The sequence below is a fragment of the Panthera leo genome, chromosome B3, assembly GCF_018350215.1.
Source record: "Panthera leo isolate Ple1 chromosome B3, P.leo_Ple1_pat1.1, whole genome shotgun sequence".
Taxonomy (NCBI): Eukaryota; Metazoa; Chordata; class Mammalia; order Carnivora; family Felidae; genus Panthera; species Panthera leo.
Genome location: NC_056684.1, coordinates 144,793,220 through 145,074,693, shown reverse-complemented (window position 1 = coordinate 145,074,693; position 281,474 = coordinate 144,793,220). Strand labels below are relative to the sequence as shown.

General features: G+C 56.3%; 6 protein-coding genes across 12 annotated transcripts; 3 read left to right on the top strand and 3 right to left on the bottom strand.

Moving 5' to 3' along the window:
• Positions 1-34,463: 34,463 nt before the first annotated feature.
• On the bottom strand, positions 34,464-75,210 carry KIF26A (kinesin family member 26A). Of its 2 annotated transcripts, XM_042944445.1 has the most exons (16): positions 75,127-75,210; positions 74,528-74,773; positions 61,427-61,879; positions 54,597-54,787; positions 48,016-48,205; positions 43,681-43,890; positions 43,101-43,194; positions 42,576-42,838; positions 42,286-42,469; positions 42,022-42,184; positions 41,531-41,693; positions 38,021-40,874; positions 37,150-37,355; positions 37,013-37,033; positions 36,481-36,631; positions 34,464-35,682 (listed from the first exon to the last, which is right to left on the bottom strand). In XM_042944445.1, the coding sequence occupies exons 1-16, from the start codon at positions 75,166-75,168 to the stop codon at positions 35,501-35,503; spliced, it is 5,613 nt and encodes a 1,870-aa protein (XP_042800379.1). In that variant the 5' UTR covers positions 75,169-75,210; the 3' UTR covers positions 34,464-35,500. The 2 variants fall into 2 exon arrangements, with proteins under 2 accessions (XP_042800379.1, XP_042800380.1); XM_042944446.1 differs by lacking the exons at positions 61,427-61,879; positions 74,528-74,773; positions 75,127-75,210 and adding exons at positions 56,053-56,147; positions 56,234-56,824.
• A 2,329-nt stretch (positions 75,211-77,539) lies between these two features.
• LOC122222682 (basic proline-rich protein-like) lies at positions 77,540-93,278 on the top strand. The gene is made up of 9 exons (XM_042943229.1): positions 77,540-77,978; positions 78,110-78,238; positions 78,383-78,514; positions 80,608-80,744; positions 80,867-81,010; positions 90,770-90,896; positions 91,850-92,395; positions 92,508-92,619; positions 93,182-93,278. The coding sequence occupies exons 1-9, from the start codon at positions 77,540-77,542 to the stop codon at positions 93,276-93,278; spliced, it is 1,863 nt and encodes a 620-aa protein (XP_042799163.1).
• Positions 93,279-95,980: 2,702 nt separating this feature from the next.
• Positions 95,981-120,875, bottom strand: ASPG (asparaginase). Its single transcript, XM_042940716.1, has 16 exons — positions 120,794-120,875; positions 114,399-114,507; positions 113,609-113,720; positions 111,228-111,353; positions 110,847-110,930; positions 109,870-109,996; positions 105,886-105,998; positions 103,623-103,805; positions 103,412-103,525; positions 102,743-102,859; positions 101,555-101,650; positions 101,146-101,309; positions 99,079-99,165; positions 97,083-97,182; positions 96,738-96,818; positions 95,981-96,484 (listed from the first exon to the last, which is right to left on the bottom strand). Exons 1-16 carry the CDS (start codon positions 120,873-120,875, stop codon positions 96,473-96,475), a joined length of 1,707 nt encoding a protein of 568 aa, XP_042796650.1. The 3' UTR covers positions 95,981-96,472.
• Positions 120,876-148,311: 27,436 nt separating this feature from the next.
• Positions 148,312-259,106, bottom strand: TDRD9 (tudor domain containing 9). 5 transcript variants are annotated; one of them, XM_042944437.1, is made up of 36 exons: positions 258,833-259,105; positions 239,726-239,832; positions 234,443-234,540; positions 233,001-233,222; positions 231,959-232,081; positions 228,729-228,809; positions 226,785-226,949; positions 221,160-221,263; positions 213,109-213,173; positions 210,687-210,741; positions 210,451-210,535; positions 209,008-209,065; positions 205,731-205,835; positions 200,587-200,684; positions 199,834-199,965; positions 198,584-198,749; positions 198,437-198,500; positions 197,744-197,807; positions 197,407-197,451; positions 196,054-196,107; positions 185,514-185,630; positions 184,154-184,261; positions 182,165-182,265; positions 178,761-178,934; positions 176,762-176,873; positions 175,154-175,366; positions 174,810-174,899; positions 173,639-173,899; positions 172,510-172,665; positions 171,306-171,376; positions 169,754-169,863; positions 169,168-169,264; positions 162,458-162,596; positions 158,921-159,039; positions 150,400-150,472; positions 148,312-149,068 (listed from the first exon to the last, which is right to left on the bottom strand). In XM_042944437.1, the coding sequence occupies exons 1-36, from the start codon at positions 259,030-259,032 to the stop codon at positions 148,967-148,969; spliced, it is 4,134 nt and encodes a 1,377-aa protein (XP_042800371.1). In that variant the 5' UTR covers positions 259,033-259,105; the 3' UTR covers positions 148,312-148,966. The 5 variants fall into 5 exon arrangements, with proteins under 5 accessions (XP_042800371.1, XP_042800374.1, XP_042800372.1 ...); XM_042944440.1 differs by lacking the exon at positions 258,833-259,105 and adding an exon at positions 241,223-241,240; XM_042944438.1 differs by lacking the exon at positions 205,731-205,835.
• On the top strand, positions 246,956-247,893 carry RD3L (RD3 like). Its single transcript, XM_042944442.1, has 2 exons — positions 246,956-247,254; positions 247,596-247,893. The coding sequence occupies exons 1-2, from the start codon at positions 246,956-246,958 to the stop codon at positions 247,891-247,893; spliced, it is 597 nt and encodes a 198-aa protein (XP_042800376.1).
• A 133-nt stretch (positions 259,107-259,239) lies between the features above and the next one.
• On the top strand, positions 259,240-271,365 carry ATP5MJ (ATP synthase membrane subunit j). 2 transcript variants are annotated; one of them, XM_042944444.1, is made up of 4 exons: positions 259,240-259,331; positions 268,890-269,013; positions 270,403-270,426; positions 271,065-271,365. In XM_042944444.1, exons 2-4 carry the CDS (start codon positions 268,890-268,892, stop codon positions 271,097-271,099), a joined length of 183 nt encoding a protein of 60 aa, XP_042800378.1. In that variant the 5' UTR covers positions 259,240-259,331; the 3' UTR covers positions 271,100-271,365. The 2 variants fall into 2 exon arrangements, with proteins under 2 accessions (XP_042800378.1, XP_042800377.1); XM_042944443.1 differs by lacking the exon at positions 259,240-259,331 and adding an exon at positions 265,443-265,544.
• Positions 271,366-281,474: the final 10,109 nt, after the last annotated feature.

The following is a 281,474-nucleotide window of genomic DNA, read 5'->3' as shown; positions in this document are numbered from 1 at the left end:
AGCTGGGTCAGAGCAAAGGAGGGAAGGAGCTGGAGAGCAGGGGCCCCCCACTTGCTACATGAGTGGGTTTTTCACTTGGGCTGCCATTTCCAGGGTGCTTCTGGTCCCCGCGGGTGGGGCAGGCGGCCCTGGCAGTTCATTCTGAGGTGTGAAGAGGCCGTCCCAGCAGGACAAGGTGTGAAAAGCAGGTCCCCATTAACCGGCTCTACCCTTCGCACGGCGGACCCGCATCTCTTGGCCCCTGCCTGCATCACACCCCCGCTCAGCCCATGTCCCGTTCCAAACCACCCTTACTGGCAGAGATAACACGAAATAAAGGCGACAACCGCTAAAACTCTCGTGGCAAAGGCCGGCCCTGCACACACCTGACCAAACCCTTCCTGACCCGTTTCGGCTTGCGAGCGAGAACGCCCTCCAGCAGGCCGGGAAGGCGCGACCTCGCGGCAGACCCTCGCCACAGAAGGTGCTCGGAAAATCTCAGACGAGAACGAGTGCAGGGAGACAGGCAGGTTGAAAGAGAAGACTGGAAGAAGGATTCAACTCTTCTGCATAGAAACTTGGCCAAGGGGTTCGACCGCCTCTGCGGCTGAATGGTGGCCCCCAAGAGAAGAGGTCCCAGCCCCAGGAACCGGAAGTGAGACCCTATTTGGCATAAAGTCCTCTGCAAGTGTGATCAAGGTAAGGGTCCTGAGATGGGTGTCTATCCCGGGTGGTCCTGGGTTTTCCTGGTGGGCTCAGATGAGAGCGCCGGCCTTCCGTCGGGGAGGGACGCACGAGAGCGGCGAGCGCTCCCATGTGAGCGGCGGCCCTGACGTCACCGAAGCCGAAGCATCCTTCCGCCCCGCAGGTGCCTCGATTTCAGCGCGGTGATGCCGATTTCGGACCGCGGCCTCCAGAACTGAGAGAGAAGACATCTCTGGGGTCCCGGGCGTCCCAGCTTGCGGTATGGGTCAGGGCAGCACCAGGAACTAACAGGAGGCCTGTGCTCCAGGAAAATTCCCTCCGGGTAGGCTGTTAGCTTCTGGAGGGCCCGCGGCATGCAGGCCAGGACCCAGTGCAGCCGGGTCCCTGCCCCGGGCCGGGCTGGGTTCTCCCCCGAAAGCCCCGGGAAGACGGCACTGCTAGGCTCGTTGGGGTTTGGGCAGAAGTCAGTTCCTCGAGGGGCGGCAACGGGGTCCGGCTCTCTCCCCGCCTATCGGCAGGGGTGGCGCTCAGCAAGCAGAGGCCACTTGTCACGAGCCCCTCCACCTTCGGCAGTGCTGTGCGGAGTCCTGCTCCCAACAACTGCCCCTGCACTGCCACTCGCCAGGGGAGATCCTCGGCCTTTAAAGGCCACGTGATTAGGTCAGCAGGTTCTCCCTGTCTGGAGGCCAGTGGACTCATAATCTTAACTATGAATTCCCGTCTTCAGGTCCCCTTATGTCCTGGAACCGGGTGGGGATCACGGGGCCACCTAGAATTCGGCACCCCACAGGCCGCGTCGTGCTGACAAAAACATTCATAGACGTGGGGCCAAAAGAGCTCAGAGCCAAATATCCTCAGGTCAGGACAATAGGACAAAGCAATCTGGGACCAGAACAGTGGGGAGGCAGGAAGGCACACGGGCCCCGGGGCTTGGCGGTCCTGAATGCTCGGCTGGGCCACATGTCCCCCCGGGTTTCCCCTCTGACTGCAGCCCTACCTCCCGATCCCCAGCCAGGGCCTCGGGCCTCAGGGCCGTGCAGGTGTATGGAGGGCCTGCTGGCGGCGGGGGGGGGGGGGGGGGCACCAGGACCCCACACGCTCCAAGCCTGTTGGTCCCCGGATGACTGCCAAGCTGGTGCTGTGGGTGCCCGTCGTGAGCCCTCAGCCCTCACCTGCCCGCACCCGGCCACACCCCCCCGTGACCCTCCCCCTGACGGTGTCCTCGGCCGCACCCCCAAGCAGCCGTCGGCCAGCTCCGATGATGACCCAGGGGACCCCAGAGGGACCGCGTCTCTGCCCGCACCGACACCCCCCCTTTTGTGGGCTTGCTCCCCCTTATCTGCCGGCAGCCAGACGCTCCCTATTCCCCACCTGCCCTGGGTCTCCGGGGCCCCTTCCGAGGGAACCCCGCCTAACACGGAGAGATTGGATCCAGAGGGAGGTAGCCCACTTCTCAGATGAAGAAACCGAGGCAGGGGAGCAAAAGAACGTACCCCAGTCACAAAACTGGTCATTCCCACTCCGAGGTCTGGCTGCAGGGGCCCCCTCCGCATCACTGGTTTTCTGCCGCCCCGGTGTGTGTCCCCCCCTCCTCCCCGCCCCGTGCCGGGTGAACTGGGGACTGACGCAGAGCGTCCGTGCCCGCGGACAACGAGCACAAGGCCCCGGCAGACGGAGACGCACCGAGTGTCCCCACGCACCCTCCACCACTCAATTTGTCATTCATGAATTCCTCCAGACAGATGGGCCGGGCTTATCTGCGAGGCGGAAGGCTCGGGATTTATGTACTGAAAAGTCTATTTCTAACGCTGACAATACTTGCTGAGCGATTTCTCCACAATAAATTCTGTCTGTGGCACCGAATCTCCTTTCTTTCTGCTGACTTGTCACATCCTCAGCTCCTCCCAGGGATCAGAACCCAGCCTGTGCCCCGGAGAGGCAGGGCCCAGCCTGGCGGGGCGCACGGGGCCGGCGCACGACACGGGGGGTGCACAGGCACACGCTGCCCGCCCTTCAGGGACCCCGGACGTGCCCTCGGGTGGCCGAGCCCCCCCACCGCCCCGGCTCCCCCGACACCCCCGGCCAGGGCGGGCCAGCCGGCTGTGCTGGGGGCCAGGCTCTGACCGGTGGCCCCGACCCGCCCCCGCAGGGACCCCCAGCCCACTTGGCCCTGGCATCTCCTGGCGAGCCCCGTGCTGGGCGCCAGGCTGGCCGACTCTCCTGACCCCTCCCCGGCCCCACCGCGGCTCTGACTCATGCCCACGGACCCCCGACGCCGGCCACAGGCCTGTCTGCCCCTCAAACTCTGCTTCCTAGAACTCTTAGCCCTCCGTGCCTCGGGGCCCCACCACTGCTCCCTGAGCCCCCGCGCGGCCGCCCCTCTGGGCCGGATGGGGACCTTCCCTGAGCGCCTCCAAGGCCCTGGCACGAAGGTGGACCAAGGACGCACTGGCGGCTGGGAAGGAGAGGCTCCGAACCGGTTCACACACGGCGACTGAAGCCTCGTCTCGGCGTGATCTCCGCGGAGCTGTGATCAACACGCATTTGAGAAGCACGTACTTGTGTCTAATTGGACCCTGTTGGGTTTCTACGGAGATCCCTGCAGTCGTGACAGGAAGGTCTCTCGTCACCGGGACATGGCGAAGGCACGAGGGCAGAGCCTGGTCACGGCCAGCCGCTCTGTGATCACCATCCACAGGTCATGGGACAAATTCCCAGGCGCCCGTGTGCCGGGAACCCCACTGGGCTGAGTTAGCCGAGGTGGCTCCTGGGGGCTGGTTGGTTTCCCTGGAGGGGGTCCAGCCTCGCTGCTCCCCAGGACCCCTACCCGGCACTCTGCAGAAGGGGTGGCCCCAGGCCGGGGAGGGGCCAGACCTCAACCCCTCGCTACCCCACCTGCCAGGAGCACGTGGCCTCTCCCTGGACGGTCCAGCCGCCCGCAGCCTCCCACCCTGCTTCGAACATGACGGGCTGGGTAACCGCACACCGGCTGCCCACCGGACCCAAGCAGACAGATGGACAGAGGGTGAAGGGTTTTCTAAAGGGAGCACAGCCAGGCCTTCGGAGTCGGTGTCCCGTGCCGATTCAGCACCTGCGTAAAGTCCTGCCGTGGACACAAAAGCCTGATGCCCCCCCCCCGGCCCCCGGGGACCCAGGGGCTGTGCACACGGGGCGGGGGGGGGGGGGGGAGACAGGCAGAGGCACTGGCATCACCACCTCACGTGACCACCTGTCTTGCTGGTGAGCAGGCAAGCAGAGACGGAACGGCTCAGCCTGGAGAAAAGAGGGGCTCGCACCCAAGCAGGCTCTCCAGGCTTGGCCGCCCGTGGGGTCTGTCGGTCAGGAGCAAGGGGGCAGCGGGCACCACAGGGCGAGAGGGCAGGCGCGGGCAGGAGGCGCTAGCCGGCTCGGGGATCGGCTCGCAGGGCAGGTGCAGGCCGGGAGCCCCGGAACAAGCCCGTGCAGGAGCTCCCCAGCCGGCCCAGCTCCGGGCCACAGGCCTTCCCTGCTCCAGACTGGCGCTGTGTCCAAGGTCAGCCCCCCTAGGGGGCTTCCATCATGCATGGGAGGGCCTCCTGGGGGTGGCAGGAGGAATAAGGGCAGGACAGCCCTGTCACGGTGTTCGCCATCTTGCAGGAACTTGGTCCTCTTCTCCAGGCACCAGCGGGGCCGGGCATCCTGAGGCCTGTCCACGTAAATGAGCAGCAGGTCCCCGCCCGCCCAGGCACATGGTGGCAGGCACACGTGTGTACATGCACGCACATGCACACGTGTGTGTTCCCCGGGCTCGCACACACGTGCACACACACGCAGCAGGATTTGTTAGGAGCTGGGGGCTCCTAACCAGGCCACCAGGCCACCACCGGAGTCAGACTCATAATCAGGCCTGGTTGCCAGAGAAGGGGGCAATCCTCAGGCTGGGGGGCACAGGCCCCTCCTGTAATGGCTCTCCTCCCGCACACTGGAGCCCCTGGGCCAGGGAAGGTCTGCCCGGTCACAGCGGGTTTCCCGGGGTCCAGAAGCGTGTCTGTGTTTTCCAAGTGAATGCTCAGTGTTGGGTAGATGGGGAAACTGAGGCCCGGAGAGAAGAGCAACGCTCAAAGCCTATGCAGCCAAGAGGGTCAGGGCTGACGTGGGGTTCCAGCGCTTCCTCTAGGGGACCACTCTGCGACCACGAAGGAGGCCACGCAGGGACCACTCCGCTGCGAGATGCCATCTGGCGGCCAGGCATGGGTCCAGTCTCCGGTCACCCCCGTCCGGCCCTTCACAGCCAGCACAGCTGGCCGACTGTGTCCATGGCCCAGACACTGCCACTAGAGAAACCCAAACTGGAGGCCAGTGAGGCCTCAGGGTCACTTTGACCCGGGACATAGAGCTCAGTTGTCCCCACAGCTGCCTGTACCTCCACGCTCCGGCCCACGACCAGGAACGGAGAATAAAGGCGCTGGCTGAGCAGGGCCTTGGGCAGAGGGGCGGCCGGGATGGCTGGCTCTGGCAGGCCCGCCCTTCTGCTGACCTCACCTCCTCTAACCCGGGCGGCACCCGTGAGTCGGAGGGGACGGGCTGCTTCTCCCTCCGCCTCTCGGCCGGCACTAAATCCTCATCTGCATCCCCTCTTTCTGTCAGTGTGGACAGGGTGTCCATAAAACACCTGCAAGGAGCCGTCTCTTCCTGTGTCAGGCTCCAGACCTCCTGGACAGCAGCAAATGTCCGCCCTCTGTCCCCTGAACATGAATAAGGGACAAGACGGGAGACAGAGAGAGACAAAAGGGACAGGCAAGAGGGAGAGTGCCACACAGCCTGCCAGCCATCCCTGGTGGCCCCACAAACCATAAGACTGCAGAGACACCCTGGCAGCAGAGGCGGGGTCCCCAGGGTCTGGGGGCTGCAGGGGGAGACTTGCCAAGTCAGCCCCCATGCAGAGCCCTGTAAACCCCCAGAAGCACCCGGCTCAGGACATCAGACCGTCACCTGCTGGGCCTCCAGACAGCTTCCAGATCCCTGCCACCCCCCAGGGGCCGCCCAGAGCCAGCTTCCTCGCCAATAAAATAGACGGTCACGCCATAAAATGAGCTCTGAGGACCACCCAGAAGTCTCACCACAGAGCACGGAGCTCCACGAACACAGCACAGCTGTGGACAGGATGCTGATGCTTCGGTGAGGCTGTGCACGCCAGGATCTGCCAAGGAAAAGCAAATGTGGCCAACCTTCCCCACGAAAGGGACATCCCAGCACAAGGACAATCTCCCTCGCCACACTGCTCCAGCCTCCCCTACGCCGACCCTGCTCCTCACCAGATGCTCTGTCTCCATTAACCCCCAAAACTCTTGGCCCAACCATTACTATGCCCCCCAGGGCTGTCTTCTCCAGACCCCGAGGCTGCACTGGGGTCTTCTCTGGATACTCTCGGCCTCTGGCATCCCTCTGGCATCAGGGACCACACCCTGGACCATAATGGCCTGACTATATGACCCCCAGGCTAGGGCCAGACTGGGCCCTGTTGTGTTGGAAGAGGTAAGGGGTGGAGGGATGGATGGATGGATAATGATGGATGGATGGATGGATGGTGGGTGGGTGAATGGATGGTGGGTGGGTGAATGGATGGGGGATGGATGGATGGGTGGAAGGATGGATGGATGGATGGGTGGAGGGATGGATGGATGAATGGTGGATGATGAGTGAATGGATGGATGGATGGATGGTGGGTGGATGGGTGAATGGGTAGGGGGTGGATGGATGGGTGGAGGGATGGAGGGATGGATGATGGATGGATGATGGATGGATGGATGGTGGGTGAATGGATGGAGGTGGATGGATGGATGGATGGATGGTGGGTGAATGGATGGGGGGTGGATGGATGGACAGACGAATGGATGGATGGAGGGATAGATGGATGGTGGGTGATGGGTGAATGGGTGGATGGATGGAGGGATGGATGGCTGGATGGACGGTGGAGGGGATGGATGGAGGGATGGAGGGATGGATGGACGGTGGATGATGGGTGATGGAGGTGGAGGGATGATGGATGGGTGGATGGGTAAATGAGTGGGGGATGATGGATGGATGGATGGATGGATAAACAAATCAGTGTGTCAATGGATGGGTCAATGGAATAAAGGCTGGAAGGGTGTGAGGGTAAGAGAGAGGGATAGACAGACTACCAAAGGACTTCGCCCCAGTGACAGGGAGCCTCATCCTCACAGCCTCCTTGCTGATCCAGCCCCCATGAGATGGCTGTAAAGCGACCCACAGCATCTTTCCATCATGAGCCATCCTCTGAAACCGGCTGGCTAAACCACCAGGTGTGGGCAGGGCACAGGGGCTCAGAGAGCTAGAGCCAGGGCAGGGGGCTGCCGCGAGGCCAGTGAGGGAACCAAGAATGGGGGAGACGGAGGCACACGCCCCCTTCCTCTGGGTGGCTTCCCTGCTTCTCCTAGCTGAGAATAACCTCTCTTTTCCTCTTTCTAGAACTCTCTCTGCCCCCTCTCATGCCATGCGTGTCTCCCCTTCTGCCAGCATCCTCTGTCCTGCATCGCGTATCCCTGGAGCCCGGGCACCCTGGTCCCTTGTCTCACTGGCCCCCACCCAGTGTCTGTGCACGGGGTGCCTTGCCCACCTCCTGTCTGAAGCGGGGACAGCGCTGGTGCATCCTGATCTAGAAGGTGTCCCGTGCGCACCGTGTGGCTGTCATCTGCCTGCCTGTCTTCATTCATGCCCCACTCACGCCGCGTGCAGGCTGGTGTGACAGAGCAGGGACAGCCGAGACCGCAGGAAGCTGCCTGCACAGAAGTGGGGGGGGGTGCAGCACTCCCAGGACGGCCCCCAGGAAGGGCTGAGCCGTGCGGGCTCAAGGTGGATGCAAATGGGAGTGCTGCCAAGCTGCTCGGTGCACGCCCGTCCTCATGGCGGGCAGGCTGGGGTGGCGGGAACGGCCCCGCCGGTGGCCAGAGCACAGAAGGAGGGAGACCGGAAGCTCTCCCCATAAAACCCACACCTGTCCAGCTTCTGCTGGTCGCCGTGCGCCCGCTGCCCGCTGGGCAGGGGCCAGCTGTGCCACCAGCTCGGCAGAAGGCAGGTGCACGTGTCTCGGCCCGGGGGGTCCCAGGGGAGCCACCAAGCCGGGGTCCGAGGAGCCTGGCTCCTCCCCGCCTCTCCTCCCAGCCCTTCTGCCAGCTCTGGGCCTCCCAGAGCAAATCCTAAATCAGTATTTAACAGCCAGGGGGAGAGTGGCTTGGGGAGGCCTGAGAGGAGGCATCCACACGTCGCTGGTTGATGACCCTCCCAGAGAGAGGAAAGGAACTCTGTCACCTCCCATCAGAAGGAGGAAGCCAGGGCGTGCACCCCAGCTTGGCCACGGAGCCTGTGGTCCGCAGGCCGGGCCCCTCTGCCCTGCCCTCCACCTCCACTCCCCTCCTGGGGGCTCACGGAGCCCAGCTGGCAAGTGAGGGGCTCTGGCCTCCTGCATCCTGCTTTGCTTCTCTGTGGGTGGCCCTGCCCCAGGAGTTCAGGGACACCCAAGACCCTACAGGAGGGGACAGAGCAAGTCCAAGATCTCCCTATCAGGCCCTCCCCAAAACATCCTGTGTTCGGGGTGCAGGGAGCTGAGGTACATCGGGGACAGGCCACGCACAGGGCCCCACGGGCAGAGAGTGGCCCTACCCCCCACCCCTGCCAAGCTTCTCCGTCCCCAGGATCCCCCGCCTTCCGTGCCCATGTATACGGCACCAGATGAGGGGTCAGCCTGGACCTGCTCCTGAGCCTGCAGGGCTGGGGCTGGGCAGGGCCTGAGGCCACCCCGCCCGACTTTGGTGCCCACGGCTACAGAGGCGGCAGCTCCCCACCGGGCCATGCAGGGCCCAGAACCAGATCAGAGAAACCCAAGCCCCAGCACGTCCAACGGTCGCTAATGGCCCATGAGTACCAGCTCAGGGACCCCAGGCCACCAGGACGGGGTTCCAGCTCAGGCCCTGAGTCCTGGCCACACCCCTGTCTACACCCAGGGTGGGCTCAGGCTCAGGCTTCAGCCGGGGGGTGGGGGGCACAACCACGAGGCTTGGGGGTCTTTTAAGGTCAAAGACCCAGGAGACTCTCACAAGCCCCACGGCTGCCTGCCCGGGGGGGGGGGGGGGGGGGGGGGGCTTGTGACTGGAGGCTCCAGAACAGACAGGCCTGCTCCCAGGCCACAGAGCACCCACCGGCTGAGCCCCCAGCAAAGATCGGGCTGGGTCTGGGCCCCCTAATCCTGTCCCTGTCCCTGGAGGGCTCCCAGGTGCCAGGGCTGGGCCAGGGCTCTGCTAAGAGGCTCTAATTGGTAGGCCCAGAACGAGGCTGGTCCCCAGGGCAATCGCATGGTCACAGGAGGGGAGAGCATGGGCCAGGAGCTGCGGGTGCTTGGGACCCTGAGAGTGCACTTCAGATCCTGGCAGCCTCGTCTATTGTCCTAGAAGCCGGGGGGCAGTCAGCACCCATGGGGCTCCCGTGACAGACGGGGTGTGGCTTCAGGCTTCGCACGTCTCCCATGAGCACGTACGTGGGGGTCTCAGTGTCTCTGCAGATGTCCTGGGCACCGGGCATCTCACTGACTGAGGGGGGTGCCGAGGCCCCTTCCTGACCTGCCCACATCTGTCCCTGACACCTGTGCAGGGGTGCTATGCAAGATGGCTTATGCCACGCCCTCTTCAGGGGGGGCCATGGGGAAGCACCCGAAAAGAGAGGCCCCAGCTCACCTCTGGGGCCCTCACACCCCCGCTCGCCCTGCTCCAAGCCCCAAGGGCCCCGCCCTGGTTTCCCGGCCAGAAGAAGCCTAGGACCCCAGGCCTCCCTCCCTGCAGCCTCCACCCTCACACTGTGCCCCGCCAGGCACGTCCTTCCGAAAGGCCAGGCCCCAGTTAACTTCCCCAAAGGCAATCTGAGCCGTCCCCAAACCTCGCTCCCAGAGGGTCACTGCGCTGAGCTCGCCCCGTGGATTCACCGCTGCCCCAACTCCTCTCCACGCCTCACGCACGTGCACTGACGGACCACACTGCGGGCCCGGGAGGGCGCCCCCCCCCCCCAGGTCAACCAAGAGCAGAGCCCTTCTCAGCCCCACACCTTCACACGTACACACTTGCACAGGCATGTGTGCACGTGCACACACATACTCAGGCCCGTGTGGGCACGTGCCTGCACGCACACGGGCACGCCCAGGTTGGACGCCCTGCTTGCCTGCGTGCACAAGGAACGGAGCCCCGGCTGGGTGCTCAGGGCCAGCACTGCCCCAGCGCTGTGGGACCTGCGCCTGTCCCCTCCCGCGAGGGGTGTGCTGAGGGCTGACACCCCCGGCCGCCGCGGAGCGCACCCTGCCTTGCCCGCTGCTTCTGTGGGCAGCAGCTCTGGGTCTCCTCCGGAAAAGGCGCCCCCAGAGGTAACTGATGACCCGGGTGCAGATGGAGGGAGGGCAGGACAGAGCGTGAGACAGTAAACTATTAATTGTGCCCATCGCGAAGCCCGGGACAGCCCCGCACGACAGACAAAGGCTACATGTTCCCCTTCACACGCGTAATTTATTCTCCATTAATGCTCGTGACAACCCAAGAAATTAAATCTGTTTTAAATGTAATCTATCTCTAATACTTAGCAGAAGGGGACAGCCCTACCTGGCTTTGAATACTTAAACCTCCATATAAAACACCGTGGACCCCGGGAGCACGAGTGCATTGACGAGTCTAATATTATCTTTAGGTGAGACACCGCTCGGTCCATTCACTTCCCCTGATGCAAATGTCCCGTTTTTATCTGCAGCTTACAGGCATGTCACAAATAGGATTAGAAAACCATTTCGTGAAATGGAAACGAACGGGATTTAATGGAAAAACTAAAAGATGGTCCAAGACCCATTTTTCTTTAATGATCTTTCCAGCCGGGAGATTGCCTGGAATCACCTCCCAGGTTGCGCGCCCCCAGGACACCTGCCCCCCACGTGGAACAAAAGCCAGACGGGGCTAGGGGACCCCGGGAAGACGAGGGGCACAGCGAGAGAAAAGGGGCCGCCGCCAGCCAGCCCGGAAGCCATTACGCAATTGATCCACCAGCAAAATTCACTTAGCGGCTCCCCTGGAGCTTGATTGCCACGAACAACTCAATCCTTTGTGGTGGAAGTCCATCCCGGGGTCATCCGGGGACCGCCCTCCGAGCCCCGAGCCCAGGAGTGACCCAGCTGGGCATGCGGGAGCTGTCTGGCCGCGCGTGCAGGCTCCGGGCACCCAGAAGGGGAGTCTGTCCACTGGGGGCTGGGCCATTGCCCTGCCCTCCACCCAGCACCCCGGTACTCGTCAGACTGACCACACGGGACGGAGGGCCGCAGTCCGGCCTGGGCGTCTCTTCCTCCCCAGCTGCAAAGGTGAGGGGACACAGAGTTCCGGAGTGTTTATTGTGGCTGTATGGGAACCCTCGGCCCTGCTCTACCCACCCTCAGGAACCCACCGGCCCTGACCCCCGGATCCTGGCCCCACAGGCCCACTGTCTCCGGGGTGTCCACAGCCACCCCAACCCCACGCGTTCACCCTGAGGCCTTCCCCCAGGGCCGGCCCAGAACCAGGAATGGTGCCTGGCTCCCTCCTCCTCTCCCACAGCACCCTGAAAACTCTTCCCAACCAGCCTCTTCTGCCACCCCAGTGGCCCCCAGGTCCACAGCAGGCTCCCCCACAGGCAGGTCGGCCCGTCCTCCCTCTTCAGGCCAGGCCCTCTGCAGCCCGGCTACTCTGGGGCCTGCTCCCGCCCCCCACCCCCCCCCGCCCAGCCCGGCCATCTCTACTCTCCGGCCCCCATGACCTTGCCCATCGCCCCCAGCCCACCAGTTCCGCCCACTTCCTGCCTTCCCACCTACTGGACCCCCATCCAGAGGGCCTGCCCTTTCTACTCTTCTGGCAAGACTCGGCTCAGCAGCCACCTCCTCTGAGCAGGCTTCCAGGCCTGACTCCCAAGCATAACGGGCCGTTCAGTCCTCCGGGACCGCAGCCCTCACCGCCCTGTGGCCGCTTCATGACTGTGGGTCGGTCTTCCCTGACCCCAGACATCAGCGTGTGGGGAGCCGGGAGCAGACGCGGTGTGGGAGACAGTGGGACAGCCTTCAAGCCGGGTCGCTCAGCCCTGGCTCAGCCCTGCTCGTGAGTGAGCAAACCTGGTCCCACGCCTCCGGCCTCGGGTTCCCCCTCTGAGCGGCGAAGAGGTCGATCAGGGTGATCGCGGAGCCTCCTTGGCCCTGGCCAGGCTCCACCTCAGACCTCCCACCTGCTCCGACAGTCCCTCCCCCTGCCAGCCCACCGGGATCTCAGCCTCCACCCCCACCCATGTGATGCGCGCCACACTGTCACCCAGCAGGAAAGCAGAGATCCTGCGCCCCCACAACCCCCTTTGCCACTGCCGCGTGGGACCTCGTGGCTGCAGGATGGGCAGACGTCCCCTGGCGACGTCATGCTGACCTGAGCTCACCTTGGTCCTGTGAGGCACCCGGGGGGGTGCAGGGAGAGGCCCCCGCAACAGCGACGTGCCAGGCAGGACCCCCAGGACAGGGGCAGCGGGCACCGAGCCCTTCACGAAATCAGGGCGTCGCACACACAGACGTCTTCCCTCTCGCCACAGAGTCCCATCAGGAAGAGCTCCGGCGGCCGGAGGGGCAGAGGCCAAGGTCTCCGGTGTCCGCTGCGCTGTCCAGCTTCTCCCGGGCCCCCGTCCACTCAGCCCCAGCCTGGGCGGCCCCTCCCTCCAGCTTCCAAGAGGCCCTTGCCTCTAACCGTCTCCTTGACCGGTCAGCCAGGCCAGCCCCCCCACCCCCCACCCCGGCACGTGCCTTTGCCGGTCCTGGTCGCCGGGCTGAGGGGAGGCCCCGGGCTGGAGGCGGCAGGAGGCAAGGCCCGGATGTTAGTTTCCGAGATTATAGGAAGAAAGTGCTTGGTGCCCAGGAAGGGGACAGAGCCTGTGAAAGTCACAGGAGGGGTGATTCTTCTTCATTCTAAGGGTCCCAGGAAGACTGCCAGGGAGAGGCATTGTGGCATCCCATGAACATGGAACTGGGAAGGAAGAGGCCAGGGCCTAAGGGGGGGGGGGGGGTTGAATCGTGCACTTTCAGGGGCTGCTCACCCAGTGTGGCCAGATTCGCGCCTTGTGAGCTGAATTGGGACCCCCCACCCTGAAATCTGCATGTTGAAGCCCTAACCCCAGCACCTCGGGATGTGAGCAGATTTGGAGACAGGGTCTGCACAGACGTTATCAGGTTAAAAATGAGGTCCTGGGGTGCTTCCTGATCCAATAGGACTGTGTCCGCCTAAGGAGAGGACATCAGGACACAGACACGCACAGAGGGCCGAGCACGTGAGGACACGGGGAGAGGATGGAATCTACACGCCGGGGAGAGAGGCCTCAGGAGGCGCCAGCCCTGCCCGTGCCTGGACCTTGGGCTTCCCGCCTCCAGACCACGAGACCACGAGACCACGAGACCACGAACGTCGCTTGTTTGAGCCTCCCGGGCGGTGGGGCTGTGTTTCGGCAGCCTGTGCTCTGACGCCACGGTTTGGGAAGGAGAGGAAGGCTAGGAGATCGGGCTGGGAAGGTGTGAGCCATAGGGAGGTTGGAAGGTGTGTGAGCGGGGAGGGCGGACCCTCAGGGCCGGCCACGCAGGGCGGCCTGCCCCGCACCCGGCCACCCCCAGACGCAGCCGCTCCCCAGATCCCCCTCCTCCCGCCCGTGGCCAGAAGGGGCGGGGCTGGGTGGCCCCTCTGGGCTGCCCTGAGTCAGGAGGCTTCCAACCCGAGAGGCCTCTCTACACCTAAACTAAACACTTCCTCCAAACATTTGTCTCCTCAGTAGTCAGAGGGAGGCAGGACGGCGGGGTGGTTAGAGCACCACCTCCCACCCCGGGGGGGGGGGCCCTCAGTGGGCAGCCCAAGCCCGCGCGGGCCCCTCCCTTCCTCGGGGAGACAGGACACCTCTGCTCCGGGCAAGCCCTTAGGACAGGCCTGGAGCTCACTGACCCCCAGTCCGCGTGGACTGTCCGACTGTCGTTGCTTGAATGACCGAGTTACTAAAGGAAGAGCTGAGCATCTAAGAACACTCACCTCCCCCACTCTGGTGCAGGCGCACGACACACTCTCCAGATGCAAATTTTCCAGACAGGTGCCAGAGCTCAGCTCCAGGGTTTCAGTAACTGGGCTGGAAAGAAGAACTCGACAAGTGTGCCCCACCGTCCGGCTGAAACAGACAGCAGTGGGTGACATCTTCTGTGTGATGCCCCGGGATCCAGCGTGAACGTTCGGGGGGCTGGGGTACAGAGGCGCCTCGGGTCAGGCTGCTCCCCAGTGAGGAGCGCGCGTGTGGACCATCTCTCACTCCTGACGTGTGGGCCCTCCCTCCCAACCGTGTCCCCACCGCCGCCCCTGCCGCCCGGAGCCCCTCCCCCCATGCCGTCTGCCCACCGGCTGCTCTGGGTCAGAAACCAGAGTGTCCTTTGCTGGGACTGAGTGCTGGCCGAGGGAGCTGAGCCGGTCCGGCTGCCTCTGCCCCGGGCCCCGGATACATGCAGGTGTTACCGGACAGAGGCAATGAAATCTTACTTTAAAAATCAAATATTTAGGTGCGATCCTTTACACTTAAATTTTTAAAATTTTCTTCATCTGTTTCAAAACAACTCAAGGTCATTGTGGAAAATCCAAACAACACAGAAAAGAAGGCAAGTCAGTGCTGTGCCCGGCTGGATCTGTGGGTTCGGTGCCCAGCGTCCCTCCTGACACCCCTGTGGTCCTTGTACCCTCGAGATTCAGGCCCCGGGCGGCCAGGTGCCCTCCCCTGCTGCTTCCTCCCGCCCCCCCCCCCCCCACACACACACACAGAAGATGGACCAGGAGGTCCCTGTTCGGTACACGAGCAGCGTCTGAACATCTAAACTGCACTTGCCCGGGCGTCAAAGACTTGAAATCATCTCCCCGCACGCCTCCCCCGGGTCATCGTCGCCGGTGACCATCATGTCCCTCTGCCCAGCTGGCCAGTTGGGAAGGGAGGTGGGAGATGAGACAGTGCGGCCCCAGGGCACCGGGTCCCGGGCGCGATGCATCTTCCAGGAGTGAAAAACAGCCAGGGGCTCCCCACCCCCACCTGCCCCAGGGCCACCACCTGCCCTGTGTGGGTGCCCCCCTGGCGAGGGTACTTTCTCTCCCCGTCCCGGGGTCCCCTGCTCCAGAGAAGTGTGGGTCCAGCAGGCCCAACGATTACATAATCGATGGTTACAAACATTTCTCAGCTGAGCGGCTACAGTGTGCGATGTATGGGGTAAACACTCGTACCCGCGGGAAGCCCACCCCGGCCTCTGAGCCCCGTCGGCTGCCTGAGCTCCATGCCCAGCAGGGCCCAAGGCCAAGGGCCGGAGCCCGGGCCCATCCACACTGTGGGGGGCCCCTGTCTGCTCCCTCCCCGCCCACCCTGCGGCAGGGGAGAGGCCCCTCCCTCCACTGTCCACCCGCTTCCATGGCTTGAGTGTCCGGGATGAGGTGCCGTGGACGCCACGGGGACTTCAAGGTTCCGGGTTCTCAGTGCACATGAACTTGAGGTTAGTCCTCAACAAAATGCAGAGACTGGAAAAGCACGGGCCCTTCTCTGCCCCGGGGCACCTGGGACATCACTGGACGCGCGCACGTGGGGCTGTGTTGGGGGACAGGCAGCAGACACACCAGAGGAGACGCCAGGGTTGGGGCTGCGGGGCCATGAAGGCCGCCACCCGGGGAGCACAGGCCCCCCACCAGTGCTCTGGTGCTCTCGGGAAAGCCTCCGGTTGCACAGGCCACGCCCACATCGCATGTTCTCAGACTGCGAGGCCCAAGGGCACCAGAGATCGGGACGTCATGGGGCCAAGCAGGACACGAAGAGGCTGGAATTTGCTGAGCTCTGTCCCCCACATTCACACGTGAAGCCTTGAGTCCCAGTACCGGGGGGCTGACTGCATTTGGAGGCAGAGCCTCTAAAGAGTTGATCGCTTAATTTTTTTTACAGAATTTTTTTAATGTTTATTTATTTTTAAGAGGGACAGAGACAGAGACCGAGACAGCACGTGGGCAAGGGAAGGGGCAGAGGGAGAGGGAGACACAGAATCCGAAGCAGGCTCCATCCAGGCTCCGAGCTGTCAGCACAGAGCCCGACGTGGGGCTCAAACCCACGAACCGTGAGATCATGGCCTGAACCAAAGTCGGACGCTCAACCGACTGAGCCACCCAGGCGCACCAAGGGGTGACTACTTTAAAATGAGGCCTTCAGGGGCGCCTGGGTGGCTCGGTCGGTTGAGCATCCGACTCCTGATTTCAGCTCAGGTCATGATCCCAGGGTTCATGGGTTCAAGCCCCACATGGGGTTCGGTGCTGACAGGGCGGAGCCTGCTTGGGATTCCCTCTCTCTCCCTCTCTCTCTGCCCCTCCCCCTGCTCGCTTTCTCTCCCTCAAAAATAACAAACAAATGATTTTACAAAATAAAAAATAAGTAAAATAAAACAAAATGAGGCCCTCCGAGTCCCTCCGACTGGTGTCCTATGACAGGAAGAGATCTGGACACATAGACTCCCCAGTGCAGGTGGAGGACAGGGTGTCTGCACGCCGGGAGAGAGGCCTCCGGAGAAACCAGCCCTGACCCCAGGCTTCCAGTTCCAGGGCTGGGGGTCAGTGAACGTCTGGCACTGTGTCCCGCCCGCCCTGAGCAGGGTTCGGTCCTGGAAGCAGGGCTGAGGCCAAGGCCGGGTGGGGCAGACCTGCTGGACAACTCTCCACTCCTCACCCCTGCAGCCAGGTGCTGGACCTGGGTGCGTCCTCTCCCTCCCTCAGCTCCTCTGCCAAGCCTCCCCGGGGCCCAACCCCCCTCTGCTCTGCTCGGGCCCCTGGGGGTGCCCCGGGTCCAGACCGGCCTCCACCAGCCTCTGAAATGCCGGGGACCAAATCCCCCCCCCATTCCCTGCCCACCCCAAACCGGCCTTTTGCCAAACGCAGTCAATAAATTATTCAGTTTGCAAAATGCCATTATGTGTGAGTTTACTTAATTGAATAGAATAATTTATGGTAGAACCTGGGGAAAGGAAGGTCGATGAGGAATGCACAGAAGAATGATCGAGTTTCCGTGCAGGCAATTTGATTTTTATCCCTCATTATAATAATGTTAAGGGGAAAACATCAACTTGGGTCAGAATCAATATTTGCAGAGCGGCCGGACGATGAATTTTAACTGGAGGTGGCGAGGGGGTGGGCAGGCCCGTCAATAATTAATGCCGCGTCTGCCGCCACAAATAACGGCGAGGTTTGGGTACACGTGCCCGCTACCCGCAGATTTGCTGGTGATCATAAAAGATAATTTAGGGACAAGTCTGTTCGCGATACACGTGTAGCAAACCCAGACATGATTCAGGACGCAGTCACACGTCGGTTTCCCAACAAATCACCTGGGGGACAGATGGTACAAACTTCCTGCCTTTCCTCAGTGCCCTGCCCTGGTGTGTCTGGTGGGGGGCAGCCAGGGCCAGGCACCGGCACCCTGGGTGGCTCAGCCTGCGTCAGGCCGCGTCTGCCTGACCGCCCCGCACCCCTGATGCCCAGCACTAGGCCGGCCCAGCCCTCGGAAGGCAGCTCAGGGCAACAGTATGTCCCAGACGTGAGAAGCACAGGCCAGAGGATGGGCCACCTGCCAGCCATGGGACCCTGGGCTCGTCACCTCTGCTAGGAACCTCGGTGTCCTCCCCTGAGAAGCATAGCTGTGTTGTGTGATAATAGCGGGCCCCTGGTTCTGCACGAATGGTTACTCCTGATGCTGTCTGTCTCCCCCTGAAGCTTTTCCTGTCAGCCCAGACACCTGTCCTGTCCATGTCCACAGGCACGTGTGGACTTGTGCCCATGGCCCATGCCATCTGTAGAGAAGACCTCCAGTTCCAATCCTGCAAGGCCGGGAGGAGCCAGAGCTCCTGAGGGGAGGCCCTTGCGTGGCCCCCTGATACCCATAGAGCCCTGCGGTCAGCTCCAGGAGCCTGGGACTCTGTGCACATAGATTTGTGATAGCTGCCTCACTTTATAGTTAAGAGAACAGGCTCAGGAAGGTCGAGGAACTTGCCTGAGGTCACACACCCAGGCGGCAGAGCGAGGCCTGGGTCTGCCCGACCCCAGACCTCCCCTTCAGATGACCGGGCCACTTTTAGAGCCCTGCATGGAGGCATGGGGGCAGAACAAGGCAGACACAATACCATGGCCCTGGAGGCCTGGCAGGGAGCTCAGGACATAGCCACCACTTTAGATTCCTTTGGGAGCCTGGGATATCTACTCTGAACAGAAAGTGGCAGCAGAAAGGCAGATATTGGCCTTATGTCCAGAGCATGGTACCGGGGGCCTGGGCTTACGGGGTTCTCCTTTCTCTGGCTAACTCCCAGGTTCTACGGACTTTTCCAAACCCTTAGAAACAGAGAGGGCAACAGAGAGGTGGGCTATGGGCCAGGACTTACCTTCTCAAACCAAAATGTCTCAGCTGACAACACAGGACACCAGAGTCAGTGCCCTGGGAGGGAATGTGCCTACCTAAGCATCTCCCCTGCAGTGCAGGTTGGCCAGAGCCTAGCTCCAGCTCCACTGAGACCCAAGTGGCTTGAACAACTTCAGGTCTGCATAGACCCTGCAAACACATTCCCCACAGACGTTTCTCCTGCAGGCTGAGGGGTCCCCAAGAGCAGGGACCACGTCCACTTTTTATCTGCCTCCGGCACCAGCCCTGAGTCCAGCATCACATAGCCCTAATTACCTTTAGATAAGTAAGATGAGTGGATAGATGATGGGATGGATGGATGGATGGATGGATGGATGATGGACGGATGGACAGGTGGATGGATGAATGGGTGTTGGACGGGTGGATGGATGGATGGATGAATGGATGGATGGACAGGTGGATGAATGAACGGGTGATGGATGGATGGATGGATGATGGATGGATGGACAAGTGGATGGGTGGATGGATGATGAATGGATGGACAGATGGATGGATGAATGGGTGATGGATGGATGGATGGATGATGGATGGACAGGTGGATGGATGAATGGGTGATGGATGGATGGATGATGGATGGACAGGTGGATGGATGAATGGGTGATGGACAGATGGATGGATGAATGGGTGTTGGACGGATGGATGGATGGATGGACAGATGGATGGATGATGGATGGATGGACAGGTGGATGGATGGATGGATGATGAATGGATGGACAGGTGGATGGATGATGGGTGGTGGATGGATGGATGGATGGATGGTTGAGTGGATGGATGGATGGATGGATGGATGGACAGGTGGATGGATGAACAGGTGATGGATGGATGGATGGATTGGTGGGTGACTGGATGGATGGATGGCTGAATGGACAGGTGGATGGATGAATGGGTGATGGATGGATGGATGGATGGATGAGCAGATGGGCCAGTGGATGGGTGAACAGATAGGTGGGGATATGAAAAGTAGACAGTAGGTAGCTGGATACACAGCCAGGTGTTAGGGAACAAGGAGATAATAGGTTGGGGTGAACAGTGGTGACCAGAATGAGAGGAAGGACTGGGAAGATGAGTCGGTGGGTAGGTGGGGAGCAAGTGGCCGTAGGAGGGTAAAGACCATGCTAGTTCCCGGTATTCAATGAATATTTACCAAGTGAATGAATGGACATGTGACAGCAGATCGTCGGATCAACAACTTCACCATCTCTCTCCATACTGAGAGGACACAAGGAGGCTGAGGCTCTGACCTTGGCATTTCTCCCAGCGTCACGGAGGGCAGAGCTGGGACAGACCTCAGGGCCAGCGCCCCACACACCACTTCATCGGGTGGGACGGGAGAGCTGACACACGCCAACATTCTTCCTTCACACCCTGGTCCTGGCCCAGCCCTGAATCCCTACTTGCCAGCCCTCCTGCCGCAGCAAAGCTCCTGGTGTCAGAGGGAGGCGGTGACCCCTTGCCCACCCTCCCCCTCAGCCCGGGGCCCCTGGAGAGCACTGCCGACTCCGCCACCTGACTGACAAGCACATTAACATTTCATTACGGCTGGATGCTCACCTCAGCTGTCCCACACATATCAGGACGCTCCACGGGGGCCCCTGTCAGCAGGGGGACAGGCAAAGGCGGGCTGAGGGAGGGCGGGGAGCCCGTCTGGGGGCGGGTACTAATACAGGGCACGGGCCCGCGACGGATCACAGATCAGACGGCACGTGCTTTGGGAATGAGCGCCCCCCCGCCCCCATCCGACAAAGGAAACACGAGCCGCCCGATCAGAGCCCCGCCAGCGCTGATCCCTCAGAGCGGGTGGGGGGCTGCCTCCTCACCCCCTCTGCCCCTCCCTGTCCCGGCCCCTCTCCTTGGCAAGCTGTGTCCCTGACTCAGCCACCACACTCCCCACCTTCCTCTTCTTCCCTGCCCGGACGCATTCAAATACGCTTTCTCTGGCGCTAAGAAGCACCCCTCCCGCCGCACGGGCGCTGGCCAAGGCCAACAACGGGCTCTGAGAAACCACCGCTGTGCACAGGTGCACCGGCCCGCCGCGTGCTCCCAATGTCACTGCTGCAGAGAACGTGTTCGCAGATAACAAGGAAATACACAATACTCCACGGTGACTTCCGCCCAGCCTGGTTCCCACGGGCTCTCCACGCCCCCGCCCCCCGGGTCGCAGCCCAAACCCACGGCCACCCACCCTCCCGCCCGCCCGCCGCGCACACGATTTGACAAAGGAAGCAAGTCCCACACCTCGGGCTGGCTCCCGCCCTCCTGCAAATGTGATTCATTCAACAGGAACCTCTTTCAGCTCAAGGCCGGGACCACACTCGGGCCGGCCTCGTTAGCTTTCCCTGCCGTCCGAGGACGGGAACGATTTCATTCTACATTACTTAGCGACAAACATGCCTGACGACCAGCTCACAAAAGCCCCAAAAGCTTAGCAGCTGGCTCCGGCTGACCTGGGGGAGCTCCCACCCAGCAGGGTCTCCCACTCCCCTCCTCCCCTCCACGAATGAATGAAGAACACAGTGCCAGAACCAAGGGAGGAACAGCAATTTCTGTGTCTCAGCCCAGAGCTTCCTTCCAGAGCTGCCCTTGGCCGCCTAAAGCCTCTCGGACCAAACAGCTTCCCGAAACGGCGCTGGCGGTCCCGCCGTCCCGGGGGCCTCACACCTCGCAGCCCTCCTAAACCCCGAGCGGCTGTGGGTGAGGCCGGGCGCAGAGGTGCCCCACGCCGAACACCAGCTCTGTGCCGGGCCCGTGCTCCTGGCTGGGCCCCCGTCCGCCGTGGACGGAGACAGCCGGAGCCACGGGCCAGGCCCGCCCCGAGGAGGGTAAGGGTGCTTGGTAAGGGCACCGCTCTCGATCCCATCCGTGAAGGATGACGGACACCGCAGCACGCCGCCTCTCTCCCTTGGCTCCCCACCGGCAGCCTGGGGTGCCCAGCCGCCCGCCTGGCCACCCCCAGTTGGGCCTCCCCTCCGCTGACCGCCAGGGCAGCAGAGCCCTTAAACTGCCCGCCTCACCCAGCAAATCCCCCGCAACGACACCTCCGTCCTTGTCCGGGCCGCTCCTTTCTGCCAGGAGGACCCTTACACCTGCCTCTCTGTTCCTGCCTGCCTCCCAGGATCCCGCTGAGTGCCTTCTCTTCCAGGAAGCCTTCCCTGAACACCCCTGTCCGGGGCGGAAGGACCTCCCTTCCTCGGAGCGGCACCCCACACACTTTCTCTGCTCTCTCTCCTGACCTCCATCACCTGCCGGCCTCAGGTCACCTGCTGGACTGGAGGTCCTGTTGCCGGGACCCGCAGGCACTCAGCCAAGGCGGCTGCCCCAGGGCGGGTGTCAGACAAGCCATGAAAGTCACTCCAGGATTATGCCACCGCCCCACACCAGGAAGCAACTCAACAGACAGTGATGACCAGAAACAGACTAAAAAGGAGCAGACCAGATGTCACGGCAAACAAATGCTCTTTGTCTCGGTTGTTTTTTTAAAACAGATTTTATTTTTAAGTAATCTCCACACCCCATGTGGGGCTCGAACTCACAACCCCGAGACCAAGAGTCACACGTGGGACTGAGCGGGCCGGGTGCCCCTGTTCTTTGTCTTGTTAAGGGAAAGGCTGAGTCGCCACCGAGGGGGACCCTCTGGCCTGAGTGTAGGTGAGAAACCCCTTCCGTTCCTCCCTCTGCCAGGACAGGGCCTTTCCGGCCACGCCTGGGAGACGGGTGGAGGTGGGGGTCATGGTGTAGGGCTGGACTTGAAGGCATCGGGAGCCCAGGTCACACCCAGGTCGGGGAAGGGGGCAGAGCTTTGGGGGCACATGGTGAGAGGCGGGTTTGAGGGAGCACTGATTGAGATCCCGCAGGTCTGGGGGAGCCCGAGAGGCACAGGGCAATTTTGGAGATGGGGGGCAGGGAATCACAGATCTGGGGTTTGGGGGCCCCGGTGTCTAGAGGCGATGTGAAGCCATACCTCGTGCCCAGATGTGGGCAAGGTGGTCCCGGGGAAAAGTGGGACCCACTGGAGGAGGTCCCCAAAGGGACAGAGCAGGGACGGCCACGGGGAGTTGGGGAGCATCCGGGAGGAGAGTGCTGAGGGGTGGAGGGGCCCCAGATGCCGGGACAGCAGCCCCTTCCCCAGTGACCCCAGTGTGGGAAAGGGGAAGGCTGGGGGGGGGCCCGTGCAAGGTGCCCCCACCCAGCCTTGGTCTCCCCAGCCTTGCCCGGGGCGACGTCTCTGAACAGGGCTGGGGTCTCACCCCGGCCCCCGCTCCAGGCCGTGGGGCCATTTGCAAGTCTAATCACCTTGCTCCAGCTCTGGCGTTCACACCCCATATATTGGCACCCACAGCTGAGATGCCTCCCCTCTACAAGCTCACGAGTATGGGGGCCGCACAGGGGTCAGGAGAGGGAGCGTCAGCCACCGAGGGAGGGACATCGCAGTCCCTGCCCCTGCCCCTGAGCCTGTCCCTCTCCCTGCCCCTCTCCTGTCCCTACCCCTCCCCTACCCCTGCCTCTCCCCTGCCCCTGTCCCTCCCCCTGCCCCTGCCCCTCTCCCTGCCCTCCTCCCTTCCCCTGCCCCTCTCTCTGCCCCTGCCCCTGCCCCTGCCCCTGGCTCTGGATGAGAGCCTCAGGGAACAGGACAGGGGCAGCCCCAAGGCTCAGGAAGGAAGGCAGGGAATTACAGGTCTCAGGGGAGCAGGGACAGAGCCCCTGGCAAGCAGGAACGGGCACCCCGGCCACCCCCTCTGGGGCCGGCATGCCCACCTTGCACACCCCAGGGGCAGACTCCCTGTTCACTCGTGCACACGCACCACCCACGTGTGCACACACAGACACAGACACAGACACAGACACAGACACAGACACGTGCCCTGCACCAATGTTAGATTCTTCCCGAAACCCTGTGAGGCAGGTGAGAATACGTGTCCCTGTTTTCCGGATTAGCAAACAGAGGCCCAGATTTGCTCAGCAGCATGCCTGAGGTCACGCAGCTGGTAGGATTGTGTACCCAGTCTGGCTGCGTGGGGCACTGGGACCAGTCACTGCCTGACCCTGTGTCCCCATGACTCTGGACGAGACTCTGAGAGCCCCCTTGCTCGGGGATAGAGCCAGGCCACACCCAGGTCAGGGAAGGGGCCAGACGGGCCCTGGCAGGCCCTGGGCAGAAGGGTCCAGCAGGCAGTTGTCAGACAGAAGCCCCTCCTGCCGCTCCTGCTTGGTGACAGGCATGTCCGACCGGGAGGTCAGCGCTAATGGCCGCCTCGCTCCACGTTTGTGGTTAAGTTGACAGCAGTGAAGATTTACAAGCCATGCCGGGCCTCCCTGCGGTGGCCAGGCTGGGGGACCAGCCCTCTGAACTCTCAGCGTGGGGAAGGCTTGGCCCAGGGCCCCTCCTCCAGGCTCGACTCCCACCCGAATCTCCCCATCTCGGCCCCTCACCTGCCGGGCCCCTTCTACCCACAGCCCTCTTCTACTCTCTCAGTTTGGGGGCTCCCACTGTCTAGGAGTCCCCAGCCCCCTGAGGGAGAAACTGAGCCCTGGAGGGCTGAGGTCACAGATCAGAGCCAGCTCCAAAGCGGAAAAGTCAAGGGTCAGTGTCTTCATTTCACCATGGAGGACAGTGATGACCAGAGAGGCCCAGGAGTCTGCCTAGGTCACACAGCAGCTTTTGATGATGCTCTGATGGGACCAGAGCCCGCCCCCCTCCAGAGCCCCCAACATCTGGTCTGTGGCCTCTGGATCTGGCTCAGTGGTGGAGGAGCAGAAGAGGGTTCAGTGCCCAACTCCACGGGCAGCCAGCTTCCGGAGGGGAGCAGGTGGGGCCTGACTCCCCCAGGGCCTGGAATCGAGAAGTTCAAGGTGGCCGCAGCTGAGCATTAACACAAGTGGGGGCTCCGGGACTGCATGGGCCTCAGCCCCGCCCCCTCCCTTCCGCCCTCCCTGCTCTGCCTGCATGCCACCCCAGAAGCTTCCCCGCCCTTCCCTCGACGCCCCCTCCCTGAGCCTCACACCTGCTGCCTCCGTGGGGGCCTCTGTTCCCCCGCCTTTGCCTTCAGAGAGGCTGTCGAGGGTCTGGGCCGATCTGCCCAAGACTCTAGACAAGGAGGCCCCCCTTCCCCTCTCATGGCCTGGCTGGGTGCAGCTCACGGACAGTAGTGGCCACTGGAAGCTTCTAAAAGAAAATACTTGTGCTAAAGTCCAGGCTCCTTCAAGGGAGACTCCAATGCAGTCAGGCCCAAGGCCCTGAGCCAGACCCTCAGATCCCCAGACTCTCAGATCCCTAAATCCCCCCAGCCTCGGATCACATAGATCCTCATTGCTTCAGGCCCCCAGACCCTCATGGTCCCCCAGACCCCGCACGAGCACAGACCTCACACACACACACACACAGGAGGAAAGTGTCATGACTGCAGCTCAGGGCCGGGCCCCCAGGGCCCACTGCGGAATAGCTGGGACAGGAGTTGAGGGCTTGGACAGAGCTTGGGGTGAAAGCCTTAGAGCAGATGAAAAGCTTCTGGAAGCTTCCATCACCCACCCAAAGGAATAGCCCCCTCGCTCATGCCTACTCAGACCTCACCTACAGCCCTCCTCCTGCTGAGGCAGCCTGTCCCGACCCCAGCACTGGGGATGGGGACACAGAGGGCAGGAGACACAGTTCAGAAGGGGCTCTGATGAGGGTCCAGACGGTGGGGGAAGCCAGAGCCAGGCAGACAGCTGTGGCAGGAGGCTGGTTCTGAGAGAGGCGGGGAGAGAGAGCCGCCCTCCACTGCCCCCACCCTGCCTCCTGCCCCAGTTCCCCTGCCACCTGGGAAAGCCACCTGGCGAGAAGCCATCTTGTGATGTAAATGCCAGCACCATGCCTGGAAACCAGGCATGCCAGGGAATGCCAGGGACCAGGGTCCCTGGTCCTCACCCATGGCACCCCGGTCAGGCACGGGGACAGGTGACCGAGGCTTATGGCGGTCGGTGAGGGACACAGAGAGACCGCAGTTAGAGGTCCAGGCCTGACCCACCTGACTGCTCAGGAGGACTCAGCTGTGCCCCCGCCATCCTGCGCCTCAGTTTCCCCCTCCTCACCCAAGGAGGCTATGCAGCCTCTGTGGTTTGGAGCTGACATTGGTGCCCGCCCCGCAGGCCCCAGGAAAGGAGCAAGGATAGCAGGAACGGGGCGGGGGCACCTCGACACAGCGTCGCCGCAGGCACGTGACCGGAGGCCTGGCAGAGGGCTCCTCCCACGCTGCCTGTCCCCACCTGATGGGCCACCGGCGGCTCCGGTCCAAGCACAGCCGTGTATTTACTCAGCTTCTGTCTTGCCCTCCCCCCCAGCTGTGTCTGCCACCCTGCCCTCGGCTCCCAGGGCCAGGCGCACAGCAGGGGACCTCAGCCAAGAAGGGCTTTGGCTTCTCCAAAACGCTGAGGCCCTCAAGAAGGCGGGTCCAGTACGGCCCAGTTGAGGGCTGACCCTGGGGTGGGGGGGCTGTCAGCCAGGGGCCGGGACAGGCTGACCCCCCAGCGCTAGCCCGCACCCTGCGCTCTCCAGGGCCAGGCACCAATCTGCCCATAGCGCCCCAGGGGCCTCCGGAAAGGATCGTTCCTGGAGAAACAAACAAACCAGGAGAAAGAACATGGAAATAACCATTTTTTAAAAGGTGAGTGCCTTCAAAACGGCATCCACCAGGCCCAGCAGATAGCTGCTCTCTCCCTGGCGGGTCCTGGTGCCCTCCACGCCTGTCTCCTGCAGCCTCCCTACCCCTGCTCCTCCCAGTCCTGGATGGCGGTGGGAGGAGGCGGGGGGGGGGCGGGGTGGGGGGGACTCTCAGAAAGGAAGGGTCTTCCGCCTCAGTATTCCCGCCGCATCCCTGCCTCAGCCAAGGGCACCATCCCTTCGAAGAAGCCGCAGCACAGAGCCCCACCCCCAGCCTCCCTCCTCCCACCAGCTGCTCAGGGGCCGTCCATCCGCTGCCCTGTTGGTCTGGAATGCGGACTTTTTGCGCAGACAGCCAGGTGTCCGGCAATGCCCGGTTTGGGACGCCCAGCCCGCCCATCCTCTGATCACATGTGGCATGCTCACTGCTCGGGAAATCGCCTCTCCTGCCACTGAGCCCCTGAGTCTGCTGTCCCGCCAGGACCAGGGGATGTGGGGAAAGAGGCCGGGACCCGGGCTCTGGCTCTGCACCCCTCTGGGCAGCAGGGGGCGGGCCCACCGGTCTTGGGCCCCAAATCTGCGGGCACCAACGCCAGGGTCCTCCCCACAGACTTGCCAGAAAGAACGGGCTGGAGGGAGTGTGGGAGGCTGGAGAAAGGATCCCCGGCCGGCCAGGACTCCAAGAATTCCGACGCGACGAGCACGGAGCGTGGGGCGGCAAGTCCCACACGTGTGTGAGCGCGAGTGTGTGCATGAATGCACGCCCGTTCATAAGTCCGGCCTTCGGGGGGAGGCACGCTTCCCGCAGATATCCATTTTCCTCCGCGGCTTATTAACAAATTGCATGGCCTGCCACGCACTCCCCCTGGGACTCCACCTCCCCGTCAGATCAGCACAACTTGAAATAAGTGAACAGTGGGATACACAAGCCCCCCGCCACTCAGCCAGCCAGCCCCTCCTCGTCTTGACCCCATGCCCTGCCTGGTCCCCTGGGTCCTGCCACGGGACTGGCTGAGTCGTCACCAGCTCTCTGCCGAACCGAGGGCTCAAAGCATGCCAGGTTCCCAGCCCGAGCTGTCTGTCAGGGTCCTGGGGACTGTCCCCGGGGCCTCCTGGGTCCCCTCACACAGCTGCCAGACCAGGGACCTGCACCCACCAAGGCCCTCAGCCACTCCCCTGGGTAAGGCTAACTGTAGGGGTGGAGGGTGGTCCTTAGAGGCAGTCCCAGGGCCACTGAGATGTTTGCAAGGAAATAATGAGCTAAGAAAGGCCCCGCCCTCTGCTGAGGCAGGGACCGCCCACCAGGAGCCCCAGCTACAGGGGGGCGGGGGGGGGGCCCAACCTTGCTCTCCCAGCCCAGAGCACCTCCTGCTGCCACCCCTCCCAGATTCCCGTGCCCCTCCGTCTGATGGCGGAGGATAACTGACTGTCGTCTCTCCCTGCTAAGCAAGGTGGTCGCAGTAGGGAGACCCGACAGTGGGTGCTCCCTGACGCCTGGGACTCGGAGAAGGGGTCCGCCCAGCTCAGAACCTTCTGTTCTGCTGCTCCAAGGACCCCAGAGCCTGGGGGCCAGGATGTGCAGTTTGGGGGCCACCCTCAGGCTGGGGATTCCAAGCCCAAAGGCCCTGAGGAGGGGAGACTCCAGCTGGAGCTTGCCAGGCGGGGGGCATTCTCAGCATTCCCCCAGCACACGACGGAGCCTGGAATGTTCCATCCTTGGGAAATCCTGGGCCTTTGGATACCCTCTGAGTGGACCAGTGAGGGTGGCCCTCGAGGGCACTGACTTAAGACATACGAACATACAAGCACCGTGTCCCTGAGTCACTCCTGCTCAGCCTCCAGAAAGCCCTGGGAACCCCCAGAAGGCTCCAGAAACCCGAGCCCAGAAGCCACTGCGGGGGACACAGGTGCACGCAGTGGCTGGCCAGCGGGGGCGGCTTGGGCTGCAGACTATCCCCGCACCCCCCACACACACCGCCCGGGGTTCTCAGCCGAGGCTCATCCCTCCTCATAAAGACACCGGCGCGCCCCGCACCAGCACAGACAGGCCCACAAATCAGGGCTGGGTGCTAGATTTAGAACATCACCACTCTGCCCGGCGGATCAGCTTCCCCGGACGGCCACCGAGGCTGCAAGAAATACGGCCGATGTCTCCGCTGCTGGAGAAACAGGAGAGATTTATTCCAAACCACGGCGACCTGTGCTCAACGTCTGGGGCGACTCGGACACAGCCAGGCGGCACCTCCCCTGCAGGAGGGGAGCTGAAGGCACGGGAGGGGAGGACCCGCCCGGGGCCCACGGTGCAGCAGCCGTTCTGGGCCCCACACCCGGGGGTCCAGCCTCGAGCCAACTCATCCCAGAAACCCTGGTCCCTGCCTCCGAGCTGTGTGGGGCTCCCTTCAAAGGGCCCCGACTTGGGAGCTCTCTCTCCGTGGGGCACACGGTCCTCTTCAAGGGACAGGTAAAGGCATTTTATTCACCAAGGCCATGGTTTCCCGAATGGCTGTGCCTAGACACTGCGGGAGCAGGGCGGACCAGCTGACCTCGTATTCGCCACGCGGTGACGGCGTGAAGGCGGGTACGGGGTGACCTCACCCTGGAGCCGCCCTGCGGGTTCTTGGAGACGTCACTGCCTCTTCTCCAGCTGCCGGGCCCACCTGGGCCATTAGACAATTAGACGGACACCGTGGGCACCATGGACGCGGTCCTGCGCCCTACGCAGCCCGGCACCAACCAGCCAGCAGGCGCCTCCCGCACACCCCTGCCCCGTGGTCAGACACTGTGAGGGAGCCCCAGACGATGGCCCAGGCTTGCTGCGTTCCCCTCCACCCGGACACAGACACCACCCCTGGGGCCTCGCAGCTGTCATCTCAGAGTGCCAGGGCCTGCGGGCGCCAGTGCCGGTGGGTACCCGGCGAGGAGTCAGCAGAGAGACCGGGCCAGGCAGGGACCTTGTGCCAGAGGACACCCATTCCGGACCGCGCCACCCCGGTAGGCACAGGGGCCTCCGCGCGGCGGGCGAGGACTCTAAAAGTGGCTCTGGCCCGATGCAAGGCTCCCAGTGCCCAACGCTGGAAGAAAATTAGGTAGTATTGGATTATAACCCCGAGTGTGAAATCGGTGTCCCCAGCAGCGAGGGACTAATTAACAAAGGGGAGAGAAGAGACGGGCCTCTCGTGGGAGTGATTCCAAATAATCTGGGGAGGTGCCCCGCTTTGGTGTGCTGTCCTGGGGGAGGGCGGATCCTGGACCAGAAAGACACGCGGGTAAATGTGAACAAATATTGGCTTTAGTTCCTGATAACGTATCAACACTCGCTCCATTACACTCTGTAAGATGTTAGCGTCAGGGAAGCTGAGTGTGGGGTGTATGGGAATTTGTAGTCTTCAGAAATCTCCTGTAAACCTAAGATAAAATATATTTACTTATTTGCTTATTTCTTTATCTGAGAGAGAGTGCGCGCGGGCAAGCAGGGGAGAGGGGCAGAGAGACAGGGAAAGAACCTCGAGCTCCACTCTCAGCGCGGAGCCTGACGCAGGGCTCAGTCCCACGCCCCTGGGATCGTGACCTGAGCAGGAACCAAGAATTTGACATTCAACTGACCGAGCCACCCAGTCGGCCCCAAGATAAAATTTATTTTTAAAAGGTGATTCTGAAACAGATAGAGGCAAAAGACTGAGGTTGGATGGGGCTGGGCGGCAGGTGCATATGACATTCTGTGCTTGTCACTGGGGGCCTATTTCACAAGGTGGGAAAGAAGGAGGGACCAGGGAAGGGAGAGGAGGGGAAGGGAGAAGTGGGGTGAGGGAAGTGGAGGAAGAAGGAGGAGAAGGGAGAAGAGGAGGGAGGGGGAGGGAAGAAAGGAAAAGGAGAGAAGGGGAGGGGAGGGAAAGAAGGGGGGGAGGGAGGGGGAGGGGAGGGAGAGGAGGGGAGAGAGGGGAAGGGAGGAGGAAGGGGAAGGGGACGGAAGGGAAAGGAAGGGAGGGAGGAGAGGAGGGGGGAGGGAGGAGGGGGAAGGGCAGGGGAGGAGAGGGGACAAATGGATGGGAGAGGAGAAGCGGGACAGGATGGGAGGGGAGAAGGGGGCAGGGGAAGAGGAGGGAGAAGAGGAGTGGAGGAGGGGGGCGGGGAGGGGAGGGGAGAAGCACATTCTTGGAAGGCTCCAGGACCCAGCTCAGCAGCCCACGTCTGTTCAGAAGGCCGAGAGGCATTTGTGGTTGTCAGTCTGGGACGGGGTGACCTGGTCAGGAGGGCATTTGGGGAGGACGGTGAGGCTACGGCTGGGCCTGAAGCCCGGTGACCCTGGGGCAGGGCAGGGGGGCAAGGAGGGAGGGCCCATGGCTGCTCCAGGTACAGACACCGGTGGGCCCACCCCTCCCAGAAGCCCCCTCCCCTCCCAGAGGGCCCCTCCCCTGAGACCTCGGTGTCCCTGCACTCCCGCCAGCCCCCCTGGGCCAGGCCACGCTGGGGACACCATGCCCCTCGGCCCTGGCCCTGTCTAACTGCCTAACGGGGTCACGGGGTCCCCAACCACAACACGGGCCGGGGTCACCAGGACGTCCGGGGCCCCCTGCCCTGGGTTCTGGGCGGGGAGGCTTCTGTCCGGGCTGAGGGCTGCGCCCCCCACCCCCACGAGGCAGACCCAGCCCGCGGGAAGCCAGTTCCTCCTTGGCCCCCGCCCAGCCTCCCAGGCTTCCTGTGTGGAAACGGGGCCTGGATCCCGCCTTGGTAAACACGTTATCGGGAGGGAGAAGTCACCCTTCGGGCTTCCTGTTTGCTGCGGCCGACTCCAGGGCCAGGCCCCAGCCCCCCAGGGCCCTCGGGGACCCTGTCTGCCTCCGTCCCCCTAGCTCCTGTCCCAGTGGAGCCGCTGAGACAGGCCCTCCCCCACCCAGGGCTGCAGGGAGGCCCCATGGGAGGGGGGGTGCTCAGACTCCCCGGGACAGTGGGGCCGAGGTGGGCCAGGGGTGAGCGCTGGGGGGGGGGGGGACCCCGGGGCGGAGCGACGCCCAGCCGGGCGGGCGCTCTTGAAGCGCGAGGAAGACTGAGGCAGCCCAGGGCCCTGACAGACGGCGGACCCGTCACCTCAGGCTGCAGTGTGGACTCACCCCCATTCCCCCCACCACCCCAGGACACGGGCCGGGAAGGGTCGAGGCCCCATAGCTGGCCTCACGCGGGCCAGGACCCGGCAGAAGCACGGCCCCTGCAGACACAGAGTGCTGCTCGGAGCTCCAGAAGGCCAGGCTCCCCCACCTCTGCCACCGCTATCCCCAGTATCACCGCTGCCACTGTGATGGCCCTACCCTGCCCCCATCCCCATGGCTGTCGCCGCAGCAGCCACACGGCCCTCCCCGCCACCATCGTTGTGTGAGGTGACGGGAAGAGGAAGCTCAGAGACCCAGTCACTTCCAAAGCTTCAGGCCGTCCCTCCACCCCCCCGGGTGGCAGGCGGGGGGCGGGGGGGAGGGGGAGTGGGGGGCATCATGCCCCTCTGCCCAGATTAAGGCCCAGGAAGGAGACGGCAGGCTCTAAGCCCTGGTGGGGCTGCAGGCCAGGTACCCAGCTCCTGCCCACCCACCTGCCCCCACCTTGGTTCCCAGCCACCACTGGTTCCCTGTGAGCCCCCTGCCCTGGTCATCCAGCCCAGCCCGACCTCCACCTGGCCTCACCTTCCCGAGTCGCCCCCCAGTGCCCGGGGCCAGGGTGGGCAGGGCGGGCAGAGCAGGCCTGGACTCGTGGAGTGAGTCAGGCGGGCACCTCACCCCCGGGAGTGGGCTGGCCAGGTGCCAGGCCGGCCTCGGAGGCAGAGACGCCCGCCGGGGCTGGCTCCCGTCCTTGTCCCCAGATGGCCCAGGCAGGCGTCTCACCAGCTCTCAGGGCACCATCACTCCCACCCCTGGGGTTGGCTGACCCTGGCCCCCCGACACAGGAAACCCCCTCCCCCTGGCCTTGAGTGTTCTAAATCCGTGCCTCCTCCAAGAAGAAAGTCCAGAGGAGGAGCCTGAGGTAGCCCGGCTCACTGTGGGTCTCTGTGTCCCCACACATCCCATAAGCAGGATGCCCACAGACCCCTTATAGGTGGCATCACACGAGGGCCGCCTCAGCGTTGGTCCGAGAGCTGGGTCCCAGGCAGCTGCGGCTTTCCCATCCATGAAATGGGCACTCCCCAGCTCGGTTCCCAGCCTGTAATGACAGGGCTGAAGGCTTTGATGTCCCAGATGAAAGGCGGCCCCAGGCTCCAGGTGCCCCCAGAACAGGGGGTTCCCATCCAGAAAAGCAGGCGCCACCCTCCCAGAGCCTCCCCTGGACTGTGGGAAGGAGGCTACCCTAGCTGGCCCCAAAGGTCAGCCACCCCCAGCAGTAGCTGGCGGGGCGGGGGGGGGGGGGGTTCGGAGAGGGTCAAGGGCATCAAGGGCTTGTCATCAAGGAGCAGGCTCTGGGCCCCTCCAGTGGCTGAGGGGTAGGAGAGGGAGGAAGGGGTGTTCTCTGCAGGAGGAAGGGACCCACACGGCACCCCCAAGTGCAGTCCACCCCCCACAACAGCTCTGGCCAGATGGTCAGGACACTATGGCCTTGGCTCTCAGGCAGGCCTCCCCCCCAGTCTCTTGTGTGACCACCCCAGCCCCAACCCCGCCCTGTTCTCTGATGTGGGGGTGGCCCTGACCCCACCCAGACCCCAATACTGTGCTGGTCCCTCAGGATGGAGGAGGGCGCCCAGCACCCCTGCATGGCAAGGTCAGACCATGGGTCACAGCCAGCTGGGCCTGGCTCACGGAAGTCCCAGACCAGGTGGGCTTCTCAGCCCATCCCCTCAGATATCAGGTCCTGAAAGCCTGTCTCCCATCCCACCCAGAGCCCCACCACAGCCACCTGGACCCCTCGGCGCCTCCCAAATTCAGTGGCAGACAAGCAGGCTTGGTGGCTAGGCCTGAGCCCAGGCCAGGAACCAGATCTCCGAATAGAAAGGGAGAGCCCGGAGGTGCTCCGGGCTTCCAATGCCTCTGGCTGACATGGGAGCCCAACCCCAGGGGCGGGGGGCCGTGCCATAGGCAGCAGGGAGCAAGAAGGCAGCCTGGGGCGGTTGGAGGGGGAGGGCTCAGTGCAGAGGACAGGAGGGGCCGGGGAGGCGTTCTGCACGCTGTCAAATGCTGTTGGGTGTAGGACCTGCTTCTGCCCCCAGCTGGGCCTCCCCCCTGAGGAGAAACCTCGTTCCCTCGTTCCCTCGTTCCCTCGTTCTTTCCTCCAGCAAGTATCCCCTGAGGCCCCACTGAGGCCCAGCGCTGTGCCCAATGTGGGGGCACAGCAATGACTCAGACCCCACCCCACCCTTCAGAGGCCCCACGGAGGCGGGGAGTACAGGCAGAGACCACACGAGGTGTGGGGTGCAGGGCGGAACAGCCCCCGTGCCGGAGGGGGAGTCCCAGACCACACGAGGAAGGGCCCAGCCAGCTGGGAGGGGCCGTGGTGCCCGCACCACAGCCCGGGGGCCGGGGGCGCGCAGACGGGGTGGGGGCAGCAGTGGGGCTGCTCAGGACCAGGGTGTGAGCATCGGGCAGGGCCGCCTGAGGCCTGCAGAAGGTGCAGGGTGGGGAGGGTGGCCGTGCCCGGCGGGGGCTCCTGCCAGCTCGGGGGTCCTGAGCCTGATGTGTCCTATGTGTCTGCTCATCTGTCTCCTGAAGAGACAGGCAGGGGACAAAGGAAAGAGATCAAGGGTCTCCCACTGCAGTACCTGCCTCAATTTCCCCAGCTAGCATGACCCCTGGGAAGGGCCCCGAGCCCGCCAGAAAATGCTGCTTCCCACCAGCCCAGCCCCATCCCGTGGACCCTGACTCAGTCTGTCCCTGCTGTCCCTTCTCCGTCTGTCCCTGCTCTGTCCCCTCTCGGTCTGTCGGTCTGTCCTACTCTGCCCTCTCGGTCTGTCCCTCCTGTCCCCTCTCACTCTGTCCCTGCTCTTTCCCCTCTCGGTCTGTCCCTCCTGTCCCCTCTCGGTCTGTCCCTGCTCTGTCCCCTCTCAGTCTGTCCCTCTCTGTCCCCCGTCAGTCTGTCCCTGCTCTGTCCCTTCTCAGTCTTTCCCTGCTCTGTCCCCTCTCGGTCTGTCCCTGCTCTGTCCCCTTGGTCTGTCCCTGCTGTCCCCTCTCGGTCTGTCCCTGCTCTGTCCCCTCTCAGTCTGTCCCTCTCTGTCCCCCGTCAGTCTGTCCCTGCTCTGTCCCTTCTCAGTCTTTCCCTGCTCTGTCCCCTCTCGGTCTGTCCCTGCTCTGTCCCCTTGGTCTGTCCCTGCTGTCCCCTCTCGGTCTGTCCCTGCTCTGTCCCCTCTCAGTCTGTCCCTCTCTGTCCCCCGTCAGTCTGTCCCTGCTCTGTCCCTTCTCAGTCTTTCCCTGCTCTGTCCCCTCTCGGTCTGTCCCTGTTCTGTCCCCTTGGTCTGTCCCTGCTGTCCCCTCTCGGTCTGTCCCTACTCTCCCCTCTCCCCTGCAAGGTTGGTCCCTGCAGGGCTGCTGCAGGGCCGACAAGCAGAAGGTAAGTCCCCTGCTGTCCTGGAGATGCATCCTTCAATGCCTTGAGGCCACCTCACCCCAGGACCCTTGCAGGGCAGCTCGCCCAGTGAGCTCAGGAGCCATTTTAACAACCGATGTGTCTTTTATTCACAAAAGCTGCAGCAAGATGTTATCTACACATTTGTACAAAGGTTTGGACGCCCTTAGAAAATGCACAACGGTCAGAAAACAGAGCCCATTGTGCCGGGAACACATACCTCAGCAAATTCACCCCTGGTCTGCATTTGGCAAGAAGTGCCTCCCAAGGACCCCTGCCCTGCCCAGGGTGCCCCCCAGAAAGAGCCTGGCCTGAGGAATACCTTCCATAGAAAACCATAAAAACATAGATCATTTGTCTCCAAAGTCCCACTGCAAATACTGCATTTATAGGCAAAATGATACAAAAATATGAACCTAACAGAACCTTTACAAAACCCTTATCCCCCACATTTTTTCTGTGTGTGTTTTCTTTTGTTTTGTTTTTGCTTGTGGTTTTGGTAAGAATTCCTGCCGTAGAAGAAGGCGCCGTGTGCCTTCAGCTCAGCCCGTGGGTGCTGCCCTCCCTGTGTCCTCAGGACAGAGCAGGTCCTCGGGGAAGGGAAGGTGGGCCGTCCCTGCCCGGAGGACCCCCAGTTCCATCTGCAGAGAGAACTGCACGCAGACCCAGGGCCTGGTGACCACTAGGGCCGGCTCTGCCGAGAGGAGACAGCTGTAAAGGAGAAGTGATCCTGACCTTCGGGCCTGCTGAGCCCAGAGCTGTCCTGCTACATGAATCTGCTTGGCTGGAGAGAGGCTCCTGCTGGGCACTTGGATGGCCACCGCGGCCGCCAGGCCACAGCCTGAGCACACCGTCTGCTGGTGTCTTGAGTCCTTAGCACCAAACGCAAAAAGGAGAGAAGTCTAGTTCAAGGTTAAAGGCACTTGTGTCGTTGTCTGGATGGTGACAGTCTCTGTCTCCGCACACTCGTTCCCTGTCCGCTCACTGCACTCGGCCAGCCCCTCCCTCACGCTCCCTCGCCTCTGAGACCCCCGGTCCTTCAGCCGACCCTCTGCATCCTCCTCCCTCCGACCCCTACCACATCCTCGCTCCCTCCCACGCCCCCTCCGCGCACCCCAGTGCCCAGCCTCAGACGTCCACCTCCTGCGGCCCGGGCGTGGCGGCGGGGGCGGAGACGCTGATGTCAAAGCAGGTGACCATCATGACGTGGGCCTTACACAAGTTCACGCACTGCTCCAAGGCGGCCGTGGCGTGCTCCAGGGCCGCCAGGTACTCTGCTGACTCGGGCTCCAGCTCCGGGTCCACCTCGACTGGGGAGGGACAGCAAGCAGCTGGTCAGGCCAGGGGTTCCCACGGGGCCGAGGAAACGCTTCTCTCCCCTCCCGGCTTTTGGGTCCCTGTCTGGGCCAAGGTGAAGGTGAGCAACTGGAGTTCTAGAGGGAGGTAGCTGGCTTAGGGGCGCATCAGGCAAGGGGCACCAGGGTGGTGGGGGCACACTCTAGAGTCCTACAAGCCTGCGCCTCCCGGGATGGGGATATCAGTTCTCCTCCCAGCAGAGGGGCGGGGCTCACACTGCCCCGCCCAGCAGAGAGGGGCGGGGCTCACACTGCCCCTCCCAGCAGAGAGGGGCGGGGCCACAGTGACCCTCCCAGAAGAGGGGCGGGGCCACACTGCTCCTCCCAGCAGAGAGGGCGGGGCTCACACTACCCCCCCCCCAGCAGAGAGGGGCGTGGCCACACCGCTCCCAGCAGAGGGGCGGGGCCACACTGCCCCTCCCAGCAGAGAGGGGCAGGGCTCACACTTCCCCTCCCAGCAGAGAGGGGCGGGGCCACACTGCTCCTCCCAGCAGAGAGGGCGGGGCTCACACTACCGCCCCCCCCCCCCCCCCCGCCCAGCAGAGAGGGGCGTGGCCACACCGCTCCCAGCAGAGGGGCGGGGCTCACACCGACCCTCCCAGCAGAGGGGCGGGGCTCACACTTCCCCTCCCAGCAGAGGGGGCGGGGCCACACTGACCCTCCCAGACGAGGGGCGGGGCCCACATTACCCCTCTCAGCAGAGAGGGGCGGGGCCACACTGCTCCTCCCAGCACCGAGGGGCCGGGGACTCACACTGCTCCAGCCAGCGGCCAGGCTCCACCATCAGCCGGCCCTGGGTCTCGGCCAGCTCCCCGCACAGGTGCTCACGCTTGGCCTGCACCTCTCGTAGCCTCTGCTGCCTGCGCTCAGCCAGCCGCAGCGTGGCACTGTTGCACGCCGGACCCTGGGGGGCAAGGGATGCGCGGGGTGGGGGTGGGGGTGCTCAGGCATGGAGGGCAGCCCACTCCCATGCTCTCCCACCATCCCCAGCTTTGGTAGGAGGGTCTCCCTCCAGCCCCCAGGCCTGGGCCAATGTACGGTGGGGCCTCAGAGGTGGGCAGGGATCAGACCTGGGCCCCCCACAAGGTGGGGCTCCCACCAGGTGCTCCCAAAGCAGCCTGCCAGTGCCTGGGCCCAGGTTGTGGGAAACAGCTGTGGTAAAAGCTCCATCAGATGCAACTCCAAGGACAACAGTGGTGACCTCAGGACCCCTCGGACCACCCACTCTGCCCAAGTGGGCATCAGCGCCACCACAGGTTCAAGGTTGGGTAGTGCTGGTTCCTACCTTCTCCACATCCTGGGAAGGCTGAGGGCAAGAGGGGAAAGTAGGGTCAGCTGGCCGCTGGGCCACACCCTCCAGGGCCCACCCTGCCATCCCAGGACCCCTCACCACCAGCCGCCCAGCCCCCCACTGGCCCTGACCTCAGGCGGATCCTCCCTCGGGAGCGGGCGGTGCCGCTGCAGCCGCTCCACGTCGTCGATCTCATACACCTTGATCTCGAAGGGCTCCTTCAGGGAGCCGGCCAGGGGCGGGGGCAGGTCCACCCACTGCCCGGGGAGGCTGGGCTTGCGGCCCAGGGCAGCCGTGTCGGGCATTGGGGCTGGGATCAGCCGTCTCCTCTGCAGACCTGGAACAGAGAGCCGGGCCCTGGATGCGCGGAGACTGGGGGGCCCAGGCCCAGGCCCCAGCCCCGGCCCAGCCTGCCCAGGGCCTGAGAGAGAAGACAGCACCGGGGCCAGATCCAGAAATCCCCAGCCTCTCCAGGCCACTTGTCACCTGGACAGCCACTCCAGCTGCCCCTTACAGCCTCCTGGTTGGCCCTCCCCTAAGGGCAGCCCTCAATACCCCAGCCAGCCAGGCTGAGGCCCAACATAACACTCCCTAGCCCAGCTGCCCCAGGACAGACTCCTGAGCCAGGCCTGAGGGGCGCCCCACCCATAGCTCCCAGGATGTCCCTCCCTGCTCCCCACCCCCACCCTCACGCCCCAGCCACACACACACACACACACACACAGAGCAAGGAGCTGGCCCTGTCCCCCCCAGGTCAGGGTAGGAGGCAGGAGCGGCCATGGCAGGGGGCTCCCATGCAGCTAGGCCCGAGCCCAGGGAAGCACCTGACTGGGAGCCCCAAATGCAAGGCCTCCCCCGGCTCCCGGTGCCCCGTCGGGGTGACCCGCACAGACTTGCACTCGCCAGCCTGCTCTAACAGCACAGCCCCAACCTCGGGGGTGGCAGGGGGTCAGAGGAGGGCACGCGTAGGTGCCAACAGCGGAGGGCAGCACCCACACCCACCTGTGGCCCTCTTCTTGGGAGACCTGAGGCTTCGAGAGCGAGCGCCGGGGGAGGCGGCCCCACTGTCGCTCATGGAGTCGGGGGCAGAGGAGGCACTGCCGGTGGCCTCGCTGTCGCGGAGCACGCTCTCATAGCCGCTGCTGCCACCGCTGTGGTAGAACAGGGCGGTGCGGCCCATGGCGGGCGGGAGCTCGCCACTCAGCACGCTGCTGTTGTCGCTGCCGTGGCCGCTGCTGCAGCGCTGGGGCCTCCGTGGGGCAGTCACCTTGCTATAGGGGGAGGGCAGCGCCGGGCCCGTGGGCGGCCGCTCCTCCCCCACGTTCACACCGCTGTCACTGCCGCTGTCCGAGTCCACTGAGCCCCAGGGGGGGCCACCTCTGCCAGGGGCTCCGCTGGCTGCCAGCTCATTGACGCGGCTATGGGCGGCCCGGAGCGCCTGCTTGGTGCCCATGATGGTGCCGCGGCTGGCCTTGGCCCCCATGCCAGGCACTGCCCGTGGGGCCACCCGAGGCGCCATCACGGGGCCACCGGGGGTCCTGCCCACTGCTGGGGTTAGTGGCTTCACGGGAACACCCGGAGCCCTCGACCCACCAGCTGCTAGGCTGCGGCCCTTGCCCCCTGCGGCCGGGGGCTTCGGGGCCCCCACTCCCTTGGCTGGGCTGCCCCTACAGGCAGGAGCGGGCCCAGGCGTGGGGCTGGTGGACGGTACACCCAGCCTGGGCACGGCCCGGGCTGGCCTCCCGGGAGCTTCCCTGGCCTTGCCGCTGCTGTGCCCCAGGAGCTCACACCGCTCCAGAGAGCCGTGGGTGGTGGGACGGGACACTGCCTCCGCCTTGCCAGCCCTGGCCTTCAGGCTCGACGTGGCCCTGGGGACGGAGTGGTCAGCCCGGCCACCGGGCCTGGCCTCCTCCTCCCCTCGGGGGAGGGCGGCAGCCGCAGGTCGCGAGAGGCCCCCGGCCTGGGGAGCAGCCAGACCTGGGCCGCTCTTGTGCTCCAGGCTGGATTTGCGCACAGGAGGGGCTGGGGGGGCCGCCCCGCTGGGCCTCGGGAAGAGGCCTCCCTTGGGGACCACACTTTTCTTGCGGCTGGGGGCATCCTTCGGGCCGCCCAAGCAGGCAGCTGCGTCGGCCAGGGCGTCCCTGCAGGATGCGGTGGGCGTGCTCACACCCAGTGTGGTGGCCCCCCTCCGCAGCGGTGGGATCTGAGCCACGGCCTCCGGCCTGTGGCCTGCCCTGGCTGCCACCTCACAGCCGTCCACGACCCTGCGGGCACAAGGCAGCACGGGGGCCGGGCTGGAGGCCCTGCCGGCAGAGACCCCCTGGAGGGCACCACATTCATCTGCCCGCAGCAGCCAAGGGTCCTCGAACAGGCCTCCGGGGCCCGGCGGGCTCGGGGCCAGGCGAGGGCAGCCTGCGCGGCTGGCCGCTGAGGGAGTCCTCGGTTTCCGGGGAAGGCTGGAGTGGATGGTCTGAGCCGGCGCTGCCCCCCATGGGGACACGGCCGGGCACTCCCGGCCAACTCGGGCGGGGGCTGCGGCGGCCGCATCCCCAGGACGAGCACTCCGGGCCGGGCCAGGACTGTCCGATCGCCCGTGCTCTGCGAACCGACAGCGGCCATCATCCGGGGAGCTGCCCAGGACGGGGGGGCCCGGAGGGTCGGGCCTTGCCGGCGAGTCAGGGCCGGCCCCGAAGGGAGGCTGCGGCGCGGGGCTGTGGCGGTCGTCCGCGCTCACGCTGACCTCGCTGAGCCGAGAGCTGATGGAGGAGCCCTGGCTGCTCCCGGCCCAGGCTGCGCCCTCTGAGGGCCCGCCGGGGGCCTGGGTGGTGTAGGCATCGAACTCGTCGTTGATACTGCTAATGATGCTCACCGGCCTCGAGCCGGAGGCCAGAGCCTGCAGAGAGCAGTTGCTGCCGAAGCTGGCCAGGCTGGCGGGGCGGCCGGAGCCGGCGAGCCCGCCCAGAGACAGCTCCTCCACCACCGTGAACACCAGCTCGTCCTCGCCGTTCAGCTCCACGGGCTGCTGCAGGGTCACCGTGGTGGTCAGCAGGCCCCGCTCCAGACGGCGGCCTCGTGCAGACGGGCGGGGGCGGCCGGTCTGCCCGCTCATGCCCACGGGGGGTGTCCGTGCCGCACCATCCGCGTCCGCGCCCCCGGGGTCCTCGGGGGCCGGGCCGGCTTCTGGCTGCCGAGGAGGCGGAGGGGCCGGGCCGGGCAGTGGCCTCCCGCCTCCGCCCGCGGCGACCTTGTCCGGCCCGGGCGGCGCAGGCCTAACACTGCCTCCCTCCCTCTGGTCGGCGCTGGCCCTGGAGGGCTCTGGGGCACCCCGGTGGGTGTCCGGGCTGGGGCTGCCTCGAGGTGTGCTGGCCGCCAGCGGGGAGCCCACAGCCTTCCTGGGGGCGGCGGCCTCGGGCGGGGAGGGCCTCCTGGCCCCGCAGGCCGGGCCGGGCTGGGCCCCACTGGCGACGCTCAGGGTTTCGGAGGGGCCCTCGCTGCCGTCGATGCCCTCCAGCCGCTCCTGCAACTCGGCGAAGGTGCTACAACGGAAGTGGTCGGCGTCTCGAGGGCCCTGGGAGGGCCTGCGGCGGCTCAGCGCGGGGATGATGGGCACGAAGTCAGGCGGGCCCTCGTTGTCAGTGAGCTCGCGGTCGGACAGTGCCGTCCCGCCAGGCCCCACGTAGATGACGGTGTCGCAGGACTGCTCACTGCTGGACGAGCACTCGGGGTCTCCGGGTGAGCTGGGGGCCAGGCGGCCAGGGTCAGGGGCCATGGAGCGGCGGAAGGGTCGCAGGTGCGGCGGGCGGCGGGCGCGGCCTTCCTCACAGGAGCTGTCCCCGCCCGAGGAGCTGGACGCGTACTGGGGGCAGAGCAAGCGGGTGAGCGGCCTCCTTACCCACCGCTCACCGCCCCCCCCCCCCCTCTGCCCCCGCGCCCCAGCGACACGTGCCGCTCACCGCCCGGGAGGACGCGATGGCAGCCACGGCACCGGGGTGGCCCCTGGGGTGGGGCCGCCGCAAGCCCCAAGCACAACCGCACCTTCTCCGGAGCCCAAGGAAATAGCATTAAGCCGAAACACAGGGACGCAAGGACACGCGGCCACAGCCACACCACCCGTAACTGCGAATCCAGGATTCAGACCCAGGTCCATGTGACCCCGGGGTGGCCCTCACGCCACCCTCCTGCCCCTCGGAGGGCTGCCCGGGAAGTTTTCTGCTGGTTGGCGCCAGGGGGCCACGGGGACCCCGCCAGGTTGCCCGGACCACAGGCCTACCCCTGTGCTGGAGACACAGAGGCCAAGCAACCCCAAGCCCCCCTCGGGGACAGGCTCCAGCCCTGCGTCAGATGCCCCGGGCCCGGGCCCGGCTCCCTACCTTCTCTGGGCAGAGCCCCACGGGGCCAACCAGAGATGGGCAGCAGGCGCCCCACCCCACCAGGCAGGGGCCCTCAGAGGACGCAGGACCCCGGTGGGGGGGGGTCCTCAAGGTGGGAGGGGCAGAAGGAGGCGGAACGGACCTTGACCTTCTTCCTGCGCAGGCGGTGAATGCGGGCAGCCAGCTGCACGGTGCTGAGCGTTTCGGCATGGCGTGCTGGCGCGTCTGAGACGTGGGCAATCATGGTGGCTCGGCAGCTGGGGGCGGCCAGGGACTCACGCAGCAGCATGGTGAGCCTGTGCTCCCTGGGGGCGAGGGTTGCTCAGAGGCTGAGGGCCCGGGGAGGGGACGTCAGGGTGGGAGGCTGGGCATGCGGGGTGCTACGGGGCGGGGGGCGGGGGAGGGCAGGACACAGGCCCCTCGCCGGGACGGGGCCGTGCCTGGAGCCCAGGCTCCGGTCGGGCAGCCACCCCGTGGGGGCCCCCCCGACGGCAAGGCCCGGCAGACGGGGACGAACAGAGGACCAAAGAGCTCAGGGGTCCAGACGTACTGGGCAGGCCCGCCCTGCCCTCGGCTGGTTCCCGGGGGCCACCCCAGGGCCGGAGCCCGCCCACCGAGGAGCCCGCCGTTCACCTGTAGGGCACGTGCTTGGCTCCGCTGACCAGGGCCAAGATGACGCTGCCCAGAGCCGACAGAGACAGGCACGGGGGGCCCCCGGAGGCCTCGCCGCCCCTGCCGGGCGCCCCCTCACAGCTGCCCAGGTCGATGAGATGCAGGCGGCTGCGGCCTCCAGACACTGAAACCACAGGGCAGGAGGGTGACGGCAGGGCCCCAGGGCACCCAGACCCCGCCCGGGCACGGCCCTGCGGACGGGAGCCACACCGGGCGGACACCTACTTCCGCCGCGGCCGCACTTCTCCATGCGGTACTGGTAGACGTGCAGCGTGAAGAGCGTGTGCGAGCCGCACCGGGCGCCCTCGCTGCAGCCGGGCCGGCTGGTGCTGCGGGCCGCCAGCGCGGCGTCCAGGTAGAAGGCTGCCTTCTCGGCCGTGGGCGCCCGGAGCTCGCTCTGGTTCTGGAGCTGGGGACAGGCGGAGGGGACAGCGCCCCACAAGCTGCGGCCCGCGCCTACCTCCCCACGGCCCCCTCGCAGCCCCCCCGAGACCGCACGCGGGGCCACGGCATACCTGCGCCCCACACCCCGGGTCCTCGCGCAGGTACACGCCCGGGGACTGGGCGTCCTGGAGGCTGCCGGAGGCCACCTCGGCCAGCAGGTCCCGCAGGCTCTCGTCGGGGCCGCACACCTCCGCGGCCGACACGCGGACGGAGAAGCGGGTGCCCGTCCTCTCCTTGCGCTCGTCGATGAGCCTGAAGAGCCAGGAAATGGCGCAGGGCACGACACCCAGGCTCTGAGGCGAGCTGTCCTTCCCGATCATCGTGTAGGACTTGCCTGGGGGCCACGTGGGCGTGTCAGGGCCCCCCCACTCAGCCCGACATGCCCTGGGAGCCCAGCCACACCCGGCCTCCTCCCTGGACCTGCCCGGGGCCCTCGGGGCCGACTGGGGGCCACTGAGACCTAGGGGGCCTCCTCCAGTCCAAGGCCCCCTGCCCTCCAGGACGACAGGGTTTGGGCTTTCCCTCCGTGCAGCCCCCTCCCCACCGGGAAATGAGGCGCAGAGACTGCAGACAGGGGATGAGGGGGGGTTGCTTACCAAGGCTCATGTGGCCAAAGGAGAAAATGCAGCCATCAGCCCCCCCGACCACTGCCTGGAGCACGTCAGCCACTGTCCCGGAACAGACCTCAGCCTGGGAGGAGGGGGCCCCGGGTGTCAGGCAGGCGCCAGAATCGAGGGAGTCGACACCCAGCCTCCCACCACGGCTGTCTGTCCCCAGCTCACAAGGTGGCCAGGCCGGCACGCACAGGACCGAGGACACAGACCTCCACGTGCACACGGGACACACACGGATGGGATACAGACACACAGCGCACAGGGCGTGAGCCTCCAGGCACACAACTCACACCGCCGTCGTGGAGACCACACCACACCCAGCACACAAGCCTTCCACAGAGCCCACCAAAAATCGTGCACTTCCCCAGGCCAGCAGCAGAGTCGGAGACCCCCTGGGCCGGGGCCAAGGAGGAAGGGAAAGCAGAAGGGGCCGGGCCTGGGCCGCTGGCCTCGCTCTTGCCGCCCTCCTCCTTCCTCGCTGGGCACCAGGAGCAAGCACAGGCCCGGCCCTGGCCCCGGCCCCGGCCCCGGCCCCGGCCCCGGGGGTGCCCGCCGCCCTCACCTGCTCCGAGTCCTGGGGGAAGACCGCATCGAAGGCAAACATCTTGGGAGCCACAGCGGCGGCTCGTCGGGGGCCCGAGCTTCCTGGGGGCCCGGCGGCCGGGTCGTACAGGGTCACCTGCTTCTTACGCGGGTCCACCTTCAGGAAGGACGTGGGCTCGGCCGAGTGCTGCGCCCCCTGTGCCGGCCAGATTCGCAGCATGACCTTCACCTGGCAGGGGAGGCGGGAACGGGCATCTGAGCAGCCGCCCGCCCAGCGGCCGCTAATTACAAGGCAGGAGGAACTCGCGCGAGTTGAGACAGCGGGCCAGGCCCCGGCACGGGGATCCCCACCGCAGGAATGTGGATGCCTGCACCCCAGCTCCAGCCGGAGCAGATCCCGTAAGAGATCAGCCAGGCAGGCAGAACGCGAGGCTCAGTGACAGGATGGGAGCCTGGTGTGGGGGCAGTCAGCACAGGAGGAGGAGCAGGGGCCAGGACAGGGGAGCACGGAGTCAGGGAGCACAGGGTGGAGGAGCATAGGAGGAGCATGGGGTCGGGGAGGACGGAGGGGGAGGGGGTTGGGTGGTGGAGGACAGCAGGGGGGAAAGTCAGGAGTGGGGGAACAGGCTTTGGATGCCCCCGTGAGCACAGGGATGGAAGTGTGGCACCACAAGTGTACCCGCCTACCCTCGATGTGGGGTGTCTGGCCCGCTCACTGACTCAGGTGCAGAGCTGGAAGCTAAGCGAGCTCAACCCGAAGGCACAGAGCCCCTGGGACCAGAAGGAGCCCCTGGCACACACACAGCGCGGCTCTCGGCCCGGCGACCCCCTCCCAGGCCCACCTCCATCCCAGGAGGGAGGAAACACTGACAGGTCACACAGCCTGAGACCCAATCCCAAACTGAGGGCAGAGGGAGAAGGAGGGAGGGAGGGGCAACCAGAACAGGCCGCAGACACAGCCACCCCCCACCGCCGCCGAAGGAAGATGCACAGGCCACACTCCTGCCCACGGAGCCCCGCCCCGGGGTGCTGCCCCGCACCCCCACCTCAGCGGCCCCAGGTCAGCAGGCCGTCAAGTACAGCTCCCAGGAAAGCAGGCACGGGATGGGGACTGGGGCGGCCCCCCAGTGAGGATTTCCTCCCCACGGCCAGAGCAGGGCGGCCCCAGCCCCCATGTGGGTCCAGCCTCTGCCTCCTCCAGGGAGCCCCTGCCTCTACCTCCTCAGGGAGAGGAAGAACAAAGGCACAAAAGGGGGCTGGCTGGAGAGCCATGATGCCCTGGGAGGGGAAGCTGGGGGAGCCAGCCGGGGACCCAACCCCAAACCCCACACACTGGCGGGGTCCCGGCCAGCAGGAGGACACGGTAATCCTCCCCAAGAAAAGGCTCAATTCTGCCAGGAGGTGTTGGCGACACTGAGGCCTGGCCAGGGGGGCACAGGTGGGGGAGTGGAGGAGAAAGAACAGGGCAGGATGGGGGAGGGTGTTCGCCTGGGGGCTCTGACAGGTGACCGCGCAGCCTCAGCTCCCGCGTGACCCTAAAACCAAAAATAGACACAAAGGTGTGCCCCCCACCCCTGTGCCAGGCTCCGCGGAAGACTGGCATCCACACAGCTGGACCACCAGCCCTGTCGCCCCCAAGGGAACAGAGGCTCAGCGGGGAGGGGGGCCGGGACCTGGCCCCAAGAGCCCAGCGCAAGCTGCACTGCAGATACCCCAAAACCTGCGTGGAGAACAAACACCCCAAACTACGTCTCGTGCAGGGCCGTGACCAGGATGCGCCCCCCGTGAGGTAGGGCGCCTCCTGGGAGGGGCGCCAGACCCCACTTTCTGCTGAAGGACACCACCTTCCACTCCCCAATGAAGTCTTCGATTTCTCCGCTACAGCGTAAATCAAATTACCAGACTCATTTCAGAGCCAATATTTTTCACGGATTTAATTGTAAGTGACAGATACATACGCGGGCAAGATTGGTTTACTGTGGGTAGTTCCGCGAGGCCCGTCTTCTCCCCTTCAGCACGTGGCAAATTGACATGCAAAATCGCTCCAGGAAGGGGGGGTACGTTCTCAGGGGAGAAGCGGAAAGAAAACACTTTTCTGCTGCACTCCCCGAACCTGGGCTCCGTCGGGCGAGAATCGATTCCTTTATTCCCCGACGACACGAACAAAACTATTTCATTTCCAAATGCTGCTGCCAAGCAGACGACAACGTGCAGTTCGCGGTAATTTCTGGCAATTTTTTTTTCAGCATGAACTCCTGGCCACTTCAGGAGCCAAATGGGTTGTGCAGATTGGAGGGGGTTCCTAGGGGGTGAGGCCCTCCACCTGGGCTCCTGCAGGGCAGGAAATGCGCCCGGTGCTGCCTTCTGGAGCCAGCGACATTCATCCCCACTCAGGGACCCACGGCCTGGCCTGCAGGGAGGGCGCAGAGCGGCCGTCGCCCTGTCCTAGCCGAACGCACAGGCCATTGTCTGCAAGGATCCTGTCATCACAGCCAGGAAACGACAGGGTCTTTGCACCAGACAAGGGCATCAAGTCTCTTCCCTAAATGTTCAGATATTACAAAGAGCCGCGGAATGCTGCCAGGTAGGGAAAAAACACGTTTTGCATAAAAAAGGGCTTCCACTCCTAAGAGGTGGCCCAGGCGGGTGAGGGGGGAGGGGCGCCGCTCAGCACCCACAGAAGCGATGTCTTTTTTAATACTGCAAGATGATGAATTACCTTAAGTAGCACATTAATGTCAGGAATTGAGTGTAATCTAACTTCTTTTCTGTGACAATATTAAACGCCTTTCAAGAGGCATTTCTGACTATGCGACATTCGTGCAAATAACAGCCCGGGAGCCAGGGAGGGGGCACTGGGTGGGCAGTGAGTGGACTGGGGGACAAGGGCTCCATGTGGAGGGACAGGGGCAGGGGGTGGGGAGGGAGCTGGTGTACCACAGAGGAGACCCTGCCCCAGAATACTTGGGTGGGGACCCCAGAAGGAGGTGGCAGAGGCTTGCTACACCCCATAACACGCCTGAGACACGAGGCCCGCCCTGCCCACCACCCCCCCCCCCCACCTTTCAGAGACAGCTGGCCGAGGGAGCCAGCGACAAGGGAGGAGGCCAAGGTCAGAGCTGTTAGAGCCCTGTCCCGCAGCCACTCTGCTCAGTCGGGGTTCGTGTCCCCAACACATACACCTGCAGGTGGGCGGCGCTGAGGTTCCCAGGACCACCTACGTGGCGAGGCTTGTCGGGGTGACAGGCGTGAGAGAAGGCTTCCAGCAAGAGCAGGCTGGCAGTCGCTTGAGGAGGAGGGGCGCAGCGGGAGGGCGGGGGGCAGGGAGCGTCAGGGGAGTGGTCCGGGGAGTGGCTCGGGCCCCAGGCAGGGGACCCTCTGTGAACACATCAGACCCCTCTGCAGCCCAGGCGCGTGGGGCAGACCGAGCCCAGGGGAGCATGGACCCAGCCAACCAGCCTCTGCAGGGTGAGCCTCTGGGCGCTGGAGAGGCTGTGCCCAGTGCCCGGGTGGGTGGCCGGCCGGCCAGGGGCAGGGGTGTGCGGCAAGGGGGCCACCCCAGTCCCAACCACCCTCGGGGAGGCACCTGGGAGTGGCCAGCACACAGAGTGTGGGCAGAAAGTCAGGGGAAAATGTCGGGGTACACACTCAGGGTCAGGTCCAATGCTCACCCCCACGGCTGTGTGACTGTGCCTCAGTCTCCCCACCCTCCATGGGCACAAAGAGCCCACCTCACAAAGAGCCCAGCTAACATGCTCACGCAGACCCCACACATGCAGGACCCCGAGCCGGGCCAGGGTGTAGTTCCCAGCAAACCACATGGGGCCAAGACGGAAACCCAGTATGGGCAAAAGGCCACAGGAGCCAGGGGTCAGAGCCAGGGGCCAGATGGCCTGTTCCAAGACCAGGCAGCTGGGTTCCTTCCCCCCTCTGGGCCTCAGTTTCACCACCTGAACCAGCTGATCATACGTTCCCCTTTCCAGGGGTGGTGGCAGCTGGGATCTGCCCGGACTCTGAACAGCGGAGGGCAGCGTCCCAACTGACACACGGTAGGGGGGCTCCTGGGGGCCAGACCCCAACCCCCAGCCCCAGGAAGCCCTGACTGTCCCACCCCACTCTGAGGCCACAACATGCCCCTGGGACCTCCACCGCAGTCTCCTAGGCTCGTCGCCACCCAGAGCAGCCAACGTGGGCCTGCGCCTCAGTCTCCCTGTCCGTACCCCACTTCATCCAAGCTGGGAGAAGGAAGCAGGATCTTTCCGCCTCCTGCACCCTCCCAGTACCTACTCAGACACCCCTGGCTTCGTCCCAGCCACCAGCCCCCGGGGTCACCTCCAATCAGGAGCAGGCCTACCTTTCCGACACCGCCGAGGTTGTCCTTCACCTTGGAGGCGGCCCTGAGCAGGCAGGGGGGCGTGGGGGGCGGCCACAGCTGCAGGACCCCGCTGAAGTCCGTGGGGTAGGGGGAGGCGCCGCGGGCAGCAGGGGCTGGTGGCGGATGAGGTTTCTTGCGCTTGGAGGCCAGGCTGAGCTTCTGGGCAGCCCTGGGGAGGGGAGGACGGGGGCCGGTGGGGGCACTCAGTGCTGTCCTTCTCACCTGCCCCACCCCGGGTGCGACCCACAGCCCGTACGGCCCCAGGGCTGGGGTTGCTGTGTCCTATCCCTGGCGGCTGGCTCAGTGCAGGCCGGGTCTCCTCCAGCTGCCCTGGGCCCCCTGCCCAGCAGCTGCTGGGGGGATGGGGAGGGGGTGGCTGGAGCGTGCTGGGGTCAGCCACTCCTAGGCCGGGGCACCCAGGCGTGTCGACTTAGTCTCTGTGCCTCGGTCTCCCCATCTCTAACATGGGTTGCCATGACCAGCACAGGCTCTTGTGTGCAACCCCGATGAGCCGAAGGGTTCGAAGCACCCTGCAAACCGGAGGAGCTCAACAAAACCTAGTGTTCCCATGGTTACCGTGGCCCCCGGCCCCCTCCCCACCATAACGGCATCCTCAGCCGGGCACTCGAGCCCTGCACGGTGTAGCCCCACCGACCCCACAGCACCCCGGGGGAATGTGCAGACCCCCTGAGTTTTAACCCACCCCGACATCCGGTGCACGTTTGAGAAGCACTGTTGTGAACCCCCAGGGGACCGTCACAGGCACACGTGCCCCACGGGCCCACCACGCTCCCGCAGGGGCTCCCGCAGCCGTCCAGCACATCCTCCCCCGGCACCACGTTAGAGTTGGCTCGCGTCAGCCCCCGGAGCCCGCACCCTCCACTGCAGGCCACCAGGCTACCCGGCACCCACCCCAGGCTCCCAGCACGGTGACACCAGGTGACACAGATACGAAAGAACACACCGTGGGCCCCGGAGCGCGTTCAGGCTCCGTGCCCGGTGCGCAGATGGCCTGGCCTCATCACCTGTCCACGCGGGTGGGGCCCCCGTGAAAGGGGGGCAGCCGGGATGCGATCCGAGCTCGGGGCTGAAGCACCTGTGGCACCCGCGGGCTCCACCTCTCTTCTGCACCCCGCGGTGCCCGCCCAGCCCTCAGCCAGCCTCCCGCTCAGCCATCTACCGCCAGCGTTTTGCTTAACCCCACTCATCTTTAATAGGAGTTGTCTTTTAAGAGACCCCAGGGACGGCTTTCCTCCTAGTGAGGTGTCATGGCGGGAAATAAAAGTAATCTACGATGCGTGGCAGGTCCTTAATAGAGTGGTGGCCGGTGGTGCCGGTGCGTGCCCGGGCCGGGTGGGGCGGGGGTGTGGAGAGTGGAGCCCACAAGCTGTCCAGAAGGAGCCCAAGCATCTGGGGCGCAGGGAGCCCCGAGCCGGGCCACCGGGCTTCTCTGGCCACAGACCAACAATAACCCGATTCCCGACTGAGCCCACGTACTTGTAAACCTCAGAACTCCCTGCAAGGAGGAGACCTTCGTCCCACCCCCCACTGCCTGAGAATCACAGCAAGTCAGGGGCAGGAGGGGCCTGGCAGCATCGCCTGAGGGCAGGGGACAAGAGCCACTCTGAGAAGGCAAGGCCTCGGCCACAGCCCAAACTTGAGTGTGACCTGTCCCCGGGGGTCAGTCAGGGCCGGCAGGGCGAGGACCAGGGAGACCTGGGCAGGGGCTGTGGGAGGAAATGAGGCCATTTCATCAGAGCCTCGGCTCCTGGGGCTCCTCCGCCCGGCCCGCTGCCCAGCCTTGGACTCCTGTCCTGGACCCCAGCCACTCCGGGTTCCGCAGAGGCTTCCTGCCAAGCACTCAGGGGCGGGGGGGGGGGGGCGGGGGGGGGCTGTAGCAGGACTTGGAGAACATTAGCGCCCAGCAGGCAGCCCGGCCCCACCTGCCCCACACCGCCCCCAGGGGCTGAGGTGGCCAGGGAGGGTGGGACTCTGAAGGACTACGAGGCCCCAGGATTCATTTCCTCCTCTGTAAATAGGTACAGTGGTGCTCATTCCCAGGATTTCAGGAAAGCCCAGCACGGAGGGGCCGCCCAGCACGAGTGTGTGGAGGGTGTCCGCCAGGCCCTCAGGCCGATGGAACAGGCCAGCAGCAGACAGCCCTGGCCAAGGCAGGCCTCCCCCACGCCAACAGCCGGTTCCCTGCTCCTCCCTAGGTCGGGCAAGGTCGGCCTGGGACCCTGGTGCTGTGGGGGGCGGGGCATCCTGAACCCACACTCCTAAATCTCCGGGGGACGCAGGGGCTGAGAAGGACCCAGGGTTGATGGGTAAGGTGGTGGAGGAGGACGGAACAACTCCGGGTCACAAGCTCCAATCTGCACGACCAGAGGGCAGTGCTCTCTTTGCCTGGTGGGTCACACACGAGGCCAGATGGCTCCCGTTCCCTCCGTGATCCTCTCAAGAGCCAGGGGTTTGCGGCACAGACCTCAGCACAGCTGGTCACCCTCAGGGCCCTGGCAGCAAAGCACGGCGAGGTGTCCTTCCCCCAGACACGTTCCGGTCACGCCTGGACAGGGGCTGGGCCTGGCACTCTCTGAGGTCCCGCCAGCCCTGGGAGTCGGGAATGCTGTCGGCCAGGGCTCCACCCTACGGTCTGACCTAACTCAGGGCACCCTCTCCTCCCTCCTCAGCCCTGCGGTCGGCCCCCAAGGGGCTGGGAGCTGAGGAGCTGGGCCCTGGCCCGCCTGGCCCTCCAGGTCCTGCCCTTACAGGCTCACCCCACCAGGCATGACTCAAAGACATGTCACTGCATTAACAAGGGCCCAGGACGGGCACTCTCTCTTTTGATGAAATCCAGGCCCCTGTTAACAGGGACAAACCCAGCAGCCACACCTCGGTGTCTATGGCCCGGGGGAGGGGGCCCCTGGGGGCCGGGCTTGCCATTAAGGGCTGCAGATTTCTGGAGGCCCAGGCCTGGTTTCTGACCAGGGAAGGTGGAGAGAGCAGTGGGAAGGTGCCACCAGGCCTCACAGAGGCTAAGAGAATACACAAGCACCACACCCAGGACCATGAATGCCCACTGCGTTGTCGGAGGTGGGGGCCCAGGGCGGGACCTGCAGGGGTGAGGAGTAGGGAAGGCGAGACATGCCGGGAAGTGCAGGCAAGTCTGAGTGGTCGGGCTCTGAAGAGAAGGCTTGGGAATGCAGGAACTTCACCTGCGCATCTAGCTCTCCGCATCCTCAGAAGCTATTCTTCCAGGAAGCCTGCCCTGATGCCCCCAAGCTGGGCTTCCCAAGTCTCTGCCTCCTGCTACTACAGGAACCAGTCCCTGTCCTGAGAAACAAGTTTATAAGGCCGTGTCCATCCACCAGGCAGAGTCTCAGAAGGGAAGGTGTCTGCCAAGCCCAGGGCAAACACCAGGGAAGCTCGGGACGCAATGACATGGCTAAGAGTGAGTGAGTGAATAGATGGGTGCATGGGTGAGTGGGCAATGAGTGCATGGGTGCAGAGGTGACCGGGTGAGTGTGTAGGTGAGTGGGTGAGTGTGTGGCTGTGTGGGTGAGTGGGTGTGTGGGTGAGTGGGTACAGAGGTGAGTGGGTACGTGGGTGAGTGCATGGGTGCATGGGTGAGTGGGTGCAGGGGTGAGTGTGTGGGTGGGTGGGTGCGTGAGTGCATGGGTGAGTGGGTGCAGGGGTGAGTGGGTGCGTGAGTGCATGGGTGCATGGGTGAGTGGGTGCAGGGGTGAGTGTGCGTGAGTGGGTGCATGGGTGAGTGTGTGGGTGCGTGGGTGCAGGGGTGAGTAGGTGAGTGGGTACATGGGTGCATGGGTGAGTGGGTACAGGGGTGAGTGGGTACATGGGTGCAGGGGTGAGTGGGTGCGTGGGTGCAGGGAGTGAGTGGGTGAGAGGGCGCAGGAGTGAGTGGGTGGGTGGCTGGGGGATAGACCCCTCCAACATCCCTCGGGGAATATTTTGCCTTTTTACAAAGAACAATTGCTTCTCACAAACGAGGTGACTGCACAAGCAGGTGGCCTTGATGGTGAGGCCCTTCCCTATTCGAGGAGGCAGCCAGGGCTTTTTGGACACGTGTGTGGCCCCCACTCCCACAGCCGCATCGTGTCACCTGGGAACTTCACCTCGCAGTGGAGACACTCTCGGCAGAGCCGTCTTGCTCGGGGTACCTGGCTTATGCTGACCGCGTGCCCCTGGGCGGTGCCCCCTCTGGCTGAGGACCTCTGCCTGGCACCAGGCCGGACAGTCCTCGGGTTGGGCATCCAGGCAGACACCCAGGAGGGGCTCCACCGAGGTGGCAATGCGGGGCATCTATGAGTGCGGGCGGGGGTCCCGGTACCTGAAGGAAACCTCACCTGCCACCTCCCCAGCCCCTGTCCAGGAGACCCCAACAGCTCTTCCAAAGCATGTACGTTCAGCGATTTGGGAGCTGACCCCCAGAAAGACCCAGAAGGGTGGGCGAGAGACCACTAGAGGAGACATCTTAGGAGGAGGGGAGACGGCAGAGGTGAAGGGCAAGGGCACCCCACGGTAGGAGCAGGAAAGCTGGGGAAGGGGGTCAAGGCCTCCAGAGAGAATGTAATTATGCCCTCCCCACGGAGCCCGGCCTTGTCGGAGCTCTGGTCAGTTGGCACTCTGAGCTCTCGGCCACAGCTGTGGCCGCCATGTGTGAACGGCCCATCCAGGCCCAGCTGCGGGGAGCAGGGCGCCAGGCCTCAGCCCTGAGCCGTACAGCACAGCAGCATTAATGAGGTCCTGGGCACCCGGCGCCCACGCGACCACTCTGCCTTGGTTCCCCAAATCGGGGTGAGGGGCTCAGAGGTCCTGGGAAGGCCCGGGGCGAGGCTGGCCCCCAGCGAGTGCTCCAGGACCAAAGGAGATCCCAAACTGCCAACGGCTACCCCATTCCGCCTCCCCCGGCCAATGCCAGGCTCCTACTCACCCCTCAAAGTCCACCTCCGTGGCACTCAGCACCACGGACAGCACTCTGCCCTGTCCCTTCACAGATGCCACACGGCCATCAAAGGCTGTCTGCACAGATACCCACCCCCGCTGGCCAGGGGGCAGGGCGTGGGCTGGGCTCAGCTCTGCCCCTGTAGGAGCCCGGCGAGGGGCAGAGGTGGGAGCACAGAATGTACACTCAGCACACGCCTGAAGCCCCCCAGGCCAGGATCCGGCAGCTCCACGGCCCCCCAACACACACACTAAACAAGAGAGCGGACGTGTGGTGCACAGCACTCCCATCCCACCCAGGGGGCTGTGGCCCAAGTCAAGCACAAGGTCCGATGGCCTTCCTGGCCAGACACCCACCCCCCAACTTGGCCCGTGCCTCTGCGAGACGCTGCTACGATTCAGGGCTGGTTCAACAGGCTGGAAGTAATGGCAGCGGGCAGTGCACAACCCCCCCATCAGAAAACTTGCCTCCCGCTGTCCCCACACTTGTTTCTATGGTAACTTCCCAAGGTCAGCAGCAGCCTTGCTCCGATGGAGACAAAAGGCAGCCGGCACCTGCTTAGCCGGCCACAAGGTTACTAATGAGCCAGCGTGGCCCCCAGAACCTGGGACCACTGGAGCGCTCCTTCCTTTTCAGAAGGCTTGAAATCCCCCTGCAGGCACGGCCCAATGCAGCAAGCCACTACAGAAAGCCCTAGACACGGAGGCTAACCAGGTGGGGACGTGCCCAGCTTGGCCCTCTCGTCCCCTGCACGGGGACTCCCCCGCCGGCCCCACAGCCAGTGTTCGCCAGCCCATCAGCACCCCCCTCCCCGCCCCCCGTCGGGCCTCACAGCCCCACAGCCCGTGCTGATAAGGCACCTCGCCCCTCCACCCGCACATGATTCCTGGACAAGCTTATCAGTGCCCGCCAGGGCTGCTAATGGGACAGTGACCCGCATCTGGGCCTGCCATTACCACTCATTACCACCATTACATCCTGTAATCCACAGTCCTCCGCCGTGTCTGTCCTATCTGCTGAATCCCAGGGCCCTGGCGGGAGGGGCAGGGGCAGGGGAAGAGAGCCCCTCACCACGCACCACTTCCCACCTCCAAACCTGCCGGGCCTGGGCTACACCAGCCCCCGTCCCCAGCACCTGGGGCCTGCAGGGCCGCAGCTAAGCATCTGGGGGACCAGAGCTCAGGCCGGCACTGGACCACCCAGCTCCTGGCCGACGGGGGAGCTGGATCTTACAGGGACAGATGTGCCGGCAGCCCCCCGGGGAGGGGAGGGCAAAGCGTGGGGTCTGGGTGCAGCCTGCCCTCCAGGACGCCCTCCTTCAAGCCCCGTTCCACTCCCCCGCCCCCGGCTCCCCGACTGGGATCAGCCTCTATCTGAGGCCCAGCCCACACCGGCCCAGGGCAGGCCCCAGGACACCCGTGGCTGCAGCCCACCCCTGGTGCCAGAGGCCCATCCACCGTGGCCCTGCCGCTCCCCTGCCGCCCTACCAGGCAGATCGGCCACAGCTCTCCCAGGGAAGGCCTGCAGGCCACGGGGGCCAGCGGCCCAGGTCCCCACCTGCTGTGTGTGTCCCAGCACCCCCGGGGGGACGTACCTAATGAAGAAGGAGGCTGCCGCCGACGGGCCTGTGGAGCCCCCAGCCGGGGCGCCCGGGGCCGGGGTGACCAGTGCCGTCGTGCGGGCCCCACCGCGGCCCCACGTCTTCGACGCGCCATCAGAGCTCAAGGTGGGGGAGCCGTCCCGGACCGTGTCTGCCACTGCCACCGCAGCCACCGCCGCCTCAGCCTAGGGGGAAGGGGGAGCCTGCATGAGGAACACATGCCTGCTGGGGAAGCGGACCGCACACCCCAGGGCCCCCACATGCTCCCCGGGCCCCCCCACACACAGGACCCCGGCTGGTGGCCAGCCTCACAGGGCCCACGGAAGACAGGTGGACACAGATGCCCACCCAGTGACCCCCACACCCCTCACCCCCGGGTCACCCACCTGGGAGCACGCAGGGGCACGATCAGAGGAGAAACCACAATAAATATTTGTCAGCAGCACTAATTGCCCCGTGTATGATAATGTATGACGCTCCCATCATCTGAAATACTACTCTGGCATTTCCAGCTAATTAGCTAAAATAAATTCTAGAAAGAGAGACAGCCTCGTAATGAAGCACAAATGTAATTAAATGCTCCCTAGGACGGCACCAGAAAACCTGAGATCCGTCCACCATATATTATGTTTATGTGCCCACGTCGGGCCCTGGACCCCCAGGCCAGACCTGGCCCCGGAGGGGGTGGATGTGGCTCCTGGCAGGAGTGGGGGGTGGGGGGGAGCAGCCTGCCTCAGCCTGGCCACTCCCAAACCCATTCTCCTAGGAACCCCTGTCCCCAGGGTTCAAGCCTCCCCAGGTACCACACTGGTCCCTGGGCCCCCTGCTCCACTCGGCCCCAAGGGCTGTGGACAAGCACTGCCTGGGCCACCTTCTACGCCAGGCCTGGGAGGACCAGGGTCCTCATGCTGATGGGACATGGGCCTCCCTGGTGACCCTGAGGGTGAAGAGCCACATTCTGGAGGGCCCAACGTCCTCGGGGTCTCCTAAGGGACGCAGCCAGAGGCCACGGTGCCACCACACGCCTTGGGAGGAACGTTCTGAAGAAGGTCCTGCCACCTCGCCACGGCGGAAGGTCCTGCCCTGCCCAGCCCACGGTCAGCACCAGCTTCCAAACCCCTCTTGGGACACAGTAAAACCATGTCTGCAAAGGAAGTTCACAGAGAACCCCAAACTTCAAGCTAGATAGAAGCCATGCACTCCCCCCGGGGGCCCCTGGTGCACCGGCCGCTCCCCCAGGAGATGGAGGACTGGTCAGTAGCAGAGAAGGGTACACCTGAAACAGCCCAGGCCCTCACCCTCCGCGCCCTGCCACCTGCCTTGCCTCTGCCTAGAGGGCAGGAACTCCTATGCATCCCTCAGAACCCAGCCCAGCCAGCCCTCTCCTTCTCCAAGGCACTCCCTGCACCTGCCCCAGGTGCCCTGTCCCGGCCTCCCCCAGTCCTCTGACCTCAGCTTCCCTCGGGCTGTCTAGTGCTTCTGCACCCCGCCTACGGGGCCATGCCCAGCACCATACTTTCTCAGTCCTCCGGCTTCCGTGAGCACCTAAAACATGTCAGGAATCAGGAAGACCCTGGGGGGTCCTACCGCACAGACCTGGTCCCCTCCACATCCTTGTGCCAACACCTTGCCTGGGGCACGGTAGGTGCTCAGTAAATCTGTCTTCCAGGAGCACACAGCCTGGCAGGGACGCATCTTCTCCCATGGCTGGGAGGCCCCCTGTCCCTGAGGGAATGGGGCTGTTGGAGTGGAGGGGGCACCAGCTCCCGGAGAACATTCCAGGAGGGCCAGCCAGGCCTCGGCCTGGACGATAAGAACGAGAAGCTGCTTCTCCAGGAGGCTGTGGAGACCCAAGGCAAATGTGTGGGTAACGCAGGGCAGCCCGGCCGGAGGCCTCCCGTACATGCTCACACCTGCCCTCAGACGTGAAGACCTTTCTCGCCACTGGACGCAAGTGCTCCCCACAAGACCCGGCGCGGTGGAGCAGAGCGGGTGGGAAAGACTTGCCACCTTCCGTCCCGTGGACGCTGACCACCGGGGCCCCGCAGAGCAGAGCAGGGTTGAGCACCCACCGTGCGCCCCAGGGCCGGGGAGGGGACCACCACCCGCAGCACCCCCGTCCCCACCCCTGTTGGCATCCTGGCTCCCGCCAGCCCCCCGGGACGGCTCTGCCGCGGGGCCCACGCCCAGCAGCACGGGCCAGGCCGTCACTCCACTCAGTGAGGCCTCCCGGCCAGCGGGGGACCCAGGCATGGGGTCACAGAGGGGGCCCTCCACGGCCCCTCCGTCCACTCCCACAGGGCCCGGGCCAGCCCACCGTCGCATGCAGCCTCTCCGCCTCCAGCCAGAAGGTTCTGGCACCACCTGGCGATGGCGCGGGTCGCCCACACTGACCTGTCTCCGGAGTCCCGCACGTGCCTCGGCTCCGCCGTCCCACGAGCTGCCGAGACACGGCCCCGGCCATCGGGACGGCCGCTGCCGATTCCTGCCGGGAGCAGAACCCAGGCATGCCAAAAGAAGCCGGAGGGGGCGGGAGGGAGGGCGGCCAGAGGGAAGACCACGACAGGAGGACAGGAGAGAGGGGTCGAGGAGGGGAGGGGAGGGCGGGAGGCGGCCAAACAGAAAAGGCACGAGAGGGAGGCATGAGAGCAGCAACGAAAGAGAAGCACGAAGAGAGGAGAGCATGAGGCGGCCGCACCGGCCCGGGGCCCAGCGCGCAAGCTCAGAGCCGGTCCCCGCAGAGGCGCCCGAGGGCAGCCGGCACCGACGGGCTCCAGGCGGCGCCTGCCGCGGGGCTCCGGGGAGCACCGTCCGGGAAACACCAAACTGGCCCCCTGGGCCCGAGCCCCTCGGCCTGTGATACTCTGGCACGTGAAGGACGGCGTTCGCCAGCTCCTCAGCACGAACCCCTCACTGGGGGCTCTTCTGTGCCACGAGGCGGGGACGGCTGGGGGGCAGGGGGGGAACGAACGGCCGGAACTGAATCCCGCAGGCCGTCGCAGCCCGCCGTGGGGTGCGGCCGGTCCTGCTCGCCGGGCCTGCGCCAGGTACCAGAGGCTCCGGGCTGGGAATGACCTGACCCCTGCGGGTGCCCTGCCCACCCCCGCCCCCATCCCATCACAGAAACAGCTCAGCTGCAGCACCACAGGGAAGAGGGGGCCATCTCATCCAATGTCTGTTCCATGGAGGGGTAAACTGAGGCCCGGAGCGAGGGCACCAGCAACAGGCCAGGTCAGAGAGACAGGCCAGGACCCTCCACTCCCTGCCACCCCAGCTGCATCCCTGAGGATGGGCGGGCACCTACCAGGGACCGCGAGGACGAGGGGAGGCAGGCAGGCAGGCTGGTACCGAGGTCACCGGCGGCAAACTCCCCGGCCGATGCCACACCACCCGCTCCCCGGTCTCCATCAGAACGACCTCGGCTCCCGTTCCACACATCACCTCCTCCAGGAAGTCCCCCACCCAGGCAGGGCCTCCACTGCCCCAGCCCCCACGGCCAGCCCGGAGCCCTAGGCTCTGGGTTCTCCCCTCCCCGCCGACCATGAGCCCTAGGGCGCGGGGTAGGGCCCGCCGTGGATGTCTGCAGGACTCGTGAAGGTCTGCACAGGCTCCATGCAGCCCCGCCCCCGGCCGCCCCGCCGTGCAGGCTCGTGGTCTCCGGCTAAGAACCGAGCACAGGAGTCCCGTGGACATCTCATGGCTGCTCCGTCAGCACGGAGGGACGTGCTGCAGTTCGCGGCCAGGACCCAGTGCAGCAGGTCAGGGCGGAGGACCTGGGGTGGCCCCATGGCCACCACCCAGCATCTCGGGGCAACCAGGGTGGCGACGGCCCGAGCCTGGCTCCCGTGGGCACCTCCGTCCCCTGTGGCGGCAGGTCTGCCCCTCGGCCTGACGGTCCGGAAAGCATCCGCCAGACTGTCCCGCCGGGTGGGCCCCACAACCAGGAAGCAGCACTGGACACTCAGGAGGTGGAATTAGCTGGGAAGGGCCGAGCTCCGTGCTCCCAGACGAGGGAGGCGGGCTTCGGTTTTGATTACAGCTGTGGCTGCCGAAGGGCCGCTCCCTCCAGACACGGGGCTCTCCGGACGGTCCCCCAGAGAACACGGGGCGGGCTCCCAGCCACAGCGCCCAGGATGTTCTGGGCCCTCAAAGTCCTGGCTCCCGGCCTCCCCCTCCAAAGACCATCCCCCTCACAACCTGCCTCCCCCTCTCCGTGCTGAGACACAGGGCTGCAGCCCGCCCCCCAGCCCTCCCGGCCAGCTGGAGCCACGTCCGCTGGAAACAGTCGCGCCCCGGGGCCGCCGGTGGGCACCCGAGCACGTCCTCCAGAGGTATGCACACGCGAGACTTTACCATCCCAGAGCCACTTGCTATCGATGCCCTGGTTCCGGGGAAATTACCTCATCTGAATCCTAAAGTTCTATTTACGCTTCTAATAATCTCCCCATCGATCGCCAGGGCTGCTGTCTAATTACAGATCGTTCCCACCCACCCCAAACGCAATCAATGTGCACATAAAACAGACAGGGAGCCTTAAACGCCCACGTTTTACGACGTGCTGGCTGCAGGCAGGACTGCCCAGCAAGAGGCCAGCAACCCCCTGCCTGGCGCGGGAGACATAGACTCTCAACGGCTGCACCGACCCCACGGCCCCCGCGGTCAGCTCATGTCCCTCCTCTACCTCCTGGGCACCCTCAGAGCGAAGGCCGACCCCTCCCTCTGCCTGGCATTCGAGGCCCCTGTGAGACATGCATCCAGCTCCCTTCCCAGGAGCCCTCCGGCTATTCCCCGCGCCCGCGCTGACCCGCCACAGCCGGGCCAGCCACGTCTGATGCTTCCCTCTGGGCCCAGCTCAACCTCACTTCCTCCGGGAAGCCACCCAGCTCTCCTGAGCTGCCTCCCCAACTCAGTGCTGCCCCCGAGGCGGCCCAGTGCTCAGCCAGGAGGTACCAGGCATGCGTGGCAGGGGCTGGCCTCCCCCTTCCTGGCCTCGCCCCGGGACTTAATAGAGGAGAAGTCAGAAGTGGCAAGGCCGCACCCAGGACCCGTCATCACGCCAGCTGGAGGCTAGTTCGAGACCCAAGTGCTTCCCTGAGCCCCTGCACACCCCACCCCCAAGCTGCCAAGGGCCGGGGAGGCCCCAAGGGCAGAGTGCCGCTCCAGGACTGGCCCCAGCAGTGGTCACGGGGTCCAACTCCCAGCGAGGGCAGGATGTCATCAAAGGCACCGTCTCGCTAAACTCAGAGTGGACGGCAAGCCCAGGAGTGGGGACCGGGCAGGGGTCTGTCCTGCTTTGGGATTATGTGTGACTTTGTCCCAGCAGCTGGGGACCCTCCCTGTACCTCCACGCCCCACAGCCCCACGAGGCAGAGTCCACGGGGCAGGTCTACCCACCACTCTATTTCAGAGACGCTCACTGGCCAGGCTCGCACGGCTGGCTCTGGAGTGACCGGAAAAGGGACCAACAAAACTAGTTTCCACAGCGACCCCCTGATCTCTCTGCCCCGGGGGTAAGTGATGGGGGAGGGGGGCAGCAAGGGGGCTTCTCCGTATACCCACCATCACCAAGGCAGCAGCGTCGGGACGCACTTGGCCCAGACCCCCGCCCCTCTCCCAGCTCCCTTCCCCCTGCAGTCCTATGTCCTGATAAGGCCCCCAGGCTTCACACCTCCACCTCCAGGGAGGCCTCCGTGCTTCACACCTCCAGGCCTCGGCCTCCACACAGAAGGCTCCTTCTGCCTGGAAGGCCCTTCCTAAGTGTTTGCCTGGCGAACTCCTACCCTCGGGCTCTTAGCCTCAGTCCTCCACGAAACAGACTGGCACAGCTGAAGGCCCAAGGCCCCGGGAGAGGGCAGCCCCGAGGCTTGGGCAGAGCAGCCAGGCGCATTCTGGAGAAAGGCCTTCCCAGGACAGCATGGTTAACCTCATTCATCACCCTAACCCAAACCGACTCCCTCCAGTGTCCCAGGAGACCCCTAATCCAACAACCCTCACATCGCGACTCCTATCCTGGTATACTTTCTGCTTGAGGGAAAACCAGGGGCGCCGCAGACCCCTGGGAGAGACCACCCCCAGCCAAGCTCTGTGGCCAGGGGGAACGCGGCCGGTCCCGGCTCTGCCCTCCAAGGCTCGCCTCTTCTCCACCTGTGTGGGGGACACCGGCCCAGCGCTCTGCCTGAGGACGCCCAGCCCAAGTCCATGGCACCCACAGGGCCCGCTGGTGCCCAGAGCTGGCTCCATGGAGGCCACGCCCCCTGGTGTGGGGGGCCACGAGGAGGGCCCGAAGAGGAGAGCCCTGGGGGAGGGGACACTGCCGCCGACTGAAAAGATGTGCCTCCTGAGAGACCGGGGGAGTGGGCCCAGACCGCGGCCACCACCTGCAGGCCCCTCCCCCTAATGCCAAGCTCTGTCGCGCCATCCACAGCCTCGGGGGCAGCCAGGAGGGGAGGGGCCGCCGGACCCCTCCCCACGAGATGTTCCCTCTGCCTCTGACCCTGAGGAGGAGGGCCCGGCCCTGTCCCAGGAGCCCTCCCGTCAGCCCACGCACCAGCCGGTGCTCTCAGAAGCAGGAGCGGCCGACACCACGCCGGGCCACGCATGCTGGTGCTGCGTGGAACCGACGTCCCCGGGGCCGCGTGAGGACCCTGCCCGCTGTCGCGTCGTCAGCACACTTGACGGGGGCCTCGGGAATGTCCGGGGGCCTCCCCCAGTGTTCACGGCCCCTTGCTTAAGGGGGTGCTGCTCAGTCTGCACAACGTGAGCCACGGTGAGATGTGGGCAGGGCCCCTCAGAGGCCAGCAGCCCGCCCCGCCCAGGGGACTCACCAGGCACGACGGTGGCAGAAAGCTGTTGACCCTCGAGACGCTCCACATGCCCTCCAGGCACTGCTGGGCCTGGATGGTGACCGTGCTCAGTGCTCCCCCGAGGCCAGCAGGCGCCACCGACACCTGGACGCTGGGCCCAGACGGCCAGGCCAGTCCCTTCCTCCTGTCCGGCCCCACTCGGCCCGGCTGCCTCCCGGCCGGGCCACCGGCCACTGGCACAGCCCGCGGGCTGGTTACGGTGCCCGGGCCGGAGGCCACGAGGCCAGGGCCTCCGTGCGGGGCGTCAGGGTCCTCGCGGCTGGCAGGTGCCTGGAGCAGCCGCAGGGCCTCCCGCGTGAGCTGGTTCAGGTGTGTGTCACAGACGTCGCAGCGGCGCTCGGCCTCCGGGCGGCATGTCGGCAGGGCCCCGGGCGCCGGCAGCTTGTCGAGGAGCAGAGCGGAGAGGCAAGGGTCCTGGGGGGACAAGGACAAAGGTGGTCGGTGCCTGGGCGCCAGGACCCAGCCCCGCGTTCCTCACCCGCCACGGCGCCAGGCCAGCTCACGCCGTGGCCGCCGCATAATCCATAACTGATTAATAAGCCCCCAAACGGTTTCGTCTGCGCGCACCCAGCAGGAAAATAATTATCGGAGCTTAATAGTGGGGCCTACGGTGCCCTTGACAACTACCTGCCTCCTCCCGCCCTCATTACTGTGCTCAGTAGTCTCGGCTAACGAGGCATCTGCGCGTTCCCCCAACACCCGGGCCGGCCTCGAGCAGCCAAGGCCGCAAGGTTGCAAAGCATCCAGGAGGCGGACACCCCCCACCCTGGCCCCGGGGCCCTTCCACGCTTGCAGGCTGCGGGCGCCCCAGGGCTCCACTCGAAAGCAACACCCTCCCCCACCCTGAGGGCCGGCCCGGCTCAGCCCCAGGCGAGGTGGGGTCTCCCTGCCCTGGTGAAGCCTCGGCCCTGGTGGGGATCTGGAGGAAAACGCGAGGCGGCCCTGCCGTAAATGTGCCAGCAGAAGTCCCGCCGTGCAGTGACACTCCGCGGAGGCGAGCCAGGCGGTTCCAGGTCCACGGGAAGACGGAGGCACTGGTGCCAGCTGGCAAGGGGGCAGGAGGCTTGAAGCCCACCCTGCTCGATCGCAGGTATGGACGTGGTGCCCAGGGCGTGCGGCGCCTGGTGACTCCTCCTGCAGCCCAGGGTCCCGGCCGTGCGCCGGGGGAGGGGGGCACACGGTTCTCCCTCATCGTGAGCCTGGCGTCCAGAAGGGGCTAGGGACAGGAGCCAGGTCAGCCCGAGGGCGGCCCTCACCCCGCCTGGAGGTCAGGGAGGCCTTCTGGAAGAGGGAACACCTCTGGAAGGAGGGAGAGGAGGAGAGAGCCAATCCTCAGAAGGAACCTCACTGGAGGCAAGTTCTCAAGAGTCCTATCTCCAGGGCCCACGCCCGGTCCCTTGACCAAGGCTCTGCCTTGGCGCCCCCCTGGCGCAGCCCTGGGGAGGTCGGGGTCAAAGCCGGAGCCAGACCCTCCACAAAGCACTGGCCCGGCCCAGCTGTGGCCGTGACCACCCAGGGCGTTCGTCCTCACATGGCCAGCTGGGCCGCTCGGCTGGAGCTCCTCCCGCCCCCGCCTCGGGACCTGCTATGATCCTCCAGACTCGGAGTTTCTTCGTCTCCCAGCCACGCCACCCCCACAGGACTCCGGCCTCCCCAGATACGCCCCTTACGCACAAGAGGAAGCTGAGGCCCCCCTCCAACAGAGGGCATCTCATTCACCCCACCCAGGTTCCCCGGGCCTGAGCGGTGGCCAGCCCGACCCCTGCACCGAGGCCCGGGAGGCTCAAGGGGGCCCGCTGTGGCAGCGTGGGCTGGCTGACAAGGGCCACTGCTGGTCAGCCCCGGGGGCCGTGGCTCTGCCCCTGCGTCACAGTCCCTGTCCGGTCCTCCCCGGCTCAGCCGCAGCCCAGACCACTGCCCCCCCACCGCCCCCCACATACCCCCGGGAGACCGGGTCCCACGAAACTTGGCCAGGCAAGGTGCACCAGCTGCCGGACCTGTGGGTCCCTCCAAAAGGCCTGGATTTTCTCCGGCCAAGGCCCAGAGGCCTCCAGAGCCTCTGAAGTGCTCCGCATGCCTGGGCCCAATCAGCAGACACCCCCCAGCGGCTCCTGCAGTCGGGGGCGGGGGCGGGGGCGGGGGGCAGGCCCACAGAGACCCTGCAGGAGCCTCCACTCGGGCTGGCACCCGGGGCCACAGATGGAATCCAGACACCCTGTCCCCAGCCACAGGCAGGGCTCACACGGGGCCTGGCTCTGTCACTTGTCACTTCCCGCCTGTTTTCCAGGTCCCAGCTCTGATTACTCTGGTTTTTCCACTCAGCAGGAGGCTGCTAATGGTGGCCGGGTGTGAGGGGAAGGAAGTGCCATTAAGAGACTTGAAAGGCAGCCCAGCCCCACCCAGCCCCCCCCCAGCCCAGCCCCCACCCCCTCAGGCCCGGCAGCCCATTGTTCCAGGGCCGAGGCCGGCCTGGGGACCTCAGGCCTGTGGGGGAGCCCTGTGGCAGAAGGAGGCAGGAAGGAAAGCTGGGGGGGGGGGGGGGGGGGGGGGGGGGACTTACTGACCTGAGCACGCACCAGACCCCCACAGGCACACAGCAACCCCCCCCCACACACACACCAGCTGTGTCATCAGGAACGCACATGGCAGATGTCAGGGAGGCCCCAGCCCCACCAGGGCCTCAAGCTCCGCCATCAAAGCCCCAGGAGGAAACTAGGCAGGTCTGCTCCAGTTGGGGGCAGGGGGTACTCACCACACCCCAGCCCCGCTTCGCCAGCCCCCCAGGAGCCCCGGCCCAGACACACCTGGGCCCACCCCGTGGCCCAAGCCCACTGTGGGGCCAACCACCCCTTCCCAGCACCGGCAGCCAAGCGCGCCTCTCAGGGGATCCTCACCTGCGCAGGGCAGAGGGTATCTCTCCCAGCTCTGTCTCGTGTCACACACACGAGACACGAGAGGAGAGCCCTGCCTTGGGTGACCACGCAGAGACCCTAGTGGGGCCGAGAGCCCGCCCGGCCCTGAGCCCCTCTGGCAGGCCGGGCAGCACCGGGCTGGGCCACTCACTGCTCTCACTTGGAAGCATGCGCCCCACACCGGAGGGACCTAGGACCTCGCCAGGCTGCTGGACCAGCTTGGCAAACAGCAAGCTGTGGCCAGGACAGCCTCCCCACCCCCAGCACCCTGGCCCAGTGCTCAGGACTCCGCGGAGGGGGGAGCTTCACCCACACCACCTGCCGCCCCTGGGCGGCCTCCACAGAGACAAAGTCTGGGCAGTCCCTGCAGCCCCGCCCGCCTCCCCCCTCCGGGACCACGGTGGCCTTCCCCTCACAAGCCAGCAGCCCTCAGACCTTAATGCCGGGGGCTGGGAAGGCCCTTCCCCGAAGCCAGGTCTCCCCTGCAACTGCCAGGGCCCACAGGCCCAAGCCCATGAGAGGTCACTGGCCCAACTGCAGGAATTTTGACCCCTGAAAGGCCCAGTCACCATGCCATCTACCACCCACCCCCTCTCCGGAGCCCAGCACCTTCAGAAAGACAGTAATTACCCCACTGCAAGATATTACCTTTCGCTTTCCTCTGCAGTCTAATTAAAAGATATTTTACTTGCATTTGGAAAATGTTTTTTTAATTTGATTCAATTTAGCACTGCAAACCATCTACCCATCATGCCGCCAGGGTTTTAGGGAGGCTCCCCCCCTAAATGTAATGACTTTCCATTTTTCATCTCCTTTCTGGGGTCTCCAAGTTGCTTCAAGTAATCCTTCCACTTCCTCCTGCATTGGAGGCCCAGAACGACTGCTCCAGGGACAAGCTCGCCCGTCATCCCACCCAGAGGGGCCTCCCCAGCCCAGGGCGAGCGGCGCCCACCCTCGGGGCAGGACAGGAGCTCCCAGATCCCCACACTGAGGCCGACACAGGAGGAAGCGGGGACCGTGCTCCCCAGTTGGGAAAAAGCCCCAGACCTCAGAGCTGCGAGACAACCCCCTCTGAGCCCTCGTCACCCCGCCTTTAAAAAGCGGGCTCAGCACCCACCGGCAGGGCCTCTCGGAGGGCAGACGGACCCAGAGGCCAGCCTGCGGGGGGGGCCCTGAGGCCTAGGGGCTCCCTTCCCCAGCCCACCACTCTGTGCGGCTGGAGCCAGGGTCCTCGCTGGGGTCCCTCTACCTCACCCTCCCTTCCCTCCACAAACAAATGCCCCGGGGCTGTGACCCTGGGCAGCCACTGCTTCCGGAGCTGACCACAGGTCCAGGAAGGGACCCCTGGCTGCCGGACCAGGCGCTGCTCCAACCTTGCAGGCTCTGTTGGCGATGACATTCCGATGTCGCGTGCGGCCTGGGGGACCCAGAGCCGGGGGCGGGGGGCGGTGGGGGGCAGGGGTTCGGTTTTCCGGCCAGCCACACCTGGGCCGCCGCACCCCTGCCTCCACCCGCCACGCACCTGGCCGAGGGCCCAACTCTCAGCCAGAGGCCCTGCCCACCCACATCCCCTGGGTCCGGCGGGAAGACAGGAAGACTGCACACCCCCGGGCCAGACCCTCCCCCACCCGCCAGCCAGAACCCCGGACACCGATCCGGTCCCACCAGGCTGCAGTTCCGAAGGCCCCATAGCTGACACAGGCTCCCCTCCTCTGCCGGGGGGGTGGCGTGGGGGAGCGGGGGGTGCTGCCCGGCCCACCCGGCGCCGACTGGCACCCGTCCCCAAGGCCCTGTGCCAGGCACCAGCCAGCTGGACAGCTCGGGGCACACACTAGTTCATTGAGACCCCCTCCCTTCAATGGCCTCCCCTGTCCTCCGCCCGGTGCCACAACGCCATGCGAGGGTGGCGGGGACCCTGACGGCTAACAGCCTGACCAGCAGGACGGCCTCGGCTGGGGGGTGGGGAGCGGCGTGGACAGGCTGGCTTCCTGGGGGCGCTCCCCACTCAGAGGCGGCTCTGCACATGCTTCGGGGGGGCTGGAGCTCACCCAGACACGGCTTTCAGTCCAACTCTGTGGGGGTGAGCTGCCGCTCTCCTGGACCCCATTCTCCTCATCTGAGCCACGGGCCACAGCACACTCTCAGGGCCACTCAGGAGGGCCCAGAGCCCCAGGGAGGCCGGGCGCTGCCCTGGGCGGCCCAGCCAGAGGAGGCGGCCGCTGAAACGGAGTGGAGCCCGTGCCCCTCAGCTGGCCCCGGGCCTCCCAAGTTCTCCTGATGGGAACCTCTGCGTGCGGGTGGCCAGCCCAGATGTGCACCCAGCCACCAGGCCCCTCCGATGAGGCCGCCAGGGGGACCCAGGGCTGCAGCGCTCTCGTGAAAGGACTTCCAGGGGATCCCTGGCCCCAAGCTCAGCTCCAGGGCTGGAGGGCGAGTCCGCTCCCCCACACCTCCTGACCTTCAACCTCATCCCCTTTCCCCTCTTCCCTCTACCTGGCATCCCGAGACAGGCATCCCCACCCCAGAAGGCCATCCCTGAAGGCCCTCACCCCATCTCTGTGGGGCTAGTTCTGAGATCGAATGCCACCTCGTCCAGGAGGCCCTCCTGGATGCCCCTTTCCAGAGTCCTCTCTCCCAGCCCCACAGCACTTCCGTTATGAGCACAGACATGGGAGGGTCACTCACCCCCACGCGTGCTGTTTCCTCCCTCACCACGTGGGGTGGTGGAGTTAAGCGTGTTTTGCTCAGACAGAGGTCAGCCGACAGCTCGCAGGCATCGGCCCTCCCGTCTGCCCGGCTCCCTGTCCCCACTCCCCCTTCCCAAAGCACCACCCCACAGCCCAGGGTGGTGTGCACCCCGGCCCCTGACCTAACCAAGCCCCAGGGGCGTTCTGAGAGGAGGGATCCCACAGCACAGACCCAGCCAGCCCTCCTCACCCATCACCCAGCAGAGAGGACAGACACGGGACAGGACGGGTCCCAGCATCATCTCGAGATCCGGCGCCCAGACTGCCAGGCCCACCCCCCCCCAGGCTCCCCACTGGCCCACCGCGCCGGCCGGATGAGTCCCCTCAGACCCGTCTCCACAGACACCCAGCCGGCCACAAACCATGCTCCTCACCGGCCACATGAGCCTGAGGGGCTCTTGGATCAGACCACCGAGCTTGGGAGGCACGGCTGGGGCCCAACATGCCGAGAGCTCGGGAAGGGACGGGGCAAGGAGAGGGGCCCCCAGCGACGAGACCAGGAGGGCCCGTGGCTGCACTTGCTTGGGTGACCACCAAGCAAGCCAAGCCAAAATGGCTCCCAGACAATCCCTCAGGTTTTAGACGGGCCGAGTTTGTGGGGCCGGTGGGGGTTCCAGGTGGCCAGGCATCATGGCTGTGAGGGGTGGACAGGGACCTTCGGGGACGGGTGGGCCAGCATCCATCACGGGGTCAGAGGTGAGTGCAGAAGGCCAGCACCGGGCCCGGCGGGACCATCAATCTGTCAGCCCCAGGCGCCCGCTGAGCCCACCCACCCCTGCCCCCAGCCCAGCCCCCACAACTGAAGCCTGGGATGCTGGCGGGGAGCCCCCCACCCACAGGGCACCCGGACCCCTGCAGACAGCCCTCAAGCCACCCCAGCCCCACAGGGGATCCCCCAGCCACAAAATGTGACACTGGAAGTGAAAATGCCCCCTTTTAACCCGGGGGAGCAAGGCACTCGGCCCCAGGACCCTGTTCGCAGATGGGGAAGCAGAGACCCTGCAAAGAGCTGATGCCCCAGGCTCCCGCTTCAGGCAGTGGTGCCACGCCCGGGGTTCCCTCCCGCAGGGGAGCGTCTCCAGCCACCACGCACCCCGCCTCCCGTCGTGGAAAGGGAGAGCTCAGAGCTCAGAGTTCAGCAGTAAAGTAAAAGGTGTGGCTCCCCGGGGCACCTGGGGACTCAGTGGGTTGAGCATCCGACTTCGGGTCGGGTCACGACCTCAGTTCATGGGTTCAAGCCCCGCATCAGGCTCTGTGCTGACAGCTCAGAGCCTGGAGCCTGCTTTGGATTCTGTGTCTCCCTCTCTCTCTCTGCCCCTCCCCTGCTCAAGCTCTATCTCTCTCTTTCTCAAAAAATAAATAAACTTAAAAAAAATTTTAAAAAGGAGTGGCTCCCAGAGGCCCAGCCACCTAGCCTGGCTGCCTCCGGGAACCCAGGGGACAGCCTGGCCTCAACTCTACTCCCCCCGGCCCCCCACAGAATCCTGCTCTGTTCCCAGGGAGTGAAGGAGCAGACAGAGGCCACACAGGCCAAGGGGACACTCAATCCACGTCTATTCTATTCATTTACTCACACTCCACACCTTTTTGCACAAAGCACCGGCCACGGCTTTCAAGAACTACTCAGCAGACGGCAGATACAAAACCACGTGACTAGAGACAGTTGCTTTAGAACAAATAGGAATGATCAATTCCCAAAAGACACAAGAGAACACGCCCATGTCATTGGCGGAAGCTGAAGAATCCACTGGCCTGAGCTTCCCCGCAGGCATAGGAAAAGGGAAACTACAGTTGCCTTGCTATTTAAAATAAGGACCGGCTCTTCTGGCTCCCAAATGAGATCCTTCCATGACACTCGAGGGATCAAGGGACCCAGGAAAAGGCCCCAGATGCATTTCCTCGGCCCATCCCAAACCATCACAGGTCTTGCGGCAAGGCTCTGAGCAGCCCGGCGGGGGGGTGACCTGTGGCCTCCCTCCCTGACCCTCCACCTCTCACTCTCAGCAGACAGGCAGCAAGGCCGATCTCCCTACACAAGCCCCTGGCTCCGCCCCACCTCTGACTGTAGCGGGAAGCCCCTCGTGCTCCCTCCCACGAGACACAGGGACTGGCCGGCACCAAGGCCAGCTCCCGAAGCCCCATCTCTGCTTGTGGCTGGTGCCCAGAAGGCAGGGGTTGACAGCCCTTCAGCTCAACCCCACCCGCACTGCCCACCCTCACTCCCTGAAGCCCTGGACCAGCAAGGAGATGAGACAGGCACAAGGACCCTGTCATTCCATTACTGGACCCAAGTATACCAGGGGGCACTGGCTGCACCACCGTCTATCCCAGGGAGGAGGGGCCAGCTGAAATCTCACAGAGACCTAACCGCCCCCCCTCCCTCCCCCCGCACAGGCCCGGTCCCCCAGAGTGGCCTGGGAGCCTCCGAGGCCCACAGACTGATCCCTTCCCAGCTGAGTCATCACTGGGGCCCCTGCCAGATGGGAGACCAGCCCCAGGGAGCTCCCGCCCCTCTCACACCTCCCCAGCCCCTCCCCAGCCGCCTCCAGAGCCTGCCAACACCTGGCTCAGTGGGGGTGCTCTGCTGAGGCCGCCTGCCCTGCCCTGTGGAGCCCCAAGGCAGACACCCTGGTCCTGGCATGGGGGCGGCCCCAGAAACAGGTGGAGCCCAGGCCAGGCTCCCGACAGCGTGGGAACCAGGGGTTCAGGGACCCTGACCGCAGGCAGCAAACGTCCCACGCCAGCTGAGCTCAGCCCCTGCCCTCCCGGGACCACAGGGCAGCTGGGACAGCAGACCCAGGGGCCCACTGTTGCAGGGCAGTGCAGTCAGAGCTGGGGGCCATGGACACGGAGCACCCAGGGGACTCAGAAGGCTTCCTGGCGGGGGAGTGACAGCTGAATGTCGAGCTGGCAGAACCCCACCCCCAAGCCAGACCCCAGAGAGAAGCAGGAGGCTCTCCAGAACTCCAGCCTTAGAAGCCTACTTCTGTCGCCCCTGACCGTGCACTGGACAGGAAGCCACGGCCTCCCCAGCAGCCTTCAGACCGACTGTCCAGCTTGGTGCAAACTGTGAGCTAGCCCATGCCAGGGGCTGCACCGGTGGGCAGGGACCTCGGCAGTGGCTGTGGAGCTCATGGTGGGTGGGTGGGGGTGGGGGGCAGGAGGGTGGGACCCCCTGCCAGGTGAGCAAGAGGTTTCCAAGAGCCGAATGAGAATCGATCCCTTTCCCTCAACAGGGGGCGCTAATCAATCCCACACCGGCACCGACGCGTTGAAGGTCATGGGGTCTCTGGTGAAGTGGTCACCTCTGTGTGATGCACCTGGATGGCAGTTGGGATGGGTCCCCAAGCAAGAGCCCTGCCCCCGCTGCTGCAAGGGGAGTTAGGATGGCCATCCTCCATGGGGGCTGTCACCCGGGTGGGGGAGGGGAGAGCAGGAATCCAGCCCAACAGCCATGGGGGTGAACACAGAGGGGTAGGTCACTCAGTCATTCAACAAACGTACAGGGGTCACCCAGACCCCAGGCCTGCCTGGACAGAGCTCCCGGCCTAGGGGCAGCACAGTGGCCAAGGGGTGTGGAAAGGGCCGAGAAAGGCCCGGGTCGGGTGGCCCTCCAGAGTGGGGTGGGGTATGGGGGAGGGAGGCTCAGTGACCCTGGAGGAGCAGTCAGAGCCATGAACGTGGAGGGAAGCCAGTCCGCGCAGGCTGAGTCTCCCAGCCACAGTCAGCAGTGCAGGCACCAGTACCGGGGGCGCTGGCGACTCGGGCTGCGTAGTTCTGCCATGTGAGCATAGGGAGGACGAAGGCCGGGGGAGGACGGGGCCGAGGGAGGATGGGGGCCGGGGGAGGACGGGGGCCGGGGGAGGACGAGGACAGGGGAGGACGGGAGCCGGGGGAGGACGGGGCCACGGGAGGATGGGGGCCGGGGGAGGACGCGGCTGGGGGAAGACGGGGTGGGGGGAGGACGGGGACGGGGGAGGACGGGGACCGGGGAGGACGGGGACGGGGGAGGACAGGGACGGGGGAGGATGGGGACGGGGGAGGACGGAGACAGGGGAGGACGAGGGCCGGGGGAGGACAGGGGCCGGGGGAGGACGAGGACGGGGGAGGACGGAGACAGGGGAGGACAAGGGCCGGGGGTCTGCAAAAGGAATGCCTATGAGAAACCACCTGGGGTGACGGACAGGATGGGGCCTTCAGGCAGAGTGGCCTCTGTGGGCAGGGGTGTCCCTTTCAGTGAACCTCCGTCTGATGGGGCCAGGACGGCAGCACTGGGACTGGCAGAGACCCCTCCTGATGAGAGGTCCCTCCTGGCTGCACTGAGGGTGGGAGCTGGGGGCGGGCAGGCATCGGGAAGGGACAGAAGGGATGCTGACAGGGGTCTGCAGGAACTCGCTGACCAGTGCGAGGCAGCGGGTGAGGAAACCGGACAGTGTGGACGCGGCCCCAGCTTCTGCCTCGGGGAAAGGGGGACACAGCGGCCAGTGGCTAAGCTGGGGGGCACTCAGCTGCGGCAGAAGAGGAAGGCCCAGGTTTGGTCCCTTCGAGGGACATGTTGCGAGCCCCCGGCAGACTTTTCAGAGATAGGGGCACCCGGGAGGGGCACAGGGAGATCAGAGCAGGGAACTGGCCAGATCACCTGGGGATGAGAAGGGTATCTGTAGCTGGGCCCACAGTGGGAAGAGTCCGTGAAAGGGTCCTGAAGGGTTCATCTGGGGAACCTGGCGAGAGCTGAAGGGGGCTGAGAGGGGTGCCCAGCCTGGAGGCCCCCATCTGGCCGTCCGCTCCACACCCAGGCCCACTGCCCTTCTTGGTTCGGGTAAGGACAGTCTCCCAGGCTCCAACCCTCCCATGCCCTCTGGGGGCATCAGGACACAGTCCTAACCACTCCACGAGAATGTTGTCCCTGGGTGGGGACTACGGTCACCTTCACTCCCCGGACGGGGAAACTGAGGAAGACACAGATTGAAAAGAGGACACAGCAGCAAAGGAGAGGAGGGCCTTACACCCGGAACACCTGATGGCTGGGCAAGGCTCCAAATGCCCCACTCGACCCCACGGGCACCAAAGACCCGGGCACAGAATGACCCTCGAGGCCCACATCCCGGCAAGAGCAGCAAGGGCTAAGGGGTTCGAGCCGCCCTGTGCTGGCACTGTTCTACCCACCTGTGAAATGGGTACACAGATGGTCCCGGATCTCAACAAACCTGCCTGAGGTCCCAGAGCAGGGAGCCGTCTGCTGGTGGGAGGGTGGGCAAGGAGCCAGCTGGGCGGAGCCCTGGCGGGGATGCCAAGGGCAGAAAATGGGGTGACCTTGAGCCGGCGGAAAGATCAAAGTCCCTCCACCTTCTCAAGCCTTTCTCTACACCGAGATCAAGCAGGGACCCCCAGGGTGAGGGCCTCCGATAGCCAGGCTCCAGTCGGGCTCCAGCCCCATCGCCCAGTGTCTTTCTGGCCTCAGAACAAAGCCCAGTGCTTCCCTGGACCGTGGGCCAGACTCTGAGGAGGACTGGGCTCACCGAAGCCAATCACACACAGCCCCCACCCCCCCAGCTACCTCCCAAACCGAAAGCAGAAGCAGGTCCGTGCACGTGCCCTACGCACCAACTCCCCAGCCTTCCCTGAAGGAAGTTGTGGGCCAGGACGCCAGGGAGAGCCTGGGCTTCACAGGACAATGACGCCTACCAAGGTCCAGAGGTCTCAGGCCCAAACCCCTAGGTCCCTGGGCGTGGGTGGCTCAGCCCAAGGGCCTGGAGGGTTTCCATCCTCTGGGGAGAAACAGTGGATCACGGGGCCTTCCCTCCCGTGGGCACAGCACTCTACAGGTTGGACCTCGCTCCCAGAATGGCCCCGGAAGACTTCATTCATCTGACAGAGGAGGAAACACGGCGGGGGAGGGGCCGCGGAGCAGGAACAAAGCAGGGGACCCTGGTCTGCTGGGTGAGCATGCCACTGGGTACCAAGGATGGCCAGGAAAGGGGGTGAGCCCCCCACCTGGCACTGAGGGCTACTGCCAAACCCAGGACAGGCCGGGGCAGGGGGCAGGTGAGCCCTCTGGGTGGTCAGGACGCTTCCCTGCTCAGCATCAGCAGGAGGAGACCAGTGAGCCACGCCCCCCCTTGATGAGGGCCTCTGTCTCTCTCCACTGGGATCCCCCACCCACCTGCAACCAGCTGGCCAACATGCCCAGCACCACCAGCCACGGAAGCCACTCCTCTCTCTGGCCTCAGTTTCCCCTAATGGGGTAATAAGATGGCTGGGCAGCTCTGACAGACCCCCGGAAGTCTGTCCCAAACCACCCTCTCGTGGGGCCCTGAAGGTCCTCTGCTGTCTTTTCGACCAGATGCAGGCCATCTGGGGCACGGAGCTTGGAAAGCCTTCACGCTGCCCGGAGCAGCAAGTGAGGAGGGTCCAGCCCCACCCCGGGGGGCAGGCCGCAGGTCCCCTCTCCCCACCGGAGAAAGGGTGCGCCCAGGACAGAAACGAGACTCCCCTCCCTTCCCCCACCTGGCCGAGACAGGAACACCAGGGGACCCCTGGAACCCAGGGTCTGGCCCCCACCCCAGACTTCTAAGCCCCCTTAGAGACCTATATTTAGATTCAATGGGGATTGTGCGACTTCCCAAGAAGGCTTTCAAAAAGACTGAAGGTCTGGCGGGAAGGGCTTCCTCTGGAGACCCCCACCTTCCCAGGCTTTGCAAACTTCCAGCGCTCATTGTTCCTTGAACAATGGTCCCAGCTCCTTCCAAGACCAGGGCAAGCCCATTGGCTGGAGAATCTGGCAGAGCCCTCTCCCAGGGCAAACACCTAGGCGGCTGGGGCCCAGGCACTCGGTTCCCAAAAGGGTGGCCACTGCCTAAGGTTAGCAAAGCCCCAGGCCATGTCCCACACACCATTCTCACTCACCACCCGGGGAGGGGGGCGGGCAGGGCCCCCCTCACAGCGGCAGGCCCACCCTCTGGTCCTCCAAGCCCTCCTGCCCCGGGTGTGCAATTTCCAGACACCTGGCTGGGGGCCCGGGGGCCCCAAGGGCGACCGCGCACCGAGTAACCTCTGGCTGCCAGCGGGGCAGGAGCTGTCCCGCCCTGGGTGGAGTCCCTGCCGGCTCCCTCTCTCCCCTCCCCCTCCCAAACACAGACTGCGGTTCCAGCTGTGCGACATCTGTGGCTCCGGGGAGAAGCGCCTGCCCTACGGGCCTCCAATCCCACCGCGGAGCCTCTTAGGATGAACTGCTACAACCCACACGCACCGCGTTACAGAAGGGGAAACCGAGGCCCGGAGAAGGGAAGGAACGAGGCAGAAAACACTCGGCGGAACCTCGCCTCCCTCCGGGGTTCCCGAGGTCTCCCCAAAGCCGGCACGGGCCCTGCCCGGAGAAGCGGGTCCGAGAAAGGCTCACTTACCCGGAGGGGTGTTCCGGGCCCGCTGACCAGCTTCCACGCCTGTCGCTTGAGCTCGGCGAGCTTCGTGTGGCAGTGGCGGCACCAGCCGCCCCCGCCGGCCGAGTGGCCCTGCTCTGCGCCCGCACCGGCGCCCTCGGGCGCAGGGCGGCTGCCGCATGGGTCCTGCTCGGGCCCGTTGGGCAGCCTCTTGCGGGGGGACACCTCCAACAGCTGCAGCGGCTCGCGGGCCGGGCCGCCCTCGGCCACCTGCGGGGGGTGGGGGCAGAAGGGGACGTGAGCCTGGGCCCCTGAGCAGTGCCACCCCGGGACCCAGCACCAGTGACTCCAGATCTCAGCGTGTCCCGGCCCCGGAGTGAGGCACGCGACAAAGTTCGGAGCGCGGGGCGCGAACCTGCCGCCCGCCCTCTCCTTCCACCCGGGGAGGTCCGGATCGGGGTCCCTCCCAGCAGGGGGCCCGGCGCCCCCAGCGTTCCGCTCCAGGCCCGGCCCCCAGGGGGCGCAGCGCACCCCGCGAGCATCCTCGGCGTCCCGGACTCCGTCTCGGGGCGCCGGCTGGCGCCCCGCCGCCCGCCTCCCTCTCGGGGCCCGGCCGCGCGTACCGCGGGTGGTGCTGTGCACAGCGGGGAGCCGCGGCCGCCCATGGCCTGGACGCCGGAAGGGCCGGGAGGGCGCTGCGGGCCGCGAGGGCTCTCCGGGGTCGCCGAAGCTACGTGATCCGGCCCCGGGGCGCCCCCATGGTCCGGCCGGCCGCTCCGAAGTTGGCGGCGCGGGCGTGTGGGAGGAGAGAGCGCGCGGCGACGGCGGCGGTGGCGGCGGCGGCGGCGGCGGCGGGCGTGCAGGGGAGGCGAGGGCGGGGCGGGGGCGGGGCCCCGGGGGCGGGGCCGGCGGAGCGGGGCTCCGGGAAGGCCGTCCCGCCCCGCCTAAGCCCTCCGCACGGCTGCGCGTGGGGGAGGGAGCCCTCTCCGCCGCGCGGCCCCTCCCACTCCAAGGACCCCGACCTGTTAGGCGAGTCCCGGCCCGAAGGAGGGGCGCTGGGGGCCCCCGTGAGATACTCGGTACACTTGCGCGCATGCGCCTTCCTGCTCCTCTCCCGGGACAGTGGGGTCTGCGCGTCTCCTGGGAGGCACCGACCCACTCCTCACGTAACAGGAGAGGAAACTGAGGTCGCAGAGAAGGTCTCGCCCAAGGTCACGGTGCTAGGCGGGACGAGGAAGGGGCTGAACCCCGGCCCAGACTCCCACTCGCTTTTTCCTGCAAATACAGCGCACTCCTCGTGTCGCTGGTCGCCCTTCGGGTCTAACAGTCGCACGTAGGTGAGTTTCGCCGCGGTCCGCACCTCGGAACGTGCAGTGCCTGGGCCAGAGGGTCTCTCTCTAGGCGAGTCTGCAAGCGGCACGCGTGTCTTTGCAGCCGCGCGTGTGCAGGACGGTGCGTGTGCGCGCTGTGCGCCCGGGAAGCGGGAGGAGGTGGCGCGGCTGGCCCCGGGCGTGTGCGCGGGACCTGTTGTCAGTGGCAGATGGGAACTTAGCTGCGGAATTAATTGCCTGTTTGTCTCCGGCTGAGAGGTCGCCCCCCATCTCGGCGACCGGTTGCTCCCGCTCCAGACCGGCCTAAGTCGCCGCGATGTGAGGCGCAGGCGGCTGGGGGTCCAGGCTCCCGCGCAGCCAGAAATCCCGGGTCGCGCTCGGAGGGCGCGGCCGCGGGCTTCCCGTGACGCGAGCGCCCCCTGCTGGCCGCCGCGCGCTCTCCGCCCCGAGGCTGGAGAGACACCGGGCGCCACGAGTCCTGGGCAAGAAGACGCGCCCCGGGAACCTAGAGGAGCCCAGCCAGAGAAAGGGCCGGCTGGCGGGCCGGGGTCCAGTCGGAGACCCCGGCCCGCGCGGCTCCCCGCGCACACGAACGCTCACACAGATAAGAACTGCTCCTCGCCTCGCCTGGGCCCCTCCAAGCGACCCCTCCTTCATTACGTTTTGCCCACCACCCTTTTACTTGGAAGGTCCTCCCTGCCCACGCACGCACTCCCCAAAAAGGAGCAGTGCATCGTAACACACGCCCCCCCACCCCCCGCCCGGCTTTCCGAGTCATTTCTGACCGTGGGCGGGGCGGGGGCGGGGGCGGGATAAAGTGGGCAGGGGGTCCCCACTCTCACTCCGCAAACCCCCAGCCCTTTCCCGCCGACCCGGGGGCCGAAGCTCTTCCCCTCTCCCATCTCATCTCAGCCTCCCGAAGGAAAAAGGCGGCAGCCCCCGTCCGCCTCTGGGTACCGCGGGGCACTCCCCACGCCGCATCGCCAGCCAACAGCCCGGTTGCCCGCCCCTCAACTAGTCCGGGACGCAGCACACACCCGGGCCCGGGAAGTGCGGCTCTGCCCCCCCCCCCCACACACACACACTCCCCACAGTCACCCGCGGGAACACACTGATGCCGAGCGCCCGGGTCCGACGCCCGGGCCGGCCACGCCCGCAACTTCAGTTGTCCGCGCCGCCGCGGCGCTCGGGGTGCACACGCTCACGCCTCACACCGGGTTCCCGGGGAGGGGGGGGGCGCACACAGCCCGGCAGGACCTGGAGTCACCTCAGGGACTCAGGGTCGGCCGCCAGGCCCCCGACCCCCAGCCAGGCGCGCCGTGGGATCCGGAGTCCCTGCGCTGCTCTCTCCGCTCCGCTGGCTGCCTCGGCCAGGACGCAGCCTCAGTGGGAGACCGGGGCGCCGGCAGCGGGGTAAAGTGCGGCAGCGAGTCCCTGGGCCGGCCTGCGGGACGCTGCTCGTGACCCGCTGCCTCCCTCCCGGCGCCGCACCCTCGGCCGCGGGAGCCGCGCCGCAAAGTCGCGGGACAGCGCTTCCGCCGCCGGCGCGTCCCGCCGCCCGGCCCTCACCTTGGCTCGCCGCCGCAGGAGGTGGCTGGTGAAGCCCAGGATGACCTCCGAGTCCAGGCAGAGCGCCCCCATCTCCAGCAGGCTGGGCACCTTGCGGGGCGCGCCGCGGGGCGGCTCTGGCGGCCCGGGCAGCGCCATGGAGGAGCTGAGCGCGGGGAGCGGCCAGGAGCTCCTCCCGCCGCCGCCGCCGCCGCCGCCGCCGCCGCCTCCCCGCTCGCGCGCTCACTGGCCGCGCGCCCGCCGCCGCCGCGCCCCGCACCGCGCAGGGCCGCCCGCCAGGCCCCCGGTCCTCCGCGGCCCCTGCGCTCGCGCCGCGCGCCCCCGCGCTCCGGCCCCGCCCGCCCGCCCGCTCGCGCCGACAGCGCCCCCTCCGCCGGGCCGGCGAGCCAAACGCCCGGCCGGGCGCACCCGAGGAGGAGGGGCGCGGGGAACCCGAGGCCCGCTTGCTGTGGGGCGGAGGGTGGGGGCGCGGGGACCCCGCCTGGGCCCGCATTCCTTGCCTCGTAGGCCCCTGCCGGATGCGCCGGCCCGGGAGCGCAGGGCCGGGGGCGGGGGAGGCGCTGAGCGGGGCTCTCGTAAACCTCTGCCGACTGGAGACGTATCTCGGCTCTTCCCCCTTTGATCCGATCCGTCCCGGGGCTCCCAGGCCCCGGAGACGCGTAGGGAGCCCAGTGGCCTTGTGCACCGCATCCTGCCCGTGCTCCAGAACGCCCCCGTCTGGGGCGGCTGCTGGGAAGCACCCATCCCACGCCCCAGCCTCGGCCTATGGACCTCCAAGGCCAGCCCCCCAGCACCGGCAGCTCCTCCCCTCTGACCGACCCCTCTGGCCCCTCCAGTAACTCCCTGCGGACTGGGGGATTCCCGCTAGTCTCCTGGCAGGGCCAAATTGTGGTCGGAGTCGAGTCCTGTCCACTCGGATCCAGGGTAGATCTGCCCGGATTCCAACTCCCAGCCAGACCTGTGGCTCCTCTGTGCGCAGCCCCTGGGGAGGAGTTAAGTGAAGAGACCAGGTTGCCTAAATCACCTGGGCCCCTGAGGAAGGTCTTTGGGAGTTATGGGGGAGGTGTCAAGGGACAGAGCTGGGGGACGGGCCTTGAACAGGACCTGGAAGGTAAGCTGCTAGGGGAGAAGACCGGAGAGCTAGGGGGCCTGGAGGTCAGAGGGCTGCCCCCTCCAGAGGCCCTGGTGCTTAGACTGCAGGACGCAGCAGCGTGGCTAGGGTGCTACCATGGGGCCAGCCAGACCCTCCTCTCTGCCCCATGGAAGGATCATGGAGTCTCCCCAGCCCCCAACTCCCCTAGGGACCAGGAGACCCTCCTGCCTCCCCAGGTTCCTCCCCTGACTCCCACAGATGGCAGCTGAAGGACAGTGTTTCCACCTGACCGCACCTAACAGGCACATCATAAACACCTTATCTGTGGGCCACGGGGCCAGCAATTGCCAGCACCCCGCCCCCACCCAGGTTTTGGGTCAGGAGAGAGACCCTGGGAGGAGCTGACCCCCTCCCTGCCCCCATGGCCAGCCCTGGCCTGGGGCAGAGATCAGGGCCAGCTATAAGAGGGGCCAGGGTCGCCCTCACTCCCCCTCTCCAGCCCCCTCTTCTGGGCTCCTATGGTCTGGGTTTAGGAAGAGCTGTGCTCCAGCAGGCCACCCTGGAGACCCCCATCTTCTCCCCTCCCCCTCAGGCAGGCACTGGAGAGAACTGTCCTGCCCCCCTCCTCCAAGACCCGAGCCTGGGGGTGGGGGGGCTCCCTCCAGTGGACCCGGCTCTTCTGGGAGGAGGCTGCCCGCCATCTCAGTGGATTGATTAAAGTCATCGTGGAGATTTTTTTAACGTTTAATTTACCAGGCACGCAGCGCCGGTCAGAGCTGTCCCTGGGGAAATCTAGGCCAAGGGAGCAAAACAGAAAACCCCCTGCAATTGAACGGAGTTCTGACGGGATTAATTGCTGGACTCGGCCTCCAATCAGACCCCACGTGGCAATATTTCAGGGAGGCAGGAGGACATTGGGCTGGAGTGGTCAGATTCCTGCCTCAGGCGTGGAGAACCCTGAGCCCAGCACACCGAGTCTCCGGGATTGCTGGGGACCTTCGGAACCCCCCTGGTCCCACTCCACACACAAATGAGTCCGTCCTGGGCCCAACGCCCTGTGGCTGGCCTCCAGCTCCACCCCAAGCCAGCCTTTAAAAGAAGGGGCCAGTCCTTTTAGCCAGCAACTGGAGAGCTGGGAAGGCACCCCCACTCCCCCCCCCACGGTGCACCCCCGAGAACGAGCACGCAGCAGGCCTCTCTGTGCTGGTGGAAAGCTGGACCAGTAGGGAAGTGGACAACGAATTCTAACACGGGTCCTCCATGATAGTGGACGCAGGTGAAACGTGGGACCTCTTGGAAAGATGCCCCCGACACGTGTATGGCACGGTCAGGTTTGTCTTTCTAGAGATTTCTGCCCATAAAGCCTTGGACCCTTCCTCGGAGAAACACAGAGACTGGTAACAGCCTTTGCCTCTGGGAAGAGGAGAGGGTGGAGCCAGGGAGAGGCTTTCACTTCCACTTTATATCCCTTTGCATGGTTTTAACCCTGGCTGTTAATATCTGCTAAGGAGATAAGAAAGTGTCAGAGTGCCTGCAGTCAAATGATCCGAGGCCCACGCACTAGGACCACCTCAGCATGGGACAGACCCTCACTCCCTCCAGGAGTGGAGAGAGAAAGAGCCTTCCCCCTGCATCTGAACGGGGCCTTGAGACCCTCCCATGCTTCTGCACGCCTGGTCAGCTCAGCAGACTCCCCTCGGCACCCCTGCAGAGGCTGGGCTGGTGTCTATAGTGGGGGAAGGATGCCTCAGGAGAGCAGCCGGGGATGACAGCCCAGCCGTGTCCATGAGGGAAGCTCCTGGTGAGGCTGTGGTCTCCCACTCCTCGGCTCTGAGGGCAGCCTTCCGGCCGGGAGAAGAAGGCCGCCTTCTCACCAGCCGTCCTACAGGGGCATCTGAGTGCTGGCAGGAAGGCAGCTAGCAAACCCTAGCATCTACTGTGGACCAGACTCCCTTTTACCCACTTGACAATATAGGAGTGTTCTTGTGATCACGATTTGGAAGATGAGAAAACAGGCCAGAATTCGTCCCAGGCAGTCTGGATGGAGCGTCTGTGCCCCTATGATCAAGAACCCCCATGTCCTGCTGCCTCTTCGCCCCCTTTGCCCCCAGGGCCTGGCCTCGGTGGCCTCAGGAGTGCAGTGGTGGAGCTGCGGGATGGAGGGGGCCCTCACCTGGGCGCTCCCAGCCTGGGGGCAGGGGCAGGAGCCAAAGACGGTCACCCCCACAGGGTGATCCCTCAGGGCGCTGTGGGATCAGGGTTTGTTCAAGTAGAGAGGGGGACTGGCAGTCCGGCCGGCTCCCTGTAGAACGGGGACCCTCACTGTGCCAGCCCCACTGCCCCTTCTGCTGTCTGCCCACCCCTGCCTAGCACCCCACGCCAGGAGGAGCCCAGAGGGGCCCAGGCCGGGAGCGCTCAAACCGCAGCAGGCGCTGCGGCTTCAGCACCTCGGCCAGCGCCAGCAGAGGGGCGGTGCTGCTCAAGGGCCCACCCCTCGGCCCTTTCTTCCAGGCGGTGGGGATGGGCTCCAGGAAGGGGGGGGGGGGGGGGGTAGGGGTGGTGAGGGGGTGTGCGGGAGTGCTGGGTTTTCCGTTATTCATTTGCTCCTTCATTCACACAGTTCAGTCAACCGGGAGTCAGCCTTGACCCCTGCTTGGTCTCGTCGGCACCCGTCCTATCCACCAGACCTCCTGTCCCCACTTCCTCGGCAGTTTGTCCAGAGTCAAAAACTACCCTCCACGGCCTGTGCTGCCCAAGCCCCATCTCTGCCAACATCGTATTCACTGCAGTAGCCCCTAATGGAGGTTCTGCAACCACGGCCTCCCCCTTCAGTCGGCTCTGGGCACAGCATCCTGGGGAGCCTTTAAGGAGGTGGGTGAGACCACACCCACTCTCTGCTCAAAACCTCTGCTCCCCATCTCTTTCCCTGTGAGCCCCGGTGACCCCTCTGCCCCACAAGGCCTCCCCGACCTCCTGGCTCTGCTCCAGCCCCACAGGCTTCCTCAACAGTGGGCCCTAAACCTTCCTGACTGGCTGTTCCTAAACACTGGGCCCACCCACCTTGGGGTGACGGCTTCTGATATTCCCTCTTGAAGGGGTGCTGTTCCCCAGATGCCCACAAGGCTCTCTCTCTCCCTCCTCGGGTGTTTTCTAGTAGGTCACCTTAGCAAGGCCTTCCCTGCCCACCAAAGCTAGAACTCCAGCCCCTCCCAACATTTCCCAGATGCCCCTGGCCTTCATGTTCCTCCGTAACACCTACCGTGAATGAGTATAAAAGTTTCTTCTTTGTCTGCTTATTGCCCATCATCCCCATTAGAATATCAGCTGTTTCCCTAGTCCGTGGCACAGAGGAGATACCCCCTGATATCTGTTGAAGAAATAAAGGCATGGGTGAATCCCAGGCATGCTTTTTGTTGCCGATTCCTTTGTGAATTCCCATCGCAGAGGGGCGCTTATCTCCCCAGCCCTCCCGGCCCCCAGCCTGGATCTCTGTTCTGGCCCAAATGTAAGCAATTCCTGATCAGAATGCTTCCCAGCTCTGACCCTCGTGCCCAGCCTGCCAGAGCTCCTGGCCCCTGGTAGAAATCTGAACGCAAAGTGGCAGTCGGCCAGCCAGCCTGCAGGATGCCCGGTCTGGATCTCCTACTCGCATGCCCCCAGGACTCAAGCCCTGCTGGTCTCCTGTCCTCTTTGCCTGGACTTCTCCCTCAGAGCTGGCCAACTCCACCTTCAGGTCAAACTCAGGTGCCACCTCTCCCAGGAAAGCTCCCAGCCCCAGGCAGGATGAGTCCCCCAGTCCTCGTATGTCCGCTGCACCTGGCACGTGCCTGTGCCCCCTCCAGAGCGGAAAGTAGATTCCTCTCTGGGTGCCCAGAGCCCAGCTCAGGCCAAGCATTCATGGGTGTCGGTGAATGTTTAAGGAAGATAGGCAGCCAGTCGGGAAGGTTGACAGGTGGCAGAGGCAGACGCCCTCCTCCCGGACTCCCTGGTTCCCAGCGGTCAGAGGCAGGACTCTGGGGAGACAATCTCCCGTTTTCCCAACCACATCTGGAACGGGGGGGCACTGCCACATACGGCCAGCAGATGGCGCACCTCGGCCACAGTCTCTGGGTGAAGGAAAAGTATTTTGGAGACCACCTGTTTTGAAATTTCGAAACAACACGAGGAACAAACGGAAGGTTCTTATGCAGATAGGGAAACTGAAGCCTGAGAGAGACGGGGGCTTGCCCTAGGACCCTGAAGGTGAGGGGTGCAGCAAGAGGCCCTGCCAGCCCTGTGGCCTCACCAGGATCCCCTTCGTGGACCTCCTGTGTCCCTCCCACCCCACCCCATGCCACTGACTTCCTTCTCCCCTCCTGTTCTTGCTCCCTCGCCCTCCACCCCTCGGAAGCCTGAGCTCAGCCTCTAGCTTGAGGACAGGCAGTGACGGACAGAGGGACACATGGTGGCGGGGGAGGGGGCAGGAGTCCGACTGGGTCCCCAGGGGGCTTGCCTGAGGGTACAGCCTGGAAAGCCTTGGGAGCCCCTCAGTGCTGCCGTGCCAGAATCTGCCTCACTGCTTCCCGAGGAGCCCATACAGAGCCCCCATCCCCCAGGTCTCCGGGGCAGGGGCTGAGTCCAGGACAGCTCTGGAGCCACAGGTACCAGTGTTGGGCCTGAAGGCAGCCTCATGAATATGAACTCAGCACACGCATGTGTGTGTGTGTGTGTGTAACACAGCTTACGCAAGAGTGCACTACTAGGTATTTATGCAAAGGATACAGGAATGCTGATTCAAAGGGGCACACGCACCCCAATGTTTACAGCAGCCCTATCGACAATAGCCAAAGTTTGGGAAGAGCCCAAATGTCCATCGATGGATGAATGGATAAAGAAGATGTATATACATACAATGGAGTATTACTCGGCAATCAAAAAGAATGAAATCTTGCCGTTCGCAACAGCGTGGATGGAACTGGAGGGTATTATGCGAAAAGAAAAACGAGTATCATGTGATTTCACTCATATGTGGAATTTCAGAAACAAAAACAGATGAACACAGGGGAAGGGAAGGAAAAATAAGATAAAAAGAGAGAGGGAGGCAAACCACAGGAGACTCTTAAATACAGAGAAAAAACAGGGTTGATGGAGGGAGGTGGGTGGGGGATGGGCATCGAGGAGGGCGCTTGTTGGGATGAGCACTGGGTGTCATACGTAAGTGATGAATCACTAAATCCTACTGAAACCAATACTACACTGTATGTTAACTAACTTGGATTCAAATTAAAAATTTAAAAAGAGTGCACAGCACTGGTGCACCACATAGAGAATGAAAGCTTCATGAGCTGAGTGAATAAAGAGGGGGCGGGGGTGAGGGAGCCACTCCCTCCAGACCCTGGGGCCCCAGCACCCCTGACGATGCAGAGAACAGGTGCACCCCCACCGGGGCATGGCTGTGGGGGCCCTCAGCGGAAGAAGAGAAAGTATTGAGCCCCGTGAACTTAAGTACAGACGCAAACCAGAGAACAACGAGGAAAGCACTTGGAAGATAAAAATATGATAACAGCAATAAAATTCAAGAGAAGGATTGAAAAACAGAGTCAAGAAAATCTCGCAGGAAGTAAAGAGACAATAAGAGGGGAGAAGAAAAAAATTACAGGATTAGAGTAGGGAGTTGAATGTCTGGATCATAAGAGTTCCAAGAAAAGAGAACAGAAAACATAAGGGTGAGGAAATTTAAAAAATGAATAAATAAAAAACAACCCCCGAACCAAACCAAGGACTAGGGATCCTCGACGCCCAGCTCAAGTGAGGGGGGCGGGGAGGCGGGATTCTCACGTCCGGCAAGAAGCACGGTGCTGTCCAACTTCTCAGCAGTGAGCGCAGGAAGCCGGAAGAGAGGGCAAAGTCTGCAGGACTCTGAGGGGAATGTTCCTTTCCCAGAGCTCTACACCCAGCCGTCACTGTGCACGAAAGTACCCTAAGGACAAACATCTCGACCTTCGGGGTTTTTTCTTTTCACTTTCTCAACGTTCCTGGCAGATGGCCCCCCTCCCACCCCCGCCCAGACAAGGGACTAAACCGGAGAAGAAGAGGCTGTGTGATGAAGGAGACGGGATCCCACCCCAGGAGGCAGACGAAGGGTGACTCTGGGAGGTGGGGAGTGAAGTTTTCAGTGTCCGCAGAGTCCTAAGGGGGCCAGACCCCCAGGACACTGAACAGGGAGGCCTTCTGGAGCAAGGAAGGAAGGGGCGCCTGGGTGGTTCAGTCGGTTGAGTGTCCAACTCTTAATTTGGGCTCAGGTCATGCTCCCGGGGTTGTGAGACCCGGCCCCTCGTCGGGGCTCTGTGCCGAATGTGGTACCTCTTAAGATTCTCTCTCTCCCTCTGCCCCTCCCGGCTCCCCTGCTCGCACACACGCACTTGCGAGTGCTCTCCTCTCTCTCTCTCTCTCTCTAAAATAAAAATAGGGGAAGGAAGGGAGAGAGGGAGGGAAGAAAGGAAAGAAGAAAATAGATTATGTAATGTATTTGAACACACTTGGAAAAGATTTAAACTTCAAAGGTTTAAACATCAAAGAGCATGGAGTTTCTCACAATGACATAGAAAACTATGCAAATTTTTTAAACGAGGTAATTATTTTTTTTTTAATTAAAAAGCTGAACCAGAAAAAATCACAGTATGATCACAGTGAACACAGTGTAAGCTAACTTGGGCAGGAGGCTCCTGTGTTTCTTAACAAGCTCCATAATTACTATTTGAGTTTTTAAATGGCATGCGTGTTTAAATTTCATTTTTTTTAAAAAATGTGTTTAATTTAGACATGTAGATAAAAGTAAAAATATACTTCTGAATAATTGCGGAGAAAAATCCCAAAGGAAATTACAAGGAAAGCAACTGAGTACGATATATCACCGCTCATCGTCTGAGCTAAAGTGGCTCCAAAGGAAAATTAAATCCTTATAATGTATGTATTACGAAACAGGAAAGACTACAGACTAAATAAGCCTGACTTAGTAAAATGTACGACCAGACGTTGCCTTGGCCATGGGCTGTGTCCTTGGCCGTCAGCACGTCTTTCCAAGACACCATTCAGGCCTGAGGGGGATCTGAATGACGTTCTGCCTGCAGGTAAGGGAAGGCTGGTGGATGAGGCTCAGGGCAGGGGAGAAGGTCCCCAGAGAGGTCCCTCTGGAGGGGCTGAGCCAGCTCTGCCACTTAGACACCACAATCGTCACTCCTAGAGACAGACCCTCCATGCTCCCCCGGGAGCAGGGGAGTTGAGTGAGCGCGGAAGGTGCTGCACCTGCTGTCGCTGGGCTGTGACGGAGAACCGCACGCCCCGCCCCTGGGCACGCCCCGCCCCCGGGCAGGTGGGACGCCCCAGCCCCCACGAGGATCCAGCGTCAGGTGGACACGGAGAGTCCAGCAAAGACCTAGCTACAAATGATGGCATGACAGAGGCCACCAGAGTATATCTGTAACAACACCAGCACGCCCTGAGGACAGCCAGCAATGTCCCCAGGAAAGGATCGTGGGAGGAGAGTACCAGCAGTCCACAGGTGGAGGTTTGAGCTACTGTTGTCGGGGTCACTAGGAGAAGGCGAAGACTCACTTTGGGCCAAGGAGGAGTGACAGGGACCAGATTCACACTCCCACCAGAAGCAACTTACAATTTTTTTTTTTAAAGTTTATTTCCTTCGAGAGAGAGCATGGGTGAGTGGGAGAGGGGCAGGGGGAGACAGAGAATCCCAAGCAGGCTCCGTGCCGTCAGTGCAGAACCCAACTCACGGCTGGAACTCACGAACCGTGAGATCATGACCTAAGCCAAAATCAAGAGTCGGTCGCTTGACTGACTGAGCCACCCAGGCACCCCCAGAAGCAACTTAAAAACAGACAAAATATAGGGGCACCTGGGTGGCTCAGTCGGTTAAGTGTCCGACTTTGGCTCAGGTCATGATCTCACAGTTCGTGGGTTCAAGCCCCGCATCAGGCTCTGTGCTGACAGCTCAGAGCCTGGAACCTGCTTCGGATTCTGTGTCTACCTCTCTCTCTCTCTGCCCCTCCCCTGCTCGCACTCTCTCTCTCAAAAATGAATAAACATTAAAAAATTTTAAGAAAAAAAAAACAGACAAAATATGTAAGACAGCAGTTCACAGACGCTGGCTATCCGGCAGGACACGAGAGGGGTCGGCTGAGATGGGACACAAATGAGGTGAGCCCTGCTTGCTGCCTGGAAGAGAGCTGATGGGCCCAGCACGGGGAGGGCGTGCCCTGGAGGAGGTCTCAGGTGTCACTGGACAGAGGCACCACTATGGTCGAGAGAGTCTGGGGGAGCCAAGCTTCTGGGTCTGCAGGGGAGAGTGTCCCGAGAGAAGAGAACGTGGCCCTGGGGGTCTGCGAGGGCTCCTCTTGAACGTTCAGCTGAGAGCAGACCAAGGCGCGAAGGAAAGGAAACTCTCTGTGGCCAGAGAAGGAGCCACGTGGAAGGAGGAGAGGGAAAGGTGGCAAAGCCACCTGTGTCTCCAGCCATGCTGGGGACCGGACACACACGTGCGCAGCCACGTCCCCGGTAGCACTGTCACAGCAGCCAAAAGGTGGAAGCAGCCCCTGCGTCTGGCGCTGGAGGAAAGGGAGAGACTAACTGGTCTACCCATACAGTGAGGTCCTTACACGGAGGGCTGCTCAGCCCCGAACAAGGCAGGGGATTGTGACACGGGATGCAGCCCGCGTCAACCCTGACGACGTTGTACTCAGTGAAATAACCACTCACAGAAGGACAAGCATCGCGTGGTTCCATTTGTATGAGGTACTTAGACGAGTCACATCGGTAGAGACAGGAAGCAGAAGGGGGGCCCCAGGGAGGGCAGGTGGGGGTTCGTGTTGAACGGGCTGGGGGGGCAGAGTGTCAGTTTGGGGAAGATGAGAGAGTCCTGGGGACGGACGGTAGTGCTGGTTGCACAGCCGTGTGATGCACTTCACACGGCTGAAATACACACTTAAAATGGTTAGTGGTAAATTTTACGTTACGTACGTTTTCCCAAGATTCATCTTAAAAAATACATGCTGGGAGTGGTGTGTGTTCCAATCCATCAGAAGGAATTAGGCTCGTGGTTCACAAGACATGGGGGACAGTACTCACAAGGGCTGCCTCCCTGTTGGGGAAAACTTTACCCTAGAATAGAGGTGGGGCCAGTCCCAACGAAGCTAACGGGATCCTCAGGGGGATCAAACACTTCACAATCAGCTGACCCATGTCCCAGAACAAGGCTCATAAACACTTACAGGACGCAGAATTACACAGCATCCACCAACACAAAATTCACAATGTTTGCCAACCGATCGAAAACTACCAGGGATACAAAGAAACAGAAAACTACATGATGAGGAGAAAAACCAATGAATAGAAACAGATCCAGAAATGATGCAGATGATAGAATCAACAGATGAGAATTTTAAAACTATTTTGTAATTATATTCCAATATGTTCAGAAAGATCTAGGAAGGCTCGGATACATTAAGAAGAGCCATGAAAGTATAAAACAGATCCAATCAAACTTCAATAGATGGAAAATATAACATCCAGGATGGAAATTACACCCACAGAATTCATCGCAAATTGGCCACTGCAGAAGAAGCAAGTGTCTAGATAGGAATAGAAACTACCCGATGTGAAACACAGAGAAGACAAAACACTATAAACAATGAACAAAGTTCAAGTGGCCTAATGCACACACACCACCTTAAGAAACTAGAAAAGCAAAGCACATAAACCCAAAGTGAGGAGAAGGGAAATCATCAAAGTGGAAATCAATTGAATAGAACACGAAAAATAATATGGAAAAGTCAAGCCAAGAGCTGATTCTTTCAGAAAGTTGGTATAAAAGTAAACCTCTAACCAAGCTGAAAAAGGGATAGAAAACACAGGCGTCAATATTAGGAATGGGAGAGGAGGCAATGCCACAGACCCTACGGATATTAAAAGAATGATAATGGAGTATCATGCGTAACTTCACAATCTGACAACTTCAGACGGCTGAAATTCACCTGAGCAATTGAAAATCTTCTAACAAAGCAAACTCCGGGGACAGGGAATTGGGAAGGGAGGAGGGAACCACAAGGAGCCAGATGAATCCTGTCGGTGGCCGGTGTGTCCCTCACCTTGACTGTGGGGGTGGGTGGCTTCACGGGTGTACACATGTCCAAAGTCATCAGATTGTACACTTTAAAGGTGTACTTATGTAAACTGGAACCACCTTATTAAACTGGAACCACCTCTCAGAACCACGGCGGAAGTTCAGAGAGCCCGTGGCAGCTGGCCCCAGAGCCCTCACACAGCGGACAGATCTGCTTCCCACGGGGCTCGCCAAGTCGCCCAGGGTGTGGAGGAGGTAAGAAGCCATCATCAGTCCTTCCCCATCCCTGCCGTGATGAGCTCCACGAGCAGCTGAAGACACACGGGGGCAGCCTGGTGTGGGCCCCCAGTGGGTTGCCTGCGGGGTAGGGGCTGGGGGCATGGGTACCGAGAGACAGAGGGGGTCACAGGCAGGTTCTGTTTGGGGGCTCCCACTCCCCTGGGGTTTAGTGGCCTGGAACAGCTCCAAAAGCCACAGGTTCGGGGTCTGTGTCCCCTTCCTCCGTCCTGTTTCTCTTGATGAGGTCTACTACTTAATGACAGCTGTTCTCAGCCTCAGGCCTCAATCGGAATCCCCAGGCAACCCGGTAGGGGTGTGGATTCCTGGCCCATCCTATCCACGGGGCCCAAGCCTTGGTGCTCTTCACTGGCCCTCCCTTGATTTAGCCACACGGCGAAGCTTAACCACCACTGACTCAGAATACTGGTTTAGCCACCTTACAGAGACCAAAACTACAGCAACTTTAACAAGACAGGTTTATTTCTCGTGGAAAAGATGGGCTGGTCCAAGGAGCTAGGGTGATGTGTCTCCCGAGCTGGTCCCCGGTAGAGTGACCAAGTGTCTCAGTTTGCCCAAACGGAGGGGCCTCCCAGGCCATGACACTCTCAGGGCTAAAACCAGCAAGTCCCGGGCAACCCAGGGTGATCTTGTGGGCACTGTCCAGGGAGGCTCTGCCGTTGCCCACGGCGGCCCTCCACCTGCATAGCGAGAGCGGGCTCAGCACCACAGAGCCCAGTTCTGCCCGGAAAGGGGAAAGAGGAAGTGGGGACAATGTCCTCCGGAGGCAGGTCTTAAGTGGTAGCTGTCTCTCCGGGCACCCCGCTCTGGGCAGGGCCTCCCGCTAACAGCGCAGGGGGCTGTGCCCTCAACGAACACTCGGGGCTTCCGTAATTAAAGAGAACGAAGACTGGGACCCAAGTAGGAGCTGCCTGTCCTTGTGGGGCCCCCAGGGACCGAGGGGGCCATTGTGAGTGCCCAGCCCCGTTCGGGCTCCCCATACCAACCCGCCCGCCAGGAGGTACTGCCACCCCTGGGGTGAACCCTCGCTCCGTCCCACATCCGCGCTCCGGGAGTCCGGCTGCATGGTCCCCTGGGCTTTCCAGCAAGTCCTGTGAGGTGGGTACCACCGCCCTCTTTGCAGGGGTGAGACAGGAGGGCTCTGGGAGGAAGGGGGACTGGCCAGGGTCACTTGCTGGTGGGCGGCAGGGCTGGGATTTGAAGCCACGACTGACTCTCAGTCTGTGTCAGGATGGGAGAGCAGAGATGGTCCTCCGTCACTCCAACCCCTAAGCCCTCCACCCTCGCCCCTGCCCACGGCCAGAGCCCCCTGCCAGGCTAGGGTGGCAGCTGGCCAGGGGGCCAGTATAGGGTGAGGCCGCAAGCAGGCCCCCTCTCCTCAGCCTGGCTCCTGCAGCAGGCGGGTGTGTGGGCAGGGGAGGTGGAAGGGGTCTGCTGGGTCCTGGGGGTGCCCCTCCCCCACTAAAAGACGGCTGCCGGCCTTGCTGGGAAACTAGAAGGCCAGAAGCAAGGTGAGGCTGGGGGCTGGGTGCAGGGTGGGGACCTGGCCACCGCCACGCACGACCACGTCATTTCCATCCCTCTGGGATTGGAGGGAAGAGGGAGGGGTCCCATCAGGCCTGGGGAAGAAAGGACAGCAAGCCCCAGGACAGGGTGAAGCTTTGAACACGTTTATTTGCCTCAGTCTGTAATGCATATACCCCCACTGGACGAAATGATTCCAAGCTACAGAACACGGAGGGCCCCATAGCAAGCCCCCCCCCCACTACCACTCCCCCCCACCCCCACCGCCCCGGCCCTCACTGCACACACGGAACAGACACCCTGTAGAATTAAATCGCCACCGGCGGACTGGCGGTCAGGGGGCCGCACCTAAGATCCTCCGGACCCTTCGGCGCCACGGCCCCAGCCTCCTCCTCCTGCCGCCGCCGCCGCCGCTGCTGCTGCCGAGAGGTGGCCACGGAGCAGTTTGCTGGGCCACAGGGGAAGGTGCTGGCTGCGGGGGTGGACCCCCCTCCCAGGCAGCCGGGGGTCCTGCAGTGTGGGCGGCGGCCACACCCTCCCGCAGCCAGCAGCCCACCTCACCTCTCCCGTCCTCTCACACACCCACGTGCAGGTAGGGCTCGGGGAGAGCACTGGCCCGAGGCCACCCAGCCGGGCGGCGCCTGGTGACCTCAGACCCAGACCCGTCCGACCTGCCATCCAGGCTGTCCCGGAGCGTCTCTAAACACTGGACCACGGAGGCAGGCACCTGAGGGACGCCCCCACCTCTCCCCAGAGGGTGCGGCCGGACCAGCGGGCCAGGCAGGCTCCGGGAAGGTCGGCCTCGTCTCCCCGGCGGGAGCGGGGCGCGCAAAGACCCTGCGCTCGGCCCTTCCCGGGGCCGGGCGCGCCCGGGGCTTACACGCGGAGGTCCCGCGAGACCTCCCCGCCCCCCCGCGCGTGGTGTGCGGGCGTCGTCCACCGCGTCCCCGCCCACTTTCTGTCCGCCGGGTTCTGGCTCCGTCCGCGCGCTCGCCCGACGGGGCCCGGGCTCCCGCGGCGCGGCTCCCAGCGCTCCCAGCGCGCCCGCCCGGCCGACCCTACCCGGGGCGCGGCCGCCGCGGCACCAGCTCCGGGGAGGGGGGTGGGGGGACGCCGTCGGGTCCCGGTGGGAATTCGGCGGACTTGCGAGAAGGGTGGGGCCCTCGGGCGCAGGAGCCAGGCAGCGCGGGCCGGCCGGCGCGCCCTCTGCCCGCGGTCCCCAGGCCCGGCCCCGGCGTGCGGGCGCGGGTGCGGAGCGGGGTCGGGCCGGCGGGGCGCCGCGCCCCCGCCCCCGCCCCTGCCCCTGCCGCCGGGCCGCGTCCGTCGCCGTCGCCGCCAGGCCCGCCGGGTCTAGTGGTCCTAAACATTTCACAATTGCGCTACAGAACTGTTGAACTGTTAAGAACCACTGGACCCAGCGCGCCGGGTGAAGTCCGCGGTCGGCCGCGCTGCGGAGAGAAAGCCCGGCCGCCCGCGCCCCGCCGCCCCTGCCGAGCCCCGCGAGCCCCGGCGGCGCGTCCCCTCGGCCCGCGCCACGCGTGGCCGGGCGGCTGCGTCCGTGCGGCGGCGGCGCCTTTTAAGCCACGCGGCCGCCCTCCCCCGCCTCCGGAATGCGACCGCGCCGCGCCGGCCCGACCGGTTTTTCCGGGCCGGGCGGCTCCCGGGCCGACGGGTCGCGCGGCGGGTCGTCCGCGGCCCGGGTACCTGCTCGGCGCGCCCGCGCGGGGGTGGCCCTGACTCACCGGCCCCCCCCCCCCCCGGCCCCGCCCGGCGTCCCCGCCTCCAGCGCCCGGCCGGGTGGCACCTGGCGTCCCCGGCTCCGCGCTGCGGGCCCGGGGACCACACCCGCTCCCTCCGGCCCGCCCCCTTCCCCATCCTCCCCACCCCCCCTCCCCGGCACCCGGACTCGCCGCAGGGGGCGGAGGCCGCCACCGGCCCAGCTGGGGCGCGGGGCGGCCGGGCAGGTGAGGCCCCGAGCCGGCAGCGGCCTCGAGTGCGCTCCCCGTCGGGCGGGGGGGGGGGGGGGGGGGAGGGCGCGGGCCAGACACGCCCATCCCTGCCCCTCTCACTTCAAAGGGAACTTCGTGGGAGGGGGGAACAAAGAGAAAGTGAAACTAGACGGAGGACGAGAGGGAGGGAAGGAACGCGCCCAGCCGGTTTCTGGTTCTCAGACCCTGGTTCTCAGAGAGTAAGGAGGACAGCCCGGGCCCCCCACCCCCCACCCCCAGCCCCCAGGGCCCGCGCTGGGAGCCCCGTGCTGCCCCCACCCCCCACCCGGGGCCACAGCCCACGCCATGCCCCCCTCCCCCCCAGCGTGCGTCAGCACAGCCCCAGGCGCTCCGGCCCACTTAGTCACCTGGAGATGTTGGGGCCCGACCGGCAGCACCCTCGGGGGACTCTTGCAGGGAGCTGCCTGCTGCGGGCAAATGGGGGCTTGTGGGGGTCTAAGCTTTAGGAAAGAGAGAAAGTGTGGACGGAAGTAACCTGAAGTCCTCAGCCCTCATTTTGAGCCGCTGGTGTGGCCGCATGGGGGAGGGTGGCGGGGGCTGAGTTCAGGGCGAGACACACACACACACACAGCCCCAGGAGACCAGCGTCCTCTTGGCTCAGGGGCCCGAGTTGGTCCCAAGCCAGGACGCAGCAGCCACCGAGTCACGATGGGCGCTAGGCATTTTCACTAGCGCCGTTTGTGGTTTCGAGCCGTACCCCTGCAAAGGGGGTAGCCAAGGTTTTCCTCTGCCGTGTTGCAGCTGGAGAAACGCTCACGGAGGGGCCGGGGCTTCTCAGAGGCCAAACCGCTCTCGGTGGGACCCGGTGCCCAGCGCCGCGGCTGAGTGCGCGGCCTGAGCGTCGGTGTTTGAGGTCAGGCACCAGGGCAGGGGTGGGGGACGGGATGGGGGGCACAGAGGCATGTGACCGAGGGGACAGAGCTTGGGAATTTCTCCCCGTCACCACCACTGCCATCGCCACACGGGCCGGAAGAGCGCACCCCTCCCCACACGCTCTTCCCCCCGCCCCCCCAATCCAGCAAAAGTGGGTCGCTGTGTCCAGCACCAGACAGGACTGGTGACGGAAGGGTGACATTACAGGAACCTGTGGACCCCACTTGCAGCAGGAGATACTGAGGCGTGGCCCGAAAGGGAACGTCCTGCCATGAAGAGAAATGAGCGGGGTGGCCTGGGGGCCCTGAGAAGTCTGGCTTTAGGATGGAAAACACTGGGTAAACACAGATAGTGGCCTAAGTGAGAAACAGATGTTTCCCAGAGATAACCCTGGGATCCCGGTGATCTGAGACGGGCCGCTGGGAGCTGAGGCCTCTCCCAAAGCGAAATTAGTGGGTGTGAGCAACGCAGGTCTCCTCCTGGTGCCACCGCCGAGACCCCGTGGGGCTCAGGATGCCTCCCACGTCTATCCGGCACCAGCTCCCACAGCTCGCCCCAGCCCCCGTGCCGTGTCCCCGGGGGGCGCCTTCAAGAGGTGAGGAGGCTGCCCCAGTGCCAGGCGGGTCCACAGCCCGGTGTGCCAGCGCGCAGCCTGAGCGCAGGACCGGGCCTTAGTTTCTTCAGCTGTGAAAGGGGAGGGAAGACAAGCCCGTGCCCTTCCGGCGGCGTGGTGGGGACGTAATCAGCTAGCACATGGCGGAAGGTGACCCTCCCCTGCCATCCCCGAGTGGCCACTCCAGCTCACACGGTGCATGTTCGGACCCAGGGGACAGGCCCTTTGCTGCCCTGTTGCTACTGGGTGATTGTCCGAGGAGCTGACTACAGATCCAGACCAGCCTCTTCCCAGGGACACAAAATGGCCCTGAGGAAGTTTCCAGGCATGCGCCTGTGACTTTCCACAGCTTTCCGAGACACACACGCCCAGCCCGGGGGCCGCGCCTCGTGGGGCTCTGCGTCCCACAGCTGTGTGCAGGGGCCCAAGAACCGGGGGCCTGTCCCCACCACCTGCCCTCGGCCGGGGGGGTGGAACGCGCTGTTCCCTCTGCCTGGCTGGCAGAGGCTTCTCACCTGTCATCAGTGAGCCACCTGGGGAAGAGCCAGGCCAACATGTGCTCTCCCTGGGACACCCAGGACAGTGGGAGCGTCCACACCGGCAGGTTAGGGGGACGCTTCGCCACTGCCAGGTGGGGGAGGGTGCGGCCCTCACGGCCTGGGGCTCCTCGGGGTCTGAGGGAAGGGCGGGGTGCCGAGGGCTGTGAGCAAGCAGGGCCCAAGGGACGGCTGCTTCCAGTGAGTTGCTGTGCCCAGGAGAAGACACGGAGGGGCGCTGCCCCAAGGGACCTGAGAGGCAGCCTCCCCCAGGCTTGTGTCCCACTGTCCCACCCCGCCCCCACCCCGGCAGGACAGCAGGTGCTCCTGACATCAAGCCCCCAGCTCCCTTCTTCCCCCACACCCCACTCTCGCGGCCTCCATCAGGGTGTGGGGCAAAGGCTCCTCGGGACCGGCCACGCTCAGGTGGTGTTACCTGGTTGTGCAAGGCCCGGGCACACCCGTGTCTGGGCGAGAATCTGGAAGGCCGCCAGCCAAGGTGCCAGCCCGGGCCTGGGAACCAGGCTGAGAAGCCTGGGGGTGCGGGTGGAGCCTCCCCCAGCCCGGCCCACCTGGGAGAGGCCCCAGCTGCACGGTGGGTGCCAAGGGCGAGCTCTTCGGGGTCACGCTTTTGCCCAATATCTACAGGGCACATGCCCTCAGGCTGGGCCCGGCTCTCCCAAGCCCCCAACCCAGGGGCCAGACGGATGGACGGGCAGACGGGAATCCTCAAGTGGGCCTTCAAAGAGCTTCCAAGGTGGTGGAGAACCTGGATGGAGGTATCTCCTCCCCCCTCCCCCTTCTCCCCGCCCCCGTGCTCCTCATGCTCAGCAAGGACGGGTCAGGCCTGGGCCCGAGGGGGCCCTTGCCCCACTGGGCCGCTTATAACTTGGACAGAGAACCAGCCAGGGGTCCAAACACCTGATTTCACTCCCAGCCGGGCCTCCCACGAGACTTGTGGCTGACCACCGGCCCTGGAGGGCCACACCCACCTGCCCGAGGCGGCACGGTCACCCAGGCTGTGGCGACTAGGCAGCCAGGGCCGGCGCGGGTCACCCTCTCAGGCCTCCCTGGGCAGGGGCTGGGGGCACACTGGGCTGGACTGAACCTTGAGGAGCAGCCAGACAGACCGGGAGGGGCCGGGAGGACTAGAGAGACAGTTGGGTCGGTCCGGTCTGGTCCGGTCGGTCCGCACAAGGGGAGTCGGGCAGAGGCAGGTATGAGTGGGGGCTGCTGGGAGCAGGGGCGTCAAGTGTCAAGAAGGAGAAGGAGCAGACAGACCGAGGAGATGGGGCAGAGGTCGTCTGGAGAAGTTGCAGCCTGAACAGTAATCTGGAGGAGGAGGCAGGACAGCGGGGGAGGGCCGGCCGGGCGTCCCTCACCCCGGGGGGGCTGAAGACACGGCCCTCTGACCCAGAGCCCGGGGCGCGACTCCCCACACACATACCCACAGTCCTGGGACCCAGAAGGACGCGCTGGAGCTGGGGTCTGGGGACCGAGGGAGGTCCCCAGAGAGACTTTATTGCCGCTCTGCCCAACCGAGACCTTTAGGCTGTGTGCGAAACAGAGTGGGGAGAGTCCCAGCAGTGGGGGTACGTCACAGAGTCGTGGGGTGGCGTCCCTCCAGCAGGCCACGACAGGAAGGAATGGCTTGTTCAGCGGCAAGGCAGCTTCAGGTTAGACACCAGGCAGCACTGCCTGAAAACCGGAGGTGTCTTGAGACCTCTTCCCTGGGCACAGGCGGTGTGTGGGGGCAGGACAGACGGACAAGTCCTTTCCTAGGGAGGGACCCAAGGACCTGAGCAAACCCAGCCAGACTTGAGAGTCTTCTGGAGGGCCAGATGACGGAGTGGGGGGATGGGGTGTGAGGTAGGAGGCAGGTGGGAGCCTCCCGCCCAGTGGGGTGGGGCAGGGTGGGCAGGACACGCAGTAGAGGGGTCTGAGGTCCCCTCCAGGCTCCGGGAACCTCTTGGCCATGGCCGGGGCCCTCCGGTGCTCTGGTAGGGTGCATCACAGAGTGGCCTGACAAGACAGAATACAGGAGGTCTGAGGTTGACCCTTCCTACGGGAAGCCCTCCCGGATTGCACCCTTCAGGCGCTTTTTGGCTCCCCCTACACAGCGTGTGCCCCACCTACAGAAACAGCTCCGCAGGCCTAAGTGACTTTGACCCATCTCAGCTTCCTCTGGCTCGGTCCCCAGGACTGGCCCTCAGACACAGGGGGCCACAGTCCAGCGGGGGAGCCTTCGGTCCTGTGTGGGGCAGAGGGAACTTACTGGGCCTGGGGCCTGGACAGCAGCCCCACCCTGGAGGTTCTGCAGAAAGGTCACCACTTCCAGGTTTCCAGCTGCTTCTGCCTACAGGAGGGTGCACGTGGGGGCGGGGCTGCCTCAGGGACACTGACCAGCAGCCTGGCCCCTGACCACCCACCTGGATGTCTTCCCTGGCTCTTCCCACCCACGCCCGTGACTCCTTGTCCCCACAGCTCCGGGGCCAGGGACCAGGAGAGCAGGAGTCTGGACATCGGGTGGGGGGAAGAGGGGGAGCCAGGGGAGCTGTCAGGAAGTCTTCCTGGAGGAGGTGGCCTAGGAGAGGGCAGTGGGGGCACTGGTGGCACTCACAACAAGCAGGGCACTGCGCCCGTCATAGCCTGGGCAAGCCAGGTCAGCCCCCGCCCGCCACCATGACTGCAGGCCTTCGAGGTCCGCCCTGGAAGCCAGCCTGGAAGAGGGAGCAGAGGAGGGGGTGCCGTCAGGACCCCAGGCGCCTTTACAAAGCCAGTCCCCAAACAGCTGACCCAGCGGCCAGGGCAGGAGGGCAACGGTGCGGGGCTCCCTGGGGGCCGGCCAGGGGCCTGCGGTCTGGTTTCACCCAGAGGGGGTGACTGTGGCTCAGGTGGAGGGCGCACGCAGGCGCACACTCACACAAGTGTGCATGCGCGTGCACACGTGCCCCACGTGCGTGCCAGTTTCATGTTTCACAACACCGCTCTCCCTGGGCGGGGTCCGCAGAGGCAGGAGGGAAGTCTGCGCAAGCCCAGTGGCACAGGGAGACACGCGGGAGACCCTCGGGTGGCCTGGACCTGCGTGGCGGAGCAGGTGCCCCTGGGGGAGGGACCTGGGCCCACCTGCTCTGAAGAAGAAGGAGGGGCCCTCGCCGGGGTCCTCCCCTCCATCCTCACCCTCCCCCCCGCCTCAGGGGAGCCCACTCCCCACCCGGGGGCCGAGCCGGAAAGGGACCGAACGCCAGGTGTGCTGGCCCGGGGCAGGGGGTGCTGCGGGGGGAGGCCTATCCCCCCAAGGGGCCTCAGGGACGCCCCCCTAGTCGGGAGACAGCAGCAGCAGCCTCAGCAGGCGCTGAGCTATTTCTGGGGTGAATCACGCCGGGTGGCAGCACCAGGCCCTCCCGGACCTGTCGCCAGCCTCCCACAGGCTTGTCTCTCGGAAGGGCCCTCAAACGCAGCCAAGCAGCTCAGGCTGGACAAGCCCACCGCCAGGTCCGGGACGCTCGGTTTCGCCACTTGTCAATGGAGCCATCAAGGCCCACCTGGCCGTGCAACCCTGAACCAAGTCACCCCAGAAGTCCCTGCAGGGCCACGGCCAGCGGTTGTGAGCGGGCCCCTCCCTTGCTAGGTCCTAACAGACCCATCCCATCTGAGAGCTCACCTTGTCCCTGTCACCTGAGGAGGAAAGGGCCTGGGTTGCCCCCCCACCCCCACCCCCGGGGACACAAGATCAGAGCAGGAGAGCCTGAGGCCGGGCTCAGACCCAGAGGGGCCTGTCCACCCCACCCCACATCTAGGACTGGGGCCCCCAGGGTCGAGGGGGTGGGGGAGGCGCTGGCTGGTGGGGACGAGAGGGCCAGAGCCTCGGGGCCTTCTTGTGAGCAGAGAGCTCACCCACGCCTCACTCCCGGCCGGCCGTTCAGCCAGAGACCCCACTGTCAACACCCACTCCCCAGGCTCGGGGGCTCTGGCATTCAGGGCTGTGGACCTAGGCTGCCTCCGACACCCCCAAACCTGGCTACCACCAGTGCCCCGGCCTGGCCTCCTGGACAAGCCTCTCCTGTCCTCTGCCTGTCTCTCTCCACTCCCCACCTGGGCTCTCAGCCCCAGCCTGGGGAGCTGACAGGTGGCACCGAGTGACCCAGTGCCGGTGAGGCTGTGACAGCAGCACCGCTGGGAGGGGGTGCCCGCGGACGCAGGAAGGAGCTGAGCTCGGCAGCCCTGGGCCTGGCCTGCACCCCGCCCACCACCAACACCCTCCCCGGAGACCTCCGGGGCCCCCGCTCCCCTGTGCCCCAGTATCCCCAGGCCTGCCTTGGTGTCACTCGGGGCACCTGTGAGGTCAGAGCCATGTTAGCGACTGGCTGCAGTGTGCCCGGGCTGGACAGCCACCAGCCCCGTGGTTAGTTTACCAGTGACAGGGACTGGGTCCCACCACCGTGCGCCCGCACTGGAGCCGATCCACGGTGGGGGTGGGGGTGGGGGGGACGGAGACTCATGAGACCTGTCACCCAGCCCAAAGGGGGATCAACCCCCAACCCTCAGGGTGGGTCTCCCCTTCGGAAGCCCCCCACCCGGCCTACCAGCCCTCCCTGCATCCTCGCAGCCCTCACCTGCACAGCTCGGTCCCTGCGTCCTCTAGCTCCTGGGGGGACAGGCAGGCCCCAGCTGCCCGCAGTAGCCCAATGATATCCTGATGCCTGCCACGAGAAAGAGTGTGCTGACCACCCACCTGCCCAGGCAGCCTCTGCTCAAGCACGGCAGTGCCTCACCCACCCCTAGCCCCAGCCCGGGCCCCCAACCAGGGCCACCATCCCCAGCCCCAGCCGGGGCCCCCCAGCCAGGGCCACCGCCCCCCGACCCTGGCCCCGGGCCAATGCAATGCCCCACCACTCATCCAGGTACCTTCCCAGGACATCTCGGGTCTGCGGGGTGGGGCCAGGTCTGAGTCCCCCCCCCCCATCTCACCCCATGTTGGAGGGTCCGTCGGCCCTGACTGAGCAGCTCCTCCCCTTGCATCATGAGGCCCCTGCCATGGTCTCCCTCAGCCCGTCCTAAGGGCCCAACGCACCCCTGTGAATACCTGGGGACAGCCGGGCCCCGCTACATGCACCCGTCCCAGCCAGGGTTGCGCCTGGGGAAACTGAGTCAATCGGGCCTGCACTCTGCCCTTGGAGGTAGGGTGTCAGTGAGACACTAGGGGGTAAATATGAACAGTAGGGCCCCAGAGCAAGGCCCCAGTGTCTGCGGGCTCCCCGAGGCCGACCGGCCTGGGCCAAGCCTGGAGCCAGCCACTGGGTGTGCGTGGGACATGGGGGTGAGAGGTGGGGCAGGGCCAGGGCGGGGGCGTGGGGGGGGGGCTGGGGCCACGGGCGGGCAAGGCAAAGGAACAGGACGAGCGGAGGCTGGCTCTCACAGCAGAAGTGCTGACCAGGCCCCTTGCCCCACAGTGTCTGTGTCCTATAAATGGCATGGTCACCCCACTTTTAGGAAGCCTGGGGAGGAGGGTGGGGCCCCCCAGGCCTTGCCCTCCCCGCCCTGAAGAGCCCTCTAGAGCACAACAGGTCTGGGAGCGAGGCCAGAGAGTGAGGCCGGGAGACCGGTTTGGGGGGGCTGTTGTGCCAGGGGCGGGGGGCGGGGCAGGGACAGTGAGCTCATCACCATCCACCCACACCCAGCCGGATCGCCCCGGCCCCTCACCCCCATCCTGGGAACCCCCCGTGCCTCATGCTCACAAGAGTCTGGTAAAGAGGGTGCTACCCATCATTCCCCTCACCGAGGGTCACATGCCCACCCCAGGGCTCACACGGCTGGGGCACGCAGGACTTGACCTGGACAGTGTGGCGACCCCAGGCCCACACACCCTCAGCCTCTCTCCAGGAGGCTCACCAGCACTCCCCACACACACCACAAAATAACCCAGGATCCGGTCGGCCAAGTGCCCGTAGGGAGAAATCCCCCAGGAGAAGTTACGGGTCTGGGCTGGGGGGTCTGGGGACTGCTACAGACACCAGATAAAACAACAAAAGATGAAAAATGAGGGCTGTGACCCCTGCCCCCAGACACACACACACACACACACACACACACACACACACACACACACCACACACACAGCCAGGCCAGGACCCCTCCCTTTAAAAAATCAGAGCTGTTGGGTGGGGCCAGCCTGGGGGACGTCTTCCCTACCTTGCTGGCTGAGCCTGTCCCCCGAGGGCACCTGTGCCCATCCCAGCCTAACATCTGGCACTAAGTAGCCTGCTTTATGTCTATGACATGCACGTGCTGGGCCGGCGGCTTCTCCCCTTTCCCACCCTCCAGCCCCACAGGCGTGTGTGGATGACGGCAAATACGCATTCAACCCCTTGAGCTTTGTCCGTGAGCATTTTTCTTTCCTAGAAACTCTGCACCAGGGTCTTGCTGCGCCTGCCTGGCTGAGCTTAGAGGTCACCTCCTCCAGGAAGCCCTCCCTGACCACCCTGCCCGTTCAGTCCTCCCTGTCTGGGCCCAAGCATGGTCCCTGCTAGTACCTGCCAGGCTTGGGGGGTGTAGGGAGGGGGCAGCGAGGCTCCAGGAAGCAGGTGTCCTCAGCTCTGCCGGGGAAGCTGTGTCACCACAGGCAACAGGGCAGCCCTGTGTAAGCCAGCTGTGCCCAGGTCCGCCCCACATGGCCCAGGTACCTGCCCTTCACCGCCAGCAGCAGCGGGCTCAGTCCATCTTCATCCCGGGTGCTCACACCCACCCCTCTCTGCAGCAGCATGGTGACCACCTCGCGGTGGCCTCCCCGGGCAGCCGCGTGCAGAGGGGTCTGACCGTTAAAGTTCTCTTGGCTCAGGTCACTGCCCTGGGTGAGGCAAGGGCACGTCACCCACTGAGGGAGCGCTGGGCAGGGGCGGGGAGGGGACGGGAGGGTCGGGGTGCACCCCGGGACTGGGGCCTGGCACGGCCACCGGCACGCCCTGTAGCGGCAGTAAGGTCCCACCAGCTGGCTGCCCAGCGTGGCAGAGCAGGGCCCCAGGGAAAGGCGGCCCTGCGTCCCCCGGGGCCCGGCGTGGTGGGGCTGCTCCCTGAGGCGGTGGGGGGCCTCACCAGCTCCACAAGTGCCTGCAGCACGTCCAGGTCGCCCGCATGGGCCGCAGCACAGGCCAGGCCAGGCGTCAGAGCTTCCCGCACTGCAGCGGCCTCCTGGGTAGAGGACAGCAGCACCCTGGGACCTCGCCTCTCCCTGGAAAGGAAGGCCCTACTCCACACGTGGGCAGAGCTCCTTCAGGCTGCCTGCCCCCAGCACCGGGAATGCTGTGGGGCATCTAGGGGCTCCCCAGGATGCCAGAGGGCCGGGAAGCCCAGCAGAGACCCCGCAGGCCGCCTCACACCCAGCCCAGCACCCTCGGCAGGGCCCGACCACAAAGCGACCGTATCTCTCGAGCTATTAAGCCCGACACAGCCGCCCTGGTGACAGGCCACACACATCCCGGCCTCTGACCACGGCCTGCCCTGGGCAAGTGGCAGTGAGCACGGCCAGAGCTGTCCATCACAGACCCACCCACCTCCACTCTGAGAGGGGAAACTGTCACACGCGGGGTGACCCCGGGTTGCAGTGCTGCTGTCCGTGAGCTCCCATGCCAGGCCTGGACATCTCGGGCAGAGCGGGGTGTGAGGTGGGGCACCAGGAGGCCCCCAGCACCCCTGTGGGTCTGACCCGGCCTGAACCCCAAACTCTAGACCCGGAAGTATGAGCTCAGCTCCCCTGCCCCTTCCAGGTCCAGGCCCCCGGGCTGGGAAGGTGAAGAGGAGCTTCAAGGTGCTGTACCTGACAGGTGCGGCTGTGGGGCCTCGGCCCCGGTGCTCAGAGCCCAGCCAACCCCGCAGCAGGCACCCCCTCCGTCCAGCACCCAGGACAGCGCGCCCGCCTTGACTCAGGCCTGCTGCTTCTCAGGCAGCCCTGCACCCGGGGCCAGCGGGGGCCGTCAGCAGGCCCGGTCCAGCCGAGCTTGGCCCCACTGTGTGATGGGGCCACGTTTTGCCCACCATCCACATCACCAAGACTCCGCTAAACCGTCCCGGCCCCTTCCCATGGCAGCTCCTTGCCTGAATCCTCGCAAATCCTCCCCACCGCGGACCCTAGCCCTCCACCTGGGTCCCAAACCACACCATGCCTGGTGGTTTTCTGCTCATGTGCTGGCATGATGGGGGCCACGGCTGGTGCCTGGCGTGTCCAGAGGTGACCCGCAGCTCAGGCCCCCATGCCACACCCCCCACACACACACTGGCCAATACCTGGCTCAGACTGAGGAGCTGGGCGACCCCCCGGCCCAGCGTGCTACAAGTCAGCGAGGGCTGGTGCTCATCCCCCGAGGGCAGCGTCACCTCCCCCCGGAGGTCCCTGGCCAGCAGCTGGAGGAGGAGAACACAGAGAGCCAGGAATGCCCTGTGGCAGGCAGACCACTGGCCCAGGCACCCCTGGGGCACGTGGCGAGGGCTGTCCTGGGCCTGCAACTCCTCAGTCCAGGCTGTACCCCTTAGGCCTGAGCTCAAGCCCCGCCAGGTCCCCACGGGCCGACCCCAGCCTCCATTCCATTAGCTCAGGGTCTCCCAAGGACCCCATCCCCCACCCCCTGCACCGTGGTCACCACCCAGGCTGGCTGTGTCTGAGGTCCCCCTGGGAAGAGTGGGGGACGAGGGGATGTCCTGGGAGCGGTTTGAGGAGCCTTGGCCAGACCGAGGCTCCCCGAGAGAGTGGAAGAACACGTCTGGGCTTGGGGTTGGCAAGGGGTGGAGGGAGCCCAGGCCTCAGAGCTGGTGTTTCCCCACCACGGGGAGGCCCCGCATCCCTGCCCCCTCCCGACCCAGGCACACAACCCACTGGGCTGGGCCCTCAGCAGCCCTGACACAGGTCCCCATGCCCCCCAGCCCAGGGGGGAACTGTGCCCAAAGCCGAGGGTACACCTGTTTCCTGCTGTCCAGGCTCAGCCCCGGCTGGCCCAGCACGTAGGACAGCTTGGCCATGGCAGCTTCCGACGTCATGTCGAAGCCCGAGACGATGCCAGCTCCCGCCACGGCCTGTGGGGAAGGGGGCACGAGCAGGAAGGGGGGTGCCGCTCGCCCTGTGCCCTCGGGCCCATCCCCTCCCCCTCCAGCCCTCCATCCCGGCCCCCACCATGCCGGCTGCGTAGCCAGAGGTCACGGTGCCCTGAAGGCAGTGTGTGCAGTTGACGATGAGGAGCCCTCGCTCGGTGGCGGCCCGGAACTCCCGCAGCAGGTCCGGCTTGGTGGGCCCGTTCCCGCAGCCGAACGTCTCCATGACCACGCCCCTCAGGGGGGGCTGCAGGAAGGCCCGAACCTGCGGGGCCGGGAAGGGACGGGGACGGCCTTGGCCTCTTGCTCCGGCAACAGGAGCCCACAGGCTTGTCCTGCACCTTCAGCTATGTCAGGGACGTCCGGGCTCTGAGCAGGCCACATGGAGAGCCATGAGGGTCTGCTCCCCACCACGCCCTCCCAAGGAAAGGCCTTGTCCCCCGTTAAGTGTTTAAGGCTGCGGGTGGTGCGGCGACAATCCGAACGCCCCCTCCAGCGCGCCCCCAGCCTCGCCAACCCTCTATCCAACCCCTTATACCTGAAACATAGCAGGGGCTGCTCCCAGCAAGCCTGTGCCCTGCAGCTAAACACACATGCAGGGCCCCCAACGAGCCCCCGCACTTCCTGCTTGGCCGCCAGGCCCACTGGCCTGGGGACAGTACTTCTGTGCAAGCATCCACCCCTCTGGCTGTGTCCTCTGTCAGAGCCCTGACCCCTCATCAGAAAGGCTGAGTCCAGCTCCCTCTGCTTCTCCAGGTAGAGGTCAGAGGTGACTGCACCCTGTCCCTGGTAGACACCGGGAATGGGGAGGCGACGGCCGAGACGCACCGCAGGAAGCAGGCCCCGCCCCGATGGCCCAGCTGCCCCCAGCAAGCAAAGCCCCCGGGGCCCTTTCCCCTGCACAAGCCTCGCCCAGCTTTGTGGGGTGGGGGCAGGGCTGGGGAGCCAGCTCCATGGCCCTTCATTCCCCCAGCTATGGTGAGTTCTAGGAATCTCAGAGCCCCAGCACGATTCTCCCTGAAGGGTCCTGTGTGGCTCAGCCCCATTGAACCTGGCAGCCTCGGACAGTGACACACAGATACTACAAATGTGAGACCCACCCAGGCCCGCACCTGTCCCCTGGGGACAGTCCCTCACGTGGGCCCCTCCCCCCCCCCCCCCACACTCCCCGCAGGTCCAGCCCGACCGCCAGTGTCAGCTCCTGAGCTCCTGGGACAGCCCTCATTTTCGAGACCAACCGTAGGAGGAGCAGGCTCCAGCCCAGGAGGCCACGAGGCCCAGCCCCAGGGCCTCGAACTGCCTCCTACTCTGAGGGTCTCTGCCCTTCAGAGGGGCCTGGGGAGAAAGGACCCTCGCGGACCCTTGGGCTGCGGGTGACACAGAGCACAGCGGTGGCAGGACGGTGCAGGGCACATACACGGGGCCGGGCCCCGCTTCTGGTTGTAGGACAGGGGTCCTGGTGCGCGTGGCCTGCATACCCTGGCTCCCCACAACAGCTTCCAGCACCATCTCTGGTCCAGTCTCGGGGAGGCCACCTGAGCTACAAGCCCCGCCCCCCATCTTTCCTACCGGATCTTTCACAGCACTGAGTACATGTCCCATATACTGTGGGACGCTGTCCTAGGCCAGGCCCGGGACCAGCATGGGGGACACATGGTGGGAAGACCATCCCGTCTGTCCCCAGTGCCTTTGAGGGGGTCAGGTACCGGTTCACAGACTGTGAGCGACCCAGAGCCCAGGACACTAGCACCCACCAGGCCACCCTGTGTGCGGGAACGGACCCGCGAAGCCGCATCTGCCCACGGTGCCCGGATGGTCACAGCACTGAGCCCAGCACCCACACCCCGGCTCATGGCCCTGCGATGCCCAGAGGTACCTTCAGCTCAGACACCCTATGGGGTGGGCCACGTGGCATCTGAGCCCAATTCACAAGTCAGGCCGCAGTCAGGCGCCGTGTCTACCCCAGTGGCAGCTGGTGGCCGAGGGGTCATGAGCAGGGAGCACACGGAGGACAGGGCAGAGCGGCCACAGGAGGAGCAGTCTTAGGGCCACGCCCCCCCCCCACCCCCCCCCCCCCGCCGGCCCTGCAGGAACCCGGGCCACGGGCCACGAGTCCACAGGCATCCACGCGGTCAAGCCCGCGTTGCAAATGAGGGAAGACCGGGCCCCGAAGCCCCAGCGGAAGAGGCAAGGGAGGGGTGCAGGTCTCGGGGACACATGCAGCTTCAGCACGCCAAGGGGCCTGCGTGCCCGGGCCCGCGGCGGGGTGGGGGACGGGAAGGGGCGGGGCAGGACACAGGATGCGGGGGAGTGCGGAGGGCGTGCAGGGCTGGGCGGGTCCCTACCAGGGCAGCGGGGATCCCGGGGTAGAGACGCAGCAGCCCCACGTCACGCTCCACGCTGCTGTGCACCACCAGCCGCTCCTTCCCTCGGACCTTCCGCACCAGCTCCCGGTTGACTGTGAGGGCAGAGGTACACGTGTGGGACCGCTGGGCCACCGGACAGCCGACACCCCCGCACGCACTCGGCCCTAGCAACGCCCACGGTGCGTTCAGCCCCTCAGGCCCTCCGTGTTGCCCGGCCTCGCTCTGGGTGTCTCCAGAGCCCCGGCCCTCTCGCCGCCACCCTGCCCTGCCCTGCCCTGCCCCCCCTCCCGAGGCAACTCCTGCCAGCCCTCAGCTCACTCTTAGGACGGGTGCGGCCCCAGCCTGTGCCGGCTCTGCAGTGGCTCGGAGTCCGGGGCACAAAGGAGGACCCCCCAGGGAACGGAGGCTGCCTGAGTCTGGCAGGGAAGGTGGAGGAGAGGCGTTCCAGGCAGGGGGAACGGCGTGCGCAAAGGCCAGGAAGCACAACATCCATGACAGAGCTGACGAACCAGAAACGGTTTGTTGTCCTGGACGCCAGGAGGAGTCGGCCGGGTCCTCTGACCAGCCAGCCTCACCTGTGCCTCGCTGGGCACCCACCTCGCGCACAGCTCAGCGAGTCAAGGAAGGAAGGAATGAGTGAACCAGTAAACGAGTCTCCTGGGCCCCCCACCTTTGGGGACAGATAGCCTCCATCTGAGGCCCAACGCCCCAGGCCCTGTGGAAAGTGGGGGGCAGATATTCAGGGTCCGTGCCCCTTTCACCCACCACACAGAGGAGCTGCCCAGAAGGCCCGTCTCCCTGCCGGTCCGAAGTCACTGCTCTGCCAGGACCAAGCTGGCAGATGCCTCCCAAACCCGGGGGGGTAAAGGGAGGGGCTGGGCAGCAGGACCAGCCTTTCTTTGAGCCCTCAGGAGCCCCACACCCAGCACAGGACCCCGTTCTCTCAAGTCCTCGGCACAAGACGGCGCGATCTGGGCGGAGGCGTCGATGCCCACTGGCACAGACAGTGATTACAGCCTCTCTGAGGTAGCAGGCATCACGGAGACCCCCGAGTCCAGCACAGGGAAACCGAGGCCCAGAGTGGGCAAGGGCCACCAAGGCTGCTCATCCAGTCAGGTCCGGAGCCAGGACGAGAATGGCGGGAGGGGTGCGCCCAGGACCCTGGCCCAGGGCTCCTCCCTATGCCCCCGCCCGCGTGGGGGTGTAAGCCTGCACGCCCCCTGCTGTTTCCACCAGACCAATTCATGTGTGATAATAAACCAGGGAACATTCCGGACACATGCTGCCCTCTCCCGATGCGTCAAAGGGGGTGTGGGGGGATGGGCAGCAGGAGGGGGCCCGCGGCATCAATCAGCAGTGAGAGACGCCCTTTAATTTAGGGCCGAGCGCCCCAGCTGGACGAGCAGATAAGCTGGTGGGGGGGTAGGAGCGCTGCCACCGCCCAGGAGTTATGGCTGCAAAGGGGGCTTTATGGAGACAAAGAGAGCCCACGCCCCCTCCCTGCACGGCTGGACCATGCCCGCAAGAGCCCCCGGGGCCCCAAGTCCTTCTTCCCCCAGCGGAGCCGAGGGAGGAGGGCGGGGTGGTATCCACGTAGCATGAGGGGCACCGTGACAGTGCCACCTCGCCACGCAGACCTCTGACAGTCCCCCCGCACAGGAGGGCCCTGGGCTCTGCTGTCCCTGCAGCTGGTGGCAGGGTCACCATCACATGCCCCTCTTGACCCCCAAGCCCTGCCTGTAATGGCCTCACAGAGGGAAGTAAAAACACAAGGGAAAGTCCAGGCTGGGCTGGGGTCGTCCTCCAGCTCCCCAACAGGAGGGGGGGGGTAGCCCCTGACAGCCCAGGCGTCATCGGCCCCCCCGCCCCCCCCCCGCAGTCCTGCCTGCCACATCCTGGGCAGAACCTGGTGTTTCTCAACACCGGCTGCCGGAACGGGCCTGGGGCAGGTGGGGGCAGAGGCTCTCACGCTCTGCACGGGCACCCTGGCCAGCAGGAAACAATCTTGGCGGGGTCATGGGCCTGGGGCGCCGGGGTGGCCTCTGCCCTGCGCCCACCAAGCTGCCAGGCCAGGCCTGCCTCAGCGTGCTCCGTGCCCTGAGGCCTGCCTGGGCCTGGTGCGGCACAGACAGAGCCCTGCCGTCCCGGGTGAAGTCCTCCAGGCCTGCCAACAGGGTGCGTCCCCGGAAGTCCCCCTCCTGAGCCCCAGATGAAGTGTGACTCAGTCCCCAGCAGGGAGCCGGGCCTGCAGAGCGGGCGGCCCACTCCTGGTGCCCATGCCTTCCTTCCCCAGCTGGCCAGCATGGGGGCAGGAGGGGCTGAGCACCCACCGCGGCCAGGAAGCTGATCTGTCCTCCAGGATCAGTATGCGTGCCACCTCCTCCGGGGAGCCCTCCTGACCGCTCAGTGAGCAAGCGGCCCCCCGCCTGGCTCCCGGCGCCCTGGGAGTGCCGCACGTACCTCACATCTGCTCACGTGTTCTGTCTCGTGACCCCTGGAGGGTGCTCGGGGAAGTGGAGGGTGGGCGGGGGGAGAGGGTGCAGGGTAAGACCACCAGAATGGGACTCAGGGCTTGGCTGAGCCGACACCTCCCTCTGCGGGCCTCTCCACCTCGGTTTCCTCCCCCGTGGCCCCCTGCTGCCCGGCAGAGAACCCGGGGGACAGCCAGGTCGTGGCCATCGCCATGCTGGGATCCCCACTCTGTGTGTCCTATTGGGATCCAGAGGCACTGGCGGCTTCCAGAGTTACGTGACCAGCCTGCCCATCCCAGGAAGGACCCGCTCCCACCCTCCGCTCTCCACAGACAGCCCAGCAGCAGCCAGAGCCCCCGCCCACTCCGAGCCTTCATCATCAGCCTTCCCAAAAAGACTCCTGCCCCTACAGCCCCTGCCCGGCCTGGGCCCGGCGCTCCTGAGGCCCTGCCTGTGCTGGGACATTCCAGGAAGCCCCTGTCCCTAGGAAGTCAAGGCTCTGGCCACCCAGAGTCCACTTCCTTCCCTGGTCTCGATCTGCTCACCCTCCTGTGGGCGTGGAGGCCGCTGCACCAGCAGACCCCAGGGCTCTCCCCATGCCAGCCTCCTGGAACCGCCCCTCAGGCCCCGGCGGAGCCCATGTGGGCGAGGAGGCCGAGCTGCCCTCCCAAGGGCCTGCGGTCAGGCAGTCTAACCAGAAGAGCCACCCGGTCCTGCTGGTGCTGGGTCCCCTGCCTCTCAGGCTTCTAAGCCCCAAAGTCCCCCCCAGGAGGGCTGGTTCTACCAGGCCCTACAGCACAACTGCCACCACCACGGGGTCTCTAGGACAGGACCCCACAGCTGGTGGGGCGGGGACAGGTGCCCAGGCCCCCCCAGCTCAGTCAGAAGGAGACACAGGGCAGGCCCCCAAGCTGTGCCCACTGTGCTGTGCCCACCATGGACCCGGAGTGGGGACTCCTGGGGACACAGCAGGAGGGCAGACATCCTGGGTGGAGACAGGGCAGCCCTGGGGGTGACTCCCTCTGGGTGAGTGAGGCCAGCCACCCTTGCTGAGAACAAGGTCAGAGACAGCTCTACACTCAGGGAGAGGCGAGAGTGGGTCAGGGGCTCCCTAGGGGCTGGGCTGCCTGCCAGGCTCAGGAGGCAGAGGACTCCCCTGGAAGTTCCAGGGACGAGGTCACAGCACAGGAACCTCGTCCCGGGGGACCCAGGTGCACGTCAGGGTCACAGACAGACTCCTGGACTCAGGGTCACAGGTCCCCCAAGCCTGCTCCTCCTCTGGTTCAGCCCCCGGCTCCGAGCTGGGGCTCCCTGCCGGCACTCCCCCCTTCGTGGCCCACGCAGGCCCCCCTCTCTGAGTGGCCCCCGACTTTGCAGCCCAGGGCAGCAGGGGGACTCTCTGGGGCCCCAGACACGGTTTCCCGCCCAGCTCCAGGCATGAAACCCCGGGCGGGAGCCCTCACGGGATGGCCCTGCTCGCCGCCCAGCTTACGTATGACGTCAGCGCCCACAACGGCCAGAGGGGGCAGGTTGGGGGAGCAGAAGGCCGCAAACCTGCGCGAGTCCACCTTGGTCACTCGGTTGCCCCGAAACAGCTGATTCTGGAAGAACAGGCAGACCTGTGGGGGAGGCGAGAGGCAGCGGCTCAGCGCTGGGGAGCCCCAGGGCCCTCCGGCCTCCCCCCTGCCATCAGCGGAGCACCCACTGAGGACAGGTTGCAGATGTCGATTGCGGCTGCTGCCCTCCCTGCCGCCCATCCCTCAGGGCCTGGGGAGAGCCAGGCAGGGAGCTGGCCACCCGAGGGCCCTGCCGCCCCTTACTTCCCACCTGCCCTCTGCCCCCATCCCTGCTTCTCATCCCTGTTCCCCTGGTGAACTCGGCCCACCCCTCACCACAGTGTCCACGCTCCGGAGCTCAGGGGCTGGGGGGGTCTCGTTCTGCCCCCCGCCCCAGCTGCTCTAGGGCTGTTCCCCTGGGGGAGGGAGGGAGGCACAGCGGTAGGGAGACAACGTGAACCGTGCTTCGGTGAAGCGCCCTCCCCCTGGCACAGGGTCCCCTGCAGTGCTAGGGGGTCTCATAAGGTCTCCCCGTGCTGCCGTGTGGAGAAAGAATGCTGAGCAGGGAAAGCCAGCTCCACAGCTATACTGTGTACAACCTCCTTTTACAGAAACTTACACGTAAACACACATAACGTGAACACGCGTAACACGTAACCCGGAAGAGAACACAGCACGCTGTTAACAGCAGCGTCTCTGGGAAGTAAGACATGGGTGGCTTTGTTCCCTTCTGCTTTCTTTATTTTCCGGGTTTTTCTACGGTGACGGTGTATGCCACTTGTAAGGCAAAAGACACATCTTCAAACCCTGGCTGACGGCTCACCTGCATGTCCTACCTGAGTGCCAACCACAGCCCCCGCCTGCGCCACGCAGGCCACGCCCCCTGCAGCCCACGCCAGGGAGGGAAGGGTACCTCGGGGATCACGTACTGGCCGGCCATGAGCAGGGCCCCCAGCAGGTTCTCACGGCCATCATTCCATAGGGCATGGATGGGCACCTGGGGGGAGGCCGGAGATGGGCTGAGACTCACGCAATACCAGAGGGAAGAATGAAGGGGGGGACAAAGAAAGGGCAGCTGGACGAGGCGGACAGCAGGCCATGGATCCACCCACCCACCCACAGGACCCAGGGCACTGACCAGCCTGGCCGGCCAGAACAGACAGGACAGGCGCTGCCTTGGGGAGCTGCAGGACTAAGCAAGAGGCCCAGGGTGCGGCCTGGGTCCCCCACAGTGCCAACTCCCCCGGTGGCCTCAGGAAGGCCCCCGTGCTCTCCGGTCAGCCCGGGACATTACCTGGGCACCAGTAAGGATGACGGTTTTCTGCAGGTTCTCCAGCACGAAGGACAGCACGGAGGCCGCAAAGGCCATGGTGTCAGTGCCGTGGATGACCACGAACCCGTGGTACTGCCCATAGTGTCTCTGTGGGGGTGCAGCAAGCTTAGGCCGGACTCCTCCCAGGGACAGGCCCCCTCCCGGGGACAGGCAGCTAGCTGGTCTCCCACCCCCTCAGGGAAAAAAAGGAAACGATCCCAAATGCAGAGGGAGGGAATCAGGGAGGCACAGGTGGGATCCTGGTCACTTTTGGCCCAGAAGACACTCTCTGGGAAGCAAGCCTCTACCTGGAGTCTCACCCCTCCATGCTCTCCCCCACACCCAGGACAGCTTCCTTTCCTGACACCTCTAATTGCATGAGAGACATGGCCTAGGGGGGAGGGGTCTCTGGACATTCTCCTAGGATAGGAAGGTCCCCTCTGGACTTCCGGCCAGCGTCTCCCCCAGGCGATGCCCAGTCAGGGGTCCCAAGAACACTGGCGAGTTGGAGGACCGCACCAGACTACTGTGTGTGTCAGCACAGTACTCCAGGAGGGCCCCTTGCCGCATGACCACTGCCTCCAGGCAGGGGGCTGTGGGGGTGCGTGAGCCTGCGAGCCCATGGTCCTATAGGAGGGCCAGGCAGGGACACAGCAGTGGGCACAAGGCACATCCGGTGCCGGGAGCTGACAGGTGATCTGGAACGCTGCCTGGAACAGGACCTGGCAGGAAAGCAGGACGCTGGCAGGCAAACGTGGGGAAGGGTCCTTCCAGATACAGGCGTGCTGGCCACCTCTGAGAGGACATCCTCAGGCCACCACCTAGAGGGCAGCCAAGGCCGGCCCTAAGAGGGTGGCTGGCCCGGGCTATGGTCGCAAGGGCACAGTTCTGGGAACCAGAGGGTCCAGTCCCTCCTGAAGGGACCCTGATCAAGCCAGGCTGGCCCTGGAACCGTGGTTGCTGAACCATGTGGCGGGCTGGGGCACCCTCTGCTGGCCACACAGGGCACTGCCACAGGCAGGCCCTGAAGGCCCTTTGAGTCTGCGTGTGGCCGGACACTGCAGCCAGGACAGCAAAGTGGTCAGGCCCCAACCAGAGGACAGTGCTGACCACAAGCCAGGGTAGCTGCCCCGGACTATGGCCACAGACACACCCATTGGCAGCCAGTGGCCCCGTTCATGGACGCAAGGACCAGGCCCAGGACCACAGTGTCCTGCTCACAGTGAAAGGGGATGCAGCCCAGGGAGCTGCTCTCCCCGCAGGACTAAAGAACACAAGCGTGTGAATGGGGCCAGGCCCCAGCAGCAGGGAAGGGGAGCCTGTGTGATGAGCCTCTGAGGCTTAAGGGAGACGGGTGAGAATTGGACCTGGAGGAGGTGGGGTGGGGTGGCAGGGCCCCCCAGGGAGGCAGTCAGGCCACAGGGCCAGGCTTGTGCAGGAGCGGGGGCTGGTGATGATGAGGAGACTGGGCAGAACGGAGAGGAAAGCTGATGGAGGGGCGCTCTGGCAGCAGGTCCAAGGGGTCACCACGTGATGCTGTAAACCACAAGACCTGCACGGGGTTCTGAGCTTTTTACGGGCTCCAAATCCACTAAAGTCCCAACTCCAGGGTGGGCTTGGGTAGGGTGAACAGAGAAAGGTGGGCCAGACATGCAGCCTGCCAACCTTCAGGGAAGCATCGTGCATCCCAGCCTAGGATACTAACTCAGACAAACCTATTACAGGAACACACTAGGGCTGCTGTCCAGACCATTTCCTCACCAGGAAAGTGGACATGGCCCTCGCTGCCTATCCTCTGCCTGCACGTGGGAAAGGGCCTCAAGGCCTTGCAGCTGAGATGCGACCCAAGGATCCAGCACTTTCCTGAAGCTGCCATTCCCAGACGTTCCAGGGTCTCAGACCAGGCAGGTGGACTCCCATCCCCACACACCTCAGGGGAGTGCCTCCGCAGCATTGGCTCCTCCCCGGCCCACGAGCCCCGCCCATAACCCCAGCCCTGCCCACACCCCAGTCAAGTCCACACCCAACCCTGCCCACACTTTCAGTCCCGCCCATACACATGTGTAGCCACGCCTACACATCCCCAGCCCCGCCCACACTCTCAGCCCTACTCTCACAGCCCCTCCCAGTACAGTCCCACCCATGCTCCCAGCCCCGCCCATACATGTAGCCCCGCCCACAGTTCCAGTCCCACCCACACTCAGCCCTGCCCAGTACACGCAACACCGCCCACAATCCCAGCCCCACCTTCGTACAGCCCCACCCACATTCCCTCCCAGTATACACAGCCTCACCTACCTAGTCAGCCACGCCCACAAACAGCCCCGCCCACACCACTAGTCCCGCCCACACTCCGCAACTACCTCGATGGTCTGGGCAATCTGAACCCACTCGGTGATAGTCATGTCACTGGAGTCGAAGAGGGGCTGGCACTCCAGTACCGTGTAGATGACCCTCTGGTTAGGGCTGGCGGGCCTGCGGGAGGCAGAACAAGGGCTCCCACTCTGTCCCCTCCTCCCTTGGCCTGCTCTGTTCCCCTCCACCCAGCCAGCCCCCCTCGTCCGCCCCCCCTGCACTGAGGGGCTTCTCAGTAGGCTCTGCATATCCACAATCTCTCAGCAACCTGAATACAGGGCCCAGCCTTCCTTCCACCCAGAGTCCCCAAGAACAGGGACCTTGGTCCTCATGAGGGGTCACGGCTGGGCCGGGACAGGCTGCTCCCCAGCAGTGTCACCTTCCCAGACCCGGCTCTAAGAGGGGGCCCAGGCCTGGTCCTCCATGGGCCAGGAGCGGACCCTGGGAGGACGATCTCTGGCAGGAGGGAGGCCAGTGACCAGGAGGCCATGAAGGGCACCAGGCAGCCTTGGCCCAGAACTAAGAAACAGAGAGAACTTTGCACTGGGGGCAGGCGGGGGCTACCTGGGGCCAGCCCCTACCTCTCCCGATGGGCTTGGGTCCCCGAGTGGCTAGGCCCAAGGCCTGCAGCCCCCCAAGGCTCACTTGAAAGAGGGCCGCTGGTCGGTGCTAAAGCCATGACACTAGTGACCACAGCCTGCCCCACGGACCCTGCAGGAGCCGTCCCGTCTCAAGATAGGCCCACCCCTACGACAGCAGGCCGTCATCCCTGGCTGGGCCCCAAGGCCCCACACTCACGGCAGCACCAGGGTGTCCTCTGGGAGGCCAAGGGCCCGGGCGTGGTCCTCATCATGGAACATGGGCAGCGTCCTCAAGGCAGCGGCCAGGCCCCTCCCAGGGACGAGCACTGCAGGCAGAACCCAGCGCAGGGGGTGTGGGGTCAGGGGCCAGCAGCCACCACCTGCTCCTGTAACCTCCGGCCCCTCCCTCCTCATCAGGGCACTTACCCAACACGCTGGGGGCCAGGCCAGGGCGGGGGCCAGGCCAGGGCAGGGGTCAGGGGTTTGGGGTGGGGACACAATCCAGGGCCCTGGTGAGATTGGGCAGCCGTTCCAGGTCTGGATGAGACGGCTTCCTCCTGGGGGGCCGGGCAGCCCCCCTCTGGCCACTCCACCCAGGGCCTGCCCCGGCCCACCCCGTCTCCAGGCGACCCCGTGCTCCCAGCTGAGGTTCAGGGGCCCAGGCTGTCCCCCGCCTTCCATCACAATGCAGCACAACGCACCCACGCTTCTCCCCACCACTTGCCAGGTCACCCACACTAACTCCTGCGGGCAGACATGCTGTCTGCTCTGCCTGGAAGTCCTTAGCCCCTCCTCCTTCAAACCCAGTATGTGCTTCGCCCCCGCTCAGGTCACCACCTCCAGGAAGCCCTCCTTGACGTCCAGGCCCTGATGCCCTTCCCACACACTTCCCCAGCGGCCCCTGCTCCCTCACTAGGCTGTGTGACCCCTCCAAAACCCAGAAACATGTCCCATGTCCCAGAAACAGGCATCTGAGGCACTGGGCAGAAATGGCGTTGTGTTTTAGAAAACCCTCAAAGGTCACAGCTGTGTCTGCTAGAAACGACCCCTCGGCAAAGGCTCCCTCTTGTCCCTCCCTGCTCCCTAGCAGCTCCATGACCTTGGACAGGTCAGCTAACTTCTCCGGGCGTCTCCCACACACTTGGACACAGTGACAAGGACAACAGGGTCCCCTTCCTCGAGAAACGCCTTTAGCTGAAACGAGGAAGGAAGACCTTTCAAGACCGGGCGAGTGGTCACTCCTGGACGACACCCTTGCTCTCGGCCTCCGCAGCCCACGGGGCACGTCCAGCCCCCGCTGCCGCTTAGCGGCCTAAAACATCCTGCTGTTCAGGCCTTGAGAAGGCTCCAGCGCCAGCAGGGCTGTGACCTCACTGGCAGTGCCGGGGGACAGTCTGCCCAGGCCCGCTCGGGGTGTCGGCGGAATTCAGCTCCATGCGTGTGCAACTGCTTCTTTGCTGCCTCTCCCACGGGGGTGGTTCTCGCTTCTAGGGGCTTCCCGCGTTCCCGGGCTGGGGCCCCGTGCTCCGTGTCCACAGCCAGCAACGGCTTTAATTCCCATGCTGTGATCTCTCTGACTTGGCCTCTGAGTCATCTCCTCCCTTTAAGGAGCCAGAAAGCTCACTCGCCTCACCCGCGGACACCGTGCCGCTCAGTCCTTCCTGAGAGTCTGTCTCCTCGCCGGGCCGGCGGCCAGCTTCCCGCCGCTGAACGCGAATCTGCTCTTTTCCTGAGGGCCAGCAGCTCAGCATCAGGCCCTGAATCTCCAGCCCAGCACCCTGGGCCCTCTCCTGTCCCTCGTGCCCACTGATGCCCTCCCTCCTGCCCTGCAGCTCCCGGCAGGGGCTGCCCCCCCACCGCGGCCCTCTGAGGGCCGCTCGGGCAGATCGGCTTCCCACGGCCGCGTAGCACATTAGCCCCAACAGGTGGAGAGCGGGCGCAGCACGGCATCTGTGGGGCAGAAGCCCGGCCCACCCCACGCTCAGCAGGACCGCACTCCTCGCTCGCTCAGCTTTGCTCAGGCTCCCTCCATGGGCCCACCTTCTACGTGCCAGGCACACTGGCCCCGTGGGTGCTCCTGGATGTTCATGGTGCCATCTCCCCAGCCGGAGAGGGATCCCCAGGGGAGCCCCCGCCCCGCACACGGCCCCAGCAGGGGCTCCACGCACGTTTACCGCAGGAGTAAACAATGCGGGTTAGCTGCTACGGGGCTGCTTGAGGAAACACCACGTCGATGGGGCTCAGGAGACAGAGGGGGACATCAGTGCACGACTGCCCGCCTGGCCACACCCCCAAGATGCCCGAAGCATGACCAGGACACGTGCCTGCCTCCACACAGGTCCAGGCTCACCAGCCCCGCCAGCATCGAGGACAGAACTTCAGAACCCGGGCACGGAGGAGGGCTCACAGCCACCGGGCCACCCAGCCCTGGCGGCCAAGCTCCCCGACCCCACCCTCGGCAGGCTGACAGGCAGCCCCCAAAGGTGCGCATGCCCTCCCCGCGAGAAAGGCAGTCTTTGCAGGTGCGATGGAGTTAAGGGTCTGGAGATGGGGGCACCGCACTGGATTATGCAGGTGGGCCCTAAGTGTGGGAGACGGGACACGCGGAGGAGGCAGCCACGTGAGGACAGGGCAGAGAGCCGCGTGAAGGCGCCGGCCGTGAAGACCACGGCGATTCAATCACAGCCAAGGAAGCGGCAAGGACGGACCCTCGCTGCCCCGTGTCGGACGCCTGCCTGTAGCACAGGGGGGCCACCTGCTCGGTCACGTGTTGGAGCAGCCCCAGGACGCTCACAGAGCCACTTTCCACCCCAGCTCCTCGTGGGGGGTGGTGCCAACCTGGGGATCCGCGGACGGGGCGGGGGAGGTGGGGATCCACGTGGTCTGGGTCTCACGGGACGAGCTCTTGATGTGGGTGGTGGCCTCCACCCACAGCCAGGCTGTTGCTGGCCGACGGTGAGGCAGTGACCTCTGGGGGCATCCTGCTGCAGCAGGGTAGGAAGCGGCAGGGCCAGAGGACCCCGAAGGGTGGGACCCTGCTCTTCCCGCCCGGGACTTATGTGCGCGGCACAGGCAACGCTGGCCCTAGAAGAGGCGACGCCCTCCCGGTCTGTTCTCTCTGGGCAAAACCCGCCACGGCACTGTGACACCGAAAGAGCGTGGGAAAACGTGCAGCCAGAAAATGAGGGGAAAGAGCTGAGGGAAAGTCAGGACGTTAATGAACAAAAATCGTGCCTTGGGGTTTTGTGACATCCTTGGCTTTTTCAAACTGGTCATTTGTTATGATTTCCTTACTCGTTCCGAGTAAACATCTGCTCTCACACTGAACTCTAATTTTGTAAATTGTATTCTTTTTCTCAACAAGGGCCCTCGCCCCCCCACCAGGCCCCTATAAAACCAGAAGCAGACCATGCTTCTCAGCTACGGCCAAACCCCTCGTGTCTAAGGGACGGTTTGTCCTCTAGGACTGCAGGTCCCCGGGGAACCATCTATAGCTTCGGCTAGAAAAACGTGAGCGTGTGAAGCTACGCTCAGGGAGGAGGGCCAGGTCGAGTGCTCAGACGCCATGTTGCGGTGACCGAGAGACAGTGGACACCACCCTTATGGGCGACGTTTGGCTGCAGGACCAACTGTGACCCCCACCCCGGGCTGTCCTGGCATGTTCAGATACCTGCCCCCAAAGTTCTGCTCCCCATGTCGTGTCTGCAAGTGCCTGCAAGGGATGCTGGGGCAGGGCGGCACTCAGAGGTCACAGGGGCCTCTGGCTCCCTCAGCCGGATGGGAGGGGCCTCTGGCTTCCTCAGCTGGGTGGGAGGGGCCGCTGATGCTGCTCAGCCTTGGGACCGAGGCCATCATCTGACTCTGCTTTCATGATGCCCCTTGACCTGTGACATCTTTGCTGGACTCAGAGAAGGGATGGGTCCAGGGGTGTCCCAGGCTGCAGCGGCCTCTGCCCTCCGCTCGCCGTCCCGGCCTCTGGCAGGGTTCAGACAAGCGGAGCCGTGTGCCCTGCAGGCCACTGTTCACACCCTCCACAGTGACAATCCAAACAGCTTAGCTGCGGCTGGCCTGCTCCCCTCGCCACCCTCTGCCACTGTCCCGAGGCTGGAGCCCCATCAGCAGTGCCAGGCGAGTTAATCATTGATACTGTCCCGAGTTCAACGACCCCTGCTGGGCTCGGAGAGGGCAGGGGCTGCCCAAGGCCCTCCTAGTGCGGCCTCCAGCCTCCAGGCCTGGCTCCTGCATCCATCCCCATCGTGCCCGTGCCTGTGCCCTGGCCTGGGGGCTGCCCTCGTCCCCGGACACCTTTTCAATCCACACACACGTTTAGGCAAAAAAGTCAGCACAAGATGTATGTCCCTGAACACTGAAAGCAGGCCTGAGGGCCGTCCCTGATCTCAGGGGGCCAAGGGGTGTATGACAGCAGGGACCAGACCCCATGTCTCTTCCTCTTTCGTCCTCTGGGGTTTAAGCCAAGCCTTCCTGAAGTCGGAGGACTGGGGAAGGAGCAGCCCTCAGCAAGGAGCCGGGAGGCACCACCAAGGCCCCCAGCGGACTAGTCGCCCCAGGCCGGCAGCTGCCTGCTCCCCAGCCGTCGCCTGCCCCGCAGCTCAGGAGACCATCTTCCTCGCCCCCCAGGACAGGCTGGTGCTTCTGAAGTGCCTTCCGAGCGCAAGAAGGTGTCCGCTGACCTCGCCTTCACCAGGCCAGGAGGCCCCAGCGCCAGAGCAGGCTCCAAGGGATTCTGGAAGATTCTTCCCCATCTGTAGCCGACCCCCACACCCTCTTTCCTGAGTCAAGGTCTCTAGTTCACCTTCTGAACATGTGACTTCGCAGCCTCTCCGGGAGAAGCAGCACCCGTGGGAGTGAGCCACAGGGCTGCCTCGGAGGACGGACAAAGAGGTCAGAGAAAGGCGGGAAAGAGGTCAGAGTCCACCAGTCCATGCAGCCCAGACCCTCAGGAACTACGTGTGAGCTCAAGAGAATCGCAGATGGCCACATGCCAAGCCTGGAGGGGCAGCATCCGGGATGGGCCAGGGTCCCAGACAGTCCGCCCAGGGCAGCTCCCCTCTCTCGGCCCAGCCTCCACCTCCCGGCCCCTCCCGCTCTCTCCCACCTGGGTCCAGGCCCCAGGCCCTCAAGGGAGGCCACAGCCACACACAGGGTCCCAGCCGTCCAGGTGCCCATGGCCCTACATCCTCTCCCCAGACCGCCTCTGTGACTTGAATCACATGCCGCTGCTCGTTTAGTGTAAGCTCCTCTCAATCTTGTGACGGCCGAGGGAACCAGACAGAGCAGCACCCAGCTGGCCAGTGTCACCGGGGGCCTCCAGGCTTCAGAAGTCCACCCATGAACTAACCAGGCAGAGAGGCGGAAGGCACAGCAGCAGAGGGCTGGCTCCTGGCAGCCCAGGGAGGGGCAATTGGCGGGCTGGGTGGACAGTCACGTCCCTGGGGCCTGAGCCCCTACAGGACAGGGCTCTACACAGGCCTGAGTCCTAGAGCCCGGCATGGAGTGGGGCCCCAAGGAATGTGTGAACTGTCTGTGTCACAGATGGAATAACAGGGACAGAGGCTGGAAAAGCTGCTGTTGGAGCCACAAAGAAAGCACCAGTGGGAAGGGGGGACCAGGAGCGGTGGGGGAGGGGATGGCCTGAGGCCGAGGGACCCACCAGGACAAAGGAGATGTTCTGTTAGTCCTGGGGGGCGGGGGGAGGGGCGGGGGCCAGAGTTGGTTGTGACAGGGGAGGGGGCATGGGACGTCTGCTCTGGCCAGGCCCCTGCAGTGGGAGAGGGGGAAAGTGTGGGGGGGGGAGGACACTGCAGGGCCGGGTGAGGGGCTGACCCAGGTGTGAGCACAGACCAGGACTGGAGCAGCAGGGAGGGGCTGCTGGCAGGGAGCCTGGGAGGAAGGGGTCAAGATAGTGCCAGCCCACGGGAAGTGGGACCCCTTAGGGACAGTTAACCCGCAGGCAGCAAGAGAGTGGTAGAGAGGTTCAAAGATGAGGCTGAGGGTTTGTCCCGGGTCCCCTGGGCTCGGCTGGGCATCCCACACGTCACGGGACCAGGAGGAGCCTTTGGGGAAGGTACAGGCAGTGTCCCACTCTCCTGGCCACGCCAGAACATGCCGGATGCTGGTGCACAGCCATCCCCTTCCCACCCCTCCAGGCTCCCCAAGCCAGTCTCCCTGCAGGTGCTCGGCCCAAGCTGATGGTCTGTCCGGGGTCACCCGCAAGCTCCAGCGCCCTGGCCCAGGCCCTCACCCCCCACCTCCAGCAGCAGCCCCTGTCACAGGGGCAAAGACAAAACGCGCAACTCCCCAAAGCCACCTCCTGCACCTGAACAGTCCAGAAAGGTGTGACGGGAGGGTTGCCAGGAGCCCTCAAGCTTGAACAACGTTGGGGGAAGGGGTGGGGTCAGGTCACGGCCCCTCACGATCCCTGGGGAGGGCCTGGACTGACACCACAGGGTCTTGTTTGTCCGGAAAGGGGTGAGATAGAAGCCGTGGGCCCTCGGAGACCCCCATGGCTCTGGGCAGAGGGGTGGGAGAGGCCCCGGAGGGCTCCGACCTGGGAGAGGCCACTGGGCACGGGAACGACCCCATTCCACTCACCGCCGCCCTCGATCCGCATGCCGATAGTGCCGCCGGTGTAGATGGCCAGGAGCCTCCGCTCGGGCTCCACCGCGCGTGACATGCCTACCAGGGACCAAAGAACCAAGGGGACTGAGGGCACCAAGGGACGGCGGCGGGTGCACCCAGGGTAGCCGGGAAGGGCTGTGCCTGCGGTGGGGAGACACGGCGGCGAGCTAGGTGTGCGGGTCGGAGGTGGCGGGTCCTGTCCGGGGGCGGGTCCCGTCCAGGGGCTGGGGGTGGGGGGGGCGGGGCCTGAGAGGCCCTGGGCTGTCAGATATCGACCAGTGCAGTGGCCCTGGGTGTTGGAGTGGCTGTGACCTGTGACACACAAGCCACGTGCCTTACGGTTGGCCTAGGGGACCCCCCAGAGCGGAGTGGGGGGCGGGGGGGCGCCCTCCCCTCCCAGGTGGCTCCCACAGACCCCGGTGCTCCAGCAAAGCCAAAGCCCTGCAGGCCACACCCTCGGTGTCACTCCTTGCGGGTGGGGGTGGGGGCAGGCAGAGATGCGGCCCGCCCACTCACTTCCCGGAGAAGGGCGGGAGGGGACCTCTCCAGGGCTAGGACCCACCCCCCTCACCCCCTCCGCAGCTCTGGAGGGCAGGGAGGGCAGGGGGCAGCAGGCTTATCTCTAATGGATTTAGCGAGGCTGTACCCTGACCGCTGGGGACCACCCCCCCACCCCACCCCCTGGCTCCCCTCGGGGGGAAAACTGCACTGTCTCCACCACGAGCCCCTCCAGTATTTGATTTCTCTCCAGGGAAGCTACTATGATAACTTCCAACAATGCCAAAGTAATTCCTGTCTAAGCACCAGGCAAGTTTATTCTGTTGTCTGCTGGGGCTGGAGGCTTAAACAATAGAAACTCCTCACGTCCTGGAGGCTGAGGTCCGGGATCAAGGCATTCCTCCGGGTTTCCTGAGGCCTCTGCTCCAATCAAGGGTGTCCCTCTGCCTCTGTGTGTGTCCACACCTCTTCCTAGGAGGACAGGACGTCCTGGATTAGGACCCACCTGATGGCCTCAAGTCATTCTCCTCTTTAGAGATTGTCTCCAAATACAGTGCGTTCTGAGGGGCTGGGGGTCAGGCTTTATTTACCATGTGAACTTGGGATGGACACGGTCCTGGCCCTCCCCCCCCCGCCAAAAAAAACAAACCTGGTTGTGCCTCCATTTCCATGTTCCTGTTCGAGTTCTGTGTGTCTGTTCTTGGGCTCCTCCTCTGAGCGGGTCCGGACACCTGCCGGGCCCCTGGTGCTGGGTTAAGTGAGCTCCTGTGTCCGCAGGGGCCACGGTTCACTCACCCTTTTGGGAAGCCACCCCCTGACCGCCCACCACTAGCATCCGAGGAACGGAGTTTGGGGTCCAGGCAGACCTTCTCCTCCAGGGCGTGGGGTCACACCAGGACTCCACCTTCAAACTGTGCAGGGGCCAGGGGGTGCCGGTCCCCAGGCCGCCCAGCCACTCTGCCACATTTTCCTGTTCTGCTCTGACTGCATTTCTGCTGTAGCTCCCGATGTCCACACAGTCGTCTTGTTAACCATCTGTCACCTGTATGTAAGGGCCTGCTCTGCTTCTCCAGGCACTGGGGGGACTTGGCCCCGCTTTGCACTTAAACCCAAATGTGACCATCGGCACCTGTTCCCCCGGCCCCCAGGCGGCGCTGGTTTGTCGTAAACTCTGCTGCGTGGAGAGAGGCCGACAAGAGGCGTCAGGAGCCAGCAGCTGCGGAGGTGAGAGGTGGTCGTAGTGGGAACATGTCTTGAAGCTTGGGTGTGAGGCCGAGACCAGAGTAAGGGACCCCTCAAGTTTTGGCCAGAGCTTCACTCTACTTAGGGATGCCGTTTTTGACCACATAGGGAAACCCTGGGGTGGGGATCGGTTTGGGGCCAGGAGGTAGCGAGGTGTGCTGGGGGCGTTACGTTTGACATAGCACCAGACAGCCCAGGAGAATTGAAAGCTGTACCTTCTGGAGTCATCGACGCAGGGATGACATGTAAAGCCATGATGAGGTTGCCTAGGAGCAGAAGCAGGGACCCTGAGGCCCAACCTGAGCCTGGCTCTCCAGCGGCAGAGGCCCGGGGAAGGGGAGAAGCTGGAGAGCCGGGAGAGAAGGTGGGGGCTCTGTACACCAAGCCCCAGGGCTTGACTGCAGGGTGGGGGGTGGAGGATGGGGGGTCAGGGGCTGACTGTGCCCCGAGCAAGACGGAGGCTCTGGGCAACTGGACCCCATCGTGGGGCAGAGGGGACAAAGCCCCACCAGAGGGCCACTTTGAAGGCCCGCTGAGCTCCCTGCTGCTGGAGGAACTGCTTCTCCCGCAGGGACTGGGCTCCCAGGCTCTGTGTTTAGGACGATGGTGACTGTGGGCCTCTCCCTGGGTGGGGGGAAGCTGTTCCAGGATCCCCCGAGTCTCCTCCACGGGGAAGGTCTCACCATGGCGTCAAGACTGGGAGCTGAGTCTGGGGGACCCGCACAGGCCCCCCACCCGCCTGTACCTGTTTTATTTCTCAAATGGTTCAAAGGAGCAGTTTCTCAGGTGCCAGGGGTCCCGTCCACACCCTCACTGGTGCCACCCTGTCCGTGTCGGGTCAGAGACCCTCCCAGAGCAGGACCCAAGGCTCCCCGGGGGTCCCTGGCCCCCACTCAGGCTCACCTTCTAGAGTTCAGTTCTCAAAGCGCAGCCCCGGTCTAGCCGCCTCACCCGGAGCCCGGGGGACACCCAAACCACCGGGCCCTTCCCCAGACCCCCTGACTCAGGAACTCGGGGGGCTTCTGGGGTCCATGCTCTACACGCTTTCTGGGGAATTGTGACGCAAGTCCAAGCTGCAGAACCCTCGGTCCAGGCCAGGGGCCAACAACCCATGACTCTCTGCCTGTTCCTGGAAATAAAGTTTTACGGCAACAGAAACACCCACGCATGTTCGTCCTGTGTGTGGGAGAGGCCAGGGGAGGACCGTGAGCAGGACCCCAGTGACCACACTTGGGTAACAGGCCAGCGGGGGTTCAAGGGAACCCGGCACACTCAGTCCGCATCGCGAAGCCACTCCCAGGCGCAGGCTTCCGCTCGCCAGGGATCACCTCCGCCTTGACGCTGGTGCCCCAGCAGTCCTAGCAGCTCCAGAGAAGCTCCGCGAACAGCAGCCACGCGTCCAGAGGGCACACCGGGTGCCACCACGTAGGCCCTGCTGATGGGAGCTGGCGTGGGCAGGACACCCTGGAGTCCTCCGGGAGACACAGGCCCACGCTCCCCGAGGCTCCCCGAGCCAACTGCTGCGGATGCTGGAGGTACGGCCCCTCCAGCCCCTCCATGCACGATAGGGCCCTGAACAGACCCGCGTGGTGCTGACTGCGGGCCCGGCCCTGTCGCAAGCACCTTGCAAACCCTGCTTTCTTCCTCATTCCCTGCACCGAGGCACATTCCCTTCCCGCTAGCCCAGTGAGGGAACTGAGTCACGGCCTGGGCCGCACGGCCGTGGGCTGCACGCGGGGCCCGTGGATGCCGTGTGGAAGCAGGCTGGCCCGGGCCAGGCCCAGGGGCCGCTCTGAGTAGCTGGGGTGGAAAGTGAGGCCGGTGGTCTGACAGGAAGTCTGCGGGCAGAGCAGGGAACAGAAAAGTGCACTGGGACCCGGGGCGAGTCCTGGAGGCAGAAGTCCAATCCGAGCCCCTAACTCGGTGACACAAGAGACCCAGCACGCCCCCCACAGCCCCTGAAGACGCAGTGTACCCGCTCCTCCCTATGACCCGCGGTCACTGGTGGGAGTGGACGCTGGGTGGAGGGCAGGTGGGGAGATGCCCCCAGACCCACCAACTGGGGGAGGGGCCTCCGCCCCTGTGCCCACTGTGCGGTGACCTCAGGACGCTGTCCAGCGCCGCAGGGCGGCGGCGAGGAGGGGAGACACAGGAGTCCAGTGCAAGTTCTGCCTCAGGCCGCCCGGCTGCACCCCTCTGAACTTAAACACAGGGTGGCATCGAGCCACCCGCAGGCCTCCGGGAGGCAGGTGGGACGGGCCCACCGGGCCCTGCAGGATCGAGAGGCGGCCTCAGCACCCTGTACGTCTTCAGTTTCTTTGTCCTTGGTGAAGACGGCCCCCTCAACTAACCCAATGTGTCTGGGGTTACTCTACTTTTCGGGCATGCGTATTCTGCCCCTCCAGCCAGGTTCGGCCGCACAAACGGTGCCCAGACCGAGCCCAGAGAGTCAGCGCGTGAGACTACACGTACGCCTGTTCTCACCAGCTGTGTGCCACCTGTGGTCTGCACGCTCCGGGTCGAGGCTGGTACCCGGCTGCCTCGGTCACGCAAGGCGGCGTGGCGGGCCCTCAAACAGGCCACTGGAACAGGACAGAGTCCAGACGCAAAGCCTCACATGCTGGCAGGTGGAGGCGCGACACCTGCCCACCCGGCGACCATGCGAGGGAGCTGTGTGCAGGGTGCCTATTAGGAGGCGCTCTTGGGAGGGAGGCGGGTGGGCCCGTAGTCCACTCCCAGATCTCAGCCAGCCCCGGGGCCTCTGGGATGACCCTCGGAGCTGTCGGAGTCAGAGCCAAGGTGCCTTCGAGCCCCGCGTGGATCAGTCACCGGACCCACACTTTGTCGGGAGCACAGTGTGATCGTGGGTGGGTGGTGCTTTTTCCTGCAGCAAATATCCCCAAAGAGGACCTGCCCACCGAGGGCCGTCGTCCAGCAGCTGGAGGGGGGCCCAGCAGTGTCACAGAGCCCTGCACCTGCCAGTGGGACAGGGAAGTCTTCAACGATCGAACCAAACGTTCACATTGGAACAAATAACCGCGGCCCTTATCTCTCCATACACACAAGCCAATCTGATACGGGCCATAAGCCAAACACAAATGCTGAGAGTATAAAATTCACAGAAGAAAACACTGAAGGATTTCTTTGTGACCTAGGGCCAGGCAAAGACGTCTCAGTTAGGAAACTCAAGGCATGAACCATAAAACTTTTAAACTGACGAAATAAACTTCATCAGAATCCAAACTGCTAGTCATCTAAAGACATTGATAAACAATGAATAGACCACATACAAAAACTCAAGATAGATTAAGACCTCAGCATAAGACCTGAAATGACAAAACCAGAAGCAAACTCGGGGAGAAGGTTCTTGACACTGGACTCAGCAGTGATTTCCTGGAGATGATGCCAAAGCACAGGGAGCAAAAGAGAAGCCGGGTGACATCAAACTTAAAAACTTTTGTGCAAGGGGCACCTGGGTGGCTCAGTCCTTTGGGCCTCAGACTTCAGCTCAGGTCGTGATCTCGCAGTTTGTGAGTTCAAGTCCTACATCAGGCTCGCTGCTGTCAGCTTAGAGCCCGCTTCGGATCCTCTGTCCCCCTCTCTCTGCCCATCCCCTACTTGTGCTCTCTCAAAAATAAAACATTAAAAAAAACCTTTTGCAGTACCTGGGTGGCTCAGTCGGTTGAGCGTCCAACTTCAGCTCAGGTCATGATCTCACGGTCTGTGAGTTCAAGCCCCGCGTCAGGCCCTGTGCTGAGCATGGAGCCTGGAACCTGCTTCGGATTCTGTGTCTCCCTCTCTCTCTGCCCCTTCCCTGCTCATGCTCTCTGTCTCAAAAATAAATAAAAACATTAAAAAAATAAATTAAAAAAAAATTTTTGTGCATCAAAAGGGAACTATCAACAGAGTGAAAAAAAGCAACCTATAGAATCAGAGAAAATACTTGTAAATCACTTATCTGACATGGAGTTCATATCTTGAATGTATATAAAGAATTCCTACAGGGGCGCCTGTGGCTCAGTCGGTTGAGTGTCCGACTTCGGCTCAGGTCACGATCTCGTGGTTTGTGAGCTCAAGCCCTGCGTCGGGCTCTGTGCTGACAGCTTGGAGCCTGGAGCCTGCTTCGGATTCTGTGTCTCGCTCTCTCTCCGCCCCTCCCCCGATCATGCTCTGTCTGTCTCTGTCTCAAAAAAAAATTAAAAAAAAAAATTAAAAAAAAAAAGAATTCCTACAACTCAACAATAAAAATCAAATAACTCGGGTCGCTTGGGTGGCTCAGTCAGTTGAGAATCCGACTTCGGTTCAGGTCCTGATCTCGCGGTCTGAGTTTGAGCTCCGCATCGGGCTCTGTGCTGACAGGTCAGAGCCTGGAACCTGCTTCGGATTCTGTGTCTCCCTCTCTCTCTGCTCCTCCCCCGCTCACACTCTATTTCTCTCTCTCAAAAATAAATAAACATAAGAAAAATCAAATAAATTTTAAAAAAGCTAATTGGCAAAGAACTTGAATGGACATTTCTCCAAAGATTATATACAGTCAGTAAACATATGATAAGCTGTCCCCCACCACATGTCGTCAGAGAAATACAAATCAAAACCATAATGAGATACCACCCCACATCCATTAAAATGGTAACTATTAAACAAACAAAAACAAAAACAAGCGGAAAACCATCAATGTTGGTGAGGATGTGGAGAAACTGGTGGGATTGTGAAATGGTGTGGCCACGGCAGAAAAGTAGGGAGCTCCTCAAGGTAACTGAAACCAGAGTTACCACATGATCCAGAAATCCCAGTTCTAGCTAATTATCCACAAGAATCCAAAGCAGCGTCTTGAAGAGATGTTCACCCACCCCTCCTGCTCGGGGCGGCACTGTCCACGGCAGCCAAGAAGTAGAAGAGCCCAGAGTCCTTCATGGACGAGGGACAAAGAAGCTGTGGTCCATCCACACCACAGAACAGCGCTCACCGTTACCCGGGAAGCAAATCCTGACCCTGCTCCGACACGGACGAACCCCGAGGACACTGGGCCACGTGAAATCAAGCAGTCGCAAACAAAAGACAAACGCCACGTGATTGTGTTTGTCTGACGGACCTAGAGTCGTCCCAGTGATAGAGACAGGAAGGAGAATGGCACGTAGGGAAGGGGAGGAGGTGTCTGATTTGCAAGACGACAAGGTTCCGGAGACCTGGGCCACAACAGGGCGAGCACACCTACCACCGAAACACGGTTAAGCGGGTGCATTTTATGGGTTCTAAATGGGCAAGGACAGACCAGGAGAAAACATCCAGGAAACATCTCTCTGACAAAGGACCGTAGAAAACAACACGTGGGGAGCAAAGAGCCCTGCGACTCCCTTACAAAACCACAAACACCCCCCAGATGGTGCCCAAGGCCGCACAGATACTCACAAAGACCCGGCTACAGCGTAGCAGTGAGGAGTGATGTAAAGAGAATTAACTACCAAGGGGGCGAGCAGCATTCTCACGAACGCAGGTGGAGGGCACCCCGGCAAGGAACCGACGCGGAGGCCCCCTCTGCCGCCCCAGGATGAGGGACAGGCCTCTCCAGGGACGGTGTGGGGGGCACTGAATGGCCCGAGCTGCGCAGGCTGGGATGACCGAGAGGCTGGCCGGGAAGCCACCTGTGGGGGGAAAAGCACCAGGGGCGGGAGAGCGGCCCCTCCTCCTTGTGCCCTCAGTGCCTCCCTTCCACCCCCCCCCGCCCCCCCCCAGCTCCAGCAAGGCCTAATGCCACTGGCTGGGGAAGCCGGCGGGTGGCTCCGCTGTGACCAAGGACAGCAGAGCAGGCAGATCGGGAGCTGAGAGAAGGCCGCTAACAACAGGAGTGTGGGCTCCAGCCACTTGGGCAACTCGGGTAGTTTGTTATGAACTTAGGCCACCACGCCCGCCGTGGTGACCCAGTAATACCACCACTGCTAGGTATTTATCGGAGGGAAATGAAAACACCTGGTAAGGACGACTCGGGGCGGCCTCGTTCATAATGGGCCCAACCTGGCGACAGCCCACGCACTCCCCCGCAGGGGGTATTAGGAGATCGGTGAACTCACACCGGGGAAAGTGGAAGAACAAAGGAGGGCCGGCTGCGGTGACGGGAAGGAACCTCAGAAGCGGGGCGCCCAGCAGAAGCAGCCGGGCACAGGCCGCCACCTCCCACGGCAGCCAGGCTCGACCACGGCGGGAAGGCCCACGGCGTGGCCGCGAGTGGCAGAGCCCATGGACGGTGCATCAGAGCTGCCCCCTCCCGTGTGATGTACCCCTCAAACAACCGTAACGGGGAGAACAGAACCTCCGCTTTGGGGCGATTCGAAAGCAGAGGAGGGGCCGCGGAAAGGCCCGGGGGCACCGCCGTCTTGCCCGGCACGGCCTCAAATCAAGTGATTTCGCGTCAACCTGAACTCACTATACCCCACCAGCGAATAGCTTCTACACAGGCTTCCAAAAATGCTGGAAGAAGTTGTTTTGTTCTAATTCCTCGTCAATATTTCCAGCTCTAGTTTCTATCATTGATGGGGCATACCCACGACTAGCAGTTTTTCGCAAGCTGAGATTTCGAGGCGCTTCAAGGCCTGCCTGTGAAAACCAGGAGCTGCAGCCAGAGGGGAGTGCTGAGCCCGACGGCTCTCCGTCCCTCCCAGAGGGACACCAGCTGGCTCCACCTGCCTGGGTTTACTGAAACCCCCGAGCTGTGCGTCCCCAGCACTGCCACCGAATACAACTTCCGCAAGGAAATCTGATGTACGAGATCACACACCCCTTTCTAATTACAGGCCTTCGAAAGCACAGCCTAATTCAGCATCCCACTAGCGCTGGCCTACTGTCTTTCAACATTAGGCCTTCTATGAGGTTACAGTGACATTTTTCTTTTTTGCTTAAAAAAAAAAAAATCTTTTCAAGTTAATGTCCGAAGGTAATTAATTATTCCAACACAAAAGCAAACCGGTACGAAAGCAGGATGCTATTTTTGTACCATGTCCCCACGTGCTCCAGAATTCTCTCTCCTGTGGCCCCCCAGTTTCCTAAGGAGCCTTAACTTGCTGTGAGGGGCTGGGTCAGCCGTGTCTTTCATTTTCCTTAAAGCAGAGGGGAAGCTCCATGGTGGAGAGAGAAGATGCTTAATAATACCTACCTGAGTTCTGAGGATAAAAGGAATTCTGGACTTTTCAGCATGGTGAGCGGGTGGTCAAGACGTACTCTGATCCGGGCAGGTCTGAATGAAAGGGCTGGAAGCAGAAATTCGTGATCGCACGGGTCTAGGAGCCATCTAGGATACATCCATTTGCCGCGGTCTCATCTCATGATTTTTCATACACCTTTGGCAACTTAGCGCTTTGTTGTGTATCCTTTTACCTTCGAAAGGCTTTTTTTTTAGTACATACTGTACCCAACACGAATTCTGTTTGCCTTGTTGTGACATAAACCAAAATTAACAGAAGCTTTAAAGAGCTAATTTCTTGGGGCGCCTCGGTGGCTCAGTTCGTTAGGCATCTGACTCTTGATTTGGGCTCAGGTCATGATCCCAGGGACATGGGATCGAGTCCCACATTGGCTCTGTGCCGACAGCGTGGAGCCTGCTTGGGGTTCTCTCTCTCTCTCCCTCTTTCTCATACACACATGCTCTCTCTCGCTCGCTCTCAAAATAAATAAACTTTTTAAAAAAGGCTAATTTCGCTCCACGGCTGACAGGAAGCTGAGTCCTGCCACTATTCGTGGCAGATTCCTCCACCAAGGTGCTCTCAAGTCTGAAGAAGGCTGCCAAAGCCCCGGTCGTCAGGCCTGTGTTTCAGGAAAGCAGCAGGAAGAAACCCCAAAGGGCCCACCGCACATCTCCCATTGGATGATGGTCATTATCTAGAATGTGCCCTCCACGTGCTTCTCCAGGCTCCCACCCTCACCCAGACGTGCATAAGCACATGCACACACACGTACGCACGGCATCCTGGATTCCTGGTCCCGTAAGTGAGGTATTCTGCACACGTCTGCCTCTTTCCTTCCCCACTGGCCACGCCCCATAGAAACCCCTTCAGGATAACAGCTAACTCTCACGCCGTTCTCCTCACGGCTGCACCCACCCCCAGATGTCGGCCGCAATCGTTAACGTGCCCCCACTGGTGGGCGTTCGCTAATTCTAGTATTCTACCAGGACACCGTGCGGCCGTCCTGACATGGGGAAGTCAACGGGGAGGCTGGGTTTCATTTTCACAGCTATTGCCAGACTGATTTCCAAAGAAGCCAAAACACTTCATATTTTACCAGCGCTGTGAGTACTTTTTCCTTCCACCTCCCCACCAACGACAAATGCTACAACTCTTCTGAAAATCTTGCCAGCCGGTCTGTGGGTCTAGAGCTCACGGATTTCTGTTTCCCTACCTACTGACAAATCTGGGCATTTCCATGTTTCTTGGCCATTAGGATTTGCTCTTCTATGGACATTCAGTTCGGATAATTACTGTTTTTCCGTTTGATCGTCACTCTTTGACAATTTCTTTAAAGGTTTCTTTATAATATATATTAACTCTTTGTCATCTACATCACAAATATTTTTACAGTCTATCCATCGATTGCCAATGTTATAGTATTTTTGCCATACGAAGTTTTTTAATGCTTATACATTGATACTTTCTTGAATAGCTTCTGGTCTTGCAATCTGGTAGTTACTGAGGGTTCCCCCTCGGGGTGCCTGGGTGGCTCAGTTGGTTGAGTGTCCAACTCTTGACTTCAGCTCAGGTCATGATCCCAAATCGTGGTATTGAGCCCTGTATCCAGCTCCATGCTGAGCATGAAGCCTGCTGGGGATTCTGTCTCTCTTTCTGTCTGCCCTTCTCCCCTACAATCAATCAATCAATCAATCAATAAAAGAGGGTTCTCCTACATCTATAGTGGCATTCTATTCTTGAGCATTTATTCATCCATATAAATTTTAAGATTTTTTGGGGCACCTGGGTGGCTCAGTCGGTTAAGCGGCCGACTTCAGCTCAGGTCATGATCTCGCGGTCTGTGAGTTCGGGCCCCGCGTCGGGCTCTGTGCTGACGGCTCAGAGCCTGGAGCCTGTTTCGGATTCTGTGTCTCCCTCTCTCTGACCCTCCCCCGTTCATGCTCTGTCTCTCTCTGTCTCAAAAATAAATAAATGTTAAAAAAAAAAATTTAAATTTTAAGATTTTTTTAATCCAATTCCATAAAGATGCCTCCGTGGGATTCTAACTAGAATTGTATTACATTTGCATATTAACTTGATTTTTTTATGGTGTAAAATCTTCCTAAACATGCCTTTCCATAGGTTCAGATTTCCGTATGATCTGTTTTCCTCATGTGGGTCCTACACCTTTATTCGGAAATGTATTTTTTTCTTTACCATATATATGAAATGTTTGATAGGTTCTTATTGCCAGAGCAGAGAAAGCCAGTGACTTTTGTATTTCAGCTTGTATCCAAAAACCTTACCCAGGCTCACTGTGCCTGTTTGTAGAAACAACGCGGTTTATGCCGAACTGGGAGTCTGGAGCATTGGCACGTGCTAGGCAGAGGGCGCCTATGTGAGCCGCGGGGCACAGAGGCTCCGATGAGCTTCCTGGCAGACGCCACTTCACAGATGCTGTGACAACCCAAACACACTCGCTGTGGCTTCAGCGGGAGACGCCTCCTGGAAGTTTGCACCTGTTTTTCTCTGCACTTCGCCCCACGTGCCCGTTGCCCGTGATTTTGCTTTGTGCCCTTTCGCTGTGCTGTGGGCTGTGAGGACAACTCGACAGTGCATCCTGTGAGTCATTCTAGTGAGTGACCAGACCTGCAGGTGGTCTGAGGGACCCCCACACATCCTATCAGCAAAAAGAGCTTTACCGCTTGTCTAGTGTTGTATCACTTCCTTTCTCTTTCTGGAGTCTTGTTGTATTTGCTAGAACCTTCAAGTCATTTTGAGCAGTAGTGATAGCAGACAGTCCTAATTTTAAATGACATGGTTTTAATGTTTTGCTATTTAAGAGAACGTTTAAGAGAATTTCTGGTTTGCATTACATTTTTTAAATTTTTTTTTTTAACGTTTATTTATTTTTGAGACAGAGAGAGACAGAGCATGAACGGGGGAGGGGCAGAGAGAGAGGGAGACACAGAATCCGAAGCAGGCTCCAGGCTCTGAGCCGTCAGCCCAGAGCCCAACGCGGGGCTTGAACTCACGGACCGTGAGATCGTGACCTGAGCTGAAGTCGGACGCTTAACCGACTGAGCCACCCAGGCGCCCCTGCATTGCATTTAAAAAAAAAATTTTTAATGTTTATTTATGTTTGAGAGACAGAGAGAGAAGGAGCGCAAGTGGGAGAGGGGCAGAGAGAGAGGGAGACACAGAATCCGAAGCAGGCTCCAGGCTCCGAGCAGTCAGCACAGAGCCCGATGCGGGGCTTGAACTCACAAACTGTGAGATCATGACCTGAGCAAAGTCAGATGCTTAACCAACTGAGCCACCAAGGTGCCCCGGTTTGCATTACATTTAAGCAAAACTGGTCCTTCAACAACACAGTTCAAGTGTCAGTGACCCTGTGTATTAACTGAGTCGCCGCACCAGGTAGAGACTGCCTGAGCTCGCCAGCCTGCAAATCACTACATAAGTAACGGCCGCGCCTCCTGATCAGTGACCATCTGGCGCTTCTTCCCAAGCCCGTGGGTGACCGGTCACCGCGTGTTACTCAGCGCCCGGACACCAGCCAGGTCGGGAGCCGTGCCACCTTCCGTGATGGACACGCTGGCTACTCTGCGGAAGCGCGTCACCGAAGCCGGGAGTCGACCGACAGAGGTGAGAAAGTGGCAAGGGCGGGAAGTGGGGACACTGGAGGCAAATCCAGGTGCAGCAGCGACGGGGCCAGAAGAAAGAGCTGCGGCGAGAGGGGCCTGGCGAGGCCGACTTGATGAGAAGGACGATGTCCCCCGGAAGTGACGCCGGCCACGCCCCCACGCCGACACGTTTCACGTCGCCCCGAGTGCCAGTGCGAAGGCCGCGCTGGAAGCTGATCGCCATGCGGAACAGACAGCGACAACCGACAGAGGTCCAGAAAGGATGCTCGCGGCACGTCCTAAGTCACAGCGGAAGAGGCGAGCGCTGCTGACAAGTTTTTTGCAAAGAGATAAAACGCTTCGATTCTTAGTGTTTCTGGTCTTTTAAATCAGTGTAGTAAGTAGTATGACTCTTCTCCTGCTCTGTGTCTTTAAATTGGTGGGGAGGGTCTCCACTGTTGTGACAAAACATCTTAAGGTTATAGAGCCACTGCGCTCCCCCGCGTGTTTTACCCACACCGACTTTAGGAACGGAACCTCTCGAACAGCTTCCTCACCAGCCACCGAACAGAAGCAGCCAGCTTTCCTTCTGGATTGGTGTAGGACTTGGTTGGCGGTTCTCGACACGAAGCTGTGCTCACTTTCGTGGATAGGCCTTGCTTTGTTGTTGTTTTGAGCATCACTGGATTCTGTTTGCGAATAACTTAGTTTCTTCCGTCTTTATTCGTAAGTGAGTGCTGTGTGGTTTCCTACTACTGACACCACCTCTGACAGATTTTGAACCCGGCGCTAGCTTCTTCAAATGCATGGAAGGTGCTTCCTCCCTCGCGGCTTGGGCTGGGTTAGCCAGCGTTTGATCTGCTCTGTAAAGGCTGTGAACCCACCAGAAGCAGACCCTTTTTGAGTTGTGGCGTCTCACTCCACGTAGGCCATTTTCTCTGGACTTGTGGAGGGCCGATCTATTTTTATGGATCCACCTTTTGGATTTACTTATCCTGACTAGTTTCCATTTTCTGATTTTTTATCTTTAATCTGTTTCTCTAGGAACCGTTTTTCTCCAATGGCCTAAAGAATACTTAGTTCCTTTGACTTCTAGTCTGAGCAACTCCCAGGGTTTAGAATCGTTACCCTCTTGGCAGTCTGTAATTATTCTTTTCATTTCCTCTTCGTCCTGACAGTTATCTAAGGGCATTTTCTTTTTCTAATTTCCAAGTAGTTATTATTTATGTCCAATTTTACTGGATTATGACCAAAACATGGGGCCTTTAAAATCCCCTCATTTAAAAAATGTTTCAGGGAGCCTGGGTGGCTCAGTTAAGTGTCCAGCTCTTGATTTCAGCTCAGGTCACGATCCGAGGGTCACAGGTTTGAGACCTGCTCAGCACAGAGCCTACTTAAGATTCTCTCTGCCCCTGTCTCCCACTCACGCTCTCTCTCCAAAATAATAAAATAAAGTATAAAAATAAGATGTGTTTCTTTGTAGTCAGGCACACAATCTATCCTTGTGAACGTTTCACAAACATAAGGAAAATGATTCTTCCAATTTGAGGGATGTCGGATTCTACACATTAATACGTCACCTTTACAGACTTGTACTGTTGAATTCCCGTCTCCTAATTGGTCAGTCGGAACTCTCAGAAATGGCAAGAGTTGTACCAGGATGTCCCATCGTCACTGCACTGTTGGGAATTCTCCCTGCATTTGCACACGTATTCGTAACATACCATAATTTTGCCTCTGACCTTCTGTTACTGTTCCTTGTTTACTGGCACCCTTGACCTTGGACGTCACCCCACCAGACGTTAGCAGCTCAGCCCCTGCTTTTTGTTCGCCTGTCTCTGGAGTCTTTGCCTGCCTTTACTTTCCACTTTCATGGCTTTCGTGTGTTCTGGGAGAAGCACAGGGCTGGGCTTATTTGCAGCCCTATGTGACTGTCTTTTGGTGGGAAAAGTCACTCTCTGTAATAACTTACTTGCCTCTGCTCCCCTCCCCTTTATGTTATTACTTTGTTCATTATGCACAACTGTTCCTTACTCCTTCTCCCTATTTCCCTAAGTGCAGCTCGCCGTATCTCTCCATTTGTCGGACGTTCTGATGCAGGGCTCCGTCCCTTTGCCGCGCTTGTGATCATGGCTGCCATGTGAAGACTAGATCCCAAGTTATTTCCCACACCGTGTTTTCTTCCCTCTACATCCTCAGTGCTGGAAGGCGAAACTTTAGAACCTCCACTCCTACACCCCATGAGACCGTGGAACGTTCACTTTAATGATCTGTTCCTTACTTCTCAAAGAAATGTAACCAGTGGACAGGAGGGGAGAAGGAACAAGCTGTTGAGAGGCCAGTTAGGAAGTTATTGGTCAGAGATGCTGGTTTTCAGCATGCTGATGGTTTTCAGATGTTTGGGAAACTCAGATCTGCAAGGCTTATGTGTGCAGTGACAAAGTAAAACAGCTCAGCCCCCTCGTGTAAACTGCCCCATCCCAGCCAGACCCCTCCCTCCACCCAGACCAGACACCTCAGGGCTTTTCACACTTCACTCAACTACCACAGGTACTTCAAACTCAAATCCAGATCCCTCCCCCTACTCCACCAGATGTGATAATACCACCGACCTAGTGTGCAACGAAAGCCCTGGAGGCCACCCCAGAAGACAGCTCACCACTCCCAGTCAGTAACGCGTCCTCAAGTCGGCCTCCCCCAGGGTTTTGAAAATTCACTCTTCTCTCCCCAGCTCGGCAGACTGAATTCAGGCCAGGTCGCTGCTTGCCTCCCTCCCAGGAGGCATCCCCTCCCTCCTGCTCTGCTACCTGTTCTGCCAGTCTGGTCCCTGGAATGGAATAAGGAACCTCATTTAGAGCGGAGTTAGAATGGAGTCGGGAGGCAGGCGGGGGAGCTCTCCCACCCCAGCACTCACTGCCCACCGCAGACCCAACAGGAAGAGAGGCACCTTGTTTCCTCTTCCCCTGGCAACAGCCCAGACAGTGAGAGACCATCCCAGCTGAGCCAATGAGAGACGGTCGGGAGTCCAGCCAATGGAAGGCTGGCCCAGCCCAGCTAGTAAGACATGGTCTCAGCACAGCCAATGAAAGATTGCCACGGCCCAGCCAATGGGAGACTGCTCCAGCTCAGCCAATGAGAAACCTATACTTCCCGCTCCCAGTTTACTCCAGTGGACTTTTTGCTTACAACAGCCCTCCCAACTCCCCACTTACAAAGGAGCCTCTTCTCCTTTTTTTCAGGATTTGCCTGTGGCTTTGGGGTAGCTTGTCTGTCCTGGATTGAAATTATCCCAGATAAATCCACCTTTTGATGGTAAAATAGCTGGCAGTTTTATTTTCGAGATTAACAGATTTCATCACCTTCTGCTCCTGTTGGTTCCCATCTATTCTCTACCCTGAAACAAGAACGGTCTAAAGCTCAAATGTGACATCACTGCCCTGCTTAAAATCCTTCCCTGGCTAGGATCTGCCTCCATTATGAAGTCCCACCATTCCCTCTGACCCCATTTCACAGAAACCCAACCGGGTCCAGCTTGTAAAAGGCAGAATCTGTGATCCGTCTCCTGAACCGTATCGTAGACGGTAACCATAGCCAAGGACTCAAACGTCCACCAAGCCCCAGGCTCACACGACCCCACCCCCGTCCCGGCCTCTCTGGGCACGGTGGCTTCAGCCATGACTCTAGCATTGCTGTCTGGTTTCAGCCAAAAGAATGAGGAGGGAGAGGGAGGGGAAGAGGGAGAAGGACCCGATACTATAGGACCAATTTAAAACCCTGAAGGATGCACTGGTCCAGTGAAGGCAGGTGCCATATTCCAGATCGGTAAGGGACCCACTATATTGGTGGCATAAGAGAAGCAATACTCAGAACAGGGTGTTCGGTATCCAAATTCTCAGAGCGGAGCGGGTGGTGCTAATTGCAGAGCAGACAAAACATGAAGTGCCCCCTGCTTCTTCAGTTCCCCTCTGGCCAATTTTCCTCCCTTTGACCCTGCGCCCCAGTCTTCCTGGGCCATTTTTCTTCCAACACGCAGGCTTTCTGATGGTTCACGCAGGTTCTCAGCAGGGCTCCGATGTCCTCTCCGTGCCCCTGACACTCCACCTCCCCTTAGAGCTCAGCTGAAGTGCCCCACCTCAGGAAACTTCCCAAGCAAACATCCCCACACGTCCCCTCCTCCAGGTCAAGGCCGGACCCTCCAGAGGAGTTCCTAAGACAACACAGATCATGTCCCCTTTCAACGGTCTCTCCACTATATCGTGGGTTCTTCTAGGCAGAAAGCCTCTCTTATTTCTATTCTACATCTAGTACCCTGGACCTGGGACAAGTACTCGACTGCTTAGAAATCTGTCTTTTTCTAAAATTACTTATGATAATGACTCTTTTTTTCTGCACTTCACTGTGAACCGCTGTGACCCTGCAATCCATCCTACATTTAACAGGCCACTCTTAAACCTCAATATAGCTCTCTGCCACCTCCATGAGCCCTGTGACAGAGGAGAAGGTGGCTTTTCACCTGACCTGAGGACAGTACACTGAGGCACCCAGGTCAGAGTCACAGGCCATCCAGGTCAGAGAGCCGGGGATACGGAAGATCACCTCCCAGTTCTGTGTCCTTCCCTGGATGCCTCTCCCCTCCTGACCGTCGAAGGCAGGCCCTCCGGTGCAAGCAAGAACTCCCTCCCCAAGCTTTGTGGGTTCTATCAAGCTGTATGTGAGAGCCATCTCAGTGTCGGGTAGTTCAGATCCAGAAATGAATAAAACACGGATCTGACCCTCAAGAGACCTCTAACACAATGTGGAAAGTCCACTCTTTCAGGAGATCAGCACTTACTCAGGGGCTGGGTCACTTAACTATAACCCCTAAAAAGCGATCCCCAAATGATCGCAGCATAAATGAACTACTTAATTCTGGCACGCTAATAAACGTGGGGGTCACAGGAAAAGAGATACTCCATTCTGTCCAGAGATTTGTAGGCTGCCTTGCCATAGACGGGACACCTCTGGGGGCAGAGATGTGCGAGGAAGGGGAGGACTTCTGGGAAGGGGGGAGGAGGGGTGAGCAGGGGGAGCAGTCAGACCGAGCAGGGCGGCATGTGCCAGGGGAGGGACGTACAAGGAAGTGAGAAACAGCCCCGTGGGCCTGGGTGGGACCCAGGTTGGGAGGCGGAGCAGCGAAAGGGCAGCCAAAGGCACGTCCAGGCTGGACCCGGAGGGCCTCCCGGGCCCGCGGAGGCGGAGGCAGGAGCACGCGGAGTGCCGTGTGGCACGCAGGGAAGGAAAGAAGCCAGCCCTGGCAGGGGAGGGGAGGGAGGGGCAGCCATTAGTGATCAGGCGGGAGACTCCTGCTCCCGGCCACCAGGACTCCACATGTCCACGCTGCCATTCTGACAAAGTGTATGGGATCCGAAACACGTTCATCAGCATGATATTAACAATTCTTCATTTTCACTGGAAAGTATTTTCTGGAGTGAATTTCACTATGTCCTTATAATTCCCTGCTCACTTGTTTTGTAATAAAACATCTTTCATTAGGGTTAATTCTCCTCCAGAGAAATGTATGGGGAGTTGGGTTCCATCTATAATTTTATCAGTCACAATTTCTGCCACTGTAGATTCTCATTGGAGCCATTCTTTTCCCGTGTGAGATTTTAGGAAGATGATTGTCCCAATCATTTGTAGACTGCAACGACTCACGGAGTGTGGTTTTAGGATTAATTATTCCTGCTGAGCTTATTGTAACAGTTTTCAATGTCATCAACGAGATGGAATTCTTTGGTTTCGTCTGTCATACATTTCATCACTCCGTTGTATTGTGTGTTACATTTTGTACCAACAACATATATTACGAATCCTGTCCGTGGCTGCAGCGGTGTGCGCTTTCAGGTTGGTCACAAGAGGGCCGTCCCGAGCAACCGCGTCCCGAGGTTTCAGCAGGGCGGGAAACGACGACACTGGTTGAGTCCCAGGGAGAACAGCCCGCCTCCCTCCTGTCTCCCTCACCAGAACGAAACAGAACAAAGGCACCAAACCTGAGTGCTGCCTGCCGCCCCCCCCCCCCCAAAGGAGACCTGGTTCACCCGGGAACAGTAGGAAGAATCTGACCCCAAAACGCCAGGTTTTGCACAACACGGAGTGCTTTATGCCAGATAATATTAACTGTCAAAGGAAGCTGAGGTACTCACTCTCCCACACCTTCACAACATCAACGTCAAGAACAATCAAAAGCAACCTCAGGCCACGTCATGATGCGCATCCAGTGATCCGTAAAACCGACACCTTTTAGCACCGAAGTCCAGTCCGCAGGCCTTTGCCTCCTTGCCAAAGAGGCCCAGGGCAGGATGCCGTCACCCCTGGAGTGACAGCACATGGGAACAAGGGCAGGACACCCTTTCAGTGTGCTGAGTTGGCTACCATCCAGCCGAGGGCTTTTACACTGATATCCTAAGAGTTCTCGGTCTGTACTTTCCTTGTGGTGCCTTTGGTCTTGGTGTCCAGGTGATGCTGGCCTCATGGATGTGTTAGAAGTGTCCCTCCGCTTCGGTTTTTGGAAGAATTTGAGTAGCATGCATGTTAACTCTCATGCTTTGTAGGACGTTTGGTACTGTAGCCTTCTGTTCCTTAAGTCTTCTTTGTGGGGAGGTTTTGATCATCCAATCTCTTCTCTTGCTAGAAGTCTGCTGAGATTTCCTCTTCCTTCCTCAGCTGTAGCAATGCGTGTGTTTCTAGAAAGCTGTCCATTTTACCTAGGTTACCTAATTTGTTGGTGTATAACTGTTCACAGTATTATCTTATAATACTTTTAATTTCTGTCAGGTTGGCAGTAAGGTCCTTGCTTTCATTTCTGATCTGTTATTTGTGTCTTCTGTTTTCCCAGTCTAGCTAAAGGTTGGACCCCTGCCTCACTCCATACACAAACATTAGCTCAAAATGGATGGGTGACTTAATATAAAAGCAGAACCTATAAAACTATTAGAAGAAAATACGAGAGTAAATCCTCATGATCCCAGATTTGGCAACAGATTCTTTTTTTTTTTTTTTTTTTTTCTGTTTTTGTTTCTGAGAGAGCGAGCCTGCAAGCAGGGGACAGGGTTGAAGGAGAGAGACAGAGAGAGAGAGAGAGAGAGAGAGAGAGTGAGCGAGGAACGAGAGCGAGAATCTTAAGCAGGCTTCATGCTCAGCATGGAGCCAACGCAGGTGTGACCCCATAACCCTAAAAAATAGGCAAAGGACTTGAAAAGACATTTCCCCAAATAAGATATAAGAGTGGCCAAAAAGTACATGAAAAGATGCTCCACACACTGGTCACTAAGGAAATGCAAATGAAAACCACAACGAGACACTACTTCATACCCACCACAATGGCTTACATTTAAAACAAAAACAAGGGGGGGCACCTGGATGGCTCAGTCGGTTAAGCATCCGACTTCAGCTCAGGTCATGATCTCGCGGTCCGTGAGTTCGAGCCCCACGTCAGGCTCTGTGCTGACAGCTCGGAGCCTGGAGCCTGGAGCCTACTTCAGATTCTGTGTCTCCCTCTCTCTCTGACCCTCCCCCATTCATGCTGTCTCTCCCTGTCTCAAAATTAAATAAACGTTAAAAAAAAAAAATTTTTTTTTTAAACAAAAACGAGGGGCACCTGGTGGCTCAGTCAGTTAAGCATCCGACTTGGGCTCAGGTCATGATCTTGCTGTTCGTGAGTTTGAGCCTCGTGTCGGGCTCTGTGCTGACGGCAGGGAGACTGGAACCTGCTTCAGACTGTCTCCCTCTCTCTCTGTCCCAACGCGCGCTCTCTCTCAAAAACAAACATTAAAAATATTTTTTTGACAAAAACAAGGAAACTACAAGTTTTGGCCAGGATGTGGAGGAACAGGACCCAGCCCACACCGCTGGCAGGAAGGTGGAAGGATGCAGCCACTCTGCAAAACGGCCTGGAGGCTCACTTCCCTCTGCTCTGAACAGTCCCTCCCAACTCCCCTGTTCTCTCTACAAAAGAAGGCTCCTTTGCTCTCCAGACTTGCCTCTGGTTCACCACAGCTTGCTTGTCCCGAACTGCAACTCCTCTGCTATTCCCAAATAACCCCACTTTGCCACACCAAAACTTGACCATGAGTGTTTGCTGCAGTATTCATGATAGCCAAAGACAGAAACAACCCGAATGTCCATCAACAGATGAATAAGTAATCCGACTGTGGTACAGACACGTAACAGGATATTATTACTCACACGCAGAAAGGAGCAAAGTACTGACACAGGCTACAACTTGGATAAACCTTGAAAACATTACGCTACGTGAAAGAAACCAGACAAAAGATCACATTGTACGATTCCTTTTAAGTAATACATCCGGAGTAGGTACATCTGTAAAGACAGAGGCAGATTAGTGGTTACCGGGGCATGGGAGAAAAGGCAGTCGGGAACGGGCAGCGGAAAGATTACTTCATAGACACGGGTTTTCTGGGTAACAAAAAGATTTTGAACCTAGAGAGCCAGTGTTCCACCACACTGTAAATACGCTAAATGCCGCTGAATTGTACCCTTTAAAGTGGTTACCTGTAAGTTCTGTGATTTCCCCCTTGACTTAAAGAAAAGTAACTAGCAAGTTATTTCATGGGTATCTATAAACGGACTCTATAAAGTTTACACGGAGGGAGAAAAGACCAACAATAGCCAACACAATCGAAGAGAAGTACAAAGCACTATCAACTCAACAATCAAGACAGTGTGGTACTGGAGAAAGAAGACAAACAGATGAAGAGAACAGAATAGAAGGCCCCAAAGTAAACCCACAAAAACACAGTTGACTGATTTTGATAAAGAAGTAAGGTCAATTCAACACAGGAATAAAAGTCTTCTCATTTTTCAACAAATGTCGGTGAAAAAGGCGGACATCTGTATGGAAAAAGATAAACTTCAACCTCGTATCACTGCCACCACCCTGAACTCCAAACGATAAAAAAAATAAAAGATAAAACTTGGTATGAATCACAGACTTAAATGTCAAAGTTAAAATGATAAAACTTCCAGAAATTCTAGAAGAAATTTTTACACTTTTTTTTAATTTTTTTTTTTTTACATTTATTTATTTTTGAGAAACAGAGTGAGACAGAGTGTGAGCAGGGGAGGGGCAGAGAGAGAGGGAGACACAGAATCCGAAGCAGGATCCAGGCTCCGAGCTGTCAGCACAGAGCCCGACGCGGGGTTTGAACTCACAAGCTGTGAGATCATGACCTGAGCTGAAGTCGGACACTCAACTGACTGAGCCACCCAGGTGCTCCAAAATTTTTACACTCTTAAGTCAAGATTTCTTATATAGGATACACATACACAAAAACCACAGAAGAAAAATGACTAAATTAAATAGTAAAATGAAAAAATTTTACCGTTCAAAAACACCACTAAAAAATGCAAAGGCAAGCGAGATTGGGAGAGAATACTTGTGATATAGATCTCTGACAAAGAATTTGTACCCGGAATATCTAACAAACTCATTCAACTCAACCTACATCCCTATGCCATAACAGCAGTATTAATATGCCTATAAGAACCCCCCTCTCAAAAATGAGTAAGCTTTCAAAAAATTCTACATGTATCCTGTGACCCAATAATTCCATCCCTAAGTATTTACCCTACAGAAATGCAACACACATCCACAGAGACATTAGTCCACAAACATTCATTGCTACTTTAATCATAATCAACCCAAACCTGAAAACCACCCAAACCACCATCAACAGGTGAACGGATCAATATAACGTACAACAAAAAATGAACTACTGAACACAATAACGTGGATGAATCTCAAAAACATGCTGAGTGAAGAAATCCAGACACGTGGAGTAAAGCACGTACGAGTCCATCACATGGAATTCTAGAAAGGGGAAGTCTGCTCCACAGCAGTGGTCACAGCAGTGTGACAATGTCGGGACAACGTCTGGCTGCCACAACTGCAGGGGGTTTGTTCCTTATAAGTGGCGGGTGGAGACCAAGGGTGCCGAACGGCTTACAAAAGCACAAGACAGCCTGTGTGACCATGACAAAGAGTTATCTGGCCCAAAACGGCAACAGCGAGAAACCCAGCTCTCCAGGGGCAGAAGGCAGTTCAGCGGTGGCCGGGGCTGCAGTGGCAGTGGGGAACTCTCTACAAAGGAGTCAGTATACGGGAACTTTAGGGGGTGATGGAAATGCTCACTACCTAAACTGTGGTAGTTGTCTCACGAGTGTGTATGACTGTCAAAAGTCAAACTGCACACTTGCAATGAGTGCATTTTACTGGATGTAAATGGTATCTCAATAAAGTTAATTTACAAAATGAAACCATCAGGAAACTAGAAGAGAACAAAGGGGCTATTTCTAATAAACTCAAACAGGGAGGAGGGAGTTTAGAAGCCATAAAAGATTCATATATTTAACTACATGAAAATGAAAGGCTAAATTTCACATGGTAAAAAGAAAACACAATAAAGTCAAATGACAAATGGGAAAACATTTGTAACCCATATCACCAAGGGCGGATTCCTCACTGTAAAAATAGTTTTTAAAAACTATTAACATTAACATCTAGGGGCACCTAGGGGTCTCAGTCGGTTTAGCGTCCGACTCTTGGTTCCGGCTCAGGTCATGATCTCACGGTTCGTGGGCTGGGGCCCCGCTTCGGGCTCTGCGCTGACAGCTCAGAGCCTGGAGCCTCCTTTGGATTCCATGTCTCCCTCTCTCTCTGTCCCTCCCCCACTTGCACTCTCTCTCAAAAATAAATAAGCAACAAAAAAACCGTAACGTAACACAAAGAAAGCCTGGTAAAAGGTGTGAACATGGTTCCCACCACAGAAAAAACCAATGGCTCATGGTGTATGAAGAGGCTCAGCCTCACTCATAAAGACACATTCAAATTAAGACAAGTAACCTGACAGAAACGGTACCTCCTATTGTCACAAGCCGTGGGAACACTGCGACGGTGCGGCCACGGGGAAACGGGGACCCCGTCTCGCTGGCAGGAGCGTATGCCCACTGGTACCAACCAGACCGAAGGCGGCGTGGCCACGTCTACTAACTAGATGATTTTCTAAATGCCCTTTGACCCAGCAATTCTTACTTTAGGAGTTTATTACGGGTTATGTAAATGTATGAGGATAGTCACTGCAACGCTGTATATCACAGCAAGACTAGAAACTATCCAAATGTCCACTGTGAGGTTGTAAAGTCAATTACAAGACAGCAATTAAACCATATACTGTGAGGCACTGAAAAAGCAGGAGTAGACATCCAGAAACAGGATCCACAACAAACATTAGGTGGGCACACAGAGGTACAGCTGAGCGCATGTTGTGTGCGGCCCCCGGGGAAAACTGACAGAAACAGTGTCCACACGACAGAGACCAATCTCGGGACGTGTCCAGTGAAAGGGTGCAAAGGCCCCGGCTGGGCTGCCTTCGGGGCCACCGTAACAAAGCCCCCACACACCGCGGGGCCCTGAACAACAGGAACTCATTCTCTCCCAGTTCCGTGGCGAAGGGTCTGAAATCGAGGCGTTGGCAGGACTGTGTTCCCTCGGCGCGGGGGGAAGGCTCGGGGCGCAGGAGGAGGGTCCTTCATGACTCTCCCAGCACCTGGTGGCTTCCGGCACTCCTGGGCTTGTGGCCATGTCCTTCCGGCCTCTGTTTCCGTCCTCGGACGGCTTCTTCCTGGCGTCTCTTCTGTACGTCTCCTACAAGCACACCCGCCACGGGCTTTAGGACCCACCCTAAATCCAGGATGATGACCCCATCTCAAAATCCTTCACCTAACCAGCTTCAAAGACCCTTTGACCAAATAAGGTCACCTTTACAGGAGACTCAGGGGTTAGGACGGAGACAGAGACTTTGAGGGGCCACCATTCAGCCCACAACACCAGTGGCCCTGAGAACTCTCTTCCCTCGGATTCACTGAATCCGGGCCCCTCGCGTCCTCTGTCCCGCTGGCACGCGGCCCAGGCTCGGCGCGGAGGGTCTCTCCCCGGCCTTGGCTGCAGAGCGCCCACGTGGAGCCCCACGCGGCAGCCGGCACGCTCTCTCCGTCGGTCAGTCTGGGCACGGCACGGTCTTGCTCAAAACCCTCCGAGTCTCCCCCTTGCTCGAGTACAAGACAAAATCCACCCCGCGGCCCGGACCTGGCTTCTTTCTACAGGCCCCCCCCCGCCACACGGCTCCTGCTCCAGCCCCAGAGGCCTCCCCACTGGCCCCCCAAGAACACCAGGCACGCTCCCTCCCCCGATCTCAGCCAGGACCTCAGGTCCTCCCCACAGAAAGGCTGTCCCTTCAGAAGGCAGCGCCACCGCACACACCCGCCAGCCATGGTCTGACGGTCTCTGCAGAGCGCGCTCCCCAAGTCTCCCTTCTCCATGTGCGCACCATCCACAGGGACACCGCGGAGGGGAACAGAGGCAACCGACACACGTGGCCCACAAGGCCTAAACCGCTCCCTGCCCGGCTCCCGACAGAGAGAGCCGCACACTCCTGCTCGGTCCCTTACCTGGACCCCGGACCCCCGCAGCTCTTCCGTCTCCCGACACCCCGTCTGTCGCCCATCTGTACCCGCTGCACCTGCAGCTCCGGGAGTGCGGGGAGCCTAGGCACGCTCTACTCACAGCTGACATCAGGGTCCGCAGCCCAAAGAACGCACGGGTGAGGGCTGGGGGGTGGGGGGGACAGGACGGCCTCTCACTCCCTGCCCTTTAAACCTTCTCATTCCATAACCTGTACATGTATTACTATGAGCATAAATAACTCCTTAAGACCATGGGGATACACGGCTGATTAATCCCTGACAAAGAGGAAAGAATATCCAGTGGGAAAAAGTCTCCTCGACAAATAGTGTTGGGAGAACTGGACAGCCACATGCAAAAGAATGAAACTCAACCACTTTCTTACACCACACACAAAAATAAACTCAAAACAGATTAAAGACCTAAATGTGACACAGGAAACCCATCAAAATCCTCGAGGAGAACACAGGCAATAACCTCTTTGACATGGGCTACAGCAACATTTTCTTGATGTATCTCCCCAGGAAAGGGAAACAAAAGTAAGACCTCATCAAAATAAAAAGCTGCTGCACAGCGAAGGAAACAATGAGCAGAACTAAAAGACGCCCCACCCAGAATGGGAGAAGATATTTGCAAATGACATCTGATAAACGGTTAACCAAAATCTATAAAGAACTTATAAAACTCAACACCTAAAAAACAAACAATCCAGTTAAGAAATGGGCAGAAAACACGAACAGACACTTTTCCAAAGAAGACATCCAGATGGCCAAGAGACACATGAAAAGATGCTCAACATCACTCATCATCAGGGAAATACGAATCAAAACTACAATAAGATATCATCCCACCTGTCAGAAGGCTAAAATTAACAACATCCTTATGCTTATACCAGCATTGTGTACAGTAGCCAAGATATGGAAGCAACTGAAGTGTCCGTCAATACATGAACGGATAAAGCAGATGTGGGGTGTGTGTGTGTGTACATGTACATACGTACACACAAACGATGGAATGTCATTCGGCCAAAAAAAGAAAACCTTGCCATTTGCAACAACATGGATGGCGCTAGAGAGTATCAAAAGTGAAGTTAGAGAAAGACAAAATACCACATGATTTCTCTCATATGTGGAATTTAAAAACAAAACAAATGAGCAGAGGGAAAAAAAAAAGAGAGAGAGAGAGGCAAACCAAGAATCAGACTCTTAACCATAGAGAACGGACGGTCCCCAGAGGGGAGGTGGGGGCCGATGGGGGAAACAGGTGACGGGGACAAAGGAGGGCACCCGTCGGGACGAGCAGCGGGTGACGTATGGAAACGCTGCGTCACCACACTGTACACCCAGAGCTAGGAGCACACTGTGTGCTGATGAACTGCACTTAAAATGAAGCTTTAAAGGCCCACAGGACTGGAGAAGCGTGCACACGAACAATCGCCGTGTGATCGCTGAGTAACGCCCCGTCTTCTGCGGAAGGCGGGGCCGTCAAGCATGCTGCTGGCTTTTGCAGAGAGCAGGATTTCCAGAGTTGCTGAGAATAGAATGAATTAACCAGTCACGCCGACGTGACCACGTCGAGCGATGGGGAACGCGGATACCGAATGATATAAAGAGCTCAATCTTCACCAAGACAGCAGCAAGTAAACGACGACTGTGGCGGAAATCACGGAGGGCAAAATTTACTTACGATGCTTAGCAAGATGGAAGCAATTCCAGAAAAAAGAGTCAGGATGGTTTTCTTTAAGGGTTAGAACCAGAGAAACGAAGAAGCTGGATTTTTTTTTTAAGCAAGCCTTCCGGTACCATCTGACTTAACCAGGCCCCGCGCTGGACGGTCCCGGGGACCGGCTGCCCCTCACCCGCAGCGGGGCACATGCCTCGGACCCCGCAAAGCGAAGAGCTGGCAGCAGGGGGACCTATCCTGCTTCTTTTCACAGAGGACTTTCTGCGGAGGTAGGCCTCGGGCTGCCCCAGGCATCAGGAAGGGCTGTGCTGCTAGCGCGGTGCCCCCCTCCTGCCTGAGGCTGGGAGTGCATTCCCGGAACCCCCACCTGGACCACTCTGGCTCGGAGCTGAGCAAGACTGGGGGCGCGAGTGTGACACGGGCGACAGAGGGACACACACACAGTGCTGGGCCCCAGTTTACAGAAGCTCCCCAGACGGCAGTTGCCCAGACCTCTACGCGAGCTCCTGGTCACCACCCCACGGCCCCCAGATACATAGGCTCCTCAGATTTTCTCACGGGCTTCGAACTGCCCGCTGGGAGTAGCCTGCTTAGGCGCCCGCTCCCCTGATCCTTCCTGCCGCCCTCGCGGACCCTCCTCCCATCAGCGCCTCTGACAACCGTGTGAGGCCGCCAGGGACCCCTTGCCGCCGTCTTCGCAGCGACTGCTCCTCTGATGCAACCCTGACCGACAGGAATCTCCTCTGACTAAAAACTGTCAGAAACAGAAACTTGGTCTCATGCTTTTTTATTCTTTAACACAGATAATACTAGTTGCCAGGTAATCTCTCTGATTTCCGAAATTTGGACTCCGAATTGTAACATAAGTAAAAATCTAAAATATACAAAACTGAAGTTAGTTTTATCAAAATTAAATATTTTTCCTCATGGAAAAGAAAATTAGAAAATGCCACACAGTTGTAAGAAACACACAGCTCCCTGCTGCGGGGTTTGCGGTTCGTGGTTCTGCCTGTACCCCAGGTTTAAATCACTGTAACAAGATAGAACATACTAGCACATTCTGGAACCTTACGTGTAAGATCATCTATTTCTGTTTACCTTAATAAATTTAAAACAAAATATAGTTCTTTTTCCAAATAAAGCTTTCTTTCAGAACGGTGTTATCCCAGAATCTTTAACACAGTGATTTTCTGTTTCTGGAAAAGACCAGACTTTCCAATCCTTCCCACCAGAACAGAAATACCACTCTCCAGCCACCACCCACAGAGAAGAGGAACCAGGATGGGGAAGACCTTTTGGATGCAGCGGGCAAAGACTGTAACGCTCAGATACAGAGAAGTCAGTCTACAGATGGAGCCTTTAATCCACTGCTCCGTGGCGGATCTGGTTCCTCTGGGAGGAACCGGGGCACCGCCCGCCGGCACGCCTAGGCACTGAGAACAATCAGTTTGTGAAGCTGGTAGAGAAAGGTGTTCTTCCCTCGGCCACTCTCCCGGTCAGCCTGCTCCATGACCAGCTTTGGATCCACCTGAAGGGACAGACAAAAGGACCAGTCAGACCTTTCTAGAAGACGGGCCTGCGAGACATCAAGTAAAGGAAGTAAAATGAATCATCAAAAGGACACACACACGTGCACAGACACGTAAGACAGCAGAAAGTAGTCTTCTGGTCTCCCGGCGTATTCCAGAACACCTCCCGTCTCTCACAGCGCTCAATGCCGCGCGTCTGACAAGCCACTTTCAGTAACCCGGTGACTTCACCCAAAGCTCCACACGCTCCTCCCCACGTACACACGAACTGCGGCTCCGCTATCGGCTTCTAAGTATGTACATTTTCTAAAGCACATCAACCTCAAAGTAAAATTCTGCCCTCAGATTAAGTCTCCCAACAGAGTCTGCAGGAGAGGTGGCCGGCGCACCTCCTGTCCCCTCCTGTCAGGGAGCTGGCTCCAGGCCCGGTCCTGAGGGCTCTGAAGAGGGACACCGGTTGGTGCCCAGGGGAGGAAGAAGGTCTCGTGCCGACTGAGGACGGGAAACACCACCTGCAGGGGCATCTCGTGGCTCACGCCGCAGCGGGTTCATTCACAAAGACGCCCTTGGCTCTAGAAGTCAAGCTGCAAACCCCTCCCTTAGTTCCTTCCCCTCAAGTCCAATTTTATTTTATTTCATAAACATTATACACGGTAAAAGTCAAGGTGCCCCGGATGGGCCCTGCCCTATTTCCCAACTGCTATGGACTGAACTGTGTGCCCCAAATCCCTAATGTTGAAGTTCAAATCCCCAGTGCGATGGTGTCTGGAGGTAGGGCTTTGGGGAAGTGAATGGGGTTCCATGAGGTCACAAGGGCGAGGCCCCCACGACGGGATCAGAGCCCTTCTCAGAAGAGACGTAAGGGCGACGCTCTCCACCACGTGAGGACACAGGATAGGGGCACGGGCCTGCAAGCGAGGAAAGGGGTTCTCACCAGAACCCGGCCGTGCTGGTGCCCTGACCTCTGACTTCCGGCCTCCGGGAACCATGAGACAATAAACGTCTGCTGTTCAAGCCACCCCGTGTGTGGCACGCTGTCAGCCCGAGCACACGGAGGCAACACCGATGCGCCCCGACAGCTGATCCAGATGTTCCTCCCGGCTTCATCCCAAGTTACAGGACAGTCGGCCTGGGCATCACAGAGGGCACGCCATCCAGAGACCGCCGGTCTGCTCTGTGACGCTACCCCATGACTCAACAGAACCGTCCACATCGCCTGTCCCTTTCTAGTCTCTCCAGACCCTCCACAGCCCCTGCCCTGGGCCCCTCACTCCCCCGAGCCCATCACTCCCGGGCAGGCGGCTCGCACGGCGCTCGATTTCTCACCCACCTGATTCCATTCGTACGGCTTTTCATGCCACGTAGGGACAATTCTCTGTCTTGGTTTCGACTGACAGAACAAACTACAAGTTAAAGAAGAAATACATCATCTTAATTATACTCAGTAACTGAAAACCAGAAAGTCAGTAACTAGGATTTAAAAAAAGATTGAAATCCAGAATTATAACTACAATAAGTTTTTTAAAGGTCAAGATTTACATACTTACAACCAGCAGACATTTAAATCTACCGTACGTTCAAAACCAGGCACAAAATGGAGCAAAGCAGGGGTTAAGACCAACCCTCGTTCTCCCCGTCCCTCACCCACGAGTGGAGGTGCCCAGTCACCACACATCACTGCGTCACGGGATGGAACAGGGTATTTTCTGCCCTCTACTCTAGACACCTGTGACAAGCTGGGAATGCCACCGGCTTAAAAAGGCAGAGAGCTAGAGACTTCTAGCAACGACAGAATAAAGAGGTCTGGAAATCTTCTTGCCACCTGAAACAACTATGAAATTTGACAAAATTGTCAAAAAAAACCCCACCCCAAACATTCAAAAGCTCTGGAAATTAACGAAAAGCAAACAAGCTGAGAAGCACTGATTCATGAGAAACTGCGGACTTCAGGTGAACTGTGGGGCCAGCTTCTCCCAGCCACCGCCCATAGCCCCCAGCAGCGCGGCCTAGGACCCAAGCGTTGCCAGGGACAGACTGGCCACGAAAACCAGCATCTCCGCTGCCAGACTGGGCTTCCCTGATTTGGTGCAGGGGGTGAAAGGCCCTCCTGTGTGGCAACACTGTCAGCATAAATTGTCCACCTGACAGGCAAGACGTAGAGAAAGCCCACAGATCCACTGGCCTTCGGTCACAGTCCTGCTGGGGGCCAGAGCAGAACAACAGACCACGTGGAAGCCCAAGAGGGAGAGCCTGGAGTGAGAGCACCAGAGGGCCAGACGCACACACACACCCGGGGGGCGGCGGGGAGGCTGCACACACGTGCAGACAAAGTCCATGGAGGCCCTGAGCCGGGCACGCGGCCCTGGGCCACTGGGAGGTGGCGCACAGGAAGGCCCTGGGAAAACATAAAAACTGGGGAAGAGTTCAAAACCACCCGAACCTTGGATGCACCACCCAAACCACACATACGTCTACCGGCAAAGGGCAGGAGCTTAAAGGCTTAGGTAACTAAGCACAACTTCTGACCCCTCGCTGGCTCAGCACTAAGCAGTGCAGACACAAGGACAACTCCTAGTAAGCCAGGCTGAAAAATAAAAAAGACAACGAACACAAAAACAAAAAGAGAACCCAGGCATCAGTGGCCTGACAACACGGAGGGAAACGTATCCTGCGGAAGCCTGCAGGATCAATACCCTATCCTGTTACCCTGCACCGTCTAAAATGACCAATTCTCAGCCAAAAACTGAGACATTCTCCCAGAAACAGGAATGTGTGACCCATACTCAGGAAAAATGAGCAGCCAAAAGAAGGTGAGTGGGCCCAAACATGGGTTTAGCACACAGGACCTCAAAGCAGCCACGCTAAGTATGTACGAAGAATTAAAGCAAACCACGTTTTAACAAATACGTGGAAATATGATGACAATGACTCAAAGAGAATTGCAACAAAAATCAAAAACAGAAAAACCCAAAAAGAAATTCTAGAGCTCAAAAGTACAAGAACTAAAATGGAAGATCCCTTACAGCAGACCAGCACGTGCAGGTCTGAGACGTCAGGATAAAGAAGCAGGAAACTGAAGGACAAATCAATAGAAATTAACTACTCTGAAGAACAGAGAGAAAAAAGATTGAAAAACAAATGCCCAGAGACTCAGAGCACAGCAAGACAACACCAAGTGTACAGACACAGGTGTGACAGGAGCCCTAGGGAATGAGGGAAGGCATAGAAAAAAAAATATTTGAAGAAATTCCAAGATGCAAATAGATTATAAGTAAAAGGACAGAAAAGGATGTGCATGCAAACAGAAACCAGACTGGTAGGGTAGCTACATTAATATCTGACAGACTTTAAGACACAACTCTTGGGACACTTGAATGGCTCAGTCCAACTCTTGATTTCAGCTCAGGTCACAATCCCAGGGTCGTGGGATCAAGCCCACAACAGGCTCTGCCCTGGGCATGCAGCCTGCTTGAGAGTCCCTCCCCACCCTCCCACCACCCCTCTCCTACTCGCAGACAGGCACACATTCTCTCTCTCTTTAAAAGAAATTTTTTAAAAAAGAAGAAGACAACAACTCTTCCTAGAGAGAGAGATTTATTTCATAATGACAAAGGACTGGCACATTCTGAAAAGGCAACAATTACGAATGTATACATATCAAACAATATAGCCCCAAAAACATAAAAGCTGACAGACTTGAAAGAAGAAATAATTCAATAATTCTAGAAATGTCAATACCCCACTTTGAATATTCATAGAACTAGTGAGAAAATCAGCAAGGATAGACACTTGATGGCTGCCACAACTCACCAGCTTGATCTAACCAACATCAACCAAAGCTTCCACCCCACAAGAGCAGGTACACATTCAAATTTTCAAGTGATCACGGAACACTTCCCAGGAAAGACTATATCTATGCTAAGCCATAAAACAAGTCTCAATAAATTTTAAAATATGGAAATCATTCATGGGGCACCTGGGTGGCTCAGTCGGTTAAGTGTCTAACTTCAGCTTAGGTCATGATCTCACAGTTCATGAGTTCAAGCCCCACACTGGGCTCTGTGCTGACAGTTCAGAGCCTGGAGCCTGCTTCAGATTCTGTGTCTCCCTCTCTCTCTGACCCTCTCCCACTTACACTCTGTCTCTCTGAAAAATAAACATTAAAATAATTTTTTAAAATATGGAAATCATGGAAAGTATGTATACTGCCTACACAGAAATAAATTATATATCAACAATGTAAGGAAAGTTGGAAAATATCCCCAAATATCTGAAAATTAATATACTTATAAACAATTACCCATTTGGTCAAAGAATACATCACAAGGAAAACGAGAGCATATTTTGAAAAGAGTGAAGGGGCGCCTGGGTGGCTCTGTCGGTTAAGCGTCCGACTTCGGCTCAGGTCATGATCTCACGGTCCGTGGGTTCGAGCCCCGCGTCGGGCTCTGTGCTGACAGCTCAGAACCTGGAGCCTGTTTCAGATTCTGTGTCTCCCTCTCTCTGTGACCCTCCCCCGTTCATGCTCTGTCTCTCTCTGTCTCAAAAATAAATAAACGTTAAAAAAAAAAAAAATTAAAAAAAAAAAAAAGAGTGAAAATTAAAATAGATCAGAAAATATGGGATGCAGCTAAAACAGTGACAGAGGGGACATACAGCTTTAAATGCTTGTGACAGAAAAGAAAGGTCTCAAAACAATAATCAAAGGTGCTAGGTTGTACAACTAGAAAAAGAGCAAATTAAATCCAAAGTAATCAGAAGTAAAGGACTAATAATTTTAAGAGTGAACATCGACAAACAGGAAAAAACATTAACACTAGGAGGAAAAAAAAATCAGTGAAATTGAAAAGACTGACAAAATTGGTAAACTTTAGCTGAGTTAACCAAGAAAAAAAAAAAAAAAGGAGACACACATTATCAAAATCATAAACAAAAGAGGGAACACAACTATCAACTGTACAGAAAATAAAAGGATTATAAAAATATTCTGAACAATTTTATGCCAATAAATAAGTCAATTTAAATGAACAAATGCCATGAGAAGATATTTACAAATGACATATCACATAAAAAGTTAGTATCCAAAATCTGTAAAGAACTTATCAAACTCAACACCCAAAAAACAAATAATCCAGGGAAGAAAAGGGCAAAAGACATGAATATAGACACTTTTCCAAAGAAGACATTCAGATGGCCAAGAGACACATGACAAAACACTCAACATCACTCATCATCAGGGAAATACAAATCAAAACCACAATGAGATACCACCCCACACCAGTAAGGATGGCTAATATCAACAACTCAGGCAACAACAGATGTTGGGCAAAGATGCAGAGAAAGGGGAACCCTTTGGTACTGCTGGTGGGAATGCAGCTGGTGCAGCCCCTCTGGAAAACAGTATGGAGGTTCCTCAAAAAATTAAAAATAGTACTACCCTACAACCCAGCAATTGTGCTACTAGTTATTTACCCAAAGGATACAGGTGTGCTGTTTCAAAGGGGCACATGCACCCCCATGCTTATAGCAGCCCTATCGACAATAGGCAAAGTATGGAAAGAGCCAAAATGTCCATGAACAGATGAATGGATAAAGAAGATGTGGTATATACATACAATGGAGTATTACTCGGCAATCAAAAAGAATGAAATCTGGCCATTTGCAACTACGTGGATGGAACTGGAAGGTATTAAGCGAAGTGAAATTAGTCAGAGAAAGACACATATCATATGACTTCACTCATATGAGAACTTTAAGACACAGAACAGATGAACATAAGGGAAGGGAAGCAAAAATAATATAAAAACAGGGAGGGGAACAAAACAGAAGAGACTCTTAAATATAGAGAACTAAGGGTTGCTGGAGGGGAGGTAGGTGGGGGCATGGGCTAAATGGACAAGGGGCATTGAGGAGAACACTTGAGGGGTTGAGCACGGGGTGTTATATGTAGGGGATGACTCGCTGTATTCTACTCCTAAAATCATTATTGTACTGTATGCTAACTAACTTGGATATAAATTTTAAAAAATGAATAATAAATAAAAATAAAAATAAATGAACAAATTCCAGGGATGCCTGGGTGGCTCAGTCAGTTGAGCATCTGACTCTTGTTTCCAGCTCAGGTCATGACCTCATGGTTCATGAGATCAAGCCAAGCATCGGGCTCCGTGCTGAAGGTGCAGGGCCTGGGGTTCTCTCTCTTCCTCTCTCTGCCCTCCCCTGCTTGCCATGCTCTCTCTCTCTCTCTCAAAAATAAACATTTTTTTAAATGAACAAATTCCTAAAAGACACAAATTACCAAAACTGACTTAAAAAAAAATAGAAAAATCTGAATACACCTAAAATATAAGAAATTGAATTAGTAACTTAAAATTTCCCCACAAAGAAAAGTCCACGCTCAGATGGCCTCATTGGAAAATTCTGTCAAATATTTAAGGAAGAAATAATACCAATCTCACACAAACACTCACAGACAAGAGTAGCAGGGAACACTTCCCAACCCATTCTTAGAGTCCAGTTTTACCCTGATACCAAATCAGACAAAGATATCACAAGTAAACTACAAAGAAACAACCCTCACGAATACAGGTGAAAAAATCCTTAATAAAAACATGTTGCAACCAATCTACGAATCTATGAAAAGGATTATATACCAAGTGGAATGCAAAACAGAAATGCAAGGCTGGCTTTAACATCCAAAAACCAATTAATACAATATACCATGTAAACTGAATGAAAAGAAAAAAAAAAAAAAGCCATGCTTACCTCATAGACAGAAAAAAATACTTGGGAAAATGCACCTCCTTTCCTAATAACAGCCCTCAGCCCACGAGGAACAGAAAGGATCTTTTTCAACCTGATAAAAGAGCCTTTATGAAAACCCGACAGCTAACATCATACATTAACAGTGGATGACTAAATGCCTTCTCCCTAAAACTGGACGAAGAAGACAAAGCTGTTTGCCTTACCACTTCCATTCAGCACTGCAATGGCCAATATAATAAAACAAGAAAAAAAAATCGGAGCATAACAGGTCACTAAGGAAGAAGAAAATCTGTCTTTGCTTGTAAATATAACCCTGTATGTGAGAGAGAAAACCTGAAGAATCTACAAAAACTACTATACTAATGGCTTTTACAGAGTCACAAGATAAAACCAATACGTAAAAATCAATTCTTCATTTTTAGCAAGGAACAGCCCAAAAACAAAAGTAAAAGAATTTCATTCACAATAGCAACCCAAACACTAAAACACTGGGGCGCCTGGGTGGCTCAGTCAGTGGAGCATCCAACTTCGGCTCAGGTCATGATCTCACAGTTTGTGGGTTCGAGCCCCACGTCGGGCACTGTGCTGACAGCTCAGAGCCTGGGGCCTGCTTCGGATTCTGTGTCTCCCTCTCTCTGCCTCTAACCCACTCACATTCTGTCTCTGTCTCTCTCAAAAATAAATAAAGCATTAAAAAAATTTTTTTAAACAAATGAATACAATATATATGGGAAAAAAACGATCTAGAATAGTTAAGCATAGGGGCACCTGAGTGGCTCAGTCGGCTGGGCAACCAACTTCACTCAGGTCAGGATCTCACAGATGGTGGGTTTGAGCCCCGCATCGGGCTCTGTGCTGACAGCTCAGAGCCTGGAGCCTGCTTCGGATTCTGTCTCCCTCTCTCTGCCCCTCCCCCACTCACGTTCTATCTTTCTCCTTCAAGAGTAAATAAACATTAAGAAAAAAATTTAGAATAGTAAGCATAATTTTGAAAAAACAAGAACAAAATAGGAAGACTAACGTTACCCAATTTCAAGCTTTGGCAATCAAGATGATGCCATGTTGGCGTACGACAGACATAAGCAAAAAGAAACAGGAAGTCCGGGCACAAACCTTTACAACATTTGTGGCCAACTGATTTTTGACAGGTGCCAAGGCAATTCAGTAGGGAAAGTAGAGCTTTCCAGCCAATGTGGTTATAACAAACGGATGTTCAGCTATGACAAAATGAACTCAGACTCTTGCACCTCATACCATACTACACAAGTGTCATCTCAAAACAGACCAAAAACCTAAATACACCAAGTAAATGTAAGAGAGGAAAATAGAGAACAGAACTTCTATGACTTTGGGCTTAGCGAAGATTTTTCAGATATGACAACACCAAAAGCATAATCCATTTTTTAAAAAAAAAGATAAAGCAGAGGTCATCAGAACTAAGAACTTGTATTTTTCAGAAGATACCATTAAGAAAATGAAAAGACAAAATACCAGGAAAATATCTGCAAATTACATATCTGCGAAGAAACTTTCAGCTAAAATTTATAAAGAATTTCTAAAACTCACAAACAAGACAACTCGATTTAAAAACTGGGTAAAAGATTTGAACAGATATCTCACCAAAAAATATACACCTGGTTAGCGAGGATATGGACAAATGCTCTGTATCATTAGTCACTGAGGAGACACCAGTCGGAACCACAACGACTCCCACCATACCCCCACCGGACCGTCGACCATAAAGAAGTATCCGGACGGTGCCGAGCGCTGGCGAGGACGTGGAGAAACTGGAACATGCGCTGCTGGCAGGAACGTAACACAGCAGTCACCGTGGGAAACCATGTGGCCGGTCCTTAAAAGGCGAACACAGACTCACCACGCAGCGTACCGACGGCACTCCCAGACATCTACCCGAGAGCTGAAGATAAACGTTCACCTGAGACTTTACACGACCCTTCGCGGCCGCGCCGTTCAACAGAGCCCGACACCGGGAACGATCCACGCGCCTCACCCGCCGCGGAACAGAGTGTGGCGCAGACACAACGGAGCATCACCCGGCGACAGAAAAGAACAAACGTGTTATGACACGGATGAATCGCAAACCTGTTATGCTAAGTGAAGAAAGCCAGATTAAAAAGGGAAAAAAACCCGATTCCTCGTACATAAGGTTTTCAGAGACCGAGCGCAGATCAGTGGCAGCCAAGGGTGGGAACAGACGTGCTTTACAGATGAGCAAAAAACAACTTATGTTTTTTAAAACAGCTTTGTTGAGATATAATTTATTTACTACAGAATTCATCAATTTTAAGTCTGTAATTCCATAATTTTAGTAAATTTACAGAGCTGTGCGACAATCACCCTAATTCAGTTTAAAAGTTTTTTTTAAATATTTGTTTTTGAGAGCGCAAGCAGGGGAGGGGCAGAGAGACGGGGAGACACAGAATCCGAAGCAGGCTCCAGGCTCTGAGCCGTCAGCATAGAGCCCCACACAGGGCTCGAACCTGTGAACTATGAGACCATCACCTGAGCCGAGGTGGGACACTTAACCGACTGAGCCGCTCAGGCGCCCCCACCCCAATCCAGTTTTAAACCGTTTACGAGTGAACTTTCGGGGAGGACAGAAATGCTGTACCACTGAGCCGTGGGGAGGCTGGCACAACTGTACGAATGCACTACGATCACTGGACGGCTGGTCAGGACGAGGTCACCCTTGCCAACGGTGGCTGTGAGGTAACAGGGACACCGGGCACTGGCCCTTCCTTGCCCGAGGCAGTGTCCCGTGGAGGGCAAGCAGCATCTGGCATCGTGGTGATATTCCGCACCTTCCCGTGTACATTCTAGGGGGATTTCTTTTGGTTTCAGGAGCACTTTTCCTGTTTTCTAGCATCGTTTCTGATCTGGGCGTCGGTCCCCTGGGCAAATACCGAGACGCCCCGTGCACCTTATGTATGTCCAACCTCAGCACGAAGTCCACAGAAAAATATGGTTACGTAAAAAAACGAAGAGTGTAAACTAAAGCTAGCCTTTCTCCCGACAGCTGGGACAGCTTTGCATATTTAACACCTTTTCTAAGGTGGACAACTTACCCTAGAAGTTTCTGACGAGCGCTGTCCTGTAACTGTGCGATTCTTTCTGGCCCAAGAAACTTCGACCCATTGGGTCCGTCGCACACTAGCTTGTTAACAGCAGCCCTGAGAATATTGATCTGTAAATAAATGGCAACACCAACATTCATGTGGTTCTGTAACTGAATTCCGTTCCACATTTAAATACTTCATTAGCGTTCAGAGTTCATACTCTTATGACTATCATCAATACGGTTTCTGGAACAAATTATTAAAACAACACAAATAACATCAATCACCACTACTGTAGTTTAAGGAACAGTAACAAAAGAAACCACTGAAAATCAGCAAGAAAGGTTCTGACGTTTCAGTCTAATCACACCTCTTCCACCCCTCCTCTTCTGCTTGGACGCACATAACCGAGTCCAGTCCACCCTCACAGTCAGGTCTGGGGGCAGATGACGCTCCACTTCCTGGAGGCAGGGATCCACAGACCCTGTTGGGAATCCTCCGGTATGAAGACCGGTCTCTTCTCCCTCATTTGTTTATTCCACCATTTCTTTATGACCTTACGGACACGCAAATAATCATCTTACCCTCCTGGGTTATAATCCAGTACTGCTTTGTTCATTTTGCCGCCCAAACCGCGGCAGCTTTGGCCAGTGGGGCTCTCTCGGTTGGCCCTGCGGCCCCTCGACGTGCCCTGTCCTCTAGCTCCGAGCACTTGTTTACTTCCTGGCGCTACAGGAAGCCCCACGCCTCACCCTCTGTTTTCCCTGCTCCAGCCCCAGGAGAGCCATTTCTCCAAGGAGCCCGCTTCCTTCTCCCGGAAAATCCTGTCAGAAACCAGAGTCTGGGCATCCGGTGTGCTGGTGGCTTTGGGGGTGTCACAGCCTCTAGGCCTTCACAGGGCAGGCGGTCGGTACACGCATGTGTACAGAGCCGTACGGACGCACGCGCACGCACTGGTGCATGGAGAGGTCACACGTGCTCATACTGATGAGCGTCCGGGTCATCCCGTATCCCAGGGTCCATTCCAGCCTTCCCTGCTCGTCTGGAACTCCTGTCCGGTGAGCAACCCAGCTCGCACATCCATGTACCGGCCGCTCAGCCTCAGTCCCGTGTAAACACCTCCAGAGTGAAGCGGCTGGACTGAGAGAGAGCAGTGTTTATGTGCTGCAGCCTGACTGTTTTCAGTCATAACACTGTCTTCCAAAGCTCCTTTTCTCCTCAACGCAATTACCCAAAATCCATGTGTGTGTGTGTGTGTGTGTGTGTGTGTGTGTGTGTGTGTTTCAATCACACACCTTAGTTCCCCTCCGTGAGGGGCAGCCTGTGTGTGGGTTGACAAGCACATGGGGTCACGCATCCACCAGCTGAACATCCCAGAGAGCAGCCTTTCTGCTCTGGAGTGACCACCAATCCGCTCTGTCCTTTAGTTTAGCCTTCCCCAGAATGTCACGTGAATGGACTCTTAAAATAGTAGCCCGTGAGTCCTGGCTTCTCCTACTCGGAAACTCGCATTTAAGACTTATCCATGGGGTGCCTGGAGGGCTCATCATCTCACAGTTGGCGGGTTCAAGCCCCGCGTCGGGCTCTGTGCTGATAGTTCGGAGCATGGAGCCTGCTTCGGATTCTGTGTCTCCCTCTCTCTCTGCCCCCGCCCCCGCTCTCTCTCTCAAAAATAAACATTAAAAGAAGTTTTAAGAGAGACTTGTTTGTGTCGTTGCATGAATCAACCACTCATTCCTCTGAAGTGCTGAAGAGCATCCCATCCCACGGGTATCCTGCACTCCCCAGTTGAAGGACATCTTGGCTGCTTCCAACTTTCAGCAATTAAAAACGACGAGTGACGCAATCGACATTCCCAAATGGATTCTCTGTGGATGTGAGTCTTCAAATCTCTTAGAGAAACACTTTGAGGTGGGACTGTCGGGTCTCACGATGGATGTGTGCTCTGTCTTCTAAAGCTCTACCTCCTTTCTGCGTCCCCAGAGTCCCTGCTGCTTCACATCCTCGCCAGCACTGTTGTCAGTTTTTTGGATTTCAGCCATTCTAACAGGCACGTGGACGTACGTCACGGTCTTAACTCGCATTTCCTCGTGAATAGGACACTGCTGTCCATGTTTTCGCTTACTTACGTTTTTAATGACTGGCTTGCGTATTATGATAAAAGTCCTTTATCACGTACATGATCCGCAAGCATTTGCTCCTCGCGAACGGCCCATCTCTTCATCCTCTTAGCCGGGTCTCTGGCACAGCAGGTTTTAATTTTGACAAAGTTCAGCTTCTCCTTTCTTCTTTCACAGACTGTACTTTAGGTGTTGCATCCCGAAACTCCCTGCCAAATCCAAGGCCATCCAGATTTTCTCCTATATTTACTTCTTGAAGTTTTATATTTTACAATTAGGACTATTAAGGAGTATTTTTAAGCCCCCAAACACCTTAGAGTGAAAGTTAAGTCAATAAAATGAAAACACCGACAACTGTAACCACAGCAGCCTGGGGGATAAGGGCGGGCTCGGCGCAGCTCACCATAGCGCCTGCCTTCTTCCTCCACCCCCTTCTACGCAGTTACGCCGACCTCACCTAGTTCGTGCAACTTCTGAGAAGAAAAAGGGCCACGTACTTTACAGCGGCGCCGTTCAAACTACCTGTGGTGGAAGACCAGCTTTCTTACTTTCTAAATGTACCAAAACTGAATTACTAGAACAACGAACTATAAAAAACACAAGCATATAAAACATAAGCCCACGTTTTTCATTATCAGATTCAAAAGCCATAAAATTACTTTGTCAGCCTGCTCCCTAAGTTTCTAAGTGCTTAACCTTGCCCGCTACATTGATCGCGTCCCGGCCCCGCACAGACACACGCGGCCGCACCGCTACGCGCTCAGCAGGCCGTCCACCCTTGTCGAGAGGATGAAGCCGAGAGCAGGATTCCGCTTCCTCGCTTCCCGCCGCGGACCAGCAAGGATGTGCAGCTAGTCCGGACCTGGAGGGAGGCGTGGACAGAGATCCCCAGCAGTCCTACTGGCCTGGTGTTTACTCCCACTGCCCAGAAAAGCCTCCTGTGCCCAGAGATCCCACAGGAGAAATTCAGAGAGCACCGTCTCTATTGGGAAGCTACTTCCTACAGAAAAGGGAAGTAAAATAGGCAGGTTAAGGGACAGCAAGCACCTCTGGGGCCAGAGACGTAGGTCTGTATTTAAAGGTCCGTTTAAAAAATAAATAAATAAATAAAAATTAAAAAAAAATAAAATAAATAAAATAAAATAAAATAAAATAAAATAACTGATAATAAATAAATAAATAAATAAATAAATAAATAAGTAAGTAAGTAAGTAAGTAAGTAAGTAAAGGTCCGTGTCAGACACTGTGCGGTTAAATGGGTGTACAAACCAACCGAGAAAGGGGGGGGGGGGGGGGGAGAGAGAGAGGGAGAGAGGGAGAGAGGGAGAGAGGGAGAGAGGGAGAGAGAGAGGGAGAGAGAGAGGGAGAGAGAGAGGGAGAGAGAGACAGACAGACAACCACTACAGTGCTGATGAGTCAGTCTTACCTCTATGATATCCTCCACGTTGAACTGAACATCAAATGCTAGCTCAATGTCATGCTCTGGCAGGATAGGGGCCCCCGTGGTTGGATTCCACCCCAAACCACAAAGGACTCCAGTATAGTTTTTTCCATCCCGATCAACCCTAAATGAAAAGTTTTGAGAAGAGTTAGTATTTTGAAATTGTTAACCCATTGTTTCAACGTTAAAGGAACTGGCCAATAAAATCATTGTTCTGCCAGACCTCGTACAGCAACTAATTTTGTTTATTTTTGCATTTTCTCTTCCGGTGTTTACATCAGAAACAACAGAGGCTATGTAGTTATAAGGACGGTAAACGTGTTTATCAGTCCGTTATTTAGGTTTCTATTTCTCACTGCAGCACAGAACATATTGACTATTTTATCACATTCAGTCTTTTCCTTCCTTCGAGTTCTTCCCATGGGTTAAATTCTTATTAGCGAGGTTTCCACAGAATATTTATGGCTTGTGAAACAAGTCTAGCACTTAGAAGCTTACAAGATGTTATGTCCCACCTTCCTACCCTGAAACAGCTGTACACACGACACAGAGCGTTATATCCTCCTTTAACCAAAACCTGCCCCCTCCCTCCAGCACCACGCCCTGTCACTTCCATGTTCAACACATCCTTAAACCTGGTGACCCCTCCATCTCAGCTGCCATCAGCCTGGTCCAAGCCATCGCCACTCTGCACCTAGACTCATGCGATCCCTTTCTGACCCATCTTCCCCACACCTACTCCTGCTTCTTCCAGTCTGGCTCCCACGCAGCAGAGAGTGTTAGTTTTTCAAAACAGACCCAGGATTTTTTTTTCTCTTCCCATCATCATAACAGAAACAAACCCAGTCTTAAGGGTGGTTTCCTGTGCCATTTTGAGAAAAACCAGAGCCTGCTGCGAGCCACGCAGCATCCAGTGCCCGCTTCGCTCCCCCAGGTCATCTCAAACCCACGTTCTCCCTCCACCCCTGCGCCAGGCTTCAGCTCCCCCGGCTTCCCTACAGGCCTCTCTGCCAGGCTCCTCCCATGGAGACCCTTCCTCGGCCCGTGGGCTCCTTCTTTCACCCCAGATGTTAGATTAAATGACAGCACCACAGCCCAGAACAGGCTCGACAATATAAAATGAACAGATATTGGGGTGCCTGGGTGGCTCAGTCAGTTAAGCATTGGACTTCAGCTCAGGCCATGATCTCATGGTTTGTGAGTTCGAGCCTCACGTGGGGATCTGTGCTGACAGCTCCGAGCCTGGAGCCTGCTTCAGATTCTGTGTCTCCCTCTCTCTCTGCCCCTTCTTGGCTTGTGCTCTGTATGTGTCTCTCCCTCTCAAAAATAAATGAAAACATATAAAAATAAAAAAATAAAATGAAATACCTTTTCCCATAATTTATATCAATAGTTTTGGTTTTTTTTAATATCAGGTTTTTTTTTTAATGTTTATTTATTTTTGAGACAGAGAGAGACAGAGCATGAACGGGGGAGGGACAGAGAGAGAGGGAGACACAGAATCGGAAGCAGGCTCCAGGCTCTGAGCCGTCAGCACAGAGCCCGACGCGGGGCTCGAACTCACAGACCGCGAGATCGTGACCTGAGCCGAAGTCGGACGCCTAACCGACTGAGCCACCCAGGCGCCCCAAGTTTTGTTTTTTTTAATCAACAACGTTTTGATGAAAATAATCTAGGCAAAAAAAGAGCTTTTTTCTTAGTCCTAAAGATATACATACACACACAACAGACCTTTTTCACTTCAATGAAAATGAAAGAGAATCCCACTTCAAGTGAAATCAAAGACCCAGAATTCAGACTGGTAAATATGGAGCTGAGCATTCGCTATACAAAATGATCGCTGAAGTGTTCCTTTATAAACACTATGCTCCCCACGTTTTTCATAGAATATCATTTACAATTATTTCAGTTTATACAAAACTTTTCCAGAACACAGATAACAGCCCGGGTCACCAACAGTACGACTAACGGCTGCTCATCGGTGGCCCTCACATGTGGCAACACATGCTCATCACCACGGACGGTCCCCAGATATTCAGCCTGGAACTGACCCACACCTGCTCATCTGCCCTACACCTGAAATCAATAAAGGTAATTAAAACACCAGCTTTCGTTCTTTTCTGAGGATCCGAAAAACTTACGGGACCCTAAGACACAGTAATTAGGACCACAGAAATATTTTTACTTCCTTTGTAACCACATTTAAACTCAGACCGACAACAGCAAAAGTCACGACAGGATCCAAGCAAGCGGGCTCGGTGCAGACACAGCAAGGACACGCCAGACGAGCAAACCGTTCGGAGACAGCTTACGTAAAGGAGCTCACGTTTATGGAAGCTGACAACTGCTATGCTTGTTAGAACCAACTTCTCCAGACAATGACGTTTAAAGTAAATACAACAGAAGAGGAGCCTGTCCTGCAAGCTCGTACTTTACAGCTGTCTACACGAGCCAAAGAAGGAAACATAGTTCCTCTAGTCAGTCTGAAGCCTCCATATAAAAATGTTCCCTTAAATATTCTGCAACGTGCACCGTAGTAATCTGCAAAGTACTGTCCACCCTTAAACAACACAGGTTTGAACTGAGCAGCTCCAATTATATGTGGATTCTTTTCAATGAATACACTGGAAAATTTGGGGGGCATCTGTTGAAAAGAACATTTCTCGGGGCGCCCGGGTGGCTTGGTCGCTTAAGCGTCCGACTTCGGCTCAGGTCATGATCTCACGGTCCATGAGTTCGAGCCCATGTCGGGCTCTGTGGTGACTGCTCAGAGCCTGGAGCCTGTTTCGGATTCTGTGTCTCCCTCTCTCTCTGCCCCTCCCCTGTTCACGCTCTGTCTCTCTCTGTCTCAAAAATAAAATAAAAACGTTAAGAAAAAAAAATTAAAAAAAAAAAACAAAACATTTTTCTCTAGCTTCCCTGATTGTGCGAATGCAGTACGTAAACACATAGAACAGACAAAGCGTGTGCACCTACCCCAGGTTATCAGTAAGGCTTCCGGTCAACAGTAGGCTGTGTTGTTTGAGGGACAACTGTGTGTGTTCAAAGTCTACTGAGATTTCCAAATCCTGCCAAGGCCACTCCCCGGGGAAGGACCTTCTGCCTCCTTCGGCTTCCCCGCGATGCTGCCAGGAGCGGCCAGGGCAGGATGGACATCCCTCACGGCAGCTACCGTCTCCGGGCACCGTGCTGCGCCCGCGAGCTCACCACTGCCCTTCTTTACAGGTGGGGACGCGTCAGAAGCTGGAGGGGCACCTGGCATGCCCCGGGGCGGGCAGCAGGGGGCATGCCAGCCAGGGAGCCCAGGTCTACCTGCCGCCACAGCCTTCCCACCAGACCCGACAGCACCCCCTCCCGCTCTACATTCCCGTCACCTCACGCTTCCAATACTTAAAGACACCTTTGGGGCGCCTGGGTGGCTCAGTCGGTTAAGTGTCCGACTTCAGCTCAGATCATGATCTTATACTCGGTGAGTTCAAGCCCCGCGTCGGGCTCTGTGCTGACAGCTCGGAGCCTGGAGCCTGCTTCGGGTTCTGTGACTCCTTCTCTCTCTGCCCCTCTGCCTCTCACTCTGTCTCTCTTTCAAAAATAAATAAACATCAAAGAAAAATTAAAAAAAAAAAGACACCTTTGCTGTATTCCCCAATTTTCTCCAGCTTTTTAAAAACAGAGGTAGATCAAGATGTTTTAAATTACAATCGCTTCTCGGCCTTTTGGCTAAGATCAAGTGAAGATGTTTTAAATTACAAAAACGGTCCACGACTACACTGAACAATTCAGACGACACGTCGGCTCACAGAAGGCGGCATGCCGTCCAGACAGGGAGGTCAGGAGCGCACATCTTACGTGCTGTTTTCATGGTGCAAAGCGGACGCTTTCCAGTGAGAAGTGGGGTCTTGGATGCCAGGCCTCGGGTCTGAGTGGGACAGTGGCCGGAGCAAATCTCACCGTGGAACGCTTCGGAGGTCGCTCATCAAAGGGGACACGGCTTCCACTCAGCTCTGTCAGGATGCTGGCCGTGGGCACCCAACCACCAGGCCGCAAGGAAGCCCCGACGAGCCCTCGCAGACGCCACCCGCAGAGGCCCTGGCGAGCAGAAGCCGAGGCCCCGGGCCACCAGCCACGTGAGCAGGAGGGCGGAGGTAGGGTTTCCACGGGAGCCTTCGGGCCTCCTGCTGAAGACCCGCTCACCACGGGGCTGTCCCTGGCGGCCGCTGAATCCCTGCCACAGCAACCAGAGGGCTGATGGCTGATCTGTCACGCGGCCAGTCAGCGGAACAAACGGTGAGAGAGCGAAAGTTCCCTTTTAATCCACTGCTGTCATCCATTAACGGGTTTGCCTGGCGGGGCTTTTCTGTTGTTTTGGAAGAGTTTTCCTCCCCCGGCCTCCGCAGCACCCCTGCCCCATGGAGCCCTCCCCACCGCCCCCTGCCCAGCCATGAGGACCCCGGCGGGAGGTGAGGGCGGCCAGCAGAATGCGCTCCTGGAGACGCCGGGCTCGCCACCGGCGCAGAGGACAACGCTCCAGCAGGCTCTCGACGCGGAAGCACCCCGGGGCGGGGGCGGCAGGAAAGGCGAAGCCCACCCGGGGGCAGGTGCGCCGAAGGGCGACCGGAGGCAGAGGCGACAGGGGAGCCAGCACCTCCAGGGCTCAGTCACCGGGCTCGTGAGCTGCAGCTGGTCAGCGGCCACCAGGCACGGGAGAGGGGACCGTGGCCCTCCCTTTTCTCCGCCCAGTGCGGGAATAAAGTCCCTCCTCATCCTCTCCGAAGGGACCTTTTTCTCCCTCGCCTCCCGCCACCACGGACGCCATGTTGGAGATGGCAGACCTTCCCCGTGGTCCCCGGGTGGCCTCCAGCGTCGATGGCGCGGACCCCGCACCGAGGGCCGCTGTTTTGGAAGAGTTCTCCTCCCCGGGTGGCCTCCAGGATGGCGCAGACCCCGCACCGAGGGCCGCTGGGGCCGGGGCGCCCGGTGCGGGGGGAAGGCCGAGTGCGCCCATGTCAACCATCGCGTCCCCCGCAAGCTCCTCGAGCACAGCTGCTGCTGACTCCACAAGTTACAAAAGGCTCCCCCAGCTGACCAGAGGCAGCCTCCCGTGACGAGGCGCAGGCCACCGTCCCCTCTGGGCCCACCTGGCGGAGCCTCCGTGTTCGGACCGCCGGCGTTCCCCACGCGGCCACAGAAGGCGCCCCATTCTGGCTCCCTTAACCTAAACTCAACAAAACGAGCGTGAAGTATGGGCTACGTGCAAAGTACTACCTTCCCCCTCTGACGCTTGTTTTTGTTCTAGAAAGATGGTGATTTAAATACCATCGATTTCCACATTTCTTGAGTGTCTCTATAACGTAACCACTTGCGCTTTGAAGATTTGAAACTAATACCCGGAGTCACACAAACCCTCCAAGAGAGCCCATTTAGAGGGAAATCGAAGCAGGAGCTTGGTCTAGTAAGAGGCAAGGACAGTGCAGCGTCCGGGTATTCCCGGAGCCGTGCCCCTGCTCCCACACGGTGGCGCCCTTCCCTGTTAGACAACGACACGTGCTGCAGTTTTTACAGGTCTGTCCGCCCCGCGGAGGACTCAGAAGACACCCCATTCATCAAGATATTTATCAGCTCGTTATGGCAAAATTAGAGAGAAGCCCAATTCCAACATTTAAAGGCGTATTAAATCCTTTGGGGACAAGAGTGGGTTGGGAACAAATACATATGTGACTAGAGTAGGGCAGTGTTTATAAAAGCCATTTTACGTCCACTCTGCAATTACTAAAACGGGTATTTACAAAGACGTCGTAATATGAAAATGCCTGTATCTGTGGAAAAGGACGCAGTACGACAAACACCTAAAAACAAAAAATATACTGAAAATAAATACGCTAAACGTTTAAAAATGATGACACTACTTTTTTCCCATTCAGCTTTTTCCAGATTTTTCTAAGGAACACACGCTTTCAGTGGGAAGCAAGACCCTACTCAGCTGTCGTCTACACTGCAACAAGCACCATCTGAGGCCACACCGGCAGACCGAGCAGGTGTATGGAGAGAGGGCCGAGCAAGCGGCAGGGTCGGGTGGTCCCGGGGGGGCGTGCGGCCTTCCCAGAGACCAGACCCCGTTTCTCCGCAGCCGCCGCCCTCTGCAGACGCCCACGAGTGCTTCCCCGGCAACACCCCAACTCTCAAGTGAAAAGCTCACGTGTCCCCACATAAGGGTGCCCCGAGTTTTCCCCCCAGCTCACCGCCCTCTCCGCTACAGCCTCCAGGAGAAATCACTGTTTGGTCGAGGCATCAAAAAGAGCTACACCAGTAGGACACAGCAGTGCACCTCCTCCCCCATGGTCACCAGCGCGGGGGGGGGGGGGGGGGGGGGGGGGGGAACCAGGCGTCTCGCGGACAGCCAGCCGGGAGCCTGAGAGCAGAGTCACACCGCGGCCCCTCTCCAACAGGACGCCCGCCCCGAGCCCGCTCCCAGCTCCTCCTGTCCCTCCTCCAGCCCCTCTCTCACTCAAGCCCCGCGGGACGGGAGCTCTCTCCCAGCCCACTGCAGGCGTGTCCCCGCGGCAACCGCTCCCATCGCGCCCAGGCAGGCGCGGCCGGGGTTCTGGGTCTCCTCTCCAGGGGAGGGGGCACAGGGGTGCGCTCGCCCACCCGGGTCCTCGCTCCGCGAAGCCCGGACGAAAGGACGACGAGCCCCGCACCTCAGCTCCATGGCGGGTGCAAAGAGCACACTGAGGAGAGCCGGGAGGCCAGGGATGTGCGGCATCAGAGAGGTCTCTCTCAGCAGCATGGTGGACCCTGCGGGACGGGCAACAAAGGCAGCGTCAGGGGCGAGAGTCGCTCTGCAGAACCCCGCGCCCTCCTGGCACACCCCCCGTCCCGCGTCCCCCGCTCCGCGGAGTCCACCCCATGGATGCGCCCCACGGCACCCCACAGCGGACGCCATCAGACCTGCCGGGGACCTCTGTCTGCCTGCTCTCCTCTCCTCTCCCCCCCTTCCTTCTCACTGGGCCATCGGCTTTGTCCCAGGGCCAAGCCCTGTTCTACTCTGGGGACAAGCATGATGTACCAAACGACCGACCCGTCAAGAAACCGACACCCGCGCCCTCGTATAAAAGGAAAGGTGACGCTCTATCTCTTAGCCCCGCAGCGGCCGGCGCGCTCAGAGAACGGCCTCCAACTGTGGCACAGATACACGCGTTCGCTGTAATCACGGGACAAACCACTCCTGGTAACAGAGCGGCGCAGGGAGAAGAGCACGCGGCAAGTGAACACAGCCCCACTCACCGGTGGCGTTGACTGACAGGGAAGCCGCAACGAGCATCCTCTGGTGGAGGTCCTCAGGGGCGTCGCTGATGATGACAGAGTTGATGCTTTCCTTCTCGATCCAAACACACCTGAAAGGGGCGTCGGCAGGAGACCGAGGCTGAGCCGCCCACGGGGCAGCGCGCTCCGTCCAACCCGCAGCTGGCACGACAGACACAGGCAAGCGCGCGAGCGCAACGCTCAACAGGTGAAAGCCTCTTAACGTCCCAGCGCTCCTTGGCGCCTCCTCTTCTCGCCCGGGACCCCCGGCTCCCACCCTCGTCTCTCGCAGGCCTCGGCCTCGAGCGACACCCGCGTGCCGACAAGGCCCAGATCGCCACCTCCGTCCCAGGGGCCAGGTCCCGCGCTCCCAACCTGGAGGCCATCAGCTACGGCGCAGGCGGGCCCCCGGCCCCCCCTTCGCTTGCCAGCAGAGGCCCCGGGGCCACTCGGAAGGCCCTCCTCCGCTCTTCCCCTTCCAGTGTCACCGACTCTACTCTCACACCGGCCTGCCGACCCCACCCGGGAGCTCTCGTGAAGTTGTCTGTTTCCGCACCTCCTGCCGGGGACTCAGCGTGGCCCACGATGTCCCCACCCGGGATCCCAGCAGTGGGCAGCCTCAGAAGTACGCTCCTGCCTGACACCCTCCTCCTCCGAGATCCGGTGCGTTCTTCCTACCGTGCTCCGCACACCTTCAAGCGCCCACAGACCCCCTGCCAACCTTTCGGAACCGCAGGCTCCAGCAAAGGGCCGGTGGGCCCGAGCGCTGCACCCCTCACGGCTCCAAGAGGCGCCTGCTCTAGGCATCCAGCCGTCAGTTTACCTTGTAGCCAAGCGATTGTTTAAAGGGCACGGTAAGATTTTCCAACTGGCTTCAGATGTCGAGACCTCGCTTCTGGAGCTCGCCCTCACCACACAGCTCTGCGGCCCCTCCGTTTCCGCCCTCCCTCCAGCCTCACACACTTATTCAGAAGTGCAGGGTCACAGCGAGGCCAACGCCTTCAGCCAGCCTTCACCGCCCCTCACTGCTGCTCCTCAGCCTCCCCTGCATTCCTCCCGTCACAGGATCTCTGGAAACCTCTGTGGCCTTCCGGGTGTGGTCAGGGGCCCCTCCGAGATGCTTTCATGATGTTCAAGAGCCTCACCAACCCATCCCGGGAGGACCAGTTTTCCCTCACACACCACCCGCCCCGGACCCACAATTTTGGAATCACACCGAGTGCGTTTTGGTCACTATTGTTCCCCTCAAACCATAAACAGTTCCCAGAACACAGTGGCATTCACAGGGTCGCTGAATGAATAACAATACAGAAAAAATGAAGCCTTGGTTGGAAGATTCTCAAAAAGGTCTTACACAGAACAGCTTTCATGTAAGAGACAAAGAGTACCTCAGATCTGGAGGTAGGAGAGAAAGAGAAGGAGCTGGAAAAGGGAACGTCCCAAGAGCTTAGACATAAAGATTAGTTTCCGAAAAGCTCTATAAACAGGGGAGCAGAGGAAAAAGGAACCCACGGGGAACGTAAGCTAATCATACCTGAACTTGGAGATTCTGGTCAAACTGTGACACTTCAGTTCATAAGGGTTAAAAGGCCCGTGAAGCATTGCCTGTATATACAAAATACGCAGAGTGTTACCAGTAAGCGAGTTATCACTTACTACGCATTTAGGGGCACCTGGGTGGCTCGGCTGGGCATCCATCCAACTCCTGATTTCGGCTCAGGTCACGATCGTGAGATTCATGGTTCGTGAGACCGGGCCCCACGTTGGGGTCTGCGCTGACGTGCGGAGCCTGCTTGGCATTTTCTTCCCCCCGCCCCTCCCTCGCTCTTGCGCTCTCATGCGTGCACGCTCTGTCTCTCCCTCTCGAAATAAACATTTAAAAACTTAAAAATACACACGTTTCAAAAATCCAAAAATCAGCTCATGTGTTAAAGAAAACAGCTACACCTCAGCTACGACACCTTCAGGTTCGGTGGGAAGAGATGTGGCACGGGTGCTCTTCTGGGGACACGATGACTCTTTGCTTAGCGTTCCTTGACAGGAACGCTTCAGGAAGACACTGGCCAAAAAAAGGAAATGCTGCCCAACACCCGAGTGACAGTATTCTTCTCACCGCACCAGACCAGCCCAACCGAGCAGGGAGCGCCGGGGACACACGGCCCGGGGCAGGGGTGGGGGGGGGGGGCTCTTCTCCCACCAGGCGGGCACCCCCGCGGGGTCCCGCTCTCCACAGCCCATACGCCACCCTCTCCCCCTGGGCAAACAGGCACAGCGGCCTTAGGAAAGGCTGGTTGAAACACAAGAACTAGACTAAGCACCTCTTTACGCCAGGCCCGGCTTCTCCCCTCACTAACATAGGCTCCACGGCCAAAAAAGTGTCAACATTAAAAACCAGGAAAAGAAAAACCCATCGGGACCACTGGTTTATGACTCAGCACGTAAACATAAAATTATCTTAAGTTTTTAGGCTGTATTTTATATTTAAAAAAAAAAAATTTTTTAACGTTTATTTATTTTCGAGACATAGAGAGACAGAGCATGAACGGGGGAGGGTCAGAGAGAGAGGAAGACACAGAATCCGAAACAGGCTCCAGGCTCTGAGCTGTCAGCATGGAGCCCGATGCGGGGCTTGAACCCATACACTGTGAGATCATGACCTGAGCCGAAGTCGGAGGCTCAACCGACTGAGCCACCCAGGCGCCCCTAGGCTGTATTTTAAAACAACTCCTATAAATTACCTTGCAATTGGGGGCCCCCAGTTTATTAGAAGAAAAGCTCTCCAACAAAATCCGAATCAGGTACTTTTTGTCATCTTTCACGGGTGACGGCACAGACATATCTGCTATGTCTTCCACGGACTTGGAGAAGAGACCCTTGAGAGCTTCGTGGCTTTGCTGAAGAGAGTAAGGAAAGTTCATTTTGCCAGAAGAAAAAACTGTACTGAAAGCACTTTATTCTAAACTAATCAAAGTACTTCACAGGCAGGACCTTATTCTAGGCTGACTACTAGGCCTTTAAGGTCAGGAAAAAATCTTGTCAAGTATTTCAAACAAAAGAATTAAGACAGGACTCGTTTAAGGCTCAATTTCATCAGCCTTCCCTACCTCTGGGCCATCAGAAAATTGAAGAGACTGAGAAATAGTTCTTAAGAGAACTTTCCGTACACAAAGTCTCTGCCGCGCACGGGGGACACCGCCAGAATCCCTAAAGTGGCTTCCGCGTAACCGAACACAAAACCCAGCCGGCTCTCGGCTACCACCCTCTTGCCGGTCCCCGCTCTCCCTAATCCCAGCCCCTGCATCCTCAGCAGACGCCACAGAAGGGAAGGAATGGCCTTCGACATTTGATTCAAACGGGCATCTCTGAAGCCTTCCGACCAAGAAAAATAGCTTCAGGACGGATTTTGAAAGAAACGTTGAAAATCATTTTGAAATACGTGAAGTACTTGGAACAAACGTTTATTAATTACTTTCATCAGGGAGCTAAATCTTAGAATTCATTACAGAAAAAAAACAACTCCCCAAATGGAAAACCTTTCTATACCTAACTTTCATTCCAAGAAGGAAAAAACAGCTTAATGATAGGAAACCAACAAAGCGACGCCCAGCCGCCATGATTTAGTGTCAAAGAAACCCAGACCTTCAGAACGGTGCCAGACACACTAACTGTCCACCCGGCGGCATCCTGGGAGAGGAAAGCAGGGCCCCCGTCCTCCCCCCTCCCTCCCTCCCTCCCCCCCGTCCTCCCCCCCGTCCCCCTCCCCGCCCCTCCCTCCCCCCCCCACCGTCTCTCTCTCTCACACACACACACACACACACACACACGCACGGCCACACGCGCTCCAGCCACCGGGACGGAGGTGCGTACTCTGGACTCGTAGGGCTCCTCGGCGAGCTCGGCGTAGCCCTCCCGGATGAGGACGTCCCTCACGCTGACGGCGTCCTGGGCCCCCGCGCACCGGTACACGTCCACGTGCAGGACGCCGTGCACCACGGAGAAGACCCTCACGAGGAGGGCGCGGCCGGTCACGAGGGAGGCGAAGCGCCGGCCGGCCTCGCGGCTCCAGTGCTCGCCGCACACCAGAGACTTGGCGGAGGGGCGCATCCCGCGGATCTTCAGCTCCAGCGCCTACGGGACAGAAGGGCGCGGCTGACCCGCTTCCGTGACCGAGCGAGCCGCTCCCCCCGGACGCTGCCGCCGGGCGGCCCCGAACCGGGGTCCGCGCCAGCGGTCTCGTCAGAACCCTCCCGGACACGCCGCGGCCCACCGACCGACCGACCGACCGACCGACCGACGGACGGACGGAGAAGGTCGACGTGGGGGGTGCGCACCCGAGGCGGCGCGGGAAGGGCAGGCTGCCCGGCACGCGGTAGGTCGCGGGAAGAGAAGGTGACGGCGCGAGGGACACGGTCGGCGGCCCCGCGATCGCGCCGGAGACGGACGGCGGCCGCGCCCGCGCGAGTGGGGCACGAGGTGCCGAGTGGCGGAACCTCTACGCCGTACGCCCGAAACCAACGTCAAGCTCGCGTCGACTAGACTTCACCAAAAATAAGGAAAGGGTTATGTACACTCAGAAAACACAACTGGGGGCAAGTGAGGACGTCGCAGGAAAGGAAACGCGGGGTCGCTCTTCTACCGGAACGGAAGTTCGGAGCTCAGGACGCCTTCCGGACGGTTCCCGTGCGGACGGAAGGCGCGCGGGTGGGTCTCCGGGCCCCCCAGGCTCTGGCTCGTCGCAACACGACCAGACCCCTCGGAAACAGCATTCAAAACGCTACGGAATTGAACCGCTACTCTTCCGCTAAGCGTGAAACCCTGCACGTATCTGAACTCGCTCCGCAAACGAGCCCGCAGCACTACGTTTCTGGAGAACGGCAGACACCGACGTGGGCCAGTGTGACACGGCGAGTCCCCACCCACCCCCCCCCCCCCCCACCAAGTCTGGGGCCCGGCCTGCCTGCGGGGGGAGGACAGGCCACGTGGCCTCCACAGGCCTTCCCAGCTCCTCACCGAGGCCGCAGGGACTTCGCCGCCTTACCTGAAACGGGAGTTCGAGAAGTTGACAGGGAATCTCCATTAAAAGATCCAGATCGACGTGAGACCTGTTGCCATAGTCCACAAAGAACACCTGGAGGAAGGGAGAGGACACGCTTTGGCACAGGGTCACACGCCACGCAACCATCTCCTCGAGCTCCAGAACCGCAGGAGTCTTGTGACCGGAACTTAAATCCACACGTCGCTGAGGGGAATAACTGCTTTGCGAGGCTACTTTGCTAACTGAAACGATTTTATAATTTCCACTTAAAATTAGACAAGATCTTCTATAAGCTGCTACAAGTTTGCCTCGCTTCCCTCTGCGTGATTAGTTACAGAAAAACACACCTCAGCAGAATTCCCAGAAACGTAAAGGATTTGAGCTCGAAAGTAGCTCTCTTGGTCAAAATCAGTGAAAGGCGCCAGGCAGACCAGGTCCGGGTGCGGGTGCGTGGGCAACGGCACCAATTTCAGTCGGTTTATTTCAGCAGTGAGCTTTCTCAGAATCTTGGAGGTTCTCTCATCAACCCTGTATCCCCAGAAGTGTCCTACCTCAACCACCTAAAAAAGAAGGAAACAAAGCAGAGGTGACCTCCAGAAACGATTTCTATAAAAAGGTTATCACAAGCCCACACGGCAGGACAGACACACAGTACTGCGACCCGAGTGATCCTACAGGCTTTTGACAGGCGCTTACAAGAACACTCGGGGCTCGCGGGTCACCCACGGTGAGGAAACGTGTGTCACAGACCCCTCTCAGGTGCGCGACTCGCCAGCACGCTCACCCACGACAGGCTCCGACCCACGAGAGGCTCCGGGCCGCGAGCAGCCCCTGGTGGGTGAGCCAAGTCCTCGGAGTCTGCAGGCGCCCTCGGGGGCAGCGCGGGCGGGTGTGGTGTGAGGCCACAGCCCCTGCGAGAGCAGTGACAAGTGGAAGGAGGAGGAGCAGACGTTCCATCGAAAAAGGCCTCACTGAGCAGCCCCTACCCATGCTGCCAGGTGCAGCGAGGACCCACAACCGCCAGAGTTTTCCAGCAGCCTGGAATCCAGGTTTCTACGTGGAGTCTCCTGATGAAGCGTGGCCACATTTACCAGGAAGCAGGGATGTATTTCCACTGAAATTTTTTTTAAGACAGAGGGGCGCCTGGGTGGCTCAGTCGGTCGAGTGACCAACTCTTGGTTTCCACTCAGGTCACCATCCCAGGGTTGTGGGATCCAGCCCTGCATTGGGCCCCATGTGAGCGTGGAGCCTGCTTGAGACTCATTCTCTCCCTTAAAATATATAAACATCAAATTTAAAAAAGTAGTAAAAACCACCTTAAAGAATAATGATGTTGATGGCAGTTCTGTTGACATAAACTGAATAATACGGGCATGCGTCACTGTGCCAATGAACATTTTCACGTGTCAGGTCGAAATTAATGTTTTAGCATTTTAAACTTTTTTTATGACATAATTACAGAGAAAGAGCATGAGTGGAGGAGGGGCAGAGAGAGAGGGAGACACAGAATCCAAAGCAGGTTCCAGGCTCTGAGCTGTCAGCACAGAGCCTGACGCGGGGCTCAGACTCATAAACCACAAGATCATGACCTGAGCCAAAGTCGGACACTTAACCCACTAAGCCGCCCAGGTGCCCCCCGCCCCGCTTTTTTAAACATTTTTTTAAACGTTTATTCATTTTTGAGAGACAGAGTGGCATTTTAAATGTACCTAACGTTTTAAAACTTAGACTTTGATTCTAGAATATTTGTGTTTCATTTTCTGTTACAGTTCCATTTCCATTTAACAAGTACAATAATGCAAGCACACCCACATTTACTAGATCACTAAGGTGCACAGGCTGTGTGCATGTGTGTGTCTGTGTGTACAAGTACATGCACTATTTCGTGTCTACAGCATGACAATCCTCAGTTAAAAAGACAGAAAAGCTCTAATGATTCAGACACACCATCTCACCTCTGTGACATCAATTGTTAAGAGAAGATCTGTAATTGTCTGGGACCTGTCGAATGTGTTAAATGAGACCTGCATAGGATCTACTGTCTGCTTCTGGAAGTCCACATTCACCCTATGTAATGTGATTAAAAAAAAAAAAAGAAAGAAAGAAAAAAAGACAATAAAAGTCAGGTGTTACAAAGAAAACACGTTTACATATGTGAAGTCACCGCTCAAACTATTCCATTACTTATACAAGAAAAAACCATTTTAACACAAGAAAAGAACATCTTGTAAGCTGGCAATGACAATTTGATTTCATCCCAAATCTGAGTGTGTGATGGCTTCCCGAGCTGCCCGGGGTGGGGGGGGGGTGGGGGGTGGGGGGTGGAGTGTGCACCCAGAGGTTATACACCACCCCCAGGGGTGTATTCTAAAGGTCTAGACTCTTACAGAAGACCTACTGTTAAGGGCACACATTCTAAGACCTGCCGTATTTCCTAACTTCTGGTTTCAGAGGTGAATGACTTAGACTTTTCCTAAAGTACGAGAATCCATGCCTGGTTCAATGTTAGAAAACACATACGTGATTTTCTAATAAACCATGGAGACATAGTTCATCTCTTAAAACAGTAAGACAGCAAATGCTGAAGTCTGAGGACATGAACTACAAATGTGATAAAAATACAATTCCCCTTTCCTAATACTTTCTTTCTAAAATGAAGTGGAAGAATTCTGAGAGATCCTAACCCAACTCTCTGCCCAGCTTTCAGACCCACTTATTAAGAGTGATTCAGGCAGGGGCGCCTGGGTGGCTCAGTCGGTTAAACGTCCGACTTCAGCTCAGGTCACGATCTTGCGGTCCGTGAGTTCGAGCCCCGCGTCGGGCTCTGGGCTGATGGCTCGGAGCCTGGAGCCTGCTTCCGATTCTGTGTCTCCCTCTCTCTCTGCCCCTCCCCCGTTCATGCTCTGTATCTGTCTCAAAAATAAATAAAACCTTAAAAAAAAAAATTTTTTTTAAAAAAAAGAGTGATTCAGGCAAAGCTCCCAGCAGGACACACCCTCCCTGGGCTACAGACCCAACTCCCTGCACCTTCAGAGCCTCAGAATCAAAACCTCAACATGGAATAGTTGTCGATGGGACGTGCTTCCTTCCCTCACCAATTCCAAATTCCTGTCAAGGTCCTCACAGAATCAAAAAGATCACAAATAAGAAATGATGACTGAGGGCGCCTGGGTTGGGCGTCCGACTTCGGCTCAGGTCATGATCTCACGGCTTGTGAGTTCGAGCCCCGCGTCGGGCCGTGTGCCGACAGCTCGGAGCCCGGAGCCTGCTTCGGGTTGTGTCCCCCTCTCTCTGCCCCTCCCCCACTCGTGCTCTCTCTTGCTCAAAAACAAATAAACGTTAAAAATTTTTTTTAAATGATGACTGAGAATTCCTCCACACGGTACTGGGACAGCGTGACCCAAAGCAAAGGCATCTGTTACATCCCGAAGGGTGATTTAACTCAGTCCGAGAGAATCAAATCCATACGCCCAACAGCAGCTGCCGAGTGCCGAGTGCCGCTGCTTGGGGCCACCACGCGGGCAGCTCAGCCTCCCTGTAGCAAACGAGGCTGGAGGGAGAGCCCCCGTCAAGAGGAAGGGGTGGCTGGTGTGGGCCGGCACCGGGGTGCTCCCAACGCATCTCCGTTTTTGTCCCACCATCCACTCTGCCGACCACAAAGAAAACAACACTTTGCTTCAAAAGAGAAAATGAGAGGCGTGTGGGTGGCTCCGTCGGTTCGGCATCTGACTCTTGATTTCGGCTCAGGTCACGATCTCACGGTTCGGGAGGTCGAGCCCCACGTCGGGCTCTGTGCTGACAGTGCAGAGCCTGCTTGGGATTCTCTCTCCACCCCCCTCCTCCACCCACACGCTCCGTCTCTCTCAGAATAAATAAGCCTTAAAAGCAACAACGACCGTATCTGAGACCGTGACAGCAGGCAGAGAGGGGTGCCCGCCCGCCTTCTGAAAATACCTTGTGTTCCTGAGCTTCGAAACCGCCCCTCCTTGGACCTTCCCCTCGATCTCCTCTGCAGAGTGTACATTCAGCTCCAGGGCAACTTTCAGCTGAGACATCTTCATCGCCATGTACACCGCGGGAAGAGTTTTAAACCTCTCTGTCGGATTACGTGAGAACTCCACGAAGGCTCTGCTCCACAAACGTAAAGAAAAAATCAGTTCATCAGGAACCTGAAAAGGAGAACTGAACGCATATTAATTTCTCTCAAAATGAGATGGCATTTTTAACTACACCTCTCCTCGGAATACCAGAAACTCTTCATTCCACAATTAAGAGATTTTCCTTAAATGAAACTACCCACTTAAGAGAAAAGGAAATCACAAGGACCTGTCATCTCAGTACAACCGAGCGCCACCCTTATGAATTCCCCCACGTAACGCAGGACGCACGCCAAGTGCGAATGAGACTTTCAGCCAAGGAATCTTGACTCTCACGACGAACACAGAATGACGGCTCCGTGAGCCCCCACGGTTTTTCTATTTTACTGTAAACTAAACACAGAGGACAGAAAATCAAGAAGAGGTCAGTCTCTCCATGCTCCCCTCCACAAACAGCACCGGGCTGACCCCCAGGCGGGCTGGCGGACACCCCTCGCCACCAGGCCTCCCACGTCCCTGCCGGAGGAGAACCGAGCGTGCGCTGAGGGCGTCTGCTGGGCATTTCCCGGGATAAATAAAGCTTCAAGTTCACACTTGCTTGTACACGAATGCCCTGGGTCAAAACATCATTGTCATGCAAACAGACCTACGACCCCTCCAAGTACCGTCACGGAAACGTGGACGTCTGAGCCCCGTGAAGGACGCGGCCGGTGAGGAGGGGCCGGCAGGGACGAAAGTCAGCCCCTAGCTCGGCCCTGCACCCAGCCTGTCTGCAGCCTGAGCCCGCTGCCCGGGGAGCACCTGCCGTCCTCCGCCCTCCTGCACCCCCCCACCGCCCTCCTCCCCCGCCTCCCGGTGGACTCCCCGCTGAGCACGCGCACTGGCCTGTGCCCAACTCGCTCCCCTCCTGTTCCGTCGCCTTCTCTAGCCGGCTCCTGAGTTTCTCCTCAGAAAGCTTCTTTCACACCGAGGCCACACTTCCAGAATGCCCATCTTACAGCAGATTCTGAACTCCCGCCCACGGGACCCCCGCCCGCGCCCCTCCTGCCGGGGGGGCCGCTCCTCACGGCCCCCTCCCACTCAAGGCTGTCTGGAAGTCTGGAAGACCTGCCCTCGTGGACCCCCATCCCCTTTGTCCTGCACACGCGACCAACAACCAAGCCCAAGAGATCTTGTGTCTCACCTGTGGCCTCCTTGGTGTCAAGGGTTACCTTGCTTTACACGACTGCCAAGGCTCCCCCTCTTCCCCGTCCTCTGATCGCGTCCTACAAAACGGCGCAGCTCCAACACCCGGGGGTCTCCACACACCCGTCTATCCGTCCTCATCCTGGCCAGGTGGCCACAAAGGACCATCCGGCATAGAGCACCCGACCTCCACCACGCACACAGACCTGACACAACACCAGCTGCCGGCCACACGGCCTCCGCCCCGGCCTCGCGCGCACCCCACTCTCTCCAGAGACCCAGCTGGGCTCGCGCTGGGCCCCTACGGGAGCAGCGCCTCTTCCTGCCCCAGCACCCACCTCCGCCGCCCACCTCAAACACCTCCTCGGAACGTCCCAAGTGAACGTGACTGCTCCGAGCCTCGGAATGTCTTCCGACCACCTGGGCTTCCCTGGTGACAGTCCGAGACGGACAAATGTCTGTGGAACCCCACGACTAAGCGGACACCCCACCGCCAGGCTGGAAGCTCCACGTGGGAAGAGACGCTGTGCCTGTGAACTTACCACCTGTGCCCAAAGGCCCTTCACGCCTGACACCACTTCCTCGCCCAAGAAACCCCTGCGTGACCCATAAGGAACAGCCTTTACTCCCTCAAATAGTGATTTGGGTCATCCTTTGTCCTTACACACTCGATGCACAAGGACCGCTCCTGGTACAACCAGGAGAGCAAAGTTACAACTCCAATAACTGACATGACATTGCTATTGTGGCTGAAAAGCCAGACACAAGGAATCGTGTAAAATAGGATTAAAATACCTATTAAAAAAAAAAAAGGCTCAGACAGGAAGAATATGAAACAAACACAGACTCCAACCCAGTGACAAGATCAGACTTGTTGGCTGCCGGCCACTCAAACCCGGCAAAGATCACCCACGCACAACTGGAGCCATAGCCAAGGCAAACGCGATTTCTCTTCTTTTTCAACCGAGTGACCTCCTAAAGGGGCTAAGCTGTGAGCCTGGTGGTCCGCTACCAACAAGGTCCAATGATGCCTGGGGAGTCAGGACAGAGAGCTTCGCCATGTGGCTCCAGTTTTAAATAAGTGATTTGTAAACGTGATGAAGAATCTCAGTGTAATCTGAGGGCCCCCTGGGTGGCTCAGTCGTTAAACACCTGACATGGGCTCAGGTCACATCTCATGGTTCGTGGGTTCGAGCCCCACGTCGGGTGAGCTCGAGCCTCATTTTAGGTGAGCCCTGTTTCTCTCCCTCTGCCCCTTGCTCACTCGTGCCCCCCCCCCAACAAACAATTTCAGTGTAATTTGTGTTTGACTATTTAAGAAGACTTGAGATACTATAAGCTAAGCTAGTTCAATCTGTAACCACTGTGGACAGCGTTGAGACCCTGTCAGGTTACGAAAATCGATGTATTAATCATAGGAACAGAACTTACAATGTCTGAAAAACTAACCCAAACTGACATCAGCTTAATAAAAACAATTTATAGACCACCAGAAAAAGTCTCCAATGTTAAAACTAAAAATCAATTTAAAACCATAGTCTTTTCTTCACACAAACATTCCCTCCTAGAAATAAAAACTCAAAGGGACACTCTGAGCCGTGCCACTCTGGCCCTTATACCTGCAATTTAGATAAGGTGAAACGTACTCAGCGTCCGCAGTACTTGTCTGCCAAAAATAATTAGAACACACGTGTGTTGAGTAACTACAAGCAGGGAGGCCCTATCCCGGGGTGTCTCCATGGCCTACAAAGCAACCTATCACTAGTGATGCACCGTGACCACCTAGGGGCAGGCGACTCCCCGAGCACCGTCCCGGCACCGCAGGGCATCACCGGGCCTTATCGGCAGCAGACCCACAGGCTCACAGCTTAGCTGCTCTAGGAGGCCACGCGGTTGAAACAGAAGAGAAATCGCGACTGATAACAAGACAGACCAAAGCCACGTTCCACGGCCATGTGGAACAGCCCGAACAGAGACCCATTTCTACATACACTCAGTTTTAAGGATTCGTTCCTGCAAACATTAAAAACGTTATGGCTCTTTCATAACTACAGCTGATTGCAAAAATATACTTACTTTGTACCATCAAATACAATGGATTTGACTTGACCACACTGTCTAAAGAGAGACTGTAGTTGTTTATAGTAGAGAAATCCATAGGGAGGAATGTGCTTCAACTGTAACACATAAAGCAGGATTAGTATTTAGTATTAGTATTTTAGCATCAGAGCAGATGTAGAAGCTAAGGAAACAGTTATGATGCTCATAATATTCACAAGCTAAAGCCGCTACACATTATTTTAGTTCACAAAAACATAGTTTACGGTCTTTAACCATAAGATGTAGACTCTACGGACAGGTGTACCTAATGACTAATGACTTTTACATCGTAACTAAGCTTCAATAACAAATACATGCTAAATAAAAGCTAGCTCTTTCTCTGCCAAAATAATACAAAAGTCCAACAGAAAAAAAAAAAAGCTGTTTTTTTATTTTACTTTAAGCAAGCTGACTAAACACATCTCTTGGCACAACCCCTCCTACGTACACGAAGGGAACCAGCAGGAGCTCTGCCCCACGGGCCCGAGGGGCACCACACACCGTGGCCACAAGTCAAGCACACTGAACTGCAAACCTCTCCCGGCCCCGACTGCTTGCTTTCTCCCCTCCGTCTGGGTGATCGGCATTCCAGGCTCTGGCTGGGCAGGAAACCTGGGGCCGCTGCACCAGCGGCCCCAGGCCCCAGGAGAGGACTCGAGAGGTCGGGGGGGGGGGGGGGGGTGGCGAGAAGCCCCGGTTCTGAGCTGCCAGGTCAAGCGTCCAGTGGCAAGGTATGGAACCGCCCCAGGACTCACCCACCACAAGAAGTAAGGATGAGGGTAAGTCCCCACATCGAGGGGTCAGCGCAAGGCTCAGGGAAGCAGAACATAAAATGCGTAACAAAGGGCCTCTCAGGTAGGGGTTGAGTCAACACGAGCTACCCTCTGGTCTTCCTAATGCGCATGGAGGGCAAAGGTCTGGCCCCAAACCCCACTCGTGGCAAGCACAGCTGGAACCTGACAAGGACCCCGCGGGATCCTTCTCGCCGTGCACAGGGCAGGGGAGAAGACCACATCGCGAGTCAAGGAAGCCAAACAAAAGAGCCTTGTCCGGCCTGAAGACCCACAGGGGCAGAGTCCCCAGCAGCGGTAAGAGACTAATGACCACTTTTTACATTAAAATTCCTTTCAGCTGCCTGCCCCCAGCCTGAGCACCAGCAACGTTCAGGCTCGTCCCAGAGCTCCACAACACTCAGTCGCCTGTGACCCTCCCCGTGCACCTGCTCCCTTCAGTGATCGTGGCGACGTTACCAACAGGAAAAGCTGGCATGCTCGAGCGCGTACTGTAGGCCAGCCACTTTACCGAGGGCTTTACACCCCCCTCTGTCAGGTATAAACTGGTAACAGAACCGAGTGGTGCAGTGAAAGTCCAGTTCCCAAGGACTTTATTCCAGCTGTGCATCCCGACATCTCCACGTGCTCAGGTTTAACCAAACGGTCCACAAATGTTCGTCCGATGGTCCATGCCGATGGCTGAGCATCAGATTCACCGAAAACACGTATTACTTAAATGTTAATTTCCAGACCTTTCCTTCTAGTTCAGATTTTGTGGCATGGAGCCCTGAAATATTTAAAAATAAACAAACACTCTCTAGGTGATTCTACTGGGCATTCAGGTCTGTGGATCAGTTTAAATCACAGTCCTAATCTGACAACCAATAATGTCTCGCTTTGTGTAAAATGAAATTGTTAACCAAATATTCTTAACCTTATGGAGAAGGGTCTTAAACCCTTCAAAAGGGCACATTATCAGTCAGCCATAAATATGTAACTTCTCAAGGCTATCCTTCCAGGCCAGGTCTGCAAAAAAGGAAGCAAGACTGAGGGCAAGTAGATGTGTGTGAAAAGGTCAAACAAGCTGTTGATATCCGCGTGAGAGGCAAAGATCCACCAGGTACTTGTAACAATGGCAACACCCGGAGAAGCACAACGTTCTGTAGCAGCCACTCTGAAACGGAGCGCCTACCGCGATGGTGGTCTTCGGGTCTTTGCCGGCCAGCTCCCTCACCGCCATCTCCTCGTCAGGCTGCCCGAAAGTAAAGTAATTTGGGTAAAAAGCACCCGCCAACACAACCTGGAAGAGAATTGTACTTTCATGAAGTAACGCTATTTATCAGTCTGTCTCACCAACACACAAATCTCTTCCCAGAACGATGTCAACAGCTGTAAGGTAAAAAATGAGCTTACGTTAAAAAAAACTAGACCTTCTACCAACTGAGCCGAAAGTCCCAATTCTGGTTATTTTACCGGAAAAAGAGCAGCAGTCCAGACACAGTCTTTCTTCAAAGGACATGGAGCCCATCTCAGAAGGAGGGCTAGGAAACAGTGCCGAGTACGAGTGAGGGCACGAATGACTCTTCACACTTTCCTACCTGCTCCCCAGCAAACTCCCCTCTATAGGAAGGGCACCTCTCCACCCTCCAAGAAACACATCCAGTGTGCACTTCTATTTTTTTTTAACATTTATTTATTATTGAGAGACAGAGAGACACAGAGCATGAGCAGCGGAGGGGTAGAGAGAGGGGGAGACACAGAATCCGAAGCAGGCTCCAGGCTCCCAGCTGTCAGCACAGAGCCCGACGCAGGGCTCAAACCCACAAACTGTGAGATCATGACCTGAGCCGAAGTCAGTCACTTAAGCAACCGAGCAGCCCAGGCGCCCCAATACGACTTCTAAAAAGCACTCTGCAGAGTCCCTTCTTCAATCAAAATATCATTCGAAACAAACACTCACAGAAGACTCTCCCTCCTTAAAGCAATCTGAAACCCAGAAAAACACCGTTTTCTGGCATCATTCTGTTTGCAGACATCTTCCGTCAACCCAATTCGACGCGCTTGATGCACACAGACGTCTTCCTCCTCCTGACCCCAAAGTGGAAACAGTAGCCACTTTTCTAGGCTGTGCTTCCTTCCACACAATCCCCGTAAGGTCCCATCCAACAAGCTAACTTGATCACGGCCTCCAAAGTTAGTATCTTCAGTATAAGAGAATAGCTATATATGTTGAATAACACGAAGAACATTTTTAGTTTCTTGAAAACAAAAAACCAAGGACCCCTCCTGAAACAGGAACAATGGCTGGCGTGCTATAGAAACATGCCTCTGGAGATTAGCAATGGATCTGGATGACCAGCCTGATGATGTGGAAACCCTACGCTATGCAAGGTAAGAATGCTTCCTAACCCCCAAAGCAGGATGAACATCACGGACCTAAAATCTCTGCTGAGACACGATTTATATCAGGAAGACAGAGTGCGTGAGCTCTCAACCACAACACCTGGCAAGAAGAAAGAATCAGGACAGATATCCAGGAAACCCCAGCATACCTGCAGGATGAAGCGCTGCTTATAAACATATTCTTGGTCCATGACAGGCCGCCGCGAATCAACGTACATGTTGAACTGAGAGACCCGATTCTTCAATTCTCCGTACAGCTCAGCCACCTAAGAAAAACACATGGAGATATGAGGTCTCAAAGTGCTCCTGCCATTCAGAACAGTGAAAACACTGGAAAATAAGCACACTATTGGGAAAGCACTCATACATCTATGGGATCAAACACAGAATTCATTAAGAGTCACCTTATCAAAGACTAGTAAGATATGGAAAGGATGCTCAACAATAACCACTAACAGAAATATCAGGACAAGGCTGCCTGGGGGCTCAGTTAGTTAAGCGTCCAACTCTTGAATCGGCTCAGGTCATGATCCCAGGGTCATGGGATCGAGCTCCGCATTGGGCTCCTCACTGACAGCATGGGGCCTGCTTGGGATTCTCTCTCCCTGCGCCACCCCTCAAAATAAACAAATAAACATAAAAAAAGAAATACCAAGACATAAAACCATATATGCTTCATGATCCCAATCTATAAGTGTGCAAGCACGCAAACACGCGCACGCACACACACACACACACACACACACACACACACACACACACTGCAAACATGCACCCACAATGCCCTGTGGGCATAGGAAGAGCAGGTAACCAGAACCATCTCCTCTGCTTTAGTCCCTCACATGCCTCTGAACCCCCACCATGAACATGCATTGCTTTTGTAATTAAAAACAAGCTTAAGTGACCAATGGTTCAACAGTTGCTCTGAACAAAAAAAAAATCACCCAGTTGCGATAAAAACCATCTCACACAGAACATCAAACTTCAATACACAGATACAAAGGAACACACAACAATAAATATCTGTAAATTGTTCATAAATTAATTTACCACAAAATTATCTTAATAAACTAAAAAAGTAAAAAAACCACACAGATGTGAACATTAACTGAAGAAAACAACTAAGAAGAATCGGAAAGATAGAAAAACTTAAAAGCTGTGTTCTGTGAGGATGTGCAAAAAGCCTACGACACGTAGAAGGACCAAGCCCATCACCCCCATGGTAACCAATGCACTTCCATGTTCCTGAAACCTTTCTTCTTTTCTTTTTTTTTTTTAGTGTTATTTATTTTGAGACAGAGACGGTGAGTGGGGGAGGGGCAGAGAAAGAGAGAGGAAGAGAGAATCCCAAGTAGGCTTCCAGCTGCCAGCACAGAGGCAGACGTGGGGCTCAAACTCATGAAACTGAGAGCAAGAGTCGGATGCTTAACAGACTGAGCCACCCAGGTGCCCCCTCCTGAAACCTTTCTTAAGGCCGTCATGACGTATGACTTCTTTACTTAAAAATCAGTTTAGCAGACGGCAGAGGAGCACGGAAGTTCTCTGCTTCTCTCATCCCTGAAATGCAGCTAGATCAGCACCAAACCATCTTGCACACCTAGAAAACTGATCTGAGGATTAACACAACAATCTGCATAACTTCAGCCACAGAACTCGGCAGGTACGCAGCATGGATTGGTGAACTGGGGGAGAGAGAAGCTTCTGAGGGTAGAGAGCTGTTTTTGTGGAGAGAGGACAGAGATGGGGGGAGAGTACAGGAAAAGCACCCCCCTCAAAAGCAGCTGGAGAGAAAGAGAAGAATGGAAACAGCCCCAAGAGACTGAAAAAAAAAGGGAAAAAGGAAAAAGGAGAGGGTTTCACAACACCATTACACTCCATAAGCAGGGGAGTGTAGGGTCGGAAATTCTGCCGCTAGTGGTGCTCTGGTGGAAAGGATGAATCCCCTGGGAGCACATAGCAAGGTCCAAGGGTCCTCAGGCCATGTGGGGAGAGGCAGTTCCCCTGCTGGGAGGACACTTGGTTGAGGCTGTGTGGCCTCCCCACCGGGAAAGGTCCCAGTGGGCCCCAGAGAACAGCCACGTTTGCTGGTGTTGGAACAAGGACGTTTATGGTGAAGCCTGGCGCCAGATGTATGTTGCGGTTTGCCATAACCCCTGAATCGCTGCTGCTACGTGATTGCGCGAACTTTCTCTGGGCGGGCTAACACCCAGCCACAGTCTCCAGGCCTCTGCAGCAGCACGGTGGCCATCAGCATTCCCGGAAGCAAGCCAGCTCCCACCCATTGCTCGGCGAGACACTCCCCCAGAGGGTCTGAGCAGGCCAAAGCAACAGGGCCCTTAGAACTCAGGGTTTTGGAAACACAGCCACATCTGAGATAAAACTCGGGAGAGAGGTGCTGCCTGGCAGGCTGACAGCTTGGTCACCAACAGTGTAGAAGCCGGAGTAGACAGAAGCCAGAGACAAAGGAGGGGTACCTGATGATCAGTCGGTGAGAGCACAGAGTTCTGATGCTACAGACTGGGAAGCTGGGTGACTCCGTTTTCACCCCTCCCGTGCCTACACACACACGCGCCTGCACGCCACACCAATCAACCCCAATAAGCTAAGCAACGCCACCTAGTGGAGAATGGAGCCACTACACCAACCCTGTCCAGCTGCGTCAACCAAGTCCTAGAGGAACATCACAAGTCTCTTGGCCGGCTCTGTGTACAGACTATGAAGGGCTTCATAGTTTGACTTCTAGGAGAAACTGGATGTAATTTCATTCGGATTTCATTCTGTTTGCTGGTCTATCTACTCATTTTCTCTTTTTCTTTTGTTATTCTTGGATACAGAAAGAAAAAAAATGTATTTTTATTTTCTGTTTTTATAATTTTTACTTTTTTACTATATTTTTAAATTTTCGTATGTTTTTATTCTACTTTACTTTCTTCATTTCATTTTATTCTATTTTATGACATACATTTTTTTAATTTTTAAACTTTTGCTTACTTTTTTTCTTTTTATTTTCTTTCCCTATTTTCTCTATTCTAGCAAGCTTCATTCAACAAGCAGACCAAAACATACCTAGGATCTAGCTTCTTTTATTTGATTTTTTGTGCTATTTTTAATTTTTTACTTTTTACTTTTTTGTTTAATTTTTTTAATCTTTATTTATTTTTGAGAGAGAGAGTGCAAGCGGGGGAGGAACAGAGAGAGGGAGACACAGAATCTGAAGCAGGCTCCAGACTCTGAGCTGTCAGCACAGAGCCCGACGTGGGGCTCGAACCCATGAACCGCGAGATCATGACCTGAACCAAAGCGGACACCCAACCGAATGAGCCACCCAGGCGCCCCTAATTTTTACTTTATTCTTCTTCCTCCAAAATGACGAAAAGAAGGAATTCACCCCAAAAGAAAGAACAGGAAGAAATGACAGCCAGGGGCTTAATCAACACAGATATAAACACGATGTCTGAACCAGAATTTAGAGTCACTATAATAATACTAGGTGGAGTTGAAAAAACCATAAAATCCCTTTCTGCGGAGATAAAAGAAGTCAAATCTAGTCAGGATGAAATTAAAAATGAAATGAGATGCAATCTCAAATGGTTGCCACAGCGTCAAGGATGGATGAAGCAGAGCAGTGAATTAACGATACAGAAGACTAAATTATGGAGAATGATGAAGCAGAAAAAAGAGGGAAACTAAGGCAAAAGAGCATGATGTAAGAACTGGAGAACTCAGTAGCTCATTAAAAAGGAATAACATCCGAATCATAGTAGTCTCAGAAGATGAATAGAGAGAAAAAAGGATAGAAGATTTATGTCAGCAAATCATAGCCAAAAACTTTCCTAATCTGGGGAAAGACACAGACATCAAAATCCAGGAAGCACAGAGAACTCCCATTAGACTGACCATGAACAAGGCATATCATAGTCAAATTCACAAAATACTCAGGCAAAGAAAGAATCATGAAAGCAGCAAGGGAAAAAGAGTCCTTCACTTACAAGGGAAGACACATCAGGTTCACAGCAGACCTATCCACAGAAACTCGGCAGGCCAGAAAGGAGTGGCAGAATATATTCAACGTGCTGAACTGGAAAACCATGCAGCCAAGAATTCTTTATCCAGCAAGGCTGTCATTCAAAAAGTTTCCCAGACAAAATTTAAAGGACTTCGCGACCACTAAACCAGCCCTGCAAGAAATTTTACAGGGGACTCTCTGAGGGGAGAAAAGACAAAAGAAAACAAAAAAGACCAAAAGCAACAAAGACTAGAAAGGACTAGAGAACATCACCAGAAACTCCAACTCTACAGGCAACAAAATGGCAATAAATTCGTATCTTTCGGTACTCACTCTAAATGTCAGTGGACTAAATGCTCCAATCAAAAGACACATGGTAACAGAATGGATAAGAAAACAGGATCCATCTATATGCTGTTTACAAGAGCTCCATTTTAGACCTAAAGTCACATTCAGATTGAAACTAAGGGGATGGAGAACCATCTATCATGCTAATGGTTGCCCCCAAAAATGACAGAGTAGCCATACTTATATGACAATCTAGGTTGTAAAATAAAGACTGTAACAAGAGATGAACACAGGCATTATATCATAATTAAGGGGTCTATCCACCAAGAAGATCTAACAATTGTAAACATTTATGCCCCAACGTGGAAAGCCCTAAAAATATAAATCCATGAATCGCAAACATACAGAAACTCATTGACAATAAAACCATTAGGGACTTCAACACCCCACCTACAGCAATGGACAGATCATCTAAGCATAAAATCAACAAAGAAACAATGGCTTTGAATGACACACTGGATGAGATGGACTTAACAGATATATTCAGAACATTTCATCCTAAAGCAGCAGAATACGCATTCTTCTCAAGTGCACATGGAACATTTTCCAGAACAGATCACATACTGGGACACAAATCAGCCCTCAACAAGTACAAAAAGGTCAAAATCATACCGTGCATATTTTCAGATCACAACGCTATAAAACTCAAAATCAACCACAAGAAAAAATTTGTAAAGACAACAAATGCTCGGAGATTAAAGAACATCCTACTAAAGAATGAATGGGTTAACCAAGAAGTTAAAGAGGAAATTAAAAAATACATGGAAGCCAATGAAAATGATTAACACCACAGGCCAAAACCTCTGGGATGCAGCAAAGGCAGTCATAAGAGGGAAGTATATAGCAATCCAGACCTTCCTAAAGAAGGAAGAAACATCTCAGATACACAACCTAACCTTAAACCTTAAAGAGCTGGAAAAAGAACAGCAAATAAAACCCAAAACCAGCAGAAGACACGAAATAATAAAGATCAGAAAAGAAATTACTGCTATCGAAACATACCCCCCCCAAAAAAAAAACCCCAGTAAACAGATCAATGAAACCAGGAGCTGGTTCTTTGAAAGAATTGACAAAATTTTATAAACCCCTAGCCAGTTCGATCAAAAAGAAAAAGGACCCAAATACATAAAATCAAGAATGAAAGAGCAGAGATCACAACCAGCACAGCAGAAATACAAACAATAACAAGAGAATATTATGAGCAATTATACGCCAACAAAATGGGCAATCTGGAAGAAATGGACAAATTCCTAGAAACATATACACTACCAAAACTGAAACAGGAAGAAATAGAAAATTTGAACAGACCGATAACCAGTAAAGAAATCTAATTAGTAATCAAAAATCTCCCAAAAAACAAGAGTCCAGGGACAGATGGCTTTCCAGGGGAATTCTATCAAACATTTAAAGAAGAGTTAACACCTATTCTCTTGAAGCTGTTCCAAAAAAATAGAAATGGAAGGAAAACTTCCAAACCCTTTCTATGAAGCCAGCATTACCTTGACTCCAAAACCAGAGACCCCACTAAAAAGGAGAACTACAGACCAATTTCCCTGATGAACACAGATGCAAAAATCCTCAACAAGATACTAGTCAACCAGATTCAACAATACCTTAAAAGAATTATTAGCCATGACCAAGTGGGATTTATACCTGGGATGCAGGGCTGGTTCAATACCCGCAAAACAACCAACGTGATACATCACATCAATAAAATAAAGGACAAGAACCACATGATCCTCTCAAGAGATGAAGAGAAAGCATTTCACAAAATACAGCATCCTTTCTTGATAAAAACCCTCAAGAAAATGGGGATAGAAGGATCAAACCTCAAATCATAAAAGCCATATACAAAAGACCCACCGCGAATATCACCCTCAATGGGGAAAAACTGAAAGCTTTCCCCCTAAGGTCAGGAACATGGCAGGGATGTCCACTCTCACCACTGTCATTCAACACAGCATTGAAAGTCCTAGCCTTAGCCATCAGACAATATACAAAGAAATAAAAGGCATCCAAATCAGCAAGGAGAAAATTAAACTTTCCCTCTTTGCAGACGACATGATGCTCTATATGGAAAACCCAAAGATTTCACAAAAAAACTGCTAGAACTGATCCATGAATTCAGCAAAGTCACAGGATATAAAATCAATGCACAGGGGCACCTGGGTGGCTCAGTCGGTTGAGAGTCCGACCTCGGCTCAGGTCATGATCTCGTGGTTCGTGAGTTCAAGCCCCGCGTCAGTCTCTGTGCTGGCAACTCAGAGCCTGGAGTGTGCTTCGGATTCTGTGTCCCCCTCTCTCTCCGCCCACCCCTACTTGTGCTCTCTCTTTCAAAAATGAATAAACATAAAAAGAAATTTTTTACATCAACGCACAGAAATCAGCTGCATTTCTATACACCAATAATGAGGCAGCAGAAAGAAATCAAGGAATGGATCCCATTTACAACTGCACCAAAACCCATAAAATACCTAGGAATAAACCTAACCAAAGAAGTGAAAAATCTATACACTGAAAACTACAAAAAGCTTATGAAATAAACTGAAGACGACACACAAAAAGGTGGAAAAATATTCCATGCTCATAGATTGGAAAAAACAATATTGTTAAAATGTCAATAACACCCAAAGCAATCTATGTATTCAATGCAATTCCTACCAAAATAACACCAGCATTCTTCACAGAGCTAGAGCAAACAATCCTAAAATTTGTATGGAACCAGACAAGACCCCAAACAGCCAAAGCAATCCTGAAAAAGAAAACCAAAGCTGGAGGCATCACAATTTTGGACTTCAAACTATACTACAAAGCTGTAATCATCAAGACAGTATGGTACTGGCACAAAAACAGACACACAGATCAATGGAACGGAATACAGAACCCACAAATGGACCCACAAACATATAGCCAACTAATCTTTGACAAAGCAGGAAAAGAATATCCGATAGAAAAAAGACCATCTCTTCAGCAAATGGTGTTGGGAAAACTGGACAGCAACATGCAGAAAAATGAACCTGGACCACTTTCTAACACCATACACAAAAATAAACTCAAAATGAATGAAAGACTAAACCTAAGATAGGAAGCCATTAAAGTCCTTGAGGAGAAAGCAGGCAAAAACCTCTTTGACCGAGGCTGCAGCAACTTCTTACTCAACACGTCTCTGGAGGCAAGGGAAACAAAAGCAAAAATGAACTACTGGGACCTCACCAAGATAAAAAGCTTTTGCATGGCAAAGGAAACAATCAGCAAAATTAAAACGCAACCAACAGAATGGGAGAAGATATCTGCAAGTGACATATCAGATAAAGGGTTAGTATCCAAAATCTATAAAGAACTTATCAAACTCAACACCCAAAAAACGAATAATCCAGGGAAGAAATGGGCAAAAGACATGAATAGGCACTTTTCCAAAGAAGACATCCAGAAGGCTAACAGACACATGAAAACATGCTTGGAGCACCTGGGTGGCTCAGTTGTTAAAGTTCTGGACTTCAGCTCAGGTCATGATATCGTGGTTCATGAGTTCGAGCCACACACTGGGCTCTGTGCTGACAGCTCAGAGCCTGGAGCCTGCTTCAATTCTGTGTCTCCCTCTCTCTGCACCGCCCCCCCCCCCCCCCCCCCGCTTATCCCTCCCTCCCCCCCCTCTCTCTCTCAAAAATAAACATTAAAAAAAAATGCTCAGTATCACTCATCATCACAGAAATACAAATCAAAACCACAATGAGAGGGGCACTTGGGTGGCTCAGTCGGTTAAGCATCTGACTTCAGCTCAGGTCATGATCTTACGGTTTGTGAGTTTGAGCCCCGCATCGGGCTCTGTGCTGACAGCTCAGAGCCACGAGACTGCTTCGGATTCTGTGTCTCCTTCTCTCTCTGCCCCTTCCCCTGCTTGCACTCCATCTCTATCTTTCAAAAATAAATAAACATTAAAAAATAATAATAAAAATCAAAACCACAATGAGATACCACCTCACACCAATCAGAATGGCTAACACTAACAACTCAGACAACAGATGTTGGTGAGGATGCAGAGAAAGAGGATCTCTTCTGCATTGTTGGTGGGAATGCAAACTGGTGCAGCCACTCTGGAAAACAGTATGGAGGTTCCTCAAAAAATTAAAAATAGAACTACCCTACGACCCAGCAACTGCACTACTAGGTATTTACCCAAGCTCTACAGAAATACAGATTTGAAGGAGCACATGCACCCCAATGTTTATAGCAGCCCTGTCAACAATAGCCAAAGTATGGAGAGAGTCCAAATGTCCATCAGCGGATGAATGGATAAAGAAGTGGCAAATATACACTATGGAGCATTACTTGGCAATCAAAAAGAATGAAATCTTGCCATTTGCAACTACGTGGATGGAACTGGAGGGTATGATGCTAAGCAAAATTAGAGAAAGACAAATATCATAGGACTTCACTCTTGTGTGGAATTTAAGATACAAAACAGATGAACATAAGGGAAGGGAAGTAAAAATAGTATAAAATCAGGGAGAGGGACAAGACATAAGAGACTTAAATACAGAGAACATCCAGAGGGTTGCTGAAGGGGTCATTGGGTGGGGGGGATGGGCTAAATGGGCAAGGGGAATTAAGGAGGACACTTGTTGGGATGAGCACTGCGTGTTATACTTAGGGGATGAATCAACGGAATCTACTCCTGAAAACATTATTGCACTATAAGCTAATTTAGATAGATAATCAGTTTAAAAGTATACAAGTCACTTTCTCTGACCACAATGCAATAAAATCTGAAATGAACAAAACAAGGGATCTAAAAATATCTCTATCAGGAAATTCAAATATTCTTCTTAAAAACACTTGCATCAAGGAGAAAACTGACACTAAAAGAGGTTACAGGAAGGAATAACAACAATCCCTCCTTATCATAAATCAACGGAATGTGGCCCAAGCTGTGTACACAAGAAAATACACAGCTTTAAAGGCTTTTAATTAGAAAAACTTGGAAATGTTAATGGATTAAATACCCATCTCAGGAAGATTAAAATAGTAAACCAAGAGACAAAGAACTCAATTAATAGAAACAAGCAGGGCACCTGGACGGCTCAGTTGGTTGAGCATCCAGCTCTTGATTTCAGTTCAGGTCACGATCTCACGGTTTGTGGGATCGAGCCCTGCGTCCGGCTCTGTGCCGACAGTGCAGGGCCTGCTTGGGATTCTCTCTCCCCTCAATCTCTGCCCCTCCCCTGCTTGCACTCTCTCTCTCAAAATAAATAAACATTAAAAAGAAAAAAAAAACAGAAAAAAAGCAAACATCAACCCATTAAACTCCTCTACCTCTCCTTCCCCAAAAATGCCTAACGCAGTAAAACTGACAAACCAAACCAAGAGTTAAGTTCCTTGAAAATAAAACAGGTTAAGCATGGTTGCAAACTGCAGTGAAGAGTGAACACAGCAGGCCTGGGTTGCCCACACCTTGCACATTCCAAAGACAGGCTAGGTTCCTGGGACACAGGAAGCCCTTGGAACTTTAAAGCCCTTGGAACTTCCTGCCTCACAGGAGTGTCTTGTCCGCCTGAGGCCCTGGGCCTGACAAATCGTTTGTGGTAGCAACAGGATTTATGGCGGAACGCCTGCCACGCAGTACCAGCGGGACCTCTGCGGGGCTGACCGCTAAGTAACCAGGGCCAGCTATGCGGGCGCCCCGGGCCTACAGACCTCCCTCAGGTAAAACCCTGGACACCAAGGCCCAAGTGAGCCTCTCCGGTTGGCAGCGCTTCCCGCCTGCCGTCACACACGACTGCCAGGAGAGCTGCCCTGCCCGCCCCCCCACCAAGCCCACGCGGAGGAAACAGCTGAAGCCCTGTGCCTGCCATCTCTGGGCTTCTCCCCCTGTGCCTGTTACCTTTGCTCGTTTTAATGTGTGTCCTTTAGCTATAAGAAACCAGAACCATGAGTGTCATGGCTTTTCTGAGATCTGTGTCTTTCTGGTGAATCGCTTAGCTCGAGTGTGGTCTTGGGGACCCCCCTGAACACACAAATCTAATCAAGAATCAGAGAGGGCACAAGTACACGATATTCAGAATGAGAAAATGAGGCTGTTATTTTAGAAATTATAAGAATACTATATTGAATATATGTAATTAAATACACATAACATACACCATACATACAAATTATGTAGGTGTTACAGTTATACACAGACATAAATATTTATGAGTTATGTAAAAATCGTATCATAAATAAATAGCACGTATACAAATTCCGCTAAAGCTGGAGCTCTCGCTTACCACCCTGTGTACTGTGGGTATTTAATACACATGTGATAAATCTTTACACTCAAAGAATTTACAACTTACCTCTCTAATTCTCTTGATTTGAATGTAATTTAACTGTCCCCAGTCAAGTTCATCCTTTAAATAAAGGCATAACACTCAATATCAATTGACAAATTAGAGTTCATTTGGCTACCGTAACACATAGATCTCATACAAATCAAAAAGAATACGTACACCAACAAGACAAATAGCATAGCTGACTCTTTAAAAGGCAGCTTTAACGGGTAACTTGTGCAGCTGTTGTAGGGACACCTGTAGGCAAGGCAAATTTAAACACACAAATCTATCCAGTCTTTTTAACCTAATCAGTTTAGAAGGAGAGCAAAACCTGACCAAAAAAAAAAAAAAAAAAAGAATTGAGTTCTTTAAAGCCTATTATCTAAACTAAAACTCAGGAAACAACAGCAAAAGGAAGGTTTCGGGGTTCTTAGTTGTGTTTTTGCTTTGTTTTGTTTTTACATATCATTTATTGTCAAGTTGGCTAACATACAGTGTATACAGTGTGCTCCCGGCTTAGGGAGTCGATTCCCGTGGTTCATCGCTTACATAGAACACCCAGTGCTCATGCCAACAAGTGCCCTCCTCAATGCCCATCTCCCATTTTCCCCACCATCCCACCCCCCCCCCATCAACCCTCAGTGTGTTTTCTGTATTTAAGAGTCTCTTTATGGTTTGTCTCCCTGTTTTCAAACTATTTTTTCCCTTCCCTTCCCCATGGTCTTCTGTTAAGTTTCTCAAGTTCCACATATGAGTGAAGTCATCTGGTATGCTTTGCTCTGACTTACATCACTTAGCATAATACCCTCTAGCTCCATCCATTTGTTGCAAGTGGCAGGATTCGTAGGGGCACACGCACCCCCATGTTTACAGCAGCCCTAGCAACAACAGCCAAAGTATAGAAAGGGCCCAAATGTCCATCCACTGATGAACGGACAGAGATGTGGTTTATATATACAATGGAACACTACTCGGCAACGAGGAAGAATGAAATCTTGCCATCTGCACGGTTCTTCGCTGGGAACGGCGCCTCCAGGCACATCCCTGTGGGCACGAAGCACTCGAAGCTGACGCGGCTCCAGACCCAACAGAAGGAGCCCCAGGACTCGGGAAGTGGAAGGCCAGCTCCGCCGTGGGCCCCGGGAGCCACCTCCACAAGCGACCACTACCCCGAAGACGGGCTCCGAAGCCCTTCACCAAAGGACCGCCTACTCCCTGTTCCAGCCTGCCGCCCCCTGAGGACAGGCCGCAGCGACCTCAGCTCAGGTCTGGTGCTCTCCTGTGTCACCTGCGGTGATCAGGCCAAGTGAGAGAAGCCCAGGGGAGTCTCCCTGGATCCTTACACCCAACTATGAACAGAAGAAACAGCTGACCAACCTTTGGGTGCCGAAGCTCTCCTCTCTGTCTGCAAGCCTGCCAAGTCTAAAAACAAATGACCCAGTTTCAAAACACCTTATTAGCTAATTAAAAATTTTTAGAGTCTAATTCCAACACATTTTAACCAGAGAAAACTTACAAATTTTTTCCCAACAACTTCATAACACGTGCCCCCCCCCCCCCCCCCCCCCACCGCATCTACTTCTTCCAACACGGTTTGTTCAACGTTGGATGCCAACAAGCCTCACAGTGCTTCAGGCAGAGAAAGGGCTGTGGTCCGAACGCACACTAAGGCCCTGCGGCGGCAGCCCCCCTCACCCGATCGGAGAACACTTACTCTAAATGCCTCAACCAGTGCAATGCAGTCGCTCTTGCTGTTGCCGGAGAAATTCACTTTGTTCCTACAGAGAACAAACAGTGTCATCCGATGCCCTTAAAAAGTGGCTTTTAAAAATAGGAAGGCCGGGGCGCCTGGGTGGCTCAGTCGGTTAAGCGGCCGACTTCGGCTCAGGTCATGATCTCGCGGTCCATGAGTTCGAGCCCCGCGTCGGGCTCTGTGCTGACAGCTCAGAGCCTGGAGCCTGTTTCAGATTCTGTGCCTCCCTCTCTCTGACCCTCCCCCGTTCATGCTTTGTCTCTCTCTGTCTCAAAAATAAACGTTAAAATAAATAAATAAATAAATAAATAAATAAATAAATAAATAAATAAATAAATAAAATAAAATAAAATAAAATAAAATAAAATAAAATAAAAATAGGAACGCCAGGGGCATCTGGGTGGATCAGTCTGCTAAGCATCCAACTCTTGACTTCAGCTCAGGTCATAATCTCACCGTATGTGGGATTGAGCCCGTCAGGCTCTACACGGACATTGCAGAGTCTGCTTGGGATTTTCTCTCTCCTCTCTCTCTCTCTCACTCTCTTTCTCAAAATAAATACTTAAAAAAACTACATATATGTATATATATATATATATATATATATATATATATATATATATATGCACACACATACACACAAACGCTAAATACCTGTATCCATCAAGATGCTGCCTAAAAGGCATTGCAAAAAAGTTCTTCAAGGAAAGCGCTGCGGCTAAAGAGGAAAACAAAGACGAGGTGAGGCTGGTAGAGCGGCAGTCCACGGCCCTCCCAAGACCTCCCTGCGCCCACACTTACCTATAATAAGACACTCATCGAGACATCCAAATACGTGTCCAAGGACTATGAGTTTACCGAGCTGCTGATTAACAGGAAGCTGGGCCAACACTCTTCCTAAGAAGGTCAGTTCACCATCGTGGGGGTTCTCATCCTCTCTCTGCCCACTCACTGCAAGTGCTCCAACCTTTACGAGATAAATTAGTGGTGTCAGCAAGCACAGACTTCTTCAGGTTCTTTTTTCCCAAGAGGCAGGCAGTTTAAACAGGAAATGAAGACCACATCTTGGTAAGACTCTGAAAGACATCTAAGTTGACTTATGAAAAACTGATGCTACCAAAAAAAAGTCTTTTTAATTTGCTTTCTGGAATTTAGAACACATTTTCTTATTTTTTAAAAAGAGCGGCGCTGGGACGTAATGCTCGAGATACTCCCGCCAAAGTCCACTTATGATTCAACAGGTACAGCGCGCACGACATTAAACCGCAGACCTGACTACCACGTCACACACGACAGGACGTATTCAACTGTCTGTGGGAGAAAACAAAGGTATCAAAGTGTTTCAAAACAGAGGCGAAACACCAGAGCGCCCCCAACTTCAAGGGCCAGAAGACCATCCGCAGCCCCAAGAAGCGGCGCACAGGCCAAGGCCCGGGCCACGGGCAGCAAGAGCACGGCGGGTTGGGGGCCAGGAGCCCAAGAATCCAAGGGGGCAGAGCAGTTTCCGGCAAGGGAAGGAGCCGGCTAGAACTTCGTGCAGATAGGACTTCGTGCAGATTCGGCCACGGAGCTGGTGGACACCAGCAGGCAGGCACGGTCAGGCGGAGCCGCCCCGAAACCCTGCGCGTCGGCCCACGACAGCGCCCTTTGGACGCTCGTCCCGCACAGCCTGTGAGGAAGAAATACTCACACCCCACTTGGCACTGGCTTTCATTACTTTCACGTCTGCAGAAACCCCTCAGCATCACCACACGCTGCGTCTCCTCCCCCCGTGGCAGCAAAGGCCGGCAGACGGCATGGGGGCTGCGAGGGGCCCGGGGAGGGGAACCCAGCAAAGGCAAGAGCCTCGGCGAGATCACCCACAAAACTGGGGCGAACAACAGGTATGGAGCCGGGTATCGACGACGAGGCATTACAGGTGCTTTTTAAAGCAAATGCTGATTGTTCATGACAATCAAAATACTTTAAAGACATCCATGTCACAAAACTTCCAAAATTTACCCAACAAAATCTGAGCTTTCCCAGCACTGACGAACATCACGCAGGCCTACCTCCTTTAGCAGAAGGATGGTTCGTTCAATGTCACCCAGACCAGGTGGAGAAAGGGCCGTTGCCAGCAAAGCTCTCGGTTCACCCATATCCAGCAATTTCACTTTCAATATCGTGCTTCCTAACGGACAACGCTGAAAAGAGCGAAACATTTAGAAACAGAAGAATTAAATAAATTAACCTAACCTACCTACACATGACTAGTACTTCAGAGACAGATGCAGGAGAGAGGAGAAGAGACAAAGAAAGAAAAACAGAAGATGGAGAGAGACAAAGGGTGAGAGAGGAGAAAGAGAAGAGACAGAAAAAAAAGATGTGCAGGCAAGGGAGAGAGACAGGGCAGGAGAGGAGGGGGGAGAGACAGATGGGGAAGGAGGGGGAAAGAAACAGATTGGTGAGGGGGAGGAGGGGGGAGGGGGGAGAAAGAAGGAAGAGAAAGAGAAAGACAAGGAAGAAGAGAAGAGAGGACAAAGAGGAAGCCGGCGCTGACCCCACGCTTAAGGGCCATAAAGGGGCTGGAGCCCGCAGGCACAAGGAGCCACTCCTCTCACTACAAATTTAACAAGCATGCGCAGTCCTGGCCGAGCGCGGGGCGCTCAATAAATGGCAAGCCAGCACTGTGATTAAAGACTAGTTTGGTCAGACAGTGATTTTCCTGGAATCAAAATTATAACACCTAACACTGTATTACCTAGACCATTCAATAAAACTCTATCTATAAAAAGCAAACTTTGGAAATGACCAAAGAGCATTACCAACATCTCGGGGACAACGTGGTCTGGGATGGAGCTGTCCCAGAAATCCCTGTGGATCAGTCTATAGCAGCGTCCTTTAGACACTCTTCCCGCACGGCCTGCGAAGGAGAAACATCCAAACACCGTTTGGCATTAATCACCTTCGCGTTAGCATAAGTACGTATATAAGAATAACCATTAAATATTAAGAAAAGCCCTTGTTATTTTCTACCAGACCAGGTCGGTAAAGACTTCAGAATAAGCTGGTGTTCAAAGACCTCTCATGTAGGCAGATTAAGCACTGAAGTTTCCTCTGTGATCGACAGCATACAATGCGATGCGTTATTTCTAAAGAAAACCACGTTGGCCCCAATATGCAACGAAAATCAAAACATTTTAAATACAAGACATTTCCCGCAAATGCAAAGCTCACACTAATAAAAACACAAAAAGCATAGCTGGCAGGAGCCGGTGAGGCTCCCCCAGTGACGTGGCTGTGCAATGAGACATGTGTAGGCTGTCACTGTCGCCGTCTGCCTTGGGCTTCTCACCATGGCCATCAGTCCCGATGCCTCCGCAAAGGCTGCCGTCATGACAGCTGCTTCACGTGAAATGAGGGCTCGGAACCAGGCCTGGCCCTCACGGACCACCATACGAGGACTCTTCTCTCGTGACTGTATTGCTTGTGGAGGACAAACTCCTTTATCCCTAAACATAATAAAATCTCCCACGGAGAAAGAGGGGCGGGGAGGAGAAAGGGTGTCCTTAATAAATACCCAGCTTTAAAAAATGCAGCAGCCCTGGGGCGCCTGGGTGGCTCAGTCGGTAAAGCGTCCAACTCTTGATTTCGGCTCAGGTCATGATCTCATGGTTTGTGAGATTGAGCCCCGCGTCAGGCTCTGCATTGACAGAGAGGAGCCTGCTGGGGATTCTGTCCCTCCCTGTCTCTCTGCCCCTCCCCTGCTCACGTGTGCATGCACACACGCTCTCGCTCTCTCTCTCTCTCTCTCTCAAAATCAATAAACAAACATTTTTAAAAACGGGGCAGCCCAGGGAGGTTGTCTCCTTCCCCACCGGTGGCGTCAGGAAAGACGGAGGGGCGTCTGGACTCCTGCCCCCCACCTCCACCTGTCTCCCCTGGGAGTTCCCTTCACCCGCGGGGAGTTGAGTGGAGAGTCCGGACTTCCAGCACTGCCATCATCACCCCCACCCTGCACCTTAACGTGCCAATGACAGGACTCTCTAAGTACAAAACTCCAAGGCAATGACAAAAGACAAAAGTGAAACCAACTCCGAGAACCAACTAGTGAACTCAGCAAAGCCACAGGGTACAAGATCAACACACAAAAGTCACTCACACATCTATACACACGGCAGCAATGAACACATAAAAACCGAAATTAAAAATGCAACGCCATTTCCAATCACCCCGAGTAAAATAAAATAGTTAGGATCTGCATGCTGAAAACAATCAAGCTGATTAAAGAAGTAAGTGGAGACACAAACCGTGTTCAGGGATTGAAGACCCAGCATAACAAAGACGTCGATTCTCCACAAACCGTCCTATGGGTTTAATGCAATTCCGATCAAAATCACAAATGAGTTTTCTGTAGACAGGGACAAGTTCATTCTAAACCCTGCCTCCCTGGGAGGGAGAAGCGTGACACTTCCGAAAGTAAAGAAGGCAGCGGGAGGGGCCCAGCAGGGTGCAGGGCAGGGAGAGGTGCACAGCGCCCCGTGACACCACACAAAGGCGCAGAAGCCACTCCGCGGGAAATTCAACGGTGCTGGAATGGGACACGCACGGGCAAAGAGAGGGACCTCGCCCCTAACCTCACACCTCTCACAGAAGTTCATCCAAATGGGTCACAGCCATAAACGCAGAACACACATCTCCGAAACCGTGAGAAGAAAACACAGGAGAAACCCCCCCAGGGACGCAGGCAGAAGTGAAGCATTGACACATGGCCCCCAACACCACCCAAAAGGAAGACCTCAGCCAAGTTAAAAGTTTTCTCTCCAAAAGACCCTCGGAAGAGGACGAAGAGACAACATACGGGACGGACTGGGGGAGGGTGTGCAAACCACACATCCAGCGTCTCCCAAAGGACTAGCATCGAGGTGGCAGGGAGAACTCGACTCACCAGTCACCACGCACACGGTCCAACTCTAAACCGGGCCCGAGACAAAAACGGACACCTCACTGCGGGCACGCAGATGGCAGAGAAGCACAGGAAGAGGCGCTCACCTCATCAGTCGTCGGGGACACGTACGTTAAAATCACAAGGAGAGATTATCACACGCCTTCAGAACGGCTACGACGAAAACAGCCGTTAACACCAAATGCTGGCACCGGTGGGGAGAAAAGGAACCATACACGCTGCTGGCAGGAGTGGAGCCACCACGCAGCCACCGTGGCTATCGACTGACACAGCTTCTTATAAAACTAACCATTTGCTTGCCGTATCACCCAGTAATTGCACTCCTGGGCTCGTATCCCAGAGAAACGAAAACTCACATGCACACAAAACCCAAACGTCAATATTCTTAGTGGCTTTATCGGTAACTGCCAGGAACCAGAGACGCTCAAACGTCCTTCAAGAGGTGAATGGTACGACGGAATCCAGCAGTAAGAACTACTGGGGTGCCTGGGCGGCTCAGTCGGGTGGCCAATTTGGTCCAATTTGGTTTTGGCTCCTGCCATGATCTCAGAGTTTGGGGGTCCGAGCCCCAAGTCAGGCTCTGGGCTGACAGTGAGGCGTCTGCTTGGGATTCTCTCTCCCTCTCTCTGCCCCTCCCCTGTACATGTGCGTGCACGTGCTCTCTCTCTCATCCTCTCAAAATAAATAGATAAAGGCACCTGGGGGGCTTAGTTGCTTGAGCGACCAACTTTGGCTCTGGTCACCATCTAGCGGCTCTTGAGTTCGAGCCCTGGGCCAGGCTCCGTGCTGACAGCTCAGAGCCTAGACCCTGCTTCATTCTTTGTCTCCCTCTCTCTGCCCCTCCCCTGCTCGTGCTCTCAGTCTCTCAAAACCAAATAAGCATTTAATGAATAAATAAGAGCTGTGGATACACGCAGCAATTTGGGTAGATCTTAAGGATGCGGTGGTGAGTGAAACGAGCCCATCCCGAAAGTCCCCAGCTGCGCGCTTCCACCCGGATGACATCCTGGAAACGAAGGACAAAACGGGGAAGAACGGCGGCTGGCAGAGAGGCCAGTGCCAGGCAGCTCCTTCCGGGCAGCTGTCCTGTTCTGCGTTCTGATGGCGGTGCTTACACGGGTCTGCACGTGACGTCAGACGGCAGAGAGGACACGCACCGGGGCGCGTGTAAAACTGAGCAGTGACGGTCTGTGGTCTACGTGTTGTACCGACACCGACCGCCTGATCCGGACGCTGCACTACGGTTCTGTGAGGTGTCGTTGCCAACAAGCTGGGAGATGCTGGCCTGTGTCTGAGAGACTCCAGGGACGATTTTCCTACTTCTCAAAGAATGTTTATTACAGAAATCTTGAACATACAGAAAAACAAAGGCTAAGACTCCTATAATCTAAAGACCCAAAGGTTTTTGTGTGTTTATTTCTAGTCAATTTTTTTCTAAGCATGGGACTTGTTTGGGGGGGTAATTCTGGGTTGGGAGGCTAAGACACAGTAAGATGATTACAGTTTATTATCCTTTCTTTCGCTCAATTTTATAACACGTGACTCAACATACGGTTTTCCCAAAGCGATGAGAAGCTGGCTCCGGCCCTGAGTGACCTACCCACTCGCTCTCACGCCCTCTCTGGGCAGCCGTCTCGGCGGAGGCAGCAGAGCCCCGGGCTAAGGATGTGGACTGCAGCCGGAGCAGCGCCCCCACTGTCCAGGACAGCCTGAGGCCGTCACCCCTTCTCTGCCTCTCCGCTGCACCAGTAAAAAGTGAGGATGTCAACAGCGGACTAGGTCACGGGGTGGCAGGAGGATTAAATGAGTTCACATTAAGTACTCAGAATCGTGCCCGGCACATAGTAAGCACTCAATAAATGTTGCCTCGACTCTATTTTTGATGGGGTAGCTTTACTGCCCAACAGGTATTTTTGGAATAGCCCTTCGCCCATCCTCCCTAAAAGTTCTCTAATAAAACATAAGTCACGCTCAGTCCATACCAAGAACTCTGTCCCCGGGGGCCAGTCCCCGCAGGTGACAGTAGCAACCTACCTCCGTGCATCACAACCACACCTCCACTGTGATCAAAGCCCTCCAGACCCTGACAAACGCCTCCACACCCTCAACTCCCCAGCAGTACATGTGCCACAGCAAATGCTGAATGAACCTTCTGTGGAACCTGCTTAGGAAAAGCAACCCTAGAAGGATCAGAACTTGGACAGAAGACAGAGGAAGAATTATCAAAAGTTAATTAAAAATTATCAAAACTTTGGGGGCACCTGAGTGGCTCAGTCGGTTGAGCATCTGACTTCAGCTCAGGTCATGATCTCGCGGTTCGTGAGCTCGAGCCCCGCATCAGGCTCTCTGCTGTCGGTGGGGAGCCCACTTCAGATCCTCTGTGCCCCTCTCTCTGCCCCTCCCCCATCTGTGCTCTCTCTCAAAAGTAAAGAAAATATTTTTTAAAAATTATCAAAAATGTATCTGGTTTCCATAACTATTCCCCAAACGCTTTCTAAAATTCACCGCAGGGGTGCCTGGGTGGCTCGGTTAAGCGTCTGACTCTTGGTTTTGGCTCACGTCACGATCTCATGGTTCATGGGTTAGAGCCCCGAGTCAGACTCTGTGCTGACAGCTCAGAGCCTGGAGCCTGCTTCGGATTCTGTGTCTCCTTCTCTCTCTGCCCCTCCCCTGCTCACACTCTGTCTCTCAAAAATAAATAAACATAAAAAAAAAAAAAAAGATAAGTTAAAAAAAATAAAATTCACTGCAAAAGACTATAGTGTTGAAATAATCAGATGCCTGTCCGTTATATATAAAGACTGTCACCTAATTCTATGGATGAGAGGAGAATCACAAATTTAAATGCATAGTCTGACGATATGAGACATTGTTGCTTAAAACTTAAAACTGGTTTCAGTAAAGAAAGTATCTGCATAAGAGTAAAAAAACAAAAACCACAATGTTTTAAAACATCTGAATTTGCCACCAATTCATTATTGTGCTGGAACACAAGTGCCTTACCTTTTCTCTGATTACAACTGGTTTTAGAGGCCCAACTCAATCGCAGACTCTGGTAATTCGTATCTTCATCACAAACCAGAGTTCTAGTCAAACAAAAATCTATAACTGTCATTTAAAAAAAGGAATGTAAACACCATGCCAACAAGAAATAACTGTGTAATAATCACAATGCACAGGGATTAAACAGCAAGAAACATGCAGCCTTCAGATCAGTGCACATTACAGAAGACTCTGGAAGAGCACTGGCTACTCCTTACCACCCAGGACAGATAGAGGCTGTGGCCACATTCTTTCTTCTATGGACAAGAGCCTTTGGGCACAAAGAGCATAAGCCCTGTAGACCCGACAAGCCTCAAGAAAAGCCCATCTGGACTGCACGCAAAAGAGGGTCAGAGGGCACAACGTGGGCAGCACAGAAGCAGCCACGATGCCGGGCTGCGGGGACTCACATCCTGGGGGGGAGGAGGCACGCTGCCTAGTCTCTCCGTGCTGCAGTGTCCTCTCTGTGAAAGCTGGCTGCCGGAAGCCCCTCCAGCTCTCCTCTGGACCGATCGTCCCAGTCCTGACTGTGGTAAGCGGGCACGCTGGCCGGCAGGGTGCCGTCTTCTCTTTGCCCCTCCCCAGCCCTCCCACACCCTCACTGCCACTGCCCTCCTGGAAAACCTCTGCCTCGTTCAGTTCACCACCACCGCCCCTCCGTTATGGCTCCCCGGTCCTCACACCCTCCTCTACTTCTCCCACCCGAATTCTGGTGACTTCCAGGCCCAGGAAACCATGTGGGTGGCATTCAGGCTCCTGGTTCCATGAACCCTCTCCTCCGATCATCCTGTCCCCCACCTTCTAGCAGCCCCACCTGACACAGTGACAGCAAGTGCCTCTCTCCAAACCTGCCTCCAGGCCTACCCAGCAATCCTTAATCCCTGCCGACGGCACCACAAACTGTCCATCTTGTGACCTGTTAGCTATCCCTCCACCCACCTCCTCACCTCCCTCTGTGCCCTCCCATTCTGATCTGCTGGGGTCCCCTCCCCCATAGCCCTGGGAAACGTACTTCCCACCTCCACTGTGCGGCCCCTGGGACCAGGGAAGGACAGACCCATCGGGCCAGCAGGTTGACTGCCCCCCTTCCATCGCTGTCCACTAGGCTCGAGTGGCCCTTGGGGCACCTGGCCCGTCAACCCCCCACCTTTAGGGTCTTCTCCTCGATGCTCTACGGCCCCCCATTCTCAGTCCGCGCTGGCGTCGTGCCTCTAGTTCACCAGGGGAAGCAGGGGTGGCAGAGGGCCCCATGAGCTCCCTCTGCCACCCGTCCTCACACTTGGCCCTTCCCCGGGCACAAGGGTAAGGCGCCCACGCGTACAAGGAGGCCCAGCGCCCACGTGGTACCCCATCGTATCCCTGCACAGGGACGAGGCCGCAGCCAGCAGGCCCCTCTCCCCCACGGCACCTCTGCACCGTTCCTATCACCCAGACACTGGGTCTCCCGTCCATCCGGGAAAGGTGTGCTCTTGGGCCCGGCCACTCTTCGGCAACCTCCCCGTTTCTCTGCTCCCCTTGACAGCAGCGTGTGCTAACTGCACGGTCCCCGATGCCCCTCTCCTCTCCTCCCTCCCTAACCTCCAGCAAAACTGCTCTGGTCAAGGTCACCTATGATATCCACGTTGCTGACCCGATGGCCAAATTTCCAGTCTTCTCCAAACTTGACCAATCATCCGCATGACATGTTATCCACCCCGTCTTCCTCAAAGCCCTGACTCGGTTTCTAGGCCTCTGCTGGCTGTGCCTCTGCAATTCATCACTGCCCCCCTTCCAACACCAGAAACGCCTTCCCCACGTGCCACCACCGCCCGCCGGTCTCCGGGCCTGCACACCCAAGTGTCCATGGACGGGCAGCAGGTGCCTCACCGTGCCGCTCCGGCTGCCACAGTCCCACACCAGATCCCCCGGCACACCTACCAGATAGGGCCCTGCGGCCACCATCCCCCTGTAACCCGCCGCCGATTCTTGCCCGCACTAGTCACCCCCTCCTTCCTCACTCAGCCCGCCAAGCCCCCTGCCTCACTGCGGTCTGTCCCTGAATGAGCCTCCAGACGATGTCGTCCCTGCTCTCCAAATCCTGTCTTGCCGGCAAAACACTAAGCCTTCACACGCCCCGGAAGGCTCTGCGTGACCTGGTACCCCGTTACCTCCTCGACCTCGCCCTCCAACCACGTCCTCCCCGCTCACCTGAGCCAGCTCCCGGCCTCCCCGTTTCCTGCACTCGCTCCGCGGACTCTGACCCTCAGCTCCTCCTACGCTCTTCCCCACGCGCCCACCCCGCCCCGGCCGTTCTGCCAACAGCGTCCGCTGTCCTTCCCACGACTCCCTTCTCCACGTCCGCCTCCTGCACGCCCGTCACTTCACCTGCCACGAGCTCCGGTCTTATTCATCGCCTATCACCCACCCCTGAAGGTGTCCTGAGAACGCGGACTTTCTCCTGGTGACCATCTCCCCAGCACCCAACGGTCCCCGGCGTGGAGACCAGACACTGCCACGTTCCATGTGTGCGTGCGTATCTGTCCAGCCGCGCCGTCCCTGCCGCTCCTCAACACTGAACCGCCTGCTCCCACAGCTCACTCCTCACTCAGTTCAGGTCCTGTCCAGATACTGCGTCCTCGGCCAGGCGTGCCCTCGTCACCCTGAAAGCTCATCTTCCCAAGGACCGTAGCCCTCTGATGTGCTCCCCTACAGGGAGCACTCCGCTCCACCTGAAATGACACGTGTCTCTGCCTGCCGTCTGCCTGTCTCTGCCGGCAGAATGCAATCGCCCCGAGACAGGCCTTCTGCCCATTCGCCACCGCGCTCCCGGCACCCAGAACAGTGCCTGGCACACGGGGAGCTTCAAACTACGAATTAACGAATTTAGAAAACCCGTGAACAAAGCAATCAAGGACATGCACGCAGAACGCTAAGTCAGGAAGGGCTCCCTGCCGAGCCGACACAGCGTCCCGCTACGCTTCCCCCTTTCCCCGACGCTCCTGCCTCACCCCCCTCCAGCCACAGAACTCCACCTGGGGCAGCCCCAGGCCCCACTGTCCACCAAGGCCCGCGAAGCGCCCCCGGGAGGGGAGGAACTGGTGAACTACGAGTGCAGAGAAGCTGTACGAACCTGCTTTTCTAAATTCTCTCTTGCAACAGCCAAGAGTTGGGGAAGAGGAGGAAGAGCAACCGCTCAAGGGGCAAGCGGGCCTCTAAGTACCGTGCTTTATGTCGGGGAGAAAACAGAGAAGCATCTTACCGTACTTGACGTCTGGAACCGTGATGGAGCTTTCTGCAATGTTGGTGGACAGAATAATCTATCGAACATAAAAAAAAAAAAAAAAAAAAAGCATCTGACGTTCCTGCTATATACTGGAAACACTGGGCAAAATTAAAAAAGAAAAAAAAACTCAAGCTCAAAAATTATTTAAAAGATTGTTAACGTAGACAATGGACTCAAAATTTTAAATTAACAGTTTTCCTATTTTCTATAAAACACAACTGATCAAGGGTCTGGGAGGAGGCTGGGGGGATCAACGTGGGGACAGGGGGGCCTCAGCAGCCAAACCTGTATACCTCGAGGCTCTGCCCCACACCGGGGTGGGGCCCTGAGCCACCTCCTTACCTCCCTGTCCTCAGAGATGCCACGCAGACAAGAATAATGATGCCCACCCACAGGCTCGCCGTGAAGATCACAGGAGTTAACAGATGTAAAGTGCTTCCAACCGCTCCTGGCGCAAAGCACAGGTTCAATCACCAGTACCTACGGACCCTCAGTGCCTAAGTCACAGCGCCCAGGCACTGGACACGTGCTCTGCGCCAGGCACTGTGACACGACCGTAACTCAAGTCCAGATGTACATGGCTATAATTCACCTCCCTAACAGCTCTACGTTCCAAGAGAAGTTCAGTCTCACAAAAGCTGTTTGCTAAGACACACTACAGGTGACAGGGACCCAGGCCATCTATCTGTTCAGGTCCACATGCATGACCTTAACTGCTACCACTCTTCCTGGCATAATCCCTGGATGCCCACAAAGCCCGGCAACACGGCAGGTGCTTAAAAGCAACAGGCAAGAAGCCAGACAAAGACAGCCGTCCCAGACCTCGGACACAGTGCTTCCGGGGTCCTGGGATTAGCACGGGGCAAAAGGCACGACCTAGCTAACACCCAAAGGAAGGGCTGAGCCTGCACCGTGCAGGGGCCGGCCACCCCTGGAGGTTCCACACATTTGCCAGGAAGCGAGGGGGCTGGGTTGTGCGTCTGAGGTTCCGGACCACCGTCAGCAGCTCTGCAAGGGTTGTGCTAAGACGCTGCCACGGCTCACGCACAACCTGAGGTTAAAGCCGTCCCCCTTCACCGGGACGAAGAATGCGGGTTCCACCCAAGGCCGCGGGGCAGTGCTGCAGACACCACAACCGTCCCACAGTCTGAGAAACGCCAAGAGGTGAGAAGCATCAGAATCCACCAGCAACAACACCCTGAAGCGGAGGAGGTAAAGAATACCAGCGACCGACCGACAAAACGAAAGATGAGAAAGAAGCGACACACGCGGCTCCTCGGGCAAGTACGCGTCCGGGTGAGTCACCGCCAGCTGCGGCGCGCGTCAGGCCAGCTAGCGGAGGTGTCCGCGCTCCGCGACGGCCCAGTCTTGGCAGAAAATGTGCCTGAAGTGCTTGCAAGTCCCCTCCCAGTTTCCTACCTTTCTGTACCCAGGAACTGGACTTAGAAACACGTTATTCTGTTCTTCTAAAGTCACACTTGAATGGAGTGGATAAACCTGTAACCTAGGGAACAGATTAACGAAATATCATGTCCATAAAGAACAGAAGTGAGGACACACAAAAGCGAGCAACTGTTCACTGAGCTGATGGGACTCCTTTAGGGCAGAAACAATAACGGAACAGTAAAGACAGAGCCACATCATTTGAAACATACCTTTTGTGAACCATGTTTGTGAGAAGTTCATGCATGTAGTTTATTTCACCCAGACCTGGAGACGAAAAACAGTGGAGAGAGGAAAAAAGATGTATTTGCTGCTTAAAAAACAACCTTTAAATGAGATGACGTCCTTTTCAAAAAAAGGCCCTACCAATTCATTTTGACTTTGTTATCCTGTTTGCCCAATTACATCTCAATTACAAATAAAAATACAATGACACTGACCACCGATAACTCAAAAATTAGAAAAAAAAACATTCTTCTGGTGTTTCCCTTCCCACAACAGTGACCGCCTGCAAGTGTGGCCATCCGAATAATTACATTTCTTTTTTATTTCCCACTGATTTTTCCAAACTTTCTATGGTCAACAGGTAACATTTTACAACCAAAAAATAGTACTCAAAAAGTCCTGGTCACACAGATAGGCTAAATTTTTTTCATTAGGTTTAAAAAATGTCTATGGATACATCAAACTTTCATGTGCTCTTGTCCCAACCTGAACTATCAACCCTGTAATGTGCTGAACTGTGTCCTCCGAAGAGGTGCTAAGTCCTAACCGCAGTACCTGAGAACATGGTCCTGTCTGCAAACAGCATTACTGCGGACGTAACGAGCTAAGGTGAGGTCAGACTGGAGTGGACGGGACCTTACTCCAATAGGGCCGGTGTCCCCATAAGACGAAGGGAGAGGGACACACAGAGAGAGCACCACGTTGACAAGGGAGGCAGAGATAGGAAGGACGCAGCCACAAGCCAAGGAACGCCAAGGATGGATGGCCGGTGGCTGCTGGAAGCCAGCAGAGGCAAGGGAGGGTTCTACCGGGAGCCCCAGAGGGAGCAAGGCCCTGCTGACACCTTGATTTCGAACTCCGGGCCTCCAGAGCAGTGAGAGAATAAATTCCCATTGTTTTGAGCCTTACACTTCGTAGCATTGTTACAGCAGTCCTAGAGAACGAATACAGAACGGCTCCCAAAAGATCAATTCACGAAATAAACATCTATCCAACCTGCGTTCACATAAACACGTAACAGAAACAAGACAAAGTAAACTGTAAAATACCGTTCATAAATATTTGCCGCAGACAATGTTTAACAGTTAGAAGGCATTTATCTCCTTTTTAGGTATTCCTGAGCTAGTACACCGTGGCTCTGCTTTGGCCATACTTCTCCTTCATACGCTACCACACGCACAGCAGTCTTTGATAAATGTTTATTGGGGTAACTGCAACCCCACCCCACTGTCAGCGATGGTTGTTTCCTGGGTACAAAATTAATCCATAGCAACATAAGCAAAACATACTGAAGCTGCAAACTCAAATGGTGCATCCCAAAATTAAGTAAGCAACTTTGATTCAGGGTTTTTGTTCTCCAAAACTACTAGTACAAAGACTCATGTGCTATCATTACCTTTTAACAACCAAAAATACGTGAATTATCGTCATAATGTGTCACCAAACTATACCACTGTATTTAAAAAATCAAAAACATCATTTTGAAAAAGCACAATTTGCCACAAATTAATCTTTCTCAGCTAATTCACAAGGCCGATTTCCCAAATATTGAGATAGGGACACAAGGACTTTTCTGATGACTCTCATGGTGTCACAGCAACAACATCGTCATTAAGCTTTGCGTGTACGATGATGGCCATTACCTCACATTTACAATGATACATGTGAAATGGCAAATTTAACAAAGCCGATTACTTTATTGAAAATTTGGAAGCAGATAAAACTGGCTTTAAAAAATTAAACTCTTAAAAATAAGTTAATTAAATAAAATAAAAATTAAACTCTTGGGACACCTGGGTGGCTAGTCGGTTAAGTGTCAAAATCAACAAGTCTATGCTGATGGGGCAGAGCCTGCTTGAGATTCTCTCTCTCCCTCTCCCTCTGTCCCTCCCCTGCTCATGCTCTCTCCCTCTCAAAGTAAATAAATTAACTTTTAAAAAAAAGGATCAGGGCGCCTGGGTGGCTCAGTCAGTTAAGTGTCTGACTTCAGCTCAGGTCATGGTCTCACAGTTCATGGGTTCTGTGCTGACAGCTCAGAGCCTGGAGCCTGCTTCGGATTCTGTGTCTCCCTGTCTCTCTGTCCCTCCCCTGCTTATGCTCTGTCTCTCTCTGTCTCTCTCTCTCTCAAAAGTAAAGTGTAAAATTTTTTTTTTTAAAAAAAGAAAGAAAGCCTACAAAAGTTGAAGCACCATTTAAAAAAACTTAAAAAAAATTAAACTCTTCATCATCATTTTAGCAATGCAAAGGTTACGATAAGAGATCAAACTGAAAATCACATGTGCTCATGTTCTCGGGGTCTAAAAAGACTAAACACACAGAGCCAAGTACCATTTTTCACAAAATGGGCTAGACACAAACACAGCCTCCATCAAGGGCATTATAATTCCAGGCCACAAGCAGGACACTCACCTGGCAAGAACACCAACACGCTGCTCCGCTCCGCCACAAACTGGGCACCCGACGAGCTCTTGCTCCTGTTACAAATGTGAGTGCACAAACGTTAATCTGGCAAAAGTAGCCACTGCTGGTCTAGAACCCCGACAGCCCCGGCCTCTGATCACGAAAGTCTCATACAGATCATCCAGCATGTTTTCTTGTATGGAAAAAAACACAGAGGTCCTGGGACATGGTTCCACAGTCACTGGGGGTGCCCAAGAGTCTTGATTCCCGTAAAACTCATCTGCCAAACTTTCCCTTGAACTTTAGTTATTGTAATCAAGAATCTCAAAATACAAAACTTTTAAAATAACTACAAGTAAAACTTAAACTCAAACCATCAGCTTGCCTTCCCACTCCTGTCAAAATATTTCCTCGGTGTGAAATCAGAACTTTGGTTCTCTGCACACTGTGAGCTCTCCTCGTGCAGGCAGACGGGGCAGTAACAAAACAGACAAACAAGGTCCCTGCTCTTTGTGGAGCTCACATTCTAGCAGGAGGGAGAGACCAGAGACAGGCAAGCAAATCATGTGTCTTCAGTTTAGCAGTAAGACACCGTCAGGAACAGATGGGGGCCCAGAGACGCTGTGTTGCAGTCATTAGCTAATCTCCACACCCCTTCTCCTCTGCAGGTACTGGTCCCAGCACAGCCCAGAGTGCTGTTGATCAGCTCTTCCAAGAATTAATAAAGACTAGAGTGAAAACTAGTAAGATATAGTAAAACAACAACAACAAAAATCAACAAACTTAAACCCAGGTCTTTGAAAAGATCAATGAAATGGACAAATCTTGGGGCCCCCCGGGTGACTCAGTCAGTTAAGTGTCTGACTTCGGCTCAGGTCATGATCTTGCAGTTCGTGAGTTCGAGCCCCACATCAGGCTCTGTGCTGACAGCTCAGAGCCTGGGGCCTGCTTCCGATTCTGTGCCTCCCTCTCTCTCTGCCCCTCCCCTGCTCACATGCTATCTCTCTTTCTCTCTCAAAAATAAATAAACATTTAAAAAAAAATTTATAAAAAAAAAAAGAAATGGACAAATCTTTAGCTTTTGACCAAGAAAAAAAGAGAGAAGATTCAAAATACTAGAATGAGAAATGAAAGGGGCGCCTGGGTGACTCAGTTGGTTGAGCGTCCAACTCTGGACTTTCGCTCGGTTGTGATCCCACGGTCATGGGTTCAAGCCCTGCATCGGGCTCTGTGCTGACCGTATGGAGCCTGCTTAGGATTCTGTCTCCCTCTCTTTCTACCCCTCCCCAGTTCACACATGCGCGCTCTCTCTCAAAATAAGTAAACATTTTTTTAAAAATGAAAGAAAGGGCATTACTTTACAGCAATACAGAGGATTACGGAGGAATACGATGGAAAACTGTACACCAACAAAGTAGATACTTGACAGGAGATGGACACATTCCTAAATAGACACAAACTATTAAAACTCGCCCAAGGGGAAAAAAAAATGTGAGGGCACCTGGATGGCTCAGTCAGTTAAGCGCTGGATTTCGGCTCAGGTCATGATCTCACGGTTCATGGGTTCGAGCCCCGCGTCAGTGCTGATGGCTCAGAGCCTGGAGCCTGCTTTGGATTCTGTGTCTCCCTCTCTCTCTGCCCCTCCCCAACTCTCACTCTGTCTCCCAGAGCTCTCTCAAAAACAGAGATTAAAAAAATTTTCTTTTAATCTGAATATGCTTATAATAAAGCAATAGACTGAACTGAGAAGTTTAAAATTACTCGTAAAGAAAAGCCCAGACCCAATGGCTTCACAGCAGAATTCTACCAAACATTCAAAGAATCGATACCAATTCTTCACAAACTTGCGAAAAACAAAACATTTCCCAACTTATTTAATGAGGCCAGTACCAGACAAAAAATCACAAGAAAACTACAGACAAGACCTCTTGTACCTATGGATGCCAAGAGTCCTCAACAAAATACAAGCAAGCCAAATCCAGCAACATACGGAAAGGACTGTGCACCATGACCAAGTGGGATTTATCCCAGGGATGCAAAGTCACTTTAATACCTAAAAATCAGTGGGTCCTGAGAAACTTAACAGAAGACCATGGGGGAGGGGAAGGAAAAAAAAAAAAAGTTAGAAACGGAGGGAGCCAAACCATAAGAGACTCTTAAAAACTGAGAATAGGGGCGCCTGGGTGGCTCGGTCGGTTGGGCGTCCGACTTCGGCCCAGGTCATGATCTCACGGTCCGTGGGTTCGAGCCCCGCGTCAGGCTCTGTGCTGACCGCTCAGAGCCTGGAGCCTGTTTCAGATTCTGTGTCTCCCTCTCTCTCTGCCCCTCCCCTGTTCATGCTCTGTCTCTGTCTCAAAAATAAATACACGTTAAAAAAAAAAAATTAAAAAAAAAACTGAGAATAAACTGAGGGTTGATGGGAGCATGGGGGGTGGGAGGGAGGGGAGGGTGGGTGATGGGCATGGAGGAGGGCACCTGTTGGGAGGAGCACTGGGTGTTGTATGCAAACCAATCACAATAAATTTCATATTAAAAAAATAAAAATATCTTTAAAAAATACCTAAAAATCAATTAATTTAATACATTGTATTAGCAGAAGAAAAACAAATTTCACATCATCACCTCAACAGACCCAGATAAACCATTTAAACAAAATCTAACACTCTTTCACTAACAGTTTTAAGAAAATAATAAAATAAAATCTAAACACTCAACAAACCAGCAACAGGAGTTTACTCCCTCAACCTGATGAAGGTCATCCACCCACAAGGAGCCCACAGCACACATGATACTTCACGGTCAAAGACGGGGAGGCTTCCCCCGAGATCACAAGACAAGGATACCTGCTCCTCCACTTCCGGTCGGCACTGTGGTGAAGGCGCTAGGGCATCCAGATTGGAAAAAAAGAAATAAAACTATCTCTGTTCATAAACGACATGACCTTGGGTACAGAAAATCCTAAGAAACCCTACCAGAAATGGGGCACCTGGGTGGCTCAGTCAGTTACGTGTCCGACTTCGGCTCAGGTCATGATCTCTCAGCTTGTTAGTTCAAGTCCCGCATCAAGCTCTGTGCTGACAGCTCAGAGCCTGGAGCCTGCTTCGGATTCTGTGTCTCCCTCTCTCTCTGCCCCTCCCCTACTTGTTCTCTCTCTCTCTCTCTCTCTCTCTCTCTCTCTGTCTCTCAAAAATAAACATTAAAAAAAGTTTTAAAAAATCCTACCAGAACTAATAAATGACCTCAGCAAAGTTGCAGGATAAAAGATCAATACACAAAAATCAATTGTTATTTTGATACATCTGCAATGATCAAAAAATGAAATTAAGAAAATAATTTCATTCACAATAACATCAAAAGGAGTAAAACACAGAAACGTGTTTGACAAGATAAGTGCAAAACTTATACTTTGAAAATTACTAAGCATTGCTGAAAATGATTTTTAAGAATCTAAAGAAATAGGAAAAGATCTCGTACTGGAAGACTGAGTACGGTCATAGCTAAGATGGTAACACTCCCCACATCTCCAGACTCAACCCAATCCTTTTCAGAGTCCTGGCTTCCCTGTAGAAATGGACGGGCTGATTCTAAAGTTCACCTAGGAGTACGAGGGACTTGGAATAGCCAAAACAATCCTGAGTAAGAACGAAGTCAGAAAGACTCCTACTTCTAATTTCAGAATTACTTCAAAACAGTGGTAACCAAGGTGGTGTGGTACTAGCCCAAGGACAGACACAGAGACCAACGGAATAGAATTTAGAGTCCGGAAATAAACCCATCCATACGTCTATGGCCCACTCATTTTCAAGAAGGTGCCAACACACAACGGGCACAGGAGAGTCTTTGAACCAACAGTGCTGGGACGAGTGGTTAGCACACAAGCCCAAGAATGAAGCTAGACTCTCACCTCACATGTACACAAAACTGAATTCAAAGACCTAAGACCTAAATGAAACGCCAAAACTGTAACGCCCTTAGAGGAAAACAAGGGGTAAATCTTGATGAGCCTGAACCTGGCAATGGATCCTTAGCTATGACACCAAAAGCATGAGCAACAAAAGAAAAACTAGACAAATTAGACTTTACCAAAATTAAAAACTTTTGTGCTTCAAAACCACCAGCAAGAAAGTAAAAAGACAGCCGTCAGGATGCAAGAAAATATTTGCAAACCATGTATCTGGTAAAGGGCTTGTATCTAGAATATACAAAGAATCCTTATGATCAGTAAAAAAACAAAAACAAAAACAAATAATCCAATTAAAATCGGACAAAGGACGTATGCCTCTAAATATATACACGCGCGCCTTTAAAGAGGATATACAAATGGCCAATAAGCTCCTAAAAAAGATGTTCAACATCATCAGTCATCAGCAACGTGGAAGTCAAAACCACAACGTGATACTACATCACACACACCAGGATGGCTGGAATCCGAGGTCAGACATCAACCAGTACTGGAAAGGACGTGGACCCTCACGAGCTGCTGGTGGGAATGTAAAATGATCCAGGTGCTCTGGAAACCAATCCGGCAGGTCCTCAACTGGTTAAACACAGAGTTACCATATGAGCCGACAATTCCCCTCCTAGGTATATACCCAAGAAAAATGAAAATACACATCCACACAAGTACCTGTACGTGAACTTTCACAACAGCATTCTGCACAAAAGCCGAAAGGAGAAAGAGAACCGAAGTCACCATCGATACACAAGTGGATAAATGAAATGTGGTGTATCCTACAACAGAGGACTGACTTCAGTCATAAAAAGGAAGAAAGTCCCAATACACACTACAACACGGACGAGCCGTGAAAACCCACAATAAGTGAAAGAGGTCAGTCACCAAAGATCACATCCTACAGGATTCCACTTACATGAAAGTCAAGAACAGGGAAGCCTATAGGGACAAAAAGTTGATTAGTGGTTGCTTAGGACCAGGGGTGAAGGGGAAGAATGAGGAAGAGAGTGAAAGGGTCAGGGTTTCTTTCTAAGGTGATGAAGATATTCTAAAATGGGCTGTGGTAATGGTGCCGCATATGTGTGAATATTCCAGAAACTACTCAACTGTACAGCTTAAAGGGGTGCATCATATGTTATGTAAATGCTATCTCGATAAAGCCATTTTAAAAATGAGGGGGAGGGGCGTCTGGGTGGCTCAGCAGGTTGGGCGACCGACTTCGGCTCAGCTCATGATCTCACAGTTTGTGAGTCCAAGCCCCACATTGGGCTCTGTGCTGACAGTTCAGAGCCTGGAGCCTCCTTCGGATTCTGTCTTTCCCTCTCTCTGCACCACCCCCCCCCCCCACTCACACTCTGTTTCTCTCTCTCGAAAATAAACATTAAAAATTTTTTTTTTAATGAGGGGAAAAGGAAGGGGAACAGAGAGAGGCGAACAGGATGCTCCATTTGCCACAAAGCTAACAAACAGGTGGAAGTCAATGAGCATTTTCCCCAGGGAACAAGGGTCAGAAGCCTTCACAATGGAAAAGAAGTCTGTGGGCCTTCTCTAAAGATACAGTAGCTACAATGACGACATTATAAACCTTCCTAACCACCAAGAAAAAATTTTGAAACGAAAGAAAAGGCCATAGAGTATGTATAACACACGGGAGACTAAACACATGGTCGTATCAATAAGCACGGATGGCTGAACTCAGTAAAGCCAAAGTTTTTCAAACGACTCATAAACCACCCCCAACTCTGCTACCTGCAAAAGACATACTTAAACATAAGCCCTTCAGAAAAGAGTGACAGTAAAGGAAGGGCAAAGATTTTAGAGGCCAAGACAGAAAGAAAGCAGGCCTGCGATCTTGAAACGTTGACAAAGCGGAATTCAGGCCCCAGAGCATTAAGCAAGACCGAACAGGGCACCATATAACGCCGAAGGCACAGTTCACATCTGACAAGAGCTCCGTGCCAAAACACGGAGCAGCCAAACCCAGAACTCTCACACAACCAGATGCTGCTGGGGACGCGGAGGCACGGGGCCCCCCATCCATCGCTGCCGGGAACGTGAAGTGGCACAGCCACCCTGGAAGGCACTTGGGTGGTCTCCTACAAGACCGATCCAGCGATCCTGCTCCTTCGCGCTCACCCCGAGGAGCCGAGAACTCACGTCCACGCCAACACCTGCACATACGTGTTTACGGCAGCTTCCTTCATAACGGCCCGAACTCGGAAGCCACCGAGACGTCCTTCAGCAGGTGAACGCGTAAACACACTGCGGGCCGTCCAGACAGGGGAATGCTGTTCAGCGCTACGAAGAAATGAGCTACGGGCCGGGAAAAGACATGAGGAAACTGAAATGCTTGCCGCTAAGTGAAGGAGCCAATCTGAGAGAGCTGCGTATGTATGATCCCAACCACAAGACATTCTGGAAAAGGCAACACCAGGGAGACAGTAAAAGGATCCGTGGTTGCCATGGTTACAGGGGAGGGAGGAACAGGCAGGACAGACAGGATCTGGGGGCGGGATACTACCATGCCGGATACACACCATCACAGGCCTGCCGAAACCCATCAAATGCACGCCATCAGTGAAGCCTACACTGCAGACTTGGGGGGCGACGATGATGTGTCAACAACAAGGTACCGCTCCAGTGCAAGACGCCGACGGTAGGGGGCACTGTGACTATGTCGGGCACGTGGGAACTGTACTTACTCCTCAACGTTGCCGTGAACCTAAAACTGCTCTAAAAATAAAGTCTATTTAAAGAAAACAAAATCCATAAGGGCACCTGGCTGGCTCAGTCGGTTAAGTGTCCGACTTGATTTCGACTCAGGTCACGACGGGTCACGGATCGAGCCCTGTGTCAGGCTCTGTGCAGAGCAGGGAGCCTGCTTAAGATTCTCTCCCTCGATCCTTCTGCCCCCTCCCCTGCCTGTGCACTCTCTCTCTAATTTAAAAAAAAAAAAAATCAAAGCCAGAAAGAAATCTTTTAACATAGGTAAGAAAGAAAGAAAGACCAAAACTTGAAGGAGCTCAGAAACAGCTAAAGTAACACAACTGCATGCAGGTTGTGGGGGACGGGACCGGATGACGGCCCGCTCATTCTCAGGTAGTGTTCAGGGGGACCGCAAGACGAGTGACTTTACGCTTCACGGACGTCTGCACTTCGCAAGTGACAGTAAAAGGAGGGAGGCACGGATGTGCGCGTCGGGCCTGGAAGGACAGGCGGCCCGCAGTCACGTTCCGGTTGCCGCGAGGAGGCGGACTCTACATCGTCCGGGTCTGTCATTCTGACACAGCAACTGCATTTACGAGCCACAGGAAACGAACACAGGGAGGGTTCAGAACGTAATACAGCATTTTTTATATCACAGACTCCAACCACCCCTGATAACCTGAAGTTGCTCTTAAGGGAAAACAGGTTCCGCTTCAAAGGTCCAGCTAAACACGTGAGCAAACGGGTGACCAAGGAGCCTTAGGGTGGGGAGCGGATCTTCCTTTTTTTTTTTAACGTTTATTTATTTTTGAGAGAGAGAGAGAGAGAGAGAGAGAGAGCGCGCAAGCATGAGCTGGGGAGGGGCAGAGAGAGAGGGGGGACACAGAATCCGAAGCAGGTTCCAGGCTCCGAGCTGTCAGCACAGAGCCTGACGCGGAGCTCGAACTCACAAGCTGTGAGATCATGACCTGAGCCGAAGTCGGACGCTCAACCGACTGAGCCCCGGGGCGCCCCCCGTATCTTCTCAACAAACAGAAACCAAGGCAAGGAAATGCTCCCGACACCTTCTCCTAGCGCGGTCCTCTCCACCTGCCTCAGACTAGGACTGACAGGACTCAGCATGTCTGGAAACCATTCTCTCCTTAGGCTGTGACTGCTGGCTTCTAACACTGTCAAGTCTTAAAACTGTAGTTGGTCTTACTACTTTAAAGTGGAAATTTCCAGTAAAAAAAAAAAAAAATGGCCGATGTACCAACTTTATTTTAAAATCTACACAGTGACTACTGGAGAAGGTATCTACAGTTACGTGTTAACATTATAAAAACACTAAACGGTTTCTAAACAAACAGCGAACCGTTTGAACTCGCACGTGAAGCACGCTGCCAAGCGGAGCGTCTCTTACCCACTCTCCTTCACATCCAGGTTGTCGAACATCTGGATCAGGGAGACAGCGACTTCGTAAATGTCCTTAGTAATCACCGGCTCCTCCGGGATGTGAGGAGAAAGCTAAACACAGGAAAAGGAAAGGCCGGAAGATCAGAACAGGATTACAAGGGGTTCTGGGTTCAGACAGGTGACTCTCCTCAGTGCGTCACTTTAACACCCCAATAAAAAGAGTACTGTCAGCGGCCAATACACGAACGCTTGCCGAGCGCCAGGCCCCAACGGACACGGTACGGACGAGTTCACCCCGTCCCTGTCACTGGGGCGCGGATGCGCTCAGAGCGCAGACACACAGAGGTGGGACGTCTGTCGGGAAACCTAGTTCGAAGACAGAGCGAGCAGCTCCAGATGCGTACAGAACCCAGCGCCGGCGCCCCTGCCGTCAGGCGCCCGTCTCAACAAGTCCTGAGACATCACCGCCACCACCGTCCCAAGGACCGGGGAAGGCTAACACCCCGTTACATCTGCCAACTTACAGGAAGAAAATGCCGAAGTCACCCATGTGCCAGGCCACGGGTCGCTAGACTACTTTTAACCGCATACTAAAACAAAACTAATGAGCCCAGCTCGTTTAAAACTGCCCTCCAGACACCTCCGCAGAATGCGGGGGGTCAACCGCAGCAGCAACCCCCCCCCCGCCACCCCCCCCCCCCCCCAGTGAGGTTGGCATCACTGGTCTGAGCCGACGGCTTCATGGAACCAAGGCCACCACCGTGGAAGAGTCTCTCTACAACACCCGGCACAACAGTTATGGCATAATTTCCAGAAAATCTCTTTCATAGCCATATCGGGGGTTTTTTTGCACCAAGAGTAAGAAAGCTTTTTTGGTGTATTTAATAACCTTACTCATCAAGTACTGTGCTCAAAGCACTGCACTCAACTTTGTGGAAAACACGTCAGAAGTCTACAGGTGGTAAGTAGTTAGCCACAGATGCAGTTTCCCCCCCATTTTTAGAGTAAATTAAGTCAGCTGGTAAGAAACCATTTTTCACTATTAGTACGATCCTACTAACGTAAGAGTAACAAACCGGCTTTTATTTCATCAATAACTGTGAAGGAGCATTCTATCTTTACCTGGAACGACTTTCTACTTTATCCAAACGATAACCGTAACAGAAACATACAAAACAGAAATAGAAAGAAAGCATGGTTTTCACAAACCCCAACGGTGGCATTCACACCCATCAGAACGGTTTTTCTACAAACCAGTAAGCCACGGAAAAGGTACGTCACCAATTCAGAAGTAACTTCACTGTGTTCTAGAATCCAAACCCAAAGAATATCATTTAAATACAATACAAGACACCAGATACAGCCCCGCTTTCTCCCAGCAGGCGTCACACGGGTAACGACGGGAACAGTGAGGTGGGTCACGGGCCCGCTGATCCACGGCTGCCCTCGCCCCCACCACGTGTGAGAGTCAGGGGCAAACAACAGACGACAGACGAGGTCTCTGCTCCCCAGACGGCACAGTGCGCTCAGAGCAAACGGGCCCACTCGCTCAGTCGATGCGCTCCGACAAAAGATAAAGCAGGGGAAGGGGCAGAAACGTGGAGGGAATGAATTCACGCAGGCGGAAACGGAGAGACTCACTCCTCCGCTGAACTAACGACCGTGACGCTGTCGAGAGAGGGAGGCGGAAGCTCGTGTTTCTGCCCCACGAGGAGAGGCTGGAGCCCTGCGCGTCTGCCGTCACCACGAGCCTGCGGTGCCGAGGCCGGCCAGCTGGTCCCAGGAGGAGGGCGAGAGACGTGCCAGAACGGGCGCTGCAGACGGTAGGAAACGAACGATGCCGAGACGGCCAGGCACCATCGGGGAGCAGAACGGGGACCTCAACCTGCCTCACCATCCTCGTGATCCCCTTGAAGTGGGTTACTGCCCAACTGTGAACAGGATTATAAAAGCCCTGTCCAGGGCGGGAAGGCGTGGGGAGTGGTGGGTGGGGCCACACTCTCCTTCAGCTCTGCTTCCGGACTAAAGCTACACATCGTGGGCGCTCCCTCCTGTCTCATTTCTAAGGGGAGGGTGAAAACAAAAATGTTGAAAATAAGCAGTGAAAAGACCTCTTCAGAGGACGTTGAAAAGAACAGCCAGGGTTGGCAACAGAAAGACCACAAGGGCAACACTGGCCTCAAGGGAAGGGTGACTTTCAAGAAAACCAAACTGGCCAAAGGTGTCAAATATTACAGGGAGGTCATGGTAAGTTTGGGGCAGAGGACTCTCAACTTAAGGAAGTCGCTAGTGATCCTGACAAATGCCATCTCAGAACAGGGGCAGTGGGAGCCAGACCACGGAGAGAAACACGGGACCTCGTGAGGGTGCTTTTTAAGATGAGAGAGACTCAGTTCTGATGAAATGGGGACAGGTAAGGGGCAGTGGAGAAGGCACTAGGAAAGGTAACACGAGGAGGGTGTTGGGGCACCGGGGGGGCTCAGTTGTTGAGCAGCCAACTTCGGCTCAGGTCATGATCTCGTGGTCTGTGGGTTCGAGCCCCACGTCAGGCTCTGTGCTGACAGCTCGGAGCCTGGAGCCTGCTTCGGATTCTGGGCCTCCCTCTCTCTCTGCCCCTCCCCGACCCATGCTCTGTCTCTCTCTCTCAAAAGTAAACATTACAAAAGAAAAAAAAAAAAAAAGCAAGGAGGGGGCAACAGTCAATCAGAAAAGGTCCCTAAGAAGGCAGGAAGGGAGAAAGGCTGGTGTCCGCAGAAGGAACGTTGCTTCTCCCCTGTAACGTTAGATGGTGTGCCCAGGGAGTAGTAACAATAACAAAACTGGAATTTTTAAAACTCCTCTGACTCCAAAAACTATATAGCAGAATCTATACAAAACACCGCTTTTATAAGGCTTAATGTTAATATATTCATTCACCAAAATATTTCCCGAGTACCTATTAAGTACCAAGAACAGGATACTGGGTATGCAAATGCCAAAACCGGGTTCTCCCCAGCCTGGAGAACACGAGCCCCTGGCTGGAGAGGAGTCCAGGCCGCCCCGCCCGCACGGGAGCAGAGGGCAGGTGCCCAGGCCTGACCCAACTCCACAGGGCACCCACGAGCAATCATCTACGTGATTCCAACACACAACGGCCAGCTGGAAAGACTTGTAAAACCATCGGTACGTTCACATTCCAAAAGGGGCCAGAAAGTACAAAATTTTTAAATGTGACGAAGTGCCCTCTCCCCTCCACCTTGAATACGGGCTGCAGTTAGTGACTTGTGTCCAAGCAGCAAAGGACAGATGTGTCTCTTATGCTGCTTACATCTCACTGGGGTGGGGGTGGGGGGGAGGGAAACAGGCAATGAGCAAAGAAACAGGTAAACACATACAAATACACAAAAGAAAAAGGAAGGGACAGTAACACTGTAGGGCAGAAGTTTGGCTAAAACTTCCTTGGCCAGGAGGGGTGCCTGGGTGGCTCAGTCGGTTGAGCATCTGACTTTGGCTCAGGTTGTGATCTCACAGTTTGGTGGGTTCAAGCCCCGTGTGGGGCTCTGTGCTGACAGCGTGGGGCCTGGAGCCTGCTTCAGATTCTGTGTTTCTCTCTCTCTGCCCCTCCCTTGCTCACACTGTCTCTCTTTCAAAAACAAAAAATTTTTTTTAAAAACTTCCTCGGCCAACATCACCAGTGATAGGCCACGCTGGTGGTCCCCCCGTGACAATACAGCACTTCACCCCAGTGGTCTGCCTCCCCAAGATCCATAGCCCCAAGTCTACTCATGAGAAAAACATCAGAAAAATTCTAACAGTGGGGAATCCTACAAATACCTGACCAGTACTCCTACAAACCGTCAAGGTCATCAAAAATAAGAGACGTCTGAGAAACCGTCACGGCCCAGAGAAGCCTACAGAGACATGATGACTCAAAGCAATGTGGGACCCTGAGACAGAGAAAGGAAATTAGGGAAAAACCAGTAAAATCCAAATAAATACAACTTTAGTTCTAATAATATATCAGTTAGTTTCTTGGTTCTGACAGTTTTTTATAAACGTGAACTTTAGAATCCAGGTGACAGAGAGGTGTTTACTAGAAAATTCTTATAACTTTCCTGTTCTTTTGAAATATTGTCATCCACAAAGTTGGAAAAAAAGACGTGCCACACTTTAATGGCCATCGCTGGCCTCCCTCCGCTGTAATAGATTTGACAAAACGTGTCTTCTTACCTTAGGTGGAACCCGTCGGCTGACTCACCGTCGTCGAGGCTATAGTCTACTTCCACATCACAACTGTTTGTGGTAAGAGTCCAACTCCTACACAGAGCAGTCCGGCACCGTCCGTCAAAATCACAAGTGCACGCACCCTCTGACCCAGCAATTCCACCAGCAGACACGGTCTTCTACAAGGCGTACCCTACACAGGGGTCTTCAAGGGGGCAGCCGACCGCCCACGGACTGTCCGGAAACACCGTTGGTGGTCACGGTGGGGGCCCCACTTGCCGCTAGCGGATCAAGGCCAGAAACGCTGTTAAACATCCTACAGTGAGTGCACAGGGCAGCCCCCACCACAAAGAAACGGCCCCAAATGTCGACAGTAACAAGGCAGAGAGAGCCCAGCCTCTGAACACACCGTCGGGAGCGCACAGTCTCCTCCCGCAGCGCTGCTTTTAGGCAGAACAGACCGGGGGCAGCTGGGGGGGATCAGCCGGTTTAGGCATCCAACTCTTGGTTTCAGCTCAGGTCATACTCTAACGGTTCATGGGGTGGAGCCCCACGTTGGGCTCGGTGCCGACAGTGCAGGGCCCGCTGGGGATTCCCTCTCTGCCCCTCCCCCACTCAAAATACATAAAGAAACTTAAAAAAGAAAAAGGCCAGAAATACTGGAGATTAGTGAGATACGGACATGAGAGAACAGAATGTAGCTCTAAAAAGAGAATAAGCTGTGAGACGGGAAAGGACACGAAAAGCAGAACGAGAAGGCAAGGTGCACCGAGGGCACTGCTGTTTCCGTAAAGGGAGAAACCGCACATTTGTATCCGCTCATACAGACATTCAGAGTTACAGCACGATTCCTAAGAAATTAGTGACAGTGATTTCCTCTCGCTGGCAGGGGAGCTGAGCAGAGGACAGGAGGGGGAAGGAGAGAGTTTATACCTGCTCATAGACCTCTTTTCGATTTTTGAACCCTGTAAATGTATTACCCACGTGAAAATAATGTCAAATCAACTGCAACTTTTCGTAAGGATGTATTATCCCGGTCCTTCACCGTCAGTACACTCCTCCTTCAATTGAGAGCACCGCAATTTGTATTATAAGAAGCAGTTTAATCAAAATAAAATTTGAAATAAAACCACCTCCCACTCTCAACTGAATCTACAATTTTATAGCTGACGAAAATCTGACATTTTACTTTTCACCAACAAAGTGTAAAACCAATCCAATAACTTTCACAGGAGCGTACAATGTGTCTCGATGCCCACAGTTCACAGCAACAAACTCGGAGCTCTCCCGACCCGTCCGTCTCCAGCCCCAGCCCGCACCATCTCCCAGCTTGGATTTGGTACAGTCTTACAATTGCAGCTGACCAGTGCGGGCTCACTCGGACACAAAGGCACATTCGCTATGAAAGAAACAATGCCTTCCAACATACCCTGCCGTGATGAATGTGCCCCAAATCATCAAGATAATACTCTTCGATTGAATGGGGCTTTCCTTCCACTTCAAAAACATACGCAGGGTTCATCTTGTTCTGGACAGGAACAGCAAAGTAATCTGCAAACTCTTTACAACTGATGGTGGCCGACATGAGGATTATCTGCAGAAGAGAAACCATTAGAACAAACAAGAGCAATAACAACAACTAAACGTGATGTCGTTAAATTACCAAGCTTGTCTTCTGCTTTAGTAATTTTCAAAACTTCAGTATGATACATTGATGTAATCTTTAATGGAGTACAAATTATTACAGTTGAACGAATGCTCAGAGACAACCAACTTTTACTACTTCTCCTAAATTATTTTATCAAGTGAGAGACTACAATAAAGCTAACCTATGACCACTTATCTAAAAGGAACCTTTGCATCAGAAAACAAAAGCAAAAACAAGCAAGTTACTCGATGAGGTGTTACAGAAACGCCAGGGAGCAGAACAGCAAAGAGGCAGACGCGGAGCCAGAAAACCCCGGCTCTAAGCCACGAATCTGGAGCAGTCGGTCCCAGGGCCACAGCAGAGAGAAACCAGGCTAGACCGAAGCAGGACACAGAGGCTTGGGGACCCACCACAAGTGGTCAGTTGTGCCAGGAAGCAACTATGGGATGTCCTCCGTGGGAAACTCTGTGTGAAAGCCAGGAGCAGCACCCACAGCACCCTAGATGTGCAGCGGACAAGGCAGCAGTGCCACGAAGGACACGCGCCATCCGCCAGTCTCTGAGATGCTCACCGGGGGTAAACCCAACTCTCGGCTGGCTGCCGACGACCCGATGCGTTACCGTGTAAACAAAATACGTGTATTTTCCCCTAAGATGTTAGATCCAAATGGTAGAAAGCATATTAACCAGAACTCATTTAAGCTGAGTTGCTTCAGGTTGGAAGGAAGCCTCTGAGAAGCCATGTGGGTGTAAGAGTGGCCCCCACGGGGCATACTCGGTCCCGGCAGATGCTCTCTAAGCTGTCTTCCGAGGGACAGTGAGGCTCATGGCGTGCGAGGCCTCTGCTCGGTTGAGGCGGCATGCGGACATGAGGCCAGACCGGACTGCTCAAGGCCATCGAGACTCCTCACTGCCACCAGCCTCTCCTCCAGACAGACAACTCGGCAGCCTGCTCAAGACACCAGCGTGGGACTGACCTGAGTGTGATCAGCCAACAGTGACAGCGGGGCCAGCAGGTGTGGGGACGGCCCAGAGCCAGGAACCTCTAAGGGACTTTCAGTCAACTCAAAACCTAAGTCTTTAAAACAGCAGCGCACAGAACTGTCCTCAAAATGTTCGTGTCCTCAGGGCGCCTGGGTGGCTCAGTTAAGCGTCCGACTTTGGCTCAGGTCACGCTCTCACGGTCCGCGGGTTTGAGCTCCGCGCCGGGCTGGGCACTGACAGCCTGGAGCCTGCTTGGGATTCTCTCCCCCTCTCTCTATGCTCCTCCCTGACTCACGCTCTCTCTCTCCAAAATAAATATACTGTATTAAAAAATTTTAATTAAAAAAACCCTCAATTCCTCTTCTGGTGTCGTTTTTAGAACAAAGACTGCAGATGTAGTCACATACCTCCGAACTGTGGTAATTATTCAACCAAAAGCAGTGATCCAACACTCAGTATTTCATTAGAGTCAACAACCATCACATCACTTTCTGCCTGGAGAAAATTTCCGAATTTAATGCAACATAATAATCCAAAAAAAAAAAAAAAAAAAAAAGATTCCACACTCCCATCCTGAGTGAATGCCCTGGAGCCAGCTTCCTGGCAAGATGTGGAGGAGGACACGCGACAACAAATGTCAAGAGTCACTGCTTTCGATGGTTTCTGAAAAAACGAAGAGACACAAATCCAAATCATAAACCTTAACCCTGAATATTCCTGTTACTCAGGAAATCAGATTTACCTTCACAAAACGCGAATTTGTTCTCAGAAGTTTGCGGACTACCAACAGCAGGAAATCCATTTCTTCAGTCCGTTCGTGTACCTGCAAAATAGAAAAGTGGGGTGCCCCACGTGGCAGCCAGCAACGCACGTGACCGCCCCCCCGGAAGGCGGAAGCGGCTCGACGGTCGGTCGGTCGCCGGGAGGCAGGGCAGCCGGCTCCGCTAAACGCGCTTCCTCAGGACGGACCGGACGGCGCTCCTGGCTAAGAGGAAGCCGGGCCGCCTGGCCCACGAACGAGAGGGCACAGAGGAGGCCCGGGTGGGTCTCTTCCCCCTCGGTGCTTCTCTCTGGGGCTTCTGGGCAGAGAACTTAGCATCTCTGGTCCCGCGCGTGCAATGCCAGTGGAGCCCCCCGGGGTCACGGAGTCCCTAACCCTAACCATCCCCACCCGTCCCCGGCACAGACAGCCGCCGGCCCCACCTCCTCTGCTTTCCCCTGCCAACCACACGCTCCCCTCGGTCTCCAGCTGCACTCGGGCTGGCAAGTGAGCACAGGGCGGAGGCTGAGGCCAGCGTGCCCGCTCCGTGAGACGCAGAACCGTGGCGCCCGAGGGGGGGCCGGGCTGGCTGTGGCACGGTCAGGTCAGCCACAAACGGGCAAGCAGACGGAGGCTGGGAGCCGAGGGCACCAGGGGGAGCTGCAGGCGCTCGGGGTCACCCTGGGGAGCTGGCGCGGGAGCTGCAGCCCGGGGAAAGCAGCCCCGTCCCCACCCTCCTCTACCATCCCCCCCCCCCCCGCCCCCGGCGAGGCAGGCAGGGCCCCCACGGACCCACAGCTCCCTCAACCTCCCCTGCTCTGCCGGCCCCAGGCCAGCCAACGGCAAACGTGTGGGTCACGTGGGGCTGCTTTTCCACAAGAACTGTCACTCGGCCGGGGTTACTCAACGCACAAGGGGACAGTAAGATTCGATTCTGGGACATTTTGCCGCCAAAGTGGAGAGACTGGCCTCCGAGTCCAAAGGCGGGAGCGCTCTTCCCCTTGGTGTCCAGGCCCAGCCATTATTCCACAGCCACATCTGCCCCTGGTCCCACTCCTTCCTCACTCCCCACCGAAGGGGAGCCGTGGGGGAGCGGGACAGGGAAAAGAGAAGAAAAACAGCGCCTGAAAAGTATTTAACGTTCACATGAATGGCTGGGCATCCCAGGGACACCATTATAAATCCAATCCTTATTTCATTCTATCACCAGACTCCGGAACACCTCAGCACAAACATCCCGTCTCCTACTCGAGAAAGAAAAATAAAGGCTCTCGTCAATCAAGAGCCCCCGAGTGACTTCTCCTCAGCGTTCAGTTCCCCGCGGCCACCACACCCTGACTTTCTAGACCCGGCTTCTCCCCAGGTTCTCGGGGCCGTCCGGCCTCCCTCTCCCTGCCACCGGCCAACACACACCTCAGCAGGGATCTGTCTCCCCGGGAGAGTGGCTGAAGGGAGACACCACCAGTCACGTGTTGATAATCTCCGCCCGATGAGGCCGGTGCTGGAAAACGCTTACTGAAGGAATGGTTACCTGGAGCCACTTTATTCTTTTCCAAGAGCTGACAAGTTAAAACCATTATCATCCCGTTTTCAACAGCCTGGCGGTCTTCAACCTTTGCTCTTAGATTGCCTTTGAAATTCAAATCATCCCACTACTTAGGAACCATATTGCTTATAAACCTAAAATTTCAAGCATATCCAATCCATTCTTCGCTGAGGCAGGTAATTATCAGCATGCCTACTAGGTGCAGGGGACACAGGTGCAGAGCCAGAAGCTGTGGTGGCAGGGTGACAAGACAGCCTCCGCTAGCCGTGGCTCCCCTGCGGGACAGGCCCCTGCTCCGGGAAGGAACAAAGTCAGTAACGCGGGAGGACAGGTGTGTCCTCACCACTCAGGGACGTGCGTACAAGTCCAGTCAACGGTCAGAAAGACCGCGGACACACAGAAAATAAATGGGGGCACCGGCAGCAGAGCTCTCGAGTGAACTGCCCAGGGCGAACCCCACAAGGCCGTTTGCTGTCGCCAGCCTGTAGTATTAAGGCTCCGGGAAGTATTACGTACTGGGTAATGGCACCTTTGCATACACTGCCCGTGAAATTGCATTTCATCTCTATCTAATCTAAAGACACTCAAAAATAACCATCATAAAGAAAAACCCTGGGCCAGACTGTACGTCACGCTATTTTGCAAAGGACAAGAGATCTTCTTCCTACCTTCCGCTCTCCCAAACATCTCCTGGTAATGTAAAACCACGTTTAGCCGCGCACACGCTAGCAAATGCACCTGCTCGGCCCCTCCTCCAGTAGGTCTGAGTGCTGTTGACCATCACAGGCATTTCAACAGAGTGGAACGCTGACCCTCCACAGCCGCCCGGGGCAGTTTCACGTCAGCCTCTGTCTCTAGCCCCGTCTCCAACCTTCCACAAACCTAGCTCTTTGTCGATGTTTTTCATGCCTCCAGAAAGGCGTAATTACTGACGGGCTTTAAAAGTCAAGACTGCGGGGTCAGGCATTTCCAAAACTCCCGGGAAAGAAAACTCAACACAACATCCTCCCACTGAAAAAAAAAAACTCGTTTAAAATATAAACAAAATCAATCAAATATTCCATCCTGAGAAAAATCCAGAGCTAAGACTGGCACAAAGACTCTTTACTAGAGCTTCTTAAGAAAGGAGACTATATCAGTATCTCACGTGTACTTTATTTTCTTAAAAAAAGCATGACTGTCCTCATTTTACTAGATGGAAAATACCTGCATACAATGAAAGTTCTTCTGAGTGTCTGATGCGACTAACACTCTAAACCAGGGCTCGGCAGACTTTTACTGCAAAAGGCAGGTAGCGAGGACGCCCGGCTTTGCCGAGCGTGGTGTCTGCTGCAGCCACGCCTCTCTTTAGCACCAGCCAAACTGTGTTCCAATAAAACTTTATGTACGAAGGCAGGTGCCAAATTGGGCCTGAGGGCTGGAGTTTGCCAACCCCGCTCTAATCAAGGAACCTGGTCACAGTCCTCAACCTCCACACCTGTGTTTTAGAGCTAAGCGCCAACAAAAAAGACAAAATCAACATCTAGCAATAGAATAAAGCAGATACAGACCAACGGCACGGCACGACACTTTACAAGGAGGGAACGTTTACAATAATTTGCACATTGTTCTCTTACAAAATAAGAACACGAGCGTAAGGGCAGAGCTGTGTCCAAGAAGTGCGTACCTCATCGACGAAGATGTGGGTGAACTCCACCAAACTCTTCGCACTGACTATTTTCTGAAGCAGGACTCCCGTTGTCATATAAATTAACTTGGTGTCTTCTGTTGCTATCTTCTCTAACCCTACCTAAAAGCAGAGAAGGAAAAGAAAAAGGAGAAAACTTTCAGGTTTCAATGGTTCACATGTAACTACCAACAAGGCTATGTCCACACTGGACCTCCATATTGGAGGTAAGTAAGAAAGGGAATAAAAACTAGAGGCTCTAAGTTAAAACTGTCCTTCTCAGGCACCTGGGTAGCTCAGCCAGTTCAGCGTCTCTTGATTTTGGCTCTGATCACGATCCACGGTTCGTGAGTTCGAGCCCCACACTGGGCTCTGTCCTGACAGTGCAGAGCCTGTTTGGGAGTCTGTCTCCCTCTCTCTCTCTCTCAAACATTAAAGAAAAAAAAACTTAAAAAAAAAAAAAAAACCATCATTCTCAAGTTGATTTTTTTCCTTCTCTTTTTCAGGGGGTGGGGGGAACGTGGCTTATCTAGTCATACTGCCTGTACCATTTTTATGTTAAGACCATGGTGTATGAAGACATCTATGTACAAAGATAAAATCACAAAAACCATGAGTCTCAGAATTCTGGCTCCTTTTGTATTCAACCAAGAAAGAAATTGAAGTTCTTATCAAAAAATTCAGTTTCACTGCTTTTTAAACATTTTTTATTTTATTTTATTTTTTAGAGAGAACGCATGAGAGCAGGGGAGAGGGGCAGAGGGGGAGAGAGAGAGAAAGCGGGGCAGAGGGAGAGAGATAGAGAGCAGAGCCCGACCCGGGCTCAATCCCACAACCCCAGGATCACGACCAGAGTCAAAATCAAGAGTCAGCTGCTCAACTGACTGAGCCACCCCGGCGCCCCAAGTTTCACTGTTTTTTTACATTACACCACAGGTCTGCCCTGTAAGCAACTGGTTTCATTTCAATTTCCAGCAGAAACCGTCGACTTCTACAGAATAAAACACTCACGAGGAAAGAGGTGGCTTGCTCCCGGCCTCACCTGATAGCCCACCAGACCACCGAGCGTCCAGGCGCGCTCTTTGCTGATCCACCTGGCGATGCTGGTGGCCCCTATCTTCCGGGGCTGGGTGACCACAATGTTGCAGTAGGCAGAGCGCTGAACGTAATGGTCCAGGATATACTGTGGCAGCTGAGTGCTTTTGCCACTACCCGTGGCACCGTGTATAATCACCACAGAATTACTTTCTATCAGAGAAATAACCTACAATTTAAGAAAAATTCTTTTGAGATTGCCACAAAGGTAACGATGACATACGGCATTATCTACAAACCGAAAACTTTACCTGGGGAGGATGTTCGGGACTTATTTTCCTTTCATCTTTAAAAGTTAAATTATTACGTAACCATCTAACCGTCACAAAAGAGCACGAAGGCTGCAAATGGTTGCCACCCTGAGAACCACTGTGACTGCTGTGAACAGGAACAGCTCACGGCTCTGGAGAGCCAGGCCAAGGCAGCCACGGGGCCCCAGGGCTCAGTGTCTTTATGCAGAGATGAAAACACCAATTTCTAGAGCTCTCGCTAAGTTTAAATGTCTAGTATTTTTAAATCTTGTAACGAACCTTACATAATTCTTCTGAGAAACACGAAAGCATTGCTGCCATCACCTCAAGTGGTCTTAACATTTCATTTGAAATTCCGCAGGTGCATTTTCAAATAATTAACTTCTACCGTTTTCCACTCCCAGACCGTACACAGCGTTTTTAAAACTCCAGTCCAATTCCTGCCCGCCACTCCCTGACTCCACCCTAAATTTATCTGAACTCTTCTCTCTCTAGCAATTGCTATGGTCAGGGAACACCGTCTAATTTGAGTAGCGGCCCCCAAAATTAGAGTAGGTCTACTCTACAGACGTTGCATGACTCACTAAAACAAAACAAAACTTAAATCGGGAACATCTGTGGTTTCGTTTTACCTGTAACTCATCCTCTACTAGTACATTAAATAAAGGCTTCGGTACGCTTATTTCTAACGTGGCTTAATAACAGGTAGCTAATTAAAAGCGTGATCATCTTGCTGCTATATGCGGCCCAGCATTGTCGATAACAAGATGTATCGGTGATTGATCAAATCAGTTAACAGGCCAGCGGAATGCTGGAGAGAACGGTGGCCAGGGGGCATTATTACTGTGTAAAAACACTTGGCAGTGAGTTTTTTTCAAGCAGCAGCTCTCCTGGGGACAGGTGTTTACTGACAGCTATCTCAGAGGGAAGGCTGAACACATTAAAGCACAGCCCAAAGAAAGACCATCAGCACGGTCATCGCACGGCCGAGGCACAGGACCCTCCGGCCGCCCCACAGTCCGGCACACACCACGGATGCTTGCCTGGCACCTCGTCACTTTCCAGCTGTAGACCAAAATGTTGGGCCTCAGAAATTTATTTAAACAGCAAAATTACATCACGACAAAAATAACTTTACCTCGTCCTTACATCGATTTATAGGCAAATCAGGATATTTGTAAGTTGTCTCTGGGACGCATGCCACATTGCTTAATTTAGCCAAAGATGGCCTTGGACCTGTATTCAAAAAACAAAACAAAACAAGACAAAAAATACTATTATGTGTCTGGAAAAAAAAAAACAGTAAACAACCCGAAGTTATGTCTAATCTATAAACCCAGCACGCACGTGACCACAAATGCAGAAGTACATTCTGCAGGCTAACACCACAAGCAGCGTAACTAGAAGATTCCCTCCGTACCCGTGATGAATCATTTACACAAGCTGGGCACACTCTTACACCTCCATCACAGCCATCATCGCGGTAGGCCTAGCACCACCTTCTAAGACAAAAGACCTACAAGGCACACGGTGAAAAAGTAACGTGAAAAGAAGTCAAAGGGAACCTCGTGTGGAATGGCATCAGGAGGCGCGCGCGCAGGGGAGCCCTCACGCCCGCCACTCCCTGCCCACCACAGACCCACAGGAAGAGACGCACCTTGCTCAAGGACACGGTCTTACTCTCCCAGCAGGAAGAAGGAAGATTTCCTCTTCCCCCCGGCAACAGCCCAGCCAATGAGAGTCTGTCCCAGCTCAGCCACTGAGAAACCTCTATACTTCCAATTCCCAGTTCACTCCAATGGACTTTTTGTTTACAACAGCCCCGCTCTTCCCCTCCCCCTGCCCTCCCAAAAGAGTCTCCTGTCCTTTGTTCTCAGGACTTGCTTTTGGTTTTTTGGCAGCTTGCTTGTCCTGGATTAAAATGATCTGTTCTTCCCAGAGAAATCCATCTCTTTGCTGGTAAAATAACTGGCAGTTTTATTTTTAAGGTTAGCAGTACTAAAATGGTTAAAGAACTGACGTGATCTGAGATTTCAGTAGAATGCACCGATTCATTAAGGGGTAGCTCCTTACTGCTGAAATACACCGGTAGCAGACGAGTGCCGCTCAGGAGCTCCAGGTACCCTGAAAGGGCGGCCCGACTGCCCACACAGAGGCCGACTGCGGCACTGACCACCAGCACCTCCTGTAAACACCCTGTCCGGCCTCGGGTCATGACCTGACGAACCGACAGGCATCAAAATTCACAGGACGCAAGCTTTCATCGGGAAATAAACTTTTACCTCCAAAACAAACTTTTAAGGCTCCCGCCGCTTCAAATTTAGAGCTGTTCCCCTTCTTCGGCATCTCTCCCCCGATGCCCGTCTCCCCTTTTCCTCCCAGCCCTTCCTTTCTCTGCCCCAACATCTCCTCATCCTGTGTTCTGCCACCGTCCTTTCTCACCTGATTCACATGTTCGCAGCGTCATAACTAATCTAATAATAAATTAAACTATAGCTATTCTCCTATATTTGAATCAAAGTGTGTAGCACTTGTTCTGAATTCACAAAACAGAGCAGTCAGACCTGTTATAATCTTTCGGGCAAAGGTCGCTTCTTTGTAGACAGCAACGCTCTTCCTAGGCCGCCAGGGGCCATGGCCGAAGGAGGACTCCCCAAGCCGTGCCCTCAACAGCTCCAATCTTCCCGTCAGTGCACAGAAGGCCACCGGACTCTCAAAAACATGCACTGTCCTTCTGCTGCCCTGTCTTGCTTTCCTCCCATCACTCCTCTCAGCTTTTACTTTTTTTTTCTATGTTCACTTTTGAGAGAGACAGAGCGAGAGCGAGCAAGCATGCACGCCAGCAGCGGAGAGGACAGAGAAGGGGGTGGGGGACACACGATCCGAAGAGGGCTCCACACTGACAGCGGAGAGCCTGATGCGGGGCTCAAACCCACGAACCCTGAGATCGCGACCTGAGACAAAGTCAGATGCTCAACCGACTGAGCCACCCAGGTGCCCTATCTCCTCTCAGCTTTTGAAGAACTCCATCACCAATGCCACCCTGCCTTCCCAGGTGGTACACCTACTCTTGGTCTCACCCCTTCCAGAAGCTCTCTTGACTAAGGAGTCCTTAGAAGTAATTAACCACACTACCTGCCAAACACTGAGTTGGAGCAAAATTTAATGTCTGGACCGGTCCTAATTTAAAAATGGCTCCAACAGTTCATTAAGTTATCTGGAATTCTGAATGGTGGCTGGGTTTCCAGGCCAGCCCACAAATTAAGAACATAATGTTTACATAAATAGGCGAAAAATAAACACTTTCCCACACGTGATGCCAGTAGGTTTATCAATCAGCAACAGGACTTTTTTCACGTACTACAGGAGAGGGAGGAGAGTCCACTCGGCAGCAGGGGCTCCACTGTAAGACAAGACGGAAGAACAAGCAGTGGGAACGGAGTAAGAAGTGGGGAGTGAGAAGCGCGGGGGGGACTCAGAAACACAGAAAGGCAGCAGCCGTGTCGTTTGCCAAGCGACTTTAAGACGTGGTTCGCCGTGCTGCTGACCGAGCCATTACTTGGACACCACTGATGTGACTTACGTTCCTTGATCACGTGCATTTTGAAGGTTGTTACTTAAAGACAGAAGCCGTACAAGAAGAGAATTCTGAAAGTCTTGACTCTACCGTCCAAACCCTACGCCTTCCTCCACGGAACACAAACACGGCCGGACGTTTCTAGGTCACTGGCTGAAGCACACCCAGCACAAATCAAGTCCTGCCTCCACGTCCACCGCCACAGGGGACAGGAAACCAAACAGGGAGATGTTCGTGGCCACGAGGCTCTCTCATCTGTACATCAGCAACAAAGGGAGGTGACCAGGCAAAGCATCATGATTAAGTTCTAAGAAAACAAAATGGGTAATTCAGGGCAAATCAGCAAACTACATATGACAAAGTATAATCCAAAAGTGCCGTGAGAAATACCTCAACCTCACAATTCGCTATTTTTATTTCCTGTTATCTTTTCACCCTGAGTTATTAACATTAAAATGTTTTTACATGAACTGGAAAAAAACTAGAAACCGCTAGTTTCTCTTCACTAAGCCACATCACTCCAACCTATGGCTTCCACAGTCACATCTCCTCCTACTGATCGTGACCCTCCTGCCCCCTCTCGTAAGAGCCCTGCGATCACACCGGGCCTGCCGGGACAGTCTCCCCCTCGCCATTTGACTGTGACTTAATCACAGCTGCGAGGATTCTTTCCCCTGTGAGCTAACACAGTCACAGGTTCTGGGGCTTAGGGATCGGACCTCTTCGGGGGGCCTATTATCCAGCCTACAGCTGCCTGTGCCCAGGCCTGCCCACCCCCACTCTCGATTCTCCGACAACAACGCCCATTTCAAGTCTGGGGCACCAGGGTTTCGTCCGCCACAGACCCCCGGTGCACGTTCCCTCCTCCCTGATCCCCGTGCTGCCCCGGTAACGTCTACCATCCGTCAGCTCTAAGCTCGACTGTTACCTTTCCCGATACCCCAGCTCAAGTCAGAAACCCTGGTCTCAGGCCCCCATACAGCTGTCTTTCAGAGCGCTCATCTCCACAAGCATGAATCTGCGCAACTACATGATTAAGTGATAATCTCTGCGAGGGGAGGGACCAGCTCTTACTACTTACCATATTCCCAGGCCTCACACGGTCCCTGGCACACACCTTGATAAACACCGGTTGTTGAATGAATCCTTGGAATACAGCCAAAGCTATAATTTATGTAACTGCCCGGTGAAAAGTTCCAAAGGCATTAAGATGCCAGGGACAGAGAAAGCAAACAGTTCCAAATCTTAATCCAAATCAAAAGTTACTAGAGCAGATGCGTCCAACTGCAGGCATTCGATCGTAACCTCGCTACTTTCCAGCAGCGGCAATCCCGTGTGGCATGCTCCAGGAGCGGCAGGCGGCGTGCCCCAGGTCAGGCCACACGGGCGTAACAAGAAGGATCGCATCACACAGTCACCTGAAAACGAACGCGCCTCCGCAAAGGGAAATACTAGCTGATGGAGGTCTCTGCGCAGTAACACGCACACGGCTCCTTCGTGCTTCTACTGGACCGCACTGCGGTCTGCTGCACAGGCAAAATCGCCAATCCCTGTCCGCTGACGTTCATGAGACCTCCGAGGCTCCCCACAGATTAGCAATGAAGCAATCGACGCTCGGCCACGTCCAGCTCTGTATTTTTAGCAGAGGTACACATTGGACCAAGGGGCGCACACACTTTGAACTATCGCTTCTGATGTTAACCTACCAGACCGTCCAGACGACTATTCCTCCTGAGGGAGCTAAAGACAGTAGCTGAAATATACAAACAGCACCTAATGAGGAAACACCAGGCCAAAGCCAACAGCAAGGCAAGAACACAGACACAAAGGCAAAGAACTCCATGCGCTTTTGCTTTAAGGTGAGAAATAAACCTGAATCTATGTAGGGACCCAAACAATGAGAAAACAAAATGGAATGAGACAGTGCGGTGGGGTGCCTGGGTGGTTAAGCGTCCGACTCTTGGTTTCAGCTGAAGTCATGATCTCAAGGTTCATGGGTTTGAGCCCGCGTCGGGCTCTGTGCTACAGCTCAGAGCCTGGAGCCTGCTTCGGATTCTGTGCCTCCCTCTCTCTCTGCCCCTCCCAACTCATTCTCTCTCTCCCTCTGTCTCTCTCTCAAAAGTAAACATTAAAAAAATTAAAACAAAAGAACAGACTATTTAAGAACTACGTTTAAAAGAGAAAAAAAACAGGGGCGCCGAGGTGGCTCAGTCAGTTAAGCGTCTGACTTCAGCTCAGGTCATGATCTCACGGTTCGTGGGTTCGAGCCCCATGTCGGGCTCTGTGCTGACAGCTCGGAGCCTGGAGGCTGCTTCGGATTCTGTGTCTCCCTCTCTCTCTGACCCTCCCCCGTTCATGCTCTGTCTCTCTCTGTCTCAAAAATAAATAAACGTTAAAAAAAAATTGTTTTTTTAATAAAATAAAAAGATAAATAAAATTTAAAAAAGAAAAGAAAAAAACGGAGCACTTGTGTGGCACAGTTAGTTGAGTGTCCCAACTCTTGATTTTGGCTCAGGTCACCGTTCATGAGTTCAAGCCCCACAACGGGCTCTGCCCGGACAGCACAGAGCCTGCTTGGGCTTCTCTCTCTGCCCCTCCCCAGCTCGCATGCGTGCGCGCTCTCTCTCAAAATAAATAAACTTTTTAAAAAAGAGAGAGAGAAAAGTGACTATTTTACAACCCAACATATACTCACCCACTCAAAAAAACATCTTGAATTAACAAGCAATATGGATTCTTTGTTGACCAAAATATCACATTTCTTAAAAACTTTAAAGAATGTAACACTTTAAACTGTAAACAACTCATGCAGCAGATTTTAAATATTTAAAAATACCCATTTACCTGGCCTACTGGTTGACTGATCACTGCCATACATATCAAATTCTTGTGCTTCAAGCTGTCTGTATTTGTCAATATACTCCATTTCTGAGCTCTTTCGGCTAAGTGGCCTAAAAAGAATATTAAACGTTAATATGCTATTTCCAAAAAGCCAAGAAATCCCATGTGCTAGAAGAATTCTTGAATAGTTACTTCTACTTAAGTCAGAGAAGAAAACACGCAAATGGTCATTCAACAAATGCAAATAAAGGGCACCTGGGTGTCTCAGTCAGTTAAGTGTCTGACTTCAGCTCAGGTCATGATCTCACAGTTCATGAGTTTGAGCCCCGCATCAGGTTCTGTGCTGACAGCTTGGAGCCTGCTATGGATTCTGTGTCTCCCTCTCTCTCTGTCCCTCCCCCACTTGTGCTCTCTCTCTCTTTCTCTCTCTCTCTCTCTCTCTCTCCCCCAAAAATAAACATTAAAAAAAATTTTTTTTCAAATGCAAATATGCTCAACTCCCCATCTTCTCGCCACCCAAGTGCAAATTAAAGCAGGGAGAAACTGGACACCTGGGTGGCTCAGTCGGCTGAGCATCTGACTCTTGATATCGGCTCAGGTCATGATCTCACGGTTCATGAGTTCAAGCCCCACGTCAGGCTCCGTGTTGACAGTGGAGCCTGCTTGGAATTCTCTCAGCCCTTCCCCTGCTCGTACTCTCTCTCCAAAAAAATTTTTTAATTAAAAAAATAAAAGAGTGAGAGACCAGTATTTCCCCCTTCATATTAGCAGAAAGACTGAATATCCTTAGATCACTGCAGGGAGTGGTAAATGAGTTAAGACTTTTGTTATTCTGAAAGGCAACCAGCCAGTATCTGAACCAAAATTCTCCCCTCAGTGTCTTCCGTAGAGAAGTATTTCAACATGCAGACAACGAAGCACGTGCACGGACATGGGAGCATTCATTTAGTCAGCAAATATCTACCGAACACCCAGCACATCGGAGGAACTTAGACACTAGAGGTGCAGCAGTAAACAAAACAAGGTCCTTGTCCTCATGAAAGTGTCGTCTAGTGAAGGAGACGTAACAGATACACACACTCACCAGTGATATGGAGGTACAAGTTTAAAGCTAAGGGTATGGAGAACTCCAGGGAGAAAAGGTACCTTTGGACGATGTTTGTAATGGTTAAAACCTGAAAACGAATGTCAGAGGGAAGACCAAGTCCTACTCAGTGTGCATCTTTTTAAGGACGGCCACGGCCATCTTCACGCTAATAGGCAAACATGTCCAAGATGTTAATAAAAAAAAAAAGGCAACTGCTGTGTGATATGCAAAATATGCTACCAATTATGTTTCCATTATCCGCATCTAATTTAATCGCCCTGCCGTCAGAAAGAAGACTGCACAATACCAATTCTTGAAATTTGAGGTTTACTTTAATAACACGCTATTTGCCTCAAAGCCTACTCTTGCCTGCTATCAGTAGTTACATCAACATTCTTTTGGTTACTGTTTACCTGATATTTACTCATTAATCCACTGAGCAAATTAATATTCAAGGCTGCCTCCGTGCCAGGCGCTGTTCTAAGCACTTGGGATAAAGCGGCTGGCAGACAGTCCTCATGGAGTTTACAGTCTAGTTGGGAGAAGAAAAATAAAGTAAAACATAGAATATGTCATTCAGAGATGAGCCCACAGAGAAAAATACCTGTGCAGCCAGGAGAGGAGATGGGGTGAGGGCGGCTGCAATATTAATAGGATGATAAGGCGACAATAAAGCAAAGATCAGCGGAAAGGAAGCGAAGGGCCATGCAGCTCTGGAGGGGAAAGATCTCCTGAACAAGGACACAGGAAAGGCCAGCCTTGAGGCAAGTGTGCCACAAGAGGCGGGAGGCGGAGGCAGCCCAGGAGAAGGGTGGGGGGCCCAGAGGTACGGGGAACAGGAGTTGGTTACCGGGAAGGGCAGGGGGTAGGCTGCCGGCAGGGACGAATTACAGAGATTTGGCTTTTGCTCTGAGGGAGATGGGTTTTGAGCCAGGACAGACAAACAGCAACATCAAACTCCTATTTTAACAGGACGGCTCAGACCGGGTGAAGCGGGGTGCAGTGACAGGGGTGGGCACTCAGAAGCGGGGAGACCACTGAACACAGGAGCACAGTAACCAAGGCCAGAGTCGACGGGGCTCGGACCAGAGCGGCAACCGTGAGGGGGGAGCCACTCGAACATGCTGGCATGGGGACGCCTGGCTGTCCCAGTTGGTGGAGCGTGTGGCTCTTGATCTCGGGGTTGTGAGTTCGAGCCCCGTGCTGGGTTTAGAGATTACTTATAAATAAAATCTTTAAAGAATACGTACGCCAGCATACTAGATATGGGTATGAAAACACAGGAGTCGAGAACGTTTCCCCAGTTCCAGCTCCTGGGAAGACCAAACGAGCACGCCACACTCTGTGCCTCAAAATGAAGCCAGAAAGCCAGGACAGAGCACGTGAGCTGTTACCAGAGTCCCTGAAAGCACAGTACTGGGCAGATGGGAGAAAACGACCAGAATTCAGAGCAGCGGCAAGCAAACCAGAGGTGCATCTGCAATCATTTAACTCTGCCGTCCCCAAGTGCAGACACAGCACGGGCATAGACAGGGCGCCCCAGAAGCAGTTCTCGTGCCTCAGGGAGGAGAGGGGACCCCACGTGTTCAAAGTGAAGGCAGTCCCCAGATTTTGTGTTTCCAGGGGTCAGCAAGAGCCTCAAACTCTAAGGAGGGGAGACATCCTCTCCCAGAGGGTAGGGTGGACCCTCACTGCCTTCTTTCCTCCAGGGTCCTCCCATCGCTTGGCCCTGAATGTGAACGCCGGCAGCTGAACCGGCAGGAAGCGCATGGTGAAGAAGGGCAATAAAGCCGCAGGCTTTGGCCGGGGAGCTGCCTCAGGGACAGGAGAGCACCTGGGGAAGCGAGACCCCCAAGGCCGTCCAGAAGCCACTGGGCCGTACAAGCATGCGCTGACCCCAAAGAGCCCACCACGGACTGATGACTGAGGGCTGAGCTCCAGATGGCCAACAGGTGGCACCCTGTAGGACAGACCGGGTGGCGCGCGAGGGCTCTGAAAACCGGAGAGATCCCGAAACCTCACGCAAGGCTGGTGGGAATTTGCCACCCGAACATGGCTGATCAGCTGCAATCCCCAGAAGATTTAAACAAGCCCCCGGGTCCCGTAATACAGCATTCAAGATACCCAGGACACACACAACTACCCAGCACGCGAAGACCCGGGAAAATCTCCAGGCTGGAGCGATGGCCACGTAGTTGGACACTGGCTATCCAACTTGGGTGTCCGACCCTACACCTCACACCAACCTTAAATCACTTCCAAACCCATTCAACCACCCAGACACCTGCTTTTTTACACCTGTAAAGCTAATGTTCTCCTACACTTGATAATCTGGAATAGAGAAGCCTTCATAAACAAGAGCACAAAAAAAGAAAAGTCAAAAAGGAAAATATCAATAAACTAACGTAAACTGTAACCTAAAGCTTATGAACAAGGGGCCCCTGGGCGGCTCAGCTGGTTGAGCAGCCGACTTCGGCTCAGGTCATGATCTCACGGTTCATGAATTCGAGCCTCATGTTGGGTTGTGCTGACAGCTCGGAGCCTGGAGCCTGCTTCAGATTCTGTGTCTCCCTCTCTCTCTGTTCCTCCCCTACTCACACTCTGTCTCTCTCAAAAAATAAATAAACATTAAAAAATTTTTTTTTAAAATGTCGGGCACCCCGCAGCCTCAGTCAATTAAGCAGCCAACTTTGACTCAGGGCATGATCTCGTGGTTCATGAGTTTCAGCCCCGCGTTGGGCTCTGTGCTGACAGCTCGGAGCCTAGAGCCTCCTTCGGATTCTGGGTCTCCCTCTCTCTCCGCCCCTCCCCTGCTCGTGCTCTGTCTCTCAAAAATAAACAAACATTAAAAAAAAACACGCGCATTAGTGTGTTTTAATTAAAATGATTTTATCAACTGCATCTCTAACAGCCAAAAGACAGAAGCAGCAGCGATCCAGGATTTTAAACCGAGTAGCAAAGGAATTAAAAGCAGAGGGCCGGGCCACCAGGCTCCTCCCGGTGAGGAATCCACCCTGCGCCACTATCAAATGCTGCCGAGCACTAACGAGGCCCGGACCGTAAACACGAACACTTGTCCCTGGCTCCTCAGCTTGCCCTCAGGTTTCCAAAATTTTGTTTTTCCAGACTTATTTTCTTATGCACTTCTCTACACACCTTAGAAGTTTATGTGCTCACCCTGTAAATGCTACAGTGCGATCTCACAGTGAGTACGAGAGATGGTACAATCTTCAGCTAACAAGACGCAGCCTGGAAAATTGTGACGGTGACCAAAAGAAACTGGCCAGTATCACAGTTTAAGCTTTCTGTCTTCCACACAAAATGCCTGGAGGTTGCAGTTCCTCAGAAACAACTCATTTGTTCAACGTACTAAAATGTTTAATAAAATCCAAGTTAGGGGCGCCCGGATGGCTCAGTCGGTTAAGCGTCCGACTTTAGCTCAGGTCATGATCTCGCAGGCAGTGAGTTCGAGCCCCATGTCGGGCGCTGTGCCGACAGCTCAGAGCCCGGAGCCTGCTTCGGATTCTGTGTCTCCCTCTCTCTCCACCCCTCCCCTGCTCGTGCTCTGTGTCTCTCTCTCATAACTAAACGTTAAAAAAATTTTTTTTTAATCCAAGTTAATCTGGTTATAGCTTAATAAACAGAAAGGATTAACATGAAGGTACTTTCTCCACAAATCCTGACCCACGGATATTTCTGGTGTCCATCTACAAGGTAGCAGGGGCACGACTGTACTGATACTTGAGTTCTACTTCAATCAAACAATCTCAGCAGACAGGACAGAAAACATACCGGTGACAATAATATCAGCAGCACAGCCTGAGCACCAGAAACGCAGGCTCACACGCGGAAGACGGAAGGGAGGCGCGTGGAATGGAAGCTGAGCCCTAAGAGAGACTGTGAGGGCTACACCTGAGCAGGCGCCACAGAAGTCTGCGGCGGGGGTGTCCTTGAGAAGCTCTTTGCGCACCAGGCTCACGGATCTTCAAATCTCCCAAGGACCCCCCCCCCCCCCCGCCCCGGCCCCAGAAAGGCCTTCCCCGACCTCCACAACAAACTACAAAGTGAATAAAGAACTACAAAGTGGATAAACGGAAAAGGCAGAGAACGAACATCTCGGAAGACAGAGTCTGTGTGAGCAACTCTGAGGGCAGAGGGAGCACGACGACACGTGTCGGGAAGACACGCTCCGGGGCAGCGCCGGCAGGAAGGGGAAGGAAGCCGCGGAAGGCCCCGAAAAGAAACGTGGCTCGTGTTCCACAGCCGCTCTACTTCCGACGTTGCCGTCGCCGTCGCAGAGGCAACGAATGTTTAAATCAAAGCAACAGCAAGGAGGTTATTCAAAGAGAGAAGTGTCGGGATTCATCGTAACTTCGGCAGAAAATCCGCGAGGACGTTTCTGTCCTGCCGAACTCGACCGCTTCCGTTCTCAGGGCGCCGCACACGATGCGATGTGAAAACCTGCCCGGTGAAGACGATGGATGCCGACAGCGGGCCGCTTCTCACGTGTAAGGAACAGGGCTGTAGGCTGAGCGCACACGTCACTCTTCATCGCGCGTGACAAGCGGGTCTGACGGGAACCACGTCCGTTCTTCACAGTTCATTTGAAGGAAAAGGCAACAGAAGAAACAAGTGGTGCGAAAGGAAAAGCCGCTGCGTAGTCACCGAACACAGAAGCAGGGAGTAAAGACCTGTCTGCCCTTCAGCCAGAGACCCGCGGCCCCTGAAGGAAAGACCATCCCGCATCGCATCGCATCGCATCGGCCCCAACGGTAAGTGTGTTTCACCCTCGGCTCCAAAAGAAAACACTGCCATCGTCTTCTGTAGAATGAATTACAAGGTTTCGCTTTCAATTTCTCATGCTCTTAGACCTCTCTTTTCCCCTACCCTTAATCTATCATTACGGTCTTTCAAGAGGGTATAAACTACATTGTCAAGTCACCTACTTCAGCATTTACGTCCTCCGGCCTCACAACTGGCTCCAGCATACAAATTTCACTACCAGACAGAGAGAGAATCGAGACGAATACAGAAAATAACCCCGACTAAACAGCCCACCTAGGACTGATACCAGCATTCTTCGCCTCTTTTGCTCCATCATAACGAATTTCCTCAGGATGGATATTTTGCAAATCGTCAAGACTGATCTGTCTTTTCTGCTCTCATTAGAGGGGACAGTGACCTGGCTTCTAGATGGCCTGAAAGTTAAGCGGAAGAATTAAAGCAGCGTGGTTATTTTTAGCTCTCTACAGGCATAAAAACACAGCCCTGAGCTGTGACCCACAGCAGAACATCACAGCACGCACCGTCCCCCCCGTAGCCGGGAGCGCGGCCCTGGGGCCTCCCGGTGCCGCTCCTCGCTGCATCACCGGAGCCGAGTCGGAGCGCATTTAGGACCAGAGCCCGTGGCCGCCGGCATCTTTTTCAAACAGACGGAGCTACGTTCAAAAGGCAGACCGTTATATAATTTGCGAAGATTAAACAGTAAGTTATTTTTGTCACTTCTTCCAGCTCACTTACAAGGTGAATTAATGAGCGTTCTCTCTAAACGAAGACATCACAACCTCATTCCTAACACAGAGATTGATTTATTTCAAATACGGTTTCAGTGGGTAAATAAGGAGGTTCATTCCTTCCAACGGGGGACGCATCCGGAAGAACAATACACGCCTGAGAAAAACATAGCTTCGTCACTAATTCAAGCAAACTCTTTGGCAACATCACCACATCGGATCCATCAACTTATCAGGTACGCTTTAAACCTTTTCTGCGCAAAACCTAAGTCAAAAGTGTGTGTGTAGGTAGAGCTTTCCTATACGTTAATGTTTTAAAGCCTCCTAAGAACTTTTAATAGCAAGTGCCAGTGTTATTTTCAGAAAATGTTCAGTCTGGAGATTATCTCTGACTTTGTATATTTCACTTCTGCTTAGCTACATAATGTGTTTTCAAAGCTTGGTTTTTGGTACTGACCTAGTTAGAAATTAAAAGACTTTAATCCACATTCTAATCTCGTTTTGACCTGCATATCTAACCAGTGAAAAATTCATGCAGTTTCTGGCAAATTTACTGAAAAGAAACAGATGTGCTGATCAGAACCACAACATTTTATACAAATAAACAAGTGAGAATATTCCCATAGGCTGAGCATGCCACTTTTTGGCTGGATGAAATGGCCAAAATACGATGCCTACAAACCCGCACGCTGTCCTGGCTCAGACGTGGTGACAAAGACTCTGCTTCGGGAATTAAAGTGGCATCTGAAGGAGCGAGAGAGACTAATGCAAGAGATTGAAAATGAACAAAAAGTAAAAAAAACAGGAGTGGATTACAACTGGCTGAGAAACCACCAGAACCCCCACATGACCATCCCGGCTACTGAACAAAGACAACTTGAAGTCCTTTGCTCACAAGTTCAACCTTGTCAGACCGGAACTATTCTCAGCAGGTAAAAATACTATGTTCTCTTTTGTGATTATCTGCTGCTGTCAAGTCTAAGTTCTTCATATATCTAGACTGGAAATCGTATTCTATCGGGTACATACTTTAATCACGTGCATCAAAAACCCAAAACCGAAATCCCCAAGGATAGGCTGGACAAAAATATCTTACTGGAAATATTTTTAAGTCACAGAGAATGTCTTTACTAGAAGCGTAATTTTAAAGGGATGAGATTATTCAAAAGGTAACTACTATGCAATTACATGATTTCAGCTATATTTCAGAGATAAATGAATATGCACAGAAGGGAGTTTCTGAATTGAATATTCATTACTGCTTTCCCTCTAGATTTCGAGAAGTTTTAGCAGAAAATGATGTACTGCCATGGGAAATAGTCTACATCTTCAAGCAAGTTCTGAAAGACTTCCTAAACAGTACTGACAAAGGCAACCAGCAGGAAGGCCTGGAAGAGTCAAGGAACACAGACTGTCCTGTTCCTTCTGTGATGCCAGGCTCAAGCTCCAAGAGTTCAGACAAAGACGAAATACCCACTATTTCCAGTTACGTGGACAAAACCACAAAGAACAGGTTCCCAGCATTCTCACACAGAATATGGAACCTACCATATTATTACCCATCAAGTTAAGTTACTTATAACCAGAAGAGTTTCTATGACCCCCTTTAGAAGCAGAACTCTTACTATTAAAAGAAAAAGTGATGTGATTTCATGTTTTGTTGCAAAGTCAGATGTTAAGTAGTGTTTAACTCTGCGTCCTAGGTTTTAAGTAGTGTTCCTTTTTTAACCACTCTACAAATGCAATGTTTTATTAAACAGTCTACTTTTAACTAAAATGGTTCCAAATATTTTGAAAAAAATGTTTGAAGTATTTTCTTATACCTCAAACATCTCTCACAGGAACATAGGCATTTTATTTAGTATGAAACTGGACAAATTCTGTGTGGAAATTAGACATTAACCTTGACTTTTATTCTGAAAGGAAGCTGTATAGAATAAAATAAATGACTGATGTGAATCTTACTTTTACAATAAAACACAGAACCGCCTCCAGTCATTCTCAGCGGGGAAGGGAGGATGGGCAGTCACAGAGAAGATAATGTGTAGTTTAAAGACTAAGTGATGCTTTACTCCAACACTCAGGTTTGTTACTAATTACGATATTTTTTAATTCCAACTAACATTAAGGAAAGGCGTGAAAAAGAAACAGGGACATCTGGGTAGCTCAGTCGGTCGAGCGTCCGACTTCGGCTCAGGCCATGATCTTGCAGTCTGTGAGTTCGAGCCCCACACCGGGCTCGCTGCTGTCAGTGCAGAGCCCACTTTGAATCCTCTGTCTCCCTCTCTCTGCTCCTGCCCTGCTTGTGTGCACATGCTCGCTCGCTCTCTCTCTCAAAAATAAATACACCATTTTATAAATAAATAAATATGATAAACAAACAAACAAATAAATAAGGAAATAGAGCACTATATTATATCAATAAAGAGAAACAGACTGGGTTCATTTAAGATGGCAAATATTCAGGGTGCCTGGTGGCTCAGTCAGTTAAGCAGCTGACTCTTGATTTCGGCTCAGGTCATGATCTCTTGGTTTGTGAGTTCAAGCCTCACATCTCGCTCTACACTGACGGCGCAGAACCTGCTTGGGATTCTCTCTTCCTCTCTTTCTGCCCCTCCCCACTCACACTTGCTCACTCTCTCTGCCTCCCTCCCTCCCTCTCAAAATAAATAAAATAAAATACCTAATATTTAATATGCAAAATTCAACATTTCATAATTTCATTCAAGGAGAAAACTCATCATTGGGTTTTTTTATTAAGTGCTAGAATCTTTATCACTTTTTTTTAAATGTTTATTTATTTTTGAGAGACAGAGACAGACAGAGCATGAGTGGGGGAGGAGCAGAGAGAGAGGGAGAGACGGAATCTGAAGCAAGCTCCAGGCTCTGAGCTGTCAGCACAGAGTGCGACGCGGGGCTCGACCCCATGAACCATGAGATCATGACCTGAGCTGAAGTTGGACGCTTAACCGACTAAGCCACCTAGGCTCCCCTAGAATCTTTATCACTCTTAAAAGTAAGTCCAAGGAACCCAATGTTTACAACTTTACACTTGGGATTTTATCGTTTTCTTCCATCTAAAAGGAAAACATATCCAGGACCAGAACTGAACACACACCCCAAACGAACCCTTCTGACCTGTTTTCTCCTGTACTCTCAGGCAACATCCAGACCATCCTGAGCAGGCTTCAACTTGGTCTTTAAATTTTTTTTTTTTTTAACGTTTATTTATTTTTGAGACAGAGAGAGACAGAGCATGAACGGGGGAAGGTCAGAGAGAGGGAGACACAGAATCTGAAACAGGCTCCAGGCTCTGAGCCGTCAGCACAGAGCCCGACGCGGGGCTCGAACTCACGAACCGCGAGATCATGACCTGAGCAGAAGTCGGCCGCTTAACCGACTGAGCCACCCAGGCGCCCCTCAACTTGGTCTTTAATCCTAATCATGCAGTGAATGGTGTCAACCCGACCAGGGTTTAATAAGATAAAGGAAAGGGAAACACAGCTCTAAGTGGATCTGAAATAGACACCTCTCGTTCCTGTTCCCTTGTGGTTCTGTGTTCACGAGCTAACTAGCAAGGGCTCTTCCAGCACTGAGAAATTTGAATGGAAACTATCTGTGGGAGAGCTGACTGTCCCCAGAAGTGCATAACTGCTTATTATCCAGTGAATACAGAAAACAGCACACAAAAGGTTTCATATTATCACCTTAATGGTGGGAACAAAATGTCTGTTTTAAACAGCTTGGAGTGGTCTATGATGCAGCCCCAGAAGTGGCAACTTCACCATGTAGATGAGGAAATATACACCATAAAGAGACCCAGAACACTCCACTCTTCCCCCGCAGGGCACCTTAATCAGCCACCACACAAAAGAAATGACCAAGCACATCCCTTTAGAGATGGCCACTCTCCCTGTCCAGACAGGAAGAAGAGGACAGTCTTCAGTCCCCGCTGTCAGAAGCTTCCTATGACTGAAGAAGCTACAGACACTTCGGTGACCCACTAGTCCAAGAGGAAAATGAACCCATGCTGCTCTAAGTTGCCCACGATGCAGTCAATTCCACAGCCAGACTTTAAAGAGAAATGGAGGGGCGCCTGGGTCACTCAGTTGGTTAAGCGTCCAACTTCAGCACAGGTCACGATCTCATCATTCATGGGTTCGGGCCCCAAGGTGGGCTCTGTGCTGCCAGCTCAGAGCCTGGAGCCTGCTTCAGATTCTGTGTCTCCTTCTCCCTCGGCCCCTTCCCCGCTCACATTCTGTCTCTCTCTCTCTCTCTCTCTCTCTCTCTCAAAAATTAACATTAAAAAAAAATCTCAAGGGGCACCTGGGTGGCTCACTCGGTTAAGCCTCTGACGCTTGGTTTCGGCTCAGATCATGATCTCACGGTTCGGGGGTTCAAGCCCCACATCGGGCTCTGCGCTCATGGGAGCCTACTTGGGATTCTCTTTCTCTTTCTCCCTCTCTCTCTGCTACTCCACTTGTACTGTCTCTGTCTCTCTCAAAATTAAATAAACTTAAAAAAAAACTTTTAAATAGAAGTAAATAAAGAGGAATGGAAAAAATACACTGCATTTTGGTAGACAGAATCTCTCTCACTTTGCTTTGGCAATAGCCTAACAACCATGGTTCCTGTGCGAGCACTGGTGTATGTAATTTAAAACTACAGTTGTTTAGAGGCTCCTGGGTAGCGCAGTCAGTTAAACATCGGACTCTTGGTTACCGCTCAGGTGGAGCTCCACCTCAGGATCTGTGCTGACAGGGCAGAGCCTGCTTGGGATTCTCTCTCTCCCTCTCTCTCTCTGCCCCTCCCCTGCTCATGCTCTCTCTCTCAAAATAAACTTAAAAAAAAAAAAAAAAAAACTACAGCTGTTGCTCAAAAATCTACAAATCAAATAGAAATTTTAACACAAATAACTTCCTAAATATTAACAGATCTCATTCCATACGTTGGCCTGTTTCTAAAACCGGCAAGAAAATGAGGGTCAAAAACATTAGGGGGTGTAAATGGGGGAAAGAACTACCAGGAAGGCTTTAGGCATGTTTTATAAAGAGAAAGTATTGGCTCAGTGGCTAAAAGCTTTGGCTAGAAAATAGTAAGGTGCGGGGGCGCCTGTGTGGCTCAGTCGGTTGGGTGTCCAACTTCAGCTCAGGTCATGATATGGTTTGTGAGTTCGAGCCCCACATCGGGCTCTGTGCTGACAGCTTGGTGCCTGGAGCCTGCTTCAGATTCTCTGTGTCCTTCTCTCTCCGCCCCTCCCCCACTTGTGTGTGCACTCTCTCCTTCTCTCTCTCTCTCTCTCAAAAATAAATCAATGTAAAAAAAATAGTGAGGTGCAATATACATTAATCCACATAAAAGTACTCTGTGTATCTGACACATCATAGGCTCTCAAAAGTTAGATTTTTTTAAATGTTTGTTTTTGAGAGAAAGAGAGAGCACACTCACATGGGAGGGGCAGACAGAGGGAGGGACAGAGGATCCGAACTGGGCTCTGTGCTAAGAGCGCAGGGCCCAATGTGGGGCTCAAACTCATGGGCCACGAGATCATGGCCTGAGCCAAAGTCAGATTCTTAACCGACTGAGCCACCCAGGCGTCACTCAGAAGTGAGTACTATTTAACCAGCCCAATCCATTTAGTAGCGTTTCAGTCATTCTTTCACACGCCAGGTGCTGTGTGCAAAGCACTGTATACATATTCTCATTTAATCCTTTCCTTGAAAGTAGTATCACTCCCACTCGACACATGAACAAACAGCCTCAGACAAGTTCAATGGCTGTCCAACGTCAGTGAACAACAGGGCAGAGACTGGCATCCGTCGGGTCCCTGCACTGTGTCCAGCCCCAACTTAACCTCTGAGCTCCAAACGCATACAGTCAGTTGTTTACCTGACACCTCCTCTTGGATGCCCACAGGTAACCAAGGTCACAGAGATTTGTTTTCTAAAAGGATAAATAAAAATCAAGAAAAGGAACAAAGGAATCAAAGCAACACATGTACACACAAAAAAGCACAGCTCTTTCGACACTTCAGCTCAGGAAACAACAATGCCACCGAGCCATCCAATTCGTAGAGAATCCCAGAACCAGAAATCTCAGAATCATTCTCGATGGCGGAGGGACCAAAAACACATCACAAAGACGACTTGGGGCACATGGTAAGTGCTTTAGAGGAGAAAACAATGTTGAGAGAGACTACAGAGATGGAGACAGGAGGTGTGGGAGGATCTGTGCAGCTGTGGAGGCCACAGGAGGCCCGTACAAGGAGCAGACATCGGGACAGAGCCCGGAATGATGAAGGCGTTTGTTTCTTCCCAGGAAGAAACAAAGCAGAGGGAGAGGAAAAAAGGGCAGGCACTCCGGGCAGAAGAGTAGAGACAGAAGCCCCAAGGTGGAAGTGAGTTTGGGGTCTTCAAGACACAGAAAAAATAAATGCCAATGTGGCCAGAGGGCAGCAGCAGATTAGGCAGATGTCAGCTGGAGGAAAGCTCGGTTAGTCATAACAGAGTCTACATTTTATTCTAATGACAATCTAGCCACAGATAGTTGCACACGTACTCAAAAAACCTTAGATGTGAGTGTTGACTCAAGAATTTGCTCATTTACCAAACATTAACCGATCATCCACTTCGTGCCAGACATTCTTCTAGGTGCTAGAATACTCGGGGGGCAAGGATGGGAAGTGAGGAGAATAAAAATAGAAGGCTTTTGCAATAATGCAGGAAAGAGAGGATGGTTCATCTAGGCCAGGTTGGTGAAAGCACAAACGGGGAAGTGCACTCTTATTCTGGAAACATCTGCCAGGGTATTCTAATTTTCATCGGATTATACAGATACAGACACACACACACACACACACACACACACACACACACACCTCAGGGAAATCAGCTGTGGTCAGAGGCGTATGACAGATTTCACAATTCAGTCAAAGCAGGAGCAGATAAGGAAGCCATACTCATTTCTAGCACATCATAAGACCTCAAGAATTGGGACCTACCAAGGCAGTCCCTTCATGCAAATACCTGGGCCCCTACTATGTGCCAGGCACTACACCAGGAGGCGGAGATTCAGTGATAAAACGTTCCCTCAAAAAGTTCTCATGTGGAGAAAACAACAGAAAGCAATTCCATACAAGTACTAAGAGATGTGGACGCAGGGCACCAGGCAAGTGGTTATTCACAAAGGGGAGGTGGCCACCCGCCTGGTTTTCCCGAGCCTTCCAGGCGTTCCTTCTCACTCTTCTTTATTCCATCTCGTCAACTTCTCAACATTCAAGGGGTCCAGGCGTGGGTCCTTGGACCTCTTCTCTCTGCACTCACCCACTAGGATCCACCACCCAGAGTCTGGGTGAGCTCACTGGTCTCCAAGCCTTAAACTGAACCCCCAAACATCTAGTTCCAGCCAGGCTTCCTTCCTCAATTCCAGACTGCCTGCGTTTACTGTTATCTAACAGTCATGTCAAGTTAACACGTCCAAATCAAAAGTCTCCCCATACACCAGCTCCTCCCGTGGTCCTGCCTCTCTCCGTCGATGGCAACACATTCCAGCTGCTCGGCCAAGAACCTTGGTGTCCCCGTTACTGCTTCCCCACTCATGTTCTGTATCTGATCCAGCTGCAAAGTCCTCGCTTGTGTCTTAGGAATACATCCAAACTGCATACTGCTTACCACCTCCAATGCCACGGTCCTGGTCTAACCCACCATCCTCTCTTCTTAGATGATGTATTAGCGGGCATTCTCCAGAGAAACTAAACCAACAGATGTGCATAGAGAAAGAGAGATTTACTTTTAGGAATTAGCTCATGAGACTGTAGAGACACAAGTCCAAAATGTGCAGGCTAGGCCAGCAGACTGGAAACCTGAGAAGGAGTTGCAGCCTGAGTCTGAAGGGACTTGGCAGAATTCCTTCTTGTTTTAGGAGGTAAATCTTCGTTCTAGCCAGGTCTGCAACTGATTTGATGAGGCCCACCCACAATTTGGAAGGTAATCTGCCTTACTCAAAATCCATCGATTTAAATGTTCGTTTCATCCAAAAAGCACCTCCATAGAAACATCCAGAATCATCTTGGGCCAGGGGCACCTGGGTGACTCAGCTGGTTAAGCGTCCAACTTTGGCTGAGGTCACGATCTCGAGGTTCATGGGTCTGAGCCCCGCATTGGGCTCTGTGCTGACAGCTCAGAGCCTGGAGCCTGCTTCGGATTCTGTGTCTCCCTCTCTGTCTGCCCCTCCCCCTCTCACACACTGTCTCTCTCTCTCAAAGATAAATACACATTTTTTAAAAAAAAGCTTTTTTGGGGCGCCTGGGTGGCGCAGTCGGTTAAGCGTCCGACTTCAGCCAGGTCACGATCTCGCGGTCTGTGAGTTCGAGCCCCGCGTCAGGCTCTGGGCTGATGGCTTGGAGCCTGGAGCCTGTTTCCGATTCTGTGTCTCCCTCTCTCTCTGACCCTCCCCCGTTCATGCTCTGTCTCTCTCTGTCCCAAAAATAAATAAAAAACGTTGAAAAAACAATTTAAAAAAAAAAAAAAAAAAAGCTTTTTTTTAAATCATGTTGGGCCAAATATCAGCACAACTGTCCAGCCAAGCTGACATCTAAAGTGATGTCACAGATGATATTAATGGACTCTTCCCTGATCCCCTGTTACTGCCCTGGGCCCACTGCAGTCCATTCCACACAGTAGTGACCATGTTAAAGCCAGAAGTCACATCACCCCACAGCTCTGGTCAAAACCCCAGAGTGCCCTCCAATGGCCCCCCAGTAGCCTCAGATGAAGCAGCAGAGTCCTTCGTGGTTTCAGAGATAATCGTGGACCCAGCTCCGTGCCCCCAGAGCTCCCCTATTCTCTCTCTCTCTCTCTCTCTCTCAGCCACTCCCCTCCGGGGCATTGAATTACATAGAGAACACTGTAATTCATGGGAAAGTGGCCTAACAAACTAAATCTGTAAACGGACAAAAAGGTCTTTAAAAAGCACGGCTTTTGTGGTCAACAGAAAACCGCAACCCTCGGAGGATAACACGTACACACACTCACGTGTGCAAAGCCTACATACCGAAAAGCAACCAGCGAGAAAAGTGAAAAGTAACATACACTGGAGCCAGACAGCCATCCTACCACATAATAAATAGGCGGACGGGGATCAGTTTCTCAACTTAGCGGACCCTCAGCTATAAAATGGGACCTCCCTTGTCTGTCGGAAGGACAGACTGCTGTGCTTCCTGTCACCTGACGCGGTGCTCAACACAGTGGGCACTCAACTTACCTGAGAGATACCAAGAAGGGAAAACTGAATTAGGTAAAAGGAATCACCAGACAGGTGATTTGAAATGGGGAGTTTCTATGGGAAAGCTTTCTCTGGGACAACGTGCATTTGGAGGTGCCAAAGAGTCTCGTGTTTTCTACTTCTCTTCTTTATTTTTAATGCCGGTAGTCATTACTCACATGACTCACGGAGCTGGTTTAACAACGCTCTCGTGGACTGGACTCCAGAGACTCAACGCAAACTGGTCGTACGCTGATCGTCCCTCCCAAATACAGCTTCACTGTGGGCTTTCCTATACTTCAAAACCCGTCTTCCTCTATGTCAGATGTTTTCTCACCAACATCAAAACCTCATTCAAAGTCTCCTTTCTGGAAAGACCTCAGTCAACAAGTATCTGAGCATCAGCTGTGCGCCTGCCACGGGGCAGAGGGTGCCTTTATGGTCAGCTCACCCTACATCAACCCCAGGTCTACCACTGTATCAGTTTCCTGTTGCCGCCACACCAAACTATCAATAATCCAGCAGTTCCAAACAACACAAATGGATTATTTCATAGTTTCTGTTAATCGGTAGCGCAGGTAGACACAAGTAGGTCCTCTGCTTAGAGTCCCGTAAGGCCAAAATCAAGGTGTTGGCAGGACTGCGTTCACTACAAAAGGCTCATTCAGGGTCGCTGGCCAAATTCAGTTCCTCGAAGTTGTAGGACAGAGGTCCGTTTCCCTGCTGGCCGTCAGCCGGGATCCCATCTTTGCTCCTAGCTGTCCACATTCTTCTCCTGCTTCCTTTGTGGTCGGTCCTGTCTAACACCAACTGGTCGAGTCCCTCTCATGTTTCAAATCCCTGCTTTTAAGGGCTCGTGTCATTAGACAATCCAGGTAATCTCCCTATTTTAGAGTCTATAACCTTAGTTACATCCGCAAAATCCCTCTTTCCGGTAACAGAACACAGTCACAGGGTCCCGTGGTTATCTTTGGAGGGGGGTAGAGGCTCTTTCTACCTACCGTGACTATTTATTTCAGGAAGTTATTGGGCAAGGCACTTTACCACCCAAGTCTGTTTCCTCAGCTACAAAATTAAGTTACTGCCATCAATCTCAGGGGGTTATTTCAAGGACTAAATAACGTAGCTGTATTTGAGTGCCCACTACACAGCAGAGCCTCCGCCTTAGATATGCACGTGGTAAGGGCCCAGGAAGGGCCTTTCAGAGAAGTACTGCTCAGACTCAAAGCACTACACAAACAAATCTCAATGTTATTTGCCTATTTCTAGCTACGTACAGAAGTTGAAACGTTTATGGCAATTTTACAAAGTAATTATAATTAATATTTTAAGTTGGGCTTGTATTTTCTTTTTTCCATTCCATTACTCTGAAGTTTCATTTTTATTGATTTTTCAAAGTCTTAATCCACCAAAGACTGGAAATTGTAACAACTGGTCCTCAGTAGTTACAACATTTAAATCTATACTTTTAGTTTCTGAAAAGGTCAATAATTTACTTCCGCTACCACAATAAGTTATTTAGAAGCAATACAGCTCTGCCCGTTACAAGCAGAGGAGGCTTAAGGAGAGAGGGTAGCCTACGGGATTACTCACTAGAGCAATTCAAGGGGAAAAAGTACAAAAGCAGCAACAAAAAAGCCACTCTAAAGCTGCACAAGGGTCTCTTTGTCCCCTCCCCGCCTCCAAGAACAGGTTTACTAAAGATCCCAAGTAGTCCTTGACTCTGCAAAGGCTTGAAGCTTGTCTACAGAGGCTTGAAGCAATCCCATGAAAACCTGACGGGGCCAACCAACAAGAGAAACTTTCTCAAAAACTAAAAAACTGAGGCGCCTGGGTGGCTCAGTCGGTTAAGTGTCTGCCTTCGGCTCAGATCATGATCTCGCGGTTTACGGGCTCGGGCCCCGCGTCGGGCTCTGTGCTGACAGCTCAGAGCCTGGAGCCTGCTTCAGATTCTGTGTCTCCCTCTCTCTCTGCCCCTCCTCAGCTCGTGCTCTCTGTCTCAAAAATAAGTAAACATTACAAATAAAAATAAAAAACTAAAAAACAAAAACCACCCTCTCACCCTCTCAACTGAAAAAGGTGTTGAATATGGGGGGGGGGGGGGGGTCCGAGCACTGACACAGACACTCCAAGATGGGAGTACTTCTATAGTGGCCTGCTTTATAGAGGAACAGGTGTTTCTGTACACCAGACTGGGTCTTCTAAAAACAGATGCCCTCCTCTTGCCTTTTTATTTCCACCAAAATCATGTGAACAGATGAACCAAGAACAGTTGCTTAAGTTAAAAAAAAAAAACAGTGGGAGAAGGAGCGTTCAGGAAACCGAACGAAGATCCAGCTTTCCAGCTCCTTGGTATTCACCCAAATGGACTGAAAACGTTTGACCCACAAAAACCTGCCAGAAATGTTTACCACAGCTTTACTCATCACTGCAAAACTTGAAAGCCACCAGCATCCTTCAGTAGGTAAATGCACAGACTGTGGTACATGCAGACAATGGAATATCATTCAACACGTGTTAAAAAAAAAAAAAAAAGAAAGAAAGAAAGAAAAAAGCTACCAATCCATGAAAAAACATGGAGGAAACTTAAACACATATTACAAAATCAAAGTAGCAGATCTGAAAAGGCTAAACAGGCCTGATTCTAACTATAAGACACTCTGGAAAACGCAAAACTACGGATAGTGAAAGGATCAGGGGTTGCCAGGGTTGGGGGGGAGAGGGAGGGGTAAAGAGGCAGAGCACAAAAGGCAGTGAAACTATTCTGTATGGTGGTAGATACAGGTTCCTACACCTGTCCACAACCACAGACCACAACACTAAGACTGAACCCTCATCGGCACTACGGACTCTGGTTAACCATAACGTATCCACATCGTCTCGTCCCTTGTACAATGACACACAAAAAAGGACATTAACAACAGGGAAACGTTGGCGGGGGTGAAGAAGGTACTTGGGATTATGCTCAACTTTTCTGTAAATGTAAACTGCTCTCAAAAATAGCTTATTAATTAAAAAAAAAAAAAAAGTTAAAAAGTGAACGTAATTCTGGAGTGGCTCAACTTCCAGGAGAGTTAACTAGGCCTAGGTCACGGGGTGGCCCAGCCGGGGGCCAGGGACGTAGTCAGGGAGAGTCTGGGGAGGAGCAAGGGCTCGGGCCTCACACCAACCCCCAGACGCTCCCCCACCGCCGGCCTCGCTCCCACCCCTGGCCGGGCCTGGGCTTCGCACCCACCCTCGGCCTCCTACCTCCCGGACGCTGCCGGCTGGGGCCCAGTCTGGGCCCCGGCTGCTGGGCCGAAGCGGGGGGGCGCGTCCCTGCGCTGCGCCTCGTCCCTGGCCGCCTCGGCCGGGAAGGCGGGCGGTGAGCCCAGCAGTTCCACATCCGTCACGGTCTTGCCGATGGTGAACCAGTCGTTGATCTGGTCGACGGTGAGCTTGCGCAGCATGCTCCCGGCACGGCGACGACGCCACCTCAACTGCCCAGCGGAGCGGCGGGAACAGACGACGCCAAGAACGCCAAGGAGCGTCGGGGCGCGGGGGGAACGCGGCCCCGCCCCGCCCGGGCCCTCCAATCAGGATGTGCCAGCGCTCACACGGCGGAACCTCGTGCCGCCGGCCCCGCCCCTCGGCGCCGCGCTAGGCCTGCTGGGAGCACTGGCCGCCCAGCGCCTGCGCTGACGGACGCGTCGCTGTTCCGCACGTTGGGGAACGCCTGAGCCACTGCGGCGGTCCTCGAGTCGGCGAGGTGAGTCCCTCGAAGCTGCTCTGCGTTTTAGGGGCCTGAGCCGGGGCATCAGCGGATCCAGGAGGTGCAAGAATTTGGTCTTGACTTGCTCTCCACAGTTCCCTCTGCAGTTACGTCCGCGGCTTGGCGCTCCAGGCCGAGAAGGGCCAGACATTGATGGAGCACCTGCTGTGTGCCAGGCTCGGCGCAGAGCTGCCGGGGTGCCACGCTGGGAGACCTCAAGGTGGGAGATGGAAGGCAAACGGGAGGAGGGGGTTGAGTGTATATTGTCCAGGTAAACAGCCGGCTGCTGAACTGGGACACCTTGCACCTTACCTGGGGAACAGAAGTAAGGTCAGGAAAGATTTCTGGGAGAAAGTGACCCCAAGGTGGACATCTGCAGGGTAACCAGGAACGAGGCAGGCGAAGGACGACTGCAGGGGGAAGACTCACAGGGAACGTACTCCGTGGGCGGAGGCCTGAAGGCACATGCCACTAAGGCCTGAACTGCAGGCCTGGAAGAAGTTCTCTTGGGCCACAACATGACTAAACTAAATTCCTCTCCTTCTTTCCTAAACCTGCATCTGGGGTACGGTGTCTTGCACACGGCTAGATGGAAAGAGGTGGCCAGAGGTACGGATTTGGTGGTCATCGGCAAATGAACGGTGGTTAAGACCCTGAGAGCAGCTGAAATGGTCCAGGCCGAGCACTAGAAGAATGAAGGTGGAGGACAGAACCCTAGGAAACAGCCTGAAAGATGAGGCAGAGGTGGGGGAATCCAGCAAAGATCTACAAAGTCAGGGAGATGGCGCGGAGAACAAGAAAAGTGGCATGATTGCCTGCTGGCCTTCATTCCAGCGTGCCGAGCCTAGCATAGTGTGGGCTCTCCGGAAAGACGCGTGTGAAAGAGTAGGTGGGAGGCATCAGGAGCGTAGTGCTGACCAACGTTGTGAAGTCCAGTTAAGGACTGGAAAATGCTCAAAGAGTGGCGAATAGAGGTCAGCTTGAGAGCAGTGCAGACAGCGGTCAGACTGGTTGGGGGTTGAGCTCTGGATGTTTCAGGAACAATGAGCCCAGCAAGGTACTGAGCCAGGGGTCCTAAGTCCAAATCTGGATGACACCACTAGTTTATATTTGTGAGCTCTGGGCTTCCCGTTGTAACGTTTCCAAACACAGCAGCCTGCAAAAGGTGCCCCTCGCCCACGCACTTTTTGGCCATGGGAAAGAACCTGTTTTTCAATAAATAAGAACGTAATCACAAAGTCATTGAGACTTTTCAGACGTTATTCAGCGTTGACTAAAAAACACTGTAACTTCATGGTTTATGTGAAGGCTAAAACGTGTTCTAAATCTCCCCAAATGCATCGAAACCACTTGGAACAACTGAAACTCACATTTGTGTTTCCTAGTACGTTACGGTTCCCACACTCTGTCATCCCTTGTCTGTGACACAGTGGATGTTGCTTGGATGTTTCAAGTGGAAGTTGCTCTTTTTTTTTTTTTTTTTTTTTTTTTTGGCAGAGTGGGCTTGTTCTTTTTTTATCTGACTATAGTCAACGGGCAATGGCGGAGGCGTAGGTGTAGAACACAGCAGTTCAACACTCTATACGTTATGCTGTGCTCACCGCTACTGTAGCTACCATCTGTCACCATGAGGCGCTATTACAGTATCATTGACTCGGTTCCCTGTGCTGCGCCTCCCATTCCCATGACTTACTCATTCAATAGCTGGCAGCTTGTATCTCCCGCTCCCCTTTACCCATTTTGCCCAATCCCCCCTTCCCTCTAGCAGCCATCAGGTTGTTCTCTGCATTTATAAGTCAGATGCTGCTTTTTGTGGGTTTCTTCTTTTTTTTTTTTTTTTTTTTAGATTCTACATATAAGTGAAATCATGTATTTGTTTTTCCCCGTCTGACTTCTTTCACTGAGCATAATACACTTTAGGTCCAGCCACGTTGTTGGAAATGGCACAGTCTCATCCTTTTTAGGGCTGATATTCCGTTGTGTGTATCTTCCTTTTCCTTTTGGCTATCAATGGACACTTGGTTTGCTTCCATACCTTGGCTGTTGTAAAAATGCCGCAATAAACGTAGGGGTGCAGATATCTTTTTGAATTCGTGGTTTTGGGTTTGGGGGCATCATTACCCAATATTGGAATTATTGGATCATACGGTATGTCTATCTTTAATATTTTGAGGAACCTCCATACTGCTTCCCACAGTGGCCGCACCAATTTACCTTCCCACCAACAGTGATCAAGCATTCCTTTTTCTCCAAGTGTTTCTGTCACCAATACTTGCTGTTTCTTGTCTTTTTTATTTTAGCCAATTCTAACAGGTGTAAGGTGATTGGAAGTCCTTTTCTATGTTCTTTGGACCTTTTGGGTTGCTATCTCTTTCAGTTCTCTTGAGTTTTGAGGGATTTTTTTTAACTTTACTTACTTATTTTAAAAGAGACAGAGACAGTGTGAGGAGGGGAGGGGCAGAGAGAGAGGATCCCAAGCAGGCTCCATACCATCAGCGCACAGCCCGATGTGGGACTCAAACTCATGAGACCGCGAGATCACGACCTGAGCCGAAACCGAGAGTCCGACACTTAACTGACTGAGCCACCCAGGCGCCCCTTGAGTTTTGAGTTTTTAACTACAGTTTAAGGATGCTTCTAACTGCTGTCTTGGTGCTTCTTCAGTTTTGAAATTGGTTCTCATTTAATTGCCATTTCCTGACTACTGGTTTAACACTGTGTCATCACAGACCGAGTCGCTTTGACCCCTTCATTTGATCAGTAGTTCTTGGTGCTTCATACTCAGCCCAGCTCATCTTGCCTTCCTGTCTAGAGTTGAAAGAGACTGCTTGACAGTTCTCAATCGGCTTATAGACATTTAGACCAGGGCGCGTAGGAAGTCCCCTGGGCGTTGGCGGAGGTCATATGTGCATTCCCAGAGCAGCTGAGCTGCGGAGCCAAAGGGAAAACACGCAGGCGAGACGATAACAAATGATTTATGCCATTCGGCAGCACTCTTGACAAAGTGGGAGAAGCTGTGTCCAAAGTACCTGCACATCTTCTCTGACCTTCTCAGCTACAAAATGCAGCAATTCTGCACTTTGCATAAATCTGCTGAGGTGGCTCTATCTTTCAACATTTTGTTTCCTTTGAAGATGTATTTTTCATAGGGTGTTTTGGATTGGCAACAAAAGACCTGAAAATTCTGTTGATCTCAAGTGGAGTTTGAAGTTCAAAAGCTTTGTTGTCTTGAAATAGATTATGATGATACTCATGAGTTTTCCCTAAATGCTTGTTTCCTACCTTTTTATAGTCTAAATCATTCTTTTTCTAGGACAGTGGTTCTCAAACCTGGTCCTTCTCTGAGGACCCCTTTCTACTCTTAAAAATGAAAGAAGACCCTAGAGGACTTTCATTTTTGTGGGTTACATCTACTTTATTAGGGATTACAACTGAGACATTTTGTTTATCCATTTTTAAGTGACCATAACCTATTTGATGTTAAAGAGAATATTTTTATAAAAAGTCACTCTGTGAGAATGACACTTTTACATTTTTGTAGATCTCTTAATGTCTGCCTTAATGGAACATAGCTGGATTCTCATATCTGTTCTGTATTCATTCTGTTGTGACATCACAAGTCAGCCTCTGGAAAACTCCACTGAATACTTGTGAGATAATTCTAGTGAAAAAGACAAATAACATCTTACCATTGTTACAAAAATAGTTTCGACACCCAGAGGTCCTTGGAAACCCCCAAACCACACTTTGAGAACCACTACCCTAAAATAGCAAGATTTCCAAGTTGTGAATGCAGCTTTCACTTGATCCTAAGCGTTTTTTCCCTTCAAAGCAGCACCTCGCTCACTGCTCTTCCTTCCATGGTCCTCGTCCCTCCAGCTGAGCTCCCTTCCCTTCTGCCTGAGTAATGAACGTTGGTTGTTTGGTTTTTATTCTTTTTTGTAAGGACTGTAGATCTGGTGATCGATCATTCCTTCAGCCTTAGGTTATCCAAAATGTCTTTATTTCACCTTCTTTACTGAAGCCTAAATTCTATATGCGTAGAGTTCTGGATAGGCAATTAAGATCTTCTCATCTTTACTTTTCCATGGTTTTATTTTCTGTGGTATTTATTTTTATATGGTTTTATTTTATTTATTTTCTGTTGATTTCAGAGTGTTGGTCTATTTTCATTTATCAGCCTGCTGGGTTTCTGTGAGGCTTTCTGATTCTTTGGTGTGATTTTTTTCCCCATCACTTTTGGAAAATTACCTCTTGTAGCATTTCTGCCCCATCTCACTCTCCTTTCCTCTGAGATGATAGACGAGGGGCTTTTCTGCTGTACCCTCTCATCTTGTCTTTGGTCTCCCTGTGCTTCTGAATGGTATCTTCTAATGCAGCTTTCAGTTCAGTATTCTTCAACTGTCTAATCTGCTAAACCTACCCAATTTCTATCTGGCTTTTTTTCGGACTGTCCAGGTGGGTTTTTGTTTCTTTTTTAGAATTTCCAGCTTTCTGCTGAGAAAACTTGTTTCCATTTTTTATGCATTGCCTGGTTTATTTAACCAAGTAATATCCCTTTTGTTGTTGAGCTATTGAAAGCTGCAGTGCTTTGCTTTTAGTATTGTCGTTGCACTTGAGTAGAGACAGACCTTTTGTCTACAAGCTATATGAAGAGTGCAACTGCGAAACAAGAGCAAAAGGCACTTCCTCCCACGACCTTACCGGAACCACACAGACCGAATCCCCAGGGACGTTCCGTCGTTGCAATAGCTCAGATTTGTGTTCCTTTTTCTTTGCACACCAGCTCTATTCTTTAGTAAAATTGTAAAAGGCTGCCATTATGGACATTAGGTATCCCAGCATAACCATCTGGAGTGTGTCCAGTTCTTCATAGGACCAATTTTTATTTGCAGCTTGAGTTTTTATATGAAGTTGCATTATTGTGGACTTGGCTGTCTTGTGATGAATTTTTTTCACAGGTGTTCTGTGTCATACTATTGTTAAAATGAACTGTCGCTATTGTGAGACGGGTTTTAACTGACCTGTTAAAGGTTTCTTTAGAATGGCACTACTTTAGGGACATTCTAGTATTTGCTTCTATTGTTTGGGCCTTGTGGATAATGTACAGATTTAAAAACAAATCTTGTTGCTGATTTGTCCATTTCTTTCCCTGCACTTTGTTACATCTGGGATACAGTCTAACTCATCTGATTAAATATGCATTCTTTTAAAAATGCCGTAACTATTAAACACCTTGTTTACAGACAGATGAAAATAAATGTATTCCAACCAAAAAAAAAAACAACAAGCAGAGTTTTTTTCAAAGCCTGTGTCTTTGAAGTCCAGTGTCTGTTGACTAAAATTGCCATGCACAAGATAGCTGCATAAAAATATGCAGAATAAAACGGTTAATACACAGAGAAATAGCAAGAAAACAGCGGCGGGCACCTTGTTGGTTCAATTGGTTGAGCCTCTACTCTCGATTTCTACTCAGGTCATCATCCCACAGTCGTGAGATGAAACCCTACGTATGGAGCCTGCTTAAGATTCTCCGTCTTCCTCTTCCTCTGCCACTACCCAGCTCTCGCTCTTTCTTTGTCTCTAAAAAAGAAAAAAATAGGGTGCCTGGGTGACTCAGTAGGTTGAGCATCTGACTTCGGCTCTGGTCATGATCTCTGGTTCTTGAGTTCAAGCCCCACATTGGGCTCTGGGCTGACAGCTCAGAGCCTGGGTCGGCTTCGGATTCTGCCTCTTCTCTCTCTGACCCTCCCCTGCTCGCTCGCGCGCGCTCGCTCGCTCTCTCTCAATAAACAAACATTGGGAAAAGAAAGAAAACCAGAGGGGAGACGACTTCTCAGACTTAATACATCAAATAAAGACGGCCCCTTTTTCAGGTGGACGCACCTTTCAGCTTTGTCCAGGACCCTACACCGGAAGTCCCGCAACGGGACACGTCCCACCCGTTAGTCACCTGGTCCTGACAAACACACCCAGGCCCCCTTGGCCAGCCAGCCTCTTCCCCTGGCACTCCGCCAGCCGACTGCACCGGGGCGACCGCTGGGGGCGCTGTGGCGAGCAGGCACGGCCGGGGAGGCGCTCTGGCCTCGGGGCGCCGCCGCTCCTTCCGCCTTCCCGACGGACCCCGCGCGGCGCTTGCGCACTCGGTGACCTTTCCGCGTCGTTAGCCGTGCGGGTCTAGGCGGCCTGAGCTGGGGGTCGGGGGCCGAGGTGAGTGCGGGGGGCGCGGCCGGCTGCTCGGCGCGGGGTATGGGGGCCCGCGGGGCGCAGGACTGTGGGCGGCAGGTGAGAGTCCCTCCGGGCCCCTGCTGACCTTGGGCTGCAGCCCCCGGCCCAGGAAGGGAGGCGGTCCGCGCGGCCTGGCTGGTTGTGCGAAGTCCCGCCGTCTCCTTCGGCCTGGACGCCTCTCGCGCCCCGCCGGACTGCTTTGACGAAGGGCGCTCGGGCGGTGACAGGGTCGGCCACCTGCCCGGGGTCGCGCAGCTGCTGCTGCTGGAGCTCCCGCCCAGAGCTTGGTCCCTTCAGTCCTTGTACCTCGGTTTCCTTTGCGACGCGCTGTTCTACAGGTTACTAGCCGGGGCGCGGCGGGGGGGGGCGGGGGGGTGGGTACCACGGGGCCCACAACGGGGTCGCAGGCGATGGTTGCAGTTGTATGGAACTCGGCCTGTGAATCCCCGTCCGGGCCTCAGCAGGTAGACGTGTCCTGTCTGCCGTGTAAGGTCGGGTAAAAGTTTGCTGATACAGAGTGAGTGCCCTAAAATCCGCACACAGAGCCGGTGATGTGCACGGACAGTGGACTCAGGTGGAAAAAGTGGGGGCCTCACTTTATTAGATGTCGGGAACATGACACTTGTCCAGCCTAATACGGCAACCTTGGCCAAAAGGAAAGTCGCGCCAGGGTAGGTAAGTATTTGTAGCCTACTGCTCAGTCCGAGATAATTGTAGGTGAGGAGTGCCGGGGGATCAGGATGGTGTGCAGAAAATCAGGGCAACTCAAGTGTCTTCAGCCCCTTCTCCCCTCCTTTGATCTCAGTTTACTTTGCTGTTTTCCATCTAGATCTTCATCTGGCCTAAGTGAGGGCAGATCCTTCAGTTCTCCTTCTTAGAATCCCAGTAGCTTAGCACTACTATCAGCCGGATGTTTGTGGCACTTCCTTCTGCCGCCGTTGTGACCGTGTGCTGAGTCCTCCTTTCACATCAGGCCGGGTCATTTATGGTTCCCCTTGGAGGCCATCCAGAACCCTATGGGGCTGGTGGACATATCCCTGTTTCACAGGAGAACCTTCTGAAAGGACAACTTTGGGGACTTGCCCCCAAGATTGGGAGCAGAGCAGACGGAGCTGGGATTGGGACCCAGCCGCCGTGGGGGCTGGGATTACCTTCCTTCCCAGTTACTGCTGGCTCAGGGAGGAGGGGAATGCTGTTGGTCGGCCTGAACTCTTTCCACCTGGGGGTTTTAGAGGCCCCCTCTGGATCCCATCTGGGTCTTCTCAGGCACCTTCCAAGAGCAAGGTTGTTGCTTTCTTGTATCCTCGTGGTCTGACAGCATCTCAGCCTGAGGGCAGACATATCTGCAGGGGTTCCAGGAGGAGGACACAACCACATCCTTCAGGGTCACACCTGGGTCAGGGGGCAGGGCTGGCTGACCTTTATGACCATGCCTCAGCCTCAATAAGACGGTCCTTGGAGCAGATTCTCCTAGTGATGAGGACTGGGGGCCTGGGTGATTCATAGATCCAGCTGGGTGATCTCCGGCAACTCCCTCTAAGTAGCCACCTGGTAGGGGTCATCTGGGGGGTTAGGGAGTGGTGCAAGAGGTAAGTGTGTACGTCCTTTGTGAGTGCTGGTAGGTTTGCGTGACGCGCTTAGAGTAAAAGCTGGACTCCTCACCACAGCTTCCGTGGCCCCAAACAACCGACCCAGCTCCTCTTCCCTCCCGTGGTCTAGCCACGCTGTTTTATGTAACAGCTCTCGGTACAGGACACCAGACTCTCTAAACACTTGATGCAAAGGAACCTGTCTTCACGAGAGTCCTTGGTGGGTGGGCAGTGTTTTCACCCCCGCTTCGCAGAGGAAGAAATCGGGGCAGTGAGCAGGAAGGCGGCAGAGCCCGGATTGGGATGTGGGCAGCTGTGGTGGCTTCCCTTCCTCCCCCTTCCTCAAGCCCATCCCGGCCTGGGGTCTTGGCGTACACGCTGCCTCTGCCAAGGACACTTTTCTCCCAGGTATTCGCATTCCTGAGGAGCCAGCTTCTCAGCCCCCAGACAAGGCCTGCTGCCTAGTGCGTGCTCAGGAAATCGCGATCACACCAAAGAACACTGAATTCGAGAAGTGAAATTCTGCATGGCCCCAGTAGTGATGTGAAGGAGCGATGGACGGGGCTCTGGCCGGGGCGGGGACCAGCAGCCTCACTGATTGAGGCTGGAGGAGCGCTTTCGCAGAAAATGCAAAGTGCTTGGATCTAGTTAGTCCTGACAAGATTTGAAGGACTGTAGTTTAATACACCACTTCAGAGGTTACAGAGCTTAAATGAAAACGCGGGCATCAAGTTTTAGAGTCTGTAGTAAATCGTGTCATCAAAAGCCTTACTTGGAGACCTGCACATAAAAGCAAACTATGTTAAGTTCAGCATTTGATGGCTTTTCTCCATCAAATCCAGTGATGAGGTAAATATTTTCATGCATTAAATAAGTTCGGTCATAATTGCAGCTCTTAAGAAGTAACCACGTCATCCTTCGCTGTCTGCTTTGCAGTTAGTGGCAGATTTCGAAGCTGAAACACAGGTAAAACATCGTAACTGTGGTCAGTAGCCCCATAAAGTTCACACACACACACAAGTGAAGTGACGGGTGTGGTCGTTGACTAGATGGGGGAAATCTTTTCATGGTGTTTATCAAGTCACCACCACGGTGTATGCTGAATGTCTTACAGTTGCAGGGCACCTGGCTGGCTCTGTCCGTAGAGCATGGGACTTGATCCGGGGTCGTGAGTTCAGGCCCCATGTTGAGGGTGGAGACTGCTTAAAACAAAAATTAAAATGTGTATGTCACAGTTTTAGAAGTCACTTATACCTCACTAGGGCTGAAATTTTTAAAACCAGGAGGTTCTGGGAGCTGATCAGCATGTGCCCACGCTGGGTGTGGGTCTCATGAGGACCTGTGTTCTTTTTCAGCTCTGAACGCCAGCAGTTCTTAAAGTGATGATGCAGACACACAAGTTTTTCTATTTAAAGGTTAAAAGAAAGTGGTGTGTGATTTGGGCACAGTGTTCATGGAGAGTAGCTGTTGGAGAGGGGACATGGGCTGTGCAGGGTGGCACGGTCTGGGGACTCAGGAGCAAGGGGTGGCAGAGCACCAGGGTGGCCTCAGCTGGCAGCCCCGAAGAGGGGAGTAGAGCTCCAAGAGCTGCCGAGCGGGGGCCCCATGCGGGGTAGGAACGGCCCCTGTGCAGGAGTTGTAGGAAATGGGGTCAAGTTCAGGAATATGTGGGACCCCCTTAACCAGTTAGCTTTAAAATGGCGGTCATGGTAACATTTATCTCTGTGCTTCTTTTCAGATGCTTCAAAGCCTTATTCAGAATGTTTGGGTCCCCATGAGGCCCTACTATACCCAAGTTTACCAGGAGATTTGGGTAGGAATGGGGCTGATGGGCTCCATCATTTATAAAATCAGGGCTGCTGGTAAGTTTCTGTATGTTCACTCTTTAGCAGTCAGGATGAAAATTCTTTTCAAAAGGAATCACGATTCATGTTGTGAAGGAACTATGGTTCTTACCCAGAAGTGAGCATCAGAGCCCTTTGTTAAAACATGAGGAGTAGGGGCTCCTGGGGGGCTCAGTGGGTTTAGCGTCCGACTTTGGCTCAGGTCATGATCTCGCGGTCCATGAGTTCAAGCCCCATGTTGGGCTCTGTGCTGACGGCTCAGAGCCTGGAGCCTGTTTCAGATTCTGTGTCTCCCTCTCTCTCTGACCCTCCCCTGTTCGTGCTCTGTCTCAAAAATAAATAAAAACGTTTTAAAAAAACTTTAACAAGGGGCGCCTGGGTGGCGCAGTCGGTTAAGCGTCCGACTTCAGCCAGGTCACGATCTCGCGGTCCGTGAGTTCGAGCCCCGCGTCGGGCTCTGGGCTGATGGCTCAGAGCCTGGAGCCTGTTTCCGATTCTGTGTCTCCCTCTCTCTGCCCCTCCCCCGTTCATGCTCTGTCTGTCTCTCTCTGTCCCAAAAATAAATTAAAAAAAAAAAAAACGGTGAAAAAAAAAAATAAAAAAACTTTAACAAAATAAAACGTGAAGAGTAGGGGGGGCTTGGAGGGCTCAGTCAGTTAAGCGTCCGACTTTGGCTCAGTTCACGACCTCACAGTTCATGAGCTCAAGCCCTGAATTGGCCTCTGCTGTCAGCACAGCAGAGCCTACTCGGGACATTGTCATTCTCTCTCTCTCTCTGCAGCACGCTCTCTCTCTTCAAAATAAATTTAAAAAAACATGAAGCGTACATGTCAGCTGTAAGAGACACTTGGGGACAACTGAGAAAATCTGAACAAACCTTGATAACAGGGAATTGTGAGTTTCCTTAGGTGTCACGGTGGTACTTCAAACACGTAGGAGATGTCCTTAGTCTTAAGAGACGCGGACTGAAATAGGGGTGGAGTGTCGTGGCCTATCGTGCGTTACTGTACCTTTTCCGCTGTTGTGAATGTTTGAACTGTTTTCATAATAGAAGCTAAGACGGGGTGACCATTTGGTCCCCAGTGGAACAGAGATGAGCCCCAGTCATGTATTAACAAGCAACTGGTTTAAACTACAGGACTGAGGTTTGGGGGGCGGGGTGTGGGGGGTACAAAGCCCTCCAGATGCTGAAGGGCTGTTTAACTGTCCATGGAGCATCTTGGGTGGAAATTGTACCGCTTCTTGGCTGTGAGACACCATAGAAACTCCCTATTTTCTGAAAGCTTTCTGGAACAGCTTTACTGAAGCTATGAGCTCTTCAGCCAAATATCGATTTCAACACTAGGTTGACTGAAAACATGTTTCTAAAACACTGATACGACCAATTTTTCTTTCTTTTTATTTCAGATAAAAGAAGTAAAGCTTCGAAAGGTAAGATTTTTGTTTCTTAAAATGGAGGGGGAATTAAAAACCCCATCGTGCCTTTTCAGATCAAGGCGTATCTGTTCTGCGGTGTGTGCTTATCAGTACATAAGGTACAGGGGGATCACGTTGAAACATGAAGTTCCTCTTACAGTCAGAGTGTTAAAAACCATTGCTCACCCCCTTGGACCAAGTAAGACTTGTGGGGGTAATGGAAAGCCAGAGGTGGCCAGTGCCGCCAGCAGGGAAGCACAGGTTAGCTGTGCGAGCTCGCTGCCCTATGAGGTGTGTTTTGAAAGAAAGCATCACATAAGTTTGTGCCCAAGTGTCAGACATTTCACTCTATTTCCCAAATGACAGTGAAACCAGTCATGTGAGTCCTCACAAACCCAGGGCTGGCTCGTGACCCCTGGGGAGAAGAGACTTCCTGCCCCTCTGTCCTGTGCCACAGGTTTGTGCCGTGTGCACGAACTGATTACACGAACCCGTAAACGTGTCAGACGCTCCGTGTAGAAGTGACCCTCCAGACTTGTCCATAGTGTTGAAAACTGTCATTTACAGACTTGTCAGTAAGGTACGGAATAGACCGTCTTCTGTGTGTCCCTTTCTTCCTCACTTACAGTTACACTGTGCTTCTCTTTTAAAAGCTTCGAGTCCTGCCCCCGCTCACGGTCACCATTAGCCAGCTTTCCTCGGAGCACACGTGAGACCGACCATGTGGCTGTAAATCCCAGCAGCTCTGTTAGATGGGGGCGTGGAACACCGCCGTACGCGTGTAGACGTGTTGTTTCCTTTGTGGCGTGAATAAATGGAACTGTGAGGTGCGCCTGTGCCCGTGTCCCCGTGTCCGCCTCCCCGGTGACCCGTCCTGTCCTCGATCGCCACAGGAGTCGGGGTTAGGCCGAGGCCCTCACCCCTGTGATGTCCAGTAAACAGTTGTGAAACAGATGATTCTGCCACTTAACTCTCGTGACCTCGCCGAGCCTGTGTTTTCCCCTTTGGGGACTGTCGTCAGTTCCAACGGATCCGTGAAAGACCGCGGCGGGGGGTGGGGGGGGCATTAGTGACACTGTAAAGTGCCAGCGCCTGGGGGGCTTGGTCCTTAGGCATTCCACCTCAGCTCAGGTCGTGATCTCACAATTCGTGAGCTCCAGCCCCGCTTCTCTCTCCCCTCCCCTGCCCCACTCTCTCCCCTCGTTCGCTTGCAGGTGCACTTGCTCACCCTCTCAAAAAAAAAAAAAAAAGACAACTGTAAAACACTGTACAATTGAGGTATGAGATCTTGTAGTGGGTGAAAAGTAGAAGCTCCGAGAGACTTTATCAGGAAGTCCCTGGTAAGGCAAAGTACATAGTACTTAAAAACTGACATGATTCCAGCTCAGGGTCCTGGGATCAAGCCCCGTGTCGGGCTCTGCCTGACTAACTGATCATTTCTCCCAGTTTGGCTAATATCAAATAAACATTGCATGCTATTTGTCTCCATTTAAGGCAGTCACCAAACTGCTAGAATTGTACCTTTTTCTCTCTCTTTTGAGAGCACAAGCTGGGGAGATGGGCAGAGGGGGAGAGAGAATCATAAGCAGGCTCCGTGTTCAGCACAGAGCCGGACGAGAGGCTCAATCCCATGGCACTGGGATCATGACCTGAGCCAAAATCAAGAGTCAGACACCCGGGTGCCCCCCAGAATGACACTTTTATAAAGGATTCTAAAGCAGTAAGGGTAGAAGGGGTCTAATTTGAAATGTGGTGCTCTGCAGGCCAGCAGGGGTCTCGCTGTGGAATAGAGACAGTGGCCCAGTACCGGTCGCTAGCGGTCTTTCCTCATAAGGGCAGAGACCGTCCCGTGTTTCGCGTGTGTCTCCAGCACATGGGGTCAGGTCTGACCACGGTTGGTGCCTGACAAGTGACCGCCACTTGCTGCAGGGATTCCCAGCTAGATTTCTCCTACTGTATAGATGGGGATGACGCCTGCCCTCAGCGTCGCTGCCCACCTCACAGCGGTGTCGGCGCTGGGGCCAGGGGCAGGACCAGAACTGGGAGGAGACCCCAGTGTTCCTGATCCCGTTGGTCTGGGCAGGAGCCTGAGAACTTGAACTTACCATCTGCCCAGAGGTGCTGCCGCCCAGGGACCACGTTTTGAAAAGCTCTAATGCAAAGAACCGCCCCCACGGGGGCCCTTACCCTCAGCGCTCCCCCGCGCCCCCCGTGGGGCCCCCAGACGCCAGCCCTGTGCTGTGCAGCTTAGCTCATGCGGTCAGAAGCAGCAAATGAGGGGCGCCTGGGTGGCTCACTCAGTTAAGTAGCCGACTTTGGCTCGGGTCATGATCTCACGGTTCCTGAGTTCGAGCCCGGCGTCAGGCTCTGTGCTGACAGCTCAGAGCCTGGAGCCTGTTTCAGATTCTGTGTCTCCCTCTCTCTGACCCTTCCCCGTTCATGCTCTGTCTCTCTCTGTCTCAGAAATAAATAAACGTTAAAAAAAAAAATGTTAAAAAAAAAAGAAGCAAACAAGGTGGAGCCCCAGCCCCATTTTGAGGCAGTGAGAGCCAGAGGTCACCTTGCTGGGGCTGGGGCCGGGACTCTGAATCTGCACTTGCCCAGGGAGGGAGAGGCACGGGACCCGGGGAACCGGCCCCAAAGCTGACCGGGGCTGCAGCGCTGGCCCCAGGGGCGCACCGCCCCCCCCCCCCCCCACACACACACACACCCCGTTACCACCTGTGGGTCCTTTAGTTCTCATCTGGGTAAATGAGTGTTTTGCCAAAGGTGCACGTGATCCACCGGGAGCCCGCTGCCCGCACCACTGCTGCAGAGTGGGGTTTGGGACCGTGGGTGGGCTGCCTGCTGCAGCGGGCAGTTCATGCTTCGTGACACAGTGAGGCAGGTGGGAGGACGTCCCCGCTTACCCCCAGACGCTGCCGAGGAGCAGCGGTGCCTCTCAAAGTGGAGCAAAGCGACCTTCGTGCCAGGCCAAGTGGTTTCCTGTCCCTAAAACCCTCAGCGGAGGCATTGTGTTTCGTAGTGGGGAGAAGTAGGCTTTGTTGCTGGCCCAGAACCCATTGAGAGTTTGGACAGTGCCTCCACGCTTTGGGAACAGGCGGGTGTCCCAAGGCGGCCAGCAGGTGGAGCTAGAGCGTGCCGCCAGCCGGCTGTCCCGCAGCTCCCGGTGGGTGACGCGCCGGCCGGGGGCGGGCGCCGGGGAGCACGAGGAAGGCGGCTGCCGACGCAGCGGGGCCCCGCGACCTCACCCGTGGGAGGGAGCAGCCGGTTTCCACAAGAAACGAGGCTTCTTATCCTAAACCTACACGTTCTCCCGTCCCGGCTCAGTGCCGTGCCGCTCACGGTGACCGGCGAGTAACCTCAGGCAGAAGGAAGAGAACACAGGCCTGGGCATCAGAAGGTGGAACTTCAAACGCCACGCTTTCACTCAGCCTCTGGGAGGAGACACGTGTCTCTTGTTGCCATCCCAGGGGTACGTGAGCCCCGGCGGGACACCGTGGAGGACGTGGTTCCTGCCGCCCTCCCTGGGGTCGCGTCTCTAAAGCCGGCGGGGTCCCGAGTCCCCAGGTGCCAGCCCCCCGTCCGTCTGCCCTGCACTCACTCACCTCCGCGAGCTCGTACTATTTCCCGTTTGGCGGACGGAGTGGGGGTCCTGACGATCAGGCTGCACTAGAGGGTAACTAGCTGGCTAGCGAACAAGCCACGTGACTCGCAGAGCCAGGGTCCCAGTCGGACCATCTGCTTCCGAGTCAGGGTGGAGAGAGCATGCGCACACCGCCCCTCTCCCCCTGGCCTGTAGCGCCTACAGAAGAGAGCCCGGCGCTGGGCAGCCCGCGCAGTGGTGGGCGTCTGCGTTACAGGTGCCGCTGGAGGTCAGGCCCGGCGTCACCAGCCAGCTCTGGCCTAGGTCCTTATTCACGTGACCCTCGCAAGAAGGCATTCCCGGTACTACTCGGGAGATTGGAACGTGGGCCGGATGCTCAGTGGCACCAAAGAACCCATTTCATCAGCTTACTTTGTGCCAGTGGTGGTGTTGTGGTCATCGAAGGAGATGTCCTTGGTGCAGACGAGCAGATGTGGGTGAAGATACGGAGCGGGGGCGACGTGACCGCTCGGGTTTACCTTCACACGTCAGCAAACACCAGCGACCCGAACAGACGGGAGCGAGGGCGCAGCCCAGGTGAGACGGCTGGCGTGTGTTCACGCCCGCTCGCGATGCCTGGGGGGAGGCCATTACGTTATTCTCTCTGCCTTCAAACCCGTGTGACCTTCTCCCAATGAACATTTTTCTTTTTACCTTTGTTTTAGGTTTATATTTATTTTGGGAGAGAAAGAATGGGTGGTGGAAAGGTGGGGGGGGGGGGGGGGGGGGCGGGACAGGACCCGAGACAGACTCTGCGCCGTGTACGGCTTGCGTCCCCCGTACCGGAGATCATCCCGGCAGGTTGGATTCAGGTCCCCGTTGGTGCCACCGTTCATCACTTGGGTGTGTGGCCTCAAGCAAACTCCTTAACTTCTCTGGCTCTTGGCTTCCCTGCCTCTCAAGTGAAGTAATTGAACTCAAGGGCCTCCAGAGCATCTCAGCTCTATAATTCTATAGCCAGTGGGGCTGTAACGAACCTAAAAGTCATGATCTGAAAAGCAAAGCAAAACAAAACACCGAGCCATGAAGCAAGTGTCGGACGATGGATGATACGTTGCAGATTTCCGTGAAGGACGCTACATCGGCTCTTTCCGTCTGGTACCCAACACAGGCCCAGGCGTTCGCGGTTGGCACTCCGATGTTTTTGTAAATGTAATCGGACGGCGATGCCAGTAAAAAAGATTTTTCTAGTTCTTGGTAAAACAGAATAGGGGATATCTCTGGTTAACCGATATATGGATATATGAACGGTTACTCAGAAAGAATGAGGAGGCTGTGGGGGAAGGGGCTCTCCATCAAGGTCTCCCAAGGTGTGCTTGGGGGGACGGGGACGGTGCACCCACCCTGCTTCGGAGGGGCCGTGGGGCCTGCGCCCTCTGGTGGACAGACCGTGAGCACGCACCAGACCGCGTGAACACTCCCAAGTCACGCAAGAGGGAAAAACCAGTTTAAACCCAGAGTGACCCAAATGTATGTGACCTTGAGGCCCATTAACCCTGGAACACACTTCGGGGGTGCTGGTCATCACCAGGTGTCGTTCCGAAACCCCTCTGCTGCGCAAGCCCTGAACGCCCTTACCCTGCAGAAGGCTGTTTCCCAGCCCACTTTGGGGCCCCAGGGTGTCTCCACCACACGTTTTGCAAGCACCCTGCCCTCATCGCTACTAAGCTCTTTCAATCATTCACATGCTCCTTGGTAGGTGACACAAGAATTTCAAGGACCATTCCATTCCTGGCTAGAGGGGTCTGGGGAGTACCCAGAAGGGGTGGACGCTGTCACTGCCCCGCAGAGCCCTGGAACCCACTCACAGCCCCCGAGCCTCTGTCCGAGGACTGGCCCAGGAGGAACCAGGACTGCTGAGAGTTGGTGTCCCGAGCACGGCCACGGACCACTGACTGCCCAAGACACGTGCTCAGGCCGGGCTGTCGTCCCCACGAGAGGCTCAGAGGCGGTGCCCCCGGGCACTTCCGCCTCCACCCCCCAGTCTCCCCTGGAGCCGTGCCCAGTAAGCCCTGCGTGAATCCCCACCTGGAGTCGGCTCACGACAACCCATCCTAAGACTCCAGACACCTTTCCGGTGAGCGTGCGGGGCCTTGCAGGGGCTGCGCTGAGGTCCGGCGTGCAGGACGGGGCAGGGCTGCCGCACTGCCACGCGCCCTCCCCCTGTCCTGGCGTCACCTTCCTCGGCCGACTGGACCTCCCAAACCTGAGTCTGGGGAGCATCCAGATGGGCCTGCGCTGTCCAGGAGACTGGCGGGAGGCCCGCTGCCTTCCCCGAACCACAAAGGGACCACTGTGGGGACAGCCAGGTGCACAGAGACGCTGCCTGTCCCCGCAGGCTCAGGTTCTCACCGCGGTGGACAATGGTGGGACTCAGTGTAGACACCGCTATTGAGGTGCAGGCTTTCTCCCTTTTGAAAAGGGGCAGAGAGGAGCCTTGTGTTTGCATCTCCTCTCTGGCCTGGAAACCAGGTGGCTTTTCCAGGGAAACCAGCACCTGTGGCCTCGAGTGCACCCCCCTAGGGAGCCTGAGCGGCTCCGAAGTCCACCCCGTGTGACGAGGCGCCGCCGGTCACAGACCCTCTGCCATGTCATTGACTCGGGCAGGGTCCCCCGGTCCCTGATTTCCCCATCCCTGCCATCCCTGCCGAGGCCCCCTCTCAGAGGACGGCTGTCCCCAGGCCGCGGGCACTGCCCACCCCACCTTCAGGAAGAAAGCCAGGGTTCTGCCGAGCACCACGAGGCCAGTCTCTGGAGGGAGAGTTGGTTCACTTGTGCCCAGTAAGGCTGCAGTTTCCTTCTGAAAGGAGTTGCGGGTGCGGTGAATTTGCGAATCAAGTCCCGAGATGCCTTCAGCCAGAGCGGTTCTCAAAGTGGGGCCCAGGGCGGGGGGGGGGGGGGGGGGGGCTGCAGCAGCATCTGGGAACTGGTCCGAAGTGCAGATTCTCGGCCCCACCCTAGACTTGCTGCGTCAGACACTCCGGTGGGACCCATGACCTAGGAGACCCTAATCACATTCAAGTTCAAGACCCACTGACCTGGAGGGTCCTACCTTTAAAGGAAGCCTGGAGCAGAGCCTTCTGAGGACTGTGAATCAGACGTGGACTGACACAAGTTCCTAATACAAGGCATGATCCTTCAGAGAGAAGCGCCCTCCGGACCAGCGTCTGGATGTCACAAGGAAGTCAGGCCACAGAGCAGGGCTGCATACCAGAAAGCTTGCCTCCCTTCCCTACCCTGGCCCACCCTGCCTACCCAGCCCCTGATTATGGCCGGGAGCGGTCAAGGAGCCCCACCCCGTCAGTGCCCGGGGGTCTCAGTTGATCTGGTTGCCTTAGGCTCCATTTCTGGGATACCTGGAGGGAGGAGGCCTGGGCCAGGGCCATCTGCCCCTCGTGTGTCCAGCTTGTCCCCTGCCTTCTCTCCCTGAACTGAACATTGAGATGGGCACCCGAGGTCCCGCCTTCCCACCTGGGGCCATCCCCTCCCTCCAGGAGACCGACTCTATCTATCTCCTAATCCCCAGTTTGTGGTCAGTTGTACATGTCAACAAAGGGGGTGCTAATATCAGCCACTGACCAGGACACCCCTGTGCCCCTCCCACCTCAGCTGACCCCGAGGTCACCAGGCCCCTTCCGCACATGGGCCACTTTCTTCTGGAGCCGGGCCTCTCTCCACCCCTCCCCACCTGCCCACCCAACAGCCAGGTCCTGCAAGCCCAGCATGTGAACCAGTGTGAGCTGACCTGTTTACCAGAAGGTGGACATTTGACCAATACTAGACTCCTAGCACAGACCTACTCACGTTGTGCAGGTGACAGCCCCTGATTCCACTCTGCCGCTCCTCACTTCCTGTAAACTGAGGCAGGCCGGAAGGAGAGTGGACTCCAGTAGGCACAGATGTCCATCCTAGGGTGTTCTCACTCGGTTTGCCCACTCATGTTGGCCCAGGCAGGATAGAGGATCCCCAGGGAGCCCAAAGGAGACAGTGGGGGCCCTGGGCCTCCCAGAACCCAGATCAAGGGCTCTCTGCATCCCTCAGGGCCTCCAGCCTCTCTGTGCCCCACTCCTCTCCCTCCTCCTGGTCTGGGCCCCTACGATGCCCTGAGGCACCTTCCTTCCTTTGTGGTCCAAATACCTGAGGGGGACAGCCGATCAGCCCAGCCCATCTTTTTGCGTGACTGTAGGTCATGGCCAGCAAGGACTGTAGGGCCGATTTTCCCTCACAATGGCTCGGGCCTTTCACCCCATCACTGAAACCTTGTCTGCATTAAAAAATTTTGATTTGGAGGCGGGGGCACCTGGGTGGCTCAGTCAAGTTTTCAGCTCTTGATTTGGGCTCAGGTCATGATCTCACAGTACAGGAGATCGAGCCCCACACAGGGCCCTGCGCCGGCAGAAGGGAGACTGCTTGGGATTGTTTCTCTCTGCCCTACCCCATCCCTGCCCACACTCTCTGTCTCTCTCTCTCTCTCAAAATAAATAAATAAACTTTAAAAAAATAATAAAAATAACATTTTGATTTGGAAGGCCTCCAAGTTTGTGAAATTGTATTCACGTTCTAAAGGTCAGCACATCACAGATATGTGAGCCCAGCAACCTTGGCCTGAAAGTCCAGGTTTGGGGGCAGCTGCCGAGGCTGTGCACTGCCTGGGTGCCCCTTTCCTCCCAGGACCCCAAGTCCATCTCTGTTCTCTCAAGGTCAAGAACGGACAGGCCGCTCAGCTCGCTGCCCAGACAGTCGAGGAGCTGCTGTTCCGCCTCTGCTGCTTCCTCCGGGAAGGCTGAGGGCCGCCCCCAGGATGCTCGTTCTCAGGGTGAACTCGGAGTCCGGGAGACAGCCACACCCAGCTTCTCCTTGACCACCGAGGGGGTGGTTAATAAACGCCTGGGCTGGTGGTGGGAACGTCTTTCTTCCAGGAAATTAGTTCAGGAGAGCTTGGTGGCCCAGATCAAGTGGCCTGTTAAAGAGTAACTTACACCCCATATTACATCCGAGTCCCGGGAGTAAATATCCAGGGGAAGTGTTTATTCTAACAGGTGAACAAAGCATCCTTTGTCAGCCGGCTCTGCCAGCGCCAGGCTCTCCTTTGGTCGGAACTGGCTGGTGCCGTCCCCTGGGAACGTGCAGCCTGGCGGTGGACCAGTAAACCACTTTTCCGGGTGGGTTTATGCTGCACAGGTCTTAGCTCGTTGGAGCACCGATCGATGGGGCTGTGAGCACCCCCTCCAGGCGGCCCTGAGGGAACTGGGCCGCCCTCTCCAACTTCCCCACGTCAGGGTGGAGTGGGATCTGTCTCCACATGTGGTTTTCCTCCCCGTGAAATAAAGGGAGCGCCTTGAGTCGGCTATGGCAGCACCCTGTCTGTCCCACCCTTTCTGGGGTGTCACCGTGTCCTCCAGATCCTCCTGGAGGCAATGCCATAGGTCTCCCTGCTCTGAGTGCTCCCTCCGCCGCACCTCCACATCTCCGGGGACGTTTGCTAACATACACCTTTTCTGGGCCCCAGCCTAGATGACTCAATTAAATTCCTGGGAGTGAGTCTGGCACTTGTCACTTTAGAAAAGAGGTGGGGGCGGGGGGGGGGGGCAGCACCTGGGTGGCTCAGTCAGTTAAGCATTTGACTCTTGGTTTCGGCTCAGGTCATGATCTCGTGGTTCGTGGGATCGAGCCCCACGTCGGGGTCCAAGCTGACGGTGTAGAGCCTGCTTGGGATTCTCTCTCTGTCTCTCTGTCTCTCTCCCCTTACCCACTCGTGCTCGCTCGAGCTCTCTTTGTCTCTCTCAAAATAAATGAACTTAGAAAACAATTTTTTAAATAAAAAGAAAAAAATGGGCACTCCTTGGGTTGATTCAAAATATGGGGAGAGAGGGTCTGGATACAGCATAAATGAAACAAGCTGGGCGTGAGTTGATGGTTGACATGGGGACACGGAAGCTCATTAGAAATCCTGTTAGAAAAGTTTGACCCGGAAGATACTAGTGACATGTGACATAATGAAAGTTTCCTAAATGCTCCAGGAGAGACTGTGCTCTGCCACCAGGTCCAGGACGCCACACGTGAGCCCGTGGGGTCTGACGGGCCCAGATCTGACGGGCCCAGAGCGGCCGGCTCAGAAAGCAAGGGGGCGCTCTCGTGGCTCCTGCCACAGCCGGCGGCCTTTCCACCCTGAGTGCGGTATGATCCAGGCAGCAGCCACGGGAGGCAGGGGCTGCACGGGCCACGACAGACACCAGCAGGATCAGAGGCAGCTTTCCAGGAGCTCGAGGGCCCGGGGTGTGCGGGAGGCCCAGGACCTGCAGACCGAAAACTAGGACGCCTGCCCCTGGGACCCCTGGGTCAGGGTGGGGCCCTTTAGCATCTCGGGGGCACCAGGGGGGTCACAGCCCTGCCGCCAAGTACGCTGTGCAGCTGCTGGCACCATGAACGCACCCCAACTGCACCCTGAGTGTCTCCGCCCGCCCCACCCTTCGGGACCGCCCTGTCCTCTGTCAGCCAGATGCCTGGGAGGTGGGTCAGCCGAGGCAGGCCCATCGGGGAGCACGGGGCAAGGCCCCCGACCTGGCAGGGGCCCCTGAGTTTGGGGAGGCTGGGTGACTTCCAGCCAGCCGGTGGACAGGCCAGCAGTGAATCAGGAGGAAAGAGGGTGTGGCAGCCCGGAGGCCGCTTCCTCTTCCTGGTGCTTTTCCTCCCCCTCGGGAAGCCTGCCCTAATTAGCACCTTGGCTGGCTAGGCCTTCACGGAAAGGCTGCAGGTCACGGCCTCGGCGCACCCAGGTGACCTGGCCTTTCCTGGCATGTGCCTCACTTACCCTGACCCAAGTTTCAGGGGGTGGGGGCCCGGCGGAGGCCACCCAGAGCTGGTGTCCAGGGGAGACTTGACACTGTGCCGTGTGGGCAGCTGGCCCTACCTCTGCACCTGGGACCACCCGGCATGGAAGGGAGTAGGACCCAGGACTCAGACGCTCGGGAATCAGGAGCCTGGACGAGGGGGACGGTGGGCGGACAGCGCCTCAGCATCACGCCTCAATTGCAGCTGGGATCACCGAGATGGGATTTCCGGAGGCCCTGATTCTCCCCCTCTGGCACCTGGGCTGTGGCCTTCCCCCCTCATCACACTCCCCCCAGCCTGTCACCTGCCACTCCTCTTTTTTGTGCCTCAGGCTCACCAGTGACGCTGGGCAAGTCAGGCAACCTCTCTGAGCCTCAGCTTCCTCATCCATAAAATGGGTGTGAGGATCCCCGGTGTGGCCATCCGCTCCCTGCAGCTGTGGGTCCCACGAGGCAGTTATGGGTCACAGGGCGTCTCTCCCCACGGACAGGGCAGATCTCCGAGGTTTGTTTCGCTCGAGGGAAAAGGCAATTTATGCGATCGGAGTTTAAACGCACAGAGACACGAAACTCAAGCTCTGTGTTTA

What these genes read in the sequence shown, in the direction of transcription:
- TDRD9 (XM_042944437.1), bottom strand. Translation starts at nt 259,032, where the DNA reads ATGCTGCGCAAGCTCACCGTCGACCAGATCAACGACTGGTTCACCATC. An exon ending in TAAATCGATGTAAGGACGAG is followed by an intron (nt 233,223 to 234,442) that starts GTAAAGTTATTT and finishes CTTAAATTGTAG; the next exon opens with GTTATTTCTCTGATAGAAAG. An exon ending in CGTGTTGGTGTTCTTGCCAG is followed by an intron (nt 210,742 to 213,108) that starts GTGAGTGTCCTG and finishes TTTCGTCTCCAG; the next exon opens with GTCTGGGTGAAATAAACTAC.
- ATP5MJ (XM_042944444.1), top strand. Translation starts at nt 268,890, where the DNA reads ATGCTTCAAAGCCTTATTCAGAATGTTTGGGTCCCCATGAGGCCCTAC. An exon ending in TTATAAAATCAGGGCTGCTG is followed by an intron (nt 269,014 to 270,402) that starts GTAAGTTTCTGT and finishes TTTTTATTTCAG; the next exon opens with ATAAAAGAAGTAAAGCTTCG. An exon ending in AAGAAGTAAAGCTTCGAAAG is followed by an intron (nt 270,427 to 271,064) that starts GTAAGATTTTTG and finishes CTCTTTTAAAAG; the next exon opens with CTTCGAGTCCTGCCCCCGCT.
- KIF26A (XM_042944445.1), bottom strand. Translation starts at nt 75,168, where the DNA reads ATGGGCGGCCGCGGCTCCCCGCTGTGCACAGCACCACCCGCG. An exon ending in TTCTGCCACCGTCGTGCCTG is followed by an intron (nt 54,788 to 61,426) that starts GTGAGTCCCCTG and finishes CCTTCCCCCTAG; the next exon opens with GCTGAGGCGGCGGTGGCTGC. An exon ending in TGCGCAGGAAGAAGGTCAAG is followed by an intron (nt 40,875 to 41,530) that starts GTCCGTTCCGCC and finishes CTCTGCCCCCAG; the next exon opens with TACGCGTCCAGCTCCTCGGG.
- LOC122222682 (XM_042943229.1), top strand. Translation starts at nt 77,540, where the DNA reads ATGGAGGAGCTGAGCGCGGGGAGCGGCCAGGAGCTCCTCCCGCCGCCG. An exon ending in GGGTGATCCCTCAGGGCGCT is followed by an intron (nt 80,745 to 80,866) that starts GTGGGATCAGGG and finishes ACCCCTGCCTAG; the next exon opens with CACCCCACGCCAGGAGGAGC. An exon ending in TTGCTGGGCCACAGGGGAAG is followed by an intron (nt 90,897 to 91,849) that starts GTGCTGGCTGCG and finishes CACTGGACCCAG; the next exon opens with CGCGCCGGGTGAAGTCCGCG.
- ASPG (XM_042940716.1), bottom strand. Translation starts at nt 120,875, where the DNA reads ATGTCACGCGCGGTGGAGCCCGAGCGGAGGCTCCTGGCCATCTACACC. An exon ending in GCCAGTACGTGATCCCCGAG is followed by an intron (nt 109,997 to 110,846) that starts GTACCCTTCCCT and finishes CCTCCCCCACAG; the next exon opens with GTCTGCCTGTTCTTCCAGAA. An exon ending in CCGGGATCCCCGCTGCCCTG is followed by an intron (nt 103,806 to 105,885) that starts GTAGGGACCCGC and finishes CCGGCCCCGCAG; the next exon opens with GTTCGGGCCTTCCTGCAGCC.
- RD3L (XM_042944442.1), top strand. Translation starts at nt 246,956, where the DNA reads ATGCCACTTTTTGGCTGGATGAAATGGCCAAAATACGATGCCTACAAA. An exon ending in ACCGGAACTATTCTCAGCAG is followed by an intron (nt 247,255 to 247,595) that starts GTAAAAATACTA and finishes CTTTCCCTCTAG; the next exon opens with ATTTCGAGAAGTTTTAGCAG.